The 264,874-nt window shown below is 40.0% G+C and overlaps 7 protein-coding genes and 2 long non-coding RNA genes across 17 annotated transcripts; 4 read left to right on the forward strand and 5 right to left on the reverse strand.

The window, feature by feature from the left end:
- Positions 1-12,302: 12,302 nt before the first annotated feature.
- alg10 (ALG10 alpha-1,2-mannosyltransferase) lies at positions 12,303-16,313 on the reverse strand. The gene is made up of 3 exons (XM_067581726.1): positions 15,831-16,313; positions 14,742-14,939; positions 12,303-14,654 (listed from the first exon to the last, which is right to left on the reverse strand). Exons 1-3 carry the CDS (start codon positions 15,993-15,995, stop codon positions 13,593-13,595), a joined length of 1,425 nt encoding a protein of 474 aa, XP_067437827.1. The 5' UTR covers positions 15,996-16,313; the 3' UTR covers positions 12,303-13,592.
- Positions 16,314-16,404: 91 nt separating this feature from the next.
- On the forward strand, positions 16,405-18,114 carry tprkb (Tp53rk binding protein). The gene is made up of 4 exons (XM_067581727.1): positions 16,405-16,634; positions 16,843-16,965; positions 17,326-17,502; positions 17,864-18,114. The coding sequence occupies exons 1-4, from the start codon at positions 16,494-16,496 to the stop codon at positions 17,948-17,950; spliced, it is 528 nt and encodes a 175-aa protein (XP_067437828.1). The 5' UTR covers positions 16,405-16,493; the 3' UTR covers positions 17,951-18,114.
- A 581-nt stretch (positions 18,115-18,695) lies between these two features.
- srr (serine racemase) lies at positions 18,696-23,319 on the reverse strand. Of its 3 annotated transcripts, XM_067582382.1 has the most exons (8): positions 21,752-21,848; positions 21,525-21,549; positions 21,190-21,367; positions 20,913-21,094; positions 20,289-20,419; positions 20,022-20,170; positions 19,848-19,937; positions 18,696-19,276 (listed from the first exon to the last, which is right to left on the reverse strand). In XM_067582382.1, exons 3-8 carry the CDS (start codon positions 21,365-21,367, stop codon positions 19,035-19,037), a joined length of 972 nt encoding a protein of 323 aa, XP_067438483.1. In that variant the 5' UTR covers positions 21,525-21,549; positions 21,752-21,848; the 3' UTR covers positions 18,696-19,034. The 3 variants fall into 3 exon arrangements, with proteins under 3 accessions (XP_067438483.1, XP_067438484.1, XP_067438485.1); XM_067582383.1 differs by lacking the exons at positions 21,525-21,549; positions 21,752-21,848 and adding an exon at positions 23,229-23,319; XM_067582384.1 differs by lacking the exon at positions 21,525-21,549 and having other exon boundaries at positions 21,752-21,851.
- Positions 21,901-26,821, forward strand: trmu (tRNA 5-methylaminomethyl-2-thiouridylate methyltransferase). Its single transcript, XM_067582381.1, has 11 exons — positions 21,901-22,103; positions 22,302-22,467; positions 22,561-22,667; positions 23,017-23,139; positions 23,253-23,425; positions 23,614-23,667; positions 23,817-23,883; positions 24,133-24,233; positions 24,473-24,617; positions 24,702-24,784; positions 24,927-26,821. Exons 1-11 carry the CDS (start codon positions 22,022-22,024, stop codon positions 25,074-25,076), a joined length of 1,251 nt encoding a protein of 416 aa, XP_067438482.1. The 5' UTR covers positions 21,901-22,021; the 3' UTR covers positions 25,077-26,821.
- LOC137176225 (uncharacterized) lies at positions 24,473-37,847 on the reverse strand. Its single transcript, XR_010925828.1, has 3 exons — positions 37,723-37,847; positions 37,358-37,409; positions 24,473-24,641 (listed from the first exon to the last, which is right to left on the reverse strand). It is a non-coding gene; the product is annotated as an uncharacterized lncRNA (long non-coding RNA).
- Positions 28,211-123,455, forward strand: celsr1a (cadherin EGF LAG seven-pass G-type receptor 1a). Of its 4 annotated transcripts, none has more exons than XM_067582377.1 (36): positions 28,211-31,989; positions 67,387-67,742; positions 67,832-68,120; positions 71,841-72,063; positions 74,095-74,210; positions 76,180-76,268; positions 94,506-94,663; positions 97,916-98,079; positions 98,488-98,613; positions 101,738-101,904; positions 102,097-102,282; positions 102,379-102,495; positions 102,715-102,889; positions 102,975-103,116; positions 104,500-104,620; positions 104,872-105,055; positions 106,609-106,710; positions 108,395-108,489; positions 109,023-109,232; positions 109,499-109,682; positions 109,790-109,933; positions 110,068-110,248; positions 111,033-111,200; positions 111,310-111,436; positions 111,522-111,722; positions 115,032-115,206; positions 115,921-116,033; positions 116,298-116,377; positions 116,567-116,693; positions 116,815-116,940; positions 117,210-117,346; positions 119,730-119,830; positions 119,981-120,124; positions 120,405-120,680; positions 120,765-121,143; positions 121,721-123,455. In XM_067582377.1, the coding sequence occupies exons 1-36, from the start codon at positions 28,428-28,430 to the stop codon at positions 121,746-121,748; spliced, it is 9,273 nt and encodes a 3,090-aa protein (XP_067438478.1). In that variant the 5' UTR covers positions 28,211-28,427; the 3' UTR covers positions 121,749-123,455. The 4 variants fall into 4 exon arrangements, with proteins under 4 accessions (XP_067438478.1, XP_067438479.1, XP_067438481.1 ...); XM_067582378.1 differs by having other exon boundaries at positions 28,212-31,989; positions 121,688-123,455; XM_067582380.1 differs by having other exon boundaries at positions 28,212-31,989; positions 117,210-117,304.
- On the reverse strand, positions 55,397-70,090 carry LOC137176227 (uncharacterized). Its single transcript, XR_010925829.1, has 4 exons — positions 69,888-70,090; positions 69,709-69,811; positions 64,606-64,734; positions 55,397-57,194 (listed from the first exon to the last, which is right to left on the reverse strand). It is a non-coding gene; the product is annotated as an uncharacterized lncRNA (long non-coding RNA).
- Positions 123,456-132,457: 9,002 nt separating the features above from the next.
- Positions 132,458-184,381, forward strand: gramd4a (GRAM domain containing 4a). Of its 4 annotated transcripts, none has more exons than XM_067582395.1 (20): positions 132,458-132,786; positions 139,897-140,110; positions 146,253-146,373; positions 165,800-165,920; positions 168,364-168,425; positions 169,687-169,825; positions 170,363-170,388; positions 171,633-171,724; positions 172,365-172,456; positions 172,726-172,774; positions 172,898-172,969; positions 173,053-173,096; positions 173,218-173,327; positions 175,006-175,160; positions 175,675-175,704; positions 176,619-176,763; positions 176,997-177,090; positions 177,437-177,527; positions 177,684-177,752; positions 179,213-184,381. In XM_067582395.1, the coding sequence occupies exons 1-20, from the start codon at positions 132,758-132,760 to the stop codon at positions 179,321-179,323; spliced, it is 1,866 nt and encodes a 621-aa protein (XP_067438496.1). In that variant the 5' UTR covers positions 132,458-132,757; the 3' UTR covers positions 179,324-184,381. The 4 variants fall into 4 exon arrangements, with proteins under 4 accessions (XP_067438496.1, XP_067438497.1, XP_067438498.1 ...); XM_067582396.1 differs by having other exon boundaries at positions 175,675-175,692; XM_067582397.1 differs by lacking the exon at positions 175,675-175,704.
- A 36,543-nt stretch (positions 184,382-220,924) lies between these two features.
- cerk (ceramide kinase) lies at positions 220,925-262,595 on the reverse strand. Its single transcript, XM_067581774.1, has 13 exons — positions 262,322-262,595; positions 247,993-248,130; positions 245,830-245,952; positions 243,627-243,752; positions 242,913-242,979; positions 240,708-240,853; positions 234,923-234,997; positions 234,532-234,684; positions 233,033-233,138; positions 232,372-232,451; positions 229,315-229,520; positions 225,435-225,649; positions 220,925-222,978 (listed from the first exon to the last, which is right to left on the reverse strand). Exons 1-13 carry the CDS (start codon positions 262,488-262,490, stop codon positions 222,870-222,872), a joined length of 1,713 nt encoding a protein of 570 aa, XP_067437875.1. The 5' UTR covers positions 262,491-262,595; the 3' UTR covers positions 220,925-222,869.
- Between the last annotated feature and the right edge of the window lie 2,279 nt (positions 262,596-264,874).

Genomic DNA, 264,874 nt, shown 5'->3' on the forward strand with positions numbered 1-264,874 from the left:
CTTTCTGATGACATACTTTTGGCGAAATCAAAATCAAAGTTGCATAATTAAAACTCTTGAGATGCATAATGTTGCCCATTCCCATTATAAATATTTGCTGGGAGGTTTTCATTTAGTAGTTTAATGCATAGTTATTTATTCACAAAGAGAATTATGCAGGAATTATGGGGCAAAAATATTCTTTGTCCATGGAAAGTCACCCCACACAGATCCAGTGCTACCAGCGGCCACATGCTGTGCATTTAATCTGAAAAACATAAAATACACTTGAGGCTCACAAAGTGAAAATAAAGTTTTCTTTATATGGAGCACAGCTATGTTTTCTCATCCATGGGTCTGTCCAGTGGTTCCTGTATTTTTCTCCTCACAGAAATGGCAGAGATCCAACAGGGAATCTGTTACAAATACTGAACCTTCTGCATACTTACTTAAGGATCTATGCAAGACCATCATATTCATACCAGACTCATCAATCAATGTTTGGGCCATTTCCAGCCTCATTCTGTTGACGCCCTCCAGGTCAACTGTAAAGTCAGGCTTTTGTCCTTAAAGCACTTGCTCTGCCACCTTGAATACTGATTGGAGTAAGTTCTCTCTTTGAAAGAGATGGATTAACTGACAAACTGGAAAACTTACTTCACAGACCAGCACCCCACATAATGTGATTGCTTGCTGCTGGGGGTGAGCGTGACCACCTCGACTCATTCCTCCTCCTGATTAAAGCTCTACATCATGAAGATAGAGGGATCAGAGTATGAGATGCTGCTTTTGTGGCTACGTGAAATAGTCTATTTACCACACCAGAGATAAAATAAGTGCACTTAAGAGGGATCATGCAAGATTTGCTTACCTTGTTATTTCCTTGCATTGCTGCAGCTGGGCAATGGTAGCTCCAAATGGTCCACAAAAAGGGCCCTTCATTCCTTGGGGTACATAGCCTGTTAAAAATTCACAGTTGGGCTCCTAAATGTGAAGGAACATTTTATTTAACTTTTTATATGTGTGCTAAAGATGGGCATATAGCTTTGGACAAAAGAGCACTTACTACCAGAGTCCAGTGTCATTCCTTGCAAACTGCCGCAATGAGTGTCACATTGTGCATCACCCAGCTACAAAAAATCCATCTGTTAAAATGACTTTAACATTCTGAATAAGACATTGTCAGGATTAGAGTAATGATGCTCACCTTTCTCAACCCCTGAGATGTGCCATTCCACATAGCGGTCATTTCAAAGGTATCTATAAAAAAAGACCTCTAATGGCACTGGTCATGATATTACAGACATGTAAGAATTCAGTACCTGCAAAGAGTTTAGTTCGTCATTAATAGGCTAATCTGTTCCAACATAATTTTAGTGCCTGCTTAAAACTGAACACATATGTGAATTCATACCTTGCTCTCCATTTCCTCTCCAGAAGCAAGGCTCTGAAGATCTGAGGTAAAGAGCTTGTAGGGTCCAACCTTTGCCCACAATATCTCCTCCTATCTCTGATCCCAGATGTCAGTCACTGGTAAGGATAATAAGTGAGTATTTAAAAGTTACAGAGAGCAGATTGATAAATGGAATACAATAATTATGTTAAATTTCTTACAGTTTTACATATAAATACCATTGCTTTGGACAGAGTGTGTGACATTAGACATCACTTGCTGTCACTGGAGAGATGGGAGAGTGTGTAATGGGAAGGTTGCTGGTACAGGACAGTGTGGCTCAGGAAGCTGGAGAGAAGATGATTGGAGGGTTGCTGACAGAATCAGGTTGATTTTGTTGGTGGGTTGCTGATGGGCTAGAGGGAATCCTTTCAGTGGCTGTTGTGCTGTGGTATGAAGCCAGAGGAGAGAGCCCTTCAATTCTTCTGAGCTTAGCTCTCCTCTGGATCAATGAAATGAGTCAAATGATCAATGTTTGCAGACGTCTTGGAAGTGCAGGTCAGTTATTATACAAGGTCCAAGCATGTCACCCTCCATTTCCCCCCACTTCCGCTGTTGTTCCCTTATATTTAAGAACAATATCTGCTGTTTTAAAATACTCAACCCTTGACCCTTCCCCTCTTTCCTTATTCCTATGTCTTGATAGGATTTCCTGATGTTGGTTTGCACCTCCTGACACACACCCTGTTGATTAAGTTCCTCACCAGTGTCTCCACCTTCTCCTCTGTTATCTACAAGAGCAAAAATATAAGTGCATTAATATAAAGTCATAACATTTCCAAAACTGCCACATCCAGACATCAAAGAAAAGAATTCCTTAACCCTCTTACCTCACACTCACTTCCCAGATAGCATACGATAGTGGGCCGCTTCAGGCAATGATGGCCCGCACAAAATGGATGTGAGCCTTAAATGGCCCACATGTAAAATAGCAAATATGGCTCAAACATCCCTAATCAAATGTGGGCTTTTTTTGGTAAAGATGTGGTGCTCACAGGTATGTGTATTTGGGCCAGTTCTGGTTTATCTAGTTTGTTCTTGGTTGACATACGGCTTGCTTGTGGCCCAGATCTGGGAAACGGGAGTAAATTGCCCAAGTGCCATCATTCCACGCAGTATGTGGGCCAGACGAAATGGCCGAAAGTGTTGGATGTGGGCCAGATCTTTGCCAATATATATATACATATATAACTACATGGTAAATGTATTGTACTTGTATAAAGCCTTTCTAGTCTTCCAACCACTCAAGGCGCTTTTACACTACGAATCACATTCACCCATTCACACACATTCATACGCTGAATGGTACAGGGGCTACCATGCAAGGTCCCAACCTGCCCAACAGAGGAAATCTAATCATTCACACACATTCACACACTGATGGCACAGCCATCTGTTGATACGACTTTATGGATTCCGCGTTCCACATATGCACAGTAGACGTACGCGGATGTCCGCACAGAGCCTATGCATACACCCTCTGATGAGGAAATTTATGTCATGCGGACCCTCGTGGACCCTTTCATACTTGCGGACGCGCACGTATAATATCAGCTTAAAGAGGTGCCCCCAAAGAAAATCTTGCTTAGGGTCCCCTGTTGTCTAGAGTTGGGCCTGCCAGTGTGGATGTGACCGCCGTGGCTGCAGAAGCAAGAGATACGCAGAGGACATACATACAGAGATGCCTTCCTTTAGTAGAGAGATAGGAAATTAGTTACTATGCACAATGATGTGGAGGTGTTGTCAAACATTCTAGCCTCGATCAATCGTTTTAAGTCATTTTTAAGAAAGATATGTCAAAATTCTCTGATTCCAGCTTCTCATGTGGATATTTGGTGCTTTTATGAGTGCTCTATGACAGCAATTTGAATCTCTTTGCACTGTGGATTGTTGGTTGGGACAAAACATTTTAAGTTGCATCTTGGGCTTTGTGAAACAGTGATGGAGATTTTTCACAATTTTCTGGCATTTTATAGACCAAACAATTAACCTATCAATCGATAATGAAAATAATCATCAGTTGCAGCCCTAGTTGTGAGTGCAACAATGTTATAGGAGTAACATGCTGAATTGCTGCTTTGTAGCATTTGGTGTTTTGGTGTTATTTTTCTGCATCGTGGCCATTAGCTCAACCTTTACAGTTGGCATGAGCTCTTTGCTGGCTGCTACTACAGCAAAACTCCAAAGGAAACTAACCAATTTTAGGGCAAAAGATTTGGACATTGGCACATATATCACTGTACTGAGATTTAACACACAATCTGTCCCTTTTTATCAAAGTTACATATAACAGTTTAAAAACTGACCCTGATTGATTATAATATTAGCTGTAGCATCTTAAGCTAATGTTTGCTGAACATATAATTGTGAGATATATTCTATACATTGTGTGTTTGTAATGTGAAGGTGATTTGTGTCTTTTTTCTCTCTCTCTCTCTCTCTCTCTCTCTGCACAAACGGGAGAGCCTCGTGCATGCCTCAGGTGGCTATAAATAGCTTTATTTTCCCAGCGTCCCTTGAGGCCAAGGGAGGAGATGGGTGGATTGATTGAGGGGCGAAGAGAGGCAGAGTGAGAGAAAGGTGCTAATATCACTGTCAATCAACATCTAATGCAATGCCAGCAGAGAGGGAAAGAGAGAGACTATCGTAACAAACTGTGACTAACACTGCAAGGACATAAACACAAGATACATGCACAAACACACACACACACACACATTCCACAGAGGAATAAGACTGCTCATTAACAGCAATAGAGCAGTACATCAAGGCTATGAATTCAAAGCAAGCTTCCTGGAGAAAATGAGCAGCATGGAGGGCAAATTTAATCATTATTTAATGATCCTATTTTTATTTATTTGTGTGCCCGTTAGTCATAATAATATGAATGTGGAATGTGTCATGCCACGATGCCCAAAAAAGTGCTCAAAATGCAAGAAAAGGAGCACAATTTTCAGCCATTACATCACACCACCCATACTGTACTGAAACAAGAAATGATTCCTCTGCTCCTTAATTGTTTAAATACTTATTCACCAAATGACTATGTGGTAATTAGCTGAGACAAAAGGTCGTGTGAGGGTTTTGTCCTTTAAAAAGACTTGAAGTCTTAATGCTTGAGTAAGTCTAATGAACACTGGTCTATGTCTGTCAACCAGGGTCGTAATTATGTTCGCCTGTCACTTCCTGACATAGTCTGTAGCTTAGCAACCTGCCACAGAGACAGCGCTAAAGTTGGAATTCATTTGAATATTCCCCAGAAATTAAAAAAAAAGAAAGAAAAGGAGAAAAGAAAAGAAAACTCAGGTGGTTGGTCCCTGAATGCAGAGTTGTCTTCTTAATCTGAAGGTGACATCAGGACTTTGTGTATCAATCAACAGATTCTTTCACACACATCCCCCTCAATGCAGTCAAACTTTTACAGACAGCAAACCAGAAACGGCAAAAACAATGTGGGCAGGTTGCATAATTACTGTGTGCCGTTAATAATACAAAACACATGTTTTGGCCACTGTGCCCACTGAACTCCCACCATTCTTATATAAATAGAACACTTTCTCATGTGCTGTAATTGTTTCTTTAATGGTGCTAAGAGACGGCACGTAGTTGGTGTGTTCAGGTTCATGTATTCTGTGTCCATTATTTAAGATTTAATGAGGAATTTGTATTATAAAATCAATATTTTCCTTATAACATACAATGTTATATCTTAATTAAATTTTTGTTGACGAGCAATGTAGCACTTCTTAATGATCTATTTTATTTTCCTCTTCAGCTCGGTATTTATTCTACTTTAATTGATTTTATTTTCTTCATGCAATAATGTTCAAAATCAATGCAGCAGAGACACAGTTATCCCAATTTTTAGCCCAATAATCTGTGTCAAGCTCCAAAAACTCTGGGTCCTTTCCCGTAATGCAACCTAGTGCGTTTGATTTGTCAGACAGATATTCTGTTAAAAATCCTCAGTGTTTTCTTTTCAAACTTGGGGAGTAACCTCATCTTTATGTGTAAAATCAGTGGAGTGCCCCTTTAAATGTTGTTCTAATGCACTTCTGCCTCTTGTATTTAGCATTTTATACTGCCTCTATGTTTGAAAGGTGCTCAACAAATGTTGTTTTGTGATGTTTAGACATTAAATAATGTACAAAGCAAGACATCTAAAGCCTGTGTACAACATCGATATTGTTCAGTGAGCTACAGGCCTGTCCATTGGGGGAACGTCTCAAAGCCCCCGACCAAACAGAACACACAAATTCTGAGTACTCATAAAAGTACTGCAGGATGATGTTGTACAGTAGGGGTGGGCAAATCGATCACTAAAGTATCAATACCACTGATACTAAGTCTTGTTTTGAGTATTGTTGCTAACGTCAATAAGATTGATAACAAAAAAGGGTTTCTGTACTGTTATGTGTAGTTCAGAGAATTCCCACAATAAACACATTTGTTCTTTATGATTGTAAATAAAGACATTGTATAACAGTGAAAGGAAATGACTGATGTTTGCAAAATCACTTTGTAGTCATAAAAATGTCAGAATTCAACCAGAACCTGTTATGATGCATTCACCTCATTAATGACACAAGACATGACGCATCCTCCATGGTAGTACTTAAGCAACCTTTCATAATAATGATGAGTATTGGTATCAAAACTGGTTAGTTTTGTTATCTATATGTGTTTTTTCACTTTCAAAAATACTCTAAAATTATTTTAATATTTCCTTCTACTGTTCACTCGCCTAATTAAGCCATGATCTCAAGAAAACAATTTACTGTCACAGTGTATATATAATCTGCTTTTAAATCATAATTACAGAATGAGATCATTAAGACCTGATCATGAGAAAACAAAGCCTAATATCTCAAGATAATGGGATAATTAATCTCAAGATAAAGGGGGAGTGAAACGGAAATATCGCAAGAGTTCTCACTAAGAGATGTTGGAAAATGCATCGGCTCTCTTTCCATTTCTGCTTAGCTTGAAATGAATCAAATTAAATGCAAAGAAAAAGATCCATATCACTAACCGTGCTTCTTCATTAGTCCACAAATAACAACAACAACAACAACAGGACTAAGTGAGACAAAATGCCATCTTGGCCACTCATTTGACTAATGTTGTTTATTGTGCTTGCTGTGTTTAATCAGTAAAGCACACACTCTCTCTCTCTCTCTCTCACACACACACAGAAACCTTTGTCTCAATTAGCAGTACATATGAGGCCACTTGTTCTCTCTAACCTGGCTTGATATATTTTGCATCACAGCTAAGTGTTTCTGTGTAGCTCTTATTGTCTGTAAGTGTGCGCATGTTGAGTGTGTGTTTACACCTCGGCAAGCAACGTATTATGCAGTGAGACAGGAGGCAGATGCATGGGGTGCCAGGAGCCTTATTGCCTCGCAAGTTTTTGGTGTGTGTGTGTGTGTGTGTGTGAGAAAGAGAAGGCAAGAGTTCATTGGGGAATCTGCTGAATTTCTGATGTGAAGGCAGAATGTTGGTTGCAGTGTTTTCGGTCTCTCCGGCCACGCATGAAGGTGTCTGTGAGTGTGTCTCCCCTTCCATGTGAATGTGAATGCATGTATGTGTGTTGACATGTGGACGTCACGTGTGTGTAGGAAGCTGATTGATGTGCAGCGACAGGGTCTGGAGTGTCGGAGGAGTTAGAGAATCATCAGACAGCGATGACATCACTATTGCTCTGCTGACTCCACACACACACACTCGTTCTTGTGCTCGGTATATGTTGTTCCTCTTTGACTTGAGGGAAGAGACTGACATTGTTTGTTAATAGATTAGAGGGAACGTTTAGTCTATGGAAAGTTGAAATTATATGTAGGAGGAAATTTTAAAAAGAAGCATTTACAGAAATAGTTTAGCCAGTCACAGCAACCACTGCAAAAAGGACAGTTCACAAAAGTCAATATCTCCTTTTTTTCTTAATTCTTCTATTGCTGTCAAGCAGTATTTGCATTAGATGATTATATTACTTATTTCAAGGTAACTGGTCCTGATTTTTCTCAGACATTTAATCTACGTTTTCAGATAAAAGATTCTTGAAACAACTGCTGCTAGACTACTAACTGGTACCAGGAAGAGAGAGAACATCACACCTGTACTGGCATCCCTGCATTGGTCAGGACTGAGTTTAAGGTTCTATTTCTTGTTTTTAAAGCTTTACATGGCACCCCATTACACCTCTCTAACCCCTTTTCAACTCCAGATCTCTCAGATCCTCAGACCAGCTGCTCCTGGCTGACCCTCAGATGAGGATAAAAGGGGGTAAGGGCAATTGTGTGTTAGCAGTAGCCAAAGCCGTTCACCATTTTGAGCATCCTTAAGCTTTTATGTTTCACTTTTTATGTTTCACTTTTTCTCTTCTGTGTTTTCCAACTGTTCCTTTACTTATTTACTTGTGTATGCTTTTGGGATAGTATTGTTATGTTATCTCTACTGCTCTTTTGCTATTACCATGTTATGTTATTTTATTTTATTTATGTTATTTTGCTGTACAGCACTTTGGTCAACTCTGGTTGTTTTTAATTAATTGAAATGTATAACGTGAAAGGTGTAGCTCATATAGATGAACCCACAGATATTTATCACCCAGCTCTGCAGTTCCTTTCAAATCTGTGGAGCATTTCGGCATCTTTCAGTTCACTACTTTTTGGTTTTCTGGCCCACAGCTTTACTCTTTGATTCAGTCTCATGGCTCTCATTAACCTTGTTTCCTGGTGAAGCTCCTCACCATCAGGTTTAATTTCTCCACATTACACAAGAGTTTGCTTTTTTGAAGAGGGGGATTTTTTTTTTTTTTGAATTTCATTGCATCAATCAAATAACGTTGTGGGTTTAAAGAGCTGTGTTTAAAATGAGCAAATACTATAAAAATGCCTTGAGATGATCATGACTTCTTATAAAAGAAACATTTATTCCGAGGAACCCCGTGCTCCCAGCAGAGGAGGCAGAGTGGAAAATGAAAAGGTCTCTGTTGTAACCACCCACTGTAGGGTGATAATAATTATCAGGAATGGCATGCGCCTTGGCTTGAAAAAATGCCACTGACAGTTAGAGGCGGCATTTTGCTTCTCCAGCCAGCAACTCTGATAAAAATTTGTTCTATAAAGCTGCAGTGTACATATTGTATTTTGAGGTATTCAATGACCTGGTAATGGTGGGTTGCACCATTTTTGTGCAATCATGTCGCATATTTCCTTAAAATCTCCATCATCTATAGATCTCATTTACATTTTAACAAAGAAAGATGTGATGAGGGTTGAGTAATAATAGTGATGCTCAGGAAAAAAGGTGGTTTGTTCTGATGCTTTGTTGGAGGAATATAAGCTGAAGATGCAAAGGAGAAGCATCAGGTGTTAGACAATACAATTGTAAAACAATGGCTTTTGAGATATTTTGTATTGAATCTTGTACACTGCTTTTTAGCAAAAGAGGAAAATTAGCAAATAAACTTCAGATCAGAGGTGAACAGAATCAAGTACCTCTGCATGCAAATTACTGTTAAAATTAGTTCAGTTTTAGCAAAAGTAAATATAAAATGGTGCCAAGGTTGTCCATATTCATGCTGGTTATATCTGTTTTACCAGTTAGTCATCTTTTATTGGACAAGACAATCTCTGTGTCATTCTCTCAAATACATATTTCTGAATAATACATCTTAAAATGAATTTTCTTTACTTTCTGCTATTTGTAGTAAGTGCATATGTGGATGTAATTAATGTACTAGTATGACAGAACAAAAGTATGTAACACAAGTAGCATGCACACACAGATATCTTCTGAGTGACAAAACTGTATAACTAACACAGTGAAGTCATTCTGTTTTTTATTTAAATCTGAGCTGCAACAGCAGTAATTATAGTTGCCTATTTTGTAATAATAATCCAGCAGTCTTGTCATATTATACCTGTAAATCTATGTTTTTTTAAACTCCCACCTCCTCTTCCTCTCCTCCCTCTTCATTCTTTCCCATCCTAATTATTTTCTGCCCTTGCAACTTCTATGTAACCTAAGCAAGTGATTTAAAGAACACTGATTACATTTTTTTTAAAAAAAACAACAAATCTATCTCAGTGTCTTACTGTGTTGTCCTGTTCGTCATCTTTAGCCTTGGGAAAATAAATGGCTCATTCTTGAGGCTCCACTCCTAATTAATTACTCAGAGCCTCAAACACTGCCTTAAGTAAAAGTCTAAAGAAAAAAGAGGAAATACAAAAAGGTGTTTTGGTGTTATGCAGTACTGTGTATGTGTGTGTGTGTGTGATGATACGTACAAAGAGAGAAAGGACAAGGAAGCAGAAAACATGTCTCCATAACAAGTGACGCAGTTCTATTCTGAACAAATCAGTGACAAATGCACCTATTTTGAACTGTAATTAGTACAGTACCTCCTGTATGGAAGTTCATTATTGACAAAACTATCAAGTATGCACACAACACATCCAAGCTATAACCTGCAAGTCAGAAAGTGCAAAATACATTTTGGGCACTGTAAGAGTAAGATGAAGTACCACTCTTACATCTCTCAATTAAATATAAAGCTACAGCCAGCAGCTGGTTAGGTAGGTTTAACAAATAGTAATAAAATCCACCTACCAGCTTTGCTAAAGTGCACTAATTAATACGTGTCTAATTTGTTTAATCCATACAAAAAACAATGTGTAAAAACATCAATTTGACCATTTTACAGATGGTTATGTATCAGACTAATTCTTGGTCATCATCGGTAACTTATTGGAGTCTCAACTGGTTGCCCTAGCAACTGCTATGAGCCAAGAAATCCTGCACATAAAGCCCCCGTAAAATGTTTTAGACAAACAAAATATAAAGTGCTCATTAGTGAGCTTTAGAGATACTGGACTAATACTAATATTAGACGGGTCCATGTTTTTTGTATTGACCCTATCTACACTAGTATCAATACTCAAAACAAGACTAGTATCAGTTGTATTGATACTTTAAGTATCAATCTGCCCACCCTACAGACAGCAGCTGGACTCTGAAAAACAACCCACATAAAGCCTAATTTATGATTTCTGCATCTGTGTGGCCACAAGGTTCTACGAAACGTAAAAATGTTTTCATCTGCTCATGTCCTTGAGGGTCTGTGTGGATTGTCCACATACAGCCCAAAAGTTATGATTGTATGGACTGTACGCACAGACCATACACACTGACAAACGTACGTGTAATGTCTTCTTCTTATATTATCTAGCATGTCTTCTCCTGTACAATTTACCAAACAACCACCAGGGAGAAGTGCACTCCTAACATCAGCTTTCAGGCTAGATAACATACAGGATAAAAATCTACCTGCAATTGTCCGTTTAGATGCTGGTGTGATCCCTCTCCTTGGGAAAAAGGAACATTTCTGAAAGACCGTTTTCTTTCTTTAACAATTAATCACTTTAAGACTATTTTTGTCTGCAAAAGCTAACTGGGATTTCAGTTCGACTTAAACTTTTAAATTTTGTAAGTATTGTCATTAAAGAACTTCCGTATATTTAGGTCCAATCAGTGTAATTTTGCAACTTTCAAATCAGTGGGATAGATGCATCACTTCACCAGGTTTCCTCAACATCCAATCAGCATTTAATCAGATATTCTGCATAATACAGTGACAAACTGCTAGTACATACTGAAATAAAACAAATCCATGAATGATGGATGTGCCACCCTCTTGGACTGTAATTTTCAAAATGCCAGAACACAATGGTGAGACAGAGTAATCTGTACTTCCATCATTCCCCTGAGAAAAAATGAATGAGACAGTGAAAAGGCAAAAAGAGAGTCGGGGAGGTTGAGTAAAAGCCAGAGTGCAAAAAAATAACATACTGTATATTCAAGCTATTCCCACACTGAATGCTCTCTTACAAAGCAAATAGCACATATTGTATCTCCTTCACACAAGTTCAGAGTGGCTGAATAGTGAAATCAACATTTGTGTAATCATCTCAGTTAGACTTTATTAAAGTCTCTCCTGGGAGCTGGCCCCATACTGCTTGATGTAATTAGAATCTAGAAATGATATGGGTTGCTGTAGATGGAGAGCAAGCATCATGGCACTTGTTTTCTTTTTTCCCAGTTGGGCTTTCACGTACAAAGTAATGACTACTCCAAAATTACTATGAGCAGCAAAGTGATTGATAGGTTTAACTGTCATCATTACAGTGCACACTGTAGAATGTCAGATTCTGCTAATCAGATTTGGCTGCCTGTTTTTCTTCTTTGTCTGTCTTTGTTTCGTTGTAATTTCATTTCATTTTGAAAGCACTGGTGTTTAAGAGTTGAAAGTGCCTGATCATTTGAACAGTAACAAAACTGTCTTCAAGGCTGGCTCTATAAAAAAAACACACAAACAAACAAAAAAATTTAGCTTTTTTATGTTGGGTTTCACACAGGCATAAAGCTAGTTTTTCAGCATATCTCAGCTGTATCATCTTATAGGTAAGGAGCACAGTGCTGAAATTATAGCCAGTTTGATTTACTTCATATTAGATTGCATGTTATGGTCACATCTAGCTTTGTCTTATAGCTCCTCCTAGTGACTGAATCTGTTTAAATCAGCCTGAAAACACATAAGATTGGAAGACTCTTCTGAAAGAATATTTTATGATGCTTTATTAACCTCCTTAATCTCCATGCACCTGTGTCAATATTCAAGGTCTATTGTGAACACTTATTTTGAAACTGAGAGGGTCTGAATACAGTAAGAAGCATAAATATTTTTAAAAAATGTTTTTAACCTTCTTTATACCCATGAGTTGTCTTCTGTATTCTGTGAAGATGTTTTGTGGAACATATATTTGTCAGAGGTGATCTGTAAATAAACTCGACTTGAGACTTGATGCTGCATTAATCATTTTAATCGAAATTCTACACAAGATTGCATCAACATGAGAGCAGCATACAGCTAAATGGACAGTATATACAGTTAGTGTGGAACAGAAGTACTAGACAGATGAATAAACACAGACACAAGTAACAGACTTAGATAGAAAAGAGGAAAGGGACTTTGTGATGGAAGAAAATCTGAAATGACCATTTACACTGTTTATCAGTCACATGGAATTTCGTGGCCTCATTCGAACCTGAAAAGTCTCAAACCTGACCTGAACAAAACCAGAGGACCAAATATGACAAAACTGTGATAAACTGATATAATGATAAACTGAACAATCAAATCACATGTTTGAATCCCAGCCCAATCCTGAGAACAATCAGGTCATGTTCGGTTTGAAATCAACTTCATATTTATAGTAGATCTTGTGTATTTACATAGAAAAAGCAGTTCATCCTTCACACACACGCACACACACAAATCAGGCACAACAAAAATAGCTGACATTATCAATCACAATTAAACCACAAAGTACAAAACAATAAAATAAATTATGGCTTGGTCAAGATTTTTTTATCATATCTTCACTTATAAAGTTGTCTGTGGATCAGGTGAAACTGGCAAAAAGCAAAAGTCTGTCACTACAAAATACATCCCATACAATAAAAACTGTTGAAAAGATGTTTTACAATATGGCTGCATCATATTTGGTCTCTTTAATTGTATTTACAGCTCATGTCAACAGTTATTTCTCCAAAGGGTGAATTATAGAGCAGCATATTTACATTTATAGTACAAAACAGTTTGTCATAAGAAAACGTTGCATCATAACCCATCCTGTCAATTCCCAGACTCCTACAGAAAATCTCAAAATTACATCATCATTTATTTCAACTTGTAGAGGATTTCAATCACAAATTATTTACATAAAGTAGAAACAACTTTTATATACAGGAAGTTCATATCAAAACATTATAATTCAGACCGGTACCAATGATTTTACAATACATACTGTCTTAATCAAAAATTGATTTTTTTTTTTTTAAATAAAAAATGAATACCCTTTGTTGTTGTAATTTTCATGTAGCTGTGAACAGATTCAGGGTTCCAGGGTTTGTGATTTTCACCCCTATCTGTCATTACTATCTGACATTATCCTGAACACAGTCTGGTTACAGATGGACAAAAATGGCTCTTACAGAGAAAGAGCTTTCTATAAAGTAGTACTGTGGGAATTCTTTGATACCAGCACCCTGTTTGAGTCATTCTGATAACAGAACCAGTTCTTCCTCCATCTCTTCACCACATGAACCTCTGTGTGGCCGTGTTGTCCTGCCAGTGGAAGGTCTTGGTGATGAAGATGTAAAGTGTGGCGGCATTGACCGCCGTGTACAGGAGGAACTCCAGAATGAGTCTGGGAAGAGATGGCAGGGGCATGTGGAGACGGTACATCAGGTACGGAACGATGAAGTACCTGAACTCCAGGAGCTTCTGGGGGACCGTGGCGGCCAGGAGGCACGCCAGGAACGCTAAGCTCCAGAAGAGCGAGCGCGACTTGAAGGAGTCCAGAAAGTTCCACCCGGCGAACACGTACGCTGGGACGAGGAGGAAGCGCACCAGCTCGTGCCTCTGGAAAATCCTTTTCCACACGTAGAAGGGGAAGTGGCGGTTATCTGCCAGGAGGTACTTGTGGACGAAGGTGAACTTCCACACCAGGAGGAAGCAGAGACCGGTGATGAGGATGAAGAAAAAAGGCTGTTTCTTCAGAGCCTGCAGGAAGCGAAGGACGCGGTGGTAACAAAGCGAGACGGGAAGGGAAAAGAAGAGAGAAAAGGAGAAGAAATAAAAGAGTTGAGGAAAGTTGAGGCAGGCTTCGTGGCTCGTCCTGTCACCCACCACAATCCCATCATTCAGCACCACGAACAAAAGGAAACCCACGGCGACTGCTGCGTAAGGCCAGGCCACCAGCAGCACCGCCTTCACATGACTGGGAGAGGTGAGGAACTCCAGCGAGAAAAGCATCACTTTCTTTGCTCCGCTAAATGACAAAGGAACCTGGGAGGGAGGAGACTTCTCATCCCTCTTTTTCGTATGCTCCACCCTCCAGGCCTCATCCATCTTGGCGGCCACCAGGGTGCCTGCGCAGAACGCCACCCAGATGATGTTGGTCTGGCGGAAGAGAATGGAGCAGATGCCCAGGAGCGCTGAGGCCTTGTGGCAGCCGTACAGCGTCATGAGGTAGGTGAAGAGGATGAAGAAAGTAGATCCGGCGTCGGTGTAGTAGAGGAAGTTGAAGAAGTAGAGCACGGGGAAGGTGGAGAGAGACAGCGCCGACAGGACTCGCCGTGAGGTTGTTCGTGTCTGGAAGAGAAGAAACAAAATTAGAGGACAAACATTATATCCGCTACCCTCCGCTCATGTATAACTCTCTCTGTCATCTAGTCGTACCTTCTCCCTGAGGTGCAGTTTACAGATGAGCAGATAGAGCAGGTAAAGGTTGCCGCAGTTGAAGAGCAGGTTGATGAAGCGTAGCATGGCCGTGGAACATACCACCGCTCCTGTCAGGTCGGCGAGCCACACCACGGGCTTGATGACGCCCACGGTGACGAGGTAAAGGCCTGGGAGGGTGGTGATCATTGGGTCCCACTGCACAAGGATCGAAACCATGTTCATTTTACACATGAAGAGAATTCAAGATGACTTGGTAAGTGCTACTCAGTTTTTGAAAATAATTGGATGTCTTCTTGAAAAATTTAGAGATTTTTTCAAGTCTGACAAAATAACTCTGATGATGTCATAGTGATGTCACCAGGGTTAGGTGTCATAACAGTTATTTTGGCTTGGACATGGAGCCTGACTCACCAAATGTGGGTGCGTAGTTTGAAAGACATGGATGTTTACCATGCAGGGAGGCTCTAATGAAAGACACTATCAGGTAGCATTGTGGGAGATGTAGGATACAGTGATTTTAGAGCTTGGGGATTAAAAAAGATATCTCTGCATGTGCGGTTTCTTTTTCGATCGTCCCTTTTTTTTTTTTTTAAACAGCCTTTCACAAGCCCCCCAACTTAATGAAAGTTATTTGAAAGTACTTTTTGTTAGGTTTTTCAATATTTAGTATTCGTGACGTAACTGTGTTACAAGAAAAAAAAAAACTTTATTTAACTTGACTTCCTGACATAATACAAGTTGAATACAGTAATAGAATCTGTTATTTTATCCTCCACAAACTCAACTGTTAGAAATATGCTCATCAGCATGTCAGTATGTTTGAAAAAGAGCTTTAAACGTGAATAAAACGCCGACTTCTGAACATTTGACGTATCCTGACTAAAGCTTGCCTACATGTTAAGTACGAGAACAATACATCTGAGCACATAACCCCTGCTAATGTGTTTCTATACATCTGAGATGGAGATTAAAGGCTCTACAAGCTGCCACATCATTTTAAATGACAAAAGCTCCGCTGTCAGCTAATCCGCTCAACAACAATGAGACTCGCTTTCATGGCGTCATTATATTAGAGAGCCACTTTACCTCATTGAATTTTCCGTGGCAGTATTTCTGAGCTTGCGGGATATGAAATATCTCGTCCATGTACGGCTCCCTTTGCTCCCGAGTGACTCTGGAGAACAGCAGGCAGGATATCAAGAAGTTGGTGCTGCAGAGAGCAGTGAAGATGTAGCCTTCAAATTTCTCCATGTTTGACGACGAAATCCGACGCAAAAGTGAACGCAACCCGAAGCTAGCTGTTATAACGGCGTGTATAACGCATAACGACTCGATACGTGTGTTAAAAATCACTGCACGGCCTCAATTCAGAGGGAAACTGCGTGAAATCTATCCCAGTACTGATAAACGGAAGAGTTTTATGTTTGACAGCTGGCGGTCCGCCTAGCAAACACGCTCGTCATGGAAACTTTGTGTTCCGGCGTCATGTTAAATAGTTCCCCATCATACTTTTCTAACACAAATCTCCAAAATAATTGACATAATTATACATATGATTAATTTTAAAATATAATGTCTCAACTGTGGTTTTCTTTCCTTTGTAGAACTGTTTCCCTTCCTAAAGAGGACGTTTCCGCTCAACCGGTGTCACCGTGTTATGGTTCCCCTTGTGTACACACTTTCATGTGAAGCGTGGTGGCACTGAACGTATCTCGTAGTTTTCTCATATTTTGTCAAATATTGTTCAACATGCAGTTAACACGGGAGCTAGAGCTTTACCCCGACCACAGCGTGACTCAAATGCTTTTCAAAGAGGTGAAAAATGCCGCCGAGTTGAGACAAAAAGCCGTGGAGGGTAAAATAAATGGTGCCTTGATCAACCCGACCATGGTGAGATTTTTAGCAACGTTTTTTTAATCACACTCTTCTGTATATCATATGCATTGTTATGCATATTTATTCGCCAACAATTTCAGTACCTTACAGAACGATAAACAACACTGAGCCTGTTTGTACAACTTCTCTTGTCTGTTATTCAAGATGAAAAGTAAATATCAGGGAAATTATGTCTTTCATTGTTTTTCTTTGTTATTTACAGCTGCTGAATCCTTTTCAAGTACTGGTAGCTGCCAACAAGGCTGTTCACTTACAGAAAATTGGGAAAATGAAGACAAGAAGTCTATTCTCTGAAATAATCTTCAACCTGTCACCTACTAATAATGTAAGTAAAATACATTGATGCACTTATTTAATGCATAGTACATACACAAGAAATATTATGCAACATTTCAGCTGGGAAAAACATCCCTTTCTTCATATTATTGTCCATTTATTTTTATGAAAATGCTCATTTTTATTTAAAACAGTATCAAGCCATAATCAGTTTAGGGGTAGAGAATACCTGTCATTGTTTAAATCCATGTTTTTTATCTAATGAAAACTTTAATTGTTAGTTATCTGGAAATAAAAGGTTATTTTGTTGTTGTGCACCAGTCTTTAATCTGGTCTGAATGGGAACCATCAGTTAAAATGTACATGTAAAGACTGAAAAATTCTATGTGTGCCTTCACTAATAATACAGATCTCAGAGGCCTTCAAAAAGTTTGGGATCTCAGACGGTGATGACTCTGTCCTGGTGGTCCTGGTTCACGACAAAGATGAGTCGCAGCTTCTGTCAGACATCACAGCCAAGGTGAACGGACGGCAGGTTCCAGTGGAAGATGTTTCCTCGCTGTCGGACCTTGCAAAGATCAAAAAGGTTCTCCACCTCTGCTTTTATGAGATTCTTTCCATATAGTCTGGACTTGCAGACGCATCTGTTTGTGTCTGAGGAGTTTAGGCCACATCCTGAAACCTTTAAGTGTTGCTGGAGTCATTTTCCAAACAAAAATGCCAATATTTCTCTGGTTCCAACTTCTCAGATGTGAGGATTTGCTGCTTTTCTTTGTATCACATTATAGTGAACTGAATATCTTTGGATTTTGGCCTGTTGGTCGGGCAAAACAAATTAAAATTAAGTGATGTATGTGTAGACCTACTTGTCTTCACCTTGAAGTTACTTAATGAATTTTTGAAGCATTTTTTTTTATAATCTAACCCTGTTTTTGTCTCCATTTCAGTTGTATAAAGTCACTCCTCAGGAGGAGAAGTGTGGGACTCTGCTGGATGCAGTTGTATGCAGAATGGCCACTAAGGATGTCATGTAGCTACAACAGAAAATAAGAACACAACTTTTTTTTAAAGAATTGTTAAAAGTGAGATGTGGATTAATAGTAATGAGTTTTCTGCTGTTAATGTTGTTCTACCACATTAAGTCCCAAAATACTGTTTCACACTTTATGTACATGTGAGAAATATATCTTATTTTTCATATATGTGTCCTGTCATTACTCCTACTTCAGTTGTGTCTATCCAGGTTAGACAGTAACAGATGTTGAAAAAGTTGGCGTGACGGAGAGGGAAGTTAGCAGAGTTCCCACCTCAACTTTTCATATTTCTCTTTCCTTTGAAGCTTTTCGGGTTACAGTTATTTTTGTCTCTGAAAGCTGAAGGTGGGCTCTGAGTTTTTGACAGTTGGGGACGATGATTAAAGCAGGACTCATGCCAGCAGTGGTGAATAATGAATCAAAAGTGCTCTGGGCCAAATATCAAGTATATCTCAGGAGGATTAAAAAATATATAACCACATTCACAGCTCTGACGTGAAAAATTCAAGTCAAATTTCAGTCAAACTCTGTCAGCCTAAGAAGACAGGAATATTAAATGTACGGGCTGTCTAAAACATTTGGATGCAGCTTTTGACAGAAAGATATTCAGAACAGCTTTATTCTTTTAAATAACCTTGAACGACCAAGTTTGTGGATAAAGAAGTTCTTTAACTTTTGGAAATTTAAAATGTCGCAGACCTTTTTTTCTAAAGGGCATAACATTATTTACATACGCAGAATGAGATGAGATTGAGGTGTTTATTAAAACTAGCTGTACATACACTGTTAAAATGTTTATTCACAGACACTTAAATTAGTTATTGAATGAATACGGTCTTACTATATATCAACTGATTTCATCATGATTGATCTCACATCCAGACAAATATTATGTCAACAACAGAAACAGAAACCTCCTACAGTTAGACTCAATACATACAGACAGAATGGCACTAAAATGAATACTGAATAGTATTTCAACTTTACAGTGTGTTAGACTATAAAGAGACACAATGTTCACCTCAGTGGCCACAAATTGGCACAGATTTGTCAGAATTAGTCACATAAAGTAGTGTAAGTTTTATCAGTCTGGGAAGTTAGCAAGCTCGTCTTTGCCGACGTTCCCTCCGCTGAGGATGCACACCACATTCTTCCCCTCCAGCTCAGGTATCTTGTTATTAACGATGGCAGCGAAGGCAGCGGAGCCCGACGGCTCCACCACAAGTCCAGACCTGTAGAGAGTGGACACCGCCGCCTTGATCTCCTCATCGTTCACCAGGACGATGCCCTCCACGTAACGCTGGCACAGCTCATAGGGCAGCGTGCCTGTGATGCAACGCAAAGGAGAGGGAAGCAAATTATCACTGAGGTCGACACTTATGATCAGAAACTGCTAAATGGTTACTGTCTTTAATTCAACCACAAAAATATTCATTTTTTCAATTACCTTTAATATTCTCCTGTGAACTTGATTTAAGGCAGAATATTAACACCAAACTATTCTTTGCTCTTTGCCTTTTTTTCAGTTTTAGATATGCGTGATAGCTGACACCAATGAAGGAATTCTCCACCCAAAAATGATTAGTCTTGTATCAAGTTTGTACTTCCTTCCAAAAGTGCACTATATTTCTAGTATAAATAAGCACTTTACTGTACTTCCAAAAAGCAAAAAAATATTTAAGAGCACATAAAAACATTTAAAAGTGTTGCTAACCAGTATTCCATGCTAAAAGGGGGTCAAAATAAAGTAGAAAAAATAACAGTTGCACCTTTAAATCTAGGACAAATGTGGGGGGAGTGATCAAGAGAAAAGAAATGTGTTCTGACGAGCAAAAATCACAAAAAATACACCATCTCAGTGTAGTAGTTTGAAAACAGACTCCTAATCTGCCCGTACCTGCAAAAGGTGGTGCAAGTCCTGAAGCGATGCTCTTGGCGTCCATGCCCACTGGCTTCTTCTCAATGAAGCTTTTGTACATGGTGCAGGCTGGAGTCAAACACAAACACAAAGCACACGTCTACACTGATGTCGCAGATCTTGACACTGTATCATCCGTCGGTGAGTTTTTACCTCCTTCTGGTTCCACACCATAGATCCTGGTTTTATCACAGCCTGACAGTTTGATAGCAGCAGCTACTCCTGCTAGCAGCCCCCCTCCACCACAGCACACCACCACCACATCGGGCTCGGGCATCACCTCCAGCACCTCCATACCTAGACTGGACACACACACACACATACACCCAATTCATGACACACTGAATTAAACCTAGTCAGGGATGTACTATGTGGTTTCTACCTAAGTGATCCAAAACCCACCATCAGCCCTGACTGTACCTGGCATGTCCTGCGATCAGATCCAGGTCATCATAGGAGTGCAGGAAAGTCATGTTGTCCACCTGAACGCATTGATTCACCACGTTCATCAGACAGGAGGTGGGAACTCGCTCCACCTCAACCCCGAAACTCTGAGGACACAATATACCATGTAATACACATAAAAAGTGCAATTATTCATCTGAACATTTGGTATTTAAAGTGAATTTAGTAGTCGTGATGCCAATTTTTGGCATGGAGAGGTGCCTGCAGCGAGGAAGAGTGAGAATGTGATATTTTCTGTATGGGTTGTTGTAGATGATGAGGAATAATCAATACCTTTAACCAGTGACATTTAAGTCAAAGTATGGCTCTCAATTGAGATACTGTGCAAGTAGTAATCTGAATATTTCCACTTTTGGCAGTAATACTATTTAAAAAATGTACAGATTAAACTATTTCTTTTAAATGAGGCCTGATTCTTTTCAGAGGGATTAAGGTAAAACTCTGATTACTGATCAAACTGATATCTTAATGTAATATCTGAGTTCTTGTCTTAACGTCTTACTGCTGGTAATTTGTGTTTTGCATGTAAAAGATGACTTTCTGTCTTTAACCCTGCTGGTCAAGCAGATGACGTCTGACCTGTATGAGGATGGATCTGGACACTGGAGCAGTTTCGGGCATCACCACTTTGCCCTTTGACCCGTAGTGTTTTGAGGCGTACGCAAAAGACTTCCCGTAGTTCCCGGCAGACATGGTTACAAAATGACCACCCTTCGGTCTCCTGGCAAACTGATTGGCCACTCCTCTGATCTTAAAAGACCCTGTCGATCAAAACATGTCACCAAAAATCAACACAGAATTGAAAGACATGAATGTGTGAGACTGTCAATACTGAATTAAAGTGGTTTCCTCTGACCGGTCCTCTGCATGTTCTCCAGTTTGATGTGGATGTTGCAGTCAACATTTAGAGGCAGGGTGGTCTGACACCAGGGGATCATGGGAGTGTTGATGACACCCAGGGGGCTGCTCCTTACCGTCTCCCTGGCTTCTCTCAGCAGATCCAGGGTGACCCCGTCTGCAGACATCTCGCCCATCTGTATCAGAAACACACAACATAGAATCACAAAGATATTTGAGTAGCTAAGTCACCATTTTAATACAAATTACATATATTAATATTGTATATCATAGGATGTACTATCATTTTTCAGTTACTACAATGGTTGTCATATATATTATATATATTTTCACCTCTGCTCTAACTGTAATTCAGCTCCTGTACAGAATAAGAAAAATAATGTTAATAGGAGGTATTATTTAAAGATATTAGTTGGTCTATGCTGATACTGGACATGCGAGGAGTCCATGCACATATATGAACGTTAAATCACAAAACCAATATCCAAGTCTTTACAAGAGACTTAAAATGAACGAAAAAGCTATGTTTTTTTGTTGTATCGTACTTATCCTCTACTAACCTTATTATTAATTTAGACTTTCCTATGTTTTGTTTTTTTTTTGTTTTTTTACAAGTGAAGCTCCGTAATGTTTACAGTGTTACAACTTTTGCGGCCCCCCGCCGACACAAAAGGTTCCCGTTTGAATCGTGTTTCTAGTCGGACGTTCTTATCAGACGGGCCGCAAACATGGCAGTTCCTTCAGGTGGTGAAAGGACAGCAGTTAGCTAACTTTTCTTAGTTACATAAGGAAAATAAATCAACAAAAGAGACGGACTATAATTTGAAAACATGGGTTTTATAAGGCACGTCGTGTGCGCCATGTCTGGCGGCGTCGACAGCTCCGTGGCGGCGTTGTTACTGAAGAGAAGAGGTGAGATACCTTCCAAGTCTGAAGCCTCATGAAACAGAAAATAATTGAACTGACTGATTAAAGTTGGTTAGTTGAGCGTTTGTAGTCCCATTCAGCTTTAACTGAATGAGACTACAAGGAAAGTTAACTGTATTTTTCTCGAAGCCGTTAAAGGCAGTGTATTTTCTGTTTTTGTTGACAAATGTGCTTTTTTTTTAGGTTACAGTGTGACAGGAGTGTTTATGAAGAACTGGGACTCTCTGGATGAAAGCGGACTTTGCACCACAGAGAAAGACTGTGAGGACGCCTACAGAGTGTGCAAGACTCTGGACATCCCCTTCCACCAAGTGTCTTATGTCAAAGAGTACTGGCATGAAGTTTTCAGGTATTTGGGTCTGTCATTCACAAATCACAACAGTTTTTAATATCCTAATTCTCTAATATGAATGTCATATCTGTCTTTTTTTCCCCTGTTCAGTAATCTGTTAAAGGAGTATGAGAAGGGCAGGACTCCAAACCCAGATATACTGTGCAACAAGCACATCAAATTCAACCATTTCCACAAATATGCCATCAACACTCTGGGTATGTAGTTATATTATAGACGTATGCTGACATAAACATGTTCTAAGGTGCTTAATATTTGTTTCACTTCTGTGTTTTTTGGCTGGAAGGCTAGGGTTTTGATTATTGTGTTAAACTGGGCCTGAAAAAAATAAATAATAAAAATAATAAATAGAAAAAAAACAAAGACAAATGAAATCTATTAGAGGGTAAATAAATAAAGTTAATAATGTCTATAAATCATTCTTCATCCAGACTAAAGAGGTAGGTTTTAAGTTTACATTTAAAGATATAAACACTTCCAGCTGCTCTCAGAACCTCAGGCAGATTGTGTATAATAAGTATTGGGCTGTTGTTGTTGTTGACATAGGTGCTGATGCCATGGCAACGGGCCACTACGCCAGGACATCCCAGGAAGACGCAGAGGTTTTTCAGCAGACACACACAGCCCCGCCCACCACGCTCTTCAGAGATCGTTTTGAGATCAGAAATCGTAAGACTTCTCCCCTCCCCACTTTTTTTTTTTTTTTTTACTTCTCCCGTTTTAAGCCGAAATTTGCAACCAGTCTGTTTTACACTTACCCCTCTTATTCTTGCCTTTACCAGCGGTGAGGCTGCATAAGGGAGCAGATCTCGTCAAAGACCAAACTTTCTTCCTCAGCCAGATCTCACAAGACGCCTTGCGACAAACCATGTTCCCACTTGCTGGACTCACCAAAGATTTTGTGAAAAAGATTGCTGCTGAAGCCGGGTTCCACCATGTGCTGAAGAAGAAAGAGGTAGAAAAAAATTGACATAAAACAGACATTTAAAGAAAGACAATTTAAATCGAATTCATGCTGATAAAAAAGATTTTTATAATCTGCAGTAGGAAATGTGATTTTGAGTTTCTGACCAATGAACAAAAAGCACTTTCTCGTCTGTATTGTCAACTGCAACATGTGACTGAGTGTGTTCTTTCTTTCAGAGCATGGGTATCTGCTTCATTGGAGAGAGAAACTTTGAAAGCTTTATTTTGGAGGTGAGAAATTAAGCTTTGATTAAAAACAATTTTTGTCTTCTTTGTTTTTTCTTTTTTTCAGTGTTTGTTGTCCTCTGTTTGTGATGAGTTTAGAAACCATCATTTATTAAGAGATGCATGTAAATTTAAATTTTTGTTTCTCTTTCCAGTATCTAGAATCTAAACCAGGGAACTTTGTCTCCATTGAGGACGGGACCATAATGGGAAAACACAAAGGTATGTTTGGAGTTCACAGGTTCTCAAAGTTTGAATGTTTCTTGCAACAAACAACTAGTGTGTCACTATTACATAATTACACAGAGAGAAGGTAATAACTCCTAAAATATTACATTTTAGGCCAACAAAAAAAACGTTAAAATCCCTTTAGGTGATAAAGCTGTTTGTACTTTATCTTATGTTCCAAACTCATAGAGCATATCATATCCCTTTCTCCACATGTTCCTCTGTGTGTCTCCGTCCATCCAGGCTGGTTCACTCTGACTCTGGGCCAGAGGGCGAGGATAGGAGGGCAGAAAGACGCCTGGTTTGTCGTGGACAAAGACATCACTACTGGAGATGTGTTTGTCGTGAGTTAATCAGTTTCTGTTGAAACATCTTTGATTTCTGTCTCCTCTTGAATCATGAAGCCTCCTTTTAGACTTTCTGAGTTGCTGAGAGAGAGAAAAGTTATCAATAACACTTCAGATTCTTATAGCTTTTGCTCACTTTTATATGCTTTTGTCATCCATGCAACATTAACAGAAACTGTTTGAAAACTTGTCCAATTTTTGCTGTTACTTCCGTCCTTAAATCTCTCGTGGCTCAGGCTCCAGCTACCAATCACTCCTCTCTGTTCCGTGACACGATGCGGACGGACCGCTTCCACTGGATAGCAGATGACCCGCCTCCCGCACTAGCCAGGACCCAGATGATGGAGTGTCACTTCCGCTTCATCCACCAGATGCCGCTCAGTGAGTTTTTCATTATCAGGGCAGCTATATTGATAAACGAGAAGTGTAATTGTGATGTAAAAATCTTTTTTTTACGCTTTCCAGCTCCCTGCACTGTGACTCTGAACATGGACGGCTCTGTGTGGATCTCACTCTCCCAGCCAGTTAGAGCTCTGACGCCTGGACAGGTAACGCAGCTATGTCACAGAGTTCAGTGTAGTTGCTCAGGACTAAGCTGTTAGACCAGCTTCAATGCCAGTCTAAAAGACTTTAAAAAAACAACACACTTCCTCTTAGTTTTTTAAGTCCTCCTTTTCATTTCTCCCCCAGTTTGCTGTACTCTACAAAGGAGACGAGTGTCTGGGTAGCGGGAAGATCATCCAGCTGGGGCCCAGTGAATACACACTCCAGCAGGGCCGCGAACGTTTGTTAGCAGCCGCGCGGCTCAAGGAGAAGCAGACCCCTGAACCAGTCAGCTGAGACGACCCCGCAGCCCAGCCGTGGTGGAAATGCACTCTGTCTGGTACATTAGAGCACACTGATTTGGAAAATAAACAGTTTCTTAGGGCTTTATGACATGCTGCTCCTGGTGAGCTCGACAGTATCGATGACACAAGGACAAAACGGTTACATACTGTGAGCTTGTCTGTTAACTGACCAAAGTGTTTGTTCAGCTAAAATCATCTCCAGTCGGCGAGTGTTTTGGAGTTAACACTACACGGTAATAATATGGTTTACTAAGCAACAGTAACCTCGCTTTAAAAGGAAATCAAACGTTACAAACGTTCACTTACGTACTTCTAACATCACTAAATGGATCTACTTCAACACCTCAGCAAACTTTTCCAGGTACAGTATGTCTGTTTCTGCTTGTGTCATAATTTATACCAAGATAGTTCTCTATTGCACCTCCATGATAGCACTAGTTGTGCTGTTATTGATGAATATGCATTACAAGAAATAACACCTTGAAATAAGTTTTATTTAGGCAAACAAGACTGTTGGATAATCATGTACTTGGTACTGGTTTATGTACTGTATTCAAGAAGAATACACTTAGTGCTAAAAAAATCAATTTAAGACCTGTGACGCTGCCATGTCAGACACCAAAATCAAGCTCACCTTTTTGAAAAATATTCAGCTTTTGAATATTCTATTGATGAAAAATGATCCACAGACTTAAACTATTATTTGGAGATGTTTTTTCTTCACACAGTTCTCAGTGTTTTGGTTTGCAGTGGGAGAGAAAATGCTGACAGTGTGTGGTCTGAGCCAGTTATTGTTGTTCTCTTTACTATAATAATATAAAACCTACTAGTGATCCAGGGGAAGGAGGCATAGTAGGTTCTTGCGGGCACTCAGACTCATCTGGGAATCAACGTGGCTCTGTTACACTCTTTTTTTATTCAGTGTACTGAAAACTTGACATTTAGCTTTTCTTGGCATTTCCGAGGCTACTGGTGTTCTCAGTGATTCTCTCTGCTCCTTCACCTTTTTCCTCATAGACTGTCACTCATGTTTACCCTAACTCTGGGCCAACTGCAGACCTGTAAGACTTACAAAAACCCCATTTTTATATGTGTTGCAACATTTAAACACCAGCTGCTTCCAGTTTTAGTATTTGATGTTGACAGTTCCTTGGTGATCAATATGAATCTGTGACTCTAGTTATTTGAGTCATTGTCACAAAATAAGCTAGTTTTTCTTTTCTTTAAAGGAAATCAAGTTAGTAAAGTAAAAACCAAGTACAGAGTAGAGTCTCTCTGCAAGTGTTTGTTGTTTGGAAGTTTTCTCCTTTTTAAAGAAGATATCGTGTTCAAAAGTCAGTTGAAATTATTGACTAAAAATTTGCAGAGTTAACAAATGATTGCAACTGAATACAAAAAGAAAAGAGTAAATATGCTGGTATTTGTTGTTTGAGCTCTCTTTGAAATTTGAAACAAAAAATAGAAACAGTTTTTACTTGTTATTACTCATCTGTTTTATACTGCCATGCATTTTGATGCCATGTTTATTTTAAAATATGCATATTTAGGGCTGTGTGATATGACAATATATGTCATGTGACTTTGGTCATATCGCTCAGCCCTATACATATTTTAATTCTTTGTTGTTGAAAAAACCTACAAGAAGATTTTAAGTGCCTTTTCTCTTTGGTTGGCATTGTGTACAAACTGTAAATACCTGAAATTTTAAAAGCGAGTGAATAAACCTGATAAGTGATATGTTGAGTTGTTTTTCATCTGCCTATATATTTAAAAAATTCTGTCCGGAGTCATGAAAGTCCAATACTTAGTGAGAGTGCTTTGGTTGTTGTACTGTTATTGGTCCACAGTGGGGCACTATTATACAAGATAAACCTCCAGGGTGGACCTGTTGTCTCCAGTCAGTATTGTTAAGCACAGCAACATCCTGGACAGTCACGCCATCGCCTAATTATAGAAGTTTAGTTTCATAACCTTGTATTATTTCCCAAAATAGATTGACTGTGGTAATTTCTGTTAAATTGTCCTGTAAGTCAGTGGTTCTCAACCTTTCTGGTGTCAAGGACCCCTAAATTGATACACATCAGGCTGCGGACCTGTATTTGAGAAGATGTAGTGTCAGGGATCCCCACCTGATGACATTTAGTTATTTCATAACTGTCTTTTCTGTAGATCGGCAGATAAACAGAGAAGAGTCTGAAACCTATGAACATAGCAGACATTCTTATGCATTCTCTCATCGGGCTTACTTCTAGTTAATAAAATAATAGTGAAATTAAAATATTCCCCATTTTTCTGGGGACCCCCTGAAACCCTCTCAAGGGGGGCCCAGGGGTCCCTGTACCCCAGGTTGAGAAGCACCGCTGTAAATCATCTGTCAGCCTAAAACTGGTTTTCTTGGGGGGGAAAACAATAAATGTGATTGGAATACAGAGAACATAAAGAAAAACAAAACAATAACAATAAAATGAAAGGTTTTGTTGATATACCACTTTGCAAAGCTGTAAAGTGACAAAAGTGATAAAAGTTCCGAAAACAAGACAAAAAGAAAAAAAGAGTATTAGGAGCATAATAAAACCATAAAATGAGTTTTTCCAACCTTAGACAGAACCAGTTTTAAATTCTGAGAAAACATTTTATCCCAGAACAATTACAGTGTAATGAACATAGTTCCCACAGTGCACAACGCAATCATATATCAGTTTGCAAACATCTGCTTTACATTTAACATTCATCAGGTTTGCTGAAAAGAGTTTGGTAGATCCAAATGATATGAATCAATGTAAACTCTCCTCCGTTTATTGTAATCACAGCCGTTTACCAGCTGATTCAAGATGTGACATCATTTTCTAAAGTTATGGACTTTAGGCTTTAGTTCAACTTCTTTTTATGTCTTCTTCATGTACCGTCACTGCTTACAACTACTTCAACATAAAAAAGTTGAAGAGGGAGCGACACTCAAACACGCATTAGGAATTTAAACCAACTCTCACCCTATTGTAATAACAATGCACTTGCGCGCAGTGGTCACCCGGTCAGGGCCACTTCCTAAATCTCCATGAGAAAAAAAAAGTCCCCCCCGTGAAAGCGTCCCGGAGGGGGAACACAGCAGGTTTATGGTAATAAGCTTGAGGAGGAGGAGGAGGAGGAGAGCCACGGAGCCATTTTGTACTCATTTTAAACTCAGTGTGGGTTAACGCAGCCGCTGCGCGCCGTGGATACACTGATACTATGGATAACGAGCGTCTTTTTCCGCGTTAAAACTTCACAATGAGGGATAAAAGTAAGACGCGGTGTTGGGAGAGGGAGAGTTAATGCTTTTGCGGAGGAGTTTCGGTGAAGGTGAATGGGATTTGGAAGGTTTAAAAGAATGGAGTTACCGATGTATTGGATTTGGGTTTGTGTCTTGTTCAACGTGCCGCTTATTGTGGGATGTTTGGAGCTACACCTTTCGGAGACTTTACAGCCCGGGACGCATTTGGCAAACCTGTCGCTTGGCCCAGGGAGGACTTATAAACTTGACAGGACTTTATCCCCTAAATTTATTCAGAACTTTTTCCAAGTTGGGAGGCACGACGGAGTTATCCGTCTGTCCCAGAGAGTGAAGTGTGCGCACACACTGAGGAACCCTGCGCCTGTTTATTTCCGAACAGGTTCCTTGACATCTGGAGATGTTATTCTCACACGTTTTAATGTGTTCGTTCATGGCCAGGACTGTTTTATCAAATACAAGAGAAAGAAAGCGTCAGGTAAGCCAGACATTGACATTAAACACCTTTCAAATCTGGAAGCAACTTCCTGCTTATCCGCAGGTAAATTGCTTTTGAATGTAACAGAGCTTTTGCCTGCCTTTACGCGGAACATCGCCCTTTTGGACTCTGTGTGTGTTGGAAAAGGCTTAGTTGCGGTGTTCAATCATGGGAATTTGTTCCTGGTCAATGACTTATGTCTTGAGCACAGAGGACAGCCCGAGGTGAATTTGCACTGCCCGTTGCACAGCTCTCCAGGCGGTCGGCTCTCTGTGCAGCTGAGTTTGACGCTCACAAAAGTGCCTGAACAACATGGATCCTTATCAGAAACCGTCCAGAGAAAGTCGGGCAAATTGATCCGAAGAGGGAAGCGACAAGTAAACACGTCTCCCCAGTTCCAGCTTCCCAACTATCAGGTGTCCGTGCCCGAAAATGAGCCTGCGGGTACGCGGGTTATCACCCTGAAAGCCACTGACCCGGATGATGGAGAGGCAGGGAGGCTGGAGTACGGCATGGAAGCCTTATTTGACAGCAGGTCCAATGACTTTTTTACCATCGATTCTCAGACAGGGAGCATAACAACCGTCCAGGCACTAGACAGAGAAGTCAAAGACACCCATGTTTTTAAAGTCACTGTGACTGACAATGGCACCCCCAAAAGGTCAGCCACTTCTTACCTCACTGTCACTGTGAGTGACACTAATGACCATGGCCCGGTGTTTGAGCAAACTGAATACCGTGTTAGTATCCGGGAGAATGTAGAGGTGGGCTTTGAAGTGATGACAATCCGGGCCACTGATGGAGATGCTCCCTCCAACGCCAACATGATTTATAAAATTGTGAATGGCGAAGGAGTTAACTCTGTATTTGAAATCGACCCACGCAATGGTCTGGTGAGGATCAGAGAGCGGCCTGACAGGGAGACCCGGGCCCAATACCAGCTGATTGTTGAAGCCAATGACCAGGGCAAAGACCCAGGTCCCCGCAGTGCCACTGCCACTGTCCACATCTCTGTGGAGGATGAGAATGACAACTACCCACAGTTTAGTGAAAAGAGGTATGTTGTACAGGTCCCAGAAAATGTGGCAGTCAACACAAAAGTCATCCAGGTGGAGGCCACAGACAAAGATGAGGGGAACAACGCCAAAGTTCACTACAGCATCATCAGTGGTAATGTTAAAGGACAGTTTTACATTCACTCCCCCACTGGTGTGATTGATGTCATCAATCCCCTGGACTATGAGATGATTCGGGAGTATAATCTGAGAATTAAAGCTCAGGACGGTGGCAGACCTCCGCTGATTAATGGCACAGGTATGGTGGTGGTGCAAGTGGTGGACGTGAATGACAATGCTCCCATGTTTGTCAGTACACCTTTCCAGGCTACTGTGTTGGAAAATGTGGCCATCGGTTACTCCGTGATCCACATTCAAGCAATTGATGGTGATTCAGGAGAAAATGCCCGTCTGGAATACCGGCTAACTGATACCACCCCTGGTTTTCCGTTCACCATCAATAACAGCACAGGCTGGATTACAGTAAGTGAAGAGCTTGACAGAGAGACCACTGAGTTCTACACCTTTGGCGTGGAGGCGAGGGATAATGGGATACCCGTGATGTCATCCTCAGCCAGCGTCAGCATCACGGTGCTCGATGTGAATGACAACGTACCCACATTTACAGAGAAAATCTACTCGTTGAAGATCAATGAAGATGCTGTGGTGGGAACCAGTGTGCTGACAGTGACGGCCGTGGATAGGGATGTGAACAGTGTGGTGACTTATCAGATCTCCAGCGGCAACACCAGGAACCGCTTTGCCATCACTAGCCAGAGCGGCGGTGGGCTCATCACTTTAGCCCTCCCCTTAGACTACAAGCAAGAACGCCAATATGTCTTGACAGTTACTGCCAGTGATGGAACGCGTTACGACACTGCTCAGGTGTTCATCAATGTGACAGACGCCAACACACATAGGCCGGTCTTCCAAAGTGCCAACTACCAGGTGATGCTCAGTGAAGAACGACCTGTGGGCTCCACTGTGGTGGTGATCAGTGCGACGGATGAGGACACAGGGGAAAACGCTCGCATAACATACGTTATGGAGGACAATGTTCCTCAGTTTAAAATTGACCCAGATACTGGTGCCATCACAACACAAATGGAGATTGACTATGAAGACCAGGCGTCCTACACATTAGCCATTATTGCTAGAGACAACGGCATCCCTCAGAAATCTGATACCACCTATGTAGAGATTATCATCCTTGATGCTAATGATAATGCTCCCCAGTTCCTCAGGGATATGTACCAGGGGACTGTATTTGAAGATGCACCTGTCTACACCAGCGTTCTCCAGATCTCTGCTTCAGACAGAGATTCTGGCTCAAATGGCAGGTTGAGCTATACATTTCAGGGTGGTGATGATGGGGAGGGGGATTTCTTCATAGAGCCTTACTCTGGTATCATCAGAACTGCTCGCAAACTGGACCGGGAGAATGTTCCTGTTTACAACCTGAGGGCCTTTGCTGTGGATAGGGGGGTTCCTCCTCTAAAAGCAGCTGTTCCCATTCATATTGTAGTTCAAGACATAAATGACAATGCTCCAGTGTTTGAGAAGGACGAGCTTTTCATTGATGTGGAGGAGAACAGCCCAGTGGGGTCCGTTGTGGCCCGAATCACTGCCACAGACCCTGATGAGGGCACTAATGCTCAGATTATGTACCAGATCGTAGAAGGGAATATCCCAGAAGTTTTCCAGCTGGATATTTTCAATGGCGACCTCACTGCACTCACAGACCTGGATTATGAGACCAAAACAGAGTATGTCATAGTGGTCCAGGCCACCTCAGCACCACTAGTGAGCCGGGCCACTGTGCACATCCGTCTGGTAGACATGAACGATAATGAGCCAGTGCTGCAGAACTTTGAGATAATTTTCAACAACTATGTCACCAACAAGTCCAACAGTTTTCCATCAGGAATAATTGGGAAGGTACCAGCTCATGACCCTGACGTGTCGGATAAGCTACGGTTCAAGTTTGAATCTGGAAATGAGCTCAGACTGCTGCTGTTGAATGAGGACACCGGGGATCTGAGGTTGAGCAGGGACCTGGACAATGACAGGCCCCTGGAGGCACCAATGACCATTTCCGTCTCAGGTAAAATAACATTTCAAAAAAATCTTTTCTTCTATCATTCTGTTCTATCTTTTTCTGTGAAGAAATTGTTGATTTTTATGTCAGTTACATGTGTCAGTACAGGCAAACAAGGTGATAAATGTTTTTCATGTTGGAAATCTGAGTCATCACATGTGACAAATCATCAAACTGCAGAGTCAATATAGAGTTTTCTGTTGAACAGAGACCAAGGGCAGGTTTCGGCTGTAGTGTTGACTGTATGTTCAGTAATTGTTTGCTGCAGGCTCTATGCAGGATCCGGTTGTGCCGCTTTTGTGCTGTTTGGGTGATAAATGTATTGTGTGCAAGTGGTTTGGTTGGGATAATGAAAAGGTGCTATTAGCAGGGCACCCTCATAACCAAGCCGCTTTGTTGTTGCAGATATGTGGGTTTCTGTAGGAAGTAGGTACACACACATCCATATAGTGCAAGAATATGCACACACATGATTTCCCTCCTTTGGAGCATATACATAGTCTGTACTCTTTGAAGTGCAGAGGCTGAAGGTTTTTGGCTGCAGAAAGGTTGATTAACATCTTGTGGCAAGATGTCTCCTAAGATTTCACCAGAGTAACGTTTCTAGCTTGAAAAGTTTATTCTTGGAACTGTTTCAATTTTGAATGAAAGATAAGTTTTAAATCTAGATTTTTTTTGGAAAGGTTTTTGTAACAGGTTTGGATCTGAAGGCTTGTGCATTCATGCTACAAGGTCACACAGAAAGAATTTGCGCATAAGTTTCCCTTTTTCCACTACAGAAGCAGACTTTGTTCTTTAAAGTTAAAGATTAGACCAATGCAAACACTTGGACATTCACACCTAAACTGGCAGGGTCACGGCTACAGTACAAGCAAACTCACACACACACAACACACACACACACACGCACACACACACACACACAATTTGCAAGAAAGCACTGTGGCATTAATCAGGCAGTTGGACAGGCAGGATAACTACCCTGTCACCTATTGACAGCTGGTTGCTCAACCTCCTCTCTGTCTTTCTTTCTCTGTCTTATTCTTAACCATTCTTTTCTTCTTCCTCCTCTCTCTCTGTTGGCTGATCTTTCAAAGCACATTAAGCCCTGAAATGGGCAGACGGCCCAACACAGCTAGATCTTTTCAATTCTCCTTCCTTCTGTGTCACCCTATCATCTAGCTCTTCTCAAAGCCAGCATATCACACATACTGCATGAATACAAATCAACTGTGATGGACCAGGCTGCACCAGGGCAAACCCATATCCTCAGTTCATCAGTCTAATCACGTTTGTGGTTATTTTAACTCTAGGCAATGGATCATTATGACAGCTAGAAATTTCACAAATTCTTGGGCGGCGACAGAAACACTGATGAAATAATTCAGCAGATCTTTGGTGCACATACAACTGCATCAGAACAAGTTAATGCAACAACTGCTGGTTCATCAGTCGCTAGTCTCTCCTTTTTTCCCTAACAGTGTTTTTGCTTAAGGACTTGCGCCATCTTTTCTCATGAACAAAAGACAGACTGCCCTCTAAGTGCTTTATGGGTGTTATAGAAGACCCACAGAGCATCTGAGGAAGCAGCAACTGACCACAATAGTTACAAGACTTATAGCCCTCATTCACTGCCTCTGCACTCTTGGTTGTCAATAACAGTTGACAGCTCTTGCAGTATCCCTGACAACAGTGACCTCATGATGGTCCCAATGGGGGCTGGACCTCTTCATTAGGGCACACACATACAAATATATCTAAGCATGTGTTTTTGCAAAATTAAACAGATGCACACACTCTGAAAAACTGCCCCAACCCCCCTTTTTTTGGTGGCTCACCCTGATGTCAAGTGTTAGGTAACCATTACCACTTATGTCTTGACCTTTCAACCTCAGGCTCTTGAGAGAGGAAGGCCTGAGGGGACTGATGAGCTAACGGCATTTTAAGAAGCACCAAGAAACAAGACTGTGATTGTGTTGCTGTCTCTATAATTTAATCACTCTCTGGGTCTAGTGGTCTCCCATGTTCTCTTAAGCAGTATTTAGTCTTACTGTGAGGCTAATGTTTTGACCTTTTCTCTGTCTCTGTCTTATGCACATACCAGTCAGTTCAGTTTGGGTTTCTAGGCTGACATCATCTTCATCAGCTAATATCAACATTGACATCCTCTTTCTATGAGTGATGAGACTGATCAGAGTGCATTAGTTCCGTCTTGCCCCCTTAACCCTAATCACTATGCCTGATCAATAGAACAAATGGCTGTTGATCTATCAAAGCGAGCATTGATTTGTGTTGGTTGGAGATGACTGACAGGGAAATAGAGATGAAGAGATTGCCATCTGTCACAAAGAATGACACATTTTACTTTCTATATCCTCCTAATCAAGACTCTTCTTTGAAAACACTCTTGCACAGGTGCTTTTTATTTTGGCGAACAGAAGGCCTGGGAATGTTTGTCAAGCCCTCTGCTGAAACATGAGTATGCTCCAATATCTCTCCCGAGATACACTCGTTTAACACACTCTGCTAGCCACAACACTGTTCTATCTGTCCTCATTCTCTCTCCCCCTGTGCTTGCCTTGTATGTGTGTGTGTGTGTGTGACTCACAGTAACTCAGTGGTTTGAAAGCTAGGGGTTATGTGTTCTCATTCTAAGAGCTTTTATCTTAGCTCGTCAAATTTCACTTAAAACCCTTGGGGTTTTCATTGTGTTTTCTAAAAGATGAGTATCTGTCAATTTATTCTGACTGCTTCAAGTGTCACAAAACAGAGAAGGACTTGAAGTTAATGCACTTGACTCCTTCATTCTTGAAAACCATATTTTCATATCTAACCTATTTCGACAGGTGTAATTAACTTTTCCTACATCACTATGCCCCATCCAGTCGGTGCCTGATCAAAGCAAGCCTGTAGTTGTACAGAGGATACACATCAATGATAATTCCACCAATTTGTTACCGTAGTTACTTCATAATACCAGCTGGTTGATGGCCAGAGTTGTTAGCAGAGCTCACAGTCAGACCCACCATCTGAAGCCAAAATTTACTAGCGCTTGGCATGTGTTGCTAATAAGAGTCTGTTGCCAGCAATCTAGATAATTAGCGATTTCCTAAAGTGGTGATGAAAAGAAAGGCTTGATTTTAATTGTACCTGAATGGACTTTTGACCTTTGGGAAATTTTGTCTTGACAGAAATCTCAATTGATCTCAAGAAACCAATCAGATCTGATGCAGTTCATGGCTACTTGACAAGCGTTCATTGTCAAAGTGATGATTTGGGAGCAAAAAAAAGGAACTGTGGACTACATGTGACACAGGGAAGATTGTTTCATTAGTTAGTTTAGACATGATGTTCAGAGAGAAAGACACAAACATGTGTGTCGTGGCCCTGATAGCCTCCACATTCTTCTTTTTGCACCAAGCAAATTGCTATAGATCTGCTTCCTGATATGCAAAAGGAATCACCTAATGTGCACTGGGGTTTTTTTCCTCAGGAAATATCTACCTGATAGGTGGGGTTTACAACAGCAAACGTTAAAGCTCGCATTAACTGGCTCTAGGTGGAGTTGTGTTATATCATTCAGTGATGCAGGACAGCAGATTGTTACTTAAACGATTAAGAATGATTGATGCTAAATCGTCTTTTTCCACTCCTAGCTCTGATCGTTTTCCTTATCCTCGGTGAGCGGGATGGCATGCCGCTACACGCACTCATACACACACCCGCCTCCAACCTCCCCCCTCCTCCCTGTGCTTGCCCTCTTTTCCCCCATGGGGCTTTTGCTGAGCGTCCATGCCTTTTGGTTTGGTTCTTAATTCCATTCAAGGAGCTGCATAGCTCAGCTTTTTAACATTTCTGTTCTAGTCCACCCCCCCATTACACACACTTTCGCTCTTTCTTTGCTTTCTCTCGCTCCTCCTCTCTCTACATACATAATTAGATTTCTACTGTGACACAAGAGCTTTAGCTTTGTGCTTATTTTAAAACCCAGGCCAAGATAAAATATGCTCTGCTGATGGACTCGCTGAACTTCCACTTAAAAACATTCCTTTGAAAACTGCTGCCTTATCATTTAAAAGGAAAGAAAAAAAGTGTAATATGAGGGACAATTAAACTTGTGCAATACAGACTGTAGACTGTTTGGGCATGATGCATTGCTCCCTGTATGAATAATGTGACTTGATTAACTCTCCTGAACCACATCATCATCTGATGCAGCCCTTGTCCTTGGCATTCTTTTGGTTTGGAATCACAATTTGGCCTCAAAAATATTGCGTCACAAGAACACATATTGAGAAACTACTCCTGTGTGAGTCAAGGGACAAATTGCCTTTCCCCTGTCCCGATCTTTTTTCCCAGGTCTGATGTTCTGACGAGAGATATATGACTCCTCACCGGAGCTCAGGTGTGGGAGCGATGCACATACACAGACAGTGCTGACACAAGACCTCTCACCTGTGAGATCAAAGCAGGACATGGGGTTTTACACACACACTCAGTGGTGAGAAATGACCCCGAACCTTCTTACACATGACTTCTGACCTCAAACTGATGGATGAGGACGAAAAAGGGGGGAAGGTCCCAGGAATAGGGAGATTTCCTCCCATATAAACTTCAACTGAAGCTACTTTTTACCTGCCAGAAATTACTTAAATGAATTTCCTTGTTTTTCACTTGCAGAATGACTGCTTTATATCTTTATTTAACACATTTTTTATATATTTGTGAAGTCTTCAGTTGTACTTTTTCACAAAAAAAAACTTGGTATCAGTTCAGTAACCAAACTACCAAGGAATTTTAAATAACAATCAGCAGAAGAAAGAGTGGTATAAGTTTCATCACCGTGTGTATGTAAAACCATGTATGGTTGCTATATTTGATGGTGCCTGTGTTCTTAAGCCTTGTCTACAGCAGCTCATATGTTTCTCTGCAGTGTGTGAGATATGCAGCCATTCTCAGGCTTGGCACTCTCAGTAACTGATATTGGGAGATCCCATTCATTCCTGAGATATCACACACCCTGCTGGATTTAGGCTAAACGTTGCCCCTCACCACATTGCCCTCTGTCTCCTCCCTCTTCATCCTATCTCACTGTTCTTTCTTCTCATTCTTTGACTTGTTGTTATTCCTCTCCTTTCACAATCTTCCTTTCTTTCTCTTTCTCCGTGCTTTCCTGAAGAATGCACCCATTGCTTGACCATTTGGAGTGTTTCTCTCCTGCCACGTGGTTGTTGAGGCTAAATCCATCCTGAGCGGTTACAGAAACTTATTAGATTACTGTCTTCTTCTCGCTTTCTCTGTCTGCATGCCTGTCTGTATCTGTGTGCCTCTCTTGTCAGTTTGCATGTTTGTGAATGTGTTTGTGTGCGCATACCTGGCTGGGCACTATCCCACCAGTGTGTCTAGTTTATCTTTCTTCAGTCGTCCTAGCAAAAAAATGAATCCATAAAATAACTTTTAATTTATATTTTAAAGTAAATGTAAAAGTGTAGTTGAACATTTTGGGAAATACGCTTATTTGTTTTCTAGCAGAAAGTTTGATTATAATATTGATACCACTCACGTGTCTGTATATGACGCTACAGCTAGCAGTCGATTAGCTTAGCTTAGCAGAAAGACTGTAAACAGGGCTAGCCTGGTTGTGTCCAAAGACCAACAAAAACAAACACCTACCAGCACTTCTAAAGCTCACTAATTAACAAGTTATATCTTGTTTGTTTATTAGGTGGAATTTGTTACCTTCGGGCACAGCCACGCTAGCTATGTCCCTGTTTCCAGTCTGCGCTAAGCTAACTGTCTGCTGGCTATAGCTTCATATACAAACATGACAGGTATCAATCTTTATATCTAACTGTCAGCAAGAAAGCCAGTAGGCAGATTTCCAAACATGCTAAACTATTTTTTTAATAAAAAAAATAAAGGCCGGCATACTTCTAAGATATGGAATTGTTAAATGGTTGTTAATTGTTAATACATTTTTACAAAATCTGTTAATCAAAGCGTAAACCATACACTGACAGCACTGAAAACTCAATTGAATGACATGATGCTCCGTTGTCCTGAGGCAGGGAGTTAGAGTCAGCAGAGAGCACATGCAGGTGTAATAACAGTGTTCATGTCTCTGTTTGTGTGTCTAATGAGCGAGAAAGGAATTGCATTCATGCTTAATCTTGCATATCCAACATAGGCTTTAATGCGTGCATGTCAGGTCTGTGTGTGTGTGTGTGTGTGTTGTGTTTGCCCTCTAGGCTATAGTTGGGAGTTTGAAGTGTAAATACCAGGGGATCAAGACTGGTCACTTTTCGACTCCACTGATGTCTGAACGCTCAATTACAGGTTAGAGAGAGGAGGGTCCAAGGATCTGAGGCTGTTATTGCCTGCGAGAAGCAATACGGCCAGACAGTGACTAGTTTGGACACGGGATAGGTTGGGTGCTGTTCCCGTTTCTCCCAAGGCAAACAGCTCCCTTTACCGAAATATGAGTAAAAAATGACTTGAAAGATACTAGACGAGAGGTCCCATTTTTGATTCTTTAAACCCAGGATGCTAGTTGTTGCGCTTAACTGGTTGAAAGAGCAGCCTCCTTGGCATGAATTTTATCTCAGTTTGTTTGGTGTTGTCTAAATCCGCCAAATCTGTTCACCTTTTGCTACTGGAGGCATGTTTCCTCCCACGTGCTTAATCCATGTGCTGCTATCTTAAGAGGAGTGTTTTGATTCCAGCAGGAAATCTCTCTCTAAGCATCCCGGTGGTTTCTGTGGCGGGCTGGACTTTGAGCTAGAAAGTGGGGTGTCTTCTCATCGTGCAAGTGTGTTTGCTGTGGGGATTGTAAAGAGAAGTTGTTTGTTTGCAAACACCAATGCCTTGGGCTCAGGTTGTTAAAGATGCAGGGGTGGAGAAGGGGGGGGTCTATTGGGGGGGGGATCTTATCTGGGATTCTCTTTTTTTTTTCAAATTTGTGTGTCTAATTGTGTTTCTTTTAATGTGTATGTATATATATATATACGTATACTGTGTCTGTGTGTGTAAGCGCTGTTTAGTGAGGAAAGCCTCCATCTACTTCGACACATAGATGACACGCCTCTCTTTCAAACACACACATACGTACAGAGGCGGGGTTATCTCTCGTTTACATGCTGCAGGACAGTGATTTCACCACTCAAACTCCAACAGGTTTTTTGGGGGTGGGGTGGAGGGGTCGTATGTGATCGTAACCTGACACACCTCTCTCAGTCTCTCTTTCTATTTCATTATCTCTCACTCAGACGACACAATACTCTTCTTTGTCTCTCTCACTGAGGAGGCAGGGTGAAGCATCGTGGCTCGCCAACGGCCCACAAGTGTGACATTACATGCGTCAGGCTGCGCAATGACCAGCTGGAGGAATGTTAAGTGGGGGTGGTGGATGGTGGATGGTTGCTGAGGGTGTAGATGCACAGTATGTAGCCAGAGTGAATGACAAGTGTCAGAGCCGCCTTCTTCTGTTGGTTGGCAACGTTTACACCGCAGGGCTTCATGCATCTTCTTAGTTCAAACGCATCTGTTTCTCTGCTTTTGCTTTTCTCTCCATTGTCGCTGGCGAATGACATGAGATTTACTTGTTACAAATTTAGATTTGACCACTTAAATACATGTGTTGGTTGCATGCTGTGAGGTCAGATTTTATACAGATGTGTCCACTTAGGTGCAGATGGGAGCTGTTAGATTGTGACTCTCTTTAACTTTAGCTCGTTTACAACAATTACAAAACATCAGATTACACGCAAGGGAAAAATAAAAATTTGGACTTTTATCAGCTGCAGTGTAAAAAAAAAAATTGCCACTAGTTTTAGAATCTTACTGGTACTGTATCAAGAATTCAGGGTGACAGTTACATTATTGACCTTTTAACTCTTAGAAACCAGACTTTACCCTGAGGTTACCAGAATGTTCATCAGTCTAGACTGAAAACCAGAGGAAGCCCAATTTTCTCCATTAGGACCCTTAACTCTGAGAAACAATCTGCCTGAGGAGCTGAGGCTACTGAACCTTTTAAAACTCTTCTTAAAAGCCACAAATTAGACAAGAACAAAGACCTGGAAGCACCAATCTGTTCCAGACCACCACCATGGAAAATTCTAAATACACACATGGCAACCTGTTTTTTTTTTTGGGGGGGGGGGGGGGTTCTCCACAGCAATTATTTACTGTTTAATTATTTGTCTGTATTTATCATTTGTATAATTTCTCTTATGATTTGTTATTGGCTGCTAATGGCTGTTGTTTTTTTTTTTTTTTATAAAGGCTATCATAAGCTACAAATTGGCTTTCTAATTATAGTTTTTTATGATTTAAGAGTAGAAAAAATGAGAGGGAGTGATACATTCTGTTTGGAAAAGAAAAGGTGGGGGTTAATGACGACAAATAAAACTCAAGCTCATTTGAACCCTACCTACATTTTGAAAGTTCATAGACTTTCCTGGTTGTGTGTGCATGTGCATCCACTGTACCTTCTGCCACCCACTGAAACTTTATATCTTAGCCATTTCTAAAGGGCGACCCTTGCTCCCTGTGTAACACTCCCATATGTAATGCATTGGGCTATAATCCTAACAGCTATTAAGACTTGGCATTGATACTGACAATGCAGGTATTAGGATGAAATCTCAAACGGCTTAAATGGATTGAGTTCACTGGCACGAATAGACCAATATCTGCTTGACGCTAAAGTCCTGTTGCTTAATCCAGAGCTAAACAAAAAATCTGCCCTTCTGCAGAAATCCTATCCATATAGGTGTTCTAAAATTGTCCAACATACTATTGCTCTTAATGTAAAGAAAGACACTATATGACAGTGAAAAAAAGTGTAGTAATAAAAGTGTAAACACACGTCGAGTAGAAAACCTTTCAAAGTTCAATGAAAACATTTCTACCACCACTTTTCCGAAAACTGACACCTTCCTGTAATTGCCCTTCCTTAAAAACCCCTTGATTAGGGCGTTAATACTGATCCTCTGAGTGTTGATGTTGGACTCCACAGAAAGACTTTGTGCAAGATTGTGTTCACAGAGGTGTCAGCTTTAGTCATTTCCCCCTTAGCCAGAGAAGGAGCTGGTGACAGGTGTAATCTTGACAGTTAATAGCTTGTGTGGGAACTTGTTGATTCACGCTTGGCTCTCAAAACGTCACCCCTTTTTTTTTTTGTCTTAATGGCTGTCAGACGGCACTTGACTTTCCCAAAATGTTATCTTTCGTTTAACTCGCTATTGTGCAGAAGTTACAGGTGATTTTCTTGGTTGAGGGTAATTTTAGTTTATTTTTGTAGACCAAAATAGACTCATCACACATGCTACCATAATATATTATTGAATATTAAGGTACTTCTGTAACTCTGTTGATCCCTGAAAGGATAACTTTTTCCCCTCGGGAAGGGGCAAGCACCACTGGATTTAATATCTTGCTCACAGGCACTTCACTTTGGCCGGGATGTTTACTCTCATGTGATGTTTTGAACCTTAGCTGAGAGGAAAAACTGATTGAGACGATTTACCCTCCTTTTTTCCCTGGCGTGTCAGTCACTGACAACCGCTATCATCCTGAGTGTCACCTTACAACCTCCTAACAGCTTCTGTCCTGCTCTGACAGCACCTTTCTCTTGTCAAGTTTCAATGGTAAAAAACATGCGTTCACACTCTGAGAAAATTGCAGATATGCATGCTCACACATTTATATCAAACATTTATTTGTGAAAACATGCAAACCTTACGCTTCCTGCCTGCCCATCACCCCATACGTAGTCGATCAGCATCACAGTGTTAGCAGGCAAAGCGTACACCACACCCTGGGTCACACTTGGCTCCTACAGGCGGAGCGGCTTAGGCCTCCGTAAGCATTTCAAAGGAGCAGACTAAGACGTGCGGATTGAAGCTTTGTATGTTTTCTCCAACCCTCCAGGCCTCATCTTTTAACAGAGAGCAAGAGACACAGTTATAGATAAAGGGAGCTCCGAGGTGTATTGGGTTTGCTCTGCCTTTTGATAGGGGGTGTCAAGATGCTCCTTTGAACTGAGACTTCTTTTTTTTACATTTCGGATAGGGTGACTCGCACAAATGCACAGCAAAACACATTTGTAACTGTACAGAAGCATGCATTTTCACTCGCTCTCTGTCACTCATTATTCACATCACACAGCAGCTGCGGACCTCTTCCCCTGGAGTGTTAAGGCCAAGTTTCACACAAAGATCCCTTCCACCTTTTATACGGCACACAAAAAGTGCCTCACCCTCCCGAAATGTCTTCAGTTACACGTGTATCAAAGTAGAGGCTACTTTATCCTTCAGGAACAGCTTTTACCTAACTTAAAAACGCAGTTTAAAGTGTCCAGTTTGTTTGGTTGTGTTGTCTCATTGATATGAAATTGGATGCTGTCATGACGGATCATTTCATAACTGTGTTTAGATACTTAAGGCCCTATTAACTGCGCAAGTGCATCGACAAGCGCAAGGTGGTAGGTCTTAGGTGCACGGACTGCGTTGACATCTTCATGCTTACCTGCTATTTTGGTTCAAGTATGTGCAGCAGCGCCACGTGCAAAAGGGCAGAGTGAAGGTGAACATAGATCAACAGGTGTGGTGATTAATAAATACTCTCGTAGCCAGTCACATCACTGCTCTCATAGCTCTGAAACTGAGTCGGTAATGATCCTGCAAATTAATGTTATTTTTTAATAGTTATTAAGTTAGTGAGTATGTTGTTATTGAGGAGGAAAAAGTGGAAGTGATGCCTTCCTTATATTTATCTTATATTAGATGTTTAGCATTTCTCCTGACACCTTTTTTATGGAGCAGAACCAGGAGCCACAATGCCTCTCTATGTCTCCGTTCACCCCATGTGATATTTGAAAATGACATACGTGCTGCTGTCTACCTTCAGCAGCCCTTTATCAAATTACCTCCTGGGTTACTGTGAAGAGCTGTTTGTCTGTGTGTGTGTGTGTGTGTGTGTGTGTGTGTGTGTGTGTGTGTGTGTGTGTGCGTGCGTGCACCTAAGTTTATCAAAAAAATGCCCTTGTGTCTGGTTTATGCCAAGAATAAGCTCCTACTCATCCCTGATGTCTCCTCAGTGATAAAATGTGAAATGAGAAAACTTTATGACCAGAAGGAAAAACATAAAAATAAAGCTTAAGCTGAAGATGTCACTGTGCCATTGAGCAAACTCGGTGACCTCCACTGACTTCCCTTGTGTTCCTTCTATGCAAAGTATCAAAACTGATGTACTACAATAAAGTGGGATGTTGGCCAGCAGTACTTCTACATGTACGTACGTTGGTCTAGGCCATATGCCAGTTCCTAACCCTCCCCAATAGCTGTTAGAGACTGATGGCTCTTACTGTCTGTCCACAGACACTCCTGATAGCACACTGGCAGGCTTCTGAGCATTCCTCTTTACTGAACCACCACACAAGATCCTCTAAAACACTGCCCGAATTGATTCCCTCTTTGATTTAGCTGAGCCGATAATGTAGCCATCAGTTCTTAATAGACTCATTAAAAGGCTTGAATGCTTGTAGATGAACTGCTTCCACCACTTAGTGCAATAAAGTGGTTAGGCCAAAGTAAATGTGAGTGTGTGGTTGATACAGTAGCTGTGGGCAGGTTTAGTATTGTCTGTCAGTTTTTTAGCTGTCACAATATAGACAAAAATGACATTTAAAAAAAAAAAAAAGTCAAGCCTTAGGCAAGTATAGTATCAGTTTGATGTCTGCTTCCTGTCAGGTCCAAAATTGCCTGGTGAGGCAGTGCAGGTACAGAAGTCATGACCTCTGATTATGGTCAGTTGACCTTTGACCAACAGTAAACACAGACCATATCTGAGTGAATCTCGTCTTACCGAAGGGTCATCTGGTTTGTCACTCTGTCTAAACATCTGCGTGTCGCAGATAGTGTCAGTCTTTCTTGAGAAACATGGAGAGAAATGTAAGCCTGTTCAATAAGAAGAGGCAGATGGTTGACAGAAACTTAACTGAATCCAAAGATTCATCTAAAAACTGAGAGACAATAAAGATATGTGAAGGAGTCAGTATGTAGTACAACTCTTAAATTATTACTGGTCTTCAGTAAAACTCTTCCGTTTGTGTGTGCATGTGTGTGTGTGTTTGTGTGTGTGTTTATTTGCCTGTGCAAACAGTGCTGTTATTATCACTATGTAGCCACAATTGACTCATTAGCTGTGTGATATTTCTACTTATTGATTGTTTACTGTTACCTCATACAAAACAGGAGCATGAAGTAATAGAAAAATAGTTTTTATCATTCATCATTGCATGTGATGTAATTGCTATGTGCTTGAAATATAGACTTAAATTCTAACCTTACTAAAACAATTATTGGTTAGACCAACTTAATCATTTACACATCAGAATAATTATTTACAGGCTTATGTCCCAGTGAATGAGGAAATTCAGGTCCATGGATGTTTTTTCTCTTAGTAATTGTCTAGCAGATACAGGTAGAGAAGCCAAGGCAGGTGGAAACTTCATGTTCCAGTCTGAAGTGACCACGCCCAACGTTCAGACAAACAAAACTTCACAGCCAACATTCAAGATTCAGGCCTTTGTTTGCATTTCATCTTCCTGCCCACAATCCTGTTCGCATTCTCTTTTCATCTATCTGTGTGTTGGCATACAGTATCCTTACCGAAGTACCATAAGCTGCTTTAACATGAAAAGGGAGCTTTAGTTTTAACATGTTAAGTGTGTGTCTTTAAATGCTGATGGCCCTTCTACAGCCAGACCTTACCCCAGCCAGTAGCTTTGTGTTCGAGGTGTGAAGTGATTGTCTCAACCTGTCAAGAGTCACATAGGTTATAATGGGCTCACAGGACAAGGCATTTCAATAGGGACCTAAGAGTTTCAATGGAAACCCCTTTTTGAGTGCTCTGGTGGAGTACTTTTAAGCACATTTCTTTGAGACACAAGTGGTTTGTGACACTGATAACCCATAGACATTCCCTCATATATTTTGTGTGTTTAGTGAGATAACGTAATCTGGTATTGAAAATGAATTAAGTGTAATAGTTCCAGGATTATCACAGATCTCTTGCTGTAATAATTTTTTCACCTCTTTCAGCTTGTTTGCTGGTCTTGTTGGGTCATACACGAGCCTTCAGTGAAGTCTGTGACTTAGTGGTGTGAGCTGTTGGTGCTGAGGTTTTCAAGATCAGGAGTCTTCCATCTTTGGAGGGTTTTCGAGAGCATGAGACCCCCAGTCATGAATGTGACATTTATCCTGAGTGCCTCATGTTTGCACGGGGCTGGGTTCTCAGGTGGTTGGTGTTTGGGACGGTATTTAGTCCTCAGCCATACATCTGACACCACATATGGGCTATGGACTGGTAGGGGGTAAAGCTGCGCTACTCCGGGCCCCAACAGAAGCCCCTCCGAGTTCAACCATGTGTGTGATGTGAGGAATGAGTTGGTTCAGCTCCAGAGTCCAGTGCTTACAGTTTCCTTACTGAGGGTCTGGGCCGACAGCTGGCTCTCCATGCCTGGCATATTGCTGCTCACTGCTGTGCTCGAGCACATTAATCACTACGCACTACACATACACACACACCTACATGTATGCATTCCTAGGGTGCTGGAGAATAGCTGGCCACTGCTCCTAATAGTTAAGGCAGGTTAAATACAGAGGACAAATTCTGGCTATGTGAAAAATGTATTTGATTGCTTTTACTTTTCCATGAATGTGAACAGGACTGCAACTTGTAATATGTATATACAAAGAAGAGCATCTGGCCTACTGTACATTATATTCATACACTAAATAAACATTAACTTATATTGTACATGGACACTCCATAGGCATGCTCAAGATATTTTTTTAGAAATCTATTCATGTTTTCTGTTTTGTCTTAAATGAAGAATAAGGAGATATCTGTTTATTTCTGAAGACAGTTCTGAGAGCAGGATTTTGAAGAAAAAGCTTTTATTTTTTGTGTATTTCATTTCAGGCTTGTAGGTAAAAAAAAAAAAAAAAAAAATCTGAGCTAACCCTTCACCTGCAACTGCTTTTAAAGGAATAACATTTTGGGAGATACATTTACTCCCTTTCTTGACGAAATGAGATCGTTACACCACTCGCTAAACGATAAATATGAAGCTACAGCTACTTAACTTAGCTAAGGAGGGGGAAACAGCTAGCCTGGCTCTGTCTGAAAGTAACAAAGTCAGCCTAGAGCCCAAAACTTACTTATTAACATGTTTTATCTGGTTTGTTTTGTTAAATCTGTACAACAAGTCAAGTGTAAAAATGACAAATTATGGTTTTACAGGGGGTTAGCTGTTCCTCCCTGCTTCCAGTCTTTATGCTAAGCTAACTGTCTGGCTGTTGCTTCATATTTAGCATCCAGACATGAGAGTGGCATCTTCTCTTCTAACTCTTGGCAAGGAAGTTTTTTTCCAGAACGTTCCCATTGTATCTCAGTAGACATGTAGAGCTTGGTAGCTGTAAGTTATTCATCTTTCATTTTGTCAAGTTACATGACTGTAAACATGTTGTTTTCTCCATTGGACAGCATGCTGAGCGTTCACACAATTAGGCCAAGGCTCCCCAGCTCTTTAAATGAATAGATTTCCTGTGACTTGTATTTGTGTTGCTTGTACTGTAGTGTGACCATATTTTACGCTTGTATTTACTCTCCAAGGTGTGTCTCAAGGTGAGGGAGGGCATCTTGAAACAAACTTAGACTTTAGCATCTCCTCCCCTTTCCAGTTTCCCCTTGTACACCCTTCCACACATATTCTACACACACAAGGACCATCTATATGTTTATGATGTGTCTTTCCTCTACATGCTGAATACTGAATGCACCGAGGACACACTGATATGAGTCAAGGTCTGTCAGTCTTGTAATACAGTATCCATAAAATAAGAGAGTTGAGCTGTGGTTGTTGTGGTTTGGCTTCAGGGGGAACTTAGTTTACAGCTGGGATGATCATACCACACACACACACACACACACATCCACATATACTTAAACACAGTCAGCCTTGTATTCCCATCCATCTGTACCTGCTCTCTGTAGTCACTCAGTCTCTTGGGTCCACAAGTCTACAGGGCTGATAAAATGGAAGTGGCCTATTATTACTAAAGCGATGACAGCAGCCGTGGGCAGGCATCAAACACAGGCATACCTCTGGCATTGCGTAAGCGGAGTTGTCTTCTATTGCACGCTATTACTCTTTTTTACACTTTTTATCTTCCATTGGTAATTCCCTTTCTGTTCCCATCTATGGTTGTTTTACACATCTTGTGATGTCCATAATCCATATATTGCCTTGTTATGCTGATTGTGCATGTCAGTTGCACATGTTTACACCACTGACTGTAGATTCTTATTCATCTCTGTTTTCTCTTGGTGCTGTAATGACTCACTTTCCACATAGTCACAAAATATCATTTATTAGAAACACCTTTTCTCTTTAAAGAAAAGTCCGTATTCTACTTCTTACTTGTAACAATCTGAAAATAGTTTGAGAGAAATACTGTAAATCAACAGAGAGGAAGACCTGCATATTCATTTATACACACATCTGATTCCTATATAACCTTGTAAGAAGTAAATCAGTGCATATTTTTTATGTTGATTATTAGTGGACTAGGTCTAGGGATGGCAATGTCAGTCAGTTGGTTGGCCTACAACTTTGGTGCAGACTGTCATCTTAGTAACTTTTGGATTGAATTCTGTGATGCTTCACAATGATGCTTAAATTGTTCAGCTTAATAATAATTTAGCTGAGAAGCCAAAAAATAAATCTTAGAAGTATTTACCATAGTTAGATATCAACAGTATAAACTTTATAATACAAGCTATAAAACCTTAAAACCATCCCTGGCTAAATATGTGACATCTGAGCAGATTGCAGGTATAGCTTCATCTTTTAAAGCTAAAGGCAGTGATGGGGCAGTACTGTGCAAACAGTACATAACAGCTCTGTTGTAAATATTGTGGATGATAGCAGAGCACAAACATTTGCTCATTGACATACACACGCATACTTGCTGAATCTACACACACACAAAACCACACACACTTTTCTACAAAAGGCAGTCCCCACCTTTTGTCTGGAAAGCTATAGACCTCCCACCTGGATTAAACCACATCTGGTTAACTGGTAGAGATGCAGGATCAATAGTGAACACACACACACTCTCTCTCTCACATACACTCACACACACTCATTTATGCTTTACTAGAAGTCATGCTTTGGATGTCTTTCACAGACTACATAATAGTCCCCGCATTCCAGCCTCCACCACAGGAATGACTTCACCTGCAAGCAAAACCAAGAAACATCTTTTTAATTCACATGAAAGCTGCCTGTAAGTGTGTGCGTGTATAATCATGCTTGTGTACATGCATATGGTGTGTGTTGAGCATTTGGCGAAAGATCTTAAAATACACACACAAACGCATACATACAAGTGTGAAAATTGCCTCGTAAAAATAACTGAGGTGCCTAATGCAAGAATCCAGTCCTCCTCATCCTGTAAACAGTTTTCACATACTTGCATACACATACACACACATACAGAGCCTGTCGTGGAGCTTGTGGTCCAAAGTCTTACCATAATTATCCCACGCGTTATCTCTTTTTCTTGCAATCCATTCCCCTCTCCTCTTCCAAAGCATCAAAACATGTCATAACACGACCCCAAACTTCAATAACCTTCATTTTTTTCTGAAGAGTAGATATATTCTGTGTTTGTGATTGATTGAGGTGAAGGGCTCAGACAGTAATTCATGGGTCTATTAAAATTTGTCTCTCTGGGGGTCGACTGAATAACTGTATGATGTCAGGGCGTGTACCTGCAAGTTGAACTAAAGTCATAATTTGCAGTTTCCCCACCATCATAAATCCCCCTTTATCGAGAGGAGGGATGGAGTAGCAGGATAAGAGAAAGAGAAAGTAATTTAAGGTGACAAGAATTGCGCTGTTTCCTACAAACCATGCAGCTTTTGTAATCTGTAGTTTTGAAGATGCTGGAACACACTGACTAAATATGTTCATCTAGGTGTCTGATAACCCGTAGAGCAGATGAAAGAACAGACAAATTATGTACTAAAGAGACAGAAACTTAAACTAGAAAACTAGTTAATATGTATTAAATATGTTAAGTTAATTGTTTGGTTTTATATGTAAAGATGACCAAAGCTGCTTTAAATCATGCTGCCTTCGTTGCAATAATAAGCTAGAGATGTTATTAGCTATTCTGCTATTCTGTTGACAGTAATTGCTACCTTGATTTCGGTGAGGAATGCTTTCATTTGTCAAAGTTGAAGTGGACTAGTGGGACCACCCAAGCAAAACACAATGTGGTAATGTACTGTTAGTGGTGACATATTTCTGTCACATTGTGATGGAAAGTTATGTTTTTTTTAAAATATGGCTTTCCAACATGACTTTTTTTTGGATCGCTCACTACTATAGTGTTTCTGCAGTGTATAGCTTGGAGAAATCACTGAGTAATTGGTTCCCACACAAACCCTGTGTTTGATGTACCAAAATGAACATGTGCTCAGCTCTTTAATGGCCTGTCCAAACCAATATACTTGCAATGAAAGCAGTAACTCTGGACGAAAACAGGATTGGAAGTGAAAGGGATAGGATCTGGACGAGGTGGGATTAGCAAGGAGAAAACTCTTTGGGAGAAAATTTCACTGCCATGTAATCTCTTGTGACCACTATGACTTATCTCCGATTTGCTGTAGATGAAGTTTAAATTTTCTTTGTTCAAGCATGGTAGTATCACAACTCATATAGGATATCTACAAAGTTCTTGTCAATGTGCCAAAGTACGGGTTAATCTGTCTTGTTTATCGTTGGCAATTCTAGCAAACTCCAATAAAACAGAAATAATAATATGAAAGTGTTTCTTTTCATTAAGGAAGACAAACAGAGAGGTAGGGAAATTCACTAGAGAGAAACTGGTAAGTTGACAGAAACTGATCCGTCTCACTGCCTCCCTCCTCTCCTTTCCTGAAGCTGACTCATTATCACACACCATTCTTGTCAGCCATGTCACCAAGCACAATACAATGACATTTAACTGACCCTTTGGAGGAGAGGAGGAGGAGGGGAGACAGAGAGAAGGAAAGAAGTCAACACAAGAGGAGGAGGAGGGGGAGGAGGAGGAGGAGGAGAAAGATACAGGTTGAAGGGATGGAAATACTGGATATGATAAGAGCTGAAACAAGGGAGATAGATGAATCGTGAGAGGAAAAGGGAGTAAAGTGAGGTAAAGTGAGAGATAGGGAGGAGGGAAGAAAGGAAGGAAGGGAAGAGGTGGGGGTGTCTTTTTTTTACCCTCACATTCCCTCTTTTTCTGACTTCAAAGAATCTCCCGGTGAGAAGGAATTATTCCCCTCCACTCAACCGTACCGCTTTGTTTTCTCCCCACTGCTTTACCTCCTCAACCCCCACCACAACTCACATTTACTTATTGCTTCCAAAGAGAATAGTCTTGTAAAGGGGATCTTACGGGCACTGTTCAAAAGCTTTTAGTGGTGCCATTATAGATGATGCATTGAAGGTATGAATTCCACTTTGTGTGCTGGCAACTAATTCTTTCTGGTTATGAAATACTCCCTATTTCACTTTTGCACTTGGTTTCTGTCTCGCAGACACATACATATGTTAGGGCATTACTGGGATCCATGGAGATTAACATGATGAAGACCCCAACCAGTTAAACTCAGTAAGGGCCTATAAAATACCCAGACACAAAAAACACATGTGGAGCCCAGATTCTGTTGTGTGTGTCGATGTGAAAAGCACCTGAGCCAACTATCATCCACAATCTTGATCTGGGCTGAGACAGGGACGGCACATGGCCAGGGGAGGATAGAAATATCAAGAGGTCAGCTGGCAGACAGCAACTCCAGGTGGGCTGCGGAGCCTGGCTGAGTCCAGCCAGCGCTCAGACATCTGCGTCTGCATCAACGCTGTTTCAATCTGCTGGCTTGCTTGCTGACTAACTGAATGCATGAATGAATCCATGAATCTGACTGCCTGACTGGCCGCCCAGCTGACTAATGACTGAATAGATTCATGAATGACTCATTGATTGAACAAATGTTTGCCTGAGAGACCAACTGGCCGACTACATCCAGACAGCTGACATATATATAGATGTTTTAATACTGTGTGTCAGACAGGGCAATCGGCCAAACATTTGGAATGCATTCTTAGCCTCCTAAAAAATGAAACACACACTAATGATGTGGATACAGTACCAACAAACCTTTGGAAAGACTTTCCCATTCAAGTGAATAAGAAGGTGTGTCCAAAGTTTTGACTGGTACTATCCATTAATGTTCCTGAGCTTAATGAGAGTACTTTTTGCTATGCTAGCAGCATGGCTGTATATTGAAATATCTCAACAAATATTCAATGATTTGGCTTGGAATTTTGTAGAGACACCCATGGTCCTCAGAGGATGAATCCTACCGACTTTGGTGATCCCCTGACTTCTCCTATAGTGCCACAATGAGGTTCACTTTTGTGCTTTCAAGGGAAATATCTCAGGAACTATTATATGACATGAAATTTTCCCCATCGAATGAATCTTTTAACATTTCTTCTAGCCCCATCATCAGGTCAAAAGTTCTATTTGTCCAGTACATCAGTTTATGTCCAAATACTCACAAATACTGACATCCCCATTAGCTTTAACTGTACTTTGTGTTTAGTGCTAATTAGCAAATATTTGCATGCTAACACAACAAACTACAATTGTGATCATAGCAAATACCATACCTGCTAAACATCAGCATGTTAGCATTACCATTATGAGCATGATAGCATGTTGATGTCAGCATTTAGCTCAAAGCACCACCGTGCCTTAAGCCTCACAGAGCCGCTAGCTTGGCTGTACAGACCCTTATCTCCAGGCTCAATTTAGAGGTGAAGAGGTAAATTTCAAATAAAAAAATTAAAAACATGTAAACACAGACAAACAGTCATATACTGGTGTCATTTTTTTTGATAAACTGTGTAGTCTCATTAAACAAAGTAAGCTCTACTTTGTTAAAGGGCACCACAGTGAAAAAAACTTGCTATCAGACTGGGAGAATCCCCAATGGCTGCTCAGCATTTTACGTGCCATCTTCTGATAATTGTTAGCCTTCACTCTTCCTCTGACAGTCTGAAACATCCGGCTACTACATAAGCAATTTATAGGGTTTCTCTAGACTTCCTGAAGTTGACAGCAGGTCTGAAAGAAAGCCTCCAGGCCTTGAATATTCAACAGGAGAATAGAGGGTGAGGTAGTTGGGGAGTTTTAACTTGGCTAATTAGGAATGAAAACTACAATTATAGCTTTTGCTGTTTTTGTAAAAAGTCACTGTATTCCTTGATGTTTGATTTTTTTTTTCCCCCTCGGTGGCTCGACAGCAGACATAAAGTGTGGAACAGCAGTTATTCTTTTCATCCAGTGGTTAACCTTGTAACTAGCAGACCTGCCTCTTCCTGGAGGGTTAGTTAAACAAAAAAGTGGAGGATATGTCTGATTTCCCTCAGAATAGTAACATCAGTACTGAATAATGTAGTTACTGCTGCTAGAATCAGTTTTTCAGGGCACGTGTGTGTGTGTGTGTGTGTGTGTGTGTGTGCGTGTGTGTGTGTGTGTGTGTGTGTGCATCTACAGTAAAAAAGAAAAAAAAAACAGAAGCAAGAAGGAAGATTAAGGAATGAGGTTATTCAATTAAAAATCAGTTAAGATAGGGGAATAAGAGGGGAAGTAAAAATAATCCTCCCAAACCGTCCAGCATGAGCCAGCTCTGTCAGGACAGAGTAGGAAGTGTTTTGTGGTTTGTTTTGCGGAGACTACTGAGTGGTCCAAATATGCCACTCCACAACCCCAAGGTAAAAGTAAATAAATAAAATAAATATTAAATAAATAAATAAATGAGTTAATTAATAAATTAAATACATAAGTAAAAATAACAATGAAGAGGAGGAGAGAGAGAGAAATATATCTCTATATGTAGAGTATACAAATCAATAATGATAGTAATAATGATAATAATTGATAACTATGTTGCTAATAACAACAACAACAGGTAATAGTAATAATAAAAATAACAAAAAGCACAGCCCTTAGTTAAAACTAATCAAAAAAATATCCACATTACTAATGATTGCTTGACATTTTGTGAACCTTTTAATACTCTAGAAAAAAATGATCAAAGAATTTCTTTCCATTTAATAAGCCCAGTAATTCCCTTAATAGGAAATTACTTTTAAGACCCCTATTTATTCCTTCTAATGCTAATATGTGTAGTTCTCATCACGGCACAAGAAAAAAAAAACAAATAAGATTTGTCATATGCAATTTGTATTGAGGTGAAATAACAAAAGAAAACAGAAAAAGATGAACGAACAGACTCTACATTTACATTTTTCTCTCTGATATTTATTATCTTTCACCAGTTTGACCCAAATTTCATCACGTCCACTTTTATTAAGTGCAAGATATAAAACTGATAGAGATGTATGTAGTTTCAGTGCTCTGGCATCAAAGTGAATGAAAATATATGAATGAATTATAATAGTGCTGCCATAACATAAGTGAATCAAGGAAATTAAGTTCTAACATGAAATAAAAGAGAGCATTCAGTCAATGTATTAACAGTTTATTTACACCAGTAATACTTTCCTAAATATTGTCACATTAATATTTAACATTTGCTGAAAAATATTTGAGTGTTGTCAGTATCTTGCTTAAATTATAGTACACATGTACGCATTTCTTACAGTTGGTTTCATGTTATTTATTTAAGTTTTTAAGTTTAAGTTCTAAACTGCAAATGGAAAACGAAAACTGTTTAGAAGACAACATAAAGCAGAACAGCTTAAGAGTCTTCAGCATGAGACTATTATAACTGTCCCTGTATGTGGGCGGCCCATGTCTTTCTTAGGGGGTGGAGTTTGGCAAAATGCCACATTACTGCCAGCAGGGGTGGAGGCAGGGTGGGGGTATTCAGCGGGTATTCAGCGGGCATTCAGCAGGCGTCGGTGGGGTATTCAGGGGTGTCGGAGGGGTCAGTGTCTCCCGAGCTTTGTCCTTGCGGCGACCACGAAAACAACACATTGCCACACTTGAACACACACACACACACACCCACACACACAAATGTCTCAACAATTTGCCCGAGTCTCTATTTAAATTGACACAAGTCTCATGGTTTCCCTGGGCGACCCCTTTCCAACCCCCCTTCACCCCCTCTCCATTTTTTACCCTGCTTTGTTGAAAAGAACCAATCGTGCGTCGTCTGGTAACTAGGCACCCTATTTATCAGTAACCAGCACCAACAATAACTGTAATCCGACACCTCCTCAGAGAGAAAGACTGAGAAAAGTAGAGAGAGAGAGTTGGAATGAGACGGAGAAAAGAAAGGCTGGAGAGAGAAACAGAAAGTCAGGAATGAGAGAAGACAAGAAAAAGATAAACTGTCAAATTCAATTGATGTTTGAAATATTACTTTTACCATTTTATGTTTGTTTTTATCTTTGTAAGCATTTAAATTCAATTCGTAGCTTTCATAAACTACTTTGGCATTAAAATCTTAACATTTTACCACAGATAAAATGTGAGCTGAAACAGAAAAATACTAACTTGTGAAAAAGAGCCATGCAGGATGAGTGAGGGAAGGGGGCAACTAGCAACAGAGGCAGAGAGAAAGACAGGATCTAGTGTCAGTGTAATGGATACTTGGGTCCTATTAGGCCATTCATGGCTGGGTAGCTCTTAAGAGAGCAGGGCAGGTCGACCTGTGAGGAGGCTTTTGATCAGTGCGCTCCCCCGCCAAACCAACTATTTGTCCACTGTTGGCTTATCATATGGGATCGATGCTAGAGAGAGGGAGTTAATGCAGGCTGGGAGGAGCGCTGTGTGCATACGTTCAGATACGGTTTGTGTGCTTAAATGCATTATGAGCGTGTGTACATATACAGTATATTTAGCTGTACGGGCAGAACACGTGTGTTTGTGTGTGAGGATATTGTGTGTGTGCATGGAGCAGCAGAGCGTGACAAACTGTTGATTTGGCTGGGCTGGCTTTAGATAGTGTGTGTGTGTGTGTGTGTGTGTGTGTGTGTGTGTGAGTGAGCATTCTTGGTTATAGTTGAGTGATTCCCTCCTGCGCAACAGAGAAAGAACCATTTGACTCTTCACCTTTCTGTGATCTCTTCAGTACAGACTTTTAAAAGATCTAATACTGCTAATACTAATCAGCCGACCACACACACAAACACACACACACACACACACACACACACACACATACGCGCATACACGGAAAGTACCTCCTCTCACTATAGTAATACATCAGTGGACAGAAGTCAGATGCATAGAAAAATTAGCATATGCATTCTTTTCGTCAGATTTATAAATTAATGCATGTACATGGGCTCGTTTTATAAGTTTTAATCATTGTGGAACAAGGTGAACTAGATGAGCACAATTTCCACTCCCAAAGTTAGCCATAAATGATTGCATATCAATAGTGCTGCCTGCTCCACCAGTCTTTCAATAACAAGAAATGCAAAGGAATCAGCGCAATTTCAGCTGTAATTACATACAACCATTATGCATGGCTGTGGCTATTTCTAGCCCTGTAATATTATTATTATTCATCATTATAAATTAATCACATCTATCTGTAAATCATGATCGGCTGTGATGTATCAATCATCATCATCAAATATCAAGTTCAACTTTATTTGTCTTTTGTGCAGAATAACACATGTAGAATAACTCATGTTATCTGTACCACAGATAAAAGTAACTATACACTTCTACAGATCTGGAATTTACAGTGTATAAATAAATAAATGGTAGGCAGAGTAAAAACACTGGATGATATGAGTATAGGGTATATTCACATGGAAGTACAAATTATGCAAAATTGAGTGATGGAATGTGGTATGATATCAGAGTTAATCAAGGATTTAGTTTATAATGCTCACATCAAGACAGACAAAGTGATTGACATAACAGTAATTATTTTACCTTTGATTGGCATTTTACAGTTCGCTCAGTATACTGCCAAAAAAAAAGAAAAAAGAAAAATCACAATCAGCCTAAACAAACAATGTTTTATTATTAGATTCCACAGATGTCATTTTTTTGGGAGTGCAGGGCTTTGGTGAGCAGATCAGGTGTGAATCTGTCATCTTCTTGTGAACGCCCGGCTTCGGCCCCATCAGACAAAGGAATAAAGCCTCAGCCTTTGGCTCCGGTAGCAGAAGGCATGTTTCTTCAAATCTGTTCCACTTAGGCTTTAACCTGATTATATAAACTCTGATGCCGTTGAAATGTGAAATGGATCACATATGTTTTGTCTACTTTTAACGAAATTGTAGGATCACCCGATGGAGCTTGCACACAGCGTGTCTACATTGCTTCCACTGGAAAGGGGAAAAAAAGCTTATTAGATTCCATCTCATGTTTGGGTGTTTGTATTCATGTGCATTTGTCTAAAAATCCTGAATAGTTGTGATACGCAGCTACTGTTTCTTCTCATCATGATTTCATGTGTTGCTTTGTGTTCCTTTTCATCTCCTAACTCTGACAGGTCATGGAGATGTTTATTATAGCTTTTACATGATGTCAGAGGTTAATGGCTACCTGCTTGAGGTGATGAACAGTAGTCTGCAGGTGTGGACTTGTGCTGGAGTAATGTGCATTTGTGTGTCTTGTTTTGATTCGGTTTCTTTGGCTCAATTGATCTTTTGGTCTTTTTTTGGCTGGACTGGACATAGACCAGCCTTAAAACCCTGAATGTCTGTCACTGACTGAGTGATGAAGTTACACCATTGGTCAGCCGGCCCAGTGTTGGAGTTTCCCCATTGGCCGTTGCTCTTTCAAAATGAATCGGCATGAAGTATTCTATTACTGGAACCACTACAGAAAGTTGCAGGTGAACATTTAATATCCAAGAATTCGCACATTGACCATACACAGTCCAGCCATATACTAGTTTTTGACTTAGTCTTGTTTTGTTTTGTGCTCTCTCTTCCTCCGTGTCAGCATTTCATCTCCCACCTACTTTGTCCTTGTCTTCAAACGTGTCTGGTGAACTCCTCCCTCACTCATACCTTTTGTCCGTTTGATCCTTTCCCCAACCTGCCCTGCCCTTATTTCAAGTTGAAGAGACTTGAAGTCGACCTTAATTTATGGAGAAAAAAAAGAAAAAAGATACCTATAGTTATGAAATGACAGACAGCAAAGACATCACATGATGATATCTGTTGCAGATGTTTGGCGGAAAAAAGGATAATACCTTTACCACTAGATCACCGAGAGACGCTGAATGATTAATTAAAAGTGACGGTTAAATTATAAGTCCTCAATTAAACTGTCTCTCAGGTGTCAGACCGAGACAGAAGAAGCACCTCCTGGATGATTTTTCTGTCTCGATAATTTAACTTCAGACAGCGTGAGGTAAAACTTGGCCTATACATCTTTAGCCTAGAGGGCTTCTTTATTTTTTTTTTGCCATCACATCATCTGGTGAGAACAGAGCCAGATGACACCTGGAAGCTGTGACCTTTGAACCTTTAACAAGAGGAAGTGGAGGGCTTTAACCTGATTTGTCGGCGGACAGACACACGGGGACGGAGGGAGAGAGAGAGCTGAAAGACTGAGATCCCTGAGTGCTTGTGTGGAACAGCTAAGTGGATTTAACAGCGTTTTAAAATCAATTATGAAAGCAGCACTGCAATGAGAGAGACATGATAGTGCCTTTGATTGCCTGCACATTTAAGGGAGCTCGATAGTGTGCTGCTAGCCCTGTGCTTTCTCGTGTTGAGGCCTGACATTGTGCGGCACAACTGGTGTTATGCTCTGAAATGTTATAATTGAGTTTGTGTGAGCCGAGCAAAGTAAGTATCGCGTGACACTCGCCTTAATTTGTGGACAAAGAATTTATTTCTCATTGATTCACACAGGTTGGATGGGTTCATCCAGTTTCCCACAACGTTTCCCTGCTGCTCTCCCTGTCTTCCTACTTTTCACTGCCCCTGAGGGCGTCTTCTTAAGCTTGTTAACAGCAGAATGTGATATTCAGTACCAGGTGCTGATTCCGTCATCAGAATCCATGTCACAACAACAAGCCCCGATGCCTTTTCTCCCCTCTACCTCTGTTTTATATCTCACATCTGCAGCTCACTGATGAAGGCCCTCCAAGTATCTCTGTGATTAATTACCTTCTTTGGCAATCGTCTCACAGGCGATGAGCTAACAAGTGCACTAATACCAGTCAGCCCTCAGGCAGTCAAACAAGCCAGCCGCTCATTTGGGTTCGTTTTGCATTGTCTGGCCTCTTCATCCGGGTTCGTTTAGTATTGTCTGGGCAGGAACAGTGCTTCTATTCTTTTCACCTCGCTCTCCCAGGGATTCTAAATGGGACATAGATATTCTAGCCGGGTCAGTTCTTGGCCTGGCACTCGATGCCCCTGAGTGCTCTGCTTAAGTACGGCCACTAAGGGCACTTGCAGAGGGCTTGTGAAAGTCCATTCAGCTTAAAGGTGAAGGTGGAGGAGACGTTGATACAGCGGGGGCAGGCTTCTGAACTCCGTCGCATGCCAAGCGAAAGGTTTCAAATTGTTGCATCACAGCAGATACATGACTACGAGGGTGTTTTCAGCCATGTGTTGTTATGATGGAACAGATACATGAACGACGCAGTGACGCAGTGACGCAATGACGTCACCCTTGCGTCACACCCTTTCGCCGGGGACAGTGTGTCGAGCATAAACCTTTTTTTTTTAACACAGGGCAATTATGGCAGAATCCAAGATGGAGTTCAGTCCAGCAAGGGCTAATCATAACAAAGGGATTCATCTAAAATGCTTATTTAATGATAATGCTGTCCATGTCATGATGTCATTACTTCAAACCTCTATGGTGACATGATTCCTCTTCCAAACTTCCAAACTTTATGAAGACTTTAGGATCTTACCAAATGAAGAAAGTTTTGGCAACTGCATGCTTTATTTCTCATCTACTTAAAAACTTATTTCTGTGAATGATGAGAAATTTGACGCGAAAGGAAAGATTATGCAAATGGTTGTTCATCTAGTCCGGTGAATCAGTTCATGTTGATGCCTGAGTGAAAAAGAATCACTGTCAGTGGCTTGATTTAATACCAGTTTCATGAAAAAGCTTATTGCATTTTTGAAAGGCATAACTGGAAATTAGCACAAAACATCACAGGAATAGATGAAGAACTGTTTGGTTTACCCATAAACAAGACTCACAAAATTCAAGGAGAGCTGTTTTTTGATGTCAGATGCAAGTGAATTGTGTAGCATTTTGTTTTACACAAATGTCTCTGGTTGAAACATTAAAAAATAACTTCATTTGAGGTTTTTTTTTAAGTCACCCAGTGGACTCAATCTCTTCACCGTGCTGCTGCTCCACCTGTTCTACAGGCTGTTTGATTGGTTCAGTCACTGATCCTCGTTCATTCAGCGCATCTGTGTGTAATCCCACCTGTTCTCAGGCTTTAGTCAGGATGTTATCCCTCTGACAACCCCACCGCACACCCATCACCCAGACCTCACCCACGCTGCTCCCCTCCTCTTCTCACTACTCACTCCTGAGGGGTGAAAGGAGTCTTTTGTGTGCCTCTGCTGCCAATTTCCCACTATGAACGCTGGAAGAGAGAACGAGCAAGAGAGAGCTAATCCCGCTAGTGTGGTCACTATAGTACAGAGAGAGGAGGATGAAGAGAAGATGAAGAAGAAGAAGGAGGGGTTGTTTTTGGCTTGTTTGGCCTCCCTGAAGAGCTGCAGGTGTTGTGGAGAAATTAGACTGCAACAGCTGTGTGCGCGCGTGAATGTGTGTAGGCGTGATGATATATAGTCACACATGCGCTCACAATTTGCACAATTTGCCACTACAGTAAATCAGCCTCTTGCATTACAAGACAGAAGTGAAACACACACTTTCTCAAACACACTCGCCCCTGCAGTTCTTTATTGCTGTTTTCATTCCCCCCCATCATACTGCATATGAAATAACGCACAGTAAATCATTCCCATCCTATCCCTTCCTCTCGCCGTCTCCTCATCCGCCCCTGCCTCCCTTCTCCAAGACTTCACCCCTCTCCGACTGCCCAGCAGCCCACGCGCCCGTCAACTTTATCTGCTTGTGTCCATGTGAGTGTTCAAAGCTTAAGCCCTTCCGTCCTCGCATCTGTCCGTCACTTTGATCGGACAGGCAGACGGGCATACCTGAGAGTAAAATACAGCCGACAGCTCGTGGAAGGAGATGAGAGGGGCTTTCGCTGAGTGCTTCCAGATAGGAGTGGATGCACACGCATCAGCAGATGAGTGACAGCAGATAGAAGCTCTCCAGTGTTGAGTTCAAGTTGTGTAATAGAATCGTGGCTCTGTCAGTTCTAAGCTTACAGTGATAGTGATGTGTTTATAGCTGTGATTATATTATAGCTATGTTATCGCTCTAGAAATCATATTAATACTGTACATGAATTGTTCCTGTTTGATGTGAAAAATGTTGCTTTTAGCTGGCATGAAATAAAACACAGCAGGAGTCTGCTGTTATAGATTTTTTGGAATCCATAAATCTCTCTTTCTCTCTATATCTGTTAACCTGCTGCCCCCTTGCATTCCTGTGGTTGATTATCTACCCTTGGTTAGCACAGGTTTGCATTTAAAATCACCACTGGGTCATGTGTTAAAGCTCCCAACACATAACAGATGATGAGAATATGTGAAACAGTGTTATACAGAATGCTTCCATAAGACCCCTTCCAAATGTATTCCCAGTAAGTAATACGGTACAGTTCTTGTTCTGTGCAAAAAATAAAAATAATACAAAGTTCCTTGCACTGCAGCTCAACAGGGGAACACAAAGAGAGAATTTTATTCCAAAAAGATAGAAGATATCAATTTGACTAATTTGGATGAGAGAATTCTCATATAAGCTTAAGATAAACGTTTAAATGATTTTGTGGATTTTGGATTGAAAGTGCATTTGAAAGGGATCTTCTAACCTGTTGAACCTCCTGATCGATGCCTAGTATGAACAGGAAGAATGATTACAGCAACCTGTTTCTATGTCCATACTGGGACATGACTTTTGTTTTAAGACAGAATTGAAAAATTGTGAACCTATCCTTTAATTTCAGTGACAGATTCAAGTTTTGCTTCAGCAATCCATTCAGGCATATCGTTGACAAATAATCTACAATGGTTTGAAGAAGACAATAATGCTAGATTATCTATTATCTAGAGTAGTCGTTTCATGCTTTATAGAGCATTGATGATGCTTAAGGGTTCAGTATATCTGAAACAAAAGAAGTCATCTAAAGGCAGAAGTGTTCAGAATGAGGGGCAAACAGCTTGCCGTTATACCATCCTCCTGGCTGCATCACACTGTCTCAAAAGATTCTGTGCTCTTTGCGTGTCTCTGTAGACTTGACATAATGATCTGTATAAAGATGGGAAATGGAGCACACTTTCGGAAAATCTCTTTAAGTAAATGTGACCCATGTGACAGCGTGTAAGTAGGTGTGATGGCACCACCTGCCATAAACGGAAAGCAGCCAGGAAATCAGTTCAGGCTGCCTTGAGTGTTAGTTTTGCTTGCCAATTTTTAAGGGAAGGATAATGAGGAAAATAGGTCACCTCATCTATGCTTTAACCTTACAGTTTTTACTCTATTTTGCGTCATTTCTGTGCAAAAGCTGATGATTTTTATTTAGTTAGTTGTTTTAGCTTGGCACCAAGAAGGATACCTTTGCTGAGAGTCACTCCTCAACCATTCTCTATTACAATCTGCTCTCCAGCTCTCCCTCAGACATCTCTCCCTCATTTCCTGCTCTCATGAAACTCTTTTTTTCCTGTTCATCTTTTATTTCTGCAGAGCTAGCTTTGATTGACTTCAAATCATCAGTGTGATTTTTTTTGTGTTTGTGTGTATATGTATGTACGGGGTGATTTCCCTCTGTTTCAGCATACAGGATGTCTGTCAGTGTGTCTGCGGGCTGCTGATATGTGATCCGATGTTGGCACTGGTTACCATGAGAGAGACAGAAAGGAAGAAAAAGGAGATGAGGTTTGACAACTCGCTGGAGTCCGAACAGAACGGTTGCGAGTTACTGTCAGGGGCAATTATTCCTTTGATGAAAAGTTAAAAAGTTCTAATGGGATATGGACATAAAAGAGATGAGAGGACAAGCAAAAAGATGATGAAGAATGTGTTTTATTGAACCCCAGTTCCAAGCAGTGGAAAGTTATTGTTTTGGGCAGCGTTTTCAATCACTGAGATGTTTTAATGGCTATTGGAAAGAGAGAAGAAAAGAATGGAAAGAGAAGGAGAAATGCTGCCAGATTGTACCGTTCAAAGAGTGTTTGTTTGCCTTTCCTGATAGGCCAGAGGTGTTTAGGTGTGTCCAATAAGGAGGGGCTGACATTTGAGTTTCTGCTCAGCGATTGGCTGGGAGCCACTCAGGTTGCAGGCTTTGTATGGATTCAAATATTTGAAACCTCAGGGAGAGAGAGTCAGAGAGAGAGGGAGGGGGAGAGAGAGGGGGGGGAGGGGGAGAGAGTTCATCTGTTGCTCTGAGAGATTTAAAAGTACCTGACAAAACAGAAATACTCATCTTTGGCGCAAAGGCTCAGAGACAGAAAACTGCAGATGATCTCAGTTCTCTGAAGATATCAATCATCTCACAAGATCTGCCTTCTACCAACTAAAAAACATTTCGAAACTAAAGGGCTTTCTATCAAAATTAGAATTAATCCATGCAGTTATAACAAGTAGACTAGACTGCTGTAATGGTCTATTCACCGTCCTCCAAAAATCAGCTGATGGATCTGCACTGATTCTCGATTATGTTGCGATTGTATTGTCACTTAATGCAAAGCCCATTGTGTTGCCCTGTGTATGAAATGCGCTATATAAATAAAGTTTGACTTGACTTGACAGGAGTTTTCATTGGCCGTTCCACTGTAAAACTTTAACAGTGCAGTAAAAAGTTTTGTGGGGTGAAAAAAAAATGGCAATGAATTTTTTTTTCTTTTTTTACAACGGCTTCCTGCTTTTATAACAGCATGCCTCCCCTTTGGTTGTAACATTTCAAGCTCTCAATAACCGTTCTCTTTAGTCGTGATAAATGTCAACAGGATGCGAATAACTTTATAAGCTTAGCATGGCTGTATGCTAATGAAGGAAGGAAGGGTTCCATGTCGGGGGTTTTCACATAAGCGACACTTTTGTGGATGACTTTAACCGTAAAAAACTGGAAAAGAATGAAAATATGATGATTTGATAAAAAAGAAAGCAGTGAGAAGTGGAAATGTTCTCTCTCTGCTTGTGAAAAGGGGTGAAGTGTGCCTCTCTGGTGGGCTTGTCACCTCTCTGGAACCTGTCGGTGCTACAAATGTCTTGTTTGTTTTCTGTTGTTTTACTGACCATCCCTCTCGCTAACTGACTAAACACCGCTGGTGGTTTTACACAGCTGGGTTTTGGGAGGCGGTGGCCACCAGAGTTGAAGTTAAATGTATTGCTGTATCACATGAGCAAACCAACACAAAAAGGATCTCAGATATGTATGGTAATAGAGTCAAATATTACTCTTGGTTGCCTTGATTTGTGAAGAATTATGAAGGGAAGTTACTTCTTAAAGAAGAAAATTCTCCATAAACTTTTTGACTGCGTTTAATCAGCACCAAACCTCATAGACGTTAACATGGACGCACATGCAGTGTGTCGTTTGGAGCTGTGTGTGCTTGTCACTCACAGTGACAGCTGGTAGGAATGTGTGTGTCCACAATTTGGGTTTGTTAGGATGAGCTCAAACCACAAACAGAGACCTCTGTGAGTGTGAGAGAACTATGTGGTTAGGGAAGCACATTGACAGTTAAAAGACAAATTTATTAGCTTTTTGTATGTCTACGCATGTGTGTGTGGGGTCATTTGCCCTCATACACAAACACTAGCGTGTCATTGGTGCGGCTTACTTCACAGCTTATTAACAGCTCTTATCACCTCTGTAGCTCTCACCACCAACACTGCAGGCCTCCAACTACGTGGCCTGTTGATATACAGTATCTCCTTTGTCAATAATTAATCCAACTACAAATTCAAATACTGTATACAACACTCACTAAACCAACTGACTTCACTTAATGTGTTCAATCATGCAAATGGATTCACTTAGATACATTTATCAATGCTGTTAGGCTGTAAAAGTGCAATAATCAGATCATAATGTGGCATAAACATGTCAGTGATCTTTATTGGGGCTGTCCAGTGAGTCCTTGTAAATGTGTTAAAACAACAATGCAGATTTATCCAAGTTTTAACAGAAGTCAAGTTAATAAATGATTTGCACATGATACTTCAAAAGTGAGGAGATTACACGGCAGCTTTGAATGTCAAAGCTACCGTGTAATCAGCTCTTGTTTTTACTTGGAGTGTCATCTATTAAAAAACTCTCAGTAGTAATAAGTCCTGTTAAACCCGCATGTGTGTGACTGTTTGTGCGCGTCTGCTGGTGGACACCTATGTTATGCGTGTGTGTGTGTGTGTTAGGCGGCATGCTTACGCATATATTTTTTTCCATGGCGTCTGCCTGTGATACACCCTTTCCATGGTTCAGCCCATCCTCTGCATGTGTGTGTGATCCCATGCTAGCAGCTGGTGGGCTCTATAAATAGAGTGGGTTGGGATGCCCCTGGAAAGAGAAAAGAAACAAACAACTATCTTGTAGTAGTGTCCCAAGCATTAATGAATTAACTGAATAATGCTTACATTGTTTGGGGTCGGTCAGAAAGTCTTTTTGTGAGACTTGTGTTTTCTTTCTGACTTCCTTTACCTTCGCATACACAGATGCATTACAAACAAAATGAAAGGAGGTATTGCCTTCCTCTGGCGGTATTTAAAAGATGACATGTCACACTGCTTAGCTTATAATTGGCGCCGCATGATTGCATAGCCAATGCAATTCCAATCGGACGTTCTCAGCACCGTCCTTGTCTTTTTCTGCCTCATAAATTCTGCCTCACATCTTTCCGTGAGCCTGTGAGCTTTTCCGTCACGGTCGTTTATGGATCCAGCTCCTTACAGCTCTCTATGGTGTCATTGCTCTACTTGATTTTTCACACCGGTGTTTCCCCCTCCGTCCTGCGTCAATCCGAGTCCCAGCGGTGCAGGTCCTTCCCTTAATCCGCTACAGTTTACTTAGTCGTGAAATAGTCTGTGCGTGGTAGAATGGGTGATGAAGTCCCGTGTCAGTCAGACTGAAAAAGCCACACACACAGAGCATTGCTTTCAGTATGTAGTTTGTGTGTTTGGGTGTGAGGATTGGCATGGGAATGAATGAATGTGGATGAAAGGGGGAAGTATGTGTGTGTGTGTGCTGCAGAGGGCCCAGTGGTAACAGATTGTGTCAGTACCTACTTGGTTACACAGTCATTTGATGTGACTTTTTACAACTGGTGTAATGTTTGGACTTGGCATTGCGTGTATGTGTGTAAAAAATTGTATCTAACCTGTCATTGAGTACATTCATTTCTGTGTGTGTGTGTGTGTAAACGTTGAGCTGATGGATATCTGGCAGCATGTGGTATAACACCATATCCCCCTGACACAGACTCAGAGAGAGAGAGAGAGAGAGAGAGAGAGACAGGTGTGGAGCTCTGCAGACAAATAAACACACAGTAGCCAACAGATAGTTTGACTGTCTGTTAGCGCTGTGTTGAATGAGCACCTCCATTCCAGCACATTACAGCAGCCCAGTAATCCACAGCTGCTGCTTAATGTCACTGTCCTGCAGAGTGACTTGTTCATGTGTGTATACAGTAGGTGTCTGCATTTGCGAGTGTGCTTTTTGTCACTCCGCTACCACCCACGCTCCGTGATTTATGCCCGTTACAGCCATGAACCAGCGGTAGCTCGGACGCGCTAAACTAACTGACCCTCGTGTCACTTCCCATTGTGAGTTATTTGTGCTAGTACGGTTGTTGTTGACCTCCACTCTGGTTAGCAGTTAGCTTGAGGCTAGCCCGATGAGCCGTCCTGTCCGCACTCTGCTCTGATTGACTGTGCATCTGCGTGTCTGAGGAGAGTTTGAGGTCCTGAGAAATGACCTCCTTTATGTCTGAGAGTGACAGGGCGCCTGTGGCCGAACCTCACCATGACTCTTTCACCCCCGAACGCACAGATACACCACACACTCAAGTCCTCAGTATGGTACGGCAAAGCTGTGCAATCCGACCCATCTCCCCGTGCCACTTCAACAGTATTATCCCCCCTACAAATTTCATCTGGCCTCACCACCTGTTGTTAGCTGTATTTCAGCCAGCCCGTGCCCTCTGCAACCTATAGCCTTCTGTTTCCCTCCATAGGCACCAGGAATTACAGTTGTGCCAGAAGTAGGTATGAGACCAGACCCAGATTTCCCCAGGGGCAGAAATCCTAGACTGATCCAATTACTCCCAGCCAGGGATCGAATCAGACTGAATCTACACCGACTGGCAACCACTTAATTCAATCTAGTAGCAAAAGTGTTACACAGTAAACAAGTCAAGCTGTTAAGCTACAGAAGAGATACAACAAGAAAGAAAACATATAGAACATACTATATATTCAGTTTCTGTATAAACTGCATGACGGATATCTTCCTGAAGCAGTATTTAGACCACTGTGAGACACTGAAAGCAAAGTCTTTTCAGTTGAATTTAGATAATAATAGATATATAATAAAAGAAGGTGATCCAGAGAGGAAATAGCACAGGAGAAAGACAACAAGAGTACAGGAGACTGAGGCGGGTGTCTAGAGATGTAAAGAGGGAGCAATTTGGCGGGAGACATCGCTCAAATCTCTACACGTGTTTGTGTAACATGATGTTAGTCAGGAAATAGGTGAAAGAAATATATGCACACCTTCACAGGAAGACAGTTCTCACTGCTGTATCATAGTTCAGGCCTACAATTTATTGTTTGCATAAAGAGGTTTGCTGCTTTTTTGTTTTTACCTCTTTGGAAACCTTAGAACCACTTTTGGCTTTCAAGTGTGTGTTGTTGTGACCTTCCTGCTTTGTTGACATGCATTATATCACAGAAAGCACTCACTTGAAGTAAACTTGGCCACATGCCTAAGGACATCAGCTTCTAGACGCAACTCCTGGGGCCTTTATCTTAATCAGCAAATTTGTCTTAGCACGTTTGTATGAATCATAAATTGTTTGTCTCTTTGCCACTCAACCTGGGTGTGATTTCTTCATTTTTTTCTCTCCCAACCTGTTCCTTTGTTACCCTTTACTGACATTTAGAGGTGCCAATGTGTAAATAAACAATCAAATGTCTACTCTCTGTTTTTTTATAGATGGTATCCATCGCATTGTGGCGCTGTGCACACTGCGTGTCACCATCATCACCGATGACATGCTGACCAACAGCATCACGGTGCGCTTGGAGAACATGTCCCAAGAGCGCTTCCTCTCTCCCCTGCTCAGCCTCTTCTTGGAAGGCGTTGCCGCTGTGCTCTCCACCAAGCGGGAAGCGGTGTTCGTGTTCAACATCCAAAACGACACAGACGTGCAAGGCTCCATCCTAAACGTAACCTTTTCAGCAATGCAGCCCGGTGGCGCCCCGGGCAAAGGGACGTTCTTTCCATCTGAGGAGCTGCAGGAGCAGATCTACCTCAACAGGACTCTGCTCAGGCTGATATCATCTCAGGAGGTAACACACAGTCTGCACATTCATACAAAATAATAAAAATCAGAAAGCAGTCGGACTGAAATTCTCCTTTTAAATCTTCTCCTGTTTAGGTTTTGCCATTTGACGACAACATCTGTCTGCGGGAGCCCTGTGAGAACTACATGAAGTGTGTGTCAGTGCTGAAGTTCGACAGCTCCCCTCCCTTTATCGCCTCTGAAACGGTTCTGTTTCGGCCCATCCACCCCATCAACGGGCTGCGTTGCCGCTGTCCGGTCGGTTTTACTGGAGACTACTGCGAGACAGAGATTGATCTCTGTTACTCGGGACCATGCAAGAACAACGGGAGGTGCCGCAGCCGAGAGGGAGGGTACACCTGCGAGTGCCTGGAAGACTTCACAGGTGAGTTGGCTACATGTCAAAAAAAATTAATTACACTATATTGTGCTGAATATATAACATACATTAGTCTTTGTGTATTGATGCAAGCTTTGAAAGTCTATTATAAGTATGTGAGAGCGCTCATATTGTTTCTGACAATAGCTTAATTGAGTTGTACAAAACAACCAAACCGCACAGACAGGTTTTAAAACCTATTGTTGAATCTTGAGGTCGACCACAGTGCACAGAGAAAAATACACTGTGTAATAGTGTATAGGCAGCTGCACACACACACATACACACACACTTACGCATATAGCAGCTGTATACAGCAAAAGTGTGTGGAATGCTGACTGTACTGGCCAAACCAGATCTGTCTCGAGTATCACTCAAGCCATGAATCAAAATGTTAACATAAAAAGCTTTTTTTTGCGGTCAGTCTTTAACCTTGTGAAATGTGCACCATAATAAGGCTACACAAAGTGGCAGTTATAACTCTCAACTATAACCAATCATGACAGTTTTGCCATTTGTAATCCACATAGTTCCTGTGCTACTCGGCGGTAATAAATAGTACTGTCTATTGCTTAAAAATGTTGTCCCTCTATAATTAGAAAAATATAGATAATAGGTTTTTGGGATCCAAGATTATTGTAAATAAACAAATTGTCATAGTACTTATTCTCATAAATAAGTAAGACAAAGTGGAGACACCTTTTTTGGACTCACCAAATCAAAGACTAAAACTTAAAACTGCTTCAATCAATATTTTATATTAATAATGGATCATTTGAATATGTACAACATGATAGTGATCTCTCATAGTGAAGAACCCACAGATAATTATCACTTGATTCTACAGTTTTGCTCATTTCTACGGAGCTATTTAGCGTCTTTGACACATTCCTGCTGAGGGTTTCATGTCATTGCACTGATTGACAGTCATTGTCATATAGCACATAGAGAAGACACCTAGCTAGCAAACACAAATGTAAACAAAACTTTAAAAGATATCCAAAATCATTTTTGCTCATATTTTATGAGGAAGGTAATACATTTATCACATTTTTAGGATACAAATTGTTTTGTCGAGGAACAGTCAATGTAAACATAATAATTGTTTGATTACATGACTACTCCACAGAGTATCTTTAACCTTAGCTTTTGTTCTGATTGAGAGAAAAGCACAAAGAACCATAATCTCTGCCTGGAAACTGTAAGTTACAGTCATTCTGCACAGCATTCAGATGATAGATTAGCTACGCGAAGCCTCGGAAGCTTTCATCATTCCCATTGTAATCGCTTTCCGAAATATTTCCCAGTGTCAGTGATCTTCCTCTCATACTTCCCCCTCGTACATCTGATACCTGTCTGACTGTCTCTGCTTCTCTGTCTCTCCCTAATAGAGCCTAGAGGGCCTCTGACAGCCTTCACCCCTCCTCTCCCTCTGTCTCTCCCAACACGCAACCTTTCCTCTCCTTCTCTTCCTTTATCTTATCTGATGTAATTACCTGATTATACCTACCTTTGTCACTCACTGGCCTACTCTCGCCTTCCTCTCCTGCTCCCCATGTCCATCTTCTCCACTCACCCATCATATTTTACTTACCTCCATCTCTGTGTCCCCTCTTTGAAGGTCACAGTTCAACTCCAGATAGTCAGGGCCCATCAGGGGCCATAATGGGGCTGATGACAGCATCCTCTTGGGTTTCCTACATTACAGGGAAACAGATCCTTATAATTCCCCCTCGGAAAAAAGGATTATGCTGAGGAGAGAAGGGCCATTACCTGGTTCCAGGCTGTGGTGTTGGGGCGTCCGTGTGTGTCCTGGGTGGAGAGATCTTGTCTGGACAGCAAGTTGATGCATAGCACTGCAAGGGGACACTGAGGCACCTATCACAAATAATATTAGAGTCAGAAAGAAGGGCGGCTGGTGAATTAGTGGAGGAATTTCTACAAGGAGAGCCAGGAAACTGGGCTCAACTTGTTGACTCTGGACAAAGAGTTTCATGGTAATTTAGGAGGAATTTCCCAAGCCGAGACCCACTGCTGTAAGGAAAGCGAATCAGATTATATGATATAATGAATTTGATATTAACGTGCAACCTCTAAGTCAGGGAGTGGACGACGGGCTTTTGGCGACACCCAGTCCATCTTGCAAATAGCTGCACGGATAGAAGACCTTGAAGATAATGAGCCAATCTAAAGACTCCTGGTTGGCTTAGTTGATGCCTAGACCAACTCCCAAAAGAAAGCCAGGGAAAACAACAGATAGATTGGTTTAGAGCCAAGATGGTGGGTCCATGTTGAACGCCAGAGGACAAACTTATGGGAACGGACATTACTGGTCAGTCATTGGATTGATTTTTCATACTCCTGTAGATAATTGGCCAGGCATAGACGATCTGATTTTTCCTTCTGTCCTCTGAACATCTTTCCAAAATCAGCTCAAGCACGGCAGTCACATAACAGTGTCGTCTCAGACCTTTTTAATCTGGTATCAGTCTAATTTGCCTAATATTCATGGTTCTTGAGAATATTCAGAAACAAAAACCAACGCACTGTACGAGCTTTGAGCCCTGAGCTCTGACCTTTGTACGAGTACAGTATATCCTGTATTTTAAAGTTCCTGGGGCAGGCCTATACAAAACCAACTGCCAAAACTAACTGAAGTGGGTGTGGAAAAGGCAGGTTGAGAGAACATGGTTGAACTAAAAAGCAAATCCAACATTCAATCTAAAATCATTTTAGGAATGCAGTATTGGAGCCGGAGTGATCCTTAAAAGAACTTAAACGGTCGGTTATTATCTGATCTTTATATGGTCTAAAAGTATCACCACGAGTTCAGCCATGGCCTGGATTAAATAGAGGAATGTTGGAGGTATCTTCCTTGACATCACCTTAACCACTAAGCTGTTCATACAGCTTTGTCTTTCTGTCTTTCTAACTCTCCATTAAGTCTTTGCCTTTGTCTGTCCCTCTCTTCCCCTCTAACCCCTCTTTATCTCCCATCCTCTTTTGTCTCTCCAAATATGGCCATATTAGCTTGTGGCTAAGACCTGAGCTTCTCAGAAAAGGCCTATAAAGAGGGCTTTGTCATTTTTGCTAATGTTTAGATGGAGCTTTACTTGAACTGATGTTATAGAGGGGATCTAAGCACACAATCAACTAAAATGTTCTTTCTTTTGTTAAGACATTAAATTGTGTATGGCTCCATATCAACACTAGCTGATTCTCTAATCTGCTGTCTTAGTAAATCAGATGCAGAATACATACAGATTGCGACCACAAACTCAATAAAACCTCAGCGAACATTTGCACAACACCATTTTCTTAGTAAATCTGGCCCGTAATGTTTTGCCTAGTCAGGACGCTGTGTTCAACCTGCAGACTCAATAGGAAAAGTTGGTTGTATGCATGTGCATGACTGATAATCAAAGGTGTTTTGCTAAAATAACTGGATTCCATTCAAATATGAAGTCTGTATCAACGCTAGACAACATGCTTCACAGAAAAGATAAAATGATGATAGTAGATTGATGAGATGATATAACGACAGGTAATTCATCATTCATTTTGTTATGAACACAGTTATAATATACTGACAGGGTTTTAAAAAGGCATTAGTAAAAGACCTGGACCTGGACCAATCAGTGAAAAAGAAATGAATAGATGAATAAAACAACTGTATAGTACAAATAGAACATGTGTAAAACCAAATTTCTCTTTTCTTTCTTGTAGGTGATCACTGTGAGCTGAATGCATCATCAGGCCGGTGTGTACCTGGTGTGTGTAAGAATGGCGGCGAGTGTGTCAACAGGCTCGCTGGCGGTTTCATGTGCCAGTGTCCACCAGGGGAGTACGAGAAGCCCTACTGTGAGATGACCACCCGCAGCTTCCCTGGACAGTCCTTCATCACCTTCAGAGGCCTGCGGCAAAGGTTCCACTTCACTGTCTCCTTCACGTGAGTACTTTCTTTCCTCCCTATGATCATTTCTTCCCTACTTCTTTCTTTACTAATTACCACTAGGTAATTACCACTTCCTCTATGACTGTATGTGGATGAAATTCAGTTCAAGATAAAAGTTGTTAGTTACTGTCGCTATGCCTATTAAACTCAAATAGAGAGCAGATTTACCAGTTGAAATTGTCTATAGGCTACATTTTGAAACAATATGTCCTTGATTTCAGACACAGGTAGACAAAAGCAAGTTCCTCATATAGCCATCGACTGTCAGTTTTCAGGCTGTACTGACAACTGTCAGTGGCAGATTCTATAAGCTATAGCTTGCAAACTTTGGTAACGTAATGAAGACATGGAAATAAACTAGGCTAAGTAGGCTAAGCTAGTTAGTCCTAGTTTTATAAGTATGATATGGAACACTTTGGTTTAGCTTACCAGCTTCAACAAAGTGTAGATGTGAAGGCTGACTGGATGCTAGTTTAGTTGGAGCTTCGCCCTTTTTTTTTTTTTTGCATAACCTGTAACCCAAACACAACCTAGTGATGTGCATGTTGGCATTGGAAGTAATGCTTGTTTACTACTGTAGATAGTAAGCTAGTTAGCCAGACATGCTAACATTTGCAGCTTACGTTCCTAACACTTTTGTTCTGTTTTGTGTTTTTGGTTTTATAAATGGTAAAGAAAAAAAACAACAGTCTCCAAAGTCTTTAAATACTGTGTATTTGTTAAAAAAATGTATTACTTATGCAAAGTGTGTGGCATCTACCACCAAATTCATGTGACATGTTTACTTTAGAGGAGTGTTCTAAAGATGTACCAAATTGTGGATTTATAAAATCGCACTCTCTGGATAAAATTTCACATTTTTTTCACTCTCCCACCTGGGATTGCTGCACCACGCACCTTTTCACTGTAGGCAACAACAGCACTACATGTCTGTGATACTTGTATCAGTGTGTGTAGTAAACTGTAATTTAGGGAGTGTGAGGAGCTGCACAAATAAACACAGTTGAGTTCAGTCAGCTAAAGTGTGTCAACTGGGGCATGCTGAGACATGAAGATACTTTTCCATTGTGTCTCAGTTCCCTCCTTTCGATAAGCATGTGCACACACACACATACACACACACATATACAGTATATATAAGAGTAAGGGTAAAGAAGACACACACTCCACCTGAATGTACAACTTTGTGAGATGTGTTTAAGTTCTCACACTCTAAAAACTGCTTCAGGAAAACAACCGTAGCTCAGCAAGTTTGTGACAAATATTATGTAGAAAAGGAACTTTTGTGGCTTGTGTGCTTACCAGTCATAGGTGAGATGAGTTTGAGCGATATGATGCGAGGCGATATGCACCATGACGGTGAGAAAGGTTTGCAGTGCGGTGAAAACAGGAAAGGCTTTGTGATGAGTTTCCCTTATCAGTGTTTGGCTACAGCCGTCCTGATTTCCTGCCCTGCTGGCCTCACTGGCATCTGTCGGCTGACTCCTCTGCCCTCACCTTACACTCCTGACACACACACAAACAGCCACACATGTCAACTTTGTACTCTCGTAGAACGCACATACATGAGTACGCACTGGCTCATTAACCAGGTCTTTCTCCCTCTATCATGGACGCATTCTTGCATCGTCTAAAGGCAGGGGAACTGTTTCCTCTGTGTGGCCCACCGGCTTTATACACATCCTGCCTCTCCTTTCCATGACTTTTCCTCAAGAGCTTCTCGGTCCTTTCATCATAAAGCTATCTGCACGGCCTTCAACCGCTCAGTCCTGGTTTGTTTGAGTTGGATAGGTGCTGAGAAATGTGACAGGAAACATAAGCTAAAGCAGAGAAAAACAGTTGGAATTCACTCAACTGCCTCTGTGAGACAAATGACCATGTCCAATTTTAAATTTCACCATTGTCCCTTAAAATTAGCTGTCCTGGGTCCTAGGACATTTGTCACATCACCTCCACTTATTCCAACCATCAAAACACAAAATACTAATCTTTAACAAACTTTTAAAAGCCTGTCTTTTTCTGCAGGTTTGCTACCAGAGAAAGGAACGCTCTGCTTCTCTACAACGGCAGATTCAACGAGAAACACGACTTCATCGCTCTGGAGATCATAGACGAGCAGATTCAACTCACCTTTTCTGGAGGTGAGGCGTCATGCTTTGTTTGCGTAAATACCAGTGTTTGTGTGGTGACCACTAAAGTAATTCATGTCAATATCAGCTCCATTTTAAGTAGATTAACACTAGTGTGAAAGTGCTCTTTATCTAAAGTGACTTTCACAAAGAGCCTGCTAAATAGTTTTATCAACATGCACTTTCTTTTGACAAGGGTGTGTTTTTGTTAGTACATGCATGTATCCAAATGTACCACAGTTTGCACTATTGTGTGTGTGTGTGTGAAGGTAAGAAGTATGGGTGTGTTTGACACTTCGAAAGCAGCTGCTTCCTCAGAAAGAGAGCTGCCCAAGCCCCTAGGAACAGGGCCTGGCTTTGAAGTCAATTTGACATAGTGGCCAAACTGTGTAATTGCGACTTCCGTGTCTGTCACGTGACGCATACCGGCAAAAAAAGGCATTTTCCCATAGACTTACATTGTGAAAGAGACATCTGTAAATCAGCAGATACATTTTTTTGAGCCTCACAACCCCCGCGAAATGACTCGTTTCACAGACTTCAATCAGAATTTGATCCATTCGGTCCAATAACGTTTGGAAAGTCTAGAAGAGCCACACGATTGAATTATTTTAACCCTATTCAGGTTAGTGGAGGGCTAAACCAGAAGTTAGCGCCAGAAATTCAATGATTCGACTGACAAAATGAGGTACGACTCGGGGCAGTTCTAGCTAGATATGCACACACTCACACACGTACAGCACACACCCACAGTCATTGTTAAAACGGGTAACTGTTGGATCACAGATCAAACACATAACAATTGGACTGGTGACTGCTGTCTACTTTCCCATGGTACCATGCAGGGAGGAATCCAGTTCAATATGATTATGCTGGGTGAAGCCCGTTTGGGAGCAAAGCCAAGTTCTTGTGCCCTACTTCAAACCTGAAATATGACTGAATGTTGAGTGCGTGAATCATCAAATTAAATACTCACAATCATGACTCATGGTTAATGAGAGGAGCGGGAAGAAAGTCTTTGATTTGTTTGTGCTGTTTCTCTTTCACCGCTTGTCTTCTTTTATGCAGGCACATATAGTAAATACACAGGTGAATTAAAACACACAATCACCTTCTTACGCCCTTTTTCTGTCTCTAATGTGCACACAGCTTAAAAACACACATCACTTATTAACTCTCACACACACTCGCATACAAATTAACACACATTTCTTGTCAGTGTTGCTGTTTGCTGATTAGCAGAGCAGTGGATTCTTGCCTAGGCTGCTCCTGCCTTTGACAAACAGAGTAAACCCTCAGTAAATCTGGTGCCATTGTGCTCCACAGTCTTCTCACTGAGAGCCAATGATACTGCAGGCTAACGCGGGCTTTCCCAACAGTTGATTTATGATCATGATGTGTGTGTGTGTGTGTGTGTGTGTGTGTGTGGAGTAAAAGGTCCTGTAAGTATTCCTCCTCTCATTCAGTTGTTAAAGAACTTGCCCTACCTACATTTTAAACCATATTTAATGTCACAGCTAAACATTTCAATGTTTTTTTCCCAAAATAAAACCATAAATAAACATTAGTACCTCATCAGGAAACATGTTCGTTGTTTCCTGCTTCCACTCACCCTCAGAAGCCGCTGTTCAGAAAAAGTTACATAGTCTGTCTCTAAATCAATAATGTCAAGATGTTATTGCCTGAACAATTGGCATTTGAAACTATGCCGCAAATGTAAACAGCAGCTGTACTTAACCATTTAAATCACATTATGCTCATAAATCACTTTCTTGTTTTCTCTCTTCCTCTTTTCTCTCACTGTCCATTCACCTCCATCGACCTCATCTTTTCCCCTGCTTTGTCTTCTCCTTCCCCTCTTCACTTCCTCTCTTCTACTGCTTCATCCTTCCTCTTTTTATTCCTTTGCCTCTTCCTACCATCCCGATGTCCGACCTCACATCCCTCCTCTTCTTTCTTCTCTTCTTCCCTTGTCATCCAGGTGAGACGAAGACCACTGTGTCTCCCTTCCTCCCAGGTGGGGTCAGTGACGGCCAGTGGCACTCTGTCCAGCTCCATTACTACAACAAGGTAAGGAACTTAATCAACCAACCGGCCGCTGCTGTCCTCCTGCATTAAACTTTTTTGAGTTGTTTTTTTCAACACACAGCCAGTGTTGAGGGTTAGCAAGTTCAGGATTTATACTGTGGGAGTGAAATGTGCGAAAAGTGATTTTCTTTGAGGCTACCAAGGCACTCAACCTTGACTGCTGATTTGGGGGATTATCTTCACAGTGCAGGTTTTGGTAGTGACGTTAACTCTGACACAGGTTCACTCCTCTGCTTTTGGCGTCAGCACTGACTAATGGTATACTTTTTCTGAAAGAGGCAAAGCAGCTTCAGCTTCAGTGGTCAAAAGTTCATCAGTTTATCAGAAAAGTTCATTTTTGTCTCTGAGTTTAGGAGTTGGATGTTGTCCAACCCCTTTCTTGTGGACAGCCTAATTGTCTATATATGGACCCAAAGGTTACTTTCATGATGGTAATGAATCTAACCTTAATCATAGCGTTTAAATTAGTTTTCGAGACGTTCCCACGACGGTTTTCTTGCCTCTTTACTGAGTCCAATCTCAGAAAAGAGACAGCAATTATTTCAAAACCAAGCTCATATATCCACTTCAGTTGTAATATTATATTAGAAGGGCTTACATTGCAGTCAATTGCTGGTGTTATTTTCCAGCAAACTTCCAGAGCCTGCAGGCATTGTTCTGATGACATTAAACAAGACAGGAAATAAGATAACACTGGCCGTCTGAACGTGTACATGCTATAGTTGGTTATCTGGTTGTGTATAATCATATAATTAAATGGAGCTTAAAATTGTAGGTCTGTCAGCTCCATGTGGGATTTACTGCCTGAATTAATTGTAAAACGTGCTAGTCAGTGGTCTACAGTAATGAAAATGGCAATATTATATGTGACATCTCTGTGAATTAACCTGGCATTGCTAGGACAGTTACTGTCATTCTTACCTGCATTGAGATCAATGGTAATCATTTTGTGTTAGATTTTGGTAAATTTGTCCTGATAAAGTTGATATACCAGTTAATTAGCCTTGTTCCCCTAAATAAAACCAATCAATTCAAGCCTTGTGGATATGTGAGACACTATGTGCTAGCTCATAGCCTTTCAAAGCTAATATGCTAACTGGTACGCAGTGCTTTCACAAAAGATATTGATCCCTGTTTTTATCCACTTTCCTTCACTTGTCTCCCCTCATTTATGTCTAGCTTTGCTGCCATGTATCTGAAGCTGAATGCTGTAGCATCAGGTGCTGGATCCAAGGCATCCAGCATCATATTTCAGCAGCCACCTGTGTTTCATAACTTGTTAAAGAGAGTACCGTGTTTCTTGGCCCTAACACTAGCCTACAATGTAAACCCTCTCACATTTCACAGGTTGTTTGCCTCTTGCTTGTGCCTTCTACCTTTAGAGCTCATAGCTTACTTGGTGGCCTTGACAGGGACGCATTCATCACATGTGATGAATCAGGCTACCATAGTGTTCCGTGTTAGCCACAGGGTCACATATGTACCTATTGTTTGAGGTGTATTTAGGCTGCATGTCCCCCTCTTGTGGGATAATGATGCCAGAGACAATGGCATAAACCTTGTAGTGCTTTGTTAATGTTGCTGCGAGGCCCCTGACTACCACAGGTATTATTTGCAGGGTACAATCTGTTGGCACTGAAGACATGCTTTGTTTTGTTTGTCTATGAGGTTGTCAAGTGTTTGTAGAGATGTCGCCATGGAAACAGGAGATTAATTTCCATGTCCTAACAGATTTCCGTTCTACTTTTCTGTTCTGAGGCATTTACTTTTCTTTTTTTATTTAGCGTTAGTGATCCTATAGGCTTCTTTTTTGCTGCTGTGACATGTAGACACAAGTATGCACAAACACACCCATAGATACTGTCGTAGCTGATTCAACAACCTGAGGTTCAAAAATTACCAACTGGACAACAAGATACATCATACAAAATGCACTCAGACACATTCCCATGCACATACACCAGTATTACACCAGTATGATTAGCGTGTAGTGCAGAGGGTGGGTGCGTTCCACCAGTGTCAGTCTTAATACAGACCAATGATTTGTAGAGCTGGTGACACATTCCGTTAAATTAGCCCGAAGCTGACTGTAGCACTGACACAGGGTCAGCTTTTCTTCATGTGTTGAATGATCAGAAGTCAGACTGACTGATGGTAATTTAATCCTAGATCAGTTGCCGGAGGGATTAGAGGAAATGTATATGGCAGAAAGAAGTAATGTTCTCACAATAGATTAGACATGTTGACATGTGAATGTATGGATGTGAATGAAGGCACACTCGTTTTTAACGTGCATGAAGGAGTACTCACTCTTAGATTCACACACACACACACACACGCACACTTGTCTGTACCTAGCATTGCTTGCATAGCTTGAGGAGTCGAGAGAAGATCTGAGCCCAATTCTCAAGATATGATGTAATCCAGATTCATGTCATGCAAACACACACACATAAATAACATTCTTACTCTGTCCATATGTTATCTTTGTGGGAGCTTTTAAGGGTTTTAGCTACCATAAATGGAGAGATTTTGGTCAAGATGGCTACTGGTGATTGATATATTGTTTAGAGATCAAAGGATGCACCAGCTCCTTGTAAGTTAATATGTAGCTAAGTTATAAAGAAAGTGTTTACTAAATGAAGATTTACCAATCTCTAAATGAAAACAGGTTGCACCACAAAAACTACTTCTTATGTCGAGACTTAAAATTTACACCCAGTAACCACCATGTGGAACCATTGTGTAGCTAACTGTATTAACTAACAAAACTAACATTAGCTTGCTAATATACGTATGTCCATTTAGACTGAAGAGTAAAAGAGATGATATGGAACATGGTCAACATATTTGACTTGATCAAAATTCTCTTTAATAATGATGTAAACTAGAAGATTTTCAATTACATTTAACAAAAACAAAGAAAATATACCTTAAATTACATACAAATGCAAATAACGTTAGCCTAAATGACTAAATAGTGTCGTTAGCATAATGGGATATTTCCCACTTTGTTATGAGGGCACTAGTTTTTACTGGCTAAGTCATTTCCTAAGTTTTAATGATGCAACCTAATTTATTCTTCTAAATAAGGTTAATTTCATTGTTTATTTTATAAATCACTTGTTAACTAGTAGGCACTAAGAAATTAGGAAAAAGCTTAACACACAAACTTACAAATAGATTTACTAAAAGCTGGTGTAACCCAGTCGAGAGTTGTTGTTCCCAATCACATTTAACGGTCCTAACGGCACAGTCACGCAATACACACACGCACAGAAGGTGATTTACTGGGTCAGAAGATGAGGCAGTTGAGACTGTGTAGGGGTGTGTGGGTGCCCCCTTTTTAAATCCACTGCTGTTCTCCTCAGAAGAACCAGGGTGCCCCTGCTAAAAAACACAGGTCAGAGGTCGGGGGGAGGGTTGGCATGGCAGCAGACATGGACTTGCCATTGTTGCAATGATCTGGGTCAGTTGGAGAACTGTGTGCGTGTGTGTGTTTGCATCTGTGGGGGGCAGACAAATAGAGAGCTACTACGAGTGTGTATGTGTGTGTCCATACTGCTATTAGAAATGTTACACAAAAGAGGTGGCAGGATAAAGACATTTTTGAAATTCCAAGTCTCAAGGACAGTTGACTACGTGAGCAAGGCAGATCTAAACAGGAAACACACAAACACACATAGAGCAAGTAAACGGGTATTCTTGGGTCAGCAGGAGGTTTTGTCTTAGGTTTTGATGTTTAGTCACTACAGGAAATGATGTCACTTGTCGCAGGAAATGATGTTATTTAGCTGGATAACAGGCAGGATGCAAGTTGTATCATGATTATATCTGCCAGGCCACCTGTGTGGGTTACATCAAGATAAAATAGGTGCTGAATAGACCAGGAATGCTTGAGTTATCTAATTTTACCATAACCGTGACCATAATCTTACATTATAGATCAATTTCAAAATTGATTATCACATAAGGGGGGTATGCCTTAGAAGAAACCCTATAAATTAAAGTGAAAGTTCAGTCTTAACTTTGGAAATAGTAGTTTTCCCAAAAAAAATCAATTCAGTTCTCACTTATTATCTTATTATTGAGTTTTCAAACAAACAACAAACTCCATCCACTGATGAGGCTAAAGCTCAGGAAAAAGCTAGTAAGTAGACACTGTGACACTCCAAATAAATGTACTAATACCTCATTTTCAATATTTAGCATACACTGTAATCCTGACCCGCATACAGTGATTATACTGTCTCTGGTGCAGCTCTAAATCTTTTCATTTTCAGTGATTTGATGGTCTCTGTGAGTGCTAATCCATCATGCCAGCCATCTGTCCATCATATATGTTTTAATTACTTTTCCTTGTGGACTTATAGCTGAATGAGTGACTGAATGAGTGACTTTAATTTAGTTTTGTTCAGGGTGGTGACGGAAAATGTGACTACCACCCATATGATCCATTCCAGTAAGCCTGCAGTTCAGGGCAGAATTTTCTAGATATTATCAGTCAGTGTGATTTCACATGGAAAGCATGAAAATGATAAACAAGAAGGAATCTGCAGGAATCTTAATCATATTTGCGCCCACGTTTCACCAGCTAACTTTTAACAAGAATAAAGTATGGAAAAATGCTTATGAGTGAAACGCCAATTAACTGTAACCCACAGCTATGAATAAACACTAATTAACTTCCATGTGATCCATCCACATGGTTTCAACTTCAGCAAAGCAGAGCATGACTGAGAAGTGACATGCCTGTGTGTTTGCAGTATTTTTGTAATGTCACTTTACGCTGCATGCAGGCGTGATGTTACACACGTTAATAGTGTTACACTGGCTAATGTGCACTGTGATATTTACAGCAAGGGTGTGTAGGCAGCATTCCCAGACAGGCTTAGCTGGCTCTTATCACCGACGAGTACCAAAAGTTCAGTCTTTCTGCTTCTGCTGTTCCTGCCTCGATCTCACTCTGGTGCTGTTTACATGGCAGGGCTTTAATCATCAGAACATATGTGCAAATTACTTCACAGCATAGTACTAAGTACTTTAAATATACTGTGTGTGTATATTTTTGCATTCCACTTCTGCAGGACTGACATAGACCTGATGTCACTGACTTTGAAACTAAGATGCCGAGGTTTCACTTTCATACTCTGACGTGCTTTGTCCCTGGATCATTCTGACGTAGAGCGTTCTTTTTGAACATAACCAAAAAGAAGAGTATAATGCAGAAATACATATCTTACACTGAACTTTACACATGACTAGAAGTCCCTGAAAGTTCACATAGCGCTAGCATCACATAGGCTGAACAATTGTTGGTAAAATGTTAAAAAGGAGTCATTATATAATATCTAAATAATATTAAATGGCATTTGTTGTGGATTGAGCAGCAGGTAAAAGCTAACAACTGAGCCAGAGTGGACCCGTCTGTATAAAGTCTTTGTAAATATACAGTAAAATCCAGTCAAAACCAATCCAATTCAAAAAATTGACACTTATTATAAACATTAAATGCTTTTATCTCTCATGTAAATCAATATACTCCACATTTTTTCTGTTTTTTTATCACTGTTCTTCATCAGGAGAATTGCTTTGAACAGTTTTCTCAGTGTGTATACAGTAAATACCTGCCACCCTCCTCTTTGTATTTCTCTCTGTCTCCTTTTCTCTCTCTGTCTCTTTGTTGATGGTTCAGGATTTATTGAGTTTCCAGGACAAGCTCATACGCAACAAATACACACACACACACACACACACACACACACACACACACACACACACACACAGTCTTAAACACATGCCCAGAGTGTACAAGCGCACTTAAAATACACTGCTGAGAGCCACTAAGTGGTTTTGAGTTGTCATCCATCTCTGTGTTGTAGTTTTATAGCTACTAGTCGGGGCCACATGTGGTTTCCTGGGTGGCTGTAATGACTGGACAGACAGACGCATACCTTATTAGGTGTTGGACTGTGTCATTGGTGACACACGCACACACACTTTTTCAGCTTATGATGAGGTACAGGAACATCGTACCCCTCAACCAAGTGTGTGTACATGTGTTTCTACACAGATTTGGGTTTGTGTATTTTGTCTTTTAGTGCTTTTAAGAAAGGTTAAGTAGTTACCTTTGAGGTGAAGCCCCAGTCTGTGCATTCCCCAGCAGGGTGTGTTTTGAGAGGAAGAGGCCATGTTATCCTTCGTTCTTCTTGACGTAAGTTTCCCCAGACCTCAAACAGTTAAGGTTATCATCACACACACACACACACACACACACACAAAAACACACACACACATTTAGTCCTAATTAGGGGTGCATTGTAAAGGTGGCTATTAGAACAAAATACATAGATTCTTCAGTGCTTTTAATCACTCAGACATTATTGTAACACACTATAATCTAATACTGCTGCGTGAAAACACGCTCCTAAACCCATGTTTTGTGTCACAACCCTTTCTTGACATGTGGATGCTGGTTTCGGGGCTTTCACAGGCTCGAGCCAAAGTGAATATTCTCTGTTTTTCCTGCTGTAAATTTCACCTTCTCCTCACATAGCATAGCATTTCACAGCGTGATATAAATCTGCCAGAAACACCTTTGTCCAAAGGCGGCAGTGCATGAGTTGTAGCCTATTGTGTGAGGTGGTGGGAGAGGTGTTTTTGAAGTGGCCACAGAGGAATTATGTTGTGCTTTGAATGTCGTTATTGTTGGCAAATTGGCTGGTAGCAAATTCAGCCTCAGACACTTGCAGCATGCATGCTTCTGTATACACATACCGTACATGCGGGCAACAATATTTGAAGTAATACTTCTTTTGTTGTAAAGTAACGGCTGCAAATAACACACAAAGCACCCTTATGTACACTTAAGGACATACTGTAAATAAATACATTTTACGTGTTTAATTAGTGCAGGTTGTACATTTAGTTTTAGAACATTTTCTGAAGGCAAATGAAGCGAAAACATGAGTCTGTGATGAGACTTTCTTGGCTTGGTTGTGGGCTGCAGGTCTAACGCGGTGTGTGTGTGTGTGTCTCTCTCTCACGGTATCTCTCTCCCAGGACGGGGGGAGTCTGGTGGACTCCAGTGGGGCTCTGCGGCTCCCGCTCTATACTGCCTGGCTGGAGCTCAATCAGAAAGAGGTAACCTCTGACCTCTAGCCTAGTCCCCACTGGTGGTCTTTTTTTTTCTCTCAGTGTCTCTTAGTCCCTGCTCTGCTTCTAGTACAGTCTGCTGGAGTGACTCTATGTGCTTACATCAGATGTACAGAGGTAACATGGCCTCTTTGGCTCTGGTCTGGTCTGGACTATAGAAGAGGCTGTTGTAGTTTTTGGTGTGGTTTTCTGGTTTTGGTTTTTGCCGAAGCTGGTGTGTTGACTTTGTATTATTAGTATGATGTCAACTGGCTTTCTTCTGTCTATCCTGTTTTGTGGTGAAGTTTGGATGCAATGTGCCACTTTTCACCTTGGTCCCCAAAAGCTTCACAGCACATCATGAATGTTTCACTACATAATACATTCACAAAAGCTGGACTTTCTTATTCTGCTTCAGCCTGGTGTTGCATGTTCAGATACTCTCACTTTTTGCTTTTGGCACAAACAGTGGCTAAAGTGAAAGTTTTGAATTCAAGGACTTTTTTTTTCACACATACAAATCTCTAGTGTGTGTGAATAAAGGTATTTGTTGCTGGTGCCCTGCAGTTTGAGATAATACTGGCCCTGTCACATTTTTTTCATGAAAACTCTCAACTTAAAGGGACCATATTATACTTTTTGTGAATTTCTGTTATATATATAATGTCAGATATTTATGTTTAACATGTTCAAAGTTCCAAAACTTGAGGTTAATGTTTATAGAAATTCTACCTGCAAGTAAAAGCCAGGGCTTCAACATGCTCTGAATGCTTCAATTGCAACGTTTTTTTATGGTTGTGCTAGGTTGCTAAGGTTGTTGCTAAGGTTTTCCATGTGTTGTTTGCATTGTCCACTCTCATGTTTTGGATCGGATTTTGGCTCTAATATCTTACTACTATAGTTTGTTTCATAGTCTGTTGATGAAGCCTCCCGATCAGCCAGAAGTCAACAATGACGCAGCTTCGGGAAGCTAACCAATCAGAGCAGAGTGAGCTCTTCGGGTGGTTAGCCTTAAAGAGACAGGAGCTAAAACGGCCTGTTTCAGACAGAGGCTGAACTGAGGGGCTGAATAAAGGCTCAGTATAAGATAAATAAAGTTTATTGAAATGTAAATCATGCAAAGATATTCCAGTAGAGCCCCATAATATAAATATAGACCTGGAAATGTGCATAATATGGCCCCTTTAACATATCCAAGCTCGAGCTGTCGAGGGGTCAGAGGTCACATTCTGTACTTGTGAAGCAGATGGGGACAGTAACGAGTGCTCTTCCAGTTACAGAGCAGCTCTCTTTCATTGAGGAATAGCTTCATTCCATCACTGCCGCTTCTTTCTAGCTCTCATTTAGTAGTGCATGTACGCATACATTCTTTTCATCTATATATACATATATATATAGATGTATATGTCATTCTTCTCTTCTTCTTCTTTATCTCGCTGGAGAAACGGCTCATATATAAAAATGGACAAGTGCTGTAAAGCCAAAATGACACAGTAAAAACTTTTCTGCTCAGCTGTCAGCTCTCATTGATTTCCTCCATTGAGGTTTGTTCAGGTGAAATAAACATGTCTGAGCTTAGGCTGGCAGGCAGGCAGGCAGACAGGTAGGTAGACACCCGACGAGCATTGATTGTGTTTTCCTTGGCAGAAGAGTGTCAGGCCATAGCACCTATTCTGTCAGAGAGGATTAACGATGCTCAGAAATCCTCGGAGATGGCTCTTGTAATGAGTATGGACAGCATGTGTCTCTCGGATCACATGCTTCTGTTTAGACTGTAATTTAGTTTGATGAGATTTAATTTTAGACTGTATCTGTAATCTTCTCTTGTTATACTAAGATCCATCTAAGATCAATACATGTCAGGCACTTGTTGGAGTATTAACTAAATGAAAGTGGGTTAATGATTTAATAAAGCAAATGTCTACATGCAGATTTAGGATGCTGCACTTTTGACTTTTGACCACCTTTTTCTATAAGCATAAACTATAAAGCCACTCTGATCGCCTTTCAATTTTTGGCAAGTTATGTGTGCCACAAAATGTGAGTAGCATGAGATAGTTATCTCCCTCGTGTTTTCACAGAAGCACTAACTCCATTAAGCCGGCCCCGAGCGCTGGCTGTCAAGATGTCTGCATGGAGACCCTGCCTTTATATATGGCTGACGCAGGAACTGCTGAGCAGGAATTACTTTCCAGCTTTTGATTTAAAATCATCAAACTAAATGATTTCTTGCATTGTAATCAGAAGAAACGCATCATTTAAAATCAAATCAGAAACACATGATAGTGTAAAAGTGGAATTTCATAGTATCAAGCCAGCAACAGATACGCAGGATGACGTTTCACTATCTGTAGGCAGATCGCTCGGTCTTTAATGCTTCCTGGTCGACATGCAGTTAAGGATGCAATGGAAACATTAGCATTTAATGGAGATTTGCGAAATTTAAAAATATTTCATGGAGCTTATGGCTTTTAATATCTGCTGGAGCAACCAGAAAAGACATCTAGCTCTGTTAAAATGGGACTAAATTTTGTTTTTAGACTATAACATTCATTTTTTATCGTATATGATAACTATATTTTCAACATATAACCACTTTTATGGGATCCTCTGTACAGATTTTTGGCAAAAGCACCGTAACAGTTAGATCCTTTTTACATACATTACGGTATGCAGGTTTACATGTGCCAACATAGTAATAGTGGCTTCTCTACTTCCACCTACAACCTGGATTCATCTAAAGAGGCGGAGGGTCTTGAGCCAGATGTTACAACGTCCAGAAACTCAAGATGGGCACAATAGAATAAGTGCTTCTGTGAATACGGGAAGGGACGTATCCTATTGTGAGATAGTGAAACAAGCCCTATGGAAGTTATGAGTCTTAAAACACTCACGTCGGTTGTACTTTTACATGCAGACATATGTGTGTGTGTGTGTGTGTGCTTAGATGAGTGAGTTGTCAGATGTGTACAGTATTGTGTCACCGAGGAATGAAGATAAATCTGATAAAGCTGTCACTTCAGTCTGCCTTCATACATGACTGCCTACTTCACTACACCTCTCTCTCACATCCGTCTACTTCTCTTCACCTTTTCTCTTTTTTTTTGCATTCTTTCCTCGCTCTCCTGTGATGTGAGGGAGGGTATGTGTGTGTGTGTGTCACCGAAAGGAGGAGATTTCACACACCTCACCTAGCATGACCTAAACCTCTTATTAACATTAAGAGAGACAGACAGTGGAATTTGGGAGGAAGAGAAGATGAAGGATAAAAATGCTGTGGAAGTGGAGAAATGAAGTTGGCAGACTCAGTGAGTTAAACCGAAATGTGCTAATGCGATTTCCCTCCTCTTCGTCTCTCGTCTCCAATTCTTTCTCTTCTACGTCTTTCTCTTATCTCTTATATGATCCCTATCAAGTTTGGTTTTATTGTGCCACCACTTTTACAGCCAAGCATTAGCTACAGTCCTTATCTTTAATTGTTTTATGTTACTGTATGCTCTCTACAAGGCTGTTGGGATAATGGTTAGATGTGTAAGATTTTTATAATCAAAGTATCTTTTCTCCAAGGATTTTTTTTTTTGGACTGTCAGGTCCATAATTCGTAATAACTTTTTTTTAAAAAATATTATTGCTTGCTGTGTTAAAGGAATAGTTTGACATTTGGGGAAATAAGCTCATTATTTTTCTTGCTGAGGGCTAGATAAGAAGATTGATACCACTCTCATGTACGCTAAATATGAAGGTGTAGCCAGTTAGCTTAGTTTAGCTTAGCACAAGAACTGGAAGTAAAACCGCAATGTGTTGTTTTACACTTTGATTTTTGTACAGATTAAATGAAATGAGATGTAACATGTTAATTAGTGAGCTTTAGAGGCAAAGCTTGTTTTACCTTTGGACAAAGCTAGCTGTTTTCACCTGTCTTTATGCTAAGCTAAACTAACTGGCAGCTGGGTTTAGCTTCATATTAAATGGACAAAAATGGCAGTGGTATCGATTTTCTCATCTAACTTGTAGCAAGAAAGAAAATGAAGAAACTTTCACTATTCATGAATTTTGTTTTTTTTTGCAACACAAAAAATCTATTTTTTGTCCTTTTTGCATTTTTTTCATAATGACACTGAAGTATGTCATTACAACTGTATTCCAAGATATGAGCATTTACAACAAATTGTGGTGCAACAAAGCAGTGTCAAACTGTCTAATCACCTTTTAAATAAAGTCATGATTCTACCATGATTCCTGTGAATCACCTCCCATACTATGTTTAAAAAAATGGTAGCAAAATTCTGTCTGATTACCAGCATTGTCAAAAATCTTTTTTAAAATGCAACAAACATGCAACAACAGATTTTCTCCAGACTAAACTATGTATGGTGCCTCATCTAAAAGGCAGGAGAAAAGCAGCTAAGAATTAATCATGCTAAATTGGTAAAAGACACAAAAGCTGCTTGTAAAATATCCTTTAAGAAGTTGTTTAAGAACATCAATCAGATAGTTATCGCACTGATGTCAGTCTACAGGCAGATGGCCATGTTTGTAGAGTTGTAGAAGGCTGTTCCAAACAGGATACAGTTACTCTTACCTCAGGTTTTGTGCCGTCCACACATTTGTTTTGCTGCTTGAAAGCTTCAAGCCAACAATGGACACTGTCCATCTGTTACACTGATAGAAGTGTGATGAGCTGATGAAGACAGTAGTAACATATAGGCTTGAACATGGGACATTGTAGCCTTTTGTAAAGCCTCTGTGTGTGTGTGTGTGTGTGTGTGTGTTTGTGTGTGTGTGTGTATTTGAATAATTCACACTTCTAGGTTTACATAGCCAGAGGGCAGGTGAGGTAATGTGGACATGACAGAGTCTGTTGCTGCCAAAGGGAGGATGGGACACACTAGCCTATGCATGACAGGGCCAAAAAACCAACTTTACATGCACGCACACACATACACACATACACACACACACACACAGTTATTGTGTGCTGATGACTGCAGTGTCTAAAAGAGATATTGGTTTTGATTCAGTGCCCATCTTGATTTTGGCTCCAGTTTGAGTTGCAGCACTGAAACAGTTCTTTTATGGATACTTTATGATAATAAAAACATGTTTGGTCTTTTCTTGTGGTTACTTTAATTTAGTTGGGAAAACACACGCACGCGCACATACATACACACACACACACACACACACGCACACAAACACATTGTAGCATCAGGAGAATATCCATCAAGTGTAATTTTCATCCAAGAGTCAGAGAAACAATGGAATTTCCTCAGTCTAGCCCAGATAAAATAAAAGACTGTGCGGCCTCTTTCCTTTATTATCAAAATGAACCGCGCAGCCGTCTGCAACTGCGCTCGCTGCTTCCTGCCTCTCACACAAACACACACACACACACACACACAGACACACACACTTGTTCACTCAGTCCCTCAACACACGCTCAAACACATTCTGCAGACATCCTTCCCGTACTCCCCAAACACACACACATACACATAATCACCAACAAGTATTCCCACTATCCCACCCACCACACACACACTCTCTCATACACACACACACACACACACACACACACCACACACACACTATCTCTCATACACACACACACACACACACACACACACACACCACACACACACATTTCCTGGTCATTTGTCGCTCATTCTGACAGTGTTTAAGGTGTTTTTTTGACTAAGCTGTCAAACTTTGTTGTGCATGTAACTCAATCAGTGCAGCAAGGTTCTTTATCCCAGCTGCAGGGCTGGTTGAGTTAGCATGTCAGCTTTGACAGGCCGCCCGATGGTATGTGTGTGTATGTGTGTCTGTAGGAGGGAGAGAGTGTGTGTGTATGTGTGTTTTGATTGTATGTGGCAGTATTCGTCGTGTTTTGGTGTACGCTGAAGTTTCGGTGCGCCCATCTGTGTGTGTCCATTCAGTCCGCTCGTGTCCTCATGCCCTCCTTGTCTTTGTGGCTAGCTGTGGGGATCAAGTGCGTTGCCATGGCTGCAACAAGCCTATCGCCCCTGGAGACGACACCTTAGAGAGAGGGAATCTTCAACAGCCCGGAGTCGGGTAGAGGGTAAATAAGAGACTCTCATGGGGCCCCTCAAAATGAGGGCCAAGTGCACTTTAAAACCAAGGGTCAGAAAGAAGCCTGAAACTATATACAGTTCTACCGGCCGCAGTTACACATCTAACAAACACACACACACATGCACACACACACAGCTAACTGAACACCAAATGTTCAATTTAGGACACGCTGTCCATTGCAAATAGTCCTGTACATGTGAATTTATTGTTTTCTTGAAAGTTTTTTTAAATGTCCCTTTTGAGTTTAAGTTTGTTTTAAGTGACCTGTAGCTCGAGGATATAAGTATAAATGCTCTCTTTGTTTTGTAAGCTTAAAAACAAGTCCCCAAGTATTTAAGAAACATTATAATACCAGTAGCACTCTGATTCTCACTTGGGGGACTTACAATAAAGCAGGATGTTACTGTGCAGGACTGTACTCTGAGTAGACAAAATGAAAAGCAAAGATCATGTTGAAATAAACCGAGTAGATAGAAAAGCATTATGTGAAAATTATGTGCATTTATAATTTTGGAAATCCAGAATCCAGTATCATTTTTTAAATCATCATAATATCTGTTTCCATGTTTGTCCAATGAAAATTTTCAAAAATGCTGAGATGGTCAGGTTTTTTTTGTTTGTTTTGTTTTGTTTTTTTATTCACAAAACAATCAAAAAGTTTGTAAAGCTCTACCAAGAGAGGCTTAGCAAATGTTTTCCTCATTTTGTCCACATTTCACACATTTCAGACATGCATCCCATTATAACCCAGTCAGTCACCAGTTTGTTTTTCATATTAGTTTGAGAGGAATTAATGCGATCGGAGGCAAAAAGTAAAAATAAAGAAAGAAAGAAATACAGAATACTAATTATCTCAGTATACTGTTTTTGCACTTAACCATTTTATTCTAATAAGAGAAGCAGTTTGTTAAAGAAAAAACTGTGACTGTTGAACGTGTCACAGCCAATTAAACTCAACAAATAGACATTAAAAATGTTTTTCCAATCTTTTGTTATTAATTTTTTTACTTTCTGGGGCAAAATTTCATCACTTTTCCAATATGAACAACACAACATACTCAAAACCTGTTTACATTCAGTCTGTAGTATGGAATGAATCTATATTTAGTTTTCCTCTTCACTCTCAGTGACATTCTACTCTTTGTCAATAAATACAGGAGGTGTTTGGTTCATACATACAGTGAGGGTATGTGAATGTGTGTGTGTGCGAAAGTCCTCTTGCGTGGGAACACTTATAAACTAACAGCTGCGTTAATGCTCCTATATCCCCTACATATTACATACACATTACACACATACCCTAGATGGTGTATGTGTGTTCTTGTCAGTCTATGAATTATCAACACATATAATATAACAGCTGCACCCCCCCACCCCCCCACCCGGGATGCTGAGTTGCGGGTCCATTATGTGCGGCATCTGGGTGTCTCCCCGATGTTTTGCTTCCTGTCTTCCTCCGTCTTTATCTCAACCCTTCCTCGCTCGACTGAACTCGAAAGGGCTGATAAGATCCTAATCAGCGTGACTACAGATTTCTCTGTTAGCAGACTGTACTCACTCAGTGGTTTCCTTTGTCAGACAAATTATCTTTTGTGGCTTTTTTGAAAATCTTTTCATATTTATCACACTCTCCCTCTCATTTTCTTTGTACCGCTGGTTTGAAAAGTTTTTTTTTTATTATTATTGTTTTGATTTCAACATTCAACAACTTTTTTTTTTACCCATAAATGACATTTTTAGAGGAATTTGTTCCATCCTGGGAGCACTTTTAATCAACTACGATGTAATTCATAGCATAAGCAAATTGCACCACTATGAATTTTTAACTTTTATCTTTCTGCTTTAAATGTAGCTCCTCTAGTCTACTTTCCTTTACCACTTCTTTGAACATTCAGGTTGTTTATGTTGGGGATCTTCATTTTTCTCCTGCTGCAGGCTGAATGGTGCCAATATTTTGTACTTCTTTAGGCCACAGGCTCTACTGCTTTCTGAACCAAATCCAGTGAAATGCACAGGGTGTGTGTTGTAACTTACCTGAGTGCAGCTACAGTAGTGTGACACACATTTTCTTAAATGCAGCATCTTGCCACGGGGGGCTGTCATGTCAGCGCAGGAAGCAGAAGTTAAATTATGTCACTCAAATATTTTCAGCGAGGGCCCATCCTCTGTTTCTGATTTGAATTATGGTGCCGTGTGTAGAACTTAGTGGCATCTTGAGGAAAGGACTTAGCAGAAATAGAATATTCATAAGTATGTTTTAATTAGTGTATAATCACCTGAAAATAAGAATTGTTGTGTTTTCGTTACCTTAGAATGAGCCCTTTATATCTGCAGAGGGAGCCATGTTGCACCGCCACGTTTCTACAGTAGCCCAGAACAGACAAACCAAACTCTGGCTCTAGAGAGGACCTTTTGCGATTTTTTGAGTTTCGCAGCCACCGTAGGTTCTCCTACATACTTGGAAGTGGAGGGTGAGTGGAAGGGTATTCAGCCGGTGGCAACACACTGGTCCTTTAAGAGTTTAATGATTCATGCATGGGCTGACTGGAAAGACGGATCTCTGCAGTTCCTATGCAGATGTAAGAAGGTGGGGGCGGCTGGGTGGGTTTAACACACGCTGGCACCTGCAGGTACCTGTACAGAGGGCTAATTGGCTGGTTGCCAGGGACAGGGGTGTGGTTTCCTGCCAATATGATTGCTATACATGCTCCACATACAAGATGATTGCAGGTTACTAACACACAAAGATACATGCAGTACAGTCTGCAAAAGGCTAAATATGACATTAAGATAATACAGAGAAGCATGTACCTAAACACAATGAACCCTGTTTAATCCAACTTTTAAAAGTAGGAGTTGAAATAACCATCGCAGCTGCAGCGATTAGTCCATTCATAGATGAACCGTTCAACAAAAAATTAATTGGCAACTATTTTGATTAATGATTAATGTGTAATGGAATTTATCATAGTTAAAAATACAAAATTATAAAAAAAAAAATATAATTTCTTACTTTTATAAATGTATAATTTTACCACTTATTACTTTGAAGTCCTGAGTTAAAAAAAACAAAAACCCAGTAGCCTATATTGTGTAAAATGACGACATGGCTGCATCTTGGATTACATTAATTGTACGCCTCCCAGAGATGCATTTTTATTGCTGTTTCTCAGATCACAGACCACAGATGCTATGTTCTATGTTTATAGGAAACATGATACAGTTAACCCATGAGGCCTTGCTCCTCAACAATGCCTCATGTCACTTACGCAGGCCGTGCAGTCTATTGTCCCACTTCCTCAAGGAAAGAGGAATACTTTCTCTCTCCATCACCTGTCGATGTGTGTGTGTGCGTGATTGTGTATGACAAGAATTAGCTTGTGAGGAAAAAAAAAAAAGAGAGACAAAAAGACAGAATGAGATTAGGAGTGAAAGAGAAAGAAAACAGCACTGTTCAGCTGGCCTTTCTGTTCGTCTTTGTGGAAAGTGTGAAATTGTTTTCAGAGGAAGCAGTGGAAAGAGGGCATGATGAAGGGAGGGGCAGCGATAAGCTACAATACAACCCCCTGTGGATTGGAAACTATGCCCGGACCAGACCCCACCTGAGCCAAAATAGAAGACGCTGCAATTCTGTCGCTCACGTTGTGTTTGTCTGCCAGCTTCTCTTTTGTCTTTCTCTTTCAGTCTCTCATTTCTGGTCAGTCCACCTCCCTATATTTGTCCTTCTTTTCTATTTTTTGCCCTCTTTTTTTTCTCTCTTCCTTTGTTTGCTGTGTCTGTGCCCCACCAGTATCTCATTACTCTAATCCTATTTATGCAGGAGACAAACACATGCACACACATTGTGTCTTCTCTGTCCGTGTCTTTTTCTCTCTCTCCGCCTCTGTCATGCTTTTGTCTCTTTTTTTTCTTAAATTCATATGAGACAAGACAATGCAACAAACTGTCCAAATATAGCTGTCGTAAACAGTTCATTCAACAGTTCATTCAACAGTTTATTCTTGCATTCACAACCTCGGTGGTTTGAAAGTCTCTCTGGCTATCGCTCAAACTGTCAACATTTTAACGGCGTAGGTGCCTTATGTAAACACTGTACTGTGATCAGATCTGGGATCTGTAGTCCCATTGTTGAGTGTTTTTGTAGTCAAGAAATTTATCACTCTCCCTAGAGAGATAGCAGAGAAAAGTAACTAATCTTTTTGATCTATTGTAAGCCCCTCACTGCAAGGAAATGTAAAGGCTATGTTGTAATTTTAAAATGTTAGCACGTGTCTGTTGGAAAAAATTGTATTGAAATGGCTTCATATCTTTAACAAAATCCTTTACTTTCATGCCAGCAATGGTGGTGGGAACATTTTCTTTTTTAATTAAATTCTGTCTGCTTCCTGTTCCACGGCCACTATTGTTAAGGAAACGCTCCATTGAACTTCGGTCTCAGGTTAGATATTACAAAAAGAAAACTGAAGCGATTTGGTGGCCTGATTTCTAAGCTGATCCACATTTTCTCAGATCAACATTTGCCGACCACAAGCCTTTATGGAGGAATTAGCCTACTTTGTAATCATTAGGTGCGAGCTCACGCACAATGGGCTATTTGTCATCTTAAGCCAAGAGAAGGCCTGTGTACTTCTACTCCGAGTATGGTAAAGTCAGCTCGACATTGTTGCGTAGCGCTGACCCACACCAATCAAGTGCTGCCCCAGCCAAGCTTCTCAGATTGGATGAAAAGAAACAAAGAAAGAAATCAAGCATGAAATATTTTAATTAAATTCAATCAGTTGAGTTAATTTACCATAACAATACGCTGCAAAAAATATTACTGTAGTACTCAGGCAAGAAAAGGACACAATACATGTGATTCACTTTGTGGTTTAATTTCTTCTTTTCTATCATAGAGCATCCTCAGATCCTTGGCAATTTTTACTCTATTATTTGTGTAAATTTTGATGAATAACTGAGCTTTAACCCTTATTTTATTCTACTTTTCAGCCTAATATTGGGCGTCTTGGTACCCCCCATGGACCCTCTGGAGAAAAGGTGGCTGTGGTTGCCGTGGACGACTGTGACATCTCCATGGCGATCCGTTTTGGGAAGCAGATCGGCAACTACTCCTGCGCCGCTCAGGGCACCCAGACCGGACAGAAGAAGTAATAATGAAATCTCTCTTTTCTTCTCTTACTCATCTTTCTCTTTTCTCTCTTTGGGTCTTTACACTCATTCACTTCAATCCATCCACCCACACACACACACACACCACACACAGACTAGTCAGACTCATAAGTTGTACCTTGGGGGCTTAAAATTGCCTTCATTACAACAGATTACACAATTCTCATTCTGCCGACCTCATCTACTTTTTGTCTTTTAATCTGAGTTCATCCTGGTGGCCTTTCTACTGTCAGACCAGGTCTTAGACAAGCAAAAGCTCATCTCAACAAGGCTTAAACCGACTTACCGTGCATTTACCACAGACCAATTAATTTTTATTTTTATAACAAGTGTTTACTTTTCATGAGTCTGTTGGAGAGCCAGCATGCTGAGACACATTTAGTGTGCAGAAGGTGGGGGACAAAGAGAGAGGGAGCTTCAAAAAGGAGTTAAAGAAGTTACATTGCTTCAGGAACTTGTTGCGCGGCCCACAGAAGCTGAGAGGCATTTACTTTAACTGTGCGATATACAAAGATGAATATACATGTATACATTACACTGGTGTGGAAAGTAGTGCAAACAAGCAAATGTCTGTTTAGTTTGGCTTTGGGAAATGTCATGACATGATCCAGAGTCACAGAATGGGAACTACCTGGCTTTAAGTTTGGCAGTGACTTTATTTTAAGCTTTTTTTTTTTTTTTTTTAAAAAAACATAACAAGAAAAACTCTGTGTTATAAGCCTGCATGCACATTATTGTACCAGCCACTTGTCCAAACATTAGGTACTGCAAGTTGCTTACAAGTCTGTAAGAACTGTTTTAAGCATGAAATCAGTTTAAAGGAATAGTTTGACATTTTGCAAAATACACCAGCACCTCTAAAGCTCACCAATTAGCAGGTTTTATGTCGTTTGTTTAATCCATCTCGGAGAAGCTACCAGCCAACCAGTGGAAACTCCAGGAAGTTACTGGTCCCAGCCAAGAAATTATTGCGGTACATAACCCCACGGATTTTGTTGGATTTTGTGGATTTGTTACCTTTGGACAGAGCCAGGCTAGCTGTTTTCCCCTTGTTTCCAGTCTTTATGCTAAGCTAAGCTAACCAGCTGCTGGCTGCAGACTTATATTTAGCGGACAGATGTGATAGTGGTATCAGTTTTCTCATCTAACTCTCCACCAAAAAGCCAAAATATCAAACTATTCCTTTATTGTATCAGATATCCCAAGCACAATTGCACTGTACGTTTACACTGTATCTTTACATTATGACTCTGGAGGCAACATACTGCACTATGTGTTTGTACAAATGTCCTAATGACACATTGCTGTAAATATTGCATTTTGAAAGTAAACAGAATATTAATTTAGTTCAGGATTAGTTCCTAATTACATTGTATTTCCGAATGTATTGTGTCCCCAGATAGCCTAATGGTGACAAACCATTCATAAACCAGCTACAGAGTTTTTTATAATTTTCCAAATTTATAGTTTCACTTAAATACTATACTTCTCACTGCAGAAACTGAGCCTTCTCTTTCATAAATTGATAACTGGAAGTTGAAGGCTTCAACCTAAAACTTCCAGTGCTCAGTGTTAGTAGTATTCATTCATCAGGTTGGATTATTAATAAGCATACATGCTAATCCATGATGAATCATTATCCTGAAGCAATACAGAAGTATCTGTGTGTATTGACTAAATAAAGGTATACCGCGGTATGTCTGATGATGATTAAAAGTCAGCGCTCAGCTTTAATCAGTAATGTTAAAAACCACAAACCAAACCATAAATCTTGGTGTAGTCATGGATTCAGACCTGAATTTCAACAGCCACCTTAAGAATTAATTACAAAGTCAGCCTACTATCACCTTAAGAATAGATCAAGGATTAAAGAAGTTATGTTTCAGCGGGATTTGGAAAAACTTGACGGTGTCTTTACATGTCTCCCTTAGAAATCAATCAGACAGCCGCGGCTGATTCAGAACGCTGTTGCTGGAGTCCTCACTAAGACCAAGAAAGTGGATCATATCACTCCAGTTCTCAGATCTTTACACTGGCTTCCTGTCTATCAAAGACTTGATTTTAAAATACTACTGTTGGTTTATAAAGCACTGAATGGTTTAGGGCCAAAACACATATCTGATCTGCTGCTACGAACCATCCAGACCTCTCAGGTCATTTGGGACAGGTCTGCTTTCTGTCCCCAGAGTAAAAACTCAATATGGAGAGGCAGCGTTCAGTTTTTATGCTCCACATATTTGGATCAAACTCCCAGAAAACTGCAGGTCTGCTGCAACTCTTAGTTCTTTTAAATCAATGCTGAAGACTTTTCTGTCTGCTGCTGCCTTTGATTAAACCAAATTTGAGGCGTTTGATTCATTTCTTGCACTGCACTGTAATTTTATTCTTGGACTTTATCTGTCTTAGTCTGTTTTAGCTTATTTTCATTGTCTGTTCTCTTAGCTCTTTATAAGTATTTTAATTGTATTTAAATGCCCTTATATAATGTGTTTCTTTTGCACTTTGTCATAATGCTTTAAACTTGCCTTGCCTTGCCATGAAAATCCGTTGCAATTTACGGCTCTAAAATTGGTTCCAAGATGCAGCTGCATTTGATTTATTTCAGGATTTCCCTCATTGAATTTCTTAAACACTCTTTGAATAAGCTCCACATGCTCCCAGGCCAAGCAATGCTGTTCCTACTGTGTATGCATACAACTCATACATTCAGGGGTTTAGGCTGTTTTTGTGCAGCATTGCATCACATTAAGTCTCTCAAAGCCCTTTGGCGTTTGATGTTGAGTTTTTAGGGGCTCGGGGTGTAAGCAGCTTCCTGTATGACCCAGTATGTGGAATCTGACTCTGACTCATGGTGATGCTAGCAGTTATCCTTGTGACAGCTTAAAACCTGGGACACAATAACAGCGTTTCAGAAAAGTCTCTCGTGGTAAGTGTTAGTGAGTCAGAAGCCCTTTCTGAGGTCCACTCAGGGCATTGACAGGTATGCAGTGGTAAAAAAAACAGTTTTAAATATAATTTTCTTATTTTGATTACAGTATAGTCCATAATATAATCAATCCTTTACATTTTGTGTATTATATAGTCAAACTAGAGGTTTAATCCTTGTCCATATCTGACAGTTAACTTTGAGGTTTCTCTCACTGCAGTCTTGGGCAAATTATGTATTTTACGTTTCCATTTTAGGGTCTTATCCTGATCTGTTTTTGTTTTTTTGTTTGTATCATCTTCAGGTCACTAGATTTGACAGGACCACTGTTGCTTGGCGGTGTTCCCAACCTGCCAGAGGATTTCCCCGTCAGGAACAGAGACTTTGTGGGCTGCATGAGAAACCTGAGCATCGACAGCAGACCCATCGACATGGCCAGTTACATCGCCAACAACGGCACCACAGCAGGTTAGACATTCAACCGAAGTTATGCTCAATCCAATAGGCTTAAACTGTAGGGGGGCTGAGATATCACTCATTACTACATCGCTTGGGAATTTCATTTGTCAGGAGAAACAGACAGAATGAGTGTTGTCTAAGGTTATCCAATAACTTCTCAGGATTTTTAAGCATCCAAAGGCCATGAAACAACCTGTCTCTAAAAAACAGGATTTCAAAGAGGAAAAGAGTGACTTGTTTTTTTTTTTAAATGCATACTACGAGCAGCTAGCAATTCTGTATGGTACTGCTGTAAATATGTTGACTAATTTGTCATTTTTCTGTGTTTCTGCAGCCCACAAATACATAGCACATATACATATTGTATTAACCAGCATTTTTTCCATTTAAATGAATCTAAATGTGTTTAATGTTCAGGTTGTCCAGCAAAGAAAAACTTTTGCAGCAACGACGTGTGTCAGAACGGAGGAGTGTGTGTCAGCAAGTGGAACACCTACAGCTGCGACTGCCCAACTGGTTACGGTGGCAAGAACTGTGAACAAGGTGAGACGTGTGTGTGTGACTTTAATTTCTCGAAATGAAACTGAATTATCTTCCAAGACAGTCAAAACGTTTGTGTTTTTATAAGTGCATTCAGGTGCGTCTCTGGCCAATCGTGCATGCATCTGCTTGTTCGTCTGTGTGCGCATGTGTCTGTGTGTGTTTACCTACAGTAAGTGTGTGTGTAAGTGTGTGTGCGTCTTGAGGACTTCCAGGAAACAGTGTGTGTTTGGGAGATCAAATAGGATAAGGAGCACCTCCCCTGACTCAGTATGACTCATTCAGCAGTCACAATGGAAAGTCACAGTGAAGCCTCTGCCTGCTGCTGCAGAGAAGCAGAACATGGCCTCAGGTTTAGAGTTTTAGGACGGCAACCAAACTCTGACTGACTCAGAATCAAAGGATGAAACAAAAGACATATACACACTGTACTGACCCCATAGCTACCTGAGTGTCTCACCTCACACCTCACACACGTGACACACATCTCATGTTACTGAAGTGCAGACCTATTGTACCGTACATACAGTACCTACAGACATACGGACAGATAGTGGGGGGGTTATACATTTGTCAGTGTTTCTTTGTTAGCAAAGGTACATTAAAGCGCCTCCACATGCCAACTATTCTTTGATTTGATTCTATTTATTTGCCATATCAAAAAATGATATATAAAATGTCATACACTGTGACAAATACATATTCATTTAAGATGTCAAGGATACCATGATAAAGTTAAAAGATCCATTGTGGTCCACATTTCGAGGCAGACAAAGTTGGCAAGACAAGTCACAGATGACTAAGGTACCCTGTACCATCACATAGGCTACAATAAAAACAATAAATCCCTATACATAACCTTATACATATGTGCATCATTATATACATACCTACACACATTCACACCTATTTACATCCATATATGTATATACATATACACAGACACCCAGCGGCCACCTCCCCAGGAACCCCTGCATAAAGCGTCTCCCATCTTTGAGTGTGGCCACGTCATTACCAAACAAAGTGTCCTTCGAGCATACATACCTACATACATACCGTATACACACACATACTTACATACATACTGCACACACACACATATTAACACACATACCTACATAAATACACCCAAATACATTTCTAAATCTTTCTTTCATTTGGGTCAAATAATCATTCCCCACATACATGTTTAAATCTATGTTTAAATCTATCTGTGTTATTTATACTCCACTCTGAGCATAATCCATCTCATGTTCTCCTATGGTAAGCAGAGAACTTTGATTTCCTCCTGCAGGGCGATCTTTCAAACAATGTGTGAAGGTGTGAATACCTCTCCTCGCCCTCTTATCTATGAGGTAGCCGCCTAGCAAGCGCCAGGCCCCAGATCCAGTATCCAAGCTGGGCCCGGGATCACAGCAAGCCGGGAAGAGGTTTTGGCCGCTTGTTGACACGTTTGGTTTGAGGCTTTACACACCTAGATGCAATACGAGAAACAGATTTGTTATTGTGTCTTTTATGCTGCCAAAGTCATCTTTGAAATCCATCCCACCTGGTCAACTGTTTTGTTTTTCATTCCAGTGGTATAGACTATTTTTAAAGACATGGATTGAGTTTTTTCACCCTATGAAGATCACAGTTAGGCTAATTGTAAGCATGCAAAACACTCCTACATGCTCATGTGTGGCTGTAGCTTGTCATTATAAGTCAATCTCAAGTTTGAATCTCTGGACTGGTGTCAAACAAGCTAAGGATGTGTTTATAATCAACATACCTGGATAATAAGTTAACATTTTTGAGGAATGTTCACAAAAGAAAATGAGAAAGTTGTTAAGGTATGAAAGAAGAAAAACATATCACTGTTTACCAGATTCTTGCTCAGTGTCTGAATATAGACATTAAGAACAAAAGACATGAGATTTAGAATAGCTAAATAAGGAATTGGCATACTCTTACCAAGTCATAGCCCTGTGTTTTTTCCCAAATTTTAGCTTGCTGCTGATGAGCTGAAGAGTGACAGGTTTTACGGCAGATTAAGCTTCAGCAAAGAAGCCAGACTAAAACCACCGTAGCTAACTACTACCAGGAACAAATATGTGTTTTGTGTGATAATTACAGTGTGTGTGTGTGTGTGTGTGTGTATGTGTTTGTGAACGCGTCAGTTGAAATGTGTGCCCTGGGGACCCAAGAACGCACAGAGTTTATGTTATAGATTATACAAGAGGAAACACTAACTGTATGTTGTGCTGAAAGATTGACCCTCGCATGTGTGTCTCTTGATCTCTCTCTCAACATGAGCTACATTGGTGCTTACATTGTGTGTAATTCTGTGGATTTTCAGAATGTATCTAGATATTGGATGTGTGCCTGAGAATTACTTTGTAGAAATCCTTAGACATAAAATAGTAATTATATCACATGAAGACAAAACATTCAAACTGCGACTGAAGGATCTTACCATTTCAGCACATATATATGGAAGCAATTCAATACCTTGAAGTTCTACTGCTTTTATTTGAAAGCAGTATTTGTTATCTGTGATGCTTTTGTATAATTGTTGTAAAGAAATCAGACAATGGTGTAGAAAACTGGTAGCCTCTATCTCATAAAAGTGGGTTTCCTACTGCTTGTGTTCCTAGAAATGAAGACTACATTTCCAATGAACCTTCTTGCTTCATATCACAAGAGCCATGGTTGCTACTTGTTGTCTTTCCTCATCATTTAACTGTGTTCAATTGGCTGTTAGCTAACACCTGAAACTCTAAAAGCTTTTGCTTACTGTTGTGCCGTACAGGAATCCAGCAAATTTCCCATGAATATTTTGATATTTTATTGGAATTACACTCTGTTGTTTCAATATGTTTCAGTATAAATATGACACTGATAAAGCTAGTCATGGGGCGCTTTAGTAGCCTACAAGTTAAGACACATGCCACATAACTGCAACGTACACGATTCAGTTCAGTCATACCCATCTCTCTAACCATGTTTCCTGTCTCTATATTTCAACAATCAAATAAAGCCAAAAAAGCCAAAAATTATCATAAAAAATGCTTCTCACTGCACCTTTAAACATTCTCAATGTTCACAACCTGATTCTTATTCTTCCTCCTGTCTTGTCTCTGTCCAGTAATGCCGTCTCCTCAGTTCTTTGATGGCCAGGCGTTGGTTTCCTGGAGCGAGCCGGACGTCACCGTTGGTGTTCCCTGGTACATGGGCCTCATGTTCCGCACCCGGCAGCCTGCTGGCACCCTGATGCAGGCCAATGCCGGTCCCTCTTCCACCATCAACCTCATGGTGAGATACAGTACATTGTCGACATAAGTGTCATCATCATCAGCGTATGGTGCTAACTTTTTTACTGCCGAGTAGTCAGATTCAGATCATCACAAGGCAATTAGCATTTTAGATTTAATTTCTTTGCAGCCAACATAGGAAAGTAAAGTTAAAGAACGTTAAAACTGTCATTACATTTCTCCATCTGCCCAGGTGAGTGAGCAACAGGTCCGTATGGAGGTATTGCTGAGACAGCAGCTGGTGGCGTCACTGGGCTTCCCCCAAGTTCGGGTCAACGACGGGGAATGGCACCACTTGCTGGTAGAACTGAGAAGCGTTAAAGATGGCAAGGACATCAAATACATGGCTGCTGTGTCCCTGGACTACGGCATGTACAAGGTACAGGGAAAATTACTTCATGAGTAGTAAAAGTAGGACATAATATTCAAGTTTTCTTGGAAAAAGTGTTCTCATTTTGAATTCTGTGTTTTTAAGCAGAAGTCAGTAGAGATCGGTAACGACCTCCCGGGTTTGAAGCTGCAAACTTTCCATGTAGGAGGTTTGCCTGGCAAGGGCAACCATGTCAACAAAGGATTTGTTGGCTGCATACAGGTCAGTGCATGTGTGTGTGAGTGTGTTTCATTTGTCTGCCAAAACACTGTCTCTGAAACTATGGCACAGAAAACTTAAAAAGGAAACATAACTGAAGTTTTCCCCTTTCTTCTCCGACTTCCTAACATTCTCTCTGAATTTTTTTCTCCTGCTTTTTCTTCCCTTTCTTCCTGTCCTGTCTCTTCTGCCTCCTCACCATCAATGTGTATTCTCCATCAGGGTGTGCGTATGGGCGAGACATCCACCAACGTGGCCAATGTGAACATGGCTCAGGGCCTGAAGATCCGTGTGGAGGAGGGCTGCGACCTGGCCGACCCCTGCGACTCCAACATCTGCCCTGAGAACAGCCACTGCAGCGACGACTGGAGCACTCACACTTGTGTCTGTGACCCAGGTACCCCAAGTGCCCTTCTAAACGCTAAATATTGCTCTGTTAGGTTTGGGTATAGTTTTTCATCCCTTTTTTCTCTGACTTTCAGGTTATTTTGGTAAGGAGTGTGTGGACGCTTGTCAGCTCAACCCTTGTGAACACGTTTCCACCTGCGTTCGCAAACCAAGTTCCTCCCATGGCTACACCTGTGAATGCGGACAGAACTACTATGGCCAGTACTGTGAAAACAAGTAAGATCCCTTCCTTTGTGTGTGTTTGAGAACAAGTTTTTTTATTATTAGTACTCAGTATACTCCTTTTACAATATTTTTGCACTTGACTATGCTTCACGTTGGTTTTCTTAGACTTGGACAATCACCTAAATCAATTGTTGGTTTGTTTTTTCATGCTGTCAATCATCTTGCAAGTAGAGCTATCCCTCAAGTATTGGAAATTTGAAGCGAAACTCTATTTTTAGCTTTTATAGTCAAACATTCTTGCTTTAACAGCCTTAGAATCTGAATATTAGAAGAATGATAGTAGGATTTGACTTGCTTGCAGACAGTCCTTTATATCCAGATGTTAAAAATGAAGCAGACTTAAAATGGACTTTGTCTCCCACAGAGACAAAGCACATTAATCTTCTTTAGTTATGTTAGGCTCTTGCTCTTTTTGTAATGTTGCCAATGTTCTGAGTCCTTCAGAGCAGCTTTATTAGTCAGTAATCTGAGCTCGATAGTGTTTGTTTGCCTGTGTGTGTGCAGGAGAGAGAGAGAGAGGGGAAAGATCCAAAAGAAATAAACTATCAGGTGAAACTGAGGAATTCATCTATACGAGCAGAAAGCAGTGTGTAGGTTTGCACAGTCAGCATTGTCTAAGAGCGCACATGAATTAGCCAGCCCTGATCATTTCCCCCTTGAACCCTGACCCCCATGATATGCATCACTTCCTATCTGAGGCAGGACGTGGGATTCCCCCTCCAAGCCTGACTGATCTTCCATAGGTGTTTCGTCTCTGCTGCCCACATACAGCCGCTCTTTCCTTATCAGATCACATCTCATAGTTAGGGATCTCTTGAGAGAAAGAAAGTCTGTATGTGTTTGCATGAATGAGTCACACTTGATTCACTCACTTAAAAAGAGTTGAGGAAGTTTATTTTAGATTCAGTGCGACAGGGAGCGTTTAGCTTGAGATAAACATAACAGATAGTCAACTATCAGATTAGTTGAAGCTGATATGGAGTCAGTAACATGTCAAAGCTGATCAACCATCACCTTGCTTTGTGTGACGTTTTTATTTTATTTTATCAAAAATGAGTGGAATTACAACTGGTGCACTATAGAATACTGAAGACTGTTACCTTCTTATTTGTTGTAACAGTTTCAAGAGAGCTGCGAGATAATTTGGAGAAGAAAAAATGTTTCTGCTAGTCAAACAACTCAGTGTTTTTTGTAATTTGAAGAAAAATATTTTTGTGCCTAAATTCAGTAATGTGCTTGTATTTGGTCTTTTGAAAACTGCAGGTCAGGCGTTTTTTTCACTTACATTGTGAAAAAGTACATTTTAAAAAGTTTATTTTACAACGTGGGTGTGCTTAATACCATTAAATGTATTGTATCGTCTTTGATTGACAGAGTTGAGAAGCCGTGTCCTCAGGGTTGGTGGGGCACTCCCATGTGTGGACCCTGCAACTGTGACACTGGTAGAGGATTTCATAAAGACTGCAACAAGACCACTGGAGAGTGCCGCTGCAAGGTAAAAACATACACAAGTTGAAGTAAACTGTCTCTTTTTGTGATTCACCAGATTATTTGTGTTTATGTTGCTCAGGACAGGAGAACACTTAAAAAATAACAATTGTTTTCTGCGCAAACTTCAAAGACACACTTACTAACATTTTTGTTAGGATCTGATACCGTCCCCAAATATCTAAATTTCCTCTTAGCTCACTTTTGATGAACTAAATATATTATATCAGTCATCCGTTTCCTCGCTTCCCCCTGCAGGAAAACCATTACCGTCCAGAAGGAGAGGACACTTGCTACCCTTGCGAGTGCTTCTCTACTGGCTCTGAGTCTCGAACTTGCGACCCTATCACCGGACAGTGCCCCTGCAAGGGAGGAGTCATAGGTCGTCAGTGTAACCGCTGTGACAACCCCTTCGCTGAAGTCACTGCCAGTGGATGTGAAGGTATGTGAATTCATCTGCAATTAGAAATGCAATTGCATGTATTTTGAACATCTTTTAAATCAATTATAGACCACAAACATAAGGTAAAATATAGTAAAATAAAATTAATTAGCCCTAAACCATAAACTGGATGAGTAAAACAGTAAATAATGGCTGTCAATCTCTTAAAAATGGCTATTTATATATTGACAAATGTACCAATCAGTCCTGTAAATAAGCTAATTTCTTCTTTTCACCCTGTATGAAATAGGTTAATTCACCCACATTTGAAGAGATAAACTGCTAACAGTGATTCACCTATTTTAATTGAAATTAAAGTAAAACATACATACATCAAAGTAAAACATACATACAACATGCATAGCTATTCCAAAATGGTGTCAAAGCACAATGATAATGTACTGTTAATGAAAAGTGAAATCCATGAAGTTTGGATACTTTTGTCTAAATGAATAAAGGATTTTAGGTGTTCTTGACAAGGACAGTAATAAAAAAATCATTTGCAAAATTGGATGTATTATTCCTTTAAATGTTCCGGTTCACAAAGTGGGCCTGGATGAATCGATGAAGTGTCAAAAGGAGACAAATGGTGTCGCTCACATCTGCTGGTGCTGCACTTGAGCTAACTTCATGTCTTTGTTGCAATCCAGTCAAGCAGAAGAGGCGAGTCTGGCTAGTGGCCTAACTTGGCAGTGGGACTGTGCAAGCACAATACAGTAGCCATGAATAGAAGACAAAACCACAAAGTCCCCAACAGAAAATGAATGTCAATGTGTTACTGTTTGACCCGATATGAAGCTCCTCAGAACGTGCTCAGACTTTCAATGGATGTAAATCTTGAAATTTCCTCAGTGTAGTATGGTTCAGATGCCCAAATTCTTGCTTGTTCATCCACTTTTTTTTTTCTTTTTTTTTGTAGTAATAAACCTCAAATTATTTTCACTTTTCCATTTTCCAGAACATGCTTCTACTTTGCATGATCTGGAAAATGGAATTGGTATTGAAAGTGAAAGTTTTGCAGGTTTGTCACTGTGTTGTTACAGTAGGACACCAAATCATCTCAGGAAGGAGAAGTTACATGTCAAAGCAGTAGTGATGTAGCTCCAAAGAGTTAATGAAACAGTGGCTTTACAGGTCTTGTAACACATGACTGTGCAACTCAGAGGAACAAGTCTGCAGGTCCCAACCTGGCTTGTCGTGGAGATTTATTAACCCAAATATACTGAAATGAATTATGTATCACAGCTTGTGAAATAGCCCTGCAGGATTAATTTGGTTGAATGTCACTGTGCTGCTGGTCTGCCAGGCTGTTTCATAATATGGAGCGGATTGGCTCGGTAGCATCCTGAGGTATAACCAGAGCAAGCATTTACCTTACGATATTTATTATGTGGTAAAAGTTTATGAAGCACTTCTTTTAAGACACATTTAAGTATGTTGTAACGCTCTAAAACCAGTACTTAGCTTTCAGCATCTCTCTGATAAATCTGGGTGGTAGAAGCTATAAGCGAGGAGCTAAACCTTCTATGTTGTCTTTGCCTTCTCCTCCACAGTGGTGTATGAGGGCTGCCCCAAGGCGTTTGATGCAGGCATTTGGTGGCCCAAGACCAAATTTGGACGTCCGGCTGCCACGAACTGTCCCAAAGGATCCATTGGTGAGTACCGTTCAAATCCTCTGACCTCTGACATGTAGAGTAATTATTTAGCTCTGGATGGAGTCCAAACTGTAAGAAAAGTTACAGGCCACTGATAGGGAAGTTTATATCATGGTCAGGAGATAGTTTTACCATTCCAGGGAAATTCATGTAAAATTTGCTTTGATGTCGAGAGAGTAAGATAAGAAGTTCAATACCACTCTCATATCTGCCTGTTAAAGAGGAAGCTACGAATTAGACTGCCAGTAACTCTTTTGAATTCTCTGCTGGTTGCCTGGCAACTGCTCCTGTCGCCCCCCCTCATCCCTCCCCCCTCACTCCCCATAAAACAGCAAATTATCATATTTTACACTGCGGTTTTGGTACAGATTAAATTAACAACATATTCTTTGTTAATTAATGAGACTTAGAGGTGCAGTTACATGGATTTTGTTACATTCAGCTCTAGAAAAGATTCATAAAGTCAGTTAAGTGACTCAGTAGTGACCTAGCAATATATATCTAAAGTTTGCTCACATTAGCAACCATAATGTACAGGTCATACCAGACCGGTAACGCTGTAGCAGCAAATCTCCTGAGTGTATTCAACTTTTCATTTCAAAGACGAAGATTGTGTTATTTCTTCTTTCAAACGTCACATAGTCTTGCTTTAAAAAGAGAACACGGCAATCTCTATGTTAAAATATTTACATTATGGTGTAGCAGCAGTTGGATTAAGCTGCATGGGTGGCTGTGTTTTTGCGAGTCAGTGTATTGTAAGGCATATAAACAGACTTAAAGAAAGCACAGTAGTAGGAGTTTCTGATTGGCCCGTTAATCCAACAGAGATTTCGCATCAGCCAATCGCGTAGAGGTTTAATCTGTAGAGACTCTTGGAAAAATACCAGGTACATTAAGAGCTGACAGTAATACCCCTCCTCCTCACTCCTCCAGCTGTGTGTGTGTGTGTGTGTGTTAGCGAGAGAGAGCCGAGGTAAGCTCAAAACTCTCTGACCTGTTCACAGTACTGTCACTTTCCTGGTTACCCCTTAGTAACTGCCGTCACCATGGCGACCTCTTTGTTGTCTCTCCAGACCCGTTAGGGAATTTATTTGCTAACATTGCTCGTCGCCCTTTTTTTTTTTTTTTTTTAGCTCCAACTGGCAAGTTCAGCCATTCATTCCTTTGTAACAAAAGCATTTGAAGAGACTTTGCATTTGGATGAAGTGTTTTCTGAAACTGAATCAGACTGGAACAGCTCTGTGTGGTTTCATGTATTTAAACCACCGTAATTACCACTATGCAACACGTTTCCTTTCTATAGAAGACTCTACCTCAAAAATGGAGACAATACCCTGCTACTGAGGCAAATTTTTAGTATCCCCTTTGCTCCGGAATGATAAGAATGATGGTATTCTCAGAGGCAGGTTGATGTTCACACATAGCAATTAGGAAAAGCATAACAGGCTCAAACTAAGCTCAGCTGCTTTACTAACGTCTGACAAACACAACAAACTTTTTGACCAAGAATTGAAGTTGCTAAAAACATCAAATCAAGACCTAAATATCTCTCTGATACCAATTCAAAACAGTTTACAAAGTTGTGTTCATATGTTGTTTTAATGTGCCTTAATATCATTTTACATGAAATATTTGCATGCAAATTGATGTGATTTCCCTTTCCTGTGTGTTTTGTGTATTTTAGGTACCGCCATCCGTCACTGTAGTGATGAAAAAGGCTGGTTGTTGCCTGAGCTTTTTAACTGCACCACCGTCACCTTCACCCATCTGAAGAAACTGGTGATTATGAGACACAATATGACATTTATACTGTGATTTTCAGCTGAACATCTCCCACAAATTCTTGATAGTTTTAATGGAGTAACCTAAATTGAAGGACTACATGGTCTTTTGTGTGTTGAGAGGCTTGTGCAATCGGTGAAACACTTCCAAAACCACTTTTTCTCACAAGTTTTCATTTACAAAAACAAACTTTTTTTTTTTTAAATTTCCAACTAGTAACACTTTTTCATCCCACCAGAGTTGCCTCTGTAATTCAAAGAATTCCACATTGGTCCTTTTTAAATATTATCCATATTAACTACAGGTAGTCATAATACATTGTAAGGAGTAAGTGTAATTTGATAGGCAGTCTATGGGAGATTTACACAAAGTGTTTCCCCTATTGTGTTTGAACCTGAACCTTACACCTGAAGCTTGAACTTCTCAAAGTCCCACTAATCCTGGTATTGACCAATTTCCATTCATCACACCCACGCAGCTTTCTTTAACCTTGACCTACTCCTGCTCTTTTCCTCCCCTCATCCTTTCAGAACGAGGACCTGCGCCGCAACGGTTCAAGGATGGACAGCGAGCGATCCAAGACCATCGTGCGTATGCTTCACAGTGCCACCAACAACACTCCGCATTACTTTGGCAACGACGTGAAGACGGCTGCCCAGCTTCTGAATCACGTGCTGCAGTACGAGAGCCGGCAGGCGGGATTCGACCTCACCGCTATGAGGGATGCAGAGTTCAATGAGGTAGAGAAGAAAAGCAGCAACCTACATCACAACTTAAATAAATGATTGTAAAAGATCTTAAAGCTATTCTTCAGTGAAACCCATTCTGTAACACTGGGAGCACTGGTGGAACACTGCCATCCACTGGTTGATCCTTGTTCGGATTTATTACTCTAGTTATCTAAGGCTTCTACCATGTCATCTAGTCTCTTTGACAATTATGTGATGAACATACTCAGTAATTTACAGTAATATCCCATTAAATCAATTAATTTTGGATATTTTAGAACTTGGTACGAGCGGGCAGCGCCATTCTGGATCCTGACACTAAGGAGCACTGGGAGCAGATCCAGAGGACAGAGGGCGGCACGGCGCACCTGCTCCGCAATTTCGAGGACTATGCCAACACGCTGGCACAAAACGTCAGGAAAACCTATCTGAAACCCTTCACCATCGTCACAGATAACATGAGTAAGTGAAGCAGCTGTAATTTCATTGTGTGTAGCCTGTACACATAATCACACATGACCTCATCCTTTTCCTCTTTGCCTCTGTTTCATCCTCTTCCTCTTCTCCAGTTTTAACCGTGGACTACCTGGATGTGTTGGACCCAGAGAGGGCGACGCTTCCTCGGTTCCAGGACATCCAAGAGGACTATCCCAAAGAGCTTGGTTCCTCCGTCCACTTCCCCCAGTTCAACTCCCGCACTCAGGGCCACAGAGGTAAGAACACTGGTAGAATCAGACCATACCGGCTCTTCTTAAACTTGGTTAAAATCACGCTCTTAGTCAGTAAATGTACTTTATCTACTGCTGTTCTGTTTCTCTCCATATTTACTTCACCATCTTCTTTTCAGAGCCCACTCCCGCTCCTGCAGCTCAGACGGATCCACCCCTTGAGGAGGAGCACACAGTGTCTGATAGGAGACGCCGCCACCTCGAGCCAGCTGTCCCTCTGCCAGTCGCTGTGGTGATAGTGTACAAATCGCTGGGGAAGCTACTCCCAGAAAGATACGACCCTGACCGCAGAAGTCTGAGGTACGAAGATTATTGACAGCTGTAAAAAAGAAAAACACTGAAACCACTGATACAAAGTGATCTAACGTAACTATCCTTAATTTCAGGCGTAGAAAGAAAAAAAAAGTGAATTTATTATAGACCTACATGCTTTTCTCTGACATTGAGAACAGGGGAGTGCTGACCAACTTTCTCACGTACTTTGCTAGGATTAAATTATGAAGTGTAATCCAGTCAAACAGTTGCAAGCACGGCCTTAAAGAATGAAGAATGATGATAACAGTGGGAAAAAAGGGAGTGTCCACTCTATCTGAACTCTAAAAACTCTCCGCTGTACTTACCAGTGTGTATATAATTCAATATATTCTGTAAACTTTTGAAGAAACCCTATGTTATGTGGAAGTATTTATTCTTTAATGTTAATACATGTCATAATATTTATTATAGGTGTGTTTGGAAAAAAAAGAAAACACCTTATCAGTGCCTGGATAGGCTTATATTATTCTATTTAGTTATTTGGAAAAACTGAGCATAGAGTCAAGGAGTGTACAGTATTCTTCTTAAAAAAATGTTTCCAAGATAAGATTAAGGTTTTACAGAAGGATGAAAAGGATTGTGACCAAATATAAACATCCTTTGTGTCTGTTATAGTTTGGTCTACTGCACATGATGATAAAAAATGTGTGTGTGTGTTTTTTTATTTCAGTAGGAGTCTGCAGTTTGACTCATAAAGGGCAACTGGCGACTTAAAACACTAACAGCATTTTTGGAAATACTCATGTTGAAGCTTTGCACATGTTTCCAGGCTCCCCAACCGTCCGGTGATCAACACAGCCATAGTGAGCGCCACGGTGCACAGCGAGGGTCCGCCTCTCCCTCACATCCTCGACCCTCCAATCACTGTGGAGTACACCCTGCTGGAAACGGAGGAGAGGACCAAGCCTGTCTGCGTCTTCTGGAACCACTCCATTGCGTGAGTCGGATAAAAATACGTTCAATAATATTTTGTTATTGTTCTGCTGTGAATTTCTGCTTCACTGCTGTCTTGTATGTGTTTATATGTGTGCGTATGGTGTGTGTAGGATCGGAGGGACAGGCGGCTGGTCCTCAAAAGGCTGCGAGGTGCTCAACAGGAACAACAGCCACATAAGCTGTCAGTGTAACCACATGACCAGTTATGCCGTGCTCATGGATATCTCCAAGAGAGAGGTACTGCTGAAACATTTTTTTCATTTAAGCTCGCTATTTCCTGTATTTATCTGTTCTGACTCGATGTCCTAATCTCTCTCCGCAGCACGGTGACGTCCTGCCCCTGAAGATCGTCACCTACACCACCGTGTCCGTCTCCTTGTTCCTCCTCCTCCTCACCTTCATCCTGTTATGCCTCTTGCGCCGGCTCCGCTCCAACCTCCACGCGATCCACAGGAACCTGGTAGCGGCGTTGTTCTTCTCTGAACTCGTCTTCCTGCTCGGCATCAATCAGACTGATAACCCGGTGAGAGATTGAGCGAGTCCACTGAACATACAGTACACAGTAGTTCATCATTTGCAACAGTATCTCTTAGGGGGTTTTACAAAAGTCAAAGGTATTAGTCTTATCAAGCTTGGCTGCACATGCATATGATACAGAAACACTTGTGACGTGATAGAACTTGATGCCGGATAAAGACGCCTCGCTCCAGTGTTTACTGTATTAGAAACTGCCAGGCATATTTATTTGGCCGCAGGAAGTCATCTAACACTGTGTTGACAGGGGCTTTACCAGGCTTAATGCGCCAAGGCCTACCTGAGAGTCTGTCTTTATTTGACAGATTATGTGTTTTGATGCTTGGCTAATGACTCTAATAGTTAGGAATGTGCGGGTTGCCAAAGCCCTCTCCAAATATAGCTTCTATAAGTTGATTTTACTGACTGGCTGGATGTAACTTTGTTACTGTTAACCTCTACAATTAAAAAGGTGTAGGATATAGGCTGAGATAGTGTAGAGTCTGAAGTCAGAAATCGAATGAGCTAATTATGTTAAGTTCATAATCTGATTTGGAGTTGGGTCGGTCACAGTAACCGCCAGAAACACACATGTGCACACACATAGTCATACAGTAGGATCAAAAAGGTGGGGGAATTCTTTGAAGTCTGCTGACACAGACATTCGGACTCACACACACACACACACATACACACACGCACGCACACACACACACACACATCCCTGGGCCAGTAGTGGAGACGTGCTGTGACTGGTACCTGTCTCCAGAAGCAGGCCTCAGGGTGGTAAGCCCTGGCAAAGGTTTCCCAAAACAGCTTCTTAGTTTTCACTTGATAAACCTTTGCATGTCTGTGGTACAGAAAACATTATTAATCTGTTAATTGTCAGATAATCCTGTTTTAAAGAAAAAGTGAAGTTTGGAAAGCTGAGACACTTGGTAGATCAGGGGGAGGCATGAGGACAGATTTAAAGGGATAGTTCCCATTTTACAGAAATACACTTGCTTGCTTTCTTGCAGTTAGATGAGAAGATCAATGCCACTATCACATCTGTAAAGTAAATATGTAGTTGGAGTCAGCAGCCAATAAACTTAGCTTAGCATAAAGACTGGAAACAAGGAAAACAGAGCTTTCCTGGCTCTGTCCAAAGGTATCAAAATCCTCCTACCAGCACCTTTAAAGCTCACTAACTAACACATCATATCTTGTTTAATACGTACAAAAGGTGAAGTGTAAAAATGATAACTGATAGTGATGTGTGGATGCTACATTAGCTTATAAAACAAAAAATTATAGCCATTAGCCTTCCGTAGATATTTGTCCAGGTTCAAGTCTTCAACATGAAATGTTTAAAGCACCTATAATCATTATTTTTTATAGTAACAATGTATCAAATGAAAATGTGTACTGTCACAGTTGTCGCTTATAGTGATGAACCTACAGAGAAATATCACCTGACTCTCCTCGGCTTTATGTAGCGTCATAGCGAGTGTCAGTTCATTGTTTAGCTATGCAACTGCAACTTTGCTGTTTTGGGTCACTCTCAACGCTCTCATAGTGTCATTTCTGGCTGCATTCAGAGAAAAAGCTCTTAAAAACCACTGTACACTACCTACTCAGCACCAAACAGCAAACGACCACGGTTAGCAACCAGCTGGTGAACATAGTGGAGCATTTAGCTGCTAAAGAGCCAGATATTTCCCTCAGGAGTTGGGTGAGACCAAAAACAGAGCTAAAAGAGAGTGAATATTGGACTAACATTCACCAGGTGTACAGAAATATGACTCCAAATGAATGATAATGTTACTCCATAACTCCTGGATGTGTAAATGAACAACTGTTTGCTAATGAATTGAATTTATTTAATTTATTTATAATTTATGAATTTACAACTAGTTTCCGCTGGCCACAAGTGGCCAAAAAATCTGTTAATGCAGGTTGAAAGTGAATGTCTCAGCTCTGACTAGTCTTACTAAACTGGATATCCACACAAGGACATCACAAGTACTTCAATTCTTGACTATCAACCCCCAGCCGCCAACAAGATGTACATTTTGGCTGTGACCATTGATTTGGAAAGTTCCCAGTCAGTGATTCAAGTTTCAAGCTTTTTGTACAGCTCTATTTCACATACATCAGCTCAGTGGGCTTTACGGGCCACTACAGCAACAGATTCTGACTAGTACTGTACCGATCAGAATCAGCTTGAGTTTTGGAATTCACCATTAATTGTTGAGTCAGCTCTACCAGTCATAAAGATAAGTGAAAATGATAGAGATTAGAAGCTCAGGCTCCAGATAAATTGTGGAATTCTTGACTACTTTTCTTTAAGAAATGTTCTGACTCACAGTGTTTTGACTGGGATGTGGGGGACTCGTGCAATGACTAACCGCAAGCTGCGTTATCTGAGCATGTATGAATCTCAGTTGAGGGTAGAAGCCAAGTGTGCATGGTGATTTTAGAAAGAGAGCGATAGCGTTGGATCTGTCTTCAGGTTGCTTTTCTGTGTTTATTTTTTCATTTCTCTGGCTTCATCAATGCATCTATGTGTGCGTGCATGTCCTCTATCTAGTGTTTAGTTGTGTGTGTGTGTGTTAGAACTGTGGAATGCTGTCAGTGTGTGCCCAGGGCCATCTGCAGGATGATTTATAACCCTGTCAAAGTAGCCTCTCTTTCTCTCTGATCTCCACAGCAATACACAACATTAGTAAAATATAGTATCTCAACTGCTGGGATGTTCCCTGACACACTGCATTCCTCTATTAGAGCAGCAGCAGCAGCAGAGAGAGAGATGGAAAGAGAGGGGGAAGGAGATGAAGGAATGTGGGGATAGGTTGAATTATTACCACATTACATAGATTGAAGTTTGTCATGAAAGTTGTTGAAGTATATTAACATAAGAGCTGGAAATAACTATTATTTTTCATGCTGATTAATTCGTCGGTTACTTTTTCGACAAATTGATGAATTTTTTAGTCTGTAAAACGCCAGAATGTTGTGAAAAATGTTCATCACAATTTCCCAGAGCCCAAAGTGTGTCTTCAAATTGTTTGTTTTGTCTGACTAACATTATAATATCAAAGATATTCAGTTTAAAATGAGAAAAGCAACAAATCTTAACATTTGAGAGACTTGGAACCAGCAGATTATCAATATCATAGAAAGAGAAAAGCACAGCAGAGTGAAAGCAGGGTTGACAAAAAAAGACAAAAGTAGTGGAAAAACAAAACGTCAACCCATACTTACAGATCACTCTCCCTTTTTCCACTCTTCTCTTATCTCTTACTCTTCCATTTCCCTTCCTCTTACTTCCTTCCAGTTTGTATGCACAGTGATAGCCATCCTCCTCCACTACTTCTACATGTGCACCTTTGCCTGGATGTTCGTGGAGGGGCTGCACATCTACCGCATGCTGACTGAGCTGCGCAACATCAACCATGGCCACATGAGGTTCTACTACGCCATGGGCTGGGGCATACCGGCTATTATCACTGGTGAGACACACACACACACACACACACACCCACACACACACACACACACACAGAGACAGAGCAGTGGAAGATGGCAGATTGTCAGGGTGCATTCATGCTGTAACTCGTCTTTTCTGAAGAGGATGTGATCCTCGTGGGAGAGTTATTGAACTGAAGACAGATGGGGGAAATCACACAGAAATACGAGAAAGAAACATCCAGGGTTCATTTGGATGTCCACAATGTGTCAAAATAAGACAACGGTTGCGTACATTTTATATATAAAAAAAAAATCCAGTTTTGGTGGAGAAGAGTGTCTTGACATGCCATAAATTTATAAATAATTAGTTTATTTATTTGTTTTATTTGAACCTTTCTATAGCTTCTCTAGATACCTGTAAAAGTTCAATTATCTCATATCTCCAATTAGCCTGTCATTTACTGCTTTTTTCACTTTTATAAGCTTATGATATATGTAATGTATTAAATGTTTTGCTATGTACTGACATACTTTGGCAGTAATGGACTCCTGCAAAGTTTATTGATTGGAATTTGGATTGAGACATACAGTAGTTTGAGAAAGAGCACTCCCTCAAAAACTGTAAAGGAGGATGAAGTGATGCAAACAAGAAAAGCAGAACGAGGGAGGAGATGGAGAAAGAAAGGTTAAAAAAATGTAACACTGTTTACATATATTTTCATTGTGTGTCTTTTCTTGTGTGTGTTTGTGTGTAGGCTTAGCGGTGGGCCTTGATCCTCAGGGTTATGGGAACCCTGATTTCTGTTGGCTGTCCGTCCACGACACGCTCATCTGGAGCTTCGCAGGACCCATCTTTGTAGTTGTCCTGGTATGTTTGTACATTAAATTAGTCCAAAGAAAGTTTTCTGCTGTCTATTTCAACTTTTAATGAATTCACACCATTCATATGAGTTGTAGGTTAACCCTACAAGCAGACATTTGCAGCTAAAACACACTAAAACAAACTGCATAAACTGTTGTTGATTCAACCATATGTCATGTAGGGTTACTCATACAAACATTTTGTGAAATATCTAATCACAAGTAGCTAAAATGATGTAATCTTCCTCCCTTTGTCTCCATTTCTCTAAAGGTGAACATAGTGATCTTTATATTGGCAGCGAAGGCTTCCTGTGGTCGCAGGCAGAAGGCTGTTGAGAAGTCCGGAGCTATGTAAGTTTCTCTATCATTTTAACTATTTCACAACTCATAACTCATCCAAATGTTAATATAACTTTGGTATTTCCGTTTCCATTGAAAAGAACAATATAATGTTACATATAAATTGGTATTGATATATTAAGTGTATCTCAAGGCACCAAGGGAATCTGATCATCTATGTGTGCATGTTTCCCTCCCCAGTCCCGCACTACGCATGGCCTTCCTCCTCTTGCTACTCATCAGCGCCACCTGGTTACTCGGTCTGATGGCGGTCAACAGCAACGTAATGACCTTCCACTACCTGTTCGCTGTCTTCAGCTGTTTGCAGGTAACGCAGCGTTCACGCTTGATAATAGATAATCCACAGACCCTTAAGACTTCTCTGATAAGGTTTATTTAGTAATCATCATCAACAGTTATTGAAATCATCTCTTTTGCTTTCTTCAAAGGGAGTCTTCATCTTCTTCTTCCATGTGGTCTTCAACAAAGAGGTGCGTAAAAACCTCAAGAACGTCTTCACAGGAAAGAAGAGCGTACCAGACGAGTCCAGCACCACAAGGGCCTCTTTGCTTACAGTGAGTGGACACACATACTGACATTTCTGCATTATTTCATCATATTACACAATGACATCTTATTTGTTTGTTGCATTTTTTTTAAGATATAGGATGCTGAAGTTGTTTTTAATGTAAAATTGAATGTGTAACCTTTCATTGTCATTGCATTTTTAGTGTCACTGATTGTTGGAAACGCCTTGAAGATTCAGAGAAAACAAAGTCAAATTTTTTTTGTTTTCTGTCCTTCCTTACACTCTTGTCTTTTGTTGCCCTTCCTCCATCTTTAGCGCTCCCTCAACTGTAACAACACTTACACAGAAGACGGCCCTCTGTACCGCTCAGGCATCGGCGAGTCCACCGTCTCCCTGGACAGCACGCTCAGGTCAGCCAAGAGCCGCAGCAGCTACCTGGCTTACACACTCAGGTACAACACGCTCACTGACTGCATGGCTGCTTCTACTACACTGCTGCATGACGTGTATGTGTGTGTCTGTTTGTCCACTTCAGTTTCTTTGGACTTTTTCTTATTTTCTTTTTTTTGTCATCCCCCCCTGCATGTCTGCTTGTGCATCAAACTTCTCACACCTACTAACACACTGCAAGCCCCCAGTTGGTATACACACACCTTGTCATCCTGCCCGTATCTTCTGCCTTATCCAAACGAGGATATGTTTAGTTGCTGAGTTTCTCTACATTTGGAGGGTGTTTTCTTTCTTTTCTTCCACACATGCATGCTGCCACAGAATGGCACATGCATTGTACAGTAATTGCTCGCATGACCGCGCAGAAATTTGCCATTGCATGGCGCACAGCCTTGTTGCAAAATTCTTCGCTGAGCTACACGGAAACACATAATCTCACAGATACCCACCAAGGCAAAAGAACACACCACTGACTGTAGATCCATCCACATTATCCATCCATACTGTTGTATTGTTCTGTGTTGTATGTATTGACAAGTTGAATTACTAACTTTGTTTATGTAAAATTTTAGAGGTTTAAAGATATGAGGGTGGAAAAAAAATGCACAAGAATGGTAAAATGTTAAAACAGCATTACATCAAACTTTAAGAGCCCCATGAAAAATGTTTCATGAATTTTAATAATGTACATTTTTATGTGATAAGCAACAAAGCACTGGAATAGACAGATACACTAAACAATTTCTATAGAAAACTGAACATTATAGCTTTCATGAAGGTAGGATTTATTGTAGAGCTGTTGTATTAAACAGAATTAGTTTTTGCTAGGTGTAGTTTAAGCTAAGCGTTGTTTTAGCTAATGCAGTTTTAGCCAATTGCACCTAATAAACTGGCAACTGAGTGAATTTATCTGTCTTGCAGTGATGAAAAAACTTTTTAATAAATTATAGGGACATTTAAGAGGTTTATCAGAGTTTACGAGGTTAAGGTAACATACGATGGGCGCTAACATCTTTTATGTGTCCACTGCTCCATGCTAGCTCTTCAGCATACACCATGTGCGTGACTAGCAATACCTCAGATATTAGAAAACATAGCAGTTATACAATATGACAAAATATTAAATGTTATGCAGCTGAATGTGACAGTGCTACATACAAAATTGATATAGTTTATCATGAAATATGGTATAGCTTGTGTTTCTAGTACTGTTTGGAACAGTTTGTAAGGAAATATGATGTTATGTGTGTATGTTATGATGTTAGACATGGTTTTTTTATCATTTGTAAATCTACTGTACATGTCTATCTTGCTTTTTTACTTTTGCATGGTTCATAAACTTTTTTTTTTTTTTTTTTTTTTTTACATCTCACCTGTGTCATGTACAACTGTGTTTTTATGTGTATCACAGACATGTTTTCATCGCCGTGGAGTTGTGTTACATATATCTGGTGTTTTAAAGAGTTTTACAGAATCAAGGTTAGGTCTGACTGTACGCCTCTGCTCATAAAGCTGTCACCTGAGTAATAGGAGCTGACACTAGGGTTAATGAGAGTAAAAACGCCAGGAGGGGAAGAGATGTGGCGTGTTGTCTGAACGAAGAGGGAGAGGTAAGGTAGGAGAAAAGGATAGAAACAGGACGAGAAGGGAGGAGGGCCATGTAGGAAAGAAGAGAGATGGGACCATACCTGTTGAAGTGGGAATATATTACAGACACACATGCCTCTTCCCCGCAGCTGTTGGCACGTCTTCAGCTGCTCCCAGAAGTTTCTCTTAGATCAGCCATCACACAGAGTCTCCAGTAGCGTTCTTGCCTTCCAGCCAATGTCTCAATCCGACTTGGAATAAATGGCTACAGGTGGAGAGGAGAGGAAAGGAGGGAATGAGAGCTGAATTTAAATTGCAAAATTTGCTTGCTAGTAGCTTTTTATATGTTGGATTGAAGCTCAAAGGTTTGTAGTTGCTGAAGAAAATTACACCATGAATAGATTAAAATGGGTAATTGTGCTTGGATTAACAATAAGTCTTGAATTACCCTCAATTTTCCATTTAACGCACAGGTTTATTGACTTAAACCTGATGAAAGCGCACCTAACCACACTGTATTATTTGTATACGGTAAGTCTTCGTTGAAGCTATCAACAGAGGCTGTGTAATGAAAGATGTCTAGTGTTTCAGCTGTTGTACACTATGGTTGTACGTTAGTTGTCTCAAACCACAAGTTTGGACTTGAATTAAACTTTAGCAACGCTGTACTTCCCCTTTCTGTCTCCTCTTAATCTCTACCCCTACTTTTTCACTCCCATCTCTCCCATTCTTCCCCACTTACCACGTTTCCTGCCCTCTCCCTTCCTTCCTTCTCCATCTGGCCTTATCAATATATAGGGAGGAGTCGGGTCAGAAGCCCAGTGTCTCTTCAGGAACAGCTAAAGGACACACTGATCTTGATGGGCCTCTGTTTCATAGAAACGGCACCAAGGGAGACGGTGAGTTTTCATACATCACTGTTTAGTTAAAGAATTAAATAAAGGCCCCTCGACCACTTGCAGGCACACACAAATGCATATCGCTGTGTTTTTTTATTAATAAAGGTTCATCTATCTATGTCCCCGTCATTTTCTCCCTGTCCCTATCAGACTCTGACTCAGACAGTGAGCTGTCAGTGGATGAACACAGTTCCTCCTACGCCTCTTCCCACTCCTCTGACAGCGAGGACGATGACATTGATGTCAAGCCAAAGTGGAATAACGAGAGGCAGCCCATTCACAGCACACCTAAAGGTAAATGTGTGGTCCTATCAAGCCTAAACAGAAGGTGTAAAGCACAGACTTTACCAGGTTTAGAGGTTCAGGTCCCAATAAAATGTCCACCAAATGTCACATACACACAATTGTAAAATAAAGATGTTTAAGCGTGTCAAGGAAATGAGGAAATCTGCAACTAAAACATACTTGGTCAGGCAGTTTAGGGAAAATATTGTAAAAAAAATTGTGAAAGAAATCTGATTGGAATTTTGTTTTAATGTTGCCAATTCCACTTTGTCTCTTTACCAACTACCAGTGGATTCAGTGTCCAATCATGTGAAGCCTTACTGGCCAACGGAGGCCACCACAGCCAGTGACAGCGAGGATCCCGGCGGGGCGGAGAGGCTGAGGGTGGAGACCAAGGTGAACGTAGAGCTGCACCCAGAGAATAAGCTCAACCATATTGGTGAAAGAGACAGGGATTCACCTCTGGAGAGAGACAAACAAACACCCAGTAACGCTAAAGACGCAACACCCTCTGGTCAACCCAACAGCAACACCAACAGCAACCACCAGCCAGAGCAGAGAAAAGGTAAGAGAAGAGAATAGTTAATGAATGAGTTAATGAATTGATCTTATCTGAACAGCACTGAAATGAACTTCCTGTCCGTCTCAGGTATCCTAAAGAACAAGATCAGCTACCCGCCCCCGCTAACCGACAAGAACATGAAGAACCGTCTGAGGGAGAAGCTGAGCGACTACAACCCCCCCACCATCACCTCCCCTCCCCCCAACAACAACAACACCGCCACCTCCCCGCCTCCCTCCTCCGTCAACATCATGACCCCTTCGTCCCGGCCGCCTTCGCTGGCCTCCAACGATGGAGGTCGTCCCGGGAACCATGACAGCAGCTCCCTCATCAAGCCGCCCATTGCCCCGCGGCCGCAGATTCCTGCCGGACCACCGCCAGCAGGCATCTACCGGGAGACCAATGGAGGAGTGGCGATGCACTTGAAGTCAGGCACGGTCAACGGAGGCAACGAGTCTGACTCAGAGTGAGTAGGCTTCTAGAGAGCTTTGGCATGTAATGACAAACATTAAATGTATAGAACAAACAAATGAATGCCTTGTTATTTAATCCTGTAATCTGAATCACAGATACAAAATTAATCTGGACAGTGATTTTAGTAATCACAGAGCTAAATAACAGGCATTAGTTGACCATAATGTCAACTGATGCCACAGTGCATGTATCATCATAATTGAGGGAATAGTTCGACAGTTTGCTTTTTCCCTATCTTGATGAGTTAGCCGAGAAGATTGATTCCACACATTTGTAGGAGAGGTGTATCAGTCTTCTCATCTAACTCTCAAAAAGAAAGCAATTTTCCCAAAATGTCAAACTATTCCTTTCACTATAGTATAAGTAGTATTACCATCCTGCTTAAATGCTGCATGATGACATCCTGCATCCCTGCATTCATTTTTACCCCGCATGTTCTTGTCTTCCTTTTATCCTCTACTACTCTTTGCACCCTCACCCCCTGCATCTCCCTTGTCCCTCCTCTTTCCCTCCTTCCCCTTTCTCCCCGTTAACAGTGGCAGTAACGAGACTTCGATCTGACCTGTTAGGAAAACTCAAACCAGCCTGCCCTTGTGAGAGGAGGAGCGAAGAACCCGCTGGGGGAGGAGAGGAGAAAATGAGAGCCAAGAGGAGGGGAATAAGATGAAAGAAAAGTGAAGATGGAGGGGGTGCTTAAGATTAGGTGACGGGGAGAAAAGAGTGTTCTCCGCGCCTGATCTGTCCATCCATCCCTCCTGTGTTGTTCCCTCTCTCTGGAGAGCAGTATTAATCGCAGACTTTTAAGATGAGAAAAAGAAAATGAGCAAAGAAAAATGAAAAGATGTGAGAAATGATAAAGGGAATGCTGTGTTGGACTGTAGCAAGAGAAGATGAAATGGAGCCATGTGTGCCAAAACCACTAAAGGAAACGGAGTACGGAGGGTCAGAGGATGAACAATTCTCCCAGAATGCATTGCAAGCCCCCAAAATGATGTTCCTCTATGGTGGGGTCTGTGAGGGTCATTATGTTACTTCCCCTATCGAGGGGTAACAAAAGCTTGACTAATAATTTCAGACAGTTTCTTTCTCGCGGAGGAAGGCAGACATATAATCACTGTGCATGAACCCATACATGCTGGTACAGTCTCATTTGTAGTCCAAAAGGATTTCAAGGACTACAAGTCCCTCAAAGCATTGACAAGTCTGTGGAAGGCAAAAATCCACAAACCTGTTCTCACTGACTTTGGGACACATCGTCGATACTGGACGGCGCTATCACACACCAAGTGCTCTTTTCTATTTTTCTTTTTTCTTTAACTCAGAGAAAGGCTCTCACAGCCTCTCAATGCAGTGCATTTAGAGTGTAATTAATGTGTAGATATTGTTAAAGGTGAAGAAGAAATGATCTATTTTGTATTTCAGCTGTAGCGAGGACAAGTTTCTAAACTAAAAAATCATTTGCCCGTGTTAAGTTGGGAGCGCTTTCCAATTGTGAAAATCCCTTGACATGCTGGTTTAATCGACTGAGAACAATTCTGTGAGCTAACGTGTGCCTTCATCCTGGATCGAGGCCTTACAAACACACACAAACGCGCACACACAAATACCAACACTGCTGCATTGTCCCGAGCGCATGCACACAGTGGGCCGAAATGAACATTAATTATGTGAAATGGAGAGGAATTCCCCCTCTGTTGAACTCAACTCAGTCTGTTAGAGCACTATGAACCTGAAGCCTTCTTTTCCAGTGTCCAACCTGCCTGTTTGTCCAGTGCAACACGTGGTTACCAAAGTCATGAAATAAATGTGCAGATTAGGGTTGGAGTCAATTCACTTTTAACTTAGTTTTAGTCCAAAATAGTTTGAGAAAAAACCTCTTTGGTAGCATAATGCATGCTTTTCAAATATTCACTGATGGGTTTCATATTTTATCATTTTTTTAATCCAAACTTTGTATAGATTAACCCTTTAGTATGAGTAAAAAGTCTCCATTGCTGAATTTCTGAATCGTCTGAGTTCAAAGTGAAAATGATGCCAACTCTAATGCATTTTGCAGCTACTATAAGGCAACTTAAAGTCACGTTTACCAGTCACTGAATGCCGTTGTACCATACATACTCTACATCCCCAGTGTTTTTGCCTTCATGTAATCAATGCTGTTGATAAATGTCCTTGTTTTTTTATGATCTGAGACACTGGAAATGTTTTGTAACATAATGTATATTTATTTTTTATGGTTTTCAGACACTGGAAAGAAAAGATGATTGTGACTGTAAAATTAAAGATGACATGATGAATTTTTAACTGTCTTGTGCAGCCTATTTTTCTGTTGGTTGGAAGGAAGTATGGCTAGTTGAATGGAAACTGTCCTGATTATACAACCTCAATAGACCACACACCAGCGATCTAAGGTATATTCTAAGTATGTTATTATTTTTTATGTATTTTTGACTTTTAAAATTCTTACGACCCAATGCTTTCCAGTTAACATCAACATAAATTTCTGCTCTTTCCTTTTTATTGAGAATCAGTCAAAATGCTGTATCCTTATTGGCCAAAGATACCAGCTTTCCAATCTAAATGCTCCAATTGACCTGACTGGAAGGATTTATCGCCTGCTCCACTTCTAATACAGTCACTTTAAGTACTCTTTAAAAAGTTTGGATTTATAAAAATGCACAGAAATTTGGACTTTGTCATCCTTATGAACATGAAAAAAAAATGTAATGTAGAACAGTCATTTTAATGAAAAAAAAAACAGTCTAATATTGTATATTTTACAAGATAAAGTAATTGTATTTTTACAGAAGGGAAAGAATAATACTGGTGATAAGAAAGACGGGTGCAGGGATAAATAAATAGACAGAAGACTGGAATGAATCCAACACAGACGACTGATTTCAAAAAGGGTACCCTCTGAAGGGCTGTGTATGGTATGGAAATGTTGTCCATACAAGGTAATGTATGAGGAGGGCAGTCTTACTGTCTCAATCTGTTGTGACCAGCTATGGTTGAATGACTATCGGTGTGGGGCAGATTAGACCATTGAGTATAACCCCGCAGTAAATGTCAGTATATTGTTGGTATGTGACAGGAAAGGTTGACTGCCTTGTGATGGGGTTGAAACTAAAACATAGAAGAAATCTGTATGTAAATATCAAAGTGGATAGGTGGTTTGAGGTATGGGTGTATCTGTCTGAGTGACTGTTAATGCTCATAGAACAATGCTGGCTGTCAGTCTTAATTAGTCACCTCACTTTGAAGTGTTGCTGGGATCACAAGCACACATTTACACGCAATAGTTGAGGATCACATAAAATGAAGGTTTCATTTTTGTTAAGCACAAGATTGAACTCCTCTACTAACAAAATTATTCACTAAAGGAAGCTAGGTCATACTATCTATTATTCTCAAAGTTGGTTTTGTGCACAGCCAGTTGCCCTTAGCTCCAAAGCAATATGAGATTAGATTTAATTTCACAGTCATTTATTTCATGAAGTATACTATGTGTGTATTTGTATAACTATGTTATATGTAAAGACCATTTAAATCAAACCATGACTACCTCTTCATGTAGAAAATTTGACAATTCAATACTAACTCAACTGCAAAGATATTCCCTTAAAAATGAAAATATATTACGTTTTCTGACATTAATTTTTAACTTAATAGTTGGCCATTTGGGGAATTTTGAGTTAGACGAGAGGAGCAATACCACTCTCATATTTGTACAGTAAGAATTTAGATACAGCCAGCAGCCCCTAGCTTAGTTTAGCTTAGCATTAAGACAGAAAAAGTGGGAAACCAGTGGAGACTCCAGGAAGTTATTGCTCCTGGTCAAAAAACATCACAAATAAACCCCCAGAACATGACAAATTGTCATTTTTACATTTTGTTTTTTGTACACACACAAGATATAACGTGTTAAGCTTTAGAAATTCTGGTAGGCAGATTTAGTTATCATGGCCAAGCTAGCTGTTTCCAGTCTTTATACTAAGCTAAGCAAACTGACTGTAGTTAGCTTAGCTTAGTATAAGCTTATAAATAAAAGTAATATCAATCTCTCATCTAGCTCTCAGCAAGATATGAATATATCTCGTATTTCCCAAAATGTAAAACCGCTGCTTTAATGTTGCATAGGAAAAAATCTCAAATAATTACTGAAGGAACCTAAATTTGCTTGAACTAATGTACTATTACAAAAAGAAGCATTAAATGAATATAATTTCCACATTGTGCTACACAAATCTTCCATAGCTACTTTGTTCTTAATTGACTGTTCACTGCAAAGCCCCTGCATGATTTACATTTTTTCCACAGCTCAGTCCACTTTAAGACCCGGCACTTTGCTCTAGCATTCCAAGGTAAGCCGGCTACAGTGTTCACAGCCCCTCACTTTAATGATTGTCTCTAAGAATTTGTCTTGAACCATATGTAAGGATCAAAGAGCTGAGCTTGCTCAAACTGGGGGAAATGTAAGTGAATAATATCATCACAAGGCATGGAATCTCTCTCTGATGTCTCCATGTGTTGGTATAGATAAGGTAGGTGGAGTTCTTTGGATGGGTATGCCATGTCAGAGATTGCAACTGTGCCAAGTCCATCACACAAAAATGTACACATACAGCCTGCTGCCACTGGGTATTGCCAAGTAAATGACTGTGAGCAGGGCGAGTGAAAGGTTAGATGGCAGAGTCAGGTTTCACAAGCCTATTGGGAGGTTAGTTGTTGTGGCAACTGACGCCAGTCCTACCCTCAGGTGACATAACGACGAATTAAGAAACAGAAGTCGCATTTAAAAATATGAACATCTTCTCTATTCCCTCCCTTTCTCACCACTATTCAAACTAATGTTGATATAGAGAGAATCTAGTTTATCAGATGAATCAACCAGTATATCCAAGACAAAAGTTATTATACCATCTTAAACACAACCATACTGATTTGCAACTTTAATAGTCACCCGTGTTTTTAGTTTTACATCAACTTCCATGCTAGTAACAACTCTTCAAGTATCAGTTCGTCAGGTGGCTGATTTTTAGTTTGGAAAAAAACAACTGGAAACTCGAGGAGCCGAGAGGCACATGTACCTCTATTAGAGTGACCCTTTGCCCTCTACTTTATCTCTGTTCCATCACAGCCAGGCAAACTAAATAATTCAGACTCCTGGGAGGCACAGTTGGCATCCTGAATTAACTACTGTGCACAACAGGACAAAGCAGGAGGAGGGAGGATGACTGATGCAGTTGTGCCATCTACTGGTGGAAAAAAGGAAAACCACATGTAGACATAAAGTGTGTGCTAGTGATTGGTCTTAGACTTAAGTACTCCTGAGGACAGTTATAGAAAGAATTAAGGGATGTGAGAAATCCCCTAAACTTTTAAAGGCAGAAAGACAACATTCTTCTTCTTATAAACAAATAATTGTCAACAAATAGTAATTCAAAAGCAATACAAATCAACTTAACTTAATTCAATATACCTCAAGGTCTTGCTGCTACAGCCTTAGCTTCTGGTAATGTTAGCTAACTTTAGGTAGACATTGTTGTGATTGACATTACTGGGTGCATTTACTGACTCTTTTCTTGTGCTATCATAACAGTACATTTAGCATTCACCATTATCTTGCAATTGTCACTGACACTGTTCATCAAAAGTTACGTAGTATTGCTTTAAAATAACTCCTTTATTTATCTATTAGCTGTTTGTTTAGAAGCTACTTTAGGGTCAGAAATTAAGTTTAAATGGAAATATCAGTGCAAAATACTGCTTTTTGTAGCTCTAAAAATGGTTGCAAATGTTGTTTGGTGTGGTAAAAAAGCACTTATTTATATGATATAAATCTTTTTTTTTTTAAAATTTGCTTGAACTAGCTCACTGACTGCTCTTTTTAAGAGTGGACAGCAGTGTTTTACATCTGGTCGCACCTCAGTCAGTGATTCTGAGGCAGGTATTTTGACTTGCAAAGTATCACCTGCATAAGAACATTATTGGCACCTCAAATTATTAAAAACAAATAATGGGTGTGCATCTTTTAAGACTACAATTTGCCTTGGGTTTTGGTAAGGATAAAGGCAAACCTTTATGGTGGTTTAGGATTCGATAGATTGGGGTTAAAGTTATACTTACAATTAACTTTAAGGAACAGGCAGCACTGACTTTAGTACTTCATATATATTGTAATGACCCAGAGAGTGTAAAGGTTTGAATTTAGGTTAAAAATGAAATTAGGGATTGATGGAATGTCTCAAGATGACAAAAATAAGCTTCATCTAATCATCATGACACAGATAGTTATGATTACTGTATTTTCATTGAAATGTTTAGACACTGGAAACACATTGTATCATTTGTTCAAAATGAAACCGAAATGCAGACATGTAAACCAACCATCTCATCTGAATGTGTTTTGCATCACCAACCTCGTCATCCATCCGCCCCTTCCTCCCAACTGTTCTATAATTGACTCTGAATGCTCTGCCAGTTGCATAAGACACGCGTGGTTGTGCAACCCTCTAGAAAATGCTGGTTTGGGATTAAGAGGTTTATTACAGGGTTTCTAAATGGGCGCAGAGGGAGGATTTGGGAAATCTCAACAGCAGTACTTTTACTAGAAGACATCCGAAGAGGATCACAGGCCAGAAACCCATTGTGTGTGTGTGCGTAATGTAAATGTGTGTATGCATTAAGCATGACTAAGGGGTATCCTGAGCATTAGTCCCCTTGTTTGCTGCACAATCTCTGATGACTTAACACACCCTGAGTGGTATCCTGCTGGAGCATACTGCATTACACGTCACGTTTTCAGCACCTGCTGTTGAAATAACCTGCGTATTTCGATTTTGTTTGTAGATTTTTGCCTCCAAACTGATTATGTAATAGAGATTAATAAGAAATTCCTCATTGATTCCCCACTGGATCAGATATTTTCATGAGAAATTGATCAAAACTCAGCAACATTAACTTACATCCTTGAAGAATCTGTAATTTTTTTAATTAGCATTAGCAGGAGGAAAACAATATTCTGCTTATTGTTGTCAATCACCCAGTGTCAACAGGTATTTTGTTGGAAATATTTGCATTGTTTGTGTAAACAGACTAAGATTTATGCATATGTCATGATTCCTGCCTTGCTCCTGTTTATTTAGTTTCCTTTTCCCATTCTGCCTTCTCTTCTCTTGGTTTTACCATTCTCTACTTGTCCACCAGATGCCCCTGGACCTTCGTGCCTGGTTCCCACACCCACCTGCTCACCTGTAGCCACTCTCCAATTATCCTCACCTGCTGCTCATTACCTCATCAGCCCCAGTGGCTTATATACAGGTGCTCTGTCTATGTTGCCATGTGCCTTTGTGGTCCAGCCATCCTGTTAATGCGTACCTGAACCTGCTCCACTGTTCTTGATGATCTGCTTACTGTGTTTATGACCAGCCTGCCTGCTTCTCCCCTCTGGATTTGTAAGCCTGTCCTCTGTGTCTGCATTTGGGTTTCCACCTGTTGCCTCGTACACACACCCATGATAGCATGATAATTGCCATCACTGAATTTGAGAGATATTTCAAATATTTTATAATATTATTCCTTGTGTACAGTATGTAAATAGTGGTTAGTTAAAGATTAGAGACACCATTCAACATTATGCAGTTCACTACAACATCATGACTATGTATGGTCTGAAAAAGTACTGTGGAGTTGAATCAACAACTCAATGACACTATATCAGCAAAAATGGAATATAAACTTATTGCATGACTATTGTAATAACTTGCATATAATTGTACACATATCTAATAAAAATGGCTAAATCCCAATGTCCTGACTCCTTAAACCTTCAAAAACATTTTTTGGCCACTTGAGGGCAGCGTAAACATGCTGTGAGCAGTACTAGTTATTGCATTTTAAGTTGATATGTTGAATGTGTTGGCAAAGTTGCCTATTTACACATCCAGCAGATACAGAGAACCTGTAGCCTTCATTTGGAGGTGTGTCTCTGTCCAATACTCATCCTTCTTTTAGCTCTGTTTTTGGTCTCCACCAACTCCTGATGGCTCTTTAGCTGCTAAATGCTCCACTTCACCAGCTAACTTTGTCTGTCTGCTTTTTTTTGCTGAAAACAGCTGCTGGTTGCAACCCGAAATCTATGTCGATGAGAGCAGTGAGAATGACCCAGAACGGTAAAGTTGTGGGCAGTGTAACCAAAACAATGAGCTGAAAGACGCTGCAATGCAATGAGACTGTCCTGTGATATTTCTCTGTGAGGTCATCACTACCAGCGACCCTGTTCACATTAAAGTACTTACATGATCCATTGTTAATGTAAAAATATTGATTATAGCTGCTTTAATGAACTTCAGCTTACATAGTGTGATGTTGCCTATAATTAAAACTCATATTTATCTTTATTTAACCTTCAAAGGTGCAGAAAATCTGTAGTGCTTTAAAGACATAATGGCACAAACTATCTACCTGCCAGTGCACGGCATTTCTTCAGATAACATGCTGCATTCATTGCTACAATGAACTTAATTATGCTTTATTTATTTTTTATTTGTTATGCACTAATTATGCTTATTAGAGGTAACAAAGAAGATGCCTACATTTTTTCTTGAGTCAGGCTCTTGACAGTGTCTGTGCTGCTTTTCTTATTATCAGATCAGGAATGCAAAGCACTATGAGATGTTTCTCTAGACATTAGAAAGTATGGCCTGGACATGGAAAGTCCTTTCACTCAGCATCTCAAACATTTGCTTAGACAAATGTGAAGGTAAGCTAAACGTGCGCTACCTCTCTCTCTCACACTAATATGTACTTCTGTTCCAGAGATGCTGCACCTGGGAGATGGTAAAACACAGAGCAATGACTTTATCTGTCGGCTTCAGTTTTTTGATGCAGAAAGCAACATAGATTGATGTAGAAAATGTGCTTTCATGCTTCTGTGTTGAGTTCAGGCTTCAGTATGTTTGTGGTGAGGAGGTGGCAACATGGTGGCTATGTGGCAATCAGGCCAAAGCTCTATTGAGGACAAGACTACACTGATCCTCACTGGCCTCATTGGTAGTCTTACAGCAGACGTAGAAAGTACTTGTGATTACTTCCCCGCAATCTATGGTCTCATCTCAGGGTTCAGGAGTCACTTGACTCCTGTTTCTCTTGTCTTGCACTTTCTGTTCATTTTACTCATCAGCTCCTCAAACCCTGCTTCTTCTTTGTCTATTTGATCCTTAACTCTTTCACACAGTGTAAGTGCAGTGTCAAGAGGATTGTCAAGGCAAGCTGTATCCTAGAGACCACCTCATCACTGATAAGACAACTGTTGAAACTGTGGGATAACTTCAGGGAAAGACTCCTGACTTGGATTGCCTTACTTGCAACAGACGAAAACACCTGAGGAGAATTCCACTGTCTGACATAACAAACATGCAAAGGTTAGTGCAACAAAAAATGTTTATTTCGTTCTTTATTTTTAGGATGTGTGAACAATAATTTACTGGCAGGAATAATTCCAGAAAACAGAGCCAAGACAATTAGGACATTGCAGTCTTGAACTCAGTAACTTTTGGATCTACGGTTCTATGAGCAGATGCCACTATTTTTAGATTCTGTTTATTTAAATCTTAAACTATGTTTGACGAAATAATTTTAGAAAAGAAGTTGCAGTATTTCCCCATCTGTATTCCTCACAGTGCGCAGGGAGAACACATTGAAACAGGATTCAGGCCCTCATCTTAGGGTCAAGAGGTCAAAACTGTGGCAATGAGACAGTAAAGGATTCCAGTTTTTGTACAGCCAGGATTCAGTATTTCTCCACCAGAATGTTATTGTTGGCAGCTTGGAGTGGGATTTGAAACCTTATTTAGATCTTGGCAGATAAAACGGTAGCACTTTATTTTACTGGTTCGTAATTTCCTTGGAAATTTCCTGGAAATAACTATGTAATGTGGTACTAATTATACAGAAAGTTCAGCTATTTTAGTTAGAGTTCAGTGATTTGTGTTGTTTTTCAGAGAACTTTCCTCAAAAAAAACTGCACACAATTAAATTAAACTGCATAAAATTCAACATTTATCAGTAATCCAAATATTTAAGGTTTGGAGACCTTTTTGGTATGGGGGGCTTGGACTAATGACATCAGTATTTCTGGCAATGGCCCTGATCACAACAGAACTATTAGGAAATATAGAATCATCATTAAAACTAATATTGAATTGATACAAGCATTTTAATATATGCTTGGAGAGTGGAGAGTCCCCTTCCACTCAAAAATGCTATTCTTATTGTTCCTACAGTTGAATGTTTGAGTTTCACTGTATAGAATGATGTATGTGCAGAGTTTGACACTAGAAGGCTGTTTTCACATTCACCTGCTGACAATGTAAAGTTTCTCTGAGCTCATTGAAAATCCCATTTTTAGGGGAGGGTGTATGAGTATTATTTGTGACATCACAAATAGTTTGGAAACCAATCGTGGTCCAATATTCAACTCACACAAGTGTGATGGGGCAAGTTGAAGCCTCCTGTGCACATACACTGAGAATGGACTTTACCGAGAAATAGGACACATCTTGTGTCCAACAATTAAACCTCTGAGATGAAATATATTTGCATATGTATAGATTCTGAATTTGTTATGAGGGAGAAAGAATAGGTGTCATTTTAAGGATTTTAAAAGATAATTGAACTTTTTTGTGTAAAAACCTTTTCAAACACATTATTATTCACAGTAAAGTATTTTATATACATCTTAAAACATGTCTGGAGGTCACGTTTAAAAACAAAAGATAGAGACTAAGCTTACTGCACCACAATAAGTCATTAGGAATTATGCAGTTATATTACTATTCATCTTCTGGGCTGGTTTACAGTGATGCTTATTTACATTATAATGAAGCCATTGTTTACCCACCTGTTTTATAATTTAGCATTACATGACAGTGGCAGCCACAGGGCGGTGGTAAGGAGGGGTGCCTGTGTTTCCGCTCACGTCCTGTCTCGGAAGCATCGTTGGCTCCTTTAAGGAGGCAGCACTTACGAAATTTCCTCGGCCCTGCTCACATCCATGCCTGCTTTCTGCACGTTTCTGCGAAGCCTTATTTTTTTTCCCTACCTGCAATCCACGAAGACCCGCCCTACTCTGCCTCTGATTGGCTAATACCCGTTACCCTCGTTGGTTAGATTGGTTAGGTTTAGGCATGGTGAGTGAGATGATTGGGTTAGGGTATGAATATCAGAATCAGAGCCAATCAGAGGCAGAGTAGGGGCGGGTCTTTTCAGAATGCGGGTGTGAAAAAAATAACGCTTCTGCGAAATCAACAAGAGACGAAGGCAGACTAGTATCTGCAACCTCCGGGCCAACGGCGCTGGTCAGGGCTGCTCTCTCTAGGGAGGAGGGACGCAACTGGTATTTTTTTTCCTCTCTCACAGAGTCTGTCTAACCGCCCAACACTCAGCAGAAGACGACATTTAGTCGGTGAATGGTAACAAGCGGATATTATCGGGATGGACGGCCCAAGTGAGCAGCTTTCGCCGTGAGACTGGCGTTAATTTGGACGTCCTGAGCAGCAGGTGTAACTGAAGGATAAAACAGACTAAAGGCAATCTCAGTGTTCATGAAACTTTGCTACGATTTACGTGCTGGGTAAGAAGACTTGTTTTTAACCCCTCTTTTATAACGTTCCTCAAATGTCTAGTGTCAAATAAAAACCAAGGGTATATTTTTATGACATTCGTCTGTCCCGCTTCTCCATCTTCGTTGTCATCCAAAATGCGGATTATTCGGTTTTAATGCTGCGTCTCGTCACGTTATAGATTTTAAAAAATGTCCGACCGTTTAAAGGTTTATTGAAACAGTTAACTCAAGGCCTAACTTTAAACTACAGCGTTTAATTCAGTAGCTCCCTCAATTTGTCAAATATAACGGACACATTTGAATTCAGCATAATAGGCTAGCTTACATTATAGTTAGCTGTTAGGCCTTGTAACGTTAGGTTAACGGCTGCAGTGTTGGAGCATGAACATGAACATCAAAGTCTAACGGTCGCCCGCTGTCTATACAGTAACGTTATTTTCTTAATGAATGTCTATTGCTGGTTTTGTAAAGGACCATTTCGTATTCCTGTTTAACCCCTAGGTACAATAATACCCTATTATTATTATTATAATAAAATAATGATGTAGTTAACTAATTAGCTACTTTGTTTTCATATTTTTGAATTTTCAGGAAGCCATTAATTTAGTGTTTCATTCATTTTCGAAGGCAACAGTTTGAAAATGAACTATCAGAAGTGAAACTTCTCTTAAGTAGATAGTCGACAACCGTCAACAACATAATTCCTTGTTTTATGTTTTATCAAAGTTTAGCTTGCGTTTGTTGAAAGTGCAGGATCATTTGTAAAGTGGTGATGTGTTCACATGCCAGTAGAAGGCTCGGGCATCCTAGATGAGAGAGTATTGCTCTAAAAGGTGCAGTCCGACCAAAATTGTCCTCCCAGCTCTTATCTCTCTCAGAGGGGAATTGGGGACAGGCTTTAGTTTCCTACAACCAGTTGATCTCGCCCTTTACGCTTCACACAGGGTTCAAATTTGATTGCACTTGTCCTGTCATGTGAAATGCCAAGAGTCACCATTGTCCAGCCAGTTTGAGAGAGAGAGAGAGCGAGAGAGAGAGGGTGGATTGACCTATTGTTCAGAAAGTATTGATTGTTTGTATGTTTTATGTAACTGCGTGGTAAAATAATAGCAGCAGAGAAGGAGGGATGCTGCATGGTTGGCAGTGAGTGCAAGGACAATAAAGTGTTTTGATTATACAGGTGAATAATTTTCAAGCTGTCTCCTGAACAATTCGTCATTTCTGGTCTGATTGTCCCCTAATGTATGAGGCCACCAAATTTGTATTACCCTTTTCAAAACTCTCATGTGTGAACATCAGTGCTCATTAAATTGCTGCAGGTGACTCTTAAATCCATCATCTTAATCCAGCTTTGAATGCACCACAAGGGCATGCTTTCATTTGGCTCATTGTCACTGTCTATAATTATGTGTTCAAGAAATATGACGCACTCTGACATTTTCTAAAAAGAGCCTGTGGAAGTTAGTTACCTTTTGCTTAGTCTATTGAGCACTTTTCTTTTTTTCCTCATTCCTTGGCGCAGAGGTGTAATGCAGAAAACCATGAGAAAAGGGACAAATCATCAGTTACTTTTGTTGTTGTTTGCATGTCAATGGTGTTTATCACCACTTAAATGTCAAACGTATCATGCACACGACTTACCATGTCAAAAAAACACAAACTGACGAGTGCCATTCAAAAGCAGCACTGACAAAAACTAACCCAGGCATGAAAAATACACACCATAACTGACTTTTTACTTTTGCTCAGCCAACTACATGCTGCCCAGAGGGTTGCATTAGTGGGCTAGATACAAGCTCGTGCTTATTCCAACCATTTCTGTCTTATTCTTTCCTCCAAATTTGTTGACAAGGACTCTACTCGTGTGCATGTTTCTCCACACTCGAGACCCTTGTTTAGCCTCCAACTACAAGCAGAGTAGACTGTGTCTAATTGGGTCTAATTAGAGTTCATCATCCCCTCCCTTCATCCTGCTCCATCCCCAGGGTTGACATCAAATAAAAAGAAGAGGCTTGATGAAAACATCTATAACAACAATGTCTGTCAAACTTGATATTATGTACTACTTCTATTTGGCAGAACTTTCGCAGTTAGGTTGGAAAGGTGATACAGTAGTTGCCTATTGGCCGATTTAGAAGATATTAATGTTTCTGTCTTCTTCAATGGCACCTGGCAGCACACCTTTTCTCAACAGGCAGTAACTGTTTAGCATGGCAGTAACCTGATGTTTGTTTTTTCTTGTCCTGACCATCTGTCGCCTGTCACTTCATTATGAATGCAGTAAGGTGAACTGAACAACAAAAACTGGAATGCTCTAGTCAATGCGGGCAGATGAGATATTTAAAGTTCATGTTAATCCCTCTCACTGTCTCTCTCAGTGTCTTAAGAAACTCATTGAAGTTGAGAATAGCTCCACAGGCGAGTGTCTTCCTATGCTGAGCAGGATGGGCTGCATGGTTTTAAACAGCGCACTTGAATGAGAGCACCTGTTAAACGAAACAAGGTTTTCATCATTCACCAAAGCGGAAACACTACACCGTGGCATTTCCGTCTAACAAGCATTTATTGTCAAACCTTCTATTACTCTAAAGCAAAACCTGACTGCCTAATGTCCCAGAAAATACACTTGCACAGAAAGTGGCCTACTTGTACAAGTGCTCTAGCCTGTATTGCACAGTTTGAGTGCTTCTATTGCCCCCACCCCTTCTTTCCCTTTCATGCATGGCTGATAGGCAACAGTGATATAGGATGTAATTGTAGGAAGAGCAACTCCCATCTCATGTGGCTACCATACCATAGATGTAGATAGCCAGGGGTGATGGTGAGGCCATGCACCTTTTATAAGTATTAAATCACCATGTACGAATAGTGGGTTTCCAGCAATACCATTCAGTGTACATTAATAGCCAAACAAATGTATACTTTGATGAAAGTAGCCATGCCCTGATACTACGAACATAAAAGAATGCAGTGACCGTAATAGTGCACATAAAAAAACGCATTATTATGGTTTCTAATAAGGATGCATATCTGAAAACATGCTCTGCTTGTAATCATGGCTTGTGATCAGTGTACTGTGATGAATATGTACGGCTGCTCAGCTAGATTAAGTTTGCCAGATTGTTAAGATCCGGAGGGGAAGCCATTAGTCGTTTCATCGATTAGCCGACTGACAGAAAACCAACTATTTTGGTTCAGTGGTTTCAGCTTCTAGAATGTGTTTCTTTTCTGGTGTTCTTAGTCTTTTGTGATACTAACCTGAACATCTTTGGGTTTTCAACTAATGATTGGACAAATTAAAACAGGATTTTTTTTTTTTTTTACTATTTACTGACATGTTATAGACAGAACGAACTACCAAGACAATAATTGGCAGATTAATCGATAATGAAAATGATTTAGTTGCAGCCCTACTTAATTATTTGAAACAAAATTATGTCACATTTTTGTACTTTTTTTTTTAAAAATATTACATATAACAGTAGATATTTTAAATGTTTTTGTCATTAAATACTAACTGTAGAAAGTAGGGCTGCAACTGATTGTTATTGTCTATATTGATTAATCTGTTGATTATTTTCTTGATTGAAATTTTGGTCTATAGAATATGAGAAAATAAAGAAAAAACCTCAGTGATGTCTTGAAATTGCTAACTGTCCATAACCAAAAGATATGAATTTACAATGATATAAAACAGAGAAAAGCAGCAAATCCTCACTCAATCCTCACAATCCTCACAAAGATTACATAAAAGATAATTCAGTTTATCAAAAACATTTGCGATTAACTTTCTGACAATAAACTAACTGAAGTACAAATGACAGTTACAATGTTTGATGAAGCCTTTACACAACTGTCTTGTTATGAAATGGAGAAACAGTGATGTAGGGCAAAGGGCCTTCAACAGCCTGATATCTGTGAATGACTGTGACTGGCTGTTGCAGTGAATGTGACCCGCATGGCCAAGACTAACCTCAAGCCACTAAAGGTCATTAGCAGAACATTACTCAGAAAGACATAAGTGTCCTCAATCAAACTCATATAGTATATTAGGCTTGCACCGCTGATATACACCGGGCTTGTAAAGCTACTCACCCTTGACTAATGTATGTAGTAATAAACAAACACTAGCACAGTGTTTGTGTGTTGTTAAGCTGTTATTTTATTTTATATGCATATCTTTGTCTCCTTGTTTATGTGTTATGACTGCACCAGCCTCTCCCCTAGCCCTAGAAGTGATGCATGGTTAAGTAAAGGTGGATGGTGTCTTTGTGTTTGTGCATAGTTGAGCAAATGAGTCATGAGGGTTGTTTGTGAGTATTCCCGCAGTAACATTCACATCAGACCTTGAGCTACAGCCCCCCCACTCCCTTCCCTTCCTGTCTTCTCTTTTCATTTTTTCATCCTCACATTTAAAAAGATGTTGTGGTTGAAACTGCCTCTAGACCGGAGAAAGCAATCCCTCAAAAAGAAAACAAGACAGAGGTAGCCTGAAGAACACAACAGTGAGAAGGAGGCAAGAAATAGCATGGGAACCAGTAATATGCTCTTAGAATAGAGTTTCATTTATACAAATGACAGCTGTCTTTTGTAAATATTAGCATTCACTTACAGACTGAATGGCTGTTGATTTGTTTATAGCATTTTTCAATGGAACTCTGAATGCAACTGTCCATTTCCGGGGTGTTATCAAATTGGTAGAACGTGCATCCCTATGCTTTCATTAGTCACTATTATTATGGCTGCATGAATTGATAAATGTAGGTAGTTTGAGCTGACCAGTGACTCAGTGAGCTGTAGCCTCAAGCAGGCTGCGAGTGGATTCAGGTGGTTATTGTGAGAACAGATCTCACTCTGACAGATGTCTCAACAAGAGGAGGGAGGCGTTTATTAACCCGCCACTCAAAATGTTTCCACTCAGCCCTCAGGGAGGAAAGATCAACCCACCAGTCTCTTCGGTAAATTCCACTTATACGTGCCCATATGGGTGGGTTGTGCACATGCGGAAATGAAATATTTGTTCCTTAGATTTCAAGTTCACAAACACTTTTGGCTGCTTTTACGCCTTTCTTCTTGTCTGCTTGTCTGCCGGTACATCTCAATTCCCTTCATTACATCCACGTTTTCCCTCACCTACCTCCCACTGAAGAAACGAGGAGAGGTGCAAGGGAAATATGCGAGGCAAGAGGAATCAAGGAAACACGTTTTCACATGAATGTGACATGTGACAATGTGACATCCTTCCCTCTGAACCATCATCTGAAGCACCAGCTTGCGGATTAGCTATTAGTCTGCAGGGGTTAGAGCTCTGTAGCATCTTTGATGCCTTGAAGTTTGTACTTGCACAGATAATGTGATGTTCTGTCCAGTTAATAAGAGTGCATTGCTACCACTGCCAGCGCTATTATTTATTTAATTTTTTCATTATTGATGTCCTCCCACAAAGCAAAGCAGAATATAAATATTATTGGGTGCATGTTTCCTAGTAAAATAACCAATTTGTCGCTGAAAGAGTACAAACTGTCCTCCTCTCCCTGAGTATAATATAATCTAAGATACAGGTTTAAAGTAGAAATGACAGATCAGAAAACATCAATCTGTCTGACAAATGAAGAAAGTTGTTTATGGTTCCTTTATTAATCAGTAGTAGAGGAGTATGTCTGTCTGGTAAATAAGACCACTGGAATGTCCTGCATGATGACGGACTGGATTGATTTCTGGATCATGCGAGGAATCAAAATCAAAATTGTCTGTATTTACATGAAGACATCGAAAAAGTGATTTGGTTCATATCTTTTCAGTCCAACCAACTAGTTGAATGCTCAGTCATGCAGAAGACCAGGCTCTGGTAGGTCTAGGATGTTTTTGAGGAATGGAGTGAGTAAGCAAGTTACACTAGCACTCGGTCCCACACCAAGCCAGTCAAGTTAGCCAATCATTCACAGAAAAACTGTCCGACAGCTCGTCAGTCAAATCTTGGCAGTATGACAGCCAGTCAAGCAGATTAAGTAATCTCCGAGAATTACACGAAGAACTACACTTAATCCCTTTTCCAAATGACAAATTGCAGCAGTCAAAAAACAACCCAGTCATGTTTACTACACAATCTCTGGTTCTGCACGCCACTGCTGGAAATGATGATGGATTGTTGTGACAATTTTTTGACGCGGTGCATTCGGTCAATTCAGGAGCGACCTCCTCGTAAACTTGCAGTAATACCATGGGGGAATCTCACTCTGATTTCAGACAGTCAGCAGTTCTCATTCAAAGAAAGTGTTTAATGGAGGTGGTGGCTAGAAAGTCAACATTTACCTGCAGGGTGCAGACAGTCGGAGTTTAAACATTTGGGAACTGGAGACTGGGATATTATCAGTGTTTGCCTGCAGATGTATCGCCAGTAACAGTTTCAGCACCTGTTGGGGTTTAAAACCGTCTCCTTTTTGGATGCTTATTATGATGTACACTGCACAGTTGTACTGTGTCTGGCTTTTATTGGCTTACTTTTGGTCAGCATTAAAGAGGTAATAAATCCTGTCTGTGTTTTGTCTCTATCTGCGCTTAGTTTTACTGCAGTGTCAGGCCACTGTCGCTGAGCACAGAGGAAACACTGCAGTAGCTTGACTCCTGTGACTCTGGATATGATGACCCGAACAGCCTCTGTGATCTATCTGTCATCATTACATCTCAGGCCCTGTTACCAAAACACAACCATTAAGCCTTCCACAACCGCTCCTGCCATGGAAATTAAATCAATAAATGAGGTCAGCAGATCCGCTGCTGTCAACTGTTTGCCAGAGGAGTGCGAGGATGTGGTTGTCATGGGTAACTGGTTCCATCTCCTGTGTAGGCTGAAAAGTAGAGCAAATGACAAACACTGACAAGGTTAGAGATTCAATAGCATTAATGGCTAGAGGTTGGCATGTGTTATGTCATACAGTACAGCATGTCACCTTCGGGAATGTTTGCTGAGGGCTTGTCTGAAACACGTAACACCTACTTTGATAAAATAATTGCTATGTGACCACAGCAAAACGCCGTTGTTTATGAAAGTAATTGTCTGTATTGATCTTTCACTTCCTGAAATGAAGCTTAGTCCCTGTGCTCCGTGTCCCTTTACAGGGTTGCCGTCCGCCATGTTAAGGTAAAGCCCAGGTGCGCGGTGTTGACCATGCTAAAGCGCCTGGACAAGATCCGCTTCCGAGGCCCCAGGACGAGAGAAGACTTCCCGGATCTGGCCGAGTCGCCACCCGCCTCCGACAACGAATGTAGCGACGACATGCAGCTGAAGCCCAGAGCAGCTCCTCGAGACACAGAGGACCTCCTGCGAGACCCTGTGAGTGCTCATCGTGCATATGTGTATGTGTGTATTTGTGTGTGTATACTACAGTACAGATGCACGTTTCATGAGGGGGAAGCAGAAAGCACTTTGTTTCTCATCTCCTTATTTCTTTTACTTTTTCAGTCTCTTTCTCTTTCATTTTGTCTGTTCATTTCCTTCCCCATTTCTTCTTTCTCTTTCTCCTAAATTCTGTCACTCTTCCTCTTTATATCACTCTGTTTCTGTATTTGTCATCCGTATGCCTTGATTCCACCGGGCACAGCTGTGTTGCGTTCTGGCTGTGATGTGGTTTTGTTCCTTCCTCCTCCACGGCTTCACACCCCACTAGGAGCAGTTCAGAAGCTGAGCGTTTTGCCTTGACTGGCTATGAAAAACACACATAACGGCATTGTTCTAATGCACTTATAAATCATTCTATCATTTCCAGAACAATATTTCCATTTCACCTTTTTTGTTGTCTTGATGTTGTTTTTAGCATCCTCAGCTAGCTTAATGAATCTTTTTTCTTTGTTGTTTATCTAAGCCCAATTTTCTCTGCTTTTGCTTTGTGATACTGAGTTGAAGAGAAAGGGAGAAATGCTGGAGGGATGAGTTGTCATGATAAAGAAAAATGGAAGAGATGAGAGAGATAAAGATCTTCAAATGGGAGACATGAAGACAAGAGCGGAAAAAGCGAAAGGAATGGTGAGATGAACAGATATTGAGCAGCAGAAAGGGAATGAAAAATGGATTGAGAGAAAAGATTAAAGCAGGGAAAGTGATAAAGGAGGCTAGAGGACAGGGATTGAGTCTCAGAAGACTGGACTCTTAAGAATTCCAGAGGGGAAGAGATGGACGGGATGAAGATGAAACGGTTTGGAAGGAATGAAAACACTCCCAGAGTACAAAACAAGAATCCAGATCATGTTTTCGATATGTCCTCCCACGCTAGTTATTGTTCATATTTTATTGCAGAGATGCTCTCATGAAATCTGCAGCTCTATCTCATCCTTGAGGATGACTAAAGACACCAGGATTGTCGTCATCATGCACATCCATTGATAGGATGACCGGCTTAGAAAACACTGGATTAGTCACTGTATTGTATCATTTCCTGAGTGAAGGCTCCAGAGAACTTCATTCCTTTCATTTGTTTTTTCAGTCTTTTGAGTGTGTCTGCATTTTTTCTTGTGTCCCATTGAAAGCTGCACAGGGCCCGGTGGTGAATGAGTGATTCTTGGTTCACTCATTCACACCATAAAAGGTTTCTGACTAGCTGACTATGACCCCTTTTAGCATACTCTGTGTGTACACAACACATGTCTATATTTGCATCCGTGCACTTGTGCTTTCCTCTGTGCGCAAGTGTGCCTGTGAGCCGGTGTTAGTATGTCTGTGTGTGCACTGGTGTTTGCCTGCATGAGTACCAGCCCACTGGGAAGGCATCGCCCACATCATGGCACTGATGAGTCAGAAGCCCCAAAATAGAGCTAGCTCTTATCCCTGCTGTGACACACATACACACAAAAACACACATGCGTACGCGCACACACACACACACAAGGCATGCACTTGGTGTCTCTCCCACAAAGCATGCAATTGCATTCAATATCCAAAAGCTGCTACAGCTTGGTGAAAATCTCATCTTCCCTGCGTGGTGCCCTTCATAGGTCCTGGCTGGCACACTGGATCCTGCCCAGACTGTGCTGGTGTCTGCCTCTCCATCCTCCAGGACCTGATCACATGACTTAGGTCTAAACTTCACCTTCATTACCTCATCTTTTAGAAAGAGGACAGAGTGTGTCCTCAGGCTGCAGAATACATGCACTGAGACTTTTTGACACACTAGCCCGTCTTCCATACTAAACAGGAGGAATGTCATGGTGTTCAGTCATGGCAGGGGCGAATGCTGCATGTTTGCTTCCTCACTGCATTTGTCATACTTTGTGTGAAGGTATCATCATCTAAAGTAAATTTCTGAATGCAAACAGATAATGTCTATTACTCATTCAGTATTCAAAAATAAAGTGGTTTTGCCTTGCTGAGCATCTTGCGTTTTTCCGCCCTATGCATTTTGCGTTTTTGCAGGAGCGCCCTGAATGTCTCGAATGGAAAAAATTTCAACTCAGCAGAGCAGAAAAGCACCCAACGTCATTAACATTTTTTCCCTCTGTCCAATCGGATGAATTGAGAAGCGGGCCTTCCATGGTGGTGATGGTGGTGATGACAACAAGTGGACATAACCAGACCAGTCTAGGACAAACTGGTGGTGGCTGTTGCTGGATACCTGGTGCTATATGACTTTATCAACCGTAGTTACCATGATCTGAACAGAAAACCGCAGGCCTGGAGTGAGTTTACGTCACAGCCTAGCAACAGTTTAAAAAAACAAAAAACAGAGCAAGCTGCTCTTTTTTTTTTTTTTTTTTTTTAAATGGTAGGCTTCCACAGAAAAGGCAGCACGCTATGCCTTGCATTTTGCAAACTGCAAAAAGCACTCTGTCTGACAGGGGCCCTACTCTTGGTTAATTAGAAGTCTCTTAAAGCTACAGTATCATGTATTTCAAATCATCATTAGAATCCACTTAACCAGCCGTCAGTGCTGAACAGCTCTTCAACTTGCTGCTCCATGCAGAAATCTGCACTCTCATTGCTGGTCACGAGTACTTGAACCTGTAATCATATCCTTAGGATTTAATATCTCTTATCTCTTTCAATGTCACAGTAAGGGCTACAGATTTATTCTATAATAGCAGAAAAATCTCAAAACAGTCTGCTGCTACAATCAGTTTGGATTACAGTGCTACACTTTAATCTCTCCATTGAAATGTAAACTGTAGACAAGCAACAAGTCATTTTTTAATGTTTTTATACTAAGTATCGACATCCAGAATACCTCATACGTGGGTTTAAATTTACCAACTAACTTTAAGAAGACATGTAGATTGCGCCTTAACAGCTGATGACACTTCATATGACCAAGAACCAAGAAGACCTCTGTTCAGATCAAATGGTGGTTCTCACTTGTGTTTTGTGGTGGGAGATGTGTCTCTATTCTGATCATACATTTTAATGTAGCAGCTTTTTTGTCGTTGTTGTTTCGTTTTCATAGTTTGTTAAACTGTTTCAATTTTATGATTTTTTTTTGAGCATGCAAACATGATAAAATTGCACTCCTACAAAGTCTCAAATTTGAGTTCTTCTCAGACAGGTTTGCTATGTGTACTATTCTGAAGGCTAGGAAATCATAGGGTTTATAGGAAGTCAGGTTGGGTGGGGGTGGGGTGCATGGTTTCACTGGCAGGAAGATAAAAGTGAAAGTTGAACACGCAGATGAGATGGGCCGGCTGATCAAAAGTACCACAAGCCTGCTAGACCAACAATCTGCCATATTTAGAGAAGGTTTCTCGTGACATTTGTGTTTATGAGCAGAAAAATCACACCTTGTGTATTTCACCTCCTACTGTGAGACTCACATTTAGCCTCATTAGAGAGTTGCAGGCATAAAAAAAGCACACAGCCTTTGTGCGTAAGAAGCATGACCAATTGCTGGAGCTATTCTGTAGGATAGATCAGACATTTCTAGACCATGCAGCACATTGTCTTTTTCACAGGATGAGTGCAGATGAGCTTCAGTAGAGGACGAGCATGAGCAGAAGGTTATGATCAAACATGAAGAACTATCTTAAAACAAGAGGTAACACAGGAGGTGGCAGACAGCGTTGAGATCTTCACTGACCCCATACAGAAAAGTCTGGCTGAGTTCATCCAACTGACTGAAGAGAAGTGGAAAATAATAGAACCAGGATGAAAGCTTTATTAAGGAGATGGAGCAGGAAATTGCTGACCTGAAGAAGAGATGTGCAGAGCTGAGTTCACAGTGGGCAGTGTGGAAACTGTGCAGAGAGCTGTGGCTGAGCTAGACAAGGCGTTCAACAGAGAGCTGTAAAAGCTCTGTGTGTGTGTGAGACCAGCAATTAGAAGTGAATGTAAGTCTGGACTCTGACACAGCAAATCCCAGACCTACCCGGAAACAGAAACAGGAAAAGTGTAAATTACGGAGATATGAGAAAGATTGTCTAAATGTTTCTCTGTCTTAGGAGAAAGGAGCTTATGGAAAAACAATAATAGTTAATTCTTCTTTTTAAATGTCATAAATGTAGATAGAAAGACTGAGTACATAAAAACTAATTATCTACTTTATTATGTACTGTTTCATTGACAAATTCTACATAAAATGTGTAGAAATGCAAGATGTGCTCATGTAAAATAACCCTAAAATGTCATGGATACATGTGGATATGTATCCTCTATTATATGTTTTGTGGTGGGCAGTTGATTGCAATTCACCCAGTAGACATCACTGGGTGTTTACCAGAGTTGTGGATTGTGGCTCATTTGCAATTCAGATTCCTAATACTGATGTAAAAACTGTCTATAGCAACATCTGTTCACGTCTATTCCGCACCAGACAGAGACGATTAGTCTTATATTTGTAACGCGTTCTGCTCAGTGACCTTACATAAAGAACCAACAGCCAATTGATTGTAGGCTGAGATTGGATGTTAGGGAAATTACATTAGCTATATCACTGCACTGTTCCTTTACGGATCTCATTAGATGATGATTTTCACTTGTTTGTATACATCAATGCATCCAATGATGAAATGTTCACAGCATGTACGTAGAAATGATGTTTTAGAGCGAGACACTGGGATTCCTATGCTCATATCAGCCACAGTCCTTAAAGAGGGAGAGGAGGAACACAATAATTAATCAGCTGTTAATCGTCCAGGGTGACGTCAGGGCTTGACCTACTTTTGATAACCAGGAGGTTCTGACTGAGGATTGACGACATCGTTACCAGCATAAAGGTGTGCTTACGTTATGTACTGCGTATCGTCCTTGGACCATTAGCGCAGTGACATTTTGAAAAAGCAGCGCTGACAAAATTCAAACCAAAGAGCATTGTAGCCGAGCGCTCGTAATGCAGTAAAACTTCTTTTCACTCCTCACATCTGCTCCTTTCATCTCCTCCACGTCCTCCGCGTTTGCTTCTTTTTGCTTTCTTTCCCTCTTTATATCCTCCCGTCTCCATTTAACTTTCATACCCTCTTTGCCTTTTTCCTCTCCGTTTCTTCCCTTTCAGTCAACATCCTTTTTCTTCTCCATGACACACTTCCAGAAGGCTCTCATTTGTTTTCTTTGAAGTGCTTCTTTATTCAGGGACACTCTCCTCATCGCTGTTTCTCCTTACGTGTTTCTGTGTCTGTCCGCCCGCCTGTCTTGTTAGGCTTTGGCTCTCTCCCAGAGCACATTTTTTCAGGTCACTGTCAGTTTTTGTGCTATCTCTCTCCCCCTCTCTCTCTCTCTGTCTCTCTTGCGCTCTTACTCTAATGCAGAGAGCACATCAGCTAAAGACATTGCAGTGCGTCTATGCAGGCACACAAACCCTGCTGGTTACTGCCAGGCAGAAGCTGCTGCAGTGTGTGTGTGTGGCAGGAGTCTCTTAAAGGACCCTGGCTGTAGTCGAGCAGCGATGCTCAACCTGCAGTGCTCATCATCCGCTCGCACAGCCATCTCTCCTCTCCTCTCACTCTTTCCTCTCCTCTCCCTCCGTCACACACTCACCCCTTTTTCCTCACACGTCCCTCATTCCTCACCTCACGCACAGTCGTCATCTCTCAATCATTCGCTTCGTCCACCTACACACACGTTGTGTCGCTAGTTGTTGGTGTGTTTTAGAGTTAAAGCCCTTAGTCAGAGGAGTGTGAGTCATCAGTGTTGCTGTAGTCAGAAGAGGGGGATTCTCCTCTTTTTTGCCTTCCTCCTCCTATATCGCTTCAGCTGGACTTAAACCGGAAGAGGAAACATTAGCGTGAGTCATGGCGCCATTCTAATATGTGTGTTTGTGTGTGTATGTGTGTGTTACATCATATGGGATATCCCTGCTTGTGCTTTCTTGTGTGGATTTTGTTGTCAAGTGCATGTACCAGTGTACTAAAGCTAAATCTCTCTTTCTTTTGCTTTCTGTCTGTGTGAATGCAAATGTATATGTGGGTGTGTGCTTGTATGTACGCTTGTGTATGTTCTGTTTGCATGAATGTGTGTGTGTGTGTGTGTGTGTGTGTGTGTGCGCGTGTGTGCTCGCACTCAGGCAGGTTCGGGGTCTCCCACCATGGCTGCGGCCATTCAGGACTTCCAGAGATCGGAGTCAGACCGACTGAACGAAGTTAAAGGTCACCTGGAAATTGCCTTATTGGAGAAACATTTCCTACGTGAGTTCGCACAAACACACACACACACACACCCCACCAGGCCTAGACCAGATTACACTCTCTGGTCTTCTTTTAGAGCTATTCATTCACAATTTACTGAAAGAATTTGTCTTCACAGTCATCACAGGCATATTAGTTGCTTTGTTGTTGGTTGTACAGACCAAACGTTTGCTGGAAGTTCATTGAAGTTAGCATAAGTCTGTGTTGTTCAGTGTTCAAACTGTTGTATTTGACTTTTTGGTTTACCACAAGAGGCCTTGTGTACCTTTTTTATTTTGGTTAGAGATTTCCTACATAACCCCATAATCCCTCTTGCCAAGTCCCAGAGAAAAGCACTGAACTTGTGGCATTCAGCTTGTGGTTATACAGTATAAGTGGGTGGGGAGATTGCTTACAGCAGTGACAGCAAGAAGTCTTGCAGTGGTGACATTTTTATGTTGTGGAGATATTGTTTTCTCTGCCTCTTCTATAACTCCTGCCCTACAGTGCCTTTCCTTCAATTGATTCCTGTGTTACTGTTGAAAACTGATGCAAAATTTGAAGTGTAGGAGGAAGCCCTGTCTTTTTGATCCTGAGTGACTTCTTAAAACTTCTGGAAACGTGGCTTGAAATCATAAAAATGCATGTATGATATCAAAGTTGAGTGTCTCATTAAGCATCCACAAAAATCTGAATGAAAATAAACATTCATAACTATTAGAAAACCTAGCTCAAAAACAGCTCATTTGACTGCTCAAACCATTTCTCAGGACTGTGTGGGTGTGTTCAGATCATGTTTGATTGACAGCTCACTTTCAGATCAAGTACCACTTTATTTTCTATTCATTCACTAAAATGTTTTGCTGATATGGAATAAACTACCAAATCTATCAAATGGACCCTGCTTGGTTAGAAAGCTTGATTAATCGACTAACTAGCAAAACAGGTTAGACCACCCAAATCTTTGTTTTTATTTAACTATACCTCCCGGAGTATGATGCTAATTGTTTTAGCATTCTCCACTCACATACATGAAACGGTTAGCATAGCTTAAACGTTCTGCTATTAACTACCAAATCTATCAAATGGACCCTACTTAGTTGAAAGCTTGAATAATCCACTAGCTAACAAACTAGGTTAGACCACCTGAAACTGTGTTTTTATTTAACTATACCTCCTGGAGTATGGCGCTAATTGTTTTAGCATCTCCCATTCACTTACATGAAACGGTTAGCATTAGCTTTTCTATTCAAACCTTTTGAGCTTATTATCAATTACCCCAGTGGTCTACTAGTTATCTTGACTAATCTGCTAACTAACAGACCAGAGTAGACCACACATATCTGTTTTTATTTAACTATAACTTCCAGACTACGAAGTTAAGTGTTTTAGCATCTTTCATTCACTTACATGAAACGGTTAGCATTAGCATTGCTATGCTACACTTTTGAGCTGCTTATCCACTCCTGATGAATACAGATTTGGATTGTGTACCGAAGTCTGCTAGTTAGCTTAACAGAGTAACTTTCAAACCATATCAGGCTAATTTGAATTCTCATTCTAGCAAAAAGCAAAGAAAAGTGCACTGCATTGTTTTCTCATGGGGGAGATGAGAGTAAGTGTTGTGAAGTCAGCTTGGCCGGATAGCCACGTCAATCATCTTTCTCTTAAATATGATTGGGCAGGTATTAATTACGTAATAAATTCCCAAGCTTAGCCCCGCCTAACTGCAACCCAGTAACAAAGGAAGGGAGAGAAACTTTCTAAAGAATTACATAGACTATGTCAAAGGCTATGTTCTCATACTTTTTAGGTGTTTACTGTATGCACATTAGATCCCAAATTACATGATTAATAGTCAATCATGGATTTGCCTTTGCAGGGGCTTTAAACTCAATTGCAGCTGAAATGGAAATCTCTCCTCGACACACCACGCTGGCACTTCATTAAATGAATAAGCATTTCTTTGGAGGAAGGCACTTAAAACATTTGATGACATCTAGCTTTCCTTTGGATGCACTTATTGTGCCAAATGAATATAATGTAATGCACTATACTAATATGTGTATACTATACCGTTTCTCTGACAGTCTGTTTTGTGGGTGAACAGTGTTGCTGGAGGTTTTTGTGCTTCACTGTTGTTTGCTGTGCACCTTGACTCAGCTTATTCAATTTAAAAGCATTTGTTTCAGTGCTTTGTCATTTTGATTACTGCTATTATTTTTCATTTTACATACCAAAACCTGGGAGTTTAATCTTTTGCCTTTTTATTTTTTTACCTTCAAGATGGCTCATTGTAATGTGCACTCTGTAAAAGCAAAATTCACATTTCACCTGAAATTAGTAACCCTGAAATTACACAGGAAGCTTAATGGCAGCAAGCAGCTGCTGAGCTACTCTTTAGTCAATGTACCATGCTACATGAGAGAGGTTAATTTTGTAGCAGTGAATCAGAAATTACACTATAAACCTTTTTATTTATCTATTATTTATTATTTCCGTATGTCTACCATTCGTATCCTTGCATCCATGCAATCCAGAGTATCTGCAGGGATGTTAATAATGAAATCTTAAATAGCAGTCAACATCAAATAACACCAAACTCTTGCTTATTTTGTAAACCTACAGCACTGTTCCCACGGTCAAGACTGAATGAATTATGATCACGAATGATGAGTTCTGTATGAAAACGCTGATCACAATTACGACTCCCACTCAAGGTTCAGCATTCCCTGGTGAAAGAAAACGTTCTGCCTCTGTTCCAGGGTTCAGAGTGAGCTTAAAACTTCTGCTCATGGCTAAAGTAAAAATATTAATTAACTAACTGCACTGAGCCGACCCACTTAACAACACACTTTTACAAGCTTATCTATCCTGGTATAAACTGAGGGGCACTAGTTGTCCTTTACCGTGCAGCACGTTGACAGTCCCGTGGTGTGTAATGGACTGTTAAGTTTTTTTCCCCTTCCCTCTACTGTGTATGTCTATTTGAGAGAGAGAGAGAGAGACACACAGGGAGAGAGTGTGTGAAAGAAAATACCTCAGGCTATGTCCTCTCCCATAATGCCTGTGCCTTAGCTAAAAGGACTGGACTTATTGTCACAATGTCAGGATGCTAGCTAGATGAGCTCCCTCTTCCTTCCTGTTTGCCCTTTCCTTGCTTCTGTCCATTTTTTCCCCCTCCTCCTTTCCTTTAAAAAAAAAAATCCTCTAGAGCTCTCTTTGCCTTTTTCTCTCCATCCCGCTGAGCTGCTCTTTCAGATCCTGCCTGCCACTCCCTGCTCTCCATCTCTCTGGAGCTCTCTTTTTGCTCATTTGCCCCCCCCCCCCCCCCCCCCCCCCCTCCCTCCCTCCCTCTCCTCTTTCATTGTGCTTTTGATATCCCTTTCCCTTCATCCTTTCTCTCTGTCAGACACAGTGATGATGGTATGATCTTCTCGGATTCCTCTACGATCTGACAAACACACATGCTCGCACACACCCGGCTAAGTAAAACAGCTGTGACAGCATCATGCGCTATAAGAGTTAGGAATAGAAATGTCATCGTTGCTCTACCTAAGATGGCAGCCACTTGGCATTTTGTAAGGGGATTCTGAAGGGGAGGAACCCTAGTACACGTTGCCTTCTTTTAATGTTTTTGTTGATAGTGAAAGGGTAGTAGTACCTCTGGGTAATGTTGTTTTTTCTACTAACATTACCTCAAGTGCTTCATCTTTTTATTCCCTCTGCTTTCTTGTAGCTCTCTGCCGCTCCTGTTTCTCCTTTCTCCTCTCACTCTCTGGTTATCCATTTCTCTCATGCCTCTCAATCTATCGTCCTGTCTCCGGCCGGCGCAATTGTACTTGAGGGAACACTGAAGCGTGACAATCCATTAGCACCTAATGGAGTCCTGAGCTCTCTGCTCTGCACTCTAGTTACTGTGTATTCTATTTCTACTATTTTCCTTCGCATTCTCCTCCTCCTTTCCTGTCCTTTTGTGTAGTCATCATACAATAAACAATGGACTGGTGAGTGTGTGTGATCCCTCCACCAGTATAGCTTGCTTTAAAACTTACAGAAGTGTGTATTCATCATGTTCTCAGTTATGTGTCGAGAACAGATGAATACAGACTTATATGCTTATATATAGGATGTTGTTAGGTAAAGCTAATCAGATTAGCCAGGCTAAACAAAAGATTTGTTGTAGCACGAAGTTATGGGTTTATGTGTTGTGTAAGGGCTTTGCTGGAGCATATGTAGTGTAGGAAAAGAACATGCCACACTGTGAGAAGACTAGCCATAGTTAGTGTAAGTGCAAGGATGTAAAAAGAAGAATAAGAGTCTTTGTGAAGCTGTATACAGGGAAAGTGGTGCTTTGAGCTAAATGCTAAGGTTAGCATGCTAACATTTTTACATTTAGCAGGTATGATACCGATACCGTATTGGCTGGAATATAAGATGACACCCCCATCCCCTTTTCCAACAGCTGTTTTTGGAAAGACTTTTTGAAGATACAGCACACTTTCACACTTTTCCTGTTGGGAAAGTTTCCCTAAGATACTATTTATCCAAGAAAGTCCTCATCCTTGAAGCCTTCCTCTAGTAAAAAAAAAAAAAAGTTTAATACTTCCATTAAAGGAGAACATAGATTCCACATTTGTATATCTTGTCTGTCAGTCACATACTTGCATTCTCTCTCCTGCCAGGCTCTTGGAAACGGTCAAAATTATTTTTTCCGACAGTTAGCATTTTTCCGAGCGTTTGAGCTCATAATCATCTGTGACAGCAGTATAATTCTTGGCTGCTTGACAGACGATTTGGTCCCCGATCTGTTTCTGCAGTAAAGACATCAGAAGGCGCTTCAGACTCATTTTCATTTGTAATGAATTTATTTCCTCCGCAGCAGAAAAACAGGTTAGACAAACCTTAAGACACTCCTGTAGGTTAAACTTAGCTCATTAAACACTTTTAGGGCTGACTAACTCCAAAAGACACTCTATAAACAGACCTGAATACACTTGCTAGCCTAGCAACATTAAGGCTACAAACAACCCATAATGCAACACTGTTGTTGCTCTCTGTAGGAGCCAGTGTTATAGTGGTACACTCTCCATTCAAATATAATATTTGATCTTGTGAATATGTGAATTGTCTTGTCCTCTAATATAAGATGATCCCACTTTTTCAAATATAATTTCCAGAATAAAATATTATCTTATATTCAAGCTTATACAGTAGTTATGATGTCAACCATCTTAGTTCAGCTACTTGCTACTTAGCACTAAACACAAAGCACATCTGAGGCTGTTGCAGCTGAGGATGTCAGTAGTTTTGCACTTATTTGGTGATAAACCAAAGTATTGGACAATTTGAAATTCTGACTCGATGATGGTGCTAGATGAAAAGTCAGGGGATCAGCAAAGTTATATTTCATCCTAAGGGGACATGCATGTTATATCAACATGATGGACTTTTTTTTTTGCTATTTTAAAAGGTCAATAGTGAAAATAATTATTAGCTGAATTCTTAACTAACTCAGTCATAGTTCATTTAGAAGACTTTCATAATGTAAAGGTCACAGATTTGAACTCTAACAGCCAGCACATCCTGCTTGTTAATTTTAAGTTGCTCTAGATGAGATCATCAGCCCAGCACCTTAAATATGAATGAGTTCCACTTCTGCCGCTGCTACCTTTTAACAGCCCCCACCCCCCCCCAGTCCACCCACGCCTAATTTAAGTTTACAGTTCAATTCTTAAATTCTTAAGTTCTTGCTACACTGATTCTCAAATAAAGGCAATAAAAGAAAAAAGTTCACAGTGGGGTTTCTTTCACTGTGGGGATGAAAAAATGTTTTGGTCTTTTGCACATTTTATATTATTTTAAAATGAAGCAATGTTTTGGAATAGGAACTAAATGAACTGAGACTCATTATTCCCAACCTCGGAGTGTGTTTTGGTTTAGTGCTCATTTCTCTAATGGTGCATCAGCATTTCACCCAAGAAATGATTTGGGCTTCTCGGATCTGTTTCACACTCAGAGTGAAGTGGGTGTAGGCTTGCACTCTCTCTCTCTCTTTCTCTTTCACTCTCTGACGTATCTCTCTGCTCCCTAAAATAAAGCCGGAGCCCACGCTTTATGCTAAAACAAACACACTGCTTAAGTATATTGTGTCTTGCCTTCACAGGAGGCATGAGTTTCCATTCCAGATGCTGTGTGTTTATGTGTGTATGTGTGTGTGTGTAGATACAGTGATCCATGTCTTTCCCCTTGGCATTTGTTGATGTGATTGACCAGTGCTATTCTGAGGGCACTTAATTGGTTAATTTGTAACCATGTTTCCGGACATGAGATCACATTAAAGGCTCACACACTCACACACATATGCAGCAGGGGGTCATGATGGCCTTCTGCTGTCTCACACGTATGTTTCCTTGCGCTCTCTTCTACGTTTTCAGCAATTATGTCATGTGCCTGGTTTGTATTATTGAATAGAATCTCTTTATTTTGCCAATATGATAATATAAATATGTTGTAAATCAATCAGTAAGCTTTCCTCATGGCAATATTGGATTAACATTGTTGCATTGCATTGAAGTATCTTGATCTGTCAGGTATTTAATTCAGTGGATAAACCAAGAAACATTCTCATCTAGTTATTTTATCTATAGGTACTTTTTCGATTTAGCTTCAAGGAAATGTGATATATCATGATATATATTGATATTGTGATATAAAATTACATATATGATAGAAGATTTTATCCATATCACACCAAATGTCAACAGTATGTACTTTTTTGTGTTAAAATGTTTTTTGTAGCACCATTTTTTTTAAAATGATATATCTTAAAATCCAAAATGAGAGAAATTTCAAATCATGACTTCTTAGTAGTCAGATACTGACTTGATCAGCCAGTTCTTTATTATATGCAGACTGGCTGCTTCATCCTCAATTCTGCAGAGCTCTGTACGGTAGGAAATTTATAGCAGCAACCACAGAAGACACAAACATAATGGAGATGTAAATCATGCAAATGTTTTAACATAAAACTGCGCTCGCTGTGTGTGTGTGTGTGTGTACGTGTGGTGTGCAATGACCATCATGGGAATATGTGGAGGTATGTTTCTGTGCCTCTCAGTCTGCACACACTGTACGCCACTCTGAGAACACAGTTTCCTTGAGTGATAACCTTGTGATAGTTATATGATTATAGTAGTATCAGACATAAAAGCAGAGGAATATATCAAATAATATGTGTCCCGTGGGCTACAGAGCTGAGCTCAACTGACTGGTGGTAAAAGAGCAGAAGGGCAGAAGTGGCAGAAGGGAGTGCCAGTGGAAATCACCTCATGTACAGTAATTATATGAGCTGGCTTAAAGTGCTGAGCTTTTATCACCTCCTTTCTCTGCCTTCCCTCAGCTCTCTCCTTCTTTTATCCATATTTTCTTTCACTCCTTCCTCTAAGGGCCACTGTCTTGTTTTTCCTTTCCCTTTGTGTCCTTTTTGCTTCTACTCCCTTGCCTCATTTTTATTATTGGCTTATTGAAATTTGTACTCCAAAAGGAATATTGGCAAGGTAAAAAAACAAAACACATGTAGCTATGGAGCACACGAGTCAAATTGATGATCACGCAGAAGCACTGGATTTTTTTTTTTTTCTTTTGACATCCATCCTCATCCCAGTGTGCCGAAGCGTGTATGTGTTTGTTGGGCTTCCATATTCTCACATTGCTCTGTGTTTACAGGCAGGCCCTGTTTTTAATTGGGTTTATTGGCTTTACCGCTCTTAGTTCCATAACATTTGAGAGATGTGTGCGAGTGAGAGTGAGGCTATCCTGTTTAAGGTCGTGTATTGAAGGTCACTGCAGGGGAACAGGCCTGACTGTGTGCTCTACAGTGGCTGGCTGATCAATACAGTGTCCTAGCTGCTGTCCTACTTCACAGCGGGTAGACGAATACACACACACACACACACACGGCACAAGGCTACACACAAATGTTCACAAAGCAGTAGCAGCAGCAGCACAACTGATAGCTAATGGATCCAGAGATGAATTGCAGTAGGTCTGTAATGCAATGAGTTTTTCACAATACCATCTGGTGCTCGATAAATCTGCTGGTATTGGGAAACCACGCAGAATAACAAGTTCATCCCAGTTCAGTATTTCAAACAGACATTAGGAAATGTCTCATTCCCCACTGATAGACATAGAAAAAATAATACCTAGCTATTAGTTCACTCACACATGTTCACTTTGACTTTATTTAACTGATCAGACCTCTTCTCATACTGTGGTGTGTACAGACTGTGCTTGACTGACAGCTCTCTCAGACCCCTGTTAGTTTTGTTGCATTTGTAAGGGCGGGACAGTGTGCAGTACACCTTCATCATTGTTATTAGTTGTTTGGTAATACATCATGTAATTCCCTGCATATTTCATTTCACATTTAATCTTGTTTTAGTAGGAAAAAGCACAGATGTTATTAAAAACATTAACAATGGTTCTGCTGTGTTCAAGTGTCCCACTAAGCTCTGACAGTGAGCCAGCACACAAAAACCAGGATCCTGAAACTGAAGTAGCCAAATGGAATTCAACCATCATTAATCCTGTTATTTATACCTGTGCTTTTCCTACTGTGATATGTCACAATGTCTCCTTGAAAAAGAAAGGCCAGTTGGCCAGAGTAGTTGAAAAGGTCGGTCTGGGCTATTTGTCTTTGTTCTGTTTTTTCGGATGTAAAAACCCTAGACACGTGTTGACACATCCTGTCTGCGTTTTTGATGCATGTTTGTGTTATGTGCCCTCTACCCTTACCAAACTACATGGGGGAAAAGAAATTTAAAAAAAGTTGATGAAAAAAAAAAAATGACATGATGGGTCATGTAGATGGGGCGGAGTGGGGTTTTTTTTGTTTACCTACTTCACCAACTGTGTCTTTTCATGTTTTCTGTGGAGATTTCAAGTAGGAAAATAAAGCATTTGCCACTTAAACTCATACAAAATTCAGACCTGTCTACATGTGTACTATGGATTTATTTTCATATGTGTGTTTCCAACTTTGAAAAAAGCCTTGATCCTTGTTCATTCCTAATGGTGTGAGAGTCTGTACTTTAGTAATCCAATATGCTTCATGTTTCAGGAGGGCTTCCTTTAAGTTACCTCCTCATCTGGAAATTTGAAGTCTATCGATACCAGTATAACAGTATGAGGTTGGCGGATGTTTCATATGCGCAAAATGAGGGCAACTGAACTGTCTTCGTTTGCATTTCTTATAGAAGAACGATGTTCACCATTCTAGTCTTAAAATATCTGGTTGTCATGCCGATGTATACTTTACCACTAGGACACTTGATGAGATATATGACTCCAGTGGTTGTACAGGAAATTGTGCCCCGAATCTTGTACTCTTTTCCTGTTACAGGATGGAAGAAGGATAAGCACTTAGTTGTGTGTTTACATTGAGTTCATTGACTACATTTAAAATGACCCTCTGGTAAGGGTGACAGCAGTTGGTTTGGTTTAGTATAGAGGCATTCTGAGTCTACCAATATGTCTTTACGGTTTCTTCCTCTACGAAAGGTTATCCTGGGAGGTTCTTTGTACAGTTCACCATCTTGTGGATCACTGGTTAGGATATGCTTATGTTTTATGATTGAATATTCAATTCGCTGTGCTCTGTTTGAGAATCTAAGAACACATATCATGGAAGATTTGGCAGAGGCTTTTTCTACTTTTGAATCTCCAAATACTTTATTCAGTGCTGTGTTTAGTTGTTCATCAACATATCCTCTCTCCTTGAATCACCTTCATAATATCCACATGTTGTTCCAAAGACTCTGGTGTGCTACAGATCCTTTGTAGTTTGTGAAACTGACTAATGGGCATAGCATCCTTAATATACTGTGGATGGATGTCTGTTCTGAGAAGGTTATTATGATCTGTGGGTTCAAGAAGTTTACCTCCAGCTTGAACTTGAGTGATGGACCTCTGTCGTTCAGCTATGTGGTGAAATCAAGGAGTTTCTGTTCACCAATTGTCCAGAGAAATGTTATATCATCAATAAACCTTTTCCAGTAGATAAGGAAGGTCAACATTGAGTTTTGCGTAGTTTGGTGCTACAACTGTGCCCATAGCACAACTACAGCGTTGCCAATAGAAATCCTTCCCCACACCGTCTCTTGCCCTGTCTGGTCTTTCTCTGTGTCTTTTGTTCCACCCCATCTTTCGGCCTAAAAAAACTTCTGACTTCACTGATCCATCTGATGTATATTCACTGTTGGATGTAGTGGTAGGGGAAGTACCCCTTTTGTTTGTAAAAGTTCCTGTGAGTGTTGTATTCTTATATTGCCAAGTATAAACTCTTTTGTTCTTCATCCCGTTGAAAATTTTCAATTTTTTTTTGTGATCAGGGTGTCTTGTAGTTCAAGCTTCAATTTCTTGACCATTTCCATGTTTTCATTGAATTTTGTTGTGTCTATGTTGTGTTTTTTTTCAGGTCCTCTATGATTTCACTGACGATTAATGCCATTAGATTGATTGAGCATTTATTAAGTCCATTGTTTACAGAAGGGCTCATTGTCTGTGCATAGAGTGGATTCCTTTTGAATTCTTAAACTCCGGGGTATGATTTTCTTGGCAAAGTTATTGGTCAAGGAGATTCTGTGTAGATTCATTCTTATTTCCTTTCTGGTCAGATTTTCCAATTTTCAAAGAGAATCATCTGGTCCAGTCTCGTTTGTGCATAGTTCAAATCCATCAAATATTCTTTCATAGTCTTCTGGTGTGAATTCAGATGTTTAAGCGAATTCAACAGGATTAGACATAGTTACCAGTTCAGTGTGCGGGTTGTTTAATTGCGGGTGCTGTGTTGAAAGGAAAGGGAGTCCTGCTGTGTTGAAAGGACGGGAAGTCCTGCTGTGTTGAAAGGAAGATCCTTGTATTTAAGCACTGTGTCACTTTATGACAGATATGTCTTGAGACTCTCACACCATTAGGAACTAGGACTTGGATCTTCCTGTAAAATGTCCTGTGAAACAAATCCAACTTACTGCCAAATCCCCCCAAATAGTTTGTGTGATGACGGACACATCCTATACATCTATGGACTGTCATGGAGTTATGGATTGTATTTAAGCACTATGTCACTTTATGACTGACATGTCTTCAGAAAGGTCCGAAACATTGACACTTTTTATTCAATCAACGCAGAGGTGATAAGTGTGTGTGAGAATTTACTTTTTTAACTTTGAAATTGATTCCCTTCACCACAGGAGAGACTGAGCAAATGGTGTGCGTGTTGCCCTCTACTCTTGAGACCTAACAAGCAAACTTGTTTAAGGCTTCTTGAGTTATTCAATTGAAAGTACAATATAAAAGAGAATGGATTTGAAAAGTCTTAAGTTTTATTCTTCTGATTATGCAAGTGATTGAGTATTCTGTGGGATTCTGTCTCATCACTTGTACTCTGATGATTCACTCTCTTCCTAAATAGGCAGCTACAGTGCATACCTCATGAAAATGAAGAAATCTTGCTCAGTGCCTGCTAAGGAGGGACTGCTCACCTAAGACTTTTCCATCATAGATGAGCTCTTTTCAACAGGGAAATTAAATCATTGAGGCAGAATGGGTCTCGACAGCTCTTGGAGTCCAATATAAGAAGCAGAGGTTTTTTTTTTTAATGGGAGTTTCGAGTGTCATGTTACAGTTGGACCAGATATCTAATTTTACATTAGTTTCACTCACGGTACTTTACTCTGTATACCAGTTCTTACGTTTAAATGTTGTTGTACGTCATGCCATCATGTTTAGATACAGTAGTGTTTAGTCATCATTCAGTAGCTGTAGCTGAGCGTGTGAGAATGCAACAGGTGGCTATGTGGGCAGAGAGACTTAGTTCTTAGAGAAAATTCACAGACTCTATCTCTTAACAAGGCAGCCTCCACTGTATGTGTGCTCTCAGAGTAGAGTTTCTAGCAAATGTGCACAGTGTTGAACTCTGAAGATGTCATTTATTTTCCAACATATTTTCCTGTGGATGCATCCTGTGGTGCTTAAAGGAGACTGCAGAGCCTTGACCAGATATCTCTGATATAATGAAATTTATAATATGATTACTGTTCTCTAAACAGCAGATGCTATCCTCCCTGCTGACACAACATTGGATTATGGAACATTGTTTATCTAGATAATTTATTGCATGCTTTCTTTCACCATATAAATATTTGAGCATGCACACAAACACACACACAGTAACATGACTATCCTGAGAAAGAAGACTGCCTGTCAAGGGGTTTGACTCTGTGTCATGTGAACTAGAGATGAGCAAAGATAGCGTGGCACAAGAGAAAAAGAGTGCTATTGTTTTTATGTTGCAGGGAGAACTGTGAAGTTTGAAATTAGCCATGGAGTCAACAAAATGTTTTAGAAGCGGGGGGGAAAAGTGAAACAAGTGAGTGGAATCACCCAGAGATATCAGGGCCAGAGTGAAAGGGACCACAGAGAGAAGACAAAAGTAAGACAAAATACAGTACTTGCTCTTTGTTCATCACAAGTACAATCTGAGTTACAGTGTAATAATTATAAAAGAAAAAACAAATTGGAAAGAAAAAAGGAACAGGCTTTGAGTAAATCATTAATATTTAGGTCAAATATTTGATCATTTGGTGCTGGAAGTCACATAGAAACACCTGTTTAGGAAACTCAAATGTTATGAACTTGACACTTTACAGCTTTAATTAAGTTGGGTTTATATCATTTTCTTTACCTCTTATTTCTCTTATGTCAGTCAGTGTCTTAAATGGTGTATTGACATCTGATCATTGGCTGGTGGCCATAAAGCTCAACCTTGCTTTTTACTCAAGTCAGCCAGTGTTGTGGCAAATACTGTGAAGAATGGGAACAATGAGAGGCCAGTGTGAAGCGGCCGGTTCTCCGTCTCTCTCTGTCTCTCTTTTGCTGAACCCCCGCGCCCCCACCTTCCTTTAATGAAAGGAGCCATTGTCTCTGGCCTGGATTGAAAAACTCACACAGTACTTTTCCTTTGAGGTCTTAAACAACTTTGCCTGCTTAGATGAAAAGCGATTTGCTGTGCTTGCATATGTACAGTATTCACGCACCCTTGCACATCATCACACACATGCTCTTGCACACATTTATGTCCATGCACAAACCAAAACACAACAGACACTTAGCATATGATCCCACTAAATGTACACAACCACATATAAACCCGTACTAACACATTAACATGAATAATGTGTGTGTATCTGACGGCTCCAGTGTGCTCAGAAATCTCAGATTCCAGGCCCTCTTAGTCTGCTGGCCACCCAGCAAAGCCCCACCTCTCTTTACCTCCGCTGCCCTCCTTCTCTTTTCACCCAGATCCTAACACACTCAGACCAGCTGGGATCACTGACCATCACTCTCATTCTGTGGAAGCCTATCAGAATAGTATATTGTGTTGCTAGTGACAGATTAGTCCTGAGGAACCTGTCATTGGTCTTTGCTTTGTCTCTGAATGGAAGGATGTAAACATGGAGCCTATACCTAAACTTTGAGGAGTTTTGAGGTCATCAGGTGGCAGAGGCTGCTACAGTAAACAAGCTAGGCTGGACTAGGAGAACCAGCAGCCATGGCTCAATTTCAAGAAAGAGCCAAGTCGGCCACTCTGCCACCCCGATTATGCTCGAGTGTCCCGGGGACTAGCCGACTACCAAGACGGATGGGTGGGTGCAGGTTGGAGGACTTAAGCTTTGACAGCTTTGAGCTGCTTTACAGTGGAGCTGTTGATAAGATCAAAAGCCACAAAAGTAACCTCAACCTCAGTAAGTGTCAACCTCAGGAATTTTTGGGCAACTTCAACTCATAGTAATTATGTTTTAAACATGAATAAAATAACTTGAGCTTCAGTAAATAGACTAGCCTTGCTGTTTGGCAACTAAACTACCATATAAAGCTATTTATAGTGAAGTCTCATGTTAGGTAATGTAAAGTTCTGTTTTTAATTGATCATCCCAATCGGGAAAATAGTGAATACCAAGGTATTTGATAACCTTATTTTTATTGTAATATCAGTCGATTTAAACGTCAGCAAGTTAGATAACCCCAACATGTTGGCTCATAAACTTTAAGATGTCAACTTCAGTCTCTATTTAGAAGCTAACCTCAATCATTCTCAGATAAACCCAAATATTATCAACTTCAGCCAGTTGTTAACCCAAACTAATGTCAGCTAAATGTTGTCTCTAGATACTGGTTTCAACAAAACATGGACTGTATTGACGTCAGTGTGATACCAAAACCCAACTCCTGTATATGTTAGTGTCATAAGTTGGGTTTTAAATGGTTAATTTCACTTCTTCTGTTGTATTTGCGTCATGGTGTCAATTTTGAAATGTAAGGGATATAAAGGAAGTCGCTCATATGACACTCAGCCGTGGCGATGCTTGCTCATGACACCTCAGCTGCACCCAGGCTACGCAATGTTTCCCCAACAGATAATCTGAGTCTCAGCAATTTTTCACAGCTGTTACTCTAGTTTTCCAAACAGCTCGCCAAAGTTAACCTGTTGAAGGCAATCAACTTCTAACTTTTTAAGATTCAAGCACAGCATCAGTAAGTTTTTTTTTATTAGTCCATTTTAACCAAATTCATTCAAACAAACCCAGATTTAGCCCATGGCCATGTTAAAATTGTGTCAAAGACCTCACCTTTCAGATTATTTTATTCAGCCTCAGCCATTTTCATCTTCTGACATTAACTTTATCTGGTCCTTCATGTACTGTATTACCACCAGTATTTTCTGCTGCTGTTAAACCTTTATTAGCAGATAGTGTATTGTATGTAACTCAAATTGCTGTTTTTTGTAGCTTTTTTCCCAGAGATTAGTTTCACGGAAACCCTGCATGGGAGAGAAGGTCAGCACTATTAAAAGTGACATCTCCTGGCATGGCATTTAGCTAATCCCCTCTCTGTGTTACAGATAAATGGTCTAGTTACTAGACTTCAGAATGGCCAAAGAGACCCTGTAGATTTATATATAGAAGAGCAGTCCAATTTTAGCTGCAGAACAGGAGTGTTGACAGTATTATTAATATGCTATCTGATGTAGAGGGCCTCTGCGGAACAGAAAAACGATTGTACTCTATCTCTCTCTGTCTGACACACTTAACATATTTTGTCATGCTTTGCTGTATCACACACTTGTGGCCCCACATCAAATACAGTATTAGGGACTCTGAGAATAAGCAATCTCTCTCTATGCTTGTTAAGAAGGAAACAGTCAGTGTGGAAAGAAGGAAACTAAGGGGGGAAGGAACAGGGTGGAGAAAGGGTAAAGGAGTTACAGAGGATCATATATGCACAGGGAAGATTGCACTATGGGGACAGGATATTGGGGGGGAAAGGAAGGGAGTGACAGTTTGGTGAGCTCAAGTGTCAGAGGTGAACAGTTTCAAGGTCTAGAAGGTATAGACAACAGTAAGGTGACAGCAGAATTTTAGTACAGTACAGTATACTCATTGTGTGTCAACAGTAGTGGAATTCACTCTTGAGGGAATGGTTATGAATGGTTTCAAAAATAAAAAGTTGCATCACTGTAAATCACAAATTGGGGCATCCCCCGACACCACATTGTTTGCCCTATATTCTGAAATTGAGTTTTAGAGTATAGTAGCTGGCAGTAGGACAAATGAATGAAATCACTTGAGTTACATGGTGCGATGTACAGTTTACCAACATCACATGAATTCAAGGTGTTATCCTTAAATTTCAAGCAATTATCTATTGCTGCATTTTGGAATGAGCAAATAAATTAAATTAAGATAGATTAATCTTTGAAATTGCTGTAATTCTGTTAACCAAATACTGAAATTACTTAAAGCTGCACAGAATGATGACTATGTGTAATGTGAAAGGTGTTGCTCATAGTGATGAGTTGTCAGAGAATAGTTACCCAGCACTGTAGTTTCCCTCAACTCAACAGAACATTTTAGCGTCTTTCAGACCTTTATTGTGGTTTTGCAGCCGGCAAATGTATTGTCTTGTTTCACTGTCAGCGCTCATGAACCTCGTTTTGATTTTTATGCTACTGGTCTAACACCAAAAGACTGACAGACCCACACAGAGCTAACTTTTTGTTGCACTGCCAAAAAAAAATCTATTAGTACAGTTTTAACTTAGTCCACTTTGACATAGTCCTGTCACCCTTCACGGTCCTTTGACTGGATGAAAACTCGAAGTAGCCTTTTTTGTGTGTGTGTGTTGCTTTGCTTTTTGTTTTTGTTTTGCTTTGTGTAACCACTAATCTAGTTTTGCCTACACCACCCAGGGTGCATTGCTGCTGTTGCTTCTATTTGTCTAATAGGTTTACAGTTGGCTGTGGAACTCCTGGCACTGGGCAGCCTAGCCAGTACTAATCTGCTTAGCCCATAGAAACCTTTGGCCGGCCTCCCACTTTCTCTGTCTTACGCACATGCAGACGCATGCACACTCACTCTCTTGTATTGTTTACATACTATACAGTAAACAGATGCTACAGTTAGCAGATAAGGAGAAGGGAGACAGGCACACTGAGCAGATGGAGGAATGAAAGTGTGTTAGAGGGGTCATATTACATACATGAAATAAGAGAGGAAAGTTACCTACTGTATGTTTACGGTTATCCTCCAATGCACAAGTTTTTCAAAAGGAAGACCAAAATGGCTCTTATTAAACCAGAAATGTAAAAGAACATATTAAGCAGGTACATTATATGGGACCAGGTGATAAAGTATATGTCACCTCTCAGTTCAAGCACACAGCATTGCAGCCAATGCTGTAGCTGCAGGAGGTGCGGGCAATGAATGTTTTATTAGCCTTAATGGGAAGAGATAAAGGACAAGAGTGAGATATGAGATTAGGTGATGAGAGAGAGAGAGAGAGAGAGAAACTGGCAGCTAAATTCTGGTAACATGAGTCCCGGCTGACTGTTTAATGAAGTGTTGTGCATGTGTCAGGCTGTGCAGTGGTCTAGCTAACGTTTTTCTGTGTTTTTAGTTGGAGACATTTTGACCTTGGTTCTCGGTGGCACAGCCAGTGCTTCTTTTATCAGTAGATGTTGTTTCGTAGCAGAATTTTCCTGTAAAATCTGGGTATGTTGGTGTTTCCATTTGAAGTGGTGCCACAGCTTAGAATGGTGGAACTCTTTTTATGCCTCTGTGCTGGTGACAGCCGTGGCCGGAGGCATTATGTTTTTGGGTTGTCCATATGTATATATGTACATATGTACATAATGTCCGTCCATATGTCTGTCCCATCCTCATGAATGCAATATCTCAGGAAGACCTTGTGGGAATTTGGCACAAACATCCACTCAAACATCCCAAGTTGACTCCCTGTTGGGCCTAACCATCAGGGATTTAAAAAAAAAAAAAAAAAGTACTTTAAGATGTTTTCTAGTAGCTCCTTACAGGAATAGCTCAGTGCGTAGCGAGTGTGTGGTCTAGAGAGAGAGTGAAAGCGTGTGTGTGATGGTGAGGCTGCAGCGACAGGAGCAACCCGCCTACCATCCGAAAGTAGGCCGAGAGTGAGAGAGTTTCTGCCAAAAACAAGCACCTAGACTTGGAGACATGAGAGCAGCTGTTCGCTAACAGCTACGTGTGTTTACAGCAGAGAGCAGGAGGGAGGACAGACATCTCATTCCGCTACCCTACCCCTTGCCTAACAACTTTCCTGGCGGAAACCCTGCTCAAGGACGAACTGATTACATTTTGGTGGTCAAAGATCAAGGTCACTGCTACCTCACATCCGTCCCATTCTCTTGAGAACACAATATCTCAGGAACGCCTTAAGGAAATTTCTTCAACTTTGGCACAAATGTCCACTTGGACTCAAGGATAAACTGATTAGATTTTGGTGGTCAAAGGTCAAGGTCACTGTGACCACAAAACACGTTTTTGGGCATATCAAGAATTCATATGGTAATTATGACAAAGTTTCACAGAAATGTCTAATAAAATTGTAAATTGTAACATTTACTTGGATAGTGAATTGGTGACACTAATCTTGGGTGCCCACCTTGAAACTGTGGTGATTGTTTAGATCTTCTGTGCTGCTGGGTTGAAGATGTGTGTGAGGCATCCACGTGTTGGAATTTGTGGCTTCTTTGCAGCAACATCCATATCTGAAGCTTTGTCTACTGTCTTGGCTACAACTTTGTGTTCTATCAGAATCAGTTTTATTTGCCAAGCATGTGAATACATACAAGGAATTTAAATATGACTAATGATCAGGTCCAAATGCCCCTGCCTCTTTCCAAGAGTTTTCTTCATCTTCCAGATCTCATCTTGACCTCCTCAGTTCCCCTAAACTGCCATCTCGTAATTACATTTCGCACTGTGGAAACTGCAAACTGACAACACTTTGCTATCCTCTTGTAGCCTTCCCCTGCATTTTGGGCATCAATAACTTTCATTTTCAGTCTTACACAGCTGCTTAGAGGAACCCATGATTGCTGAGTGTTTGCACAAGGTTTGAAGAGTCAGAGTATTTGTAAAGCTTTGAAACTGGCACCAGCTGACATTTCCTAATGACAGTTGTTGGCATGCCACAGGTCTAACGAGCTGATTAAGGTCTGAGACCTTGTAAAAAGAACCTGAGCCTTCAGAACTCTTAGGGTGCTCAAACTTTTGAATATGCCACAATGGTGTTTTTCTTTTATTATTTGTGTTCAATATATGACATAAAAAGTAATGTTTGCTGAACATATTGTGTTTTATGCTCCATATCCCAGAGAGGCTGTGTTTACATCTTTTAATTAAAAAAATCACAAAAATGTCATTTATCAAGGGTGCCCAAACCTTTGCATACAACCATAAATGCTTGCAGGTAATCATTCATTTGTGCCTCTGCATGTGTCCCCACTTTTATTACCTCTCCCCCTTTAATATTCATGTGTCCCTTTAGTCAGGGGACAATAGACAGGGAGGAAACACTGCTGATGTTGCACCCCAGGCTTAGAAAGCCCTGATACCTGAAACCACTTGATGCTAGAGGCTGACTGACAAGGAGGAAGAGAAGGGGATAGGTGGAGGTGAAGGTGAAAGGAGATGGACTGAGGGAGTGATGGAAAAAAGAGAGACATAAACGAAAGCAGGGCTTTGAAAAAAATAAATTCTATGACTTCAAATTTGGCCATCAAAAAATTATTTTTTCAGATTAGATTGTATTTTAGAGTTATTCAATTTGAAGACTTTTTAAAAAGAAAGTTTGGATTGTGTTTGTATTGTTGTTCTACTGGTGCTTTTTTTGTTGATTTACTAAAACATAATAAAATTTAAATGCTGGATGAAATGTTCGACATAGATTACTCAGCAGACGCCTTTTTCATAACCATGAACATTTGTGTGGAGCTCTTCTGGTTGCATTGTTTTCATATCAAGATTTTTGATACTTACGTCCAGTGTTTGTGTTTGTTTTTTTCCAGAGGAGGAACTGAGGAAGCTGCGGGAAGAGACCAATGTGGACTCTCTGCGGCAGGAGTTGGAGAGAGAGCGAACCAAGCGTTTAGACCTGGAGCAGAAGATGAGTGAGGTGCTCAAGTCCAGGTAAGACAGGAAGACGGAGAGCAGAGTCAAAGTGAGTGACGTGAGCGACAGGAGATAAGGACTAAAATGTGCGATATGGGAAGTAATAATAATGACGGAAAGACAGGAAATGGTGACACTACAGCTCAGCAGAGTTTACCATGGGTTAAGTCAGACTGGGGGTGTGTGTGTCAGTCAGTCCCAGTGCTACCCTAGGTTTCTGTTATAAATAGAGGCCTCAGCAGCTTGGGAGGCGGGGAATTCCACAAGGAGGTGTGCTTGAGTGTATGTGTTTTGATGGCGATGGAAAGAGAGAGGAAAAAAAAAAAAACAGCAACGAGTCACGCGCCAGTCTGTGTAGCCAAGCGCACACTGTCACACCGTCGCTATGCTGGTGACAGGAAAAGCTTGCGTCTCTTGGCACCCTTAAAGCCAACCCTAAACCCAGGGTGCGCATGTACGGCTGTGCGTGTGTGATCAGATGATGTTTCTGTGCCTGCCAATGGGAAATTCCACTGGTGCTCTCCAAGTGATTACCAACACAGAAACACAGACCCAAGAATGTGAGACTCAGTGCAGGATTTTGTAAGAGTTGAACTAATGGACCATGACCCGGGAGTTTTCTTCAGTTAATCCTCGGTCAGCAGCATCCAGCCAGAGAGATGTAGACGAGGACAGCAGATTACAGTCGTCTTCTGTGGCTGTTATCCAGGTGCCACTGAGCAAGGCAGTGGAGTATGGTGGTGACATTTAGAACACTCTGGTTTCACTAGGAATTTTCCAGGTGTGACTAGAATAGGCTCCTAAATTTAGACTGTACTATATCAGTACACTGCAACATCCCAGATACAGATGAGAAACAAATTAAAGGAAAAAGCGTTTGAATTAGACTGGCAACGTTTATTTAGTCACCACGAGCCAGAACAGCTTCTGTGCTCATTGGCAGATATCCTACAAGTCTGCATGTATGTGTTCAACTGGGTTGTTGACTGCTAACACCATACTGTAGCTTATGATTCACATCATTTTCATACTCATGAAACCATTCAGTCACACCTCGTACTCTGTATGGAAGCATGTGAATTTGTTATCTACTCATATATTCAAGTTTTTCCTTCCTTCCTTTTCCCTTTGTCTCATGTCTGTATATAAGTGCAGCTGCTCCTGTGTATAAAGTGGCAATGATGGTTATGTGGTCATTAGAACAAAGGTTAGTTGACTAATTGATTAGTTAATCACCAGAAAATTAATCAGCAACAATTGTATTAATTTATTCATCATTTTGAGTCATTTTTATGATGAAAAAAGCCACGTTTTTCTGATTTCAGCTACTCAAATGTGAATATTTGCTGGTTTCTTTAGTCTTCTATGATTGTAAACTGAATATCTTTGGGTTTTGGACTGTTGGTAGGATAAAACAAGACATTTAAAGAAATCGCCCAAGGCTTTGGGAAATTGTAGAGGGCATTTCTTTACCATTTTCTGACATCACATATTCAAATAATCGAGAACATAAATAGCAGATTAATCGATAATGAAAGTAATCATTAATTGCAGCCCTAGTGGTCATTACTAGGTGAGTTAGTTTCAAATGCTACTCTTTGTTTTTGTCTTTGGATGAAAACACAGACTGTAGTAACACATGGAGGCTGTTACTATTGTATTTTATTATGTACATTGTTTTTTGAAGCTTGTATTCGGAGCCTAAAAATCTAAATTTGAGCTGGGAGGCATAGTGAAACTGACGTGGGACAACCAAATGCCAGCCACAACGTTTGTGAAAAGCTAAGACACCTGTTAATCAAACAGTTGTTTTGTATTCATAGAGAGAAGTTCACCCACAGTCTTACTATTTCTTAGCCATTAGCAAGAAATACGACCACCATTAAACCATTAAAGATGAAAGGACAAGATGCTTGCCAAAGCCAATATCATCTTGGAATGTGTCTCATCTTTTAATTGATTTCTTTTTTTATTCTGCATTCATAACTATTTATTCATGTCAGTGAAACAGATGGAGACCTCTTTATGATATATTTTGTTTTGCATAAAATTTGCTTGACAGTTGAATCAAAACATAGTATGAAGCTAATTTGTGTGGTTATAAGAGTATGCATGCTTAGTTTAAGGAAAGGCTGTCCTCTTTCTATGTATCTTTCTTTGTGAAGCCACTGCTAGACATTTTAACACAACTCAAACTGCCTTTGTTGAAATTATTCATTTCAACAAAGGCAGTTTGAGACTAAAATGTCTTCTCATTCTCTCTCTGTCCCTGTATGTGTCTGTCTTAGCTCAACTCAGACAGCGACTGATTTATCCAAAGCAGCAGCTTTCTTAACATGAACTTCCTGAGACGTGCCTGCTATAGCATCTGCAGCTCTGGCAACAGAGAAGTGAGACTGACACTTGAAAAATCTCTCTCTCTCTCTGTCTCTCTCTCTCTCTCTCTCTCCCTCTCCCTCAGGCTGGAGGACTCTCCGCCACAACCTCCCCGAAAACAGCAGTCGCCCTCTAACAATGGAACAGGTAAGACCCCGGAGGGAGAAAGACAGCCAGGCGAGTGAGAGTCAGGAAGGGGGGTGAGTGGAAAGGAAGACTTTGACGTCTTCTAGCGTGGGAGTAAATCAAGAGGACCGTGTGTGTGTGTGTGTGTGTGTGTGTGTGTGTGTGTGTGTGTGTGATGTAGGATGTATGCGTGGAAGGTTTGAAAGGAGGGGAGTGTGTCAGAGGTGCAGATGGGTTATTCCAGGGCATATAACAGTGTGTGGTGTGCGTGCGCTTTCTCATGGCAACAGTATTACACACTTATGGAGACTACAGGGTGATTTTGAGTTTGTAATTTGTTGTTTGCTGTGTATACATTGCACCAAAACCTATTTAGTTGTTTTCATTAATACAAAGCTGCACTAACAATGTCAGTGCTGTCCGCGTGTGCGTGTTTAAACATACGTCAAAGAGGGGAGCGTGTGTATATTTTAGAGAGAGAGAGAGAAATGGAGCAAGAGACAGAGAGACTTATTTTGGAAAATGGGTTATGATTGTAGATCACTTCATCTAGGGCAGACGTGCCTGATTGGACTGTGTTAACTGTGTAAACTATAAATGAAAATGGCTTCTAACACAATGTCATCATCAGCACAAAGATACTCGTGTTCATAATGAATGTGCAGCAGAAAAAAACCAACCCTGCCGGAGCTTTCACTTTGCCATAATTACATTCTTTTTTTTTTTTGTTTGTTTACGTATTCATCCTCTCAGTGACTGAGCATACAGGCTGTTCTTTTTTTTTTTTATTCAGCTGCATATTCACAGTCACATTCAGGCGCGGTTCTGCAGCTGCATTAGTGTCCATTAGTGTACGACACAGGGGCATTTCAGCATTAGTAATTGACCGTTTATTAAGCCCCACCCACCCCCCTAGGCACTGTTGCTACGCCTGTCAAGCTTTCAGTTCTTGTGCAGCACATATGCTCTTTATAGTAATTACAAGGGCCGATTTACTACTAGAAATGTTAAGTATTTTCATAATCAATAGGTCAGCATCCTCACCAGCTGATGATCCATTTAGAAAACATAGAAATAAAGGAGCAGCATAATTCTTGGATTGCATGGTAGAGTGAGTTAGCCCTAGTGTCGTAGTACAGTATTTCAATAAAAGTTTGTTCTAACATAACTCTAGATCACATTAGATCACCACATAGCCATCTTTTTATACAAACAACAGATTATTTTATGGAAATCGATCATTTCGGGAAACACAGAAACCTAATATATCTGTTCTCTTTAGCGGAGAAACAGCAGAAGGAGGTATGGAGTTCGCGGCTGCAGAAGTGGCTGTACGAGCGCTTCGGGGTTTACATCGAAGACTTCCGTTTTCAGCCGGAGGAGAGCACTGTAGAGGCTGAGGAACCGCTAAGTGCTAAAAGGTGGGTGTGAGAGCCGCTCTGAAACAGAGTATAAAGGGTCTGTCCTCAAGTATTGATTCTGCGGTTGTTCAAGAAGATGTGGAGTCAGACAGCTAGACAGCAACGAGGGAATACTAAAGGTGTGCAGCCAAATACAGTTATCATGAACAGTGTCACAGTTGTCAGGAAATTGTATTTGCTTTTATTTGATGAATAGAGTCATATTATAGACCGTGAATGTGCACTATAAATTAAAAAAACTGTTGTACTTCAATGTACTGTAGCTCCCTTGAACTGTGCACTTGCATTATGTTGCTTGCAAAAGGAGACAAGTTCAGAAAAACATTTATTGTGCAGGAAGAATTACGAGAGGACTGAGGAAGAAAGCTCTTTTCTTATTCCTCCTCTGTAAAGGCGAGTGAGTCATGCCAGGCTGATTAAGGCCAAAGTGTCAGCACTTCCTCTCGCACACAAAATAGCATTTTCTTTGTGTGTGTTTTAAACATGAGCATCTGTATGTGTTCTGACCTTCACTTTTTGTGTTTGTTTTACATCCAGGTTGACAGAAAATATGAGGCGACTCAGTGAGTATTCAAAAACACACACAAATAAATAGAAAGCTACAGTGGAAGTACAGACTGTTTTCTAACTTTGCTGTCAGTTTATCATTAGGTTTTCAGTAGTTATTTGTTGCATAGCAGCTTCTGCAAAATTCTGCAGTGCTACAATATCAACCACAGTGAAAATTATGCACCACACACTCCCCGTTCATGTTATTTCCCTTTTAACATGAAGACATTTAATTAATATGGATGGATTGAAAGTAGAATTTAACCATCCGGAACAGATTTTCACTGTGAAAAAACTAATTCTCATTTAAGAAATAACATTTTTCATACATTTAAGTCCTACAAGTCACTATTCATAAATTGAACTAGAGGTGTCACGATTCTCCAAATCCACGATTCGATTTGACTTTCGATTAAACTTTTTTTTTTATTTCAGCACTGACGGCTATGACATTGTTAGACTATGGAGTCTTGATTTGTAAGGATCAACAGATCGTTTATGCCCTGACAACTGTCATTTACATTTTTAATTCTTCTTTAAAAGGATAGGCTACATGGTATCAGGTGTGATATAACCGCCATATTTTTTTGGAATGTACCTTTAGGCCATATGGTCAAATTTAACTAATTTATTTAAAATTTAATAACAATAACTTCTTTTATTTCACCAGTCAATTGGGCAACACAAACTCGAAAAGAAGAGCCACTAGATGGCAGAGGGGTACTTTACAACAACAGCTGGTTTTGCACTTTTTAGATTGTCCCTGTGCACTCGTCCCACAGCCGGCTGTACATAGAGGCCAATGTTATTTTCGCTTATGAGTCATTGATCCGGGAAGTTTGATTCTGTCAGTATGTTTCCAACTTCACCGAAGTGTGTAGCATAGCCTACAAACTATAGTTTGTTTTTTACACAAGTTATGGGGAAGGCAAAATGTTGCCACATGGGTGACTTCAGGGAAGCAGTAGGATTTTCCAGTTCTTTTGTTTCTCCATCATCTCCGACTCCAGTAGTGGCCACAGTGTCTCAAAAAGTATTGAAGCTGCAGGCTACCTGTAAGCTACCTTGTGTTGTAGAGGTAGATGGGATTGGAGAGAAAAAAAAATACTGGGAGAATCACCAATCCTGCTTTTGATTTCAAAGGTTGAAATCAAACGCTCGTTTCAATCGATTTTTGATGTAGAATCGAAATCCTGACACCCCTAAAATGAACACACACATGAACCACAATGAATATATCCCTTTACCCTTGTTTTAGAGCGAGGAGCCAGACCTGTCACCAACTTCTTAAGGAACCTCTCCGCCTTATCTAATTGGCACTCAGTCTACACCTCAGCTATTGCCTTCATTGTGAGTATTCACTTTTCCTTCTCATTATTTCTAACACTGTATTCTTATAAATTCAAATTATTTCAGCCGGTTAAGTTTAGCCCAATCGGTCTTACACATCCAACACGTAACAGTGAAATGAAAAGAAAGTCATTTCTGCTTTGACAGATTGCAGGGGCCTCTGCCAAAAGACCGCAGAGGTCTCATCAGACCTTCATTAATGTCCACAGCCGGTGATTATTTTAAATCATCTTCAACCCCATTGATTGTGGCCACACATGCCAAAGCCATCTCAGATTCTAGTGATGATCCCGCTATAGTGTTGACAGGAGACTCTTAATAGCATCTTTCACTGCCAGTGAAGTCTCCAAAATTAAAATGCTTTGAGTCAGTGTCAGAATAAGCCTCCCAAATCATAATTGAAGGAAATCTTTATTGAGGTCTTGTCATCAGTTTGTCTTTCTCTCATATGTAGAGCAGCACGGTGTTTTTTTTAAGTAGAGGCCTGTCAAATAAACTTGGTGGTTATTAAGAATATACCAATATGTTAGAAAAGTAGACAGGATACATGTTGTTAAACTGTAATTTGAATTGAACACATTGTTGTAAACTGTGATCATCACTATAAATCTGCTTTATGTTGTGCTCTGTTCTGTTGCAGATCTACATGAATGCTGCTTGGCATGGCTGGGCCATTCCCATGTTACTCTTCCTGGCTATCCTGCGCTTGTCCTTAAATTACCTCATCGCCAGGTACAACATTTCTCTTCAGTGGACAGTCGTGTATTAGAGAGACATCCACTGTGCCATTTTTTAAAATCATTTAAAGTGGAGCATTTCGGAGATCATTATGAAATGAGGGCATATTAGTATTTGTCAGACATCTGTCTGGACTTGGATCTTCAAACTGGGACACCTGGTCACCGTTAAAGTAATAAAAGTTGTATAGATGTTACTCAAAAGTAACATAGTAGTTTTGTTGCTTTGGTTTATAAAAGTGCACACCTCTTCTTACTTTCCAGAGGTTGGAGGATCCAGTGGAGCATTGTGCCTGAGGTCTCTGAGCCCATGGTAAGACGATTTCTCACTGCTTCCTGTTTTCTTTGTTTCAGTAGGAAAAATCTATGAGTGAGAAGCAAAGGAGAATATTAGTATATAGTCTCACTAACCTGTTGTCTTTTTCGTGTTCTGCAGGAACCTCCAAAGGAAGACTTGACTGTATCTGAGAAGTTCCAGCTTGTACTTGACGTTGCACAAAAAGCACAGGTACAACATTGTTACTCCTCAAACCAGTGTGCACAGATACTGAAACCGAATTTATTCAAACAGTGTTTCAACTCTCCTTGCAGAACCTTTTTGGCAAGATGGCGGATGTTTTAGAGAAGATAAAGAAGTAAGTTTAATCAGTTGTATTTTAAATTAAAACACTTCAACTTTTAGACCATATTGACAGATATTGTTTCTCTCCTCCGTGTGTGTGTGTGTGTGTGTGTGTGCGTGCATCTGTCTGTCAGCCTCTTCATGTGGGTGCAGCCGGAGAGTACCCGCAAACTTTACATCTGCCTGTGGGTGGCTTTCATCACCTCCTGCGTCCTGCCATACAAACTGATGGGTTTCATGATCGGTGAGAGACACACACACGCAAAGCTTCTCTATCCTTTTGTACATAACTATGCAGGATACTTGAATGAATGCAAATACTTCTATTCAATCCGGCGCACACAAACAAATGCATTCATAAGACTTGTGTAACTGTTCTCCCTTTGCCTGTGAGGGGCAGCTGTAGGCTGTTTACATGCCTGTCTGATAATATTAGTTACTGCTACAGTATTTCTTGTAAACAAAGTGTCTCCAAACGGCTTTCCTCACAAGATGCTTAGAGAAAATATAGTTGTAGACACAATGGCTGTGTTTATTCAGTCAGCAAAATATATTTGTCTCCTCATGTGAGCACTAAATGAACTTCATTTCTACTGTAAATGAGTCAGAGAACCAAAATCAGGTGGTCGATTTCTGCATTAGAAACTAGCTGTCGGCATTTTCACTAAAAGTATGACATCTGCAGCCAATCCAACAGAATTGCTTACACCAGTTTTGTGGCCCGGCATACAGACCTGAACCAGATTTTATTGGGATCAAAATGATCAAAAGCAGACTGCTTCAGTGCCAGCCATCAGATGTGTTCAGTGATTCAAACAGATAGGTTGGAGAAACAACTGACCAATCAGAGCTTAGTAGGTGGAATCAAGAATGGGGATATCATCTTCTTACATAGCTGGCTTGTTAGGTACCTAGCTACATTTATGAAAAGTAGCGACAGAAAAACGGCGATGAGCATAGATTAGATCGACACAGCTGCACAAGAAATGCAGAAGTAACAACTCATAAATCAACATATTTCTTCAACCAATTTGGCGAGCGTGGAGTTAACTGTTTGTAGCTACTTCAACTAACTGAAATGTCGTCTGTGGCCGGCAAAGTCACTCACAACTGATTTTGTTATGATAAAACAAAACAAAATAACCCCTCACCCCACTACCAACACAAAATCAGCTGACATGAGCTGATATATATCAAGCTGAACCAATGGAGTGAAACAAAATGACAATTCAGTCTGTTTATCAGGCTAACTGTAGACCTTTATCACAGCAGACCTTTTGGTAGCATAAAGCACAGGTGTAAATAATAACATTAGTGATGCCTCAGCTCCATTTAGCTGCTTCAGTTTCAGGATTCTGGTATTGTGCATGCTGTCACTGCTGTAGCTTAATGGCACATTTGAATAAGACAGAGACATCGTTAATGATATTAGTAACACCTGTGCTTTTCCCACTGTGAGTCAAAATATCTTTGGCTACTGCATTTTGAATTTTGTTGTGTACTAAATGTCCCTGTTATCACAGGTGTTGTTGTCAGCAATAAGTTATTAAAGAGACCTAACTCCATTTGTACACTCAGTGCCCATTTCAACCTGTTATGTTGTAATATGTGCAACATAACTCAAGGCTTGTTTTTGTTAATGAAGTAAAATTACAGTCCCAACCACTCTTCATTGTGTGTGCTAAACAATATCGAAATGTGGAGGTAACTGACACAAAAATCATTTTCAAAGAATATAAATGATGTGAAGGATAGAAAACGACGCACCATGAATGCCACTGAGACTTAAACCGATAAAAGCTTTGAACTTTGAAATGTGGAAGGCCTTTTAAAAGTGACGTTATTGGAGGCCATGTTTTTCACAACTTTGCTGCACAGTACAAGATTTTAATTTTCTCCTCTCACTGCCTTGTCCTCTCCAGGCCTGTACGCCGGTATCAAGTTCTTCATCATAGACTTCTTGTTTAAGAGCTGTCCGAAGCTGCGGGACAAGTACGACACTCCTTACATCGTGTGGAACAGCCTTCCCACTGACCCCCAGCTCAAGGAGAGGACCAACGCCACTGTGTCACGGCGGGTGAGGAGCAGAAACACACACTTCATCCACTTCTTCATTGCCTTCTCCTGTTCGTTCATGCTTTCTCAGACTAATTAAACATACGGACCATTTGACACAGCTTAGTCTGAATCCTAAGACAGAACATGTCTATAATGCACAAAGCATAAGATTATTCATGCTACCCTAATTCTCTGTTGCTAACCTAAAAAGCTGAAGTTTATACCTACAGAGGCATCCCAATCTGTCTAGCAGCTACAGCAGTGATGCCGTTGAGGTCCACTGGAGTTCAGTTACAGGTTCAGTCTTTCATGTTGGCAAGAATCCACCTGCTGAAGTGTCAGTCTAAAAGAGAAAAAAAGGGGTCAATAATGTCACAAAATATCTTCACTCCCGTCAATAGTACATTAAAAATCAGCCACTCACTGTTATAATCTAATACCAGAAAGTGTTTTATGTAAGGTTGAGTGTGTGAGCATGTGTGTCTTTGTTGTGGCGTCAGTCACAGGTGTCCTCTGTCGTTTCTCTCTCTCAGCTGTCTGCCTCTGAGAAGGTAGGGACTCTGGTGTGTCTCCCTTTGGTTCCTCTACTGTGCCTGGGTGTGCCGCCAGCTCACCTCAAAGCGTGTGTGTGCGTGTGTGTGTGTGCGTGCGCACACGATGTGTGACACACCATGGGACTGGCCGCTAGTGTAGAGAATGGATCAAAATGTCATGATAGCCAACAATAAAGGTTTTTTCCTTCTAAAATTGTTTGTGACAGTAAATTAAGACAGTGAGTCTGTCTGTAAACTTTAAAATAACGATTGACATTTTTGATCCATTGTCACAGATGCTTTGTGAGAAGAAGTAGCAGTGTGTTTACTGAGTAGCTAAAATGCACATAGAGTAGCCCCTTTACATAGTTATTTAATATTAGCTCAGTAAATCCTCCCTGTCCCACAACTGTATGTAGTAATTAACCCCAAAATGTCATTGCTGTTAGCTGTTTTAAATGTTGGTTCATTTCCTACAACCTTATTATTATAACATAAACATTAGTGCACAAAATGATCCCTTTGACCTTAATATGTAAATAAAGGTGCATTTTTAGTAGAATTATATTTTTTCCACAGATTAACAAGTACTTTTTGGCCTATAAACTGGTTATGTATGTTGAGTGAATGATGGCCTCACTCTCTGCTTTGCACGTTACACCTGAGCCTGCAGCAAACAAGTGCACACGCAGAGAAGCACATAACGCAATACTGGAAGTGGAAGAGCTGTTTCAATATCGGCTACTTATCTCAATATTTCTGGGAAGCTGTAGTCTTATCGGACATGACGTGTAGAGATGCTTAACGTTAAATATTTCTCCCTCTCCTTCCTCCTTTCCCTCATCATCATCTTTTCTTCCTCTTCTCCCACGTGTCCTTTCTGCCTGTGTTTTGTCACCCTGTCTGTTTTTCCTCCCTCCTCCTCCTCCTCCGTTTCCCTCCAGGTTCAGCCGGTGGCTTCTCGGAGCAGCCTGGCCACCGTGCCATGTGGGGTGAGCAGAGAGGAGGAAGCAGGTCGCTCCCACAGCACCAAGAAAGGAGCCTTTCATGAGGTCTTCAACCTGGCGGAGTCAGAGCGCCCTCTGGCGGGTGAGACCACTTACTGTATCTGTGTTGTCATTTGCAATGACATCTCTCATGTTCAGCTGCATTGCAATTTGTACGGCTCACATCTTATTTGTCTTAGTTTGTAAGATAAAGTTTAAAAAATGCTTAATCCATCTTTATGGTTGGAAATGATAGACTAAAGTTGCAAGATAAAATCATAACCTAGCTTAGAATAAGAAATAATCTCTTTTTTTCTCCATCCTGTGTGTTTTCAGTGTGTGATAACGGCTGGAGGTGTTGCCTGATAAACAGAGACAGGAAGATGCCCACAGACTACATCAGGAACGGAGTGCTTTTCGTCACAGAGAAGTAAGTGGGACATCTTCTCTCAAGAGAACATCTTTCATCGTTAAATCTGAGTGAATGAGAGAAAAAAATAAGTTTTTAAAGGTGCAGCAGGGAGGAGAAACAGGAAACCGTAGACGTTTTAAGTAAATGAAAAGCTATTAGCTTACTAGCAGCTACACCACATCTCTCCCTCCCTCCCTCCCTGTCTCTGTGTCAGTCAGTCAGCAGTGGATCGAGTAGGACAGCCCTTCCCCCAGAGAATATCCCTGATCTTTAAATCTCTTAACCTCTTTGGATATGTAACTGACAAGAGGTCCATTCAGTTTGTCGTATGTTTTGCCAGCCTGTTTGTTTTCTGTTTTCTCAGTTACTTGTGCTTTGAGAGCTCCAGCTCCCGATCTGGCTCCTCCAAGAAGAATAAAGTTATCAAGCTGGTGGACATCACTGACATACAAAAGGTAATCACTCTTGAATAATCACCAAAAACATTTAAATAAGGGGCGTTGCTCACACACTTACTGTTGACCATTAAGATTTGATTTTTAACACTTTTTAATAATGTGTGGTTAAAAAAACCCAATAATGACTTCCTGTATTTTTTCTCACCACTCCAGTACAAAGTGCTTTCAGTCCTACCAGGAAGTGGGATGGGCATCTCCATAGCAACTCCTTCTACTCAGAAGGTACAGTATAGAAAGACCGTTGTACGAGACACCAAAACACAGCCAAAAACACAAGATACTATAGATTGAAATCAGGTTAATGTATTCAAGTTTTGCAGCTAAAGTTCACCATGTGTATGAAGTTTTTCAAATGGCTTGTATTCAGTTTAGTATGCATATATTAAAGATATAAGAAGTCTAAAACATTTGTAGAAACCTAGATGTTGTTTGTGTCAGAGTCCTTGCCATCAACTCCGAAAATGTCATCAATAATTGCTATGAATTATTAATTAATTAGTAAGCCAGAGAGAATAGTTATTAACAGACTGAAATGTAATGTTGAGGGATGTAATGAGACATTAGAACTAAAACAATGGTCAAGATGCATTCTGTAAGATGTATAACATACACACTATTGACTGGCCAGCTTTGCACATTGGCGCCCCCAAGTGGAAACATGAAGACACTGAAAATTTGAGGTCTTCGGAGATGTGACCATGTGATCAGTACATTTATTTAAAATTAAAAAATATATATATATGTTTTTTACTTATCACTTAAATTTATTTTTGGTTATTGGTTGAAGTAATGAGCTAAGTGATGACTCACCACCGTTTCTGATAGTTTTCTAATTATGATTAATCATTCATGTGTGCTGTAATTCATCATCAATGACCATGTCATCACTGTGCAAAACTAATTTGGTGTAGTTTCTGAGATAATGTGAGAGATTAAGAGTTCCTCTACGGGGAGAGAATATTTGAATCATTCTTAATGTAAATAATCCTTTTAAAGTAAATAACCAGCAATTTTCTATATTTTTCTTAAACTGATTCTACTTAGAAGTATTGTGTGTGTGTGTGTGTGTGTGTCCAAAGTCTAATATACTGTATCTTATTCCTCTGTGCTGTAGACCTCTGTTGTCTAAAAACTATTAAATGTCAACGAGTCACACCGTTGCGCTGGCTAACATGTGCCTTCGCCCCAAAGATTACAGTCATGTTAGTTTGTTAGAAACCTCCAAAGATTAATTAACAGCGATCACGTTTTCAGTCTTCAGTTGCCACACATGCTCAGTGGTTTCTGCCAAACAAGGCACTTCTCTCCTGAGCCTCAAAACATGATCACTATATTAGTCTTTGGAGTTGTTTCTAAAAAAAAAAAATTCTAGTAACCATTGCCTTTGGGGACAAGGAACATGTCACCCAGTGCAGCGGTGTGGCTCATTGACGAGTTTTTAATAGTTTTTAGACAACAACAGAGGTCTACAGCACAGAGGAATAAGATATATCAGTCTTTGGATACACACACAATACTTAGGTAAGTAGGATTAGTTCAGTTTGGTTCTGCACATCCAGCCAAACCCTTTAAAAACCACTGGGATTATCTGAAAAATGCATGGTCACAAAGCTGGAAACAGGACTGTTCTTCTTGGCTCATATAATTACATATCAATCACTCAGCATCTCTGTCTCCTGCAGCCACTGGTGTTTGGCGCCATGATGCACAGAGACGAGGCTTTCGAGGCCATCTTCACCCAGTACATGAAGATCATGACCACCACCAAACCACCAGCCAGTGCAGAGCTCTAGACGGCCTGCGTCCTAATCAACACATCTCCACACCGGGGCTTAAGTCTGGGGCCGAGAGCCTCCTGAGTTTCAACTGGACTGGAAGATACTTTGAAACACCACACTACTCCTGTTCTGCGCGAGCCACCTCCTCCTCCTCCCCCTCCTCCTCCTCCTCTTGTGACGGGCCTCCGCTTCCTCATCGACGCTCATCGCCCAGCTTTGATTGATGGATTCCCTGTTTAGTCCACGTCGGAGGGGGGATATGTGGGAGTATCCGCTACACGTGTAGTTGGGATTTAATGATCACACACTTCTTGCAGGTGCTGGGAAAACGGACAAAATCCACTAACTGGTTCCGGGAGGAGTGAGGATCAGTGTGGTTTTTATCAATCAGCAGAAGGCCGGTGAGGGGGCTGGTTCTCCTCTCCCACCTGACTGACCAACTAACTGGCTTCCTGACGTAGTCGTTTCCGTGTTTGCATGTGTGAGTGTGTGTGTATGTGTGGGCAGAAATTGTCTTAAACTGTGTCAAGTATCTATTTTTCTCTTCACTCCTCAGTCAGTGAAGAGACTTCTGCTGTGGTAGGAAGAATTCAAAAAGTGCTCATACGTAAAACAACTTATATACGTAAAAAAACAATATCATAACACCTGGAAGATTTAAAAAAAGAAAAAAAAGTTCTTTAGGTTGCCAGACATCTGTAGAAACCAATATGTAAGTTTAGCTTTATAAATCACTGCGAAAAACAACTGTCAGTGTTGAATTTTTAGACATTTAAGCTCGCTGATTGGTGCCTAGCCCAACAAAATTATAGTCGTGTGAGCGGTCAGTGATTGTTTTTTTTTTTAAAAATGTGTATTAGCTGTGAAAATGTCAGATGACTACTTGTCTGACACAAAGCCTTTCTGTTAGTTTACATTGCTGCTGTCAAAATTTTTTTTTTTTTTTGAATTTCTCCTCTTCTTTATAGACACAGACACATCTCAGCAGCGACAGTACGTTTTAGTTGTTCTTGTCGGTTTAACAGAAAATCTGCTGCGCTCAGCATCCGCTTCGGTGTTTTGTAAGTGTGCGTAACGTGTAGTGAAATGTTTTTGTTTTTGTTTTGTTTTTTCAGAAATGCCTTTCTTTTTGAAAAACGTCTTTTCTTTTTGTCTTTTTGTGACAGCCTTTGGGATGAGGAACCGGTCCAGGAGCTGTTGATTGTGTCAGAAATGAGAGCACAACCACTGTTACAGTAGATGGTTCAAACACTGACTGCCATTTAGAGTTTTGACACAGACCTCCCGTGTCTAAGCTTTTCTTTTGAAGGCACAGTCTGTAAATATATAGCGAGAAATTCTTTTTTTTTTTCCCCCAACAATGGTATTCTCCCTGCACTTTATTAGAAAGTTAACTGGCATTCCTGACATTTATGCAGTTGCAGTACAAGCTCATTACTCACCAGTTACGCCCTATGGTATTTCACTTCTGTCTACTTGGGCCAGCTCAGGTTCTTTTCCTGCTGGTGTTAGTGCAACTCAGCACAGCACAAAGCACATTGTATTAATACAGGATTGATGTCTGCCACAGGGAGGATATTATTATTATTATTATTATTATAATTATTATTATTATTATTATTATTATTATTATTATTATTATTATTATTATTATTATTATTGTTATTGTGAGCAAGACAACTTTCAAGCTGACCATAAAAGAAGAAGGTACTTTGACTTCAAACGATTACTTTCACATCACAGCCCACAAAGGGCTCCCTCACACATTCAAGTGTTGCCGTATTTCAGCATTTGACATTTAAATCCGACCTTGATCGCCTAAGAACAGAGGAGAAATAACATCATATTCACTTTTTAAAATCAGAAAAGAAAAGACATGCCTAATAAGTTTGTTTTGTGTTTTTTTGTTTTTTTGTTTCTGCTTTACTGTAACGCCACAGTGAGTAGAGATTGACTTCTGGGTGCTCTTCCACTTGTTCCAGATTGTCTAAATGTGCGCTTTTTTTTTTTTTTCAATAGAATAGTAGAAAGTATATTGAACTGGATATTTCAACGTCACTTTATTTTAAGACACCATTCACAAGAGTAAAGCTGGTATTTACTCTTGCCGAATGGTTTGATATGTAGAAATATAATGCCAAACTACGTCAGACACTTTTATGTGTTTTGTGAGATGAATGGAGATAATGGATAATGGGAGCTGGAGGTGACGGATTTCTCTTCAGATTTCTAATGAGAGACAGTAGAGTAGCTGTTTACTGTGTGTCCAGCAGCACAAGCTTTAGTTTCCTTGTAAATCTTACAAAACACTGTTAAAAAAGGGAGACCTTGACATTTAAATATTGACATTTATTCAGGTAATTTTTACTCACAGGCCACTTCTTTCTAGTTGTGTCACCATTCCTCAAGAAAAGCAGAGGATTTCTTTCCATTATCTGCCTCACAGGTTCCAGGTAAAAAGATAAAACAGACTTAAAATGTCAAGGTTTCTCTCTTAAGTCTATACAAATCCTCTTGTCATCATTATCAATTAGAATCAACTGAACTGGATATGAAATTGCCAGAGATGCAATGGACCAGTTCAAACATTAGACATTAATATTATTTTTAGTTAAAACTAATTAAGAATGGATATTTTTCATCCGTATGATTTTTTTTGGACCGGGCTTGTTTATTGATAGGCTGCCTTCCCAGACATGGATTTCTATTTTTGTTTAGGAATAAATTTGATCCATGAACGGGTAACTTGTTGGATATTAGAGCAGGTGAAGTCAGTAAAGTAATGAACACTGTCTCACTGTGTGATTGGATGGCACGCCGTAGTCTTAAAAGCTTTTACCTGAAGCCTTTTGTAATCTGTTAACTCTGAAAACCAGCTCTCTGTTAGGTGTTGGAGACCCTAACAAGGCTGCATTCAGACAAAGCACAGAATGTATCACGTTCTAAATGTCTAGGCTACTTTTTTTTTTTCTTTTGCCAAATCTTTAATTTTCTGTCTGCCATATTCTGCCTAAGCTCATGTTTACAGAAGGTTGTAAAAATTATTTAGTTCTTTTTTTTTTTCTTCTTTTTCATAACAACCCAGTTTGAATTCCTTTGACTTTGGAGTTATGAAGACTGGACTGCTGTTGTTTGAAATAATGTCTCCGCTCTCATCGGCTCCACACCACTCACATGACTATCTCTGCTCATCTTTAACCAATAGTAAATCAAAACATAGTGACAGCAAGAGCAGTATTTTAAACCTCATACAGCATGTAAATGGTCATATCCAACATCTCAGTACTTGGTTACAGTGTAGTGGAAGTTACAGTAAAAAAAAAACCAGGTTCACAGGCTTCATGCAGAGCAGAGATGGTCATGGACTGAAATGGCAACATCAGTGTTTTTGACATGTAGTTCCCTTCATAGTTGTGACACGATGCACCTTTTTTGAAGAGTTATTGAGACAGCCAGAAAGAAAACATTGTTTTTTTTAAATGAAATAAAATATATGCACACACAATACTGTAAGGCACTTATTAGAGAAGCATCCAGAAAAATGCTCAAAGGGATTGTTGAACATTTTGCGAAATACAGTTATTAGCTTTATTGCTGAGAATTAGATGAGAAGATTGATACCAGTCATGTACAGTACAGAATTTGTTAGCTTTAGACAGAGCCACTTGCTAGTAGATATTGTTAAAACAATTACTTTGTGAACTTGGTTTTGTCCATATCCATAATATTCATAAACAGTCTAATGTAATTTTCCCAACTTTTTAGCTGTAATTTTTTCTGTGTAAAAATGTCTACATTAGGTTTTCTCCCTCCTGCTGTTATTACAGAAATGTCCCTCGACTCGCCCATGTTGAACTTAATTGCCATTATAGCAAATGTTAGGAACTTTGACTAGCCTTTTTAGTCCAGCCAGGACATTTAACCTTATGGGAAATAGTGTTTGTTAAAGGCTGCTAAAGACTGAAATATTTAATAAAAATTAGTTTAAAAAAATACTGTCCTGATCTAAACATACAGTGTGAACCACACAACATATTGTTAAGTAAGGTCCAAACTGAATTTTTAATTATTTGCGTCATTACAAATCAGGGTGATTTTGAATGAGGTTTTCTGGAGGAGAACCTGGAAGCAGTTCTTGCTTCACTGTGACAGTCAGCTCTGTTTCTCACTGTCTTCAGTTCATTTGGTTGCTGGTTCAACCTGTTACATGCAGTGCAGTACAGTTAGGCCTTTACAGCCATTGTTAATAAGATTAACCGCTCAGCAGTCACCTATTTGCACCTGAGATTTGACTGTACATGAACACACAGGAGCGTATTTCCCAAAATGTCTAAAAACTATACCTTCAATGTAATGAATTGTAAGATGCACATAATGACTGCCATACTGTGCAGAGGATACACAACACTCTAATGAACTGCTGTTGTAAGAGTGACAGGGACCTTGTCAAAAACAGTGGTGTTGCCTTCTCAAGGTCCCCTCCGCTGAATCTGGTGTCCTCACTGTTGTATTAAATATGAAGTTCCTCTAACTGTGTGTAAATGTTGATTTAAGGGTTTTCTAAAAGCATTTCAACATCTAAGTGATCCACTTTGAATGTACAGTACTAACTGTACTAGTTTAGACAATTCACAAATGAGTTGTCTCATGGCTGCAAATAGCCTTAATCTGACATCATCACAATATGACCGAAGTAAATTTAAAAAAGGTCAAATAAATGAATCTCCAGGATTCAGTCCTGTTTTATGGACTGAGACAGAACTTGTAACATTTGCTACAGTCAGTGAACTGCAAATTAAAGCCCAGGTGCTAGCGGGAAGACAAGCCCATAGCATTCACTGCAAGGAAACACTGCAGTCATTACAGTGAGTCATTTGTCATCTGTGACAGTTGCTATAATGACTTCTCTCTTTCTTTATTTTTCCTTCTTTTTTTTGTCAAAGAGGAATTTGTATACAAATTATTGAAATGTACAGTGAAGTAAACGAAAACCACCGAGTTTTTAAAAGACATGTCTATTGTAAAAGATAATGTGATGTACATTTTTTAATTTAAGTAAATGAATTTAAGGTATTTTGCTCTTGTGTCTGTCATCTTTTGTTAATGGGAAGTTTATAAAATGAACGATTGGTGAGTTATACAGTTGGATGTAAAAGTTTTGGCACCCCAAGTGTTCCGAAGTCTCAGGTTCTTTCTACAAGGTCTCAGACCTTAATTAGCTCGTTAGACCTGAGGCATGCCAATAATTGTCATTAGGAAATGTCAGCTGGTGCCAGTTTCAAAGCTTTACAAATACTCTGACTCTTCAAACCTTGTGCAAACACTCAGCAACCAACTCTAAGCAGCTGTGTGAGACTCTGAAAATGAAAGTTAATGATGCCTACAATGCAGATAAAGGCTACAAGAAGATAGCAAAGTGTTGTCAGCTTGCAGTTTACACAGTGTGAAATGTAATTAAGAGATGGCAGTTTAGGGGAACTGTGGAGGTCAAGATGAGATCTGGAAGATCAAGAAAAATCTTTGAGAGAACTGCTCGTATGCTGGTCAGAAAGGCAAATCAAACCCCCCATTTGACTGCAAAAAACCTGTAGGAAGATTTAGCAGATTCAAGAGTGGTGGTACAGTGTTCCACTGTGCAGTGACGCTTGCACAAACAAGACCTTCATGGAAGAGTTAGTAGAAGAAACTTACCTGCATCCTCATCATAAAATCCAACATCAGAAGAATGCAACAGAACATCTATAGAAGCCTGATGCCACAATCTTTGGCCACAATCAGCAAAGGTATGTCTAGAGGAAAAAAAGAGCAGCATTTCATGAAAAAAAAACACCTTGTCAACTGTTAAGCATGGGGGTGGAACTATCATACTCTGGGGTTGTGTTGCAGCCAGTGGCACAGGAAACATTGCACGGGTGAAGTGAAGAATGGATTTCACTAAATACCAGCAAATTCTTGACGCAAACATCACACCGTCTGTAAAAAAGCTGAAGCTGGAAAGATGATGGCTTCTACAACATGAACTTCTCATAGACTACCTCAAGAGATGCAAGCTGAAGGTTTGGAATGGCCCTCACAGTCCCCTGACTTAAACATAATTGAAAATCTGTAGGTCAAGATAAAAGCAAAAGTTAGTAAGAATCATTCTCATGACCACACCAATAGTTCTTCCAATAGTTTTTGAGATATTTCTGTCTGAACCAAAGGTGACGGACATAGAACCATTTCCCCCGCATGGCTACAAAGGTAAGGATACGACAATCGGCACATTCTGGAGGAAAATAATATAAAGTAGGCAGGTAGAATCATGTTGACGATTTCTTATTTTCGCTGTTTGTCTTACTAGTTTTGGAACAGTTTTCCTCATGTGATGTTCCTCCATTCTGAGACACTCATCTCTAGTTGAATTGCCTTCTGTAATGCACTTCTAATCCCCAAAACAATCAGTAAAACAACTACAACTCATCCACAACCACATGTCTAAGCCTGTGCCCATAGGTCCTCCAGTACCCTGCTGCTGGTCTCACAGTACCGCACCCATAAACATACTGAGGTTTACCCACCTAAAACCTGGAAAACTTTACCATTAGAAATTAGAGGTGACCTCAGTGAGTACTTCTAAAAGCCAAGTAAAAACCTTTTCAAACTGGCCTTCAATTAACTTCCTTCCCAACATTTATTTATGTGCATTGCACTTTAATTGCACTTTGCCTTATTTTTAATGCCTTTTAATGTGACAACCACTGTATGAAAAGTGCTGTACAAATAAATAAACCTGAAACTTGAGCCTTAAAGTTGGACAAAAATTAGGGTTCTTTTTGGCTTGACACTGCAGTTCCCATTTATTGCCACATGAGGTCACTGTAAGACCTGTGTCAAGACAAATCAGCTAGGCATTATCATCCTTCCTTCCCTCTCCACAGGGAGGTCAAAGGTCAGGGTAAGCTGTTTTACCCTCTTGCCCCCACTCCCCATCATGGTATGGATTCAGTACGTTGCTCAAGGATATTTCAATATTTTATTCTACATGTAGGAATAAGAAAGTGGGTGGTTTGATGTGTTATACATTCCTACCCAATGTCACCTCATTTCTATGCTGATTGGAAGATCAAGGAATCAATGAATAGGTGGATGATGGCATGTTCACACAGTCTCACTCTTGTGACCTCAGCAAATCCAGGCAGCGTTTTTTTTTTCCCCCACATGTCGCACAGATCAGAGTAGGAGTGATGAAAATGTAAACAGGAGGAAAACATATATAATCTTATATATTTAGATCTGTATTGAGCCACTTTCATATGTGTAATCAATATTTCCCAATGTCACATCAAAACACACATTTTCCGGTCTTTGCAGCTCATTCTGAGTGCACCTCGAGTGTTACTCAACTAACAGAGAGGGGTGAAAAGAGCTAATATTGCCTTGCAGAAGACTACAGGCTGTTGCAACTTTAGCAGTCAATATTTCTTGGTGTGGCTGATGGGAGATATATTCATCTGACACTTCTGAAATGACAACTGCATTTTAAAACATTTTGAAAATCGCATTTTATGGCACTTTCTGTGGACACATGAAACCGTTTCCTCTTCATACGTCAACGGATGGAGTCTTTTACAAAGTTCTGCTCTACATTCAGTGCAGTTTGGCTTGAATAGCACAATTTCATTTCTACTTTCAGGTAGTGGATGACATTTCTTTTTGTGCCACAGTAGAAATGAACTTCATATACCGGATTCAAGCTGTGAAAATCTTCACCTGTCTGTGAGCCCTGATGGCAAGGTAACATGTGACACACACACACACTAGTATTTCTGTGCAGGTAGAGGATGTGACTGCACATCAAAAACATGAAGAAACCTGTGAAATATTCTTCTTTGGGTAGATCCACAGAAAATGTTAGAGTTTGGATTTAAATGCAAAATAACTTTAAAATATTGTGCATGGAATACTGATACAATTATTCATTGTAAACACAGAAGATTAAATGCAAGGGTGAAAGATTAAAAGTCTAAAACTGTAGAACAAACATAAATTCAATTCAAACATAAACTGAAAACTTGACAGAAAAATGAGGCTGTTAACATTTTATTTTCACCTTGCCTGTCCCCCCATTTTCATTTTAAGAATCCTATTTGCAATTTTTTACTTTTAAATTACATTTTGTGTGTAAATGAGTCACCAGTAAGTGCTGTCATTCAGCGCTATGAAAGGTGGAGTGTTAAGATGCTCTTTACTTCTGATTTACATTTTGATTGAGATGTGATTATTCCAAGTAGACGTGCAAATACTAAAGCTCACTATTTCATCCATATCTACATGAAGGTACTTTTGGCAGAGAAATTGATAAATACGGTATACTAAAGGCTAAAATGACTTTTTTAAAAATGTATTACTTATATTAAACTGGATTTCACTCCAATCCAAACCTGATAACTGATAATATTGTTATTGTTATCTCAAAATAACAAAAATCCATCTCAGCTCATATACAAGAAAAGCAATATACCAACATTAACAGATTTCTTGCTGAGGACCTGTCAAAGCTCAAATTTTTTTCCATCAGTTTTTGAGACACATTCACTGATCTGTGTTGACTTCTCTTTGTTCATAAACGCCGTATTTCAAGGCAGAGCAAGAGACGGAGTGTCAGGAACTTTCATACAGTTAAAGGCGGTTTGAAGCGACACTCTGTAAATGACACCTCAGAGTCATTCAGAGGCTCCTGTCTACCCCGCTGCTTTGCTTGATGGATTCAGTGTATTTTTAGTCTGCCCAAAAGAGACATTGCCAAACGGGGCACCATTTACCATTTGTACACTGCGACAAAATGGTGACACGGTTTGACAGCTCAGCTTTGTCTCCTTGTCCATGTCGGGGTATGTGTGTGTGTACGTGCTGTACACATAACACACCGAAGCCCATAACTTTACTTGAATAACTCAAACTCTAACTATATCCTTTTAAGTCCTTTTTCTATTGGCATGTTATACGCATTCAGCTGTGGTGAAGCAGCACAATTTGGAGCACCTCATTAAAAGACGCTTTTAAAATCTGTCTTCAGCCATTAAATTCTCTAACCACATACGGAGTCAACCTCCCTCTGATGAAATCTCATTGATTCATGAAAAAGTAAATCTCTTTAACTCTAAATTTAAGATCTGCTCTCGACATAGTGGCCCCTGTGAAAACTAAAAAGAAATCACAGATTTAGGCCTTGGAAAAACGAGCGAATACGTCTGCTCAAGAGGGAGTGCCGCAGAGATGAGCCAATGTGGAGGAAAAACAAATTAACAATCCACCGAGAGATCCTTACAAAATCCCTATGTGTCTATAACAAAGCTGTATGCTGTGAGAGGCAGGCATACTTCTAAAACTGAAAGTGGGAACAACCCCAGAATTTTATTTCCCACCATCGATCGCCTTTTAAATCCTTCCCAGCTTTGTGAACAACTCTGCCACGCCTCACAGTCAAAATGTGAGGAGTTTGCATCATTTTTTTTGAAAATAAGGTGGTTAATATCTGAGCTTGTATTGCAAATAATCCAAAAAATCTGACAATCAAAAAAATCTGACTGTTAGTGCCTCTCGGGAAATTTAAACTCTCTTTGTAAAATTAGTGAAGGGGAACTCATTCTGCAGCTGAAGTCTTCCACTTGCTCCCTGGATACAATTCCCACTTTCTTCCCTAAGGAGGTTTTAGAAAGTTTGATTTGTGAGGTACTGGACATTGTAAAGTGCTCTCTGGAGACAGGCATCTTTCCAGATGCAACCAAAACAGCTCTAGTCAAGCCTTAACTCATAAAGCAAAATCTTGACCCTGCTGTTTTGAGCAACTTTACAAAAAATGAATGACAAAAAATATAGTGAAGTAGCTTTCTGTTAGTATGCACCAAAGGTTTGGAACAAACTCCCATCACAAATAAGACAAGAAACCTCTGTTGATAGTTTTAAGAAACAGCTCAAAACATATTTTTATGATCTTGCTTTTAATGAATTCCACCTTTTTTAAAAATAATTTTTATTACTTGATAGCTCTTTTATATTTCTCATACTTGTTTTATGCTTTTTATATCTTAAGATTGTTTTTACTATTATCAACTTGTTTTACTTGTTTTTATTATTAGTATTATCCTTTTTTATTTTAAAATCTCTGGATTTTTTATTTTTATCTGTACATTTTGCTCCTTGTGTCTCCTGTTTTTAATACCTGTCATTGATTTCTATTGTTTCTCTTGTAAAGCAGTCTGAGTTGAATTTATGAGATGAAAGGTGCTATATAAATAAGGTTTATTATTATTATTATCATATTATTTATTCATATATCACCAAGCTTAGACTACTTACCCTTGTTTAGTAACAAGAAGGGCTTGAGCATTTATAACTAAGTTTAGTTTCAATGGAATTTGTCGTGATCAGTGAATTTGCTTTAGGTAGTTGGATGAGTAAAAGTTTAGCCTGAGGGTAGTTCAACAATGCTTAAAGCTGCTCTGATCAATATTTTGTGGATGGAATTACTAAAATATTAAAGGGTCTCACAGGGACAAACCCATAGAGCACATAGAGCATGTTAGCATCTCTTAGCTAATTGTTTTGTTTTCACAGCCTATTTCACTGTATTGCATTCATCGAATCTCCAAATGAATGCTAATTCTGCTCCATGTCTGCTGTATGTGTAACTAGGCAGCTGTTTGCTACCACTTTCCTCATAACAACAATATGAGGGTAATATTTAAATGTTTACAGCTTGTTGCGCTGCCCCCAAGTGGACAAAAAATTAATCAATGCTGCTTTAAGTTTGGCCTGAGGGCGGCTCAACATCGCCTAACTTATCAGTCGAAGCCGCATCCTGTCAGACTGGTGTACTCAGGCTCACTTGTGCTTTGAGTTGAATACTAATGTTAGGATGCTAACATGTAATTTTAACCACTTGTTGGTGCTACATAAAAGTTTTGGCATCACCAGATTCATCCTGTGGTCGATCTGTACCAAATTTCATGCACTTCTCCTGGCATTATGTTTATGTATTAAAGTCAACATGCTTAAGAACAAAATAATTAATACCTGAAAAGGCCTCAGTTTTTATTTACATGCTCATCAGAGGCTCTTATTTCCTACCTGTCATTATTATACACCATGGTCAACCTGCACAGCTGTTTTCAATGATCCGGTGTGATTAAACCTTTGGTTAATTCCGATACTCATACTGTCATACTATTTAGTGTGCCAGCAAAAGATTTAGTATGTCCCAATACATAGTATGCCAAATGCAGTATGTACCAGGATGTTCTACTACATCCAGTCGCATTTTGCAGTGTGCAAGCCAGCGGGCTTTTCTGGTGATTCTGACCCACAATCTTCTGCGCAGCGAAAGATATATCGCATCAACTGAGCCGCAAAGAGAGCATGGACCAATGACAGTGCACTGACAGTGCAGTGATGGAAGCCAGTGCAATGATAGAAGCTGCAATGACAGATGAAGAAATATGTCCCAATTGTATGCATACTGCATGCAACAGTATGCACTTTGTAAGGACAGCTGCAGTACATACTAAAAGTAAAAAGTAGAAGTATGCAATCCGGTACGCACTGCTTGTCTCAGGATTGTGTGAGCTTGTACAGATTGTGGTTGATTGACATCTCCCTCACTCTCCTGTTAGATTTGTTGCATCTGTTAGGGTAGGACAACTTAAATTTTTATCTTTTTTTACAACTATGCTAACTTTGGAGACTCCACAATTGCGCCCAACCTAAACCCGAGAACAGATTTATCAGCCATCAATAACTGAAAACACCTGTGTTGTGTAGGTGAACAGAGCTTTGAGTGCTTCTGAATCTGAAAGGTCAGGAAGATACAAAAGTTGTTGATTTTTCCCGGAAATCACAAAAAACAAAAACAACTTTCACTTGACACAGTGCAGGCATGTTTGTTGATGAACTTGTAAGTCAGCAAGTTGAGTTTTTAATATTTTTGATGGTACATACAGCAGGAGGCCTTTAAGTCTTCACATACACACAATCGGTGTGGTGGATGCTGTGTGGTGTATGCTTGCGTGTGTGATGTGGCCAGTGACTAGCTGTGGAGGGTTGAGGTGACCTCTCTGTCTCTGCGTGTGGTAGTGTGTGTGCTGGAGTGGAGAGGACAGGCATTTGGCTGCCCGGCCATCAGTCATTAGTTAAATGTTGAAACGATGCTTCCCCTAAAGGATAGCAGGCCATGCTGGCCATAGCTCTCCCCTCTAGCAGCTGTCAGCGCCCAGCATAATGACTCACACACACACACACACAGGCATACAGTCTCTCTCTTAGCATGATACATCGGCTTGTCTAACTAAAGCACTCATCATGGATGTTAATGGCAGTTATTATAAAATAAAACCAAAGTTCATACTGTGTATGGGTGTAATAAAGATCTACTATAACTGAATGAGGAGAAATTAAAATACAACTCAAGAACAATAAAATAAAATGATATTGTCTTTTGGTCAACACAGTGCATAACATAAATATGCAGCAACATCAGTTGTCTCCTCCTAATGTAATTCTCATCTTCCGCTCTCAGACACACACAGCTATACTGTATATAGGCTGTTAAATGTGATCTAGACCAGAGCACCAATCAACGTTTAGTAAGCACACAGTTCAATAATTGGATTCTCACCCAAAACAGCTCCAAGCAGCAGCAACAACAACAACTGTCTTTATGGGTGATACGTCTTTTATGCAGATCCGGTGTCAGCTTTACCCTCCCTGTGAACCTTTTGCTTGTTCCATGTTGAAGACTACAAAGCTGTGTTGAGAGGTACACCCGCACTCAGAGGAAGCAGCTATTTCTGTCTGCAGGGCCACATTGTGTGCTAATTCACAAAACACACCACATACTGTTTTTACAGCAGCCAAATGAGGTTTTTCAAACTGTGTGGAGGCTGCCACAGATAGACAAACACACCAGCCATAGTAGACCTCTAAAAGCCTCTGGCTGTTGATAATGGCTGATGGAAGTATTGTCCGTAACTATGGGTAATTAGAAGTTAGTCAACCTCTCTCTTTCTCAGGCACAGGACCATAGAAAGGATTTTAGAAATATTGATGTCATGAGTCAAAAAAGGTTTGGTGAAAAGAAACCAAACCAAGGAGAAAATGCACCAAGTTTACCAACTCAACTGATTCAGACCAGAGCAAATTAACTATAGGTTTGAAGACAACCAAAGTGCCCACAGAACTTTCTAAAAAATACTGCTCAACACAACTAACTAAACTTTCCTGGAACTCAGATCAAAGAGTTTTTTTTCCAGAAATCTTACAAGGAAATTATTTGGGAAATACGGACATGTAAAATGAAGCGTTACAGTTTTCTTTCCCAACATGAAGGTATACAGTACGTGCTGTTTTAAAGTCCTCTCCAAGCTGCCAGGAATTCAATTTTGTTTGAGAAATACTGAATCCTGGTGCAAAAATACTAGAATCAACCTTTTAAATATGGAAGCAACAGTAGTATGTAAAGTCCCCCCAGGATGTGAAATGACCTCATTGTCCTCAGTAGTGGCTACAACCCTGCAAAGGCATTTGTTTTACAGCATGTCCCTGTCCTCATAATGTGTTCCACAAACAGCGTAAAATTGCACTAAATGCAGAGGATTAATAGAAAATATATATTTTTCAGTATGTCCTGCCAAACACTAAGTGACTGTATGAAAATTATTGTTGTAAGGAGGGGAGAGGAACCTTATGTTTAACTTTCTGAAAAAAGCAAGACCCTCCTTGACTTAAAAAAAACAACAAAAAAACACCAGCAATATCCTCCCTCCAATTAAAAAATAATGTTGCAGTATTGGTTCTGCCCAATTCATCATAATAACTAATACAAGCAAAGCATAATTCATTTCTGTCTTAATAGAATAATGTTTTTTGTTAATAGAATAATAATTTCTGTTATTTTTCTATTTCTAATACAGAAATATTCTTCTTCCTCTAGTCTTCTTATTGTTATTATGTTAATGGAATAGGAATTTATATTACTTTTCTATTTGATCCTTTTTTCAACACTTCTGCAAGGGAAAACTGAAAAAATAAAAATCTGGGGTAAGAAAAAATTTAAAGACCCTCTCCTGACTTCCCTACCTTCAGCAAGAACAAAAAAAAAATACATTAACCTCCCCCTCCCTATCTAATAATTTTCATACAGTCCCTAATAATAGAAACACTAACATTAGCCTGTGAAGAATAACCACGAGTGCAGAATATGTGTGATAAAACATCCCCAAAATGTGAAATAAATATCTTCTATGTGACAGCAGAACATGTCATGAGATATTAAAATATGCAGTATAAATTAGGTGGAACCGTAATAAATGAGAGCCACTTGAGCTGCTTAATGTCCCACCATATCTCCGTGATATATGGAACATAAGTAGTTATGTCAATGAGGTCATTAATTAAGCTAATTCGCATTCATTAGCAAATAATTCTATGTCAGCATACTTGTCTTCACATAATGGGCAGTATTAATGGGAGCTCTGCATCTCAACTTATTAAGGAGTTATAGTAGAAAACCGTTTTCTCCTCATTTATGTCTAAATTTATCCGGTTAGGTGTTTCACAGTCTTGTCTGATCATGGACTTGTGTGTGTGTGTGTGTGTGTGTGTGTGTGTGTGTGTGTGTGTGTGTGTATATATATATAATGTAACACTAAGGGAGATAAATCTAGAGTCACCTTTACCAGGAAATCATCACTTTGGGATTTAGATGTTTGCAGTCTCCTAGCAGACATTTTATGTTATCTACTAGTCATAGTATTTTTTGTATGTTCATTTTAATAAACTTATTATATATCTCTCCATCTTTCCAGTCTCTGTCCTCATTGCCTGCAGCACTGGGATGCTAAAAGTCACTCAGGGGTCGGCAGACTTATTCGCATTCATGCGCCGCTCCGTTTGTTGAGAACAGGGAGTTTTGACGTACAGGGGTGCCAGCTTGGTTCACGGGAACATTTGACATGCCGGTGCCAATTAGGTCCAAAACCTTCCCTCAGGACTCACACACACCCTCACACATAAACACTCACGACCTTCCCCGAGGCCTCCAGCTGTTTGCTGTATAATGAAGATTGTGAAAGTGGAGGAGGGAAAGAGGATCTGTCTGTGTGCTGTGCTGCTACCTCTGCTGTTGCTACCTGGAGCCATTTGGTAGCTAGAAGTATTTGATCTAGTGGCGGTACAATCAGAGTTTATGCTATAAAATGCGTTTTAAATCGGTCTAGGATCAAATAAGTCAAGCTCCCGCTGTTGTCTCACACAATCAACCCCTAACATTTGAAAAAGTTATGCTACAGTTTGCACTTTTGAGTTCTTGCTGCGACCCGTCTCTGGATTCTCTTTAATGAGGCACTTGTTTGCTCTACTCAGCTGTTATCTTAAGCTTTGTTTGGCTTTTGTCTGGTAAATCTCACATACACATCTCTTGTGGTGGTGTCCTGACACACTGTGTAATTGTATCTTTTCCCATATTTCTAATGTGTTGGGTTTCTTTATATTTTACCTCCATAGAGACCTATAGCCACATTATTATTGCAAATAAGATTTTCTCGAATTTAATATTTCTTTCATTTAAGGTAACTCCTCAAAGAAGAAATACCACAGTTTTCCTTTTACAAATGAAAAGTTCAGTTCATAAGCAATAAAATGTACCCTTTGCTTAATTAATACACTTGGAGCTCCTCCACTTAGTCTAATATTACCAGTAGCTTATGGTGGCTAATGTTAGCTCATGTCAGCAAGCTTGTGAGCCAGGTCACCTAATGATGATGTCAAATTACTCAAGAGAGTCTCAGTCTGGTCTAAATCCGACCCACCTACAAGGCGTACTTTGCGAGTTTGAGCTCAATAGTTCCTGTAGCTAGGTGTGCTTTGCGTACTGGGATGCAGATGAGTGAAATCAACAGTTGCTAGCAGCTAGCTGGAAAACTATTTTTGGCCAGGGGACCTTCTTCAAGACCATCTTCCTGTGTTTATGATTTTGGTACCGCCCCAGACACATCTGACCAATAAGCGGATTGAAATAAATTTTACTTACTTGACTTACTCATTTAATATTGGCAGTAATCGGCAGGACAACATCTTCCATCTGTGCTTTCCAAAAACGTTTTAAATCACTGCTAAAAAGATATTCTGTTTTATGATCTGACAATGCTAGTTAAGGTGTGGTTAGGTTTAGGCACAAAAACACTCGGTTAGGTTTAAGGAAAGATCATGGTTTGGGTTAAAATGATCACTTTGTTAAGGTTAGAGAAACGTGGTGTAGGTTATTGTTACTATTTCCTTAAAGTAAGGAGACCTTTGTCATCATGGCAGCAATAATAACCACGGGGCTAAGGTTAGGGGACGATCTAATCATGATTTTTAAAAAACTGTCCCGACTCACGGTTGTAAATGTGACACTTGTGGTTGGAAATGGGAAAAAAACAGCAGTCTCCTGTGGCCAAGTCCACTGTTTGCAAGTTTGGTTTAAGCCATCCACCTAATCCGCCACCCCCAATTACACCACTTCTCCGGGTCATAATTATTACAGCTGTTAGATGGCATCTGTCACTCAAACTTAATGACAGGTCATCTTTGGCCAACTGAGGTTATGACCTATTGTTTCGTATTTCTTCGGAGGACAGTCTCTGCATTTTGGTTCACTCGGATTTTTCTCTGTGTGAAAAGAAACCAAACCAAGGAGAAAATACACCAAGTTTACAGACTCATCCACTGATTTGGACCAGAGCAAACAAACTATAGGTTTATATGCCTTTAGTCTTGCTTTAATAGTTTAAAGGATAATGCTTCCAATACGGTATTATGTATTTTTCTTGTTGTCAATAAATCCCATTAAAAGACACAAAACCAACAATGAATTGATCCTACAAACAATGATGGCCTGTGCCAAACCTGATATAACTTATTCCTGTGCCATTGACCTCCATTGTTGTCCAAAAATGATTTAAAACCCCATCCTACTGCTATAACTAGCGCAACAAATGTATTGTATTAATCTGCCACTGAAAATAGTCTTTAACAAAAATACTATTTACTCCTGTTTGAGTAATATTTGCTAAAAACTCTAGCGGCCAGCTGTTTTGGGAAATTATTGAGCCTTAAAAAAAAGAAACAATATGTGTTTGACCTCTTAGATTTGATGTTGCCAAAAAGAAAAATCTAGAACATCGCAGCCTTATCCTGGAATCATGTTATTGGCAAATTGAATATACTCTGAGACGTAACCAAGGCTTTTTTGGACATTTTCTATCATCAAGCAAACCTTCAAATGTTCTTATTTCAACATTTGCATCACTACTGCAAAGGTTTCAAACCACTGACCTCAAGTAACCATTGCTCTCCAGAGCTTCTGCTCCCATTTTAGCTCACTCTCCTGTTTAAATGAGCTCGACCTGACTCAACCTGCTGCGCCCCACTGAGGAGGCCACTCATGAATATTTTAACAGAAGTTTGCTTATTGCACAATGAACTGTTTTCCCCATCGCTTGAAGCCACATACATGCAGGCACTCATGCGTGAGGTTGAGTGAGTATATACACACACACGTATACACATGAACGCGCAAAACTGTATTTCCTTCTTACTGTACTTCTACGACGTGCATGAACAGATGCCTACACATACCCACACATGCAAAGAAGTCATCACACACACTCAGAAACACTCACACACCACACACACTGTGTAATTTGATGACTTTGGATGCTAATGAGCTGTTGTGGTGTTTACCCGACATGCATGGTGGGTGTCGCATTGGGGCAACCGCCGCCTGTTTTTAATGATGTTTATTTGGCACACGTCTGCGGAGTGAACAGGGGGATGGTGTGTGTGTGTGTGTGTGTGTGTGTGTGTGACTGACTGGCAGATGTTTAAGATTAGGGAGGGAACGCATCAAGCAGATAACTCCCGCAGATAACTGAACAGTGTCGCGACCCGGCGTTCGACGAATGAGAGAACATGGTCGCCGCTTTGTATCTATGATGTTTGAGTTTTTAAATAGCGTGTTCTAATTGTTCTTCTCTAGTCTCGCTGACTGCTGAGGCATGTTTGCCTCTTTGAACAGAGACAGATTTGTTGGGTCATCAAAGGGCAAGCTTCAACTCGCATTAATGTTTTGGTGAGCAGAGCGCCGAAAAGAAAACCAACCCTGAAGACAATTAGCGGTGCAGCCTAGATTGTTTTAGACGTGAGTAAATCTCTTCAATGAAAAAGAAAGGGGGTTGTGTTTGAAAGTAAAAGGTTGGCAGGTTGGCTGGAGAATGGACCAGCCTGATTACTAATAACCAGTGCATCCTTGATGAAGACGAGGACTGATATTTGCTTTTGAATGAAATGTTTCTTTGATTGATTTTTAGGAGAAACATTTTTTTCATTTGATGTCAACAATAGAGGTCATGGTATTTGTCCAAGATCATAATCGAGGAACAGAATATTACTTCCAATAAACAATATGTTATTTATAGATGATGATTAAGTGATTCATTGATTACCATGTTGGTTCATTGTCTATATGCCTGATGATCCAATAACTTTACAGTCCAATATGATAATTTTATTTTTGTCTCTCTAAAACAAAAAGCAAGTGCTATGGAGAGAGCATCTATTTTTCCTGCACCAGGGACTGAAAACAACATCTCTCTGTGTACATTATATCTAAGGTCATGCTTATCTGACAGGGAATCTGTGTGTGTGTGTGTATGTGTGTTGTGTGTGTATTTGTAATACAGAGTGCTACTGCTTGTCACCAGAAGAACATTGGAAAGGCTGATGAAAGCTGCTGGCTGTTGGCACCTTAATTTCTGCTGTCCTCCAGAAGGACGACACAGGATAGAGGATGTGTGTGTGTGTGTGTGTGTGTGTGTCTGTCTGTCTGTGTGTCTGTGTGTGTGTGTGTTCTGACAGGATATAGATGGCTGATGTCAACTTGTGTCACTCTACTGAATTTTCTTTCCCTCTGTGTGAGAAATGATGACCACTTTCACCTGTGATGTTTTAAAAGCAAATGAGAACCAGCTGGTGACGGTTGTGAGAGAACATTCTGTCAGGCTATTTAAAGCTGCACTAATAAATATCTTTTATATTAACAACCGGTCAAATCACTATGTGTAATATGAGCGGTGTCGTTTGTAGTGACAAACCCACAGAGAGTTATCACCCGACTCTACAGTTCCCTTTAGCTCTGCAGTACGTCGCGTTTTAGCATCTTTTAGCTCATTGTTTTGGTTTTACGGCCCAAAACTTTACTGTTTTGGTTCACTGTCACTCTCACCAACCTTGTTTCCAGTTGAAGCAGGCAGCTGTTGATAATAAAAAAGTTCTAATAAACCATTGTAGAGACTAGCCGATGAACATAATAATGTAATATAATGTAGCATTTAGCTTTTAAAGAGCCAGATATTTCCTTCAGGAGTTGGTGGAGATCCAAACAGAGATAAAAGATGACTGAATATTGGACTAACATTTTAATCAGAAACACGAGTGCTGGTGTTGCTCGGGATGTGCAAATAGACAACGGTTTGCTGACAAGTTTGCCATTTCAACTTTATAAGGTGATAATATGTAAATGCATTTACAGCTTTTTGTGCTGCCCCCAAGTGGCCGAAAATTATAAATTAAGATCAATTAATATTGCTTTGAATGTAAAATACAATGTAAACGGCGTGCGCCTCATCTTTCAGGTGACGACTGTCAGATAATGAGTGTCAAACTACATATCTTGGTAGTTGTAGTGCTGATGTTTTTACCTTTTTCTAGGTTATATTGAGTTTTTCTGTTGGCAAATGTATTTGTTTAGTTTTATTTAATTTATTTACTGTCTTATTTAGTTGTTGGTCTGGTGGATCTTGTCACTTGTTGTCTGTTTTTCTGTGTGTTTTCTATGTGTCCATTAGAGAGAGAACTCCTATGCAGTCATATGTTATGCTAGTAACTTCTCTTTCATTAGAAGATTTGTCAGCTCCTTAGTTGTAAATAAACTTATCAAAACTGTTACTAAGATGTTAGGGTTAGGTCCTACATTTTTCTAAATGTATTTTTGGGGGGAACAAACACTGAAGTTCTTTGCAGTGCGGGAGACGCACCACACCTGTTTCCCCTTATGAGCTAATTCAGCATCTTTGTTGTGATTGGCCAGTTTGAATTAACAAAGCTAGATGATGTTTATAAAAGAACACCTGTGCCAGGTGCTCTGGTCTGTCGTTCTCTGACACAAGACAGTGGAGATGTGCTAAATGAGTGGGAGATTTACCGCTTTTCTTCTCTTTGTGTGTGAACGCTGTTTAGTTTTACAGCTAGTTAGAAATTACAAAGCTGTGAAATGTTTGATTTGTGCCCCTCAATTTTTATGTTCATACACTTAAATCACAAAGCTGCAACAAAGAAGAGCATCTCAATCCCACTAATTGAGTCTTTTTGACTATTTGCTTTAGTTCATTTCCAATATTTGGTATAGCCTCAGGCATGAAATCCACTCTGCAGGTGATGATTCAAAGAAAAAGATTAAAAAAAAACAAAAAACTGAGGTAGATAGGTATGAATCTCCACACACATTTAAACTCCTCAATGTCAGGTGAAAGAGGTGTGTGGTGACTTACATGGTACTGGGAAAAACTAAATTGGGAGGGACATAAAATTTGAAGTAAAACAGCTCCTTAAATGGCACTAGAAAAGACTTTTTTTGAAAGAAATCAGCTCTTGTAAAATATGAGGCATCCAGACCTGCGGAACTGGTAAACATAAGCCAGCTTTGTGCAGTTTACTGACTGCATTACATGATTTTTGTGTATTCAAGTGCCAAATTAAAGTCATTTCTCGCTGCCGTTTGCTGTCATTGGTATGTACGCACAGTGCATCTTTAGGTTTCCATCCAACACTGTCCATCTCTCTCTTCTTTCAGTAATCAATCCAGATAACAGAGGTTCCTCACTTCATCTCCCATCCCATCCGTCTCATTTTCTTTTCTTCCGTCCTGACACTCAAGTTATTTCCCAAGCTTTTTGCTGTCTTGATTTTAATTACACAGAGTCTTTTGAGTGGGAGGGTTGTGCTGCATCACAGAGCTAGAGGTAATCATAAAGTGGTTATTCATGTCACATCCAAGGGAAGGAAGGTGGAAGTAATTGAGTCCGTGGCAGATACACGCTCCTCTGCTGAGGCCAGAGGGTAATGAGCAGAAATGTTGTGGCGTGTTTGTGTGGATGTTTATCAGTCTGTGTATCCATATGTTTCTGTTTACTTGTCAGTGTGAGGGGATGAGAAATCAAAGTTGCTATATGTATGTTTTGTGAAGTTTGGGGAATCATCATTAAGTTTGATTGCTTTCGAAAAAGGCCAAATCCAACAGATCAGGATAAGTACAGCGTGGAACTTATTTTGAGCTCTTGTAGAAGTCTGAAATGCTCTTTCCAGGTCAGTTGCTAACTCGATTTCCCAACAATGTGCCAATTATCAATGACAGACCTCATATTAACATCAATAAAAAAAACCTTCCACTAACATTATCATCTTCTGAGCCTCAAACATGACATCAATCTCCAATAATTCAAATTTATAATACTACTGCTTCTATAAAAAGAGTTAAATCTGAATTTTCTGGCTTTGTATCCTGTGTTTTTTAAAATTTTGGACAAGGTGATGTTACGGACATGTTCACTATTAACTATGAGCAGTAAAGATAAAATGATCTATCAATAACTATTATTATTATTAATGACCACCTTTTTGAATCTTGCAATCTGTGTGTCAAATGCTAAGGAAAATCTTTAAACTCGCATTGGAATAAAGAGTCAGATCAGGGCTTTCTTTTTCTGTCTGAAGTCTCCTGTATGTAGACATCATGTGGCTCAGAGGTGAGACCGTATCCATTCTCATAGATTTCACACCCACGAATTCATACTGCGTAGACAAACATTGTTCAAAGACACAAAGCTTTAATTTTCATATGTATATGTCATGTAATGGTGCACAAGACATCTAGAATATTTCCATTTAATGGAATGATGCAGCCATAAAAACACATATATACGTTGGCTCAGCGTTAAGCAGAGCTTCAGTGAATATTTGCAACAAGTCGATACTGATCTGTAAGATGCTGTCAGACTTGCCTTTCAGCAACAGAAAAATACAGTATTGATTTTTCTGCTCTCATGCCTATTTCATAATCAACTTAATCTAAAGTTCTGAGAAGGATTGTCTTTAAACCCGCGTCAGGACATTTGGGAAAATAACTTCTCTATCTTTCCTACGATGAACAGCTCTAAAACTGATGTTACGACTACATGCTTCATTAACTTTATTAATTTTCATGTCTGTCTTTCTGACCACCGTTTCATTAACGTGACATTTTGTCAGTGTTTCCTCTCTTGACTGTGAAGTACTTTGAAACTTTCATTTTTAAAAGTGTCAGTAACGTCTCAAATTATAGTGATTTATTGACGTTAAAACTGCTGCTCCCAGCACCTTTTTTTTTTAAGCAGGGTTTTTTTTTTTTGCTTTTTTGTGTCTCTAACAAAGTCTTAGTCAGGAGTAGATTGCACTCTGCGGTCAGCTATTTTCACATCTCTCAGCAGCACTCTAATACACACTGTACTGATGATAGTGATAAACGAGGTAATCCACACAAGACCAACATTTCACTAGTCCCTCTGGGCCCAAAATGAGATGGTGCACTCCTCATATTTATATCTGTGTTGTGATTTAGTGAAGAGCAGGCTGATCATTCAAAACTGCTTACCTTCATCATTACTGGCTGTTTTTAGGTGGTCAGCATTTGTCTGTCCCAATGTAAATATGTGTATTGAGTTAAACTGTCTTCACTTTCCATCATTTTGTTTCACCATATTCTGCTAAGTAAATCCATCTCTCTCGCCTACTTGTGCAGAGTAAAAAGCTTAAGTAGGATTTGGGATTTTAAAATAAAAATGTCTTGCTTAAATTAATATAATCTTTGTAGTTCAATTATTACTGGTGCAGAAGGAGGAAAGTGCATCACCATTACCTTGACCTGCCTCTTGATGGCAGTGTTAGAACACAGCAGCACTTGGCATTCTGAGGAGGTTGATGTGCATGCATACATGTGTGCATCTTTATATTTGTTTGTTGTGTCTGGGGAAATCTGCAAATGGTTTCATAGACTGAAACATGTATCTGGATATAAATGGGAATTATGATTTCCCCAAATATATGTTCAAATTTTGACTGTCCTGCGGAACTGAAATGATTAGGGATTCAAGATTCTTTATTGCTACATCTCATTACAAATGTAAGAGCAAAAAAAAAATACTCAATCAGCGGATAATCTGTGATTATTCTGATAATCAATTAATCATAAGTCATTTTTCTTAAGTCAGAATGCCAGATATTGTGGTTCCAACTTTTTGAATAGTCGGTCATACAAGATTTTAAGACAACATTGTGGGTTCTGGAAAAATTATGATCCTTTTTTTCCCCTGACATTTAATAGAAAAAACTATTCAAGAAAATGCACGCATGCTGCAGCAGCTCCAACTTACTTTCAACTTTATAAAGTCTCCACCTTTCAAATGGCTCAAATTGTAGTTTGTTAAATCCAAGCACCAAGTCGTCTCAGTCAAGTTTAAGTGTATCAGGCGGCTTGCAAAGTGACTGATTACTGCCTCGTCTTTGGGAATTGTCTGTTTGCGGATTAGACTGGTGATGTGCCGCCATTGTGATGCAACTAACTCCAGTGACAACAACTTTCTGTCTCTGTCCTTTTATGTGCATCTGTAAGAGTGAGCCTGTGTAACTTTGTAGCTGAACAGCAGCCACACGGTTGCAAGTTGTAATTACAAGAAAATGATAAGATGTAATATAACAGTAGCAAAGATGGAGAAGTTAAGTCAGCACACTGACTTCAGTAGTGTCCGTTACAAAGCAGTTGACAGTAAGCTAACATTAGCCACCCTATGCTTCTGCTCATACCAGACCAAGAAAGGGAAGATCAATAAAAGCCCTGAGTGTATTGAATTTAACGAGGGTGCATTTTATTGCTCATTAATTCAACTTTTCTTTTTTTTTTAAGTGGAAGAACGTGTGTGTTCTTTGAAAAGTCGCATAGTCTTGCTTTAAGGTGAGGACAGGATTCCACACACACAAAATAACACATCCTCAACATGTGTCTGTCTCTGCTTTGACCATCAGGTCGCCATTCCGGGACACTTGGCTTCTTACCAGGTTTCAGGTTACCATAGCGACATGACGTGGGCGAAAGAGCGAGTGAACCGGCAAATGTTAGAAGATGAAGATGAAAGGAGGTAGAAGGCTGTAATCAGATTGTCTCCTTCGGTCACGCTTCGGATCCATCTTCTCCCCTCCACCGGCCTACGTCCCGCACACCCGAACCCACCACCACATAAATCACAATCGGCCACAAGTCACCTCTCATTGCTGCACCAAACCACAGATGCAGAGAAGAAAGAAGAGAGAGAGGGGAGAGAGAGGTTGACTTCAACCTTGGCCATACCCAGATTCTGGTTTGTGGGTTAAGGGATGCTTTAGTGGTCCTGGTCCTCACTCCACCCCATTTCCACAGTCAACTTTGAGAAGCTCTATGGCTTCTTTACTGATATAGTTTCTTACAGCACAGTCAAATGAAGATGGATTGAGGGTTAATGGTGTAATGATTCTGTTTTACAGGCAGCTCACTGACACTCTTCTTGGTGGAAAACCCTGCTGAGAAGACTGCAGCTGAAGGACGGTTGTTTCTGTCTCATTGTCTTGTGTCAGCTCTCTTTACTCTACCCGCTGTTTGTTCTTTTCTTCTCACTTCTGAAACCTCTCCAGCAGCTTTTCTTATTGACTTCATTCCCCCCTTCTCACCCCAACCTTTCCTGTCTTTTTCCCTTCATCCTTTAGTTTTCTTTTTGTCACCACTCCTGCAGGCTATAAAATAAAATAAAAGTTTCGATGGTCGAAGCAGAACCAGCGAAGTGCTTCATAATTAGAAAACGGCTCATAATTACAGCGTGGTCACAGGCTGTTAGCTCGCTCACTCAGCTGCCCTGCGTGGGATGGCGGCCTCCTGCGATGTGTGTTTGTGTGTGTGTATGTGTTTGTGTGTCAGCTCCCCTCAGAGAGGTCAGGCTGAAGTTGAGAAGGATAGCAGATGCGCTACCCCATACTGCCTATACACCAGCTGGGTGCTCTGTCAAAATACTATTAGTCACAATCAAGGCAGTGAGAACATGTGCATATCATAGCAGAAAACAATGCGGATGATGCTTTCTTTTTCTTTTTCTTCTGTTTCATCTTGCTTTTAGAAGTTCTTTGTAAGCCATCCAGTGACTGATTTCATTCCATGGATCCACAATGTGTTAAAAGCAATATTAACTAAAGGCCATCTTGATAGAATTGTATTTGTTGCTGGGCAACGTTATTTCATTACCATTATTTTAATAAACACTTTGCGTAGGAGTTTCTGACATTCTTAAGGGATTACAAGAAGGCAATTAGGGCTCCTGTGAAATCAGTGTTACACTATAACAATTTACTTGAACAATCCAATGCAGACCCTCACAAATAAAAAGATTATCAACAACAAATCACTTCTCTATTTGCAGCATCTTTACATAATGAAAAACCTAACCCTAACCTAAAGATTGCTATCTGAAGTCCCCCTCCATTTAAAAATGTGTTAACCTGAATGTTTGAGCTTCACTGTGCAGAATGATGTATGTGCAGAGTTTGACACCAGAAGGCTATTTTCACATTCATCTGCTGAGGGGGGAAAGTTTCTCCGTGCTCACTGAAAATCTGAGTTTAAGGCGAGCTTGATTTAACTAGTTTGGAGCCAATCATGGTCCAATGTGCAACTTACACAATTGTGATGTGGAAACTTGAAGCCTCCAGTGCATCTGTGTCCAGCAGCAACTTTTAAAGAAAAAATATTTGCATATTCATTGATTCTGGATTTTTCAATGATTGAAATTGAGTAAATGTAATTTTAAAGATTTTAACAAGGTAATTGACCAATTTTTGTATGGACAAACCGTATTAGACAAACATTTTTTTTATTCAAAGCTGAGAGTTTTTATATGTCTTGAGGGGGTCTTTAAAGTCTTGAATCACCTGAAACTATATAGATATTTTACTGACATGTAATACAAGTCCAACATGAGCTCTGGATAATCCAAATAAGGTGAGATCATTGTATTCCTTCAGATAATTTTATCAGGTCATCTTTATTGAGTTTGACTCCTGTTTGGCCTTTTTAAATGTTGTGAAATATTTTGGGGTTGCTGCCATGTGAGGTGTTTACCTGGGTCGTTTGCCAGGCGGGTGCAGCCGGCCCCCTCTCGGTCTCTGCGGGCAGCTCCAGATATGCTGGTTTCAGTGTCAGCCATTTGGCCTCCATCCCTTCCCATGATACTGGAGCATGTTAGTGACAATGGCCACAGGAGTGGAAAGTGGACATCTGGTGCACCTGTCCGACACCACACAAACACTCATACACACTCCACCATATCCACATCTCCCCTTTCAGTGAGAATATGCTCAAGTTGTGCGTGCGTGTGTGTGTGTGTGATAATTTGGCGGTCATGCGTGGTGAAGCTCAGGATCATTGAGACCCGACGACTTGCCCACCAACCAACTGGTTGACCATATGGATAGAAACTAAAGCCCTACACTCTGCACACCTTCACTTCTCCTTTCTTCTCTTCTCCCCACTCCCCCAACCCCTCACCCCCCCCTCACATGTCCAAGTATCCCTCCTCAACATAGCACTCCTGCTGACTTGCTCGTTTTTTTTAATGAATCATTGGGTTCACCTGCACCGGAGTGGAAATTCCACCCTCGTCATCCCCCATGTGTCACACTGGATTTTATTTCCCAGTGACATGATGCATGGAAACTATAAGGTGAGATGAGATTTTAATCATTCCCTTGCTGAAATGGGGTAGTTACATTAACAAATAGTAATAGAGAGGAGAACAGAGTTTTAAAACATGTTTAAAAACTGTCAGATACCATGAAAGAGGCTGTATGGAGACCTAAAGTCTTATCATCACTTCCTTGCTAGCCAATGTTTCATTAGTTTCTCTAACACAGTGCAATCTCACATTGTGGATTACTTTGTCTTTCTGAAATTGTTAAACCGGGGTTTACCATTAATTTTCTAAGATAAATGTAGTATCAACGACAGCATTTGATATTAGAATTCGAACCATTTGTGATTTTACATATTTAAAATGCTCATTTGTTAACATTCAAAGTAAAGCTCCCATATTTGTTTTTTACCATGTGCATGTGTTAGAACTCCACTTGACTGGCATTAGTTTGTCAAACTGGTGGCCGCTACAGTCTTGGGATTCTGATAAATGGTGAATATTAAATACTTTAAAAAATATATTAGTTTAAAAAAAAATTACCATAGAAACATGGGTTGAACTGCACGATTGTTGAGCAAAGTTATTTTGTAGTAAGTTACTATTTGTAGCAGTGTTTTGTTTTTTTTGTTTACTACCTTATTTGTGCCATTTTTGGTTAGCACAGTGTAGCGCTAGCCGTAAACGCAACATTGACATTATCACCTTTTTTTTGTAGTAGTTATGGCTAACGTGTTAGCAAACAGTTGCTTATTTACACATTCAACAGACACTTAGTAAGATTAGAAATCATTGGAAGCTGTGTTTTTAGCCACCTGATGAATGTAAGTCCAATATTTCGCTCTGTTCTTGTCTCTACCAACTTCTGAGTAATATATGGGTCTTTAGCTGCTAAATTCTCCACTATGTTCACCTGCTAGCTGCTTACTTTGTCCATCTGCCTTTTGGTGCTAGACCAGTAGTATACTGTGGGTTTATTACAGCTTTTTCACACAAACTACTCCTTTCCCATTACATAGTCATTTTTATTATGGCATGGCATTAATTTAGTAATTAAGCTTTGAATTGGGTTTTCATACTTTTAGCACTAGCATATCATTGCTAGCATCTACTGCGGCCTTGCTGTCTCCAGCACGGGAGACAGTTCACTACATTTTTGGCCTTAATGTGTAAAAAAAGATGACACGTTACTGATAACCGAGAAAACTTAAATTTTGTTTTCAAGCTCTGATTTGTTTCTAAGCAAACTAAACAAACTACATGAAAAAGTGAACTTTTTATTTAAACCAAAGGAAAACAAACTGTACATGTAATGGCACCTTTTTTTTCCCCTGCACCTGAATTCCCCTGACACTGCACCTGTTTCTCCATGACACCTCTCCAAATGGTTCCTCTGCCCTCTTCATGACAAAAGTAACAATTAGTGTGAGTCCCATAGCAGTGCTGGCTTCACACTTTACTATCACATCACCCTGAGCCTATATATTCCCAGGCTACACACAGGCGGCTTTGGCACAACGCTATTACCAGGCCAGCCCATAGGAAATAGACTGAGAAGAGAGCTTATTGATTGTCTCTGTGTGAGAGCTGGTTGATTTTCTCTCTCACCTGTATCACCCCTCTAACTCTCTCTTTCTCTCTCCTCCTTTCTTTCCCCCTTCCTCTTTTCCTGTCTGTTGCTTTCTCTCTTCTGTCTCCCTGTTGCTTTACAATCCTAAGGACTGAAGAGAGGAAGGGAAGAAAACAAACCACACGATGACACAGAAATACACAAAACCATACTCGTGTACATTTTATCCCTTTTCTTTCTGTCTGCTACTCTTCTGCAGACACACACACAAATTCATGTGCATACATTTCACTTTCTGTAGTGTGTAACCATATAATGTCAGCATGTTACAGAGAAGGAATGTGAGTGTGTGCATGTGTGTGTGTGAAATGCTGTGATAAAACTAGCTCAGTAACTCTCTGTTATCATTATTAGCCCTTATTAAAAGTGTGTGCCCGTGTGTGTGTGTGAGAGAGAGAAGGGGGGAAAAGGAGAAAAATTGAAGCCATTAGGCCTCTCCAACACTTCACCATGTAGTACTCTCGCTGTATCTTTTCGCGCAGGGAGAAGCTTTTTGGCATCGGCCGTGAAAATGGAGTTAATTTATTATCTGCCCTTTCCCACCTAATTCTGTTTCAGTGCTCACTAACACACCACTGTTTGATTTACAAGAGGCCATTTAATATTCATGCGTGCCTCGGAGACATCAGCCAAACTCTCCGGAGACAGCTGGAGATTTATTGGCTTTTGTGTGCTTTCTCGCTTTGTGTCTATTTGCAATCAAACGGCAAACTTGTTTCATCTCATTCTGAAACTGTTGTCTTTCACATCTCTATTATCTAACTTTCTCATTGTCTGTCCTTGTTTTCTTTCATCTTTTTTTGTTTCTTTCTTTCAGGTTCCTTTTTTTTTTTTTTTTTCCGTCCCCACGTCTTGAAGCTTCCTGTTGCAGCCCTGAGTCGTAAATAAAGAAACGTATCACTGATGATGAGATGGGAGACGGGTCCTTCCGCATCTCCTGCAGGCGCCGTGCCATATGCCCTGACTTTTAATGACCCACATGCTCCTTCAGGGAGTGCCGTGGAAGAGATTAGAAATCAAAGAACATCCAATATTTCTGAATGTCATCAGCACTAAATAGCAAAGTCCTTTTAGCTCCCCAAAAGGAATGCATGTCAACCTCAACACATGCTGCTATGAATGCATGATAGGGATGAAGATGTTTCTGTGTGTGTGTGTGTGTGTGTGTGTGTGTGTGTGTGGTTTAACAGCCACGTGTTTCTGTTTCAACATGTGCATGTATCAGTGTGTTGGCACCTATCAGTGCGTGTGTGTGTGTGTGTGTGTGTGTGTGTGTGTTTGAGCCATAAGTGTGTATTTCTCCTTTAATATGTATGTGTCTCAAAGGTGAAGTGTATTCTAGATTGGCTGGTGGTTTGCGACCAGATCCTGCACCTCCTTGTTTGCACTGGCACCAGACGTAACCTTTTCCATGACGGATCCTCATCCACCCACACACACACACATACACACTTACACACTTACACACACACACACACACGCATGCCTACATACACACACGGGACTGAAGAGGAGAAGCCAACTGTCAGCAACAAGAAATCATCAGCACCATCATCTGCTCTGTCCCTTGGCCTCGTGTTTGTGTGTATATATCTCTGGTTCTGTCTGCATGTGTGTGTGAACATTTGTCTTTGAATTTTTGTGTGTGTGTGTGTAAATCCTGTCTGGCTGTGTATAGGGGCTGAGGTGAGTGATTGCCTTGTTTCTGTGGGCGGCAAGCTGTGGCGGTTTGCTCTCACTGTAAATTTAGAAGAATTCTTAATGGAACTCCAGAGCTGTCAGGCCTCAAAGTGTTGCACTTTTTTTTTTTTTTTTTTTTTTCCAATGATAAGAGCGTTGCCAAGATCCTCAATATAAAACTTTATTTTCAGTGTCATGAGAAGTAAGGTGTCAGTAGTTTGGATGCATATGTGTTGTGAGATATACCACAGTGATAACATTATGGCAGGAAGAAGCAGAGTATTTCTGTGTGGAATAAAATGAATAAATCATATCATTAAAACGAGATGGATGTCTGTCAAAAAAAAAAGGTCAGCGCTTTGCCCGCCAGTCCCATAAATTTCCCCATAAATTTCAGTTTGTCTACAATCTGTTGTATTCTGCAGACTGAATGTGGGCAAAACATCCACACTGATTTAAAAAAAAGAGTTGAAGACATCCTTGCACTTCTCACTTACATAATAAGAGAAATATCAGCGCACTAAAGGCCTGCATTTAGCAATATTTGCTTTACTGTAAAGAAAGTCTTCTCTTTCTGTCTATCATGAGTCCTGAAGATCACATTTTCTTTTTTTTACAACCAGTGAAACCAGTGCAGTAAATATATTCCAACATGTCTCCAATAGAATGTAGTTGTGTCAGGAATTTTCTAGAAATGAGCGCAACAAAGAATAAGGCTGCTGATTGGACAACACTGGACTAATGTATTGTACATGATCAGGCCATCAGCCCACAGTGACTGTGTTTAGTCTTTCATTTACTCTGTGATGCAGAGTGAGAGTGGGCTACACTCGTATAAAACTTTATTTAAAGAAATACTTGAAACAAGTAGATTTTCCTTGGAAGTGAGTGAACATACCTGTGCTACTCTGGCAGAGTTTTCCATTATCTTGAGGAAATGAGACTTTATGAACTCAGTTACAGACAAAAATCTATGAGATTTTTTTTACCTTTTTTCTGTGTTGCTTTGACAAATTAACCACTACAATCCCTTAGAATTTTCAGCACTCCTTGGCATAGATCCACCAACTCTCTGAAAATGGAGGGACTAACAGCATTCCTCCAGATTTTCCCTCCTTCTGTGTTTTTAATGATGGTGGTGGAGAGCGATCTCCCATAGGTGCTCCCTTGAGTGGAGGTCAGATGATTGTGAAGGCAATCACATTTGATTCACATCATTTTCATACTCATCAAACCATCCAGTGATCCCTCGCCCCTGCATTCGTTATGTTTCCCCACTCATGTATATCCAGATCCTCATAGCAACAGGAACTGAAAGGTTTATCTAACACTCCACTCAAGTCTTTTGCAGTATTTTTCCCAGGTTTGTAAATCACCCATAGATCTGAAACGTGTGAGCCAAAGACGATACCTCTGAGAGAGAGAGAGAGAGGGATGATGAAGGAAGGAAGGAAGGAACAGAGACACGACAGGCGATAAAAACGGGGCAGCAGATTAGTTTTTGATAGTCTGTATGGAGCAGGAAGGCGACAGCCAAGATGGATATTTGATTGGCTAATGCGATGAGGCGCGTAGCAACAGAGGGCATCCCGCTCTGGCCCTGCTCTCTCTCTCTTTTCTCCTCTTCCTCTCGTTTTCTCTCAGCCTTGACGGAACAAGACCACCCATTGGGGACGTCTCTGATCAATGCAGTCATTATCCTTGCTACACACACACACACACATACGCACATGCACACACATACACAGACGTAGGGGACAAATGAGGGAGAGATGTGCTATGACTAGGTCAGAGCGGTAACAAATGTAAATGTGTCCGGTGAAATATGCTGGTGAATGTCGCCCCATTAGCCAGGCTGCAGAGCGAGCCGACTCTCTGGCCTCAGGTACAATAACAAGTAGAGATTTAGGTTTGTCTATGCCTTTCTTTCTGCTTGCTGTCTTTGCTTTTTTCCCCCCTCTGCTCTGTCTGTACTCCATTTTTGTTTCTTTACCTTTCTTTTTTTTTCATTTTCCTGTCCTCCCTCTGTCCTCTCTTCTTTAGCTGAGACAAAGCAATTATAATCCCCCCTGATATGCGCTTCCTTCGTGTATATGTATGCATACATTGCCATGTTTATGTTTTCCGTGTACCGTATGTGATTTCATCTGTATTTGTGAGAGCGTGTGTGTGTGCCCATCTGCGCATATGTGGAGGCTCAGTCCCAGTGGAACAGTGTAATGATTCCTGTCTGTTAGCTCTGCGACACCTGTACGCACACCAGTGTTTGCAGACCCGACATGTCTGTTTGCCATTTCTTAATGGCTTCACCCAATGGCAACACTCCATGCTTTCCTGAGACACACAACAAAGAGAGGGAGAGAGAGAGAGAGAGAGTAAAAAGAAAAGAGATGTTATAATGGTAAAGAAGGTGGGAAACAAATGAGATGAGCATGAGGTATTGAAGATGAAAGAGAAGGAGAGAGGTGGACTGGAAGTGCAGAGAAGATCCTGATGGGGGCACTGAAGGACCTGCTATCATTGAATATTTTGCTCAGCTATTGGAAGCAGAGGACTGGGGGACATGGCTCCATCTCACATGCTCCATGCAAGCACCATGGGATGAGTTAGTTTATGGGAAATAACAATTAAGCCTGATTCTGGTTTTCTTACTGAACATCCTGTAAGAGGTTGTCAGTCTTCTGAACATCTATGAAGGAGTACTTGAATGCAGCTAAAATGACCCTCGTGATGCACTAAGTTGCAGGTACAGATCGCTCCTTTTGAGATGCACAGTTCTGCTTTCACAAGTAATGGCCACTTGTATGAATAAGATGCTCGAGGAAGATGTAGTTAAACTCAGAGACGGCTCAGCAGATTAAGATGCCGGATGCTCAAGTAGCATCTCTTTTTCTGAGTGGAGCTTTGATAATGCAAAAAACCACTCGGCAATATGCCATGATGAGCCTATAGACAATTTAAACAAATGTAGGTTAGTAGATACAGACAGGAAGTGCAGTGTTGTACATAACAGAGGCAGTGATTAAGATAAATGCAATATAGTGTTAATAAGTGTAATTCAGTTATAGTTTTAGTCACTGATAGGGAGGCGGTGTGATCATAAACATAGGAGCCAAAGCCAGTTTTATGTAACCAAAAGCACAGCTTACACACACATCTCAAATAGTGATACCCAAAATAATTGTCACTCTCAAATTGCAGATGAATCTGCAAGTCCTGCAGGATTCTTTTACGCCCATGCACAGGTTGTAAGTGTTGCATGTTTTTTGATAGGTGAAATGTGTCAAAATGAGCAAGAGGGAAGGAGTTCGTGTTGCAAAGCAGTGCTTGCAAATTTGTTGAAACAAGAGCCTGATAACAGATTGACTTGCCTTTTTGTTTCACTTCTTCTTGGAACTGCAGGTCAGTGAAACTATTGCTAGGGAAAGTCATATCCACGCCTTTATCGCTCCCATTTCTTGCTTCGCTAATCATTCACGTTTCAGTAGACAAAAACACAAAGAGTGAGTCACCTTATAAAGCAGCAGAGAACTGTGCCCGTGTTCACAGAACTATCATTACAATATGTAACCATCTTTTCTAGTTTGTATGGGTAAGCAGTCGGAGTGAGTACGGTAAGTTTGACACTTGTTAGTCCATGTCCAAAAACTAATCATGGTGTTGTGTTGATGGTATCATCAACCCTGAGTCTAGATATTGGATTTCAAAATGTTTGGACTTTCTAATAAAAGAGAACACTCAGTGGCTGCCATAAACTTCATCACAATGATGCTCTCACCAGCTATTTATCAAGAATTATAGTCACACTGATAGGGAAAGAAATTGTGGATTCTGTCAGTAACTTTGACAGTCAAACATCTTTTGAGAAACTCTGAACACACTTTCTATTTGTCAACCCATCTCAGCTACAACAGCTTGGTTTCTCAGAAAACCAGAGATAAACATGACATCCCAACCCGTGACACAGTATAATACCCTCGATGATTGTCTACAAAATATCTTTCCTCCCTCCATCACCGCCTTTTTCTGCGTCCATCTTCTGAGTTTGACAGAGATGGCTGGTTGCACAGTAAAGTAGGACGCCCTATGGTCCTGTCACTGCGGGTAAATCAGAAGGTCTCGTATCCGTTCTCACCCACGGCACATCTTTGCACCAACATATTGGCCTGTTTTTCTCCCCGACACCGCTGAGATAAGATGTCTACCCCTAGGGAGAAGGCTGCATGCACACACACACACACATACAAAAAAACCCACATACTCAGACATTCACACTCATCCCCCCAATGTCAGTTGAACCCCTCTTAGAAGGTGACAGTTTTGTTTGTCCGTATCCTGCTGCGTTCTCCCCCGGAGCAGAGCTGACACCGGAGCAGCGAGCCTCAATCATCCACAGTCATAAACAGAAAACAAGTCTGTGACATCAAATGGATAAGGAAGAAGAAGAAGACAGGAGAAAGGAGGAGAGGCATAGACACAGGAGAAAATGACTTAAACAAAATATCCCTCAGGGGGTTTGGAGTCTCGGGTCGTAAGGGTGATTGGAGAGTGGAGAGAGGAGGTATCAGTTAGAATTTTCTTGAGGGCAAACTGCCTCACAGCGGCAGTCATTTCAGTCACACTGGCTGAGGTGCATTAATATTGGATTGTGCTGCATCTTGCCTGTAAACAGTCCAAGAGAAAGGGGAAAGAAGAAGTTCTATTCAAAGACAAAACAGACACCATTGCACCATGTTAACGGTGTGGTTAAAGGTCAAATAGAAGGCTTTGAATAGTAGGAACTAAAGGTGACTTAACACAAGGCGTAGTTCAACATTTGGGTAAATACACTCACTCACTCTATAGCTCTATAGGTATAAAAAGAAAAAAAGAAAAAGCCTATCAGCACCTCTAAAGCTCACAAATGAATATGTTATATCTATATATTATATCTTGTTTTCTTTTCATTCGTACAAAAACGGTGTAAAAACAAGATGTGATATTATGTTAAGCTAGGTTAACAGTCTCCTGTCTGTAGCTTCATATATAACTGACACAATGATGGCATATTGCTAGATTGAAGACTTCTCCATTTCCTAACATAGTGAATCTTTGATTGTGTTGGTTGAAATTCGCAAGGAAAGGTTGGAGGAGATTGCACCGATATCCAGAACTTCTAAATTGAAGATTGATCGGAGGACAGAGCAAATATTCGGAGGTTGAAAATGTAATGCAATTGTACTTTTTATTGTGGATGTACATCTTTGTTTTCTGATATTCCTCTAATCTGTATTGTTCAATAAAGTTTTTGCCAAAAGGTCTGTTGGATATTAAAGCCTGTTTTCTCTCTAACACAAACACTCATATACAAACATCTGACAATGGCTATAACTAATAATTTGTTTGTGTGTTTACTCCCACTGACCAACTTCCCCTTGTATGCAGTCAGTTAGGTTGTTGGTGAAGCATGCCTCATATTCTCGCACAAGAAGAAGTGATCGCAGATGCCTTCTGGCTAATGGAGTCATTTAGGGGAGAATGGTGGTGTGTGTTTGGCACTTCCGAGCTACCATGCTGAGGCTTGCTGGAGAGGACTAGACGGCAAGTAACATTACAGGGTGTAATTACTTCAAGCACCATTAGGAACACAATAACGTCTGTGCTTAGCAGAAAACAAAGTCCAGCATGCTCTCTGAATGTGTTTGTGCACGTGCAACTCTGTTTATGTGTGTCTATACAAAAAGGTCCTCCTATTAAAGTGATTAACAAGTAATGAGTAGACCGCTCCAGCAACAGATTCCCTGTTTGCGAACAAAGCGCCAGCGAAGGTAATGACTTGTCACAACAAAGCACTCTGCAGTCACCTGCTGGCAGAGGCCAAAGTGCCACTGTGGATTGAGCAGGTACAACTGCAGTCGCACTTTAGTTCATAACCCAGCTTCATTGTGCAGATATTGTGTTGGGTGTTGTGGTCAGTCTTGGGGATAGTAAACTGTTGGATTTTTTCCTATGTCAAAAAAGATCTATGTATCTATCGTGATCTGTAGGTTACATAAATGATTAATGGATTAAATATAAGAATCTGGAAACAACCTCAGAGACCACCCTGATGAAGGCAAGATAGCTGAAATTGTTGTGAATAAAACTGTTAATTTAGATAATTTTGCATTGAAGCTCACACTGAGCTGCATCTGCATTTTCAAAGTTGGAAATATGAGGGAAATAAGACCGTGATAGGAGGCAAACCATTAAAACCATTATAGTCTACACACTAAATGTGTAAATCTGTGCAGCAGCCAGCTCTGCATTTTCCAGGAACTTGTCAACTTTTTCCGTCTAAATTCAGTAACCGTTATAACTCACAGCTAGATTATAGTGTTTAATTATGTTGTCACTTGTCCATCCTCAACATGTTGTTATGTCTATGTTGGTCACTCTACAGACATCCTGTCAGGCCTCTAGTGACTGGGAACATCCATTAATATCATGCATAGATGGTGTGGGTGGACATTAGTCTATTTTATGGCAAAGTTTTGCTGTAAAAGTGTGTGTATGCAAGACGTCTGTGTGTGTGTGTGTGTGTGTGTGTGTGTGTCTTTGGATGCACAAATAATACAACTGAAGCCAGAGATAAGTGAAAAGCCAGCTCATTCAAACTGATAGTACCACAGGCAAAAAAGTTTTCACCCCCAGTGCACATTAGACTAAACTTCATCTGAAATTAATGCATTGTTGAGTAAATTACATATCACAGCGTTGCTTCGAGAAGATTATTACGATTTGCAAGATTAAGAAGACGCTGGGTGTATAGCTTTTCTAATTGCTGCATTAATGCTGATTCAAGGGCCTCTCACTTTGAGTGTTGCCTTTTACTGGAAATTACCATAATAAGGAAAAATGGTTTGCTGTAAATGTAAAAAAAAAAAAAAAAAGGGAGGGGGGATGGGAGAGAATTATTTCGTTTTGATCTTTTATGTGCTGCTGCACAGAATGGTCCTAAGTTCACCTGACAACATGGCTCACTGTGTTGTTTTTCTGCTTTACATTTAGTTTCTGATGAACTAAAGAGCTGTTAAGCACCAATCAAAGGGAGTTTTCATTCAATCTGTCAACCACAAACTTGTTCATATTAATGGTTTGTACTGAAATATCTATAACACACTAAAGTAGTAAATGTTGAGTTTGACAGTTCATTCTTGACCTTGGAAACAACAGCTGACAAACCAATCTCAACTCAAGGTCCACAAACACTTCAGCTTCTGACCATGGTTTTCATCAGCAGCTGGAGTTAAAGTTAAAAATTCAAGCTGTCTATTATCTGAGCACTTGTTGGACTTCTTGTGCACATTTTTCCTTTAAAGCTTTTCTTTGTAACAGTAATATTGATGGAAAGCTTGACAGTCTTCATAAATTCCATATACTGACGACCATGAAATATGATCCTCTCATGATAATCCTGAGGAAAGGCGTGTAAGTCGTCCTTGAGTCAAGATTGGTTTTCCACCATTAGTAAATGATTTATTAGCTATTACTAAGGCATGTGTTACAACTTGGGCCGCAACAAACTTTTCCTTTCTCGGTGAACTGATAATCATTTGGCTGTAAAATGTCAGAAAATAGTTTAAAACGCCTCACAATATCCTAGAGCCAAAGATAACATATTCAAATTGTTTGTGAAAACCCCAAACATATCCACTTTACTATCCTACAAGACAAGCAACAGAGAAGCTGGTTGGAAAATGACTAAAACTATCCTGAAAACAGTTGCTGATGAATTTTCTGTTCTTCGACCTTTTTAATTGATCAGCTCATCTTTTTCGGCTCCATAGTCACATCTTCTGAAACTATAAAGGGAGCCTAATTAGAAAATGGTAACAAAATGTCATCATCAGATCAGGTAACATTAGTACAAAATATTTTTTTCTGGAGTAATTAAAAGGGAAGTGCTCTGATTTTACACATCAAAGTCTGTTTACAGGTACTACTGCATATATAAAACATTGAATGCAGCCTTTTGCGGCTCCATAGGGAGCTGTGCAAAATCTCAAATTGCCTCAAGTGATTTCAATAGAGTACAAATTTGAAAATGAAAAACATCTAGGGGTGTGGGGTTAGAAAGAAACAAGGTTACCAGACCTCTGTAGCCCTCTTCTCCTCTCTGCTTGAGGCTGCATTAGCTGCTACTACCATAACATACATCAATCTCTGATTTAACTGTTGGTGGTCGAGTTGCAGATTTGTATTATATATGGAATATTGTTTGGACTTTTTTTTATTGTATAGTGATATTTCAGTCCATAAACTAACTAGGTGAAGGGTTTTGACAAGGAATAAGTATATGCATGGAATAAAAAAGAATCTCTCTGGTTCTGCTGCATTGACTTTCATACTGGTGTTGTCAGTTGGACTGGTATGACCCGAAAAGCCTGAATATTTCACAGTAGACAGAAGCATCTCCAACAGTTTCAATGTTTCATCTCCACCATTCAGAATGGATATAATGATTTTTTTTTTTTTTTAATTACAAATTTCAGCTTTATGGTTTGACCTACAGCATGTGTGAGTGCATTTAGTGAGTTGAAACGCGTGAGTATTGGTGTGTGTGTGTGTGTGGGGGGGGTGATAGACAGAGAGGGAAGATAAGAGGCCGGTAGTGGCTCCTGACTGAGAAGATTGACTGTTATGGCCTCATTGATCTAAATCTCTCACAAGGAGACTATTCCAATCAATACAGAGAGAAGTGGGTTCACTGCTGCTGTTTGGACCACCGCCCCTGCAATATCTGCTCGCTTTCTCGCTTTCTATCTCTCGCCATGTCTTTTTCTCACCACCCACCTAATTCCCTTTTAGTCTCTCGCACAAGCAAATATCACTACTTTTGTTTCGCCCTTGTTAGCTGAGCTGCAGTGAGAAAACAGCAATTTTCCAGATATGGTCGCTGTAATTATTGGTGTCATACCAGCTCGGCTGGTGTAACACTACCTGTAACACTACAGTGCAGCACCTTATCTGACCTCACCTTTCTCTGCATGCTAGGAGTGCAGAACAGTTTGTCTCATTTCTGAAGCAGACAAACAGCAGGAACACCCAGTCTATATACACAAACAAAGGTTAGGAGGAAAACAATATCTGCACTGGAGAGAGTTGTTAAGGTACAAAAATCTGTCACACTTAGCTCCCAAATGGAGAAACGGACTGAAAAGGCCAAATCAGGCCAATAATAATGAGAATAGTCTCAAAGTAGGTCCATGACACATGTCGTAAAGTCGCAGGGTCCCCTGAGGGAGTGTGTGTCGGTATCAGGGACAGAAGGAGAAAGGATGAAACTGTGTAATATTTTAAGTGTGAATCTGTGGGAGAAAGAAGACAGACATGTTGATGCAGGAGAAAGTGTATGTGTGTATTTGTGAAGGTGAGAGAGGGGCAGAGAGTGAATGAGAGTAACACCAACTCTTTCTTTGGGTAAAGACACTGGTGAAGTGTGTGTGTGTGTGTGTGTGTGTGTGTGTGTGTGTGTGTGTGTATGGTAGGTGTTTGCTGCTGTTTCGTCTCACCTTGTGTCTCAGGTGGGATGTGGGAATGAGATAGTGACTCTCAGTGGGCTGCAGACAAGCAGATGGTGAATAAATCAATAAGGAAGTAGCATAGCAAGAAAATTGAGGGGGGAGGGAGGGGTTGGGGGGGTGGTTGAGGGAAAACAATTTGTTTGCCGCTGTGGACAAGCGAGGCTGGAAAATCCCTCTCGTCTACGTTGCCTCATATTAGAGTAATGTATGGCACACGTTACTCAATACCTGCTAGAACAGCAGGTCACTTTGGTGGCTACAAGTTGTCGCTGGAGATAACTCTTAAATCTTTATGAATGTAGGGAACACGAATGAATGAGTGACAGGGGTCACCTTAGTTTTTACCCTTTTGGAAAATACTGCCAAGACACACACTCAAAAACTGAGGTACTGCTAAAGCTGGTAGTACTACATGTCCTGGCTCTGACTTTATGCTCTTTACTAACAATGTAACTGTAAAACAACAGGGCACTAAATTAGACAGATAATGTGTCTTAACACTTTTCTGACCTTGCTAGCCAAAAAAACAACTGGCATTTCAACCAGCAATATTGACTCTAATAAACATTTTGAAAGAAGGGAGATGTTTATTTTTGTTAGAGTGTGCATTTAATTTTAGTGGAATAATGGAAGTTTGTGTAAGATGCAGGAATTTACTATGTTTTCATCTAGTACTCCATATGATAACAACATTCCTCTGTGTGATGTGGGGTAGTATTTAATATTTCCATTGCAATGTGCTGTTCACTTCTAATTATGTCCTGATATAGATTTAAATTTGGGTTTTGACTGTTTTTTGTGTGATTTTTGTCGTCCGTGTTACTGTTTTTGTCTCTACTTTAGTATTGTAATATTGCAATTCTGTGTTAATTTAAGAAAAAAAAGTAAATTAAACTTTAAGATATTTCTTCAACACTGAATTATATTATTCTTTGTGCTATTTCAACCCACTAACATATGTAGACTTATTTCAGATAATCACGGGAAATCTGACATGAATCCAACAGCACACAAAACGCAGTGATGTGATGGTACTTGTGTCATTTTGGCACGGTGGAAATATCTTGGAAACTTTGGATTACCTGTGGATGCCCTGTAAGAAGTAATAAAAGTACTGGGGGTTCAGTGGTTATGCTATTTCCACTAAATAAACTCAGACCCAAGACACATAAGAAATTGCTTTTTTATCACTTGTTCATAGACAGAAAATTCCAACTGGTGTTTGGTTGACTTTATGAAGTAATTTACAGCTAACTGGCCATGAAAACTTACTATAGGTTCCAGAGAATTGTGCCTGTTGACTGACAACAGGTGAATAATTTGCACCAAAGTATTTGCTAATGTTTGGTTAGACAAGAGTTATATTTGAGATGTTTTGGCATCAGAATACATTTAATCCACTTACTGTTTTGCACAACTTGTAACTTCACAATTTATGGGATTATTTGGCACCAGTGTGATTAGAAAATGCAAACAATGAATATTGCCAAATTCAAATCACTGCGCTCTTTTGCTATCCAACACTTTGGGATTTGTGGTATCAAAAAAGAAACAAGATTCAGACTGTGGGCAGAATGTGCACAGCTTGAAATACCACTCCATCTCAGCAGAGACCTTTGATGTCTGATGTTCTTTAATGAAACATCTCGCTCACATCAGAGCACCCTATTAAACTCCACTCATACAGGGAGACAGAGAAAGAGCGAAAGAGTGAGACCGAGAAAGCCAGAGCAAGAGAGCGCTGACCTTTTGTGTGCATGCGTGGGAGTGTGTGTGTGTGTGTGTGTGTGTGTGTGTGTGTGTGTGTGTGAGGAAGGAAAAGGAGGGAATGAAACATTACTGGCATCATGCGCACCATGAAGATCAAGCAAAAGACGGAAAGCAAGAATTGATGTTCAAAAGCACTTTATTAAGCATTTTCATCATATGAATCACATATCTACTCACATCACAGCTTATTTCTGCATTTCCTGAAATATGGAGAACACAGCATGACTGAATAAAAAATAAATATTTGCAATGTCAGTCATAAATCACTAAATTCTTTAGCTTTTCAAATCTGTTTGCTCATAGCTGGAAACAATCACAGCACAGTTTCTGCATGTAACTGCATGTACATTGGAGTGTGTGTGTGTGTGTGTGTGTGTGTGTGTGTGTGTGTGTGTGCGTGTGTGTGACAGAGTGAGAGTTTAAAAGCATCCGACTCTTTGAAAGAACATCATGAGTTGACAAAAGTGAGCGCTGAAGGTGAAACATTATAGACATCCAGGCTCGGTATTAACAGAGTTGGAGAGGATTCAAAGAGGAGAGGATGCTTTTATGGTGTTAAAAGTTAAGGTGTGTGTGTTTGTGTGTGTGTGTGTGTGTGTGTGTGTATGAGTGAGTGTGAGACAGAACGAGACTGAACATCAGAAACATCCATTATAGAAAGATAGAAAGGGTGAGTGTGTGTATGTGCTCGTCTATAGGTGCTTGTGTTAGCGCTGTGTTGGCTGCAGTGAGAGAGCTTCTGCAAAATGGCAGTCGTGAGGCTAACTGTGACAGAGCTAACTCATCACATTGTCACCTTCACAAACACTCCAACAACTAAAGGAATTGTGAGAGACACTTAACCCTTCACACACACACACACACGACTTATCCTAACATATGATACGCTGTTTACGCAGTTTTATAAATGCAGGAGTAGCAAAAATAGATCCTTCAGCAAAATTTACACCGAAAAACAAAACTGCTTCTTTGACCTTTCCTCCAGACACATCAAGACCAGCTTGACCTGCTACTAAAAGGAGCTAAATCTGGATAATTTCAGAGCTGCACAACAGATTATCTTTAATAACATTAATAATGTACAATTCAGACTAATCCCAGGTGAACTGTTATTGAACTGTTTTTTAGCCAGAAAGGAGCAGAGCTCAGAGCCACAGGTGCGGCGCAGCAGTGCTGAGACACACCAAATCACTTAGTAATCACTTTGCCTTATTACCCAGAAGCCACCAGGGTCCTGTTAGTGTATTAGCAGGCTATTCAGCTCTTTTGATTAGTGTCCCTGGCTCATATCGTCTTTCACCTGGGTCACAGATGAAATGTTTTTTTTCCCCCCTATTCCTTCCCCTAAAGGAAAGATGAGGTGCATGTGAGTTTTTTTGTTGTTGTTGTTGTTGCATTTTAAGTTTAAATCAGTGTACTTGACAAGCATTTTTCTTCATCCTTCTAACAAAGCTGTATCTCCTTGGCTTTGTTCTCCTTCATGGCTGTGTACAGTAAAAACCTTTTACTGACTGTCAAGGCTGAGTCCAGCTCAGTCCAGTTCAGTCCTGTTTCATCTGACTGTGTGGAACACCCAGGCTTCTTGAGATCCTCTGAGCTTCTACATCTTCATTTTTCAAAAAAAGTACAGATAAAAAGAAAAAGTGGAAAGTTGTGTTTGAATGTGGCAGCACTAAAACTAGCAGCTGTAGCATATCATATTTCAGTTTATTGAAGCTGTATGAGGCAATTTTGCCCCAAATGGCAGCAAGGAGATTGAATTTTACTGTCTTCAGGAGGCAGAAATCATGTGATGATCTATTTGGAACTCCATTTTTTCCCTTTTTAAAGGCTGGTAATGGCAGTTTTTTATCTTCTTGTTGGACCACATCTGTGAGTTTCATTCCATCACTTCTTGTGTGTGAAGACTTCCCACATGTTTCATTTAGGTGAACACACTAAGGATGGATGAGACGCCAGCATTTGGGATTTAAACTGAATTTCTTTAGGAAAATATTGCCAAGTGCAACTCAGTTTTTTGTTTTCTAGCAGCTAAACGTCCCGTCCAGCTCTCAATCCACTGACTAGCGCGTGCCTGGCTCCAGGGCCCACAGTGTACAAGAATCCTCAGACACACACTGCTGCTGCTCCTCGATACCACGGGCAAACAGCCGGATCAACTGGCACTGGACACTGCAGAGAGGAATACACACACAGAGGACAGACACACACATACAACGCATCATTTAGCCTGAATAACAAACCATCAACTTAATGACTATGCTCCTTTCAATGAGACTTTACTGTCCATGTGGCAGATATAAAAGCAATGGAACGGCACCCCTGTGTGCAGACTTGACACGCAAACTTGAAAGTGAGACAATCTTTGTAGCGTGTAAAGTATAAAGACCTTTTAAAGAGCTGCATATAACAGATGTTACAATACAGATGGGGGTGATGCACTTAAATGACACGCATAACAGATCCTGATGCATATAAGCTAAAAGTATACGAACAAAAATGTGTACAATTAAGATGCCTATTATGGCACAGTATGTTGTATAGCCTCAATTACTGGCTATGCCTTTGTCTGCTAAATGACACCTGTATTTTTACCGGAATATCTGATGTTTACTTGCAGGCTTCGCCAGCAGTTGATATAATGGAATAGCATAATACCATATCATTTTAAACGCTGTGCGAAGGGTTTATTTCCAGCCTGCCATTCAAACGTGAACAAAAGTTCAATGCAAATTCATGTAATAACTCTAAAATCAAGGAAGCACTATGTCTGGGTTATAATTACCCGAGAGAACCCTAGCTTGCTTTATTTGTCTGGTTCAATCATGTGTTCACCTTGAGTTTCACTTTTTTTGCAAATGCCTATTTCTCACTTCTAAAGCAAAACTCTTCACTCTTTCTATCTTTCTTCCTCAATTTCTTTCTGTTTCGCCTGGGCTATTACCATTAATTATCCAAGCAGCACTCTGGCTGGCTCACTCACTCCAAGAACGATTAGCGGAGAGGAAGAGGCAATAAAAGGATGGACTTCTGCTTTAATTAAAGGGGAGTAGCCTTTTAACATGGGGAGGGCTGTTAAATTAGCAACATTACAGCGCCATGCATCATTGGCAAAGTACAATGGAGCATGAAATAAATGATACGTCAAGCAGTGCCATACCGGCTGTATAGAGATCTGATAGCGGGGAAAGCTGAAGCATGGACATGGCCAGAATAATGAGGGGGGCTAATTCCATCCAGTTGCCAGGATCGTCCAGCAGGGAACAGTGAAAAAGATTCCTGACCAGAGACTGTAGGACATTCGCAGTGTTAATGGCGCTGCTGGTCTCATCTCTGTCTGGCTAAGTAGGAAAATGTCTTTATTATCAACTAACTTCTTCTTTATGATGACAATTTACTCTATATACAATATATCCTTATATTTTACAGGCTTAAAACTTTAGAATGTTGTTGTTGTTGTTGCGAATCATTTATAGTCATTCCTATTTCCATACAGTGTTGTATAAATATAACAAGACTAAGAAAACCATGCTAGCAGCTCTGTGAGGTTATACTTATGGAGCTCGGCACACTCCAAGTCTCATGTCAAATGCAAACAATTAACATGACTGAATGCTTCATTGGATACATTAATAAAACGGAGGAGGATAAACGACCGATACATCAATTTAATCAGAATATTACACACAACAGCCTATTTCCACGTTCCTGATAGCCTATGTCATTCACTAATATAGCCTAACCTAAGTAAACAGTATTCATAATGAGAGTTTTATTCATTTAACACTATTTGAAACTGCTGTGGAGGTTGCCGTTGAGTGTCGTCAGAGTATCTGCTTCTCAGTGAAGTTGGGGTGCATGAAATTGGCCCAAGTCAGCATTAGGCACGGTGGTGCATTGAGCTAAATACAAATGTCAGTATGCTAACCTGCTCACAATGACAACGCTACCATGCTAATGTTTAGCAGGTAAATTGTTCAAGTTTCTTTATTGTTACATCAAGTATAAGAGAGTAAAAATCTTTAGGTTTCAGCTCCTCAACAATGCAGTAACGGGGAAAAAAAAGGAACGTTGCTCTCATTTTAGGGCAATTTAAACTGGATAACAGATTATAGTTTAAAGAACAGTCTTAACTGTGAATAGCAGACCACGATGATGCAATAGGTATGATGAGCCCTGCAACTATGTCAATACTTTATCCATTATACCGCTTCTACAATATTACAGTATGTGAGCAGATTCAAAGCCATTTGCCAGCCCCCATCTATACTGAGAGTGATCTTGACTGTCTTCAATGCCTCAAAAGTTAATTTTTTGTCACAGGCTTCATAAAACGGAAGATAAGTGGGCGCAGTGGAAAAGTGATTGAACTGTGCCTGTCTTGAGCAGTCAAATGATTGTTTCAGTTTTACAGAATTAAAAGGCTATATATGTAGGCAAAACATTCATCATTAATGGTAAATAATGATGCATTTTTACTGGTTTTTATGGCATTGGCTGCCAAGTTTCTTTAGTTTTTCAGTTGAGCAACTTTATTGCAAACAAAATAGGGAGAAGCATGGTAAGTGACTACTAATGTATGCGTGGAGATGTATTGTACATTCACAGGTCATTCTGTGATCATGTACCTGACTTGGATGGCAGCGTGAGGCAGGATCTCCCCGTCGCAGTTCCAGCTGCTGTGGGCAGAGGTGTAGTTGCAGGTTGTGGCAGTGGAGCATATGGGACTGAAGCTTGTCTTCTTTTGAGGCTCGCTCAGGTCCTCCAGGGAAACCAGCTCATAGTGCCGCGGCTGGAAACGGAACTTCTGCACTCGGTGGACTTCCACGAATGAGTGGTCAAACTGGGGAGGGAAGCAGCGGTGGATGAGAAATAGATGAAAGGAGAGATGGAGGGATAGAGGGATGAAGGAACAGATGTGCCCACAGATGGTGCAGATGTTAAGACGCCCACTCTCCAGAATCACAAGAGTTTCTTTTTTTAGAGTCAAGGGTAATAGAAAAGTTGAAAAAGAAAGAAAGGGTCTTTATTTTTGTGACAACCCTTTGTTTCCATGCACAATTCCAGACGAGTGATCCACACACTTGAGGGAAGGTAACATAGGAACAAGTCTACGTTGGCGGCTATATGAAGCTGGTACTTAGTTACTGAGATAAATATTAACATCAGCATGCAAACATGCTCACGATGACGATGCTAACATGCTGATATTAAACAGGTGAGAAGTTACACTTATTTGATGATGGCACCTGTTGCAAAGCTAAGGGATCAATACAGATATTACAATTCATCCTGAGGGGGATATGAATGTCTGTACCAAATTTCATGGCAATTCATCCAATCATTTTCAAGATATTCAACTTTTATATTAAATATATTATTATATATTATACTGTATTTAACCACAAATGAAAAGTCATCACCAAAGTCATTAGGATTAATGATCTGAGAAACATAAATGTCTGTACAAAATTTTGTGCCGATTCATGTCGTAGATGTGATGTGTGATGATATTAGACAGTATAAGTGATAACTGTCAAATAGCTGTTGTGATTTTTCAGTCCGGACCAAAGTCTAGATAAAAAAAATGAAAATAAAGGCTTTTCTTGTGCTTTGGCATGAAACTTCACTATTTGAAAAATCAAGCCCCTGGAGAATGGGGGTGAAACTAACAAGCAAATATGTGACACAAATGATGTAAAAACATGATATTTAATACCAAGAAATGAACCTAAAGAGTTTTCAGTGAGCCCCTGCTGGCTTAGAATTGCATTCAACAAAAAAGTTTCCTCCCTTCATCTCCGTTCTCGGTCAAAAACACAGAGTAAAAAAATAAAACTGCATGAAGAATCAGTTTTTCTAATTGCCTTTAACGTTTTGAACATTTAAATGTCTCAAATTTAACAAACTACTTAATTATATAAACAAAACAACACTGAATATGGGCAGAGTGCCATATTTCTCTGAAAAATGATGATTATATTGGCTTGTTAAATAATTCCTAGCATATAATTTTTTTTTGTTTGTTTGTTTACAGGCTCCTGCAGGGTGAGGTAAAAAGTTAATTTCTCCTCCATTGTCTTTTTATGGACGCCTGCTGATTTTATAATGAAAAGCAAAACTACATGTGGGATTTTCCTTCATTCCCCCACATTTATGCAAACGAAAACAGCAAGCAGGGGATCAAATGCAAAATGGAGGGAAGGAGGGGAGAGGTCAGATAAAATGGAGGTGCATAAAAATGGTGTAAACGTCAGAGGAGTGAAAAGAAGAAGAAAACGCAATGAAAAGAAATTATTTTGTCAAAATCCCCTTTCATCTCACTCAGTGTCGCAGAAAGGTTGAGTTTTGTCAGGCGCACTATTTTCTTCAACTTCACGGGGTGCCACTTTCTCTCTATTCTCTTCTTTTTTTTCTTCTCTTGTGTTCTGTTGCGCTCTCTCTCCCCTCCTTCCCTCCCTTTCTTGGCCTCTCTCATCCCGAAAGAAGAGTGACAGCCATTTATTTCACATCAGACCCACTTTATGACTGCAGCCGCTTTGCATTCATGCTGGACGGTCTGCCTAAAAGGCTTTCTGACAAGGCCATGAATACGCTTAGTGGCTTCTCACTCCTTGTTTCTCTCCGCTTGGTTGGACAGTGATGCTGATATTAAGTGAACTCTGATGCAAAGTCCCGCTCACCCTACTCATACAACGACTTGTCTACCTTACTGTGTTGCAAGTAAAACAGCCTGAAGCTAGAGATGCACCACATAGTGCGTTTTTACTGTTGGTACTGAGATCTGTAGTCATTAAATAACAGTAAAGACATAATCTTTTTGTCTCATGCTCTGACATCTGAATGTGTGTGACAAAAAGCAAAACAAGAGTTTACAGCCATGCTAGCAGCTCTGTGAGGCTCTACTTAGGCACAGTGCTGATTTCAGCTAAATGCTAATGTCAGCATGCTAATGCTTGCAATGTTAAAGCTTACACGGTGATGTTTATCAGGTATAATGCTCTCAAATTGCTAATTAAGGCTAAACACAAAGTAGGAGTGTAATTAGTCGCAAGTATTTGGTCATAAAACAAAGTATTGAACAAATTCTGAGATATTGAGTAGCTGAGATATTTTAGTGTGGACCAAAGTGGTGGGCAGACTGACACTCCGTTTCATCGAGCCATGGTGCTAGCAAGGCTAAAAATTTAAATTTTCTCAGATCTTACTGGGGAGCCAATGTCAGCTCATTAGCAAGGTAGAAAAAATGTTGCAAACAAAGTGTTCAGAGCAGGTTGAACCCCTGGCTTTTGACTTGCAGGGAGCATTTCTGCATACCTTGACCTCAAGTTTTGGAACTTTGACCGTGTTTAACATAGATATCCCGCATTATACCAGTATACAAATAACAGAAAACCAGAAAAAGCTAAATATGTCCCCTTTAAATGATGCCTTTTCTGCTGCTGAATCCTATAACTTTTATAAATGCAAATACCTGATATCAATCTAATCTAACTCCAAAGTAACAGTCATCCTTGTAATCCAAACACTGGGTACACAAGTCAAAATGTCCATCTTTCAGAAGTCACCTCAGGATGTCAGTGTATATAATGAATGTGTCTGTTTTTCTTAGTGTGTCTGTTTTATCCCTGTGTGATGTGCTGTCATTTTTTGTCAAGATTGTTGTTTTTACACTTTTTACACTTTTTGTTATATGACTTGTTTGTTTGCAGGGCACCATTGTAAATTAGAGCGTTCCTCTCAATTGGTTTCCCCTGAGTAAATAAAGGTAAATACATAAAATAAAGTGTTAATTCAAAACACTGTTGGCAGTTTTACACTTTTACCAAGGCAGCTACTGCAGATGAAATTACTTACAAGATCCTCCTAAATGGGGATAAACTTCCCGAGGTCCTTCCTGAGGTAATAATTACTAATCACCAGACTTCCCCTGTTAATACTTCTGCTATCCTGAGAGAGCATTAGTCTAGTATCAGCCTGTTCTCCCGTACAGCATATCCCTGATGCAGCGATTACGGCTGCCTCTGTGGACCATGGTGGAAGTTATTTATGATACATGGGAAGGCACAAGGGCTAAGGCATTTGAACTAAAGTGAACCATAGTTGGGAAATTGAGCAGAGTCAGCAAATTGAGGTGCTAGCACAGCAAGTGGGCTGCCTTCTGCTTGGACTGACACACTCTCCATTTATCTGTGCACAGATTGAGCAACTCCTGATGTTGAACTGAGACTTCTGCAGCAAAGTGATTGACGAGAGGCTTTTTGGGAAAGTTTTGCTGTTTTTTTACAGTCTTCCACCACTCTTTGGATAGACCTCTTTTATCTCAGCTGGATCCAAATCACGTCAATTTTCTTTGCTGATTTCAGTTGCGGAATATTTTTTAATGCATGATTCATGCACAATGATTACACTCTCTTTCGAAGTATGAGGGGATTTTTTTTTTTAAAAATGAAGTAGTATTCCCATCAGGTGATACCTCAGAAGCTACATCAACTCCTTCATTCCTACCTGGTCCTCTTTGTTGGTGTGTCGAAGAAGGTGTCTGAGGAAGTCCAGTCGGGAACACTTCCTGACCAGGATGAGGTCTGTGGTGCCGTCAGCGAGGTGGGCGGAGGGCGACAGGCCTTTGGGACTACGGGGACATGCACAGCTCATACTGGCAGCATTGATGGCGATGAACTTTCCACGGATCTCACTCCAACTCCTGCTACCATCTGAAACAGAGGAGTCCCCCATCACTTAAACTGAAAGTACATCATGAAGGGATCTCTTAATGGCCAGTATGAACAGGAGGGATGATTATAGCAAGAAAAACATGTGTCAGTGTTCATTTGGATACCTGACTATTGTTTTAGGATTTTAAAAATTTAGAACCTGACCTTTAAGACCACACCTACACAGTTAACTCTACGTTTGTGTTTGTTTTATTTAGGTTTAGTGCTATCTCCCTCACCATATTTCTCTGTGTAGCAAATTGGTTCAGAGTTCTAATATATACAGGCAACAAAAGTCTTATCCTCAACCTGAAAATGTGTTTTATTAGCATCCTGAGGCCAAAATGACATTTATGAATGAATGGAATCATCTTGCACTGTTATCAGATACCTAATACACAGTCTTCTGCTATAGATCCTGTAATACAGTTCATACTTTTTGAAATCCCTAGTCCATATTTCTTTGTAATTTATAACATAATAACACTTATGCACTGTTGTTTAATCATGTATATTTACTGTGTATATATACTGTATAGTATAATATACTATGTATGCTGAACATTAAAGTTCAAACCTTTGTAATCTGAGATGCTATTCTGTATTTTTGTGTTATTACAGCTATATATTAGGTTGGCAAACTTGTATTGCATTGTTCTCCACTGCTGGAATGAACCACACTAACGGAGCAATGTTTCAATACTGATATATTACATATTTGGTGTGGGCTCCGAGCTGGCAGCATACTCCAAATATTTTTTATTTGCTGCTTTACAGAGAGAAAAATGGTGAATTTGCAAAAAAAAAATCTAAATGGTTTACCAAAGCCTCATTCACAACCCTCCAACACACCTGCAGTTGGTCAGAAAATTCTCTAAACTTCTTATTTCATCGCAGTGTTAAAGCTCCTCCATCTGATACTGACACTTTAAAATGAACAGACCTTGAGGTGCATTGATTGTGCTGAAATTTTGTTCCCAGTGTTGTATTCATCAGCATTTGCAAACATGCCACATTTGATTTAGTTTGGAGTATTCTGCCAGCCTTAAGCTACTTACTTGCACAAGTTAGATAAGAGATACTGTTGGTATGTGCCACAAATGTACAGATGTACTGAATCCAATAATCTGTGGATCTCCAAAATACCATCAGGAGTTTGGTTTGAAATTATATTGCGTATTATTCAAGTGCTTTATGAGTCATGAGGTTAAATTCCGAGCTTATCACACAACAGCAGCGATGCTGATGAGGGTCCATTAAGATCCAGATGTCTTGGCAAGAATTCTCAGAGCAGTTTTACCCCGATGATTGAGCCAAGATAGAAACTTTGATGCTGAAGGTAATGATATTACCCTTGTAGCAGGGCTGAAATTGTCTTATGTTCTAAATTGCAATTAAGATTGGCCAAGGAAGGGTTCAGAATATCTAAAGAGGAAGTCATATAGATAGAAGACTGATTGGATTAACCTCAAATTTGCTTGTTATGATTAAATGCGCACGTGGCCTCCAAATCTCAAATGACAGACGTGATGGTTGTTACACTTCACAAATCAGCACTCTGCTCCTCAGAGATTAGCAACTGTTTACAAGAGATGGTGAATCAAAGACACAGTTTCACCCACGGGACTGGCAGCGCCTGTAACCAGGGTGATAGTCATTGGAATAAGCTGCGAAAAGTGATCACAGACGTCCAAATTAGCATCTGACTGTTTTATGAGCACCTCAGAGGGAAAGTTATGTAATCTCAGAAAGCAAAACGATTCATTACCTTTCCCCCTCATTTCACCAAACAAATTTACAGAGGTGATAACGCGAACCACTGATAACAAGCCCGCTGAGACTACATAAAAACAACAATATTCTAATTGGGAACCAGTGATTAAAGCTAAATTAAAAAAAAACAACAACAAAAAAAAACAACAAATCCAACTGTGGACTGTAGGCTCTGCATTAGGAGAATGTTTCTAAATGAGTATTTGCTTTTGGAGGAGAGGCGGCTCATTTGCAGAGAGAGTGTGTCGTGCCTCATTGATTTAGCAGTTGTCTGAGATTTCCCTCGCCAAGAAGGAAAAGAAAAATAAATTCATAGAACAAACGGCAGCACTGGCGTGAGGCAAACCCCCTGTCAAAGCTGGCAGAGCCAAATTCCTTCCTGATTAGTCTGTCACACATCTTACACGCACAAACAGGTTACGCTCGCTTTCATATTTACACACACACGAAAAAAATAGACACATAGACACACACTCTATAGGAACCCACAGTCCCAGATAACCAGGCTAAGACAGAAAATCTTGAATTTATAATCACGGCACTAATTAGAGAGAAAAAAACCCACAGAGCTCATCTGCTGCTCAAAGTATGCACACACACACACACACACCAGTGGACACGCACAGGGGTCAGTATTTCATCTGCCTCCAGAGGTTTGTGCTGCTGTGTTGAGAGAATTCTAGATAACGAAGTGTGTGCGCACACCACCGCTGGTCAGCGGGACAGACGGGGGAGCGGGAGGTGACGTTGCTCTACTCAAGGCTGAGAGGACAGACACCGGCCTTGTCAGGCAACATGTAATCTCATCAGGCAGACGCACAAGTGGATGCCGGAGATTTGGAAATCGACAAAAGAGCAGAATGTAAATCTCTTCTCAAGAATAAAGAGAGCCGATGTGGGACTGTCTTGTCTCCTTTTTGATTTTTGTCTCCTCTCTCGAGCTCCAAGCCTTTAGACATCCAGTTTGAAATGGTTTCAAAATAGACAAACAAGCAGATAACAAGGCAGAGAAATAGAAAAATACACTTTCTGGTTTTATTAATATGACACATTTCAAGTAATAAACCCGACCTCCTACCTTTATCAGACTTTTCCTTCCCTTCTGACATCTTGCAGTGCATGTCCTTTGATGAGGGCTTGTGCTGACAGACGCGGCACCTGAAACACCAGCATAACCTTGTTTTACAATCATCAAACCATCAGCGTTGCTGAGACATTCAGGGTTTTAACAAGCTTAAATGATTCATTAGGTGGGGATAAAATCAGTCCCTGTTAAAAAGACTATTAGGCCTATAGCTATAGACACTGCAGCTATTTAAATATTAGCAGCATTTGGTAGAAATGCTCAAAGAAGTCTACAGCTAGAGAGGCCTTTTGTAGAACAGTCATATCACTTTTTATGGTAATGGAAGTTGTAAAGAAACATGGCGTTTTTACAGATTAATGGTTTTCAGCCTCTTTCAGTCACCATAACAAATGCAAACAATGTCTGTGCCCAGCATATCAAAAAACAAAGCACTTAGTCAAGAGCTTTTTGGAAAAGACTGAATGGGCTCTCAGTCCACAATAAATCAGATAGACTTCATGACAACATAAACTATCCCATTTAAGCTCTAGCAGGTGCACTGCTACTATTGAACTACATCAGATAAGTTACTGCATTGTAAAATACTACAAAAAGCTGCAGAAATGGATATCTCTGATCTCTCTCTTAGCCCTGTGTGGCTGCATTTATTTACCCGGATCGACACTGCAGCTTGTCCCTGGGGTTTCCCATGTTGTCCTCAGCAGGGAGGAATGAGATGGTGCCTTCATAGTAGTTGTGACTCAGAAAGGTTTTAACTCCTGGAACAAAAACACAGTGTGGGCAAGAGAACGTGTGCCAATGTGTTTTATTTGTTGTGTTTAATTTAACTCTGATTATACCTGAGAAGACAATTTAGAGTAAAATTGTAAAAGTGACACATCTGCATGACTAATTGCTCCACTATTCTTTTTCTCTAGCGGCTGGGTAACAAAAGAAATGATTGTTGCAAAGTTTAGAGATAATGCCACAAATTAAACACAGCTGTATTTAAAAGCCTTGTTGTGTTTGGGGGCCCTGGGCGCAGCCTAGGGGCCTCATTTATCATCTGTTCGTACAAACAGTTAGTGGAGGTGCTTAAACCATGCCTACGCTCGTTTCGACGCATAGAATCCAATTTATCAATTTTCTCTTTTGTTTGAGAATGTGTATACAATTAAAACCACTCCAGACCAGGCACATAAACAAACCCTTTGTGATACACAATTGTAATCATTGGTAAACCAATCCCTAAATTGTAATGTGTTAGATTTATCTGTTTGATTTAGCTGAATTTCATTTCATATTGTGACAAACAGACATTATACTGAATGTTTATGAGCGCCAACGGGTGCTGCAATGTTCTAACCAACAGGTTTTTGGCAGTTTTGATGCAACTGGGTGTAGTGCTGTCCTCTGCAGGACAAAAAAAAAAGAATTACTTTGGTACAGGTTTATATCCAAAAATATGAACTGTGATCAAAGAACTGTTTTTGTAATCAGTTAGTGGTTCACATGTTGGACAAAGAAAGCTTTACTTGATCTGATAATCTCTGCATAAAAGTATTCCTTTCAATGTTATATTTGCTACATTTTAGGAAAACATTGAGTCTAGTTAATTTAATGACATCCCTACAAGTTCCTCAGCAACCACAACAGGTAACTCTAGGACTTTCTACTAGGACTCTCAAAAGTATATGGTTGACCGAAGGCACATTATGGGTGTTTTGCAGATAGATATAGAACAGGTGAGATTTATTATTGTTTATTGCTTAAAGTAAATACCAACTTTTCTGTTCCTACACACACATTTAGAACGTATTCTGTGTAGTTAGCCCCAGTTTTATTTAGCAGTTTTGCCAGGTTTGTAACTTGCTGGTTAGTGAGCCTATTGGCTTTAGTGAGTCTCACTCCTGAGCTACACAACAGCTTGCACAGAATCCACAAGCCCGAGGCTGTGTGATAGATTTATATCTTTAATCTTCCAAAGTCCAGACTCAGAGCAAGACCAGCAAGCTCCGGGATAAAGTCTAGGTTATCTGACATTAAAATAAACTGGTGTGAGCTCAGTAAGCTCCAAGGCCAGTGAGCCAAGGGTTAAAGGACAGGTTAAAGTGCGAAAGTGGACTTAGCCTTAAAAAGTTACTCATGTTTAGAAAATGATGGCCTTCATACCTGACAGGTCATATCTAGCGGGGCCCAGCCATCTCTTCCTCTCGCTCTCTGTCAGGACATCCCCATAGAAACCGTAGCCAAGCAATGAGACAGAGTATCTGAGGAAGTTGTTGTTGTGATGAACTGAACACACATCCATGGGCTGGGAATCACCTGTTAAGATACACACAGCAAAGCCATAAAGCCACTACCTCTGTGGTTACTACAACATGTAAAACACATGAACGCGAAATTAAAACCACTTGCTGTGATAACTGTTGTAAGGTTGAGCGTACACTATCTTCCTGCACAACACCGATAACATCTGATAAAGTTAAAACAGGATGCCGCCTCCCTGAGCACGGAGATAAAAGACCCATGTGCTCTAAGTCTTTAAATGACTTCTACTCACCCACAATGATGTGTAAAGCAGAAGTAACTGGATCGTTGGTTCCCACTGTGGCAAAGCAGATACAGTCAGTGGACCCTGTTGGATTAGAGACACATAGGTCGATGGTCAGTCATTGTAAACCCGGAAAAGACATGTTAGAGGAAAAAAAAAGAAAAATTACTTTTTCAGCTTAAAATTCTAACAAAATGGCATATTTTTATAGCAACCCCCCACTATTTCAAGCCACAGTAAAGAGATTTTCAATGTGTGGAAAATGTTTTAACTTTCGCCACCCCTCAGTGGTAGGATCAAAAAAGACATTGTGGTAGCGACCCCAAAACTTCTGATATGACAAAATTGTCATATCAGAAGTTTTTAAGATGCTATAATCACACTTATTATACACACAGTGGCTGTATTCTTTCCTGGAAAATGCTTTGGTGGAAACTGCATGGCATACTTGTAATCACATACAAACTAAGGACTAAGAATCTACAGCAATATATCATCTGGAGACCATGAATGTCTGTACAAAATTTAATGACAATCCATCCAATAGTTGTTAACACATTTCAGTCTGGACCAAAGTGGTGGACTGACTGGCCAACAAATACACTGACATCCCTAGAACCACACAAATAAGGTGGTTAAAAATGTGATAAATAAGACCATCACAGGTTGTATACCTTCCCACGCCAATCAAATAAAACTTCCCTTCTCACACTAATGGATGTCCCTTCGGCTCAGGTAACATGTCACGTTTGGCATCCCCAGTGATGCCCCACCCTAACATCCTCATGTAAAGGGACAGTTCAGTTTTAGAGGGAGTGTTGTATGGAAAAGAACTGTCATTGCTGAGCTATGTGGTACTTTTGTTTTGTTTTGTTGATTTTCATGCATCAATGCTGGTTTGGCCGGTCCACCCATCCCAGCCTGTTGTTGCAGGGATGGCTCATGCCTGTTTTTAAATCTGTTTCTTCCTCCATGGCCACAAACAGGAATCAAATGCTTGATTTAATCTCACATCTTTATGAAATAACTGAGTTTATAAATGAATTACAGTGTAGCATTTGGTTTCATTAACCTTTTATAGATATAATTCATTACAGACCTCCTGATACAGTATCATATGGATATTAAATATGATTTTTTGTGATCTCTGGTTACTTTTTGAATACTGGTGCGATGTGTATGATGTCTTTTTTGTTTAAGTGTTATTTAATCAGAACATACTGCACAGACATGTTGCCAGCCTCTATTGGCATTTGAAGCAAAATGTTGTTAGATTTCCTTTTCCTCTGCATTTAACCCTGAATGGTATCACTGATAATGACACGTGTACTTGTCTGGTCCTTGGTAGAGCTACATGTCATTCAAAGCAGCAGCCATGTAAGAAGAATTCAGTTGAATGATTATGTTAAGTAGAAGTAAGGAGACGTTTCAGTCATAGAGTTAACTAATCAGATAGCTCCGGGCCTTAGGCTATCATCAGCTCTCTTCAGCCAACAAATGAAGGATAAGAGGCATCCCCTGCCTTGAGAGATATGTTGAGTTAGACATTAAATCTTTCAACTTGAGAGGTAATAAGGCTCTATATCTCTTTCTGCGCCACATGCGCAATTTCAGACCTATCTGCCCTACTTTGATCATCTTCAAGTGGTGAAATGGACCTACTGCTGCTGATAAAAGGCACAGAGAGTGAGGGAGAGAGCAGGAGAGCGAAGCAAGAGAGTGAAATCTAACTAGTGATGTTTTGAGCTGGCTCACAGAAGTGTGACAGAGTAGATCAGGCCTGTCATTCAGCAGCGGACACACAGATGAGTATGAAGATGAGCTCCCTCTCTCTCTCTATTTCTTTGACTCGCTCTTGCACTTTCTCTGAATATCACTTATCTGGCCTTTGCTTCCTCTACTCTGAGCTTCATAATCACATCCGAACACTTTCCAATTGCTCCCGACAGCCATGCACTGCCTGCTTTTTTTGCCGAGCTTAAAAAAATGGTGACATATGCCATTTGACTCCTCTAAAGCTACCCAGTAAAAGCCAACTGACTTTGAATGGATTTAAGTGGTGCACACAGATGTTCAATGATGTTCAGTCCTCAGATGTTCAATGTTTTATTCCCCTTAAGTCACTCACCCGCTGTAGCCTGTTGGCATATTCAGGGGAGAGAGCACAAACTGTCACAAGCCATATCCTCAGCGGAAAAGTTCCACTTTTTTATCTGCATCTACCCAAAACTGTCTCACCAGTAAGATCATCTTGGCAGTGAGATCATCTTTATCTCAGGGACAACAATGGAATCTGGATGCTTTTTAGTGCTGCCCCCAAAAATATTTTTGCTGTTTGAATCCTCACTACATAAATGTATTTATAGCTTTTCTTGTGACAGTGTCTTATAACGACAGCAGTGAACCCCTTTCTGACCTTTTGAACAAATGCGACATATCTAAAAATCATTATTATTTGCATTATGTAATAAAAATAGATAAATCTACCAACAAGCTGTAAAAGAAGCATACAATGTCTGGAAGTATGTGATAGAAAGAACATTTGTGTGTATCAAAGCTCTGTAGCAAGGCCGTAAATAAATTCATGGCTCTTCATTTGATCCTTGGTACACAGGACTTTGATACCTAAGTAAGACATTTCCATGACTTTGGCAGCAGTATTGAGTGTTTTATTGATGAAATCATAATATCTTGGATCACACCCAGATGACAGTTACACATTCATAATGGTACAACCACAGATCTACACATCGTGAAAGTTTACGGACACAAAGCAGACCAAGTGGGTGTGTGTGTGCGCCAACATGGCAGCAATGTACTTTATCACCATTATTTGAAACTTAACAGGCCCTAAAAGGAAAATTTCAGACTGCTTCACAACTAAGGGAGAGGAATGAATGAAAGATGAGTTTAATCAGTATGGTACAAGGACTCAGTGATCATTATAGGTCAATACAGTTGGTGAGGAGCAATGACAAAGTGTGTTTTTTTGTGTATAGCTTCTGTTCTACTGTATAAAGAAATTTGTTTAAAGCCCCTAAAAAGGTGGTCTCAAATCTTAAGTTTTTCTCTATAATGTTAAATACTCATGACTAAAATCAGCAACAATCAAAGTTAAACTTTTTTTAAACTTTAACATTCAAAAATTTCCTCATGAGGACCTTGATCAGATTTGATTGATGGCAGCCTAGTAACATAAGCAAACAATCACACAACCGTCATCATAGTTTGATGCACATATATACATGACGTCACCTCTTCCAACTCATTCCCTCCCCCTTCAAACCAGTGAGAAAAGCAAGGACAAAATCTCCCATGTGAAATAAACCGTTTAAAATAAAATAAAAGTTTTTACACATTAACAGGTTTACTGGGCCTTTAAATCAATTAGCTAGAAAATGTCTTTAGGCCTGTTCTGGAATAAAGTACTGAGCATTAAAGCCATACCATTATAAGAGAATTATAGCATACTTTGAGTGTGCTACTTGAAATGAATCTGACCCATCCTGAATCTACAACATGTACTCTTAGTCTTGGTTTTGATTTTCAGGTAGCATATTGATGAGTTACACAGGAACTTGAATGTTGTTGCATTATACATTTGTGGAATTAATTAATGATAATAAATTATTCTCACACAGGCTGATGTTCAAGAACAGAAAAAGACAAGCTGACATACACTTCTAGTGGCTATAGTGGCTCAAGACGCTAACTCTCTTCCTTCTTTGGCCAAAATGGCCTCTGCACTAAATAATTCATGATCATTATAATATTACTGGTGTTGTTGTTATTCTGATAAATGTCAGACATCTCCTGTCCCATTATTAGCAGTTTCTTTCAGTGACTGAGTCTACAGTTAGAACTTGAAGGTGCCCCTTTTTAGCCGTGATGGCAGTGTGGCTTTAAGGATAGCAATGTTGGTCGGTCATTCGGTCAGTCCACCACTTTGATCCAAGCTGAAATATCTCTGGTTCTTCTGTTCAAAATATTAATTTGTTCAATGCTTTGTGACCAAATGCCTTCAAAACAAATACCTTTCCAATCAGCCTAAGCTGCACTCTGTGTCAAGTGCTAATTAGCTAGGTAAATGGGAAGGTAAATGTTACCTACTAAAAATCAGCATGTTAACACTGTCATTGTGAACATGCTAGCTAGATGTTAGTATGTAGCTTGAAGCCCCACTGTGCCTAAGTACAGGCGCACGGAGCTGCTAGCGCTGCTGTAGATCCTTAGTCTTGTTAATTTAGCTAACTACCTATCAAAATGTCTGCCCTCATGCACTTCCTCTTTAAATGATTGCAAAAACCTGCCATGAGCTAAAAGTACTGAGGGGAGGTTGGTATTTGTCATTTGAGCGCTTGTTTAACTCAATATTATAATTAAAGCAAACCAAAGCACTTTTAATTCAACTATTAAAGTCCTTGAATTGAAATGGTATACCACTTAAAAAGCACCTTTGGCACACTTATTGCACATCAGCTTGAGAGTTTACATCCCAGTGGCCCTGTGTTTTTACTGACAGTTTAATGTATCTGAGCTGAAGTGTGGTGACAAGATGTTAGACCTTTGTACAGGTCTCCATGCAGTTGTGTGAACAGATCAGACATTGCACATCTGACGTTTTCATTCATCGGTTTGTAAAAAGGCAAAAAATTTTGAATCAACACATCCAAATCATGGTTCTATTGCCGGACAATTTTCTGCTATAACCATCAAGCTGTGCATCAGATTGCCTCCTATTGGTCTTCATGCTCTGTATTCCTATCCTCATGAAAATTACAGTGATTTCAAAATGTCACTCAGCATGGTTCCGTTTATGGCACTTATAATGATTGACCCTCTGCAAGCCTCCAGTGGGACCCCCTGTCCTGTTGCCATAGAGATTCTCTTATGTAACTCAGCAACCTGGGATTAGTAGGGCTGACGCTCCTCACAACTGGAATCAGTAACAGTTCTGGCGAGTGAGATTTTTATGCGCGGGTGACCCTTTAAGTCTTACTTTTTTCAAACTCTTATGTACAATTTGAAACACAACATCCATCATGCACTTAAATGTTGTCAACACAAATACACGTACATGTATCTGTACATGCATATTCATATTCTGTGGGACTTGGTGATGTGTGATTTACTTTATAATGGAGTCACTTTTCTTTAACCTGTCATGTGTACAGCTAGAGATTTCCAACATTTCTCTGAGGGACTTTTGACAACTTTGAGAGACCTGGTGTGAACTTGGTACATTCAGCTGTGGGTATTACTGGATGTGTATGTGAGGAGAGCAACAGCGATGGTGAAAGTGTAGCAAGAGTTTTTCCATTTGAGAAAAAGTCAGTCATGTCCTTTAGGCAAATTATTACATGTTGCGCCAGCATTACATTATGTTGTACAAAGGCTGCTGGTGGAGAGAAGTGGTATCTGATTTTTTTTTTTTTTTCCTTTGGGACTCAGTGTAGAAGCAGAATGTTGAGCTTTAAAAGAAGCCCATGCTCTTTACTTCTGGGGAATGATGCTTACCTCTGAAAAGTTTGTGTAGTTTATTCACCAAAAGATAAGAAAAATACCTCCAACATATTGGAAATGCAAGAAGTTTTAGGCGATAATATTCCTTTCTTTCCTTTCTCTCAATCCTGTGCAATGTTTTAGAGTCATTCACATCATTCACACAGACTTACCAGCATGACATTAAGTAGTCATGTAATTTGACATTTAGACTAGAAACCATTATTGCACAAACTGCTATTTATGCCCTGCTGTCTCAAAACCCTTCTGTGGTATAACACAGAAAGCTCACCTGCTGGGATGATCCCTATGCGTAGAGAGCACGGCACCAAGTCAGCATCTGATTGGTTCTGGTCCACCCCTTGGTCCGTTTGGGTCCTGGTGACCAACCCGTGCAGGATCTCACTGAACATTCCATCTCCACCCACACACACCACCCTGGACACAGACATGTGATATACTATATATAAGCAACTTACATCTTATACACAATACACACAGGTTTGACTTATGCTCTGTGATGGAACATTGTTGATGATAATTTCAGGTCATACAGGTAGTCTAGGTGGTTCAGTTCAATCTCATGTACATGTATTTGCAATAGAGTGCAGATTCAAAAGAAAAAGAACTACATAGCCAGAAAACCTTGACAATAATACACCTAGGCAGCAGGTCTAACTGTAAAACCTTTCAATATGTAAGAATATCACGCTATGCCACCCAGCATTACAACTTTCTAAGTCTATCTCAAAGCCTCACAGAAATGGACCTATAAATTATATGAATTGCAGAGTAAAAGGATAATGGACTCTAACCCTGTTCTGCTGGACAGAATATCTGATAAATAGGAGCTGGAGTTGGCGGCGTGCTCAGCAGGAAAAATCTTTCATGTTATTGATGCCCTTTATGTTCCACTATCAACTGCATTTTACCCTCACTCACTCCCTTTACTCACAAAAGCAGCAACACTGTGTGCAATGTGATTTCAAAACATAAAGTTGATTTATGTAGGTGATCTGTATATATAGATTTATTCTACAGTTATTGCAAGTTATTCTAGAGAAAAGAATCAGCTACATGTCTGATAATGGTAAATTTGAAAATTCAAATACACTTTTCTAGTGACATCTGTTTTATTGCTTAGATCTTACAGCAGCTTTTTGGATACACTTCACCACTTGATTTTAGTTGAACGTCGTAGGCATTGGGTAGGCATATGGGGTACGGTTTTAGATTTCTATTAGGTTTTATTCCTGTTTCTCTGAAAGGACCTATTATGTGGCTTTAGGGAACTGTCAGTCCTCAACTAACCATTTCACTCATGGAGCACAGCAGGGATCAGTGCTTGGTCCTTTGCTATTCTCGGTCTACAAGCTTCCTTTAGGTAATACATTTCAAAAGTATCATATCAGTCCTTCTATCTGAATAATATCATGCAACTGAGCACAATACAGGTCTGTCTACAGGAGTCAAAAACTAAGAACGTCCTTCAGCTAAACTCTGATAAACCAGAAGTTATTATCATAGGTTCAGACTATTCAGTTAGTCTCATACAACTGTTAACAAGATCCAATAGAGTATAGTTTATAATCCCAATTTTAGGATTTCTACATTGGCTACCTGTGCATTTTAGAGTGGATTTTAAGATTTTAATGACTCATGGGGTATCACAGGTATCAGTCTTCAGTCCTTTATTATTTGAGTCTACAAGCTACCATTGGGTCAGATATTTCAAAAGCTTCATATCAGTCAGGAGCCAGCCCCATACATATACCTAAAAGGCATGTTTGGGACAGATTCCTGACTTGTTAACTGCATACAACTCTGAGTGTAGCCTGGTATCAGTCCAGGACCAGTCTCTGCAATCAGGGTCCCTCAATCTTGGAATGATCTACCTGATGACATCAAGCAGATTGGCTCTTTAACTTCATTTATATCTCTCCTAAAACACATTATTTTGAAATTGCATTTTCAATATTAAATTGTTTTTTTATTCCATCTGTTAAATTGCTATTTATTTTAATCTTATTTTATTGCACTATACATCTGATGATTTTGGTGTTTTTTTGTGAAGCATTTTGAAACTTGTTTTTGAAAAGTGCTGTATAAAAATATTGATATTATCATTATTATTTCTGACTGTTTGCAAACTCATTATTGTGTTTACTGATGTTTGTCTGCAAAATGTTAGAAAATCCTGATCTGAAGAGAGAAAAACAGATTTAAAAAAATCACTTGTCAGGTTCCAGAAATCCAAATCTCAGGAAATTCTGAGAGAGAAAGTCTGAGATCATCAGAATGACTTTAGTTGTTAAGCATGAGAAACACACTGCCTTTGTCTCAGTGATTACAACAGATTAGAGCACAATAGGGCCTCATACCAAACTCAAAATGTGCAATAACTTAAACATGGCTCACAGGCAAGTCTCTCAATAGCTTTATTACAACAGACCAGAGTAAACTCAATGTCACAGTGTAGAAGTGTTGGAGTACTTACCCATCATATTTATCTAGATTGGCCTCTGTTTTCAAGTGGTCTCTGGCATGATTAGCACGCTCTGTAACTATGGAGACAAATCAAATGACAAGTGTGTTGCTATTTGTTCAATGAAAGGGAATGTACAGGCAAAATAACTAGACTCTTTGTGCCTTGACTAGTATAAAAAGCATGCTATTACTGGCATTTGAAATACAAGACAAGGAAAATGACTGCACTTTTGAGGTATTCATTGGAATCTGTCATACAGATTAATATTCAGAAAAAGCATAGACACAGTGGCACACAACAACCTAATTCAGATATTGTATATTAGCCCATGAAATGAACCCTAGGCACACAAAAACAAAATTTCGACAGTAAATCTGTTTACTAGACATATAATATCAACATAAATACAATCCTGCAATTCATAGCAGCCGTAGGAAGCCCAGAGTGAGTAGTATTCACTCTGATGGACCATCAATACCCCAGACTATGTGTAGCTGTAGCAAACACTTATTGAATAATAGATGTGTTTGGATACCCAAGCTTATCAACTATCACAGCTTCCATTAAGTTGGTGGTGTGATTAATGGCACTATAAGCCAAATCATATCCTTGCATGCCTCTTCGGTCCCTGCGAGACGCCACGTGGCAGTGGAGATCTATATGGGGGCCATCGAGACTCATTTTTTATTTAAATGTTGAGGTTTGCTACTCATAGGAACCCACCAATCACGTCGGCCAAGATGCAGGCGCGGCGAAACAGTGGAGCCACCTTCTGCTCGTAAATACGCTTCCCGAGCCGCTTCCCTCCGTAGGGATTGATGTACACCAGGAGGCTCTTCGGCCGGTTGGCTGCAAAGTGAGGGAGGGGTATGAGACAGTCATTAAAAAGGGGTCTGTGTTTACCTTTTTTTTTTTTTTTTTTTTTTTTACAAATGTGTAACTGACAGCAGCTTGATGAAGTTTTCATTAACCAGAGACCTTTCTCAAAATGCTCAGTCAAACTGACTGCTCACCAAAACACGCCTGCTCAAGAAATAAATGGTGTGTCTACTGACGATGGGAGGAGTGTGAAGCAATTCAGAGGTACTGCATCATTTGGTGATAAACCTACAAAGTGCTGCAATGGAGAATACTAAATGGCTTGTTTATGGCTGTTGTGGCGGACTGCGTTAAGAACAACAAACTGAGATACAGCAACTGCTCAAATTGAAAATGAATGGATTGGGATCAAGTGTTAAATTGGAACAAAGAAATATAGGGTGTGATATTGTTTGGCAATAAGACAAAAGTTTCATTAGATTACATAAATGGATTGTCAATGGGTGATATAAAGGTGTACTGTGGAGCACACTAATGCTATTGAACACAGTAAGACTTCATCTTCACAATGAATGTGGTTCATTTTCTTGGATTGATTCATCCTGCCAGGCAAAATGCGGCCAACTAGACCATTTCAAATGGGTTAAACCTACTTTACTCTCTAATTTCCACATGCTGGATACACACTAAATCCTGTAGAACCCAATAATGTAATCACTTTGCAATCATATTATAAGTCCCAAAGTATAAAACACTCAACTAGGTCACAAATGTAATAAAGCAAAATATTCTCTGACAAATGATGTAATAACATTTTAATGACTATTTAATATGTTAATAAATTATTGGAAAACAGTATGTTTAATTCCTTACATCTGATTGACCATGCTTTTCCAAAGGGCTGAATTTTGATGGTTGATGTCATGTTATGTAGGTCTACATTTTGTCTTTAAAAACCAGTTGTTTTAAAAGTCAACATGGATGAGACAGATTTCTACACATGAAGCTGGACTTCAGCACTAACATGGACATCCTTTAGGCCAGACAAAGATATTTTTTACAGTACACTCTTTTAATGTTTGTAATACCTACATTTATATGTATGTGCCTGTGGCTGTCTAGAAGAAAAACAAAGGAAGGCCACCTATATTGTAGGTTTGCCTATGGACTCTCCTGAGGGCACAGGTATAAGACACTGCTGAAAGGAATGAAATGTTTTTTAAGGATAATAATGCCCACCTTCTTTACTGTGTATTTATGAAGCAGAGGATCTTTTAAATCACACAGTGTGAATCTGAGAGGTTCATATTTGTTTAACCTGTAACTAGTCATACTTAACAAGGTGATAGTCTCAATACACAGTGAAATATGATATTTCTGGTGGGACAAGGGCAAAGTTTTCCTTGGGTGCTACAGTAAGTGACAGTGTGCTGGTGTCCCAATGAAGTAGTCCATAAACTAGTCAGAAAATGTATAAAGTTGCATATCCCACATGCACATTGCTGTCAGGTGTTAAAAGTGATGTGGAAATACACTGCGTGATCCTCTCAGGACACCCTGTGCCCTCAGAATGTGAACAGTCTCCATGTAGAATGAATTGTGCAGCACAGCATCTTCTAGTCCAATTATAGCCTGATACACAAACTACAACAGTATCTGTTTCTAAACCACCCTCTCAATGATAAACGAAGTCTAAATATTTAGCAAGGACCAATCATTCTCCAAAGTTCACTATGGAAGACAGTGTGTTATGTAATTTGTTCCCAGTGTAAGTTTTATATTAGCTCTAGATTTGCTTTTAATGATAAGGATGAATAACAGCCACTCGACAGCAGATAAGGACACAATGTCTTGCTCATTATATGACTCTACATCTAAATTATTTAACTGTTTTGATTAAGGTTAGCTTGCCATGAGTATATTTCAACCATATATAGTGCGGCTTCATGCCTATCTGTACTCTATCTGTACTCTATCTGTACTCTATCTGTACTCCTGGTGTGTGGCACTTTTATGGCACCTAGTACATAAACTGATTCTGATTAAGACATTTTAAGTCCAAAGTACTTTACCAGGCCCGCCAAAGAATAACAAACAGTATACGTACGGAGAAATGATAGCTGCTCATTGATAACTTGGATCCACTGCTCACAAAGTCCCTGATTGGCGCAGTGGAAGGTGACATTGCTACACCGCCACTGGTGCTGCCTTGTCCTCCTCACATAGGAAACTGTAAAGAAACAAAAAAGAAAGGGGGAACAGAGGGTAAGCAAGGGAAAAAAAACAAATGAAATTATACTAAAATATGATGGTTGCCGGACATTTTTGACTGAAGTGTCAATTACATTTATTATCTATTAATCAGCAAATTGTTATCTTGATAAGTACATTGACAGAAAATGGTGAAAAATACAGATTACAGTTTCCAAGAATGTAAGTTGATGTACTCAAATGCGTTCAAAACCCAAAAGTATTCCATTTAGTCTAACAGAAAACAAAGAAAATCAACAAATCTCCACATTTGAATGATCAATTGATTATCATCAAAATTGATTTCTGTCAGTGGACTAGTCAATTAATTGACTAATCGTTTCACTTCTAACTCCAACTTGGTTCATCATATCTGTTTATGGAACACAGTGGTTGTTGCAGGGATTAATCCGTCAACCGCTCTGTTAAACATCAGTCTCTCTACCCACTTACCAACCAACACATCATAGTTCTAAGACAGAATGGAAAAAAACTGTCAATAGCAGAGAAATGCTGTCATCAAGATAAGAGGATTGCTAATCAGATTTCATGAGATAACAACAAATGTGCTAAATAAAGCCACTGATGATTTTTTTTGCCATTCCCATCATGTTTGCCACCCATTATCAAAACACACCTTCCCAGATATGAATCACTGCGAAACGCCCGTCATAGTGTCTGATCCACTATTCTGTGAGTATTTTAAGGCTCTAGGGCAGGTTTTTTTTTACGTCAGCAGGGAGGTATCCATCCACTCTTTTTGTAAAGACTACCTGGCTTTGCTACAGAAAAGATTTGGCCTGAGAAGGACTCCTAGCTTTCCGCGTCACCAGAGTCAATCAGATATGTGAATGAGTAAGAAATGAGGGCATGTGGGAAATGAAGAAGTCAGTTAAGTAAAACACGCTTCTGCTGATAGTCGGACAAAAAGTAGAGATGGAGTCACATTATATCCTACGAGGAACATTACTGAAATATTTACATTAAGGGCCAAAAATTCACTCACTAAGCACTTTGACAGCAGATTCACTCACTAAGCATTTCAAAGTCAAATTATCACACTAAGCATTTTTTTCATCAGATAGAAAAGTTAACTTTCCAGGCAAGTTCTTCAGACCAAATTGCTTACAGTACCTTGTACTTACAGTCGGATAGGCAGAGAGATGTTCAGAGTGGGTGGAAAATCATCCTTTAATATGTTACATAATCAGGATGTAAGTGATGGGACGTGTCTTTGAAGGCAAGTTTCTAAAGAAAGTGGGAATGCAGTCGTGTCAGACTCGACAAACTCTAATGCCAGTAAAAGCTCACATTAGTGAGGTAATTTTTAACATTTGGCTGTGATAAATAATGTAAATCCGGTCTTGTTTGGATATAATCTAATGGCTCAAAATCAAGCATTAGCCCATAAGTCACTGGCATGCTGCCATCTTAGACCCAGTCAGCTAAGCTGTGAGGGACTCTCTTGTTAATGCATTACTTTCAAACTGTGGAGCTGTCTATGGGCTTTTTTCCAGTGTTAGATCACTTGTGATTGGTGGAGCTCAACACAGGCTCTTGGCACACTTACCCAAAATGTATCTGTGATGTGGTATTAACCTTCTACAGTAAAATGAAAGTGACAGTGATGAAAAGTGACTTCAGGCTATGCTTTTGAAAAGAACAAAAGGTGCTGTATCTATTTCCTACTTCATTGATTTATCATTGCACCTCCACAAAACTGGAAGACACAGACAGAGAGATAAAAAATAATGATGATCAAAATTAAAGCTGCAGAAGCTGAAAAATCCTGACTTCTAGTCCATAGTATAGGTCAAGACCCAAAATCACTGGATCCTACACTTCCCATAATGAAACTTGTAATTTTCATTATGGGACGTCTTCTGTAGCTCCTCCAGAGCTACAGAAGATGTTATACAACTCTTTTCACAGGCTGAGTAGTACTCCCCGTGACTAGTAAATTAACTGTGTAAAATTGGTTGTGGCCCTTTAAGTTTGTATACTAGTGTAGGTTTAGTACCTGTAAATGCATGTGGATACTGCTCAGAGTGCTGCTTTGTTTTTTTCTGACTCCTCCCGGTCTCTGTGTCGTCTTGGTCGCCTTCTTCCGTCTTGCGGACAGCCACTATTTCACACACCAGAACGGCATGGCTGTGAGCTGCAGAGACATAAGCATATTAATATTTTAACCAACTGCTCTACACAATAACCAAAGCATGATGCCCTTTTGCCGGCACAGTTAGTCTGTATAATGACTTATTTACTTTCTTGCACCTTCATAGGCACACACTGACAGACCAAGGCAACTGTGGAGCTGAATATTATATTATAATATTCTCCACTCCAAGCACAAAGGAAATGTTCACCAGAAAAAAACATATTTTCTATATTAAAGCTGCTATAATAAATAGTTTTATATTAACAATTGATCAAATGACTACTGTAATGGGTCAGTCATAGTGACAAACCCACAGAGAATGATCCTCTCAGCTTTATGAAGCCTTTTATCAGGCTTCATATAATTTAGTTTTATGGCCCACAATTTTAATTTTTAGGTCCACTCTTAACAGTCTCATCAACCTTGTTTCCATATTAGGCAGCTGTTTCAATGAAAAAGCTTTAAAAAACTCACTGTACGCTACCTGCACAGCATCAAACGACAGACAGACAAAGTTAGCAACTAGCAGGTAGACCATTTCCATGCTAAAGACCCAAATATTTCCCCCAGGAATTGGTGGAGAACAAAACAGAGCTAAAAAGGCAAATGAATGCTAACGTTTCTCCAGTATCTGCTGGATATATAAATTAGCAACTGTTTGCTAACAAGGTGGTAATATGTCAGTGAAGGTTTAAGTAAATTTAGGTTTCCCCATAAAATTAAATCAGCTTCATCCATCCAGTTATAAAGGTACCTTGTCTTAAAGTGACTTTTACAATCGCAGCCTATCAGTTGTGTCACAAACAGTTAAATGAATGGGAGGAAAACACAGCCATATCCCAAGAGAGCTGGTGAGGAAATGGTGAAGGAACTGCATTCCCTTGTTCTTTTTTCCCACGGGAACTGGATTCAGGCTGCTAGTTTAGAATGACTTTGGGGATGAAAGACTTTGGCAGCGTTTAAATGGTTTGTTCATTAACAGAACTTGTCAAGAATGGGGTGATCTGGTTCCTCCTGGCAGTGAAAAGACGGGGTGGGTCAGTCACATTAAAGAGCTGCTAAGTGACATCAAAGAATTTAATAATAGATATCCATTCATTTTACTGGACGTTTGGGAAAATAAAGGGAATTGTTGAGGAAATGGTTTCTTTGCACATACATCCTGATAAGTGATGACAAATTGGCCAATTAAACAAAAATATACATAAAGACAATTAAATCATTTGAAAAAACACCTACGACATAGACTGCAGAAAGGTGCAACTCAGTGCTAGGAAGGTAAATAATTTACACAGGGTCCCACAATATAGTTATCCATCTTGGATCCTGAGCATCCAGGATAAATAAGCTACAAACTCAAAAGTGCACTTTTGCACTGGGAAAGGACAATATTACTTGCAATGAATTTAACTGACCTCTTCAACTGCATCACATACAGACATTTCAGTCTCTCCTACAAATTTATTCAGCTGATATGGTGAAATGGATGGGAGGGAGGCATGGCATATTATTTCTCTCCTGGGAGTCTGAGGGAATAGGATTTCATTTCTTTCTCAAATAAAGATGATGCGCCATGCAGGCATGAATAACTTTATGGCCATCGATATTCACACTTTGACAAATAGGAAGAAGAGTTATGGCCATGTGGGTAATGGCTTTATTCAGAAAAAACAAGAATGAGAAGTTTCACTCCAGCTATTTGAAAAATGGCATCTATTGCTCTGCCAAAGCAGTTGTTGGTGTTGAATTAAAATATAAAATGGATTACTGAAAGTTATTGTGATTTATATATTCTATCCATTTTCTAAATCGCTTATCCTGTTCAGGGTTGCAGGAGGCCTGACAATGTGTCACAGGGGCTAAAACATATACAGTTGCCAGGCACACACATATACAATTTAAAGTTTTTATTCCTCCTATCATCCAGAAAAAAGAAACCAGAAAACCCAAGGGAAACTCAGGCAGGCCCTGAGAGAACATCAGCAGATTCAAACCATCTTACAGTTACATTAAGTAGTTACATCAAGTACAGTAGGCTGCTCTATTCTAGTTTCACTTTCATTTTTATCTTATTTTTACCATTATTATTATCAAGTGGGTTTTATTTTCCATCTTATGTTAAATTAACGTTTTAACATGCTTTTATGTTTATGTCTATTTTCATGTAAAGCACTCACTGCATGTAATTTCTTTATTGTAAAGCCTTTGAATTACATTTCTTATATTAAAGGTGCTATACAAATAAAGTTTGTTATTGTTATTATTACATATTTTCATGTCAAATAATTCAGATCACCAACTGCAAATACTGTCAGGAATGTTTTAATAACTTAGCAATAAAACACAGCTTTGCTCACTTCATTACACTCAGTTTTTTTTGCTGCTACAGCCTTATTTGATCTGGTATGATCAGTAGCTCATGATAGTTAATGCTAGCAAACCTTAGATAGACATAATGGTATGTAACTGACATTACTGAGTCAGTTTACTGATTTTATGTCTCCTCTCTACATGTGCTCCTGTTACACTATGTTTTAGCGTCTTGCATTATCCTGTAATTGCCATCTGTGGCCAGAGTGGCTGCTGTTTTGCAAAAGTTGCATAGACTCCTTTAGGTTTTTGTCAGATAAGATTTTTCAAAGCAGACTTTTTGACTTGTCAGAGTAGAAAACCACAGGTGTTACTAGTAACATTAACGATAACTCCGTTCTGTTCAAGTGTCCCAGTAAGATATGACAATGTAACAGTGAGCCAGCATACACAATAACAGGACCCCGTAATGTGTTGAAACCATAGAAGCTGAATGGAATTCAACCATCCCTAATTTATTATTTACACCTGTGCTTTTCCTAATGGCATGTGAGAATGTATTCTATGAAAAAGGGCCTATAATGTCTCATTATTGACAAAGGAATTCACGTTGCTATGTCACACTGACCAACACCAATGGGTGTTTGCAGTGAGTCTTAAGTAAGTATCTAACACAAACAAACCAATAGGAAAGCTTATTGTTTGAGCTCTTGATTTAAGCACACCTTCTATGCACGTGCATGAGATTGTGGAACGTACAACCCGGAAGGAAAGTAACTTTGGACTCACATCAACATTTACAGTTTTTTTTCGTATTATGCAACATGTAATACTGATGTTTTGATTTATCACTGAGATGTGCTGACAAAATAGACACAATGTGTTGAGGATGATGTTCTAACATGTCAAAAATCATTTCATGCACATAGAAACAGATAAGCAAAAACAGATTATCTTTGGTAAAATGTTGCATGTTAATAGAGATAACTACAGTCAGAATGAACAAAAGATTACAACAAATTGTATTAGATTTGAGATAATTTAACATGAAATCTTAATTTTGCAATTTATTTTTCCAGTGCCAAACTTGTACCCAATATATGCCAAAACACAGAATATATTATAATATCTCATATCTTACACATTTACATGTTTGTTATCTTAAGCTCCTTGGCTTACATTGAAATCCAAAAAATGAAAAATGTATGAAATCATTGTAATGGCCTGTTAGGCAAATTGACCTCCATCAAAGACAAAAAACTATCATTCATGATTGAGTCAGTACAGGTGGTGTTGCTTTCTAACTGCTCAAACCCTTCTCTGGTCAACTTGGTCAAATTAACCCAAAAAACGAAGCACAACAGCAACAGTTCCAGTGACCTGTGTTAGGGAAGGAACTGGAAACAATAGCTAACATTCCCACATTCCAGCACTGCTCCAATAACCCTGCCACACACACACACACACACTCAGATAGATATGCACACACAAGTACACAATAATCCCATAACCACACACACAGAGAACACATCCCCACACACAAATTCCCTACTTTTTAGCTCAGTGCAGTCCCTAAGCTACACGCTAAGCCCTCGGCCATACAAGGCAGAGATCCTCTCTGCTCTGCTCTGACATACTTTTCTTTGTGCTTGAAAAGAATCTTAGTACTGTCAGTCAGCCAGTGTGCGCTGCCTATTCATACCACAGGCCAAAGAGGTCTGCTATCTGCAAAAAGTCAGCTTTTCAGGAACTGGAGGGGAAATGATTTATTTTCTAATGTCTGGAACTTGTTCTGCACTTGAAGAAAGCATTCAAATGTTTGTTTTGTGATACCTGGGTGTCATTTAAGGTCATCTAGCTTCCATTTCCACCAACTGTCTTAGAGTGAAAGGCATATGTAATTTGTTTTTTGTCACTAAACCATTGCCTGCCATTACTGCTGCTCCAGCTCAAAAAGACTTACAGTAAATGTGAAAAATAAGTGTAAAAAGAGAAGCTCCAACATCTCAAACTATGAGCTGTATTGAAGCAAACCACAGATAATGTCACATGAAGGATTGATTAACACAAAATTAAAAACAAACGCTAGTATTATCATTCAAATAATATCGAACACATAAGTGATTAAATTCCTGTGACCTGGAGCGTGACGCTCAGTGTTTGTGTAACTAACTCATGATTCTCAGCAGAACTCAGTCACAACAACAGTTGAGACTGCAGGGATATGAATGTTTTCATATAAAGCCAAAAAATATTAACTGTGTTAATAGTGAAAAGGAAAAAGAAACTTAAAAAATAACTTTTCCAACTTTATTATCTATTCTGCCTAAGTGTAGCTTGTGTAAAAGAAGACTATAAATCATTTACAGTATGATTTATGTCTGAACCTAAAAAACCTAAAACCAAAGCTAAAGTAGTTACTTGCCCAACAATTATCAAATTAACTATCAATACTCACTTGAATTTAACAGGAGACAAATACAGTGAATTACCTTAGAGGTATATTTCAGTTATTTTGAAAAATATGCTTATTCACTTCCTTGCCGAGAGTTCGATGAGAAGATTGATACCACTCTTGTGCCTATAAGCGGAATATGAAGTACCAGCAACAGCCAGCTAGTTTAGCAATGGACTGGAAACAGCTAGGGAAATAGATAGCTTATAGTAGCTCTGTTCAAAGGTAGCAAAAGCCACCTAACAGCAACCCTGAAGCTCACTAGTTATTAATAGTTACAAAAACAGAAGTGTAAAATTTGTCATGTTATGGTTTTACAGGGTGTTTAGTGCAGATTTGAACAGAAATGTGTTAAATTGTAAGCTTTAGATTTGCTAGAAGGCGGGTTTTGTTACTTTCAGACAGAGCTTGTAGTAGGCAGGCAGTTTCTGATCTTTATGCTAAGCTAAGCTAATCATCTCTTAGCTGTAGCTTCATAATGAACAGACAGATATGAGGAGTATTTCCAAAAACATCAAAATATTGCTATATTCCTATAACATTAGAATCGATGTCTGGATTGAGATTGTTCTTATGTTTGTCATTTGGAAACTCGCAAATTGATACTTTACTGTCCAAAAATTTGTATGATGTACGTATTGGTACCGTCCGCAACTGCATACCAGGTTTCAGTTTCCCCCCTTGAGAGCTTCAAGTTGCCAATGGGAGTATTGCCAAGTTCAAAGAGACAATCACATGGAATAAGTACAAGGAGAAAGATAGAAGATGATTCCCTAACCCTGGCATGTATAACTCTATCAATGCGCAAGACGGGCAGTGGGACATCGAATTCTGGCAATGGCAGTACATTGCTTTGCCCGAGAATGAATGTAATCCCTAACTCTGGCATTGTTAGTGCCTTTCTCTACTGAGCCAGAAACATCCAAGTCCTTAGGGCACAGGGTGCCACTGGTTTCCATTCTAACCACATGAGATGGATTAACACCTGTGATGCAATGTAAACACTATTAAAGGACCAGGACCAGTTTGAAAATCTGTGAATTTGTTATACACGTGATTGTATATACCAGTGGACCTTGTTGGCTTGTGACACTGAGAACTAAGTTCTGTCTTTTTGCAATCCCTTGTCACAGGTTCTATATGTCTACAAATTGTGATAGTTGACCATTTCAGAGGCCTAAACAGGTAAAAATTACCCAGTAATTCTCAACAAAAAAGCAAATATTAAAGTCTGAAGAAAAGAAGAAAAATGTGTTTTTCTGCTCTATTATCCTGTTAATCATTCCCTGACACCCCATGTTATCAGAAGACATTCTGATAATTGTTGGGCTTCCTTTAGGTTGGGAATAACTACTATACACTAATACATGCAGTATACATCAATACAATCTGCTATCTGTATGCTCTATCATTTCCACTAAATCCTGCACCTGACAATACAATACAACCATGAACAGTAGCACAGCATATTTTTGACCAAAGGCCTTAAATAATTCACTTAACAATATAAAATGGAGACTTTGTTAAAAGAACACTAAACCTTTAGTCTCCATTCAACCCATGACTGTATCATCCTGGTGTTCAATTTGGGACGTGAACAGATCCTGTCTATGAGAGAGAGCAATGGCAAGTGTAGTGGGTTTTTTTGAGTTTCACATTATAAAATGAAAATAGCAATGAAGTTTAAAATCTGTGAAGTGGCCCTATAACTGCTAAAAATCCAGCAGTACTTGATGAGGATTGAGAGCCATGGTCTTGGCAGTAACTGTATCCTATAACAATGGAACAAAGAGGATCTTTGTGTTAATGTAATGGAGCTTAGGAGGTCACCTAAATTCAGCTCTTTTGGTAGCAAATACTATCTACCCTGTAATTCAAGAGCACGGTTCTGAAGAAGAGCCATTGTTAAGAAAAAAGGTATATAAAAGCTTGCCGCTGGGGCAGAACCCAATGCAAGTACCCTTCTTTTTGTACTGTTGAAAGTGCTATTATGTACTGCAAGTAATACAAAATGTAACTTTTTGTATTTGTCTCATTTTCTATCCATTTGCAATGGCCAATCTCATGTCAACAGCTTCCAACCACAGTCTTGAATCTCACTCTCTGTGGTCGTGGGTAAGTCTTTGTCCCCTTATTGAGCTACCTTAACTGACAATAGTAACTATACCCTTAGGTCAGATTGAATTGGTACAAACTTTTTTTAATTTTTTACTTTAAACCTGTATTTATAATGTTTTGGCCACTTGTGGGCAGTGGAAATAAGCTGTAAACACAACACTAACATATTATCGCCTTTAATTTGTTAGCATAACAGTTGGCAAACTTGTTAGTGTAACGGTTACACATCCAACAGATACCAAGCAATATTGATATTCATTTGGAGTCATGTTTCTTGCCACCTGATGAACATAAGTTCAATATTCACTCTCCTTTTAGCTCTGTTTTTGGTCTCCACCAAGTCCTTAGAGAAAAATCTGGATCCTTAGCTGCTAAATGCTTCACTATGTTCACTAGCTGGGGAAAATGTTGGGCAGGTAGTGCACTGTGGGTTTTCAGAGGTTTTTAACATTTGCTGGAGGCAACACTAAGAGAGCAATGAGAGTGAATCAAACAGTAAAGCTAAAAGTCGCTACAAAGCTTTGTAGAACTTGGGTGATAATTCTCTATGGGTTCATCACTACAAGAGTCAACTTTCACTTTCAGTTCAAGTTGTTAGTTGCTATAGTTAATCTTTTGAACATTAGTACCTTTTATGGTGGATCAGAAGGTACCTGAGCCTGATACGGTTTATATGTGAAAAATATTTTTGCATGATCCTGCTCAACCCGATTCCCTAAAACAAGGTGGCATCCCACCTAACAATTCCACTGTAAATACTGGTTTCCTTCACACTGTCTCAAATCAAACATAACGTCTGTGAATTCCTTGTTACACCTTAGATGTTTCACGCATGGATGTTAGTTACCTCAGACATTCTCTCATCAGCACAGATGTAATTTAAGATGGTGTGCCATAGATACAGAGATGATTGTCCTGAATTTGATCCTAACATAATATCCAATGTGCTCATGTGTGCATCAGAGATTTTGTGTTTGTGTATATGATATCTCTGACAGCCCAGCGCCTGGTCTCACCTTCTTTTAGTCCTCTGACAACAAGCTGTCATCATATTCATATTCTGCTGTTGTTCTCTGCACCCCTCCCTGTACACAGTGGATCAGAATGTAATCCCTTTATTGTTGCTGAGGTTTGGCACTAACAATGTGTTGGAGGACAAGCCAGCACAAGCTTAAGGAAATGCTTGTGTTCTTAGGTGTTCCCACACTATTTATGTTTTTGATGTCATTCCTGTTTTGCTTTTACATATTGCATTTCAAGTGGCATGCAACACAGATGCAAGAGAGGAGATTTGACTGAGGGTGTAAAACTGATGAAACTGTTTATGTTGTTAGGTGATGCACCCTGATACATACAAAGTCTAAAATCTTGGCCCTATGTTCGATATAAGTTGCAGATGAGTCCTTCTATCCAAAACATGAATTACTACACAACAAGGATGCTGTCCCATCATGGACAGGATAGTTATGGACTTCTTTGTCACTTACCCACACCAACCTGCTATCACCCAGGTCAGTGATTCATTATGTGACTGTTGCCAGCAAACACTTAGTTGTCTTTGCTCTACTCACATTTTTGAAGAGAGACATATCATTCCAGTTACCATTTGTCTGTAATGGGTTGTCATAATTTTAAATGTGTGGCCTGATGCACTCAATTGGCAGTAAGTCTTCAATTAAATTGGATTGCAACCAATTTGGTAAATCTTGTACATGCAGCCATAATCCACAAGTTTGTTGCCTTTGATACAATTCTACTAATTTCTGTTGTCTTTAATAAGATGAAACTTGGTAAACATGAGCATGGGCTTGACATGTTGAAGCATGGCACCAATATGTACGCCTTGTGGCCATTAATAAAACACCACAGTATTTCTTGAACACATTATTCAGTTATCGCTGATTTTGGTTGGTATCTTCAGACGTCAATCACTAACACTTCTTGCTGGGACTCTTTCAGAGGCTGGGCCCGCGAGCATCAGCAGCAACAGCATCAGATGTAGCAATCACACGCATTTTCTTCAGGAAATACAAATATTCTAACTAGCTTTACAGGTAATGCTCTTTAATACTGACCCAAGCTGCAGGTAAATAAATGCAATCAATGTAATGAAAGGGCCTGTATTGCTGCCAGTGATGCAGTATAAACCTGCACTGTTTACCCAATCTCCAGCTGTCGTTTTCTGGCAGTGTTTTTTTTTTCTCTGTATCTCTCTCCCTCCCTCAGCAGCCGTCTCTCAATGTACAGACAGGGCTGTGCATTGAGCACCAGCTTTAGATTACAAAGCGCAGATCTGCCTGGGTACACATGGCAGTGAGCTGTCAAACAAGACATGTGGATTTCTCCCAGGCACAATGGGTATGTTAAGGCAATGCTTAGACAAACAGATGGAGAAAAAAGGACAAGCAAGGTGGAAGGTATAACAGAACAGTAGAGGGTCAGTAATACTGCTTTGGCACTAAAGAGTATATGCCTTAAGTACTGGATGGTACAAGTCATTACTCTCAATTGAAGATGCAAACTTGCTTTTTTGTAACCTTGATTTTCTGTATTGAACATAAACATGCTCTGGATTTCCCTTTTCATGTTCTGCTTTTGAATTTTAAGCCATGCAAAATAGGTTGGTGGGTCCCGCATTTTGATCGCAACAAAAATATTTTAGCAAATATTTGATGAATTGCCATAAAATTTTGCACAGACACTCATATAGAGGTGAAACATTAAGTCGATTAATCAATAGAAAGAAAATGAATCAGGAACTATTTTCATAATTGATTACTCGTTTAAGTTGTTAATTAAGCATAAGTGTCAAAAACATACTGTCAACAGCTTCTGTTCTAGTTCCAAATGAAATGAAATGTGCTGGTTTTCTTGTCCAATAATAATAAACATAATATCCATGGGCGTTGGACTTATGGTTTGACTCATCATGACTCAAATCATGCTCATCATTTTAAGACGTCACCTTGAACTGTGGGGACTGATGGACATTTTTTACAAATTTCTGACTTTTTCTAAACAGTCAATTAATCAATCAATCAAGACCAGAATTGTTGGATTTACCAATAATGAAAATAATAATTACTTGCAGTGCAACACTTGTGTTCCACAGAAGATGAAGCCTGATGACTTTAGTGATGCCCTGACTTTTCCTCTAGCGCCACAAGAGTGAAATAGACTACTGGATGGATTGCTACGAAATTTGGTACAGATATCTGTGATGTTCAGAGGATGAATCATACTAGATGTATTGGCACAAAACCTTGTACAGACATTAACAGTCCCCAGACAATGAATCCCAATGACTTTGGCAATCACATCCTAGTTGTACTTTGTGTTAAGTGCTAATCAGCAAATATTAGCTTGCTTAAATGTTACACTAAGATGGTGACAATGGCAAGCATTATACATGTTAGTATTGTTATTGTGAGCATATTAGCGTGCTGATGTTAGCATTTAGCTCAAAGCATCACTGTACCTAAGTACACCCTTACAGAGTTGCTAGCATGTTTGTAGACACTGTCTTATTTCTCTCCATTTCTAAAACTTTGCAGACTTACTGTAGTTCTATGAGTGACTGATGCACACAATCATTTTGTTTCTTTCTTAACTTCTTACATGTGCAATGGGATTTTAGTACTGGGGAAATTCTGTGATGCTGATACCCTATTTTAGCCTGATTTCCTATACTTCCAGTATCACTATAAGTGAATCCCTGGCTGTAACACGTTGGATCTGTATCCAGCTCTGCCATATGGGAAAGCAAATATCTAAACCCCCCCTGGCCAAGAGAGATATCCAGGCTTAGAGGGCCTGAGGAAGTACTACTCCCTAAGCATAGTGATTTGGAGGAAAGGGAAGACGCTCTCTAAAGCATATGCCATGATTTATTCAAGATTTTCCTCCAAGATGGGAGCTCACATTGTATCAGAGGAGTGACTCAGGCATTATGTGGACACAGGATTTACTCGAGGCTCAGAGGCCATGCCATCTCAGTGATTGGATTTTGTTTGTGTGCCTGTGAGAGCAAGTGTGTGTATACGAAGAACAGGCCCAGCTAGGATACCCTGTCTTGTTCTCTACTCAGCACATCTGACTGACGGATGCTCTGATTCGACCAAATCCACTTAAATGTCAAGCAGTTACATTCACTAATGTTGTCTAAACCAAAGCATCAGGGCCAGAGTGATGTTTACCGCTCATAGCAATTCCTCTTGGCATTTAAGGCACTTGTGTGTCAGTTTGATGTTAGGGAAAATACATTGGACAAAAAATTGAAAATATGAGCTGGGGAGGACCTGTCAAATTTGAGTCACGCTACATGATTTTCTGCTATCAGCCAAGATGAACTTTTTCTGTCTGCTTGGAGCTGTAAGAAAATTTTCTTAACTTATAAACGTTACGTGATAGAAACTGTCATATTTGCACCAACTAGTATCTGTCCTTCCATCTATCATGTTTCTCCTGAAATCCCAGCTAGTTTTCGTAACATTTTATCTTTCAATTTCAATAAACTACTTTGGAAAATTGTATTCCAAGTGACAAAGAAACATAATCCATCCCACTCCTGACTTCCTGCTGTTGTGGGTACTGGACCTGTGAGATTTTACAGATGCAAATCTAAGGTAAACACAAGCGCCACACAGAGAAGGAAGCGTGGCTGGCTAATGCAGCTCATGATGTAACTTATATGACGTTAGAACATTTGCAACACGTGCATTCCAGAGATAAAGTGTTCCTTATTTGCAAACAGCAAAGATGTAAGAGAAAATTTCACTCACCGCCATCCCCACCTTTACCTTAGTCACTGATTAACTAGATTTTATTGACTACTAATAATAACTATACTCCACTCAAAGACTGCATGTGAAATAAGGTAACTATAATTAGCCACTTAATGCTTAAATACTTAATGTCATTCAGTGTTCTCAGAAATAAATGGGACTCCATCCCTTTTCTTTTCACGGTGGTGTCTGATGTTGAACTAACTGCATATTTATCACTGGCAAAGTCTCCCTGTTTGATCCCTAACTCCAGGGTAAACTGACCTGCTCTTGTCACAGTGATCACTAGGGGGGGGATTTTGATGTAGCCGGGTTGAACATTGACTCAATAAATGGAAGTCTTTATGGCAGGTTATTATAGGGCACTTGATACCACTTTGAGGAAGGTCAATGGCCAGGTTTAAACTGAAGTCTGCAGTGCCAGCTGTAATCACTTCACTCGATATGGTACAGTAATTGCAGACCAGGGAACTCATCTAGACGAACAAACATTAGCCTCCGGGGGTTATAAGGACGTACAGATGAAGTGGAAGTTGTCTGATGCAAAAGGATGGAAAGGGCTGCTTGAGAGCCGCGGTTATAGTAAAGAAGACTTTGGGTACCGAATATTCATCCAGTGCATGCTGGGATTGCAACTCACTGTGACCCTGGATTGGGTTGGTAAAAAGTTCTAACAACTATTTGTTTACTAAATCAGGTTCTGCCATTAAAACTCAAGAAAGGTGTTAAAATAACTAGTAAAATCTTTAGTAGGGTGTAAATTGGTTGCTAGAAAACATCTGTAGCACCATAAAATCAAAAGCAATCAACTATGTAAACACACAAACATAAACTGGCACAGTCAACCAACCAAAAATAACAGTTTTAAAGGGTCAATCAATGTATTAAACTTTACTAAACATTCTTTGTATGAATGATTTGTATATGTATGTATGATGTAGTTTTATTCATATATCAATACATGGAGAAATACAGTATGTATTTCAGAGGAGAGCTGCAACAATTAGTGTATCAATCATTTAGTTAATCAACATAAAATTAATAGGGAACTATAATAAAATAATTGTTTTAGTCATTTTTCAAGCAAAATGCTTTTATTTGTCAAACATGATAGTAAACTGAATATTTTGGGGTTTCGGACTGTTGTTCACATCTTTGACTCTGAGAAATAGTTTTCTGACATTTTATAGACAAAATTAAGATTAATTGAGAAAATAACTGTCAGATTAATTGATACTGAAAATAATTAGTTGCAGCCCTCTTTCAGAGTTAGTTGTATTCATGCAGTTAAGAATGAGTGGGAGAAATCCACTTATGCTAACCTAACTAACAGTCATCAAGTCTGACATTATTAGCGTAGGCTAGTAGTATAGGCTATTATTTTATTTTTGTGAAAACGACATCTTCCCAGATTAAATTGTTATTGAAAAGCATTTTAATCTAGTGACATGTCAGATGTGTTGACCAAAACACTTTACTGCTTATGTTACTCATTAGTCTAAATGGGCATATAATAGCTTTGTCAGTTAGCAAGACAATAGTTACAGCTGAGTGAAAATATTAAGTAAGAATTTGTCTGGTACGACCTGTTTTAATTTAGTGACATGTAAATCTCTACTTAGTTAGAACTGGTTTGAATTTATGAAGAGCTGGTGCAACTGACTCAAACAGATAGAGAAAACGGATGAATGGATGAACAGATATAATGAAGAAACCCACACTTTAATCCACTTTAATCCACTTTAGCTTTTCAGTTTTAACTTCAGCTGAAGAAATTCATACCCTGCATGTGTTTTGAAAATTCTGCCTCCTTTTGCCTCATCAAGCTCTCTTGAATAAACTTCTCTTGAACAAGCTGAATTCAAGGCAAGTTTCTAAAAAGCTGATATTTTATAGATTTTAAATGAGCTCACTGGGGCAGAACCTCCTTCTCACCAATGATTGAATAAATGAATAAATGAACTTTGTCTCATGTCACTGACAGAACCCATTCTTTGTGGGAAACATAGCTTACTGTTAATTAACAGACAGCCCCTAGTAGTATTTGCTTGTAGGAACAAAGCCTCCCAATTATCTGTGACTGGAAACCCACCTGTGTGACCTGCTCTTGTCAGCGTACAGACCTCAGCTACAGTAGCTACATGACCTGACTGTTGCTCCCCTAACATGTGCATGATCCTGATAAGGAGAGCCGAATGGGAAGCTGAATTCAGACCCCTTAACACTCCCTCCTCCCACCTCCTCTAGCCCCCCTCATGGGTGACAATACATTTTACCAAAGGCAAATTATTTGCTACTAGGATATGTAAGCTTTAATACAACTAAACAACGTAGGTTATTTCATGCATTTTTGTTTCGTTTTTTAAATTTGTATTCTTATTTATTAAAAACTATTTATCATTCAGTTTTAACAGTTGGTAATATATATATATATATATTTGTTTTAAGTTTTAAGATATGTGGCACAATCTGCTTTGCGTGCGATGACACCGCTATCATACTCACTTCAGCGTTTTAGACATACCTGTTTCAGAAATGTTGCTGATATCAGATCTTCCTTTGCTGCTCTTCTCAGCGTCCTTCCACGCCAAAACACTGCGATTAAGAAGAACTTCCACCTGTCTGCGCTTCAGCAAAAGCTTCGATGATAGTAATTTGGCTTGTTTCTCCATAATATCGCTCAGAAGTGTCATCGGTTACGCTGCCGTACCGACGGTTCTGATCTCAACTTCAGTGACGGCCCGCATAACAAAACGCGTTTGGTGGCTGTAGTGTGTGGAGGCAGAGTGCCGGCCGGCCCCAGCTGTCAGCAGGAGAAGGGACTTAAGACAAAGATCGTCTATAAGAAAGACGATTCACTCGGTAGGAAAGATGAAACTGGCCTACTTTCAACTCATGAAAGTGAGTTCTAACCAGCACTCCTCCTATTGGCATATACTACTAATACTACTACTACTAATAATAATAACAATAATAATAATAACAACAACAAGTACTGAAAGACGCTTTACACAGAAGCAGAAACAAATAAACAGACAATAATAATAATAACAACAACAGCAAGTACGCTTTACATAGAAGCAGAAACAAACAAACAGACAATTATAACAATCCACAGTATATATAAAACACAATAACAGTAATAGCCTTTTTGAATAATCGGGTTATTATCAATCTATTCGGAGCATAAAAGTCCCTAAAAACCAAATCAAAATATTATTAAAGTATTATTACTTTTTGTTCCTGGAAAACATTCTGTGGTTCAAACTCTGTACTGACAAATACAAATCCAAAGCAAAAATAGTAAATGTCACTACATTAACATGTCATTTTCACTGATACTTAAAGTAGGCTACAAGTTGTAATGTTTCTTACCAAAGAAGAAAAATACGACAATGATGGCTGATGCGTTTGTTGATCAGTAACAGTGAATGATGCTACCTTATCAAGGACTTTAATTTATTTTTTTAAAGATGATTTTAGTCTGTTTTGGAATTTCCCTGGTGTCCCTGGAGCCTACATTCACACTTGCATAATTCAAAACCTTTGAACTATGTTATTAACATTCATTTTAGTTTTTTTTTTTTTTTAAAGAAGAGGAAGAAATAAACTTTACATCACTTTACATATTTCAACAAAAATATCCGCAACTTTTCCAATAACACCAATAGCCTAACAGTAGACATGACGCTGGTAGTACCGGGAAATGGGGTCAGAGTGAGAGCTCTCGCATTTCGTCCTCTGTGCTTCAGTTCTGTGGAACACACTGCATCAGCACTTTGCATAAACACATCAGCTTTCTAAATCATGACTCAAAGCAGTCAGGAGCTTCCATGCTCTTCCAGACTGCATGTTTGAATAACAACCTTAACCTTTATCACCTTCAAGCAGCGATCATTATGAGGCAAACATCAGCATGAACAAAAAATGATGAGTAAACTCCAACTGTGTTTAAGTGCCTTCCACAGCAACCCCAAACTCTGCTTTTAACTCAGCGGAAACTGAGCTGATTTTAAGATGATGTAATACTATAGTAATAAAGATATCTTATTTTGCCCCATTTCTCCCCATAAGTTTGTCATTTCCTTTCATACTCTTGGTCTGTATGTGCACGTGAACACACACACACACAGTGGATTTCATGTGTGTGACAAAGTAAAATACAGTTAATAAAAAGTATTTGGGTTTTTGTCAAAGTAAAGTTTGTCTTCTTCTTCTTCTAATATTGTCAAACCAAACAGGTGGATATCTCATCTCTGAACAGCAAACAATTTACCTGGATAGATTTTAAACTGAGTAAACAAATAAGGAAATTACATTGTGATCAAAACTAATATTTTACACTAGTGCAATTTATGTGCTCACTAACGGGGTTACTGCGCTCGGTGACTGAGCGCAGTAAATTTGTGAGCTGATCATCGTTTTGTATTTTTGACACATCATGAAAAAACAGGATTTTACTGTGGTAGTTGGGAATGATTAATTATTGAATTAATAGGAGCATTTTCATAGTCAGGCTTCTGAAAGTAACTATTCTAAGGTTGTGTGACATTTTGTGCATTTTTCTCATGTGTAGAATAATTTCTTTCTGTTCTTTATTTCTTTAGACTTTAGAAGTGTTGTATCATAAGCTCACTTTGTAATTAGAAACAAAAACATTTGGGACAGGATGTATCAACTTCAATATCCTACTTAGGTTAATGGTGAGTAGGTGGAAAGATGCCATACTGCATTGTGTCAAGAGAAACTCCGTTATAAGAAGAGTGAATTGATTAATTGGCTTGTTGATAATTTTGGGCCAGAGAAGAAAAGCTGCAGTCAGTAATAATAATAATAATAACTTTATTTATATAGCACCTTTCAAAACATAGTTACAAAGTGCTTGACAGTCAAAACAAGAAGTAAAAAGTAATAGGAAATCCTAAACATAAAAATCAAGATAAAATAATCCAGAATGGATACACAAATTGTGAAGAGCCATAAAATAAAAATGAAGATACTGAGTTTGGGATTAAGTCATCATTCCGTTCATCAATATAAAAAATATATTTCTAGAGAAGCATTATTTTATGTTCTG

This window comes from Thunnus thynnus, chromosome 23, assembly GCF_963924715.1.
Source record: "Thunnus thynnus chromosome 23, fThuThy2.1, whole genome shotgun sequence".
Classification (NCBI taxonomy): Eukaryota; Metazoa; Chordata; class Actinopteri; order Scombriformes; family Scombridae; genus Thunnus; species Thunnus thynnus.

What these genes read in the sequence shown, in the direction of transcription:
- tprkb (XM_067581727.1), top strand. Translation starts at nt 16,494, where the DNA reads ATGCAGTTAACACGGGAGCTAGAGCTTTACCCCGACCACAGCGTGACT. An exon ending in CCTTGATCAACCCGACCATG is followed by an intron (nt 16,635 to 16,842) that starts GTGAGATTTTTA and finishes TGTTATTTACAG; the next exon opens with CTGCTGAATCCTTTTCAAGT. An exon ending in ACCTTGCAAAGATCAAAAAG is followed by an intron (nt 17,503 to 17,863) that starts GTTCTCCACCTC and finishes TCTCCATTTCAG; the next exon opens with TTGTATAAAGTCACTCCTCA.
- alg10 (XM_067581726.1), bottom strand. Translation starts at nt 15,995, where the DNA reads ATGGAGAAATTTGAAGGCTACATCTTCACTGCTCTCTGCAGCACCAAC. An exon ending in GCCACGGAAAATTCAATGAG is followed by an intron (nt 14,940 to 15,830) that starts GTAAAGTGGCTC and finishes ATCCTTGTGCAG; the next exon opens with TGGGACCCAATGATCACCAC. An exon ending in AACTGCACCTCAGGGAGAAG is followed by an intron (nt 14,655 to 14,741) that starts GTACGACTAGAT and finishes CTTCTCTTCCAG; the next exon opens with ACACGAACAACCTCACGGCG.
- celsr1a (XM_067582377.1), top strand. Translation starts at nt 28,428, where the DNA reads ATGGGATTTGGAAGGTTTAAAAGAATGGAGTTACCGATGTATTGGATT. An exon ending in CTTCCACCATCAACCTCATG is followed by an intron (nt 101,905 to 102,096) that starts GTGAGATACAGT and finishes CCATCTGCCCAG; the next exon opens with GTGAGTGAGCAACAGGTCCG. An exon ending in TACCTGGCTTACACACTCAG is followed by an intron (nt 117,347 to 119,729) that starts GTACAACACGCT and finishes ATCAATATATAG; the next exon opens with GGAGGAGTCGGGTCAGAAGC.
- srr (XM_067582383.1), bottom strand. Translation starts at nt 21,367, where the DNA reads ATGGGCGAGATGTCTGCAGACGGGGTCACCCTGGATCTGCTGAGAGAA. An exon ending in CCAGATCCATCCTCATACAG is followed by an intron (nt 20,420 to 20,912) that starts GTCAGACGTCAT and finishes TTGTGTCCTCAG; the next exon opens with AGTTTCGGGGTTGAGGTGGA. An exon ending in CTGATCGCAGGACATGCCAG is followed by an intron (nt 20,171 to 20,288) that starts GTACAGTCAGGG and finishes GTGTGTGTCCAG; the next exon opens with TCTAGGTATGGAGGTGCTGG.
- trmu (XM_067582381.1), top strand. Translation starts at nt 22,022, where the DNA reads ATGGGTTTTATAAGGCACGTCGTGTGCGCCATGTCTGGCGGCGTCGAC. An exon ending in TACTGGCATGAAGTTTTCAG is followed by an intron (nt 22,468 to 22,560) that starts GTATTTGGGTCT and finishes TCCCCTGTTCAG; the next exon opens with TAATCTGTTAAAGGAGTATG. An exon ending in TTGAAAGCTTTATTTTGGAG is followed by an intron (nt 23,668 to 23,816) that starts GTGAGAAATTAA and finishes TTCTCTTTCCAG; the next exon opens with TATCTAGAATCTAAACCAGG.
- gramd4a (XM_067582395.1), top strand. Translation starts at nt 132,758, where the DNA reads ATGAAACTTTGCTACGATTTACGTGCTGG. An exon ending in CCTCAGCTATTGCCTTCATT is followed by an intron (nt 171,725 to 172,364) that starts GTGAGTATTCAC and finishes GTTCTGTTGCAG; the next exon opens with ATCTACATGAATGCTGCTTG. An exon ending in ACGTTGCACAAAAAGCACAG is followed by an intron (nt 172,970 to 173,052) that starts GTACAACATTGT and finishes CTCTCCTTGCAG; the next exon opens with AACCTTTTTGGCAAGATGGC.
- cerk (XM_067581774.1), bottom strand. Translation starts at nt 262,490, where the DNA reads ATGACACTTCTGAGCGATATTATGGAGAAACAAGCCAAATTACTATCA. An exon ending in GTATCCACATGCATTTACAG is followed by an intron (nt 245,953 to 247,992) that starts GTACTAAACCTA and finishes GTTTCTTTACAG; the next exon opens with TTTCCTATGTGAGGAGGACA. An exon ending in TGCTTTACACATCATTGTGG is followed by an intron (nt 234,685 to 234,922) that starts GTGAGTAGAAGT and finishes GTATCTTAACAG; the next exon opens with GTGATTCCCAGCCCATGGAT.